Below are 288358 nucleotides of genomic sequence, written 5' to 3' on the forward strand. Positions count from 1 at the left end.
TGCAATACGCTGTCTTTTTTATGTCATCATATTGAAGTGCCGCTGCTGAAAAGCAGTAGTACTTGAAACACTGCTAACATTTATATTTTATTCTCTGATAATTTTGGGGTGGCAGATGGGGTGGCAAAGCTTTTTCTTAGGGTGGCAGTTGCCACCCCGTGCCACCCCGGTAGATCCGCCCCTGAGGTGACTTGACTTGACTTGATCTCCAATGGAAATGTAATCCTTTACCACCTCTGTGTGGCAATAGCTTCTTTGAATCACATGCAGTTACTATCACCCACCCTATTAAAATCCATTTTGTAGTTGTTTATCATTCCCAAGATCTGCTAGGTAACTTGGAGGAGTTGAATGTGTTGAATGTGTATGTTTGACTTTCATCCTTCCTTGAGGATGGTACTGCTCTGGTAGTACTTGGAGACTTCAGCATCCACTTAGAAAAACCTCAGGCTGCTGACTATCACACTCTGCTTGACTTGTTTGACTTCAAGCCATTATCTACTATGGCTACTCACAAATAAGGTAACCAATTGGACCTTATGTACACACGCTGTACCACAGGCGGTAGATCCTTTTCTTATTTAGCACCTAAACTTTGGAACAGTCTTCCTAGCATTGTTCGGGAAGCAGACACATGTCTTTAATCTGGCATACACATAACACATAACACATTATCAATTTATATTTGCACATCCGGTAGAGGATTGTTAGGCTGCGTCATTTAGGTCAGCCAGAACCAGGAACACTTCCTGTAATACCCAATGTACCCATTACATCATAAGAAGAATGGCATCTATGCTAATATTAGTCTCTCTGTTTATCCCAAGGTTTACCATAGTCAGCCAGATCCGGGCCAGATCCAGATCAGTAGGAGGACCTGCGCCTAACCACGAGCACAACACATCCCTGAAATGTCTGCTAGATTGTGTCAACTAGACCATCCCATGTGAAGGCCTCATCGATATAACAGCCAGTTGCACAGATCACCAACAAAATGTTTCCATACCGGCGAATATGAATGCTATCTTCAACCAAATGGAACTGGTTTAATATTCTGACTGTTCCGATCCCAATCTGACTTATGAACTGTAATGCTGCCTGAATTATAATAAGCCTGCACAGAGTCCTGACCTCAACCCAATAGAAAACCTTTGGGATGAATTAGAGTGGAGACTGCGAGCCAGGCGTTCTCGTCCAACATCAGTGCCTGACCTCACAAATGCGCCTGATTAAAACTTTACTGTAGCCGAATACATGACTAAGTAGTCGCATTTTGTGTAAAGGTATCGTTTAATTTATAGCATGAACAGCTGTTTGTCTATGAACAAAGAAGTTTGTTGGTGTTTGTTGCACTAGAACTTAGCTAACTGGCTAGCAAAAATGAGTTGCTTCTTGTATATGTCCTTGATGCATTAAAAATAGCAACAGAACTATAACATTACGTTTAAAAGACATGTACAAACAATAAAACATACTTACAGTTTGAAGCCAATAAACAGCAGTAAACAGCAATAAACTTCTGCTTTTAAAGTGGGAACTGCTTCATCTTTAAGTAATAGCTTTTGTGCAAATCCAGTATTGAACTTGTGTAGATTCTGGAAGTTGTCTTCAGTGCCGCATCCAGTGTAGAAAATATCACAGATTATAATGGTTTCTATTATCTTTTAAAGCGTCGCGCAGCTCGTGTTCGGTGTAAACAACTCTTCCACTTCCATTTGCGCACCACATGGCCTCGCCCACTTTGTTGCGTGTTCCTGGGGGCAGTGTTTATGTTAATAGCAAAGGTTTATGATGTTACCAACCTGGGAAGAAGCTTGTTGTAGTCCAAACCGGCCGTTTTTGTAGGCAATAAACTGCCATAACTTTAAAAGACAATATCTCCGTTTGCATTAAACGTTCAGCGCAGTAACTTTGCAGATACTGTTTATGCTCAAGCAGCAACATTACACACTAACTAAAGTTAAAAAAGTGAAATTGCATGTAACCACCCCTTTAAAGTTCATGTGCACTTAAAGGCAGGCATTCCATATATTGTTGCAGAGATTTAGGAATTCGAGGAAAAAAGTATTTTGTTTCTAGCCCCTATAGTTCAAAAGTTATTTGCATAAACATGAATGCAAATTTTGGCAGTTGGTGGCAGTAGAGGGATTGAGTTAGAGACACCAACATTGCTATGGTAACAGGTTAGACTGTCCTCTATCTGTGTGCCAAATTTCATAACTTTCCCACAAGCAGTTCTGCTGCCATAGACTTCAAGAGTGGAAGAAGAAGAAGAAGAAGACGAATAGGAACAATAACAATTGCAATAGTTGCAATAGCACCTTCTGCTTGGCCCCTAATAACACTGATTCAAATGTGTGAAGCTCAGGCTTCCGGTATCATCTGGTTCCAGTTATTTTTGCTGTACAAAAACCGTTATGCTGCTTGATATTGCAAACTGGTATCTCTTATCATATTATTTTAAGTGAATTCAATTATAATAATCATAAACACACTAGTTTTATAATGCAAATAGTTTTACCATCTACTGCAATATATTCTACTAGTTATTGTATCTACATAGCGGCTAATAAAGCATTTTAGACAAATGAAACTATATTGTTTAAAAGTTTGTTGGCATAACTTCCAGAAATTCATAATACATAAACATGTATTTTGCCATAAATTATTGTATCAAGTATGGAATTCAAGAGTAGCACAAAATTAAACATCGTAACTGGTGGTATTGTGCAAAGTAAATTGATATAAAGGTAAGCTACTATTTTATTTTGATGGAAATGTTGATGACTGAAATATTTATTTAAATGGTCACAAATACCTAAATTAATTTGAATGACTGAAGCACAAAATATGCCAGAGTGTAATATGTCAAGTGGAACAGGATTTTTATATAAATATATGATAGAATCAGAATGATGGGTGACTGCTTATTTGACTATTGTGAATTGAATGTGTCAGTGCAATTTGGTTCTTGATATAAGCTTTTATATCAAGAGAAGAGATGTTTTGTGAATTATCATTGCCATAAACTCACACACCCAGGAAATTCAATGTGATATGATATTGTTTATGTCCCTGTGGAATGTCTAAGAGGGATACTGGCATGGTACCAAATGTCAACTTTGTAATGCTTTAAAATGGGTTCTTTGAACAGGATGTAAACACAGGCTAAGCTCTTTAGTAGCACCTGTGTAATCTACTGTGGCAGCAGAAGAGTGAGAAGACTGCATTGAGTTTAGTTTTATTGAAGGAAAGTTTCTTGACCTTACAGTATCATCAGCACCACAAACAAAATATCAGCAGCACATTAGACCAGTTCAATGTAAGTGTTGATACACTTTTCATGATGCATGCATGAGGTCACAGATTTTACACAGACTTGTCAAATTGAACCAAGTTCCAAGTTTTTGTTTGTTTGTTTGTTTGTTTGTTTGGGGTTTTTATACAAGCTTATTTCATCCGCCTGTGCAAATAAAATAAAATAAAATAAAAAAAATATATATATTTTGTTCCCCACAAATATTATGCAGGAGGTGTTTCTTGCATTCGCAATTTTCATAAGAGCAAAATGTTCTTTTTGAGAGGATGAAATTCTAATCAGCTGGGCAATGTGCAATCACTTACACAAGAAATCCAAGTGATCATACCGTTGTGATTGTCTGAACATGCACACGAATGTGTCATTGTGATTAAATTTTAACGAGGGACTTGTGTCTAGAGGCACTAGACAATATCATCATGCACAACAGTGTCTTACACACCCACTCAAACCTCTGCAAAAGAAGTAAAAGCTAATCACTTACAAAAATGTAGTCACTCCCAGTCACTATTCATGGTGTGAATAATACAATTTGAAAAATGGCCTTCATTACTAAATTAGACAGTTCTGCACTGGTACATTGCATCTCATTGACTGCTGTAGGGAAGGATGGGTTACAGGGGGGTTGCTGTAGCAGACTTAACTGCCACCGAAAATGGAGCTGCTTGTTCAATCTGAATTTTCAGCTAAGGTATGGCAAATACAGATACCGCAGGGAAATATCTAGATGTGGAGATATTAGTAAGTGATAGGCCCCATGATTAAAAAAAGTTACTTACTGAGTTACTTACATTTAACCAAATACTAATCTCAAACTCATATGAAGAGTTTTATTTAGTATTGCTGTTGGAATGTGAAAATACTGCTTCGGATTCAGGAAAGGAACAATCAGTTTCTAACACTCCACTGAAGATCAGGGCTTCCAAAATCAGTACATGAAGGTCTCTTGGGGAACAATTTATATGGACTGTAAATGCGGGTCGACAACAAGGTAAAAGTTAACTAAGAGATGTATTGGTGGCCATTAATAGCCGCAGATATCATACATACCAATGATTCTGAATGGAACACAACCATGGTAAATCATTAGATGCACCACATCAAACAGAAACTGGAGAGGAGCTTAATCAATGCAAAATGTCTTTGTGTCTTATGTGCATGCCTGTAAAATGTGAAATATGTATAAATGCAAAGCAGTGTATTAATTTTGAAGTTATATGATCTGGCTCTGCTTAATCTCAAAAACACAGTATGTCCCCAGAGCAAGATAGAAGAATATCAGCTCATTTTTCCAACTGAAATGCATTAAAGGTATGAAGAGATGACGCAGATGAGACCTCAACAGATTCCCATCTAACCCCAGGATAGCGACAGATTTTAGAATTCACTACCAAGAGCAGTGAAGTGAACTCCTTATTAAAACTCTTCAATCATCCGAGATCATTAAGGAAGGGGTTTCTTTCAGCACAATCTCTAGGTCCATAATCATGTCAAATATTTTTATATTACAATTAACAGAGTAGCATGGCGAATAAAATTATTTATAGACATTGATAAGCTGCGAGTTAAATTATTTGACTCAGACTGAGAACTAAATTTGCTCTGCTCTAATATATCTCCACAGGTCACTCCTTGACAGTCAGTCCACCAGCCCCCAACAGGATGATGCACTGTTACCTCCATAATGAAGTGATGCATTCACTCCACTGCACTTCTGTTAATTGGAAGAGCATTCTAAGACTGGCCACACCCTTGAAGATTTTAAGCCTGATTTTGAGCCCGATTTGCATCCCCAATCGATTGGTGGGTGGGTGGTTGGGGGGCCAAATTCCTGTATTGTGTGGTGTCATTACGATTATTTAACTGCTCCCGATTGAGACGGATCGTCCCCAATCTCAAATTGCAAATATCAAACATGTTGATCTTGATCAGGCAGCCTCTGATGTGATACCCACGATAGCCAATGAGAGTGAGCAAACGTCAACTGCCCGATGTTGCGTGCTTCTTTAGCTGAAACTTGGAAGCCACAAATATGCCTCGAAAGTAGAGTATTAAGAGAGAAGACTACCCATATACGTTTTTCTTCTATTTTGTTTTTCACAGAAAAGCAGGACGCATGTCTGGAGAGCCTGCTGACAACGTCCATTGTCCTCCATTTGTTTTTCTTCTCAAGTCACATTTGATCTTGCGAGCCTCTGTAAGATCTTGTTTCACTGTTCAGAGAATTATAATGCAAAAAATCAGTTGAAACTGCCATTATGTATGTGGTCTCCCACAGTTTTAAAATCAGTTAAGATTTTGAAATCGTCTAGTATGTCCCAGGCTTAAAGGTCCATTATGTAAGATTTTCTGTCTGCTAGAGGTCGCTAGAAGCCTATTCAAAACAAAGGCGTAGCTTGATGATGCCAAGTTTGAGCGCGGAATCTTAGGACATGTGGTCTTCACTTCACTGCTGGTGGAAAAGAATTGGAATAGGACTTGGGAAGAAATCATGTTCATGGATGCGATTATTAACGTTACTGTAGCATGAAGCAGAGCAGGACCAAGTGTTGTGGGAGCGGAAAGAGGCAGCTGGAGCGACTGCGCAACACACGCCACGAGCAGCGGAACTTTTATTATGCCACAGTCGCCATGAGTATGAGGTAACACAGCTCTGTTTATCATATTAGATACATTTGAGTGTGTTGAAAATGTTATAACGTTACGTGTGCGTTTGCTCGGTGGCTGTTATGAGACACTTGTTGCACACTGCAGTAAGCTAGATCGATTTTAGAATATCATATTAAATGCTGGATGGCTTGTGTTGATAAATGGCATGCAATTAATTTTAAAATGTACTGTATAATGGAGAAAATGCTGTATTACAGTTACTAAAAATAAAGCTGCATCTGATTATGCTATGTTAGTTACTTCACAAAATAGTGTCTTTCTCTGAGGCATGCTAAAGCATGGTAATCACAAAAAATCAAGAAAATTCGATTTAAACAATAAGACTAAACGTGTTGAGCTATATAACAATAATTAGTTTTCTGTCTATAAATATATCAAAACAGTTGTTCCCTTGTCTATTAAAACATGTAAATATTAAAGCATCTTTATTGTTTCCATGGTTTCTACAAAATAAAACCAGAAACCGAGGTTAACAGGGGTATGACACAATTGACAGGCGACTTGGTTAAAATCCCGGAGCCTTGGTTAAAATTGCAATTTTCTCACGATTTACAAATGGTTGCAAACATTTGGGATATTGTAGGTATTCGAGTGAACAAAATATATAACACTGGCCTAGTGTTTATTTATTTATTTATTTTTTTTACATTTCACAGCAAAATTCTGACATATTGCACCTTTAAGAGTTTTCAAAAGAGTTTTTTAATTTCAAAATCTTCCTTATGATCACCTCATTTTTTCATTCCATCAACTCTTTATAGATTATGTCCTTCCTTCACAATAAGTTTGGTTTTACTACAGTATTCTACAGTGTGTTTAGGACATTTTTTTATTATTATTTATGATGAGTGGTCTATAGCACATTAGTATATCCTATTTGTAACTAATTGCAAGCCAGATGATGGTAGCTCCCCACTCGTCAACCCTGGTAAGGCTAATCAAGCTGAATCACTGGACAGTGCCAGGTGACGGCGATGAAGCAATCATCCGGAGAGAGACACCAGCAGGGAAGATGAGGTGAGATCTGCATTGACTCTCACTGGATGCAATAGTAACATGTGTTCTTACCTTTTCATATAGAGAGTGACTGGCTCCCCAAGTGAGTGTGGACTGCCCCGCCGGCCGGCTAATCTCCCCTATCATTGTCACGCTGGCAGGATCTCGACTTCTCACCAGTGAGCACTTCATCCACACGAATCACAGGAACAAGAGCACTGGGGACTGTGTTTGATTGCACCGAACCCTTCACATTTTGGAAAATAAATGTGCCCTCTGGGGTGATTTTCATCATGGTGCTGATTTTCATTTCATCATGTATCTTGTGTCTGTTCTCCTATTCTCCTGTATTGAAGTGTTACAATAGATAGAGTCTAAGTTACAAAACATTGTAGGTACAGTATATATTGTGTAATATAACACATTTTGGTAGTACTTTGCAATAGAGTTCAGTTTGTTACTGAATGCATTATGTCAAATTTTCTATATATTGTAATCATTACGTTCACAACTTGTAATAATTACTTCAATGAGCTCATTGTTTCTGCCTAGAATGAATAAATGAAGTTAGCTAACTGTCAGGGTTCTGTTTATGTTTTCTGTATCACATGTTCTTTGTTCTCAGTTTTCCCTCCACTAGTTTGTTCCCTTGGTTACCCTGATTGAGTTCATTGGTCCCAGCTATGTCTTGTTTATTAGCCTCGTTTGCCCCTCTGTTTGCCTTGTATATATTCCCTCTGTTCTCCCTCAATCTCTGTTGGTTTTCGTCTGTAGTATATGTCAGTATTTTACATTTGTGTTTGATGGTGTTACTCTTGTTTCCTGTATTATAATTAAAGTCTTCCTTTCTACATTCCTCCTCATTGTGAGTGTGTATCCACCATGGCACATGACAGAAGAACTGACCACTACAACACCATCCCGACTGAAGACCGCCTCTGGGGATCTGTCCATTGCTATTCTCCAGCAATTCCCCAAGTCCTTAGTGCAGTGATGAGGATGGCTGCCGCTCCAGAGCCTCGTCGCGAGATGGCCGCCGCCACGCCTGAGTCTCGTTGCACTTGTGCCTTTAGGCCTTTTAGTGGAGTATGAGGGGATGTCCTATATGGCTCTGATCAGTGTGGCCAGGCCAAAGGTCAAGGCCACTGAGCCTGACCCGCCATGGCCTCCTGAAGGGCCCCCTGAACTGTCAGCGCTGCCCTGGCCCCCGTGTGTGGATCACACACGGATCACACAGCTTGTCCGCGAACTACGGCTCTGTATATTAAGTGCGATTAATCGTGCAGCCCTACTAGCCAGTCTGCTCCTGCCCATGGCTCTTTTTTTTTTTTTTTTTTTTTTTTTTTTTTTTGGTGCGAGGTCGTGCCTTCCGGGAGGGAATAATGTCAGGGTCTGTTTGTTCTGTGTCACATGTTCTTTGTTCTCAGTTTTCCCACCACTAGTTTGTTCCCTTGGTTACCCTGATTGAGTTCATTAGTCCCAGCTGTGTCTTGTTTATTAGCCTCTTTTGCCTTGTGTATATATTCCCTTTGTTCTCCCTGTCAGTTCTCGTCTGAAGTACATGTCAGTATTTTTATGTTTGTGTTTGATGGTGTTACTTGTTTCCTGGATTCCTGGTCTTCCTTTTCTACATTCCTCCTCATTGTGAGTGTTTATCCACCATGGCACATGACACTAACTGCGTGATTTGATCTTATATCTTTCTGAAATACATTTCTTGGACACAGTAACCTTTGATAACAGATGACTGTAAATTGTAAAGTAGACATTCATTTTCTGTAAAGCCGCTTTGAAACAATGTAGTGTGAAAAGTGCTATACAAATAAACGTGAAATGAACTGAAATTTGAATTATGCATCAAGACCTAAAAATCAACAATACTTTTAAAGCATTTATTAAATTTTGTACTGCCTTCTGTTATGGATTAATAAAGGTAAAGTTTACCTTTATATATATATACCTGGACATTGTTGTTGTACACTTATAACAGCAGGATTTCAATTAAAAACAGTATCACTTACTAATCAAGTGTCGGGCTTAATCAGAGGTCGTTAACACACTGCATGAAATGATCTCACTCATGGAAGTTCCTATAACACATCTCCATTGCAGTTGCCATAGTGAGAGGACTTCTTATGCAGGCAGTTCGTTGTTGTGTTTAGTTCATTCTGCATGGTGTACAAAAACAGCCATTTCCCATCCCTTTAAACAAAGATTCCTTCACAAATATGTGAAAATATAAAATAAATGGACATTAAAGAAAATGGACAACCATTTACTCTTTAAAGAGTGTCTATCAGCATTAAACAAAAGAAATCATGACCTTTCCATCTGAACATTTATGATAGATCACTGGGAGATACAGTCGCTCTGTTCACTCACACTCTTTATAATAAGACAGAAACCAATGATGCATTAAGAGATTTTTTGAAAACCCAAGACAGACACTTCAGGCACTTACATTTTTTTTTCATGACATACAAAATCTGATTTTATTCTGAGCTTGAAACTATAGGCTTCACTTGCTTGATATCAACCAGACTACTAATCAGTTTACTATTTTGTACATAACTTACCTTTGTGGCACAAAAATATTATTTTCTGTTTCCTGTAGGATGAAGGTCAAATCCTATTCTGCTCATGGAAAAATGGAACTGGCGCTGCGTTCATTCCTTAAGTAAAATACGAAAGTGTGGTTTTGGCGGAAGCACTTGGAAGGCAATCATTTGTTTATATGAAGCATATACATTTATATTTTTTTGGAAAATGACTGATCGTTTCGCTAGATAAGACCCTTATTCCTTGTCTGGTATCATTTAAAGCCCTTTGAAGCTGCACTGAAACTATAATTTTGGCCTTCAACTGTTTGGATGCCATTGAAGTCCATTATAAGGAGAATAATCTGTTTTCATCAAAAACCTTCTTTTCAAAAATTCCTTTTTGACTGAAGAAAGAAAGACATGAACATCTTGGATGACATGGAGGTGAGTAAGATATCAGGAAAATTTTATTTGAAAGTGAACTAATCCTTTAATTAGATCTTACCCTTTGTGAACAGCTTGTTATCAGAGCTGTTGTATTTAGACAGTGACAGTTAAATAAATCCCTCATAAATCATAAATGGTTTCAGGTACAATGAATTCAAAGTATTTTATTTTAATCTATAAATGTTTAGGCATTACCCTAATGTCCATCACTATGACATAACTGCATTCATATGCAAGATATTTACAGCATTCTTTCTAATTGAAGACATAATTAAATACTATACATAATTCAAGAAGGGACTTCCTCCAGAATAGCACAGTGACGTCATGAAACCCACCCACACTCGCGAAATCAGAGGGAAGAAAAACTTGTGCCAACGTGGTTCCTAATGAACTAATCTCAAAAAAGATTTTTTTCTTTCCTGCAAACACACACACCAGGCACACACAGATCTAGACTTGCTGGCAATCATTACCACAGCATATGGATAAGCCATAGAAGCGAAAAGTCATCAGGATGACAAACCCTCATTTGTCTCACCACAAGATCAGGAATAGAGTGTGGGAGAAGGGAAAGAAATGAACACAAGTAAAAACTGTAAGTATTCAGTTTTTAAATTCACAATGTATTCACAATAGCCGTAATTTCACTACACTTTACATATGCTCTCAGGAAAAAAAAAAAAAAAAAAGGTTTGCCTTGAAAACACATTATTCACAAGGCATACTGGCCTTTAGTACTGAACCATTATTAGCAAGATAGGCTTCCAACGATGCTACTTGTAAAGCCTTGGCTGACAATTAATGACGGTTAACAGAAAGAAATAAAAAGAAGAAAAAAGGTGCCTGTTAGGAAAAACTGTACCTTTGATGACAATGTATAATACTATATAAAATAATTGTATTTCAAATGTAGATTTCTCGAAAGCCATGTGTTTTCGAGAAGCCTTGATTTATACAACTTACCAGATAGTGACCCTTTCAGCTGATTTTGAAGTATGATCACACTTCAAGCTGTGATTAACTCCTGTCCTGTGGTGCTGCATCATTACCATAATAATTTTCTCGGCTACAAAAAAAAAAAAAAAAGCACACAGCCAACTACCAGAATCATCATCTGTATGTATGCAACTTCTGTTATGCTCTGATCCCACTTAACCCTCTATTTTAGCATGACATTTCAGTATGATGACAGGACATGCTTGCTTGTGTCTCATTAACATTAAACTAGACAATGGCCTTTAGATCTAATCACCGGTCAGTTTTGTCACCTTTCTGAAAATTTTTTTGAGGTCAGGGGTGATGCAGTATGCAGTAGAAGGAACTATTCTCAGAATTAGTATTTTAGTTAATTTAGCTGTAACACCCTCACCATTAACATAAATGATTTAGCTAAATATAGGCCAAATGTGCCATTATGTCAGACTTTCCAGCACATTTTCACACCCTCCTCCCCCTCCTCTTCTGGTCTTCAATTAGCCACCAGTCATGGTATTTCCTCTTGGGGCACCATAGACCATATGTGGATCATCACATCTCCTACTGTGCCTTAAACTCAAAGTTAACTAAGTTGGAAGGAAGCTCTTAAATGGAAATGGATGATCTAAACATATTTTAACGTGGTCAGAGGGAATCTTGTTCCTCTTGGCATGATATCTCCAATGCAATTTGGATGTCTAGTTGATCTATAAAACTGTGCTGGATGTTGTGACATCATTTTGAACAAAATCAGGCCAAAGAGAAGTTTGTTTGGAGTTTGTTCATGAGTTCGAGACAACTTGCAAAAGTGAACTTTACAGAAAAGTTTGCTTGGCTGGTAAACACCTTCAAACTACCATTGGTCCATGGCATTTACACAATAGGTAGGTGTGCTCTGAGATACCACTTTCTCTGACATGTTTAGTCGAGACTGGATTAAAAGATTAGTTCACCTAAAAATGAAAATTCTGTCATTAATTACTCACCCTCATGTCGTTCCACACCCATAAGACCTTCGTTCATCTTCGGAACACAAATTAAGATATTTTTGATAGAATCAGAGAGGCAAATGACTCATCCATAGACAGCAATATAATCAACACTTCAAGGCCAAGAAAGGTACTAAGATATCGTTAAAACAGTCGACGTGACTGCATTGGTTCAACCTTAATTTTATGAAGCGACAAGAATACTTTTTGTGCACAAAACAAAAAGAAAGTAATGACTTTATTCAACAATCTCTTCAAACTACAACTTTTATAAATTAAAAAGAAAAGCCTAAAAATGTACCTCATTTGTAAATGAAAAAAGTACCTCAGGCTTTTTTTTCTTTTTTTTTTTCATAAATATATTTCTAAAAGTGTAAGATCTTGATACATTCTGTCACTGAAAACTATTTCCTCCAGTGTGACACCATATCCTGATATTAAATTGGGCAATTCCATGTATATCTTTAATTATTTGAAGGACCTCATTCAAGATCATGTTACTGAAGCACCCTGTGAAGCCAATGACATGTGCACATGTTTAGGATGACATGGGGGTGAGTAAATTATCAGGAAAAGTTTATTTAAAAGTGGACTAATCCTTTAACTGACACAAAAGGCTAAAACATCCTATATTGTGACAGATAATGTCCACCGGTGTGACGTCTCTTTAAGAAGCATTTTAAATAATTAAATAAGATTTGTTCAACTTAATTTTATTATTATTATTATCATTTTCAGTGTTCTTAAATGTAATAATTACATTAAATAAAATTTCTTCAGATGTTTTGCAGAAAAATTAAATTATTATAAAGTGTCATGAAAATGAGTATAAACTGAGATACTTTGTTTTTGAAACAGAAAGAACTGAGGGAGAGAAATGAGTGGGAGGGAGAGGACATGGAAATATAGAGAGAAAATTAACAGGATTCACGCAGAAGGGTGATCTATTTAGATCCTAAATAGAATCGAAATGATACCTTAAAAATAATGTCATTTTTAAAAAACATGGTTGAGGATGTAACAAAATGAAATGTTATTTCTTTTTTAACAAACAAATGAATTGCATTAAAAAAGATTTGGGGTGTTATAGTTTCAAAAATATTTGCTCTGTCAAAGAATCACATTTCATTTTTTGATTTTTTTTTTTTTTAAACATTGATATTGTTTGTTACAATTTAATTTTGATTAAAAATTATTTCTTTGACACATTCAGAGTTAAAGTGCCCCATTATGCCTTTTTTAAGGTTCCTAATATTGTTTTGTGAGTCTCCTACAACAGTTTTACATGCATGCAATGTCAAAAAACATTTGTTTTCTGATAATATACATTTAATTTCACCTCAGTTCTCAATGTTTTGTAAATGATTCGTTAGAAGCAGTTTGAAGAATGAGTCTCTCCAAACCTCTCCTTTCTGTGAGCCTACACTGCTCTGATTGGTCAGATGGCCCAATTCTTTGTGAATGGTCTACTGCGCACACCGCACGCCCATTGCCATAACTGAATGACAGCTATCAATTTGCAAGTCACTGTATACAATGTATGGACAGAAAAGATGGCATCGATTTTACCATATCAATTCGACCCTGAGTCTGACGATGAAATGTCTGAAGTAGTCGATAAACTGATTTGCAATCATGACTGGAGTAGGATGTTTCTCTATGGTAAATGTCACCTTTGTTTGCATTATTTATAAGATGCGATAGCAGCGTCACTGTAATACTTTATGTAGGTGCACTTGTGGGAACTGTATCAGAATGCCAAGGAAAGCTGAAAACTTCTAACATAAGATAAGCGTATAGGCCAGATGTGTACTCAGACCTTTTTGTCATAACTATTAACAAAGTAAAAAATGCAATAAGTGGAGGGGCAGTATGCTAATGTTTCATTGTGATGTCACAACGAAACGGCTTGGGATTCATTTTACAAACAACTTGTTTAATTGATTCAGAGTCGACTCTACTTTTGAGAGACAATAACTTTATATATGGTGCACTTTCAGATTTAAAACTTTGCAGGATGTTTTAATTCACTTAGAGCTATGTTACACACTACATGAAAGGTAATTTTCAAAAATCCATAATAGGGGCATTTAAAAAAAAATACTTTAATGTAATATCCCTCACTCACTTTAATTGTTACGAATGGGAGACTCAGGCAGGGGATCCAAATGCAGCGTTTATTAGAAGTAAGAGTAGTAGTACAGGCAGGGTCAATCAGGAGCAAACAGGAACAGCAAGGGACAGACAGAATCGTAGTCAGGAAACAGGCAATGGTCAGGCTAGGCAGATATCACTCACAGAACAGTATTCAAGGCAAGGGTCAGGACAGGCAGCAACGGAATCGTAAACGGGTAACAGGCAGGATATAAACGCTCGGTAATGACACACGGTGTAATCAAGACTTCGCGATTAGATGGTGTGAGTGAGAGTCCTTTTATAGTCCAGGTAACAAGCTGCAGCTGGGTGTGGTGATTAGTGAGGAGTGTGTGCATGGCTGTATGTGGCGATAGGTGATTGGTGTGGAGTGAACATGTGACTGACAGGGAGAATTGTGGGAAGTGTAGTCCGGGGAGTGACAGGAACAGACGGTGATCGTTACATTAATGCAATAATTACCATTTTTGTCCCATAATGTCCTATTGTGACACACATAAAAGAACCACAGATTTGCATTTATCTCAAAATACCTTAAAAGAACAGTAGAGTATTGCAGTAGGGGAGATATAATCATTACTCATCTTAAAATGGCATAATTTTCAGCAGTTTTGAAAGGATGACAGCAAAGTTTGTCTTGTATTTATTGAATATGTCCAACAAGTCCAACAGTCATGGAGAAAAATTAATGTTATTCATAATTTCATATGAATAAATAGCACTATATGAAAATAAGTGTCTAACAATAAAGATAAATCTCTCTCATGCTATTTTTATGTTAAGAGGATTTTTTTTGTGTGTGTGTGTGTGTTTTTGTTTTTTTGTTTTATCTTTAATTGCCACTGTGTCACATAGGACACATTTACAGTACAGTTCAGTAAAAATGTAAAAACTAAATAAAATAAAATAAACAGTGAAAGAATTTATCAAATGAATGACCCCTTATATTTTCTCAAACATCAGACTTCACTCTGCATAAATATATGTACTTTTTCTTACTCCCTATTTGTTACTGCCTATTTGTCAATTACCCATTATCGTTTTCATCTAAACACTGCTCCAAGCAGAACTAGGATGTTTGCTAACAGTATACTGTATACTCACTTCATAAGCTCTTCTAACCAAAGCGGAAACCACATCTTATGTTGGCAGTGAATTACATAACCAAAAAAAAAAAAAAAAAAAAAGGAAATGAAATGAAATGAAAGATCTGGAAGATCAGATGAAACCCAGTTGGGTGCCATAGCAGTGGGTGGAAGGACAAAAAATGATTTTTCCTTGAATGCAAATTAACAAAATATACTTTTTTAACAAAACTAAGAAGTTGCTGGTCTTCTGGGGTTTATGTAAGTTCACCTTGATAGACTACTTAATTGATAAATGATTATAACTGTTTAAAGAGCTTTCACAAATGAGTCAATGTAACAGCCTTGAATTTGTGAAGTGAGGCACATTTGGCTGAGATACATGAAAATTACATCTTATAGACAGACTAAATTTCTAGTTTGTTTGCTTGAAAAGACCTTACATACATCATGAAATGTCCTAAAATGAATTGTCCTGATATTTAAGAAATAGACAGAAAGGCTTCTGGCTAATCCATATTTCTATTTTCTGGCTCTAGCATTGCTTACTCACTGAACCACAGGGGGTTTACACCTGTGTTTCCATGTAACAGAAGAACACCTGATACAAGTTACAAATATTGACTCTTGCTCAGTAAATATACTTTGTGTTTCCAGCACTGCTCTCTCCATTTTTAGCATGTTTCTTTCAACTTCTTCAACTCAATAATTAGTGAAAGCTTGTGCCAGCTTATACAGGAAATGACCTTAGTGCCATAACATACTTTGTGAAGGTTTGAGTCATCAGGCTTGATCTAATAACTTGAGATCCGTTTTACAGCTATAATTGTATGCAGTGATGCTGTAAGAGGATGTGAGTTGGTGTTCAGTTGAGAACTTTCTTTTTCCTCTTTTAGTCTTTGTCAAGAAACACTTAATAAGATGAGTTTCTGTTTAAAACATTAACAGAATGTTTCTCTTTTGACAACAGCATTCATGATATGGATACTCTGTTCTATAAAATAATTTCAGAATCTTTTCATAAATAAAGCAGTCGCTTTCAAGTAGGGATGTCCCGATCACGTTTTTTTGCCCTCGAGTCCGAGTCCGAGTCATTTGATTTTGAGTATCTACCGATACCGAGTCCCGATCCGATACTTCTATAATACATGAAAAAGAATAAAGAAGAGCGAAAAAACAGATCCAGGAACAGTGCTTTTCAGGTTTTTCAGGTATCTAACAGTCGTTTTCACGTACAGAAAATGGATAAAGTAATCAAATATAAAATATCACTGCATATTATCTTTACTGTATAAAATAAATAAAGATGAATAATTATTGAAGTTACAAATACTATTCCGTCAAGAGCAGTAAGTGATTTCTTTGTTATTTGTTGTTTTATTTAACATTAAAAACAGGCAGCAGGAATAGTTTTTCTCCCTTTAAGACATGCACAATCCAGTAGGCTACATACCATTCCACATGCGCTGTCTTTATCGACTAATATACGTTCACTTAAGACATAACCGACTATGTTTGCTAGGATACTCGCTAGGACAGGCATTTTTAAATAATTTTGTATGAATTTGTCCGCTGAAGCGCAAGACGTGAAAGAGAACTGGAATAAGCGTGTACCCAGCTAACACACGACGTAACAGTTACGTAATGTATTCGTACTTTTTGGTAATGTCATGACTTACTAACTGACAACGTAACTACGACGTTGCATGCCAGTAATTTCATTACCTTCTGATTACCATCTCACAACGTCGTCAGTACGTTCTCCTAACGTTATAAGATTACCAAGAACGTTCCAGATACGTCCTCTATTCGTAATATATTGGTAATTCCATGACTTACTAGTAACGTAACTACAACGTTGTATGCCCGTAATAATATTACCATCAAATTACCATATCACAACGTCGTCAGTACGTTCTCCAAACGTTACAAGATTACCAAGGACGTTCCAGATACGTCCTCTATTCGTAATATAATGGTCATTCCATGACTTACTGGCAACGTAACAGCAACGTCATGTGCTCGTAATTTCATTACCATCATTTACACGTTCTTTATATGTTATTATTACCAGAATTTGCAATATAAAACGTGTAATTAAATGTCAGACACAAGACTGAAATGTCCCTTAAGAAAAAAAAAAAATGTTTCTTTTCACCAAATCAGAGTATGGATGACTGCTTTTTATATATAGTGACGTGACATACACAAATGTAGTGCGCGCGTGCCCACAGTATGTTGATAAGAGTGTAAAGTAAATTTTTTTGAGAGAAGAATTTATTTTTCCGAGGTGACAACGAATAAATGGCTTTTATAAAAATGTATAAAGTTAACTTTGGAAAGACGCAAAACCTTTTTTATTGTTATGTTTACGTTAGTGCAGGTGGCCGTTAGAGTTGCCATGGCAACCGGGAAAACATTCAAGCTGCTGGAGAGGACAGCGTCGACATTTCTCCGTGTTTCTCGTCAGTTTTATAGCAATAAAGTTCAACAACTGCGTCAGATTGGATAAGTAACATTACCCACAGTCTACTTTAAGTACTTTTGTTAATATTTTTACCTCTGTGATTTCCTTGATCGTCTGAAATATATGTTAGCAAAATGTTACGTTAGCATAACATATGTTTTTAATGATACTGAGAGCAAAACGTCTTTAATGCTTTTATTTTATGTTTCGTTGTAGGCTATATGTTTTTATTTATAGTTTGAGTGTATTTTATTATTTTTATTTGGAGTTTTGTTCATGTTCTGTGTGTTTTTCAAAATAAATTAATTTAATTCATTTTGAGTCTGCATTCATCGTTCACAGCTGTTGGAATAGCCTTTACATTAGTTTGGGCAAATGAGGACATAAATTAGGTTAAACTACTGCATGTCCGCCCATAGAAAAATAAATAAATATAAGAATTACCAACTGATGACCAACACACAACTATTGATACACAACGTTGCCACGACGTCGCAGTTACTAACTAGCAACGTCACAAAGTTACGTTGTGGCGACGTATAGGCACCTTTCACTTTTCCGGTTGCCACGACGTAACTAGTTACGTCGCCACGACGAAAGTTTGGTCACCAAATTACGTTGCAGTTACGTAACAGTCACGTATTTTGGTTAGCTGGGTACGCGCTTTGGATGAGCGCACACAAATCTTCTCACAGCGCGTGCGAGTTCTCTTTCGCGTCTTGTTCTTGAAGGTTTAAATCAGCAAGGCTTAAATGAGTTAGTTTAAACACAGATAACAACGTGTGCTGTTCAGGTCTCACCTGTATCAACACCCGGGTGATGACGGCGTAAATGACTGGACATGAGAGCAGACGGCACTCGCAGTTAACAGTTTACGAGTTTACGAGTTTTGTCCACGCTTTTTGATTATCGCTGTTGTAACGTTTTGCGCATCCATCGACTGAAACGTACATTATTTGAACTCTGTCTGTCTGTTTTCCACGTTGCTATTTTAACCATACGGTACGGTTTGATTTTTTTACCGAGAACCGTTGCACCCCTAATACATATATATCCGAGTCCTGATCGGGAGGTAACGTCCGATTCCGATCGAGTCTGAAACCACGTGATCGGGCCCGATTTCCGATCACATGATCGGATCTGGACATCCCTACGTTCAAGGTCCACACGTGTTATCATTTACATAAAAAGTCTTCATTTTCACAACACAAAGAGCTTTGAAAGAGGTTTAGCCTATAATAAAGCACTTCTGTTATACTTATAATTGTGGTAAAATCATCAACATTGACTTTTGGTAACACTTTATTTCGATGGTCCACTAGACATTCTACTGACAAAGTAACTTTGCAACTATATGTCAACTACCAGTCATTAAAGTATTAGTAGACGTTAAAGTATTAGTACATGGCAACTTATTCTACTTACCCGAACCCTAACCTAACAGTCTGCTAACAGTCTACATGTCACGTTGTCACCAGGCTCCTCTGTCACACACATCCACTGCTCACTCTCACTAGAATTCTAATCACTTACACGTGTCACTTATCAGCTCACTCATCAACCACAGTATAAAAGCACATACTTCTCTGTCACTCATCGTCTGGTCTCCAGTGTGGATTACCGACACCTTACCTGAGCTATTTACCCACTCTACTTACCTGAAGTTGTCTCCTGTGGATTCTCAGACTCCTGAGATCTCCTTGTGTTCACGCATTACATTCTCCTTGTAAGACTCTCCAATTACCTACCTGTGTTTTCTCACCTCCCCACCGCTCTGCTACTCACCCATTCCAACTATCCTGTGTCCTCAACTCAGTGGTCATCGTCTCATCCTAAGCTACCTGGTAAAAGGAAATGACTTTAATACTCACTATTCATCTGTTCTCAATAAATTTGCCTTCTATACTCACCTACTCCATCTGTGCATTCCATCTGTTCTATAAATACCTGTTTGGGTTTGATGATAATCCTGCCTCTGAGTCTGGTGTTCCATTACACTACTACAGTCTACTAATAGTGTACTGTTCTCTTCATATTTTTTGCTTACCAAGCATGTAATATAAATAAACAGCAAGCCAAACTATAGAATATGAGCCAGAATATGAGCGTCTTGCTCGTTTAAAGGATTAGTTCACTCCAGAATTATAATTTCCTGATAATTTACTCACCCCCATGTCATCCAAGATGTTCATGTCTTTCTTTCTTCAGTCAAAATGGAAGAAAAAAAAAAAAAAAAAAAGGTTTTTAAGGAACCATTCCAAGATATTTCTCCATAAAGTGGACTTCAGTGGGGTACAAATGGTGGAAGGTCCAAATTGCAGTTTCAACGCAGCTTCAAAGTGCTCTACATGATCCCAGCCAATTTTCTTAAAAAATAGTAAAAAAAAATTAAAAAAAAGACTAAGACTAATGAGCATATATGGTTAAAAAGTGTGTGTGTGTGTGTGTGTATATATATATACTTTTTAACCACATATGCTCATTATTTTTTTTTAAGTGCGTTTGACTTAGTCTTTGCATGTTCGCTTTGTAAACACTAGGTTGGTACTTCCGCCTATATCACGTGTGACCTTTCCAACGTGACTACTTGGCTAGCTCCAAAGTTGGTTCCTCTGTCCGATTTGAGCTGCTTTGCTGGTCCCCTCACAGCAAAAAACCTTCACAAAGTGTTGATGCGACTGGCAGTGTTCAGATATGAATTATATATTGTATTATATAATGATATAATATATTTAAATAATTTAAATTAGGTTTACGTGTTTCGCTGCACTGATGCCATCCTTTGCACATATGTAATGTGCTAATGGAACTTGACATGCAAGAAATCTTTTTGATGAATCAGAAAGGAAATAGCAGAGATTTCCAGGTAGAAAAGCACTAAAACTCTTCTTAGCAAAGCAAAGTTGATTTCACAGTTTGAAGAACTCACGTTGTTGCACTTGAGGCGGTTTGTAAAGAAAGCTGGGTCCTGTGAACCATATGGTGTCGTTAAGCTGTGACAGGTTGATTGCTTTGGCTTCTGTGGGAAAGAACATAAGCCTGATGTCCACGTATAGAAATTCCTATCAACAAAGTGCGAAGTGTCAGTTCTATACTCTTGCTCAACTTGCTGTGCAGCTAACCGTAGACTGTATATGGCTACTGCCGATGAAGGGCTGTTCCCGAAGACATGCACCCTCATATGGTATTCTACTACTTCAAGTCGTTGTTGTTGTACCAGAGGAATCTCAAATAGTTTCTATGGTCTTCTTTCACCAGGAAACCAAAGAACATCTGTTGGATGTCTGCTATAATTGCAACAAGATCTTTCCTGAACCATATCAGCACACCAAACAGGGAGTTGTTGAGGTCAAGGACTGAGAGGGGCACATAAGAATTCTAAAAAGTTGTGGGAATTGTTGCACGCTGGAATTAAATACCACTCTGTCCTGGGTTTTGCGGATGATACACTCTGAAGATGGGCAAGTATCAACGTTCTTCATCCTCGTGGATAGGTGGTGCACTTTCCACGTGATGGTTCTGGAAGAGCTTCTCCATGAATGCAAAAAACTGTTCCTTCATCTCTTGTTTTCTACTCAGTGTGCGTCGCAAAGAATTAAGGTGAGACAAAGATTGTTCCCGATTATTTGGGAGTAATGGTCTGGGCAACCTGAATGGCAAAGGTGCAACCCAGTTTTTCCTATTTATCTTTATGGATCTCTGTATGTATGATCTTCAAGAAGATGTCATCTTCGAAAGACATGGCATGTTTGTTATAATTTTTGGTTCTCTCAAATACCTTGAGCCCAAGTTTATCTTCAACTTGCATGCAGTGAATATCGTGATTGGATAAATGGGGAAAAACTACAGACTTGTGCTACCCGCCCTCAAAATTTTACTTTCATTTTGACATAGCTCATGTCTCTTCCCTTCAAAATGAAGATCTGAGCATCAGGATGTAGCTTCGGAATGAACTGCGCCACAGGTTTCTAGTGTGGCTGAGCAAGGGCAGCCTCTGGAGTGGGAATTTCAGATCTGCTGCTCATTATCTCGTTACACTCAATCAGTGGTGGGACATCCAGCATCTCTATTTGGAAGATGATCGCGTTCCTTCCAGACATTTCTATGGAACCAGCGCATGTGAAAATATGGAAAGGGATTCCAAATATACTTTGGATTCCGAAAAGCTGAAAGAAGTCTCCTTTGGCCAGTGAGTGTTTGCTTTGGTTGTAAAATATGCCATACATTTTGATAGCTTGTTCCTGTTGTTTCTGAGGAAATACATGCACCAATCACATTTTCGCACAGGATCACATAGGAGCACTTTCTCCACAAACTTCTGTACACTTTGAAGTTACCTCTGGGGTATCGTTGTCCTGTTTTTCTGTGTCTGGTTTTTGCATGGGATGTGTGAAGAGAGGTGGAGCTATGTCTGGATGCATGACTGTGCAATGTCTATCCGAATCACACTCAGCACATTTGAGGATTGCAGACATTCTCTGGCTACATGATTCGGAGAGCATTGCCTGAAACATCTCTGATGTTCTTTCAGGAGGTTCTTGCATTCTATATATGACTTTTTCCTAAAAGCTCTGCACTTTGATAGGGGATGCAATTTGTTGTGAATAGGGCATTACTTCAAGTCTCTCTTTCTCTTTCACATTTGCTGAATCTGACACAGGAACTCTGCTAGCACCATGTTTATACAGTGGTCTTTCATTTCTGATGACTATATGGCTACTGCTTGAGAGCTTGAAACACATTCCTGGCTTTAGCTTCACTGCAAATGAAATGAGTGAAGAACAAGAATGGAAAACTGACCTTCTTCTGACCTTCCTGGAAATGTGAGCGAACAGCCATTTCTCCAGCAGATTTGCTGGTAAGTATTAAGTATTATGTATTAAGTATTCCATTTTATTATATTCTTCAGGAGAAATTCGTCTTAGGCAATCAATCAAGAAAGCAGATCAAAGAAACAACAACCAAAAAACTTAAAAAATAAATTTGTAAAAATCTCCCATTACACAGCAGTAAATATTACGTTACCCATGACCTTAGCCTCGCCCACACACAATTCATCACTTATTGTTCAATAACTTGCTTGATGGATAATGGAATCAGAGAAAATGTGTACGTATTTAACTTACATGTTGGTACTCTATATCTCCTGCCTGAGGGCATCAACTCATACTCCTTATGGAGGATATTGCTTGGGTCACCAATAATTTTAAGGCTCTGCTTCTTTACAGACCTCTCAAAAATCTCTTGAAGAGAAGATCGTGGCGACATACCAATTATTTTTCCAGCTCTTCTAACTCTTTTTAAAGTTGTGACCTCAGTTTAACAGACAGATTACCAAACCATATTGTAAAACCATAACATACTATAGATTCAGTAGCTGATCTGTAAAACAATAACATGATAGTTTTATCCACCCCATAAACCCCTAAGCCTTCGCAAATAGTGCAAGCGCTGACTAGTGATAATGACAGCTTTTTTCCATATTGTGGGAATATTGCCTGTATCAACTGATAATTGAAATAAGGGACTCCAGGCTGGGGTTAATTCATCAGCAAATGTTTTAAATAAAAGAGCTGTAATACCATCTGGCCCACTAGCCTTTTTGGTATGCAGCCTTTTAAAAATTTTAGTGATAACACTTGGATCCACTTCAATTCTGTCCTGTGTAGAATCACATGTTACTAAGCAGGCCTCTACATTTATCAATATTACCACTCACAGCCAAATCAAACCATTTATAAACATTATGGAATTAATTTGCTTTATCAAAATTTTTTAAAACCTGCATTTCTTTCTTGTTTGAATTTAAATGAATAATTCCTTTAACAACATCCCACAACTTTTTAGAATTCTTAGTTGAAACCGCTTCTCTAACACGCAGTTATGTTGCTCTCTCGCTTCCTTCAATTTGATCCTTTTTGAATTTCTTAAATGCTTGATTTCTCCTCCTAATACAATGCTTAATCTCAGGAGTTATATATTCCTTGTTATTTGGATAAACCTTAATGGTCTTTTTTGGGACCACAGTATCAAAGCAAAAATGAATATACACTGTAATTACTTTCGCAATGCTATCAATATTATCATCTTGATAAAAAAATTTGTAGCCAGAAAACAACCACTCAACTCTTCCTTTATAGAATCACACCACACATTGACTGTTCTTAAAACCAGTTTACTCTTCCTATAGGAGGACCTGTAAATGGGGATTAACTGAATGGTATTATGGTCTGAATTTGAAAGAGGTCTAATCTTAGCCACATATGCTTCTTTGATATTACCATAGCATTTGTCCAATATTTTGTTTTTCCATGTACTACAACAAACATACTGCTGAAACCCTGGGAGAGCATAGTCCACTTTACAGTGATTAAAATCTCCAAATACAAATATTGGTGCATCAGGTTTGTTCTGTAATTGCTGATGGACACAATTAACTATCCTTGAAGCCGCTTTAGATGCATCCCCCACTGGGTGGAATGTACACAGTGCAGATGAAGATATTCCCATAGTCTCTGGGCAGATAAAAAGGTCTTAAGCCCTGGATACACTGCAGGATTTTAGCAATCCTATAAGATCATTACTTTATCAGACACACTGTGCGACATGGATCTATTAAACTTGGGTACGGCATGCATGTAGACTGTACGATGATGACACCTGTTGACTCGTAAGCTATGATGTACGTTTCTAAAGAAGAATAAAATGTCAGCATGCGTAAATCAGCATGCGGTAGTGGTAAACAAAACACCATGTTGAATCACAATTTGACAGTTTTTTGGCTGGTCAGTAGACGTAGATGATGAAGATGATGAGTGTTTAGAATTGACCTCTGAAGATGCTTTCTTTTCCTTCATTCCCTTCAGTTTGCATGTTTGCATCTGCATGTTCTTCTTGCACCTGCTGATTCATGGCTTTTTACTGTACTGGTCTCTTCATATGTTTTGCTTTCAAGAGGCACGTAATATAAATAAACAGCAAGCCAAACTCTCTTCAATAGTCGTAATGTATACCACACATTGGATTGTTAAAGGAGCAAGACGCTCATATCCTGGCACTTTAACAGAGTTTGGCTTGCTGTTTATTTATATTACACTTGGGAAGCAAAACATATGAAGAGAACAGTACAAATACCTTAATGAAAGTTAGTTCACATGTAGTTGCAAAGTCACTAGTTAGTAGAATGTCTAAAGTGGACAATCAAAATAAAGTGTAACCTGACTTTTTTCACATCATGCCATTCAACATTAGTTTTAGCTTAAAGGTAATGAGGTACATTCATGCATAATATTTTCTATTAGGAGACAACTGAGGCTGTTTGGATGAAACATTTTGGACAATAAATTAATCAACAACACCAAATAATGTAAATCACAGCATTTTTTTTTGCCTACCTTCATTGAGCTTCTAAAAGGTGACATGAATCTGACAGTGTGACGTGTCACTCAGATTGCTCAGTCATGCTGTAAATGGCATAATGCAAGCCTGTCATGTTCATAACAGGTGTACAAATTGGAGAACAAGTGAAACTAAATGGACTAACTATAAACTGAAATGAACTTGAAATGACTTGAAAAATGTTATGATCTGTGAGTCAACTAGTTTTTAGCATATAAATTAAAGCTGCACCTCCACACCTGCCACCACACTTGCAGTGTTTATAGAGGATTTTTCTAACTAATGATCCAATAATAAGTCGACTAGCTGAGCAACATATTTATAGTTTGAATAAAAGATATACAATATATTTTTGTTCCTGTATTATTGTTTTTGAAGCAATGTCAGTCTCTTATACACATTTAACTTAACTGTTATGAATGAACTTGAATAACAGGGGGGTTAAAAAATTCACTATCGACCATCTCCTGGAAAACGGGCGAAAATCCTGAAGTGGGGCGAAACCTATTTCTCTCGATGTCTGGCTGAACTTCCTGTACCACGAACTCCTCCTGATCTCTCCCTCTGTGCAACATCAATCGAGAGCGCTGTTGAGAAACGCTCCATCGACATTCCCAAATGTTACGCCCCCTTCAGCGATGTCTTCTGCCCACAAAGGGCTTCCAAGCCAGCCATGGGACTGTGCCATCGATCTGCTTCCGGGTGAACCAGTGCCAAAGGGTAAGATCTACCCATTATCCATACCGGAGGAGAAGGCCATGGAGGATTACATCAAGGAGGCCCCCGCTCAAGGATACATCAGGCCATCTACTTCCCCTGCTGCTTCCAGCCTCTTTTTCGTGGCTAAAAAGGACGGAGGCTTGCAGCCCTGTATCGACTATCGCTCACTCAACAAGATCACCGTAAAATTCAGATATCCCCTTCCTCTCGTCCCAGCGGCCCTGGAACATCTCCGTGGTGCCACTGTGTTCACGAAGTTGGACCTCCGCAGCGCGTATAACCTCATCCGGATATGTGAGGGGGACGAGTGGAAGACCGCCTTCATTACTCCTACTGGCCACTATGAGTATCTCGTGATGCCGTATGGCCTGGTCAACACCCCCTCTGTATTCTAGGACTTCATCCATGAGGTGCTCCGGGAGTTTCTCCATCGCTTCGTCCTAGTATACATTGACGACATACTCATCTACCCCCGGAGCCAGGCCGAACATCGCCGACACGTTGCGGAGGTCCTCACCCGCCTTCGTCAATTCCACCTGTTCATCAAAGCGGAAAAGTGCTCCTTCCATCAGCCTACAGTGTCATTCCTGGAATACATCATCAACCACAGTGGCATCTGGATGGACGAGAGGAAGGTGGAATCCATCACAACCTTGCCAGAACCCTCAACCATTAAAGAATTACAACGCTTCCTTGGATTCGCAAACTTCTATCGCCGGTTTATCAAAGACTACAGCTCCATCACCCATCCTTTCACCAGTCTCCTCAGAAACAAGCCCAAGTCTCTGTCCTGGAATCCAGCAGCCACCAACGCCTTCAACCACCTCAAGGAAGCCTTCACCACCGCTCCCTTACTCGTCCACCCAGATCCAGAGCTGCCCTTCATCGTAGAGGTGGATGCCTCTACCACAGGAGTGGGAGCGGTGTTGTCACAGCAGCAGGGGACGCCAAGTAGACTCCACCCATGCGCCTTCTTCTCCCGCAAGCTTAGCCCGGTGGAAGTCAACTACGACATCGGTGACAGGGAACTCCTCGCTGTGAAGCTAGCTCTGAAAAAGTGGAGGCATTGGCTGGAGGGAGCTAAACATATGTTCCTGTTTCTGACAGATCACAAAAACCTAGAATATCTCCGTGCTGCCAAAAGGTTGAATCCAAGACAAGCTCATTGGGCCATGTTCTTCTCCCGGTTTAGTTACACCATCTCCTATCGACCTGGCTCAAGGAACACAAAAGCGGATGCTCTCTCCCGTCTCCATGCTCCTGAAGAGAAAACGGAAGAACCTGAGCCAATCATCCCGAGCTCGCTCATCGTTAGCCCCATCACTTGGTCAGAAGAGACCATCCCCTCCTCCAATGCCTCCATGAACCCTCCGCCGGGCTGTCCACCTGGCTTGCTTTACATCACCCGGACATGACGCACTCCAACCATCCACTCAGCTCACACGTCACTAGGCACTGGTCACCCGGGGGTCAATGAAACCCTCTCATTGCTGAAAGAACGCTTCTAGTGGCCAGTGATGGCAGCCGATGTCAGAAGATTTGTGCAGGGCTGTCGGGAGTGAGCCATCTCCAAAAGTCCTCGTCATCCGCCAGCTGGGAAACTCCTTCCTCTGCCCGTTCCCAGCCGACCTCGGTCACACCTAGTGGTGGATTTCATAATGGACCTTCCTGCTTCTGATGGAAATACCTGCATCCTAGTTATCATAGATCGTTTCTCCAAATCCTGTCGTCTCATTCCACTAAGAGGATTACCCACTGCCATGGAAACGGCAGAAATGCTCTTCAACCACGTGTTCAGGTATTTCGGAATACCAGAGGACATTGTATCGGACAGAGGACCCCAATTCATCTCCACGGTATGGAAGGCCTTCCACTCACTCCTAGGTGTGGCCGTCAGTCTAACATCAGGGTACCATCCGCAGTCGAACGGGCAGACGGAAAGGAAGGTCCAGGAGATCGGCCGCTTCCTCCGTACCTTCTGTCACAGACACGTCAGGTTCCAACATCCACCAATCACAGCGCACACCATCCCCAGAGTACTGATCACCGCCACCTGCACCTCATCATTGCACTCATCAACAGCACCATAAAGAGCACACACACACAGCACTCCATGTCCAGTTTCGTTTGCAGATACTCACGTTAATGCTTACCTCAAGGACTCCCCGCTCCATACTTACCTGTCTCCAGCGTGTCTCCTTCCCTCTGTGTGCCTCGTCTCCTGTGTGTGAGTGCTCTAGCCATCTCCAGTGATCTCCAAGCTCCAGCGTGTTCACGGATATCCATATCTGAAAGGAAAAGGACAGTAACTATCTCCATTCTACTTATTTTATCCATCTTCTAATTCATCAATGCTTACCTGTTCACTGCATACTGCTCTACTGGTGTCAATAAACTACAGTTACCTGTTTACATTTGTGTCTGACTCCTGTGTACCGTAACAATAACATGTTACACAATCACTCACTACTTTCAGCCTCATTTTCATTGTGGGAATATGCAAAATGGCTGATTGTGTGAAATAAGCTCAATGAATGGACAGCAATTGTGATAATTATAAAATTAGTGTCCTTGAGTCAAGGGTTTCAAAAGACAATCATTATCTAAATTAAATTAACTAAAGAAACTAACTATTAATAATCTGATATTTAGGACCTAAAGGATTTATTTAAAACAAACATGAAATATTTATTTTAATTAATGTTATAGAAGCTTTGTGAATTTGATAACAATGAATTTATCAGAACAGAGTTGTCAACTTGTCAGCTCTTGTCAGCATATAATTAAAACAAGAATGGGGCATGATCATTTCATGCAGTCTTGCTCACAATGCATATCTAAACCCAATGTAGCTTATGTAGATACACACTTTTGCATTCCTCTCGCCAAAGCACCAAAAACAATGCTGGCTAAACATTTAAACATGGCCACCTGTGCCAGTGCGCAATTTGATCCATCACAAGTGCATCAGGGGTCAGGGGTCGGTCACTAATGTGTAATCCATGGACAGTTGCTGCCTCCCATTTCCTCTGCCTCTCTCCATTTGAAAAACATCATGTAACATGGACCAATATGTAAAAGTGAGCCTGTGAGCAGCATATGGGGTCATTATGTTTGGCCACATTATAGCAAATTGCTAGACCAAAGGGTGACTTTTACAAACATATAGAGAACAAAAGAGATGAAATGAAGCAAGAAGAATTGCAATACCAGATAAAAGGAAGAAGAAGAAGAGAGAAGGACAGAAATGTGAGGGCCAGTGAAGATGAATAGTTTGTTCTGGGGTCTGGCTCTCCAGGGCTTTCCAAGTCGTTAGTATGCAGTGTGCATCATGAAGCGGTGTGTGTGTGTGGATATGGATGTGAGTGTGTGTAAAGAGTCTATCTGGCTGACAGTGAATCCTCCAACATCGTCTCATTACTGAAGCGAAGAGGAGTGTCCATCCATATGAAATACAGTCGCTCTGCTTTTACCATTTATGTCTCAGGTGAAAATTCAGCATTTATTTTTATTTATTTTTTTTATTTGTTTCGTATTTCTTTTCTTCTTCCACCTTTTAAAGGCACACTATGTGAAAAAAGATTTGAATCACTATGTCAGAAGTGTAATAAGATCGTGAATGCTTGAATCTCTGCCAGTGTGTGCATGGTACAAATTTCCTGGTATAAACTGAGCAGTAAATTCAGCTGAACTAAACCAAGGTGCTTATCCGGTGAACATGCTTTATGAATGAGCCTTGAATTTTTCTTTTATTACTTTTGAGGAAGTTAAGTCAAAAGGTATACACTTGTTTATTTGAAAGAGGAGCAACCTTTTCAGAGGATTCTCATGCAATCAAATGTATTCCGTGTGTAAATTTGGCTGCAGTCATCATATGTATTGACAATGAATAATAAAGCAACTAATTGAAATTTACATCTGTTACCATCAAGGCCAGAACATCGTCAAACAAAGACAGGTAAGGACAGAAAGTAAGAGTGAAAGGCTATCAATAATTCAAACAATTTTTTTTTGTTGGGAGTGCAGTTTTCTTTTAGATTGTTAGAATTGCTTCTTAAAACATTGTGAGATTGGACAGACCCAATGAGAGATCTCTAGCTTAATGTCTCCTGACACTGTAATCTGTCTTGAGATAAGGCCTAGGCCTCTCACATAAGCTCACGCACGTACACACATCACCCGTGATATGACCAAAGTTTCGGAGATAGGCACCAAATATGGCTTATAAATGAAATACTGCACATACACACACACAGAGAGAGAGGGAGAGATTCTATCCCTCACAAGACATTACTTTGACCTAATGTCTCTCCAGGATCAATCCTTACACAGTCTAGCCACAGAAATGAGCAGTGTAGAGACAGAATCTTATAACAGGTACAATGACAGTGTGTGTGACCAGGAGAGACTTGTTGACTTAGACTGACCCTCATAAAAACAGACCATCTCCCCTTGCGGTCTAGCAATCTTCGCCATCCTTAACGCAATTTTCTCTCTCTCCCCACTGGAATTTCTTTTTTTAAGAGATGAAACGAAAATAAGTGTTGGATGCTTGAGAACTATAGCATTCAGGCAGAGAGAATTTCTTAGCTTCCCCTTCACAGCGGTAATTGCTTGTATGAGTATGAGATTTACCATTCATTCAGATGAATGTAACATGAAAAAAAAAAAACAACAACTTTTTTTTAACAATTTCATCTGGGTGTGCTTAAAATCATATTCTTTCAAGCTCATTACGTGCTTCCACGCATGTGCAGCTAATTAATAATCACAAGGAAATTTCCTCTTGACAGGCAGGTGTGAACTGTAAACCTGTGAGATAATAAGGCAATTGAAAAGAGAAGGTTGTGAAATGAGCAAAAAGAGGACATTGACCCCAATTATGGCTGCCACAAGGGAACAAGACAAAAAGAACTGTTCAGTTAAAGTGAATCTTAACACAGACCTGACTTGCAGCCAGATGTATTAAATGCTCTTTCATGCCTAGGAGACAATTTTTGCCTTTCCTCAAAAAACCTCAGTGTCAATGCTAGTGCTCTTTTTGACTATATCTTAAAAAATGTAATCACATTCATATTTTTTTAAAGCAAAATTTTGACAGTAAGTATGGAATATGCCATGTTATGAACCTTTATCATGAAAGTTCCGAATTAAATTTTACTGTGTTTGACCCATAGATTTATGAATGTTCAGACTATGGCTAATATTATGGGTTAAAAGGATCTCAGTCAGTGTCACTGAAAGTACAAATCTAAGATTTCATGTTGCATTTTTTGGACTGGGATTGTCATCAGTCCTTTTTATTATTATTATCTCTTTATGAGATTAAGTTAGTGTGACCAGATTTTCCCAGGACATGTCCTGTTTTCACGTCCTGTCCTGGCCGTCCTGGTTGTTTTTTATAAAGTGATGAAAATGTCCTGGTTTTCATTGTTTTTCATTGGGCCATTAAATTTACCGGTGTTACTAGATTTTCGGTTTCCAAAGGCGGAGCATACATGAATATAATAATGAGTTAATATTTATATATTAATAATGCACATGCAACTTAGAATATTACTTCAGATTGTATCTCAAGACATTAGTGGATTATTCCATAAAGGTAACTATATTCTCAGCGTCGCGGCTGACTCATGACTTAACTACAGTTGTTTACTTCTAGGTAACAGTTTATATGTTTTTCTTAGTATGAACGATTTGTGCAGTCCTCTGTATCTGAATAACAGATGCTTTGTGTAAGAGCAGAGCAACCTTCAGCTATCGTTTACTAGTTTAGCTCGTTGTGCTCTTCCTTTGTACCTTGTGATGTAACAGCTGACAGGCCTATATACATTTCTTTTTAACGTTCATGCTTATTTGTTAAGTAACAAAAAACTGCTGGGACAGATCATGTCTACAGCAAAATATAAATGGACAAACAATGAGGATGAGGAAGAAAAACAGGATGAAGAAGAAAACTAAAGATATAGATATTTTTTGTTAGTTTTTGTTAGTTTGTGAGAGTTATTTTCTGTTAAATTTGGATTGCTAATATAGCAGAGGTATTATTTTTTTTAGTTATTTATTATTTTTCTAATACAGAAGAGACATTATTTATATCATTATTTCATTTGCTATTTTTAAACTTATCATAATAAAACATGTTGAGTAACCTCTGAGAAGCCTATCTGAATTTGTGTCTTTGGTTATAGATACAGTAGCATTTTGTAATATAACAATTTTTTATCCATACAGAGGAGGCATAGGCCTACTTTAAATGTATTGAAATTATAAGGCATCTTTGAGTAAATTTCGAGTATCATTTGATTGTATCTCATTGAGTATCTCATGAGTATCTCATTGCCGGGCCGAGTGTCCTGTTTTTCGGTAATCAAAATATGGTCACCCTAGATTAAGGGATTTACAGAAAGTGACAATTCATTACAAAATGTGCCATTAATGTTATGTATTAGGCTACATACATGCTGAAATCGAACAGCTCAGTATGAGGGATGACTTGTGCACATCTGGATATTATGGATATTATGTTATCTAGTCATATCAAATGTTAAACAATGCAGCAATGCCCTTTATGTACTATTGAGAATAAAGACAGTGTGTTGAAATTTATTTGAGTTATGAAGGGGTTACCAAAGAGGTTAATTGGATTTTCGAATGTCAGTTTACTCTAGATTTAATTACTGTTTGTTGTTAGATTTAATTCCTTTGTGTCACAAGAACCTTTCTGGCGGGGGTTTAACACACCTTTAACACATCTCAACATCAAACTCTCTGCTCTCCAGTCTATCCACAACACAAAAACAGCACATACTGTATACTCTTATCCTGTTGCTCAAAGCTATGCAGACAAAAAAGATGCAAGCACTTTTGAGTACCAGTGCTGTCACAACACTGGCTTTCCCTGAGAAATAAATTCTGTGAGACAACACATGCGAACTAAGTAGCTGAATAAACATTCTGTGATGGAGGTGTTACAGATCCCTTGTTCTCCTAGACTCCATTTCCCAAGATCCTCCTGTTCTCCACACCTGCACTCACTTCCCTCGTCATCTCCCCATCATCACGGATCACCTGCACCTGGACTCTATTGTTAGCACTCCCTTTATATGACACTCACTCCCTGCACTCCTTGTCCGTTCTCTGTTGTGTTACCGTGTATGTTTGGTGTTCCTGCCCAGTATCTATTAAAGAAGTATCTATATTGTGGAAATCCGTATCTGCCTCATCTCTCTACACCAGCAACCGTAACAGAAGAACGGACCAAAAACTTTGGATTTCCACAGAATGGAGACTTTCACCAGCTCCCTGGCTCCTGCTCCTCCAAGGCCTCTCTCCCATCTGGCAACTGGCGATCGGCTCATCGGGCTTCTTCAGGTGGGTCGTTCGCTGGAAAGGTATGTGGAGGAGTTCGTTGAGCTTGCTTTCTTGTCTGACTGGCCTGAAGCATGTTTAATCTCCCTGTTTCTGGATGGACTGGACGACAACACTATCCGTTTTGATGAACCTGTTTTTCGTTTCTCCTTAAGCGAAACAATCAATTTTATTTTGTGGTTAAATGGCTCCAAATTCTTCGTGGATGAGGTTCAGGATAAGTGTATGTCTCCAGTCCATCCAGAAACACGGCTGGCCGGGCCAGTCAGTCAACCTCCGTCTTCCTCCGCATACCCCTCCAGCGAACTCCCTACCTGCCCCACACGGAACCCACACTCCTCCACTGGGCCCAGTAAGCGGAGGAGGAGGAAGAAAGCGGCCCCAAGGTCTCCAGAGCCTGCTCCAGTATCTCCAGAGCCCGCTCCAGTATCTCCAGAGCCCGCTCCAGTGTCTCCAGAGCCCGCTCCAGTATCTCCAGAGCCCGCTCCAGTATCTCCAGAGCCCGCTCCAGTATCTCCAGAGCCCGCTCCAGTGTCTCCAGAGCCCGCTCCAGTGTCTCCAGAGCCCGCTCCAGTGTCTCCAGAGCCCGCTCCAGTATCTCCAGAGCCCGCTCCAGTATCTCCAGAGCCAGCTCCAGTCCCCACAGAGCCAGCTCCAGTGCCTGTGGGGATTTTAATTGTATTTGAGGGGATGAAATGGCCCTCAACCCCAGTCTCCGCCGCCGAGCAAAGTTCTCCAGTCTCCGCCGCCGAGCAAAGTTCTCCAGTCTCCGCCGCCGAGCAAAGTTCTCCAGTCTCCGCCGCCGAGCAAAGTTCTCCAGTCTCCGCCGCCGAGCAAAGTTCTCCAGTCTCCGCCGCCGAGCAAAGTTCTCCAGTCTCCGCCGCCGAGCAAAGTTCTCCAGTCTCCGCCGCCGAGCAAAGTTCTCCAGTCTCCGCCGCCGAGCAAAGTTCTCCAGTCTCCGCCGCCGAGCAAAGTTCTCCAGTCTCCGCCGCCTACGAGCCCTCAGCTCCAGCCGCCGCCGCCGAGCCAGCCGCTCCAGCCGCCGCCGCCGAGCCAGCCGCTCCAGCCGCCGCCGCCGAACCAACTGCTCCTATGAACTGTGTTTTTGAACTCTCCAGCCCAAAGACTGTTTCCCCTCCCTGCCTCCCTCTCCCGCCTCCGTCCATATGTCTCAGCACTGTACCTCCACCTCAAGCCCCTTCGCCCAGATCTCCACCTCGGACCTCTGGGCGATTACCTACACCCTGGCTCCAACCTCCCTCGTCTCCACCATGGCCCATCAGTCCACTAGTCCCACCAGTCTCCATCCTGCCCCCGTTCACACCTTGTTCCTTCGTCGGCCTGCCCTCACTTCTGGACTGCACTCCTCCGTCTCTGCTCCGTCCCTCCGTCCCTCAGTTCCAGTTGGCCTCCTCACTCCCCCCGGTGTTCACTTTGTTGTTTGTCGTCTGTCTTCTACTGCGGCCTTCTGGAGCCCCGGCTGCGCTTCGGTCGGCGGAGCCGTGGATTCCGCCATCTCCCGCCGGTCCTTCAGCGCCGCCTGGGCTCGACGGCTTCAAGGCTTCGGCTCCTGACCCTCCATGGCCGCCTTCGGCTCCTGACCCTCCATGGCCGCCTTCGGCCCCTGACCCTCCATGGCTGCCCACGGCTCCTGACCCTCCATGGCTGCCCCCGGCTCCTGACCCGCCATGGCTGCCCACGGCTCCTGACCCGCCATGGCTGCCCACGGCTCCTGACCCGCCATGGTTTTTGAGCCTGCCCTGGAGACCTCCACTCCAGTCTACTCCTCCCCCTGCTCCGGTTTGAGGTCTCCAGGGCGCCCGCCCCCCTCCCGGTTGTTACATCTACGGCGCGAGGACGCGCCTACCGGGAGGGGGAGGTACTGTTACAGATCCCTTGTTCTCCTAGACTCCATTTCCCAAGATCCTCCTGTTCTCCACACCTGCACTCACTTCCCTCGTCATCTCCCCATCATCACGGATCACCTGCACCTGGACTCTATTGTTAGCACTCCCTTTATATGACACTCACTCCCTGCACTCCTTGTCCGTTCTCTGTTGTGTTACCGTGTATGTTTGGTGTTCCTGCCCAGTATCTATTAAAGAAGTATCTATATTGTGGAAATCCGTATCTGCCTCATCTCTCTACACCAGCAACCGTAACAGAAGAACGGACCAAAAACTTTGGATTTCCACAGAATGGAGACTTTCACCAGCTCCCTGGCTCCTGCTCCTCCAAGGCCTCTCTCCCATCTGGCAACTGGCGATCGGCTCATCGGGCTTCTTCAGGTGGGTCGTTCGCTGGAAAGGTATGTGGAGGAGTTCGTTGAGCTTGCTTTCTTGTCTGACTGGCCTGAAGCATGTTTAATCTCCCTGTTTCTGGATGGACTGGACGACAACACTATCCGTTTTGATGAACCTGTTTTTCGTTTCTCCTTAAGCGAAACAATCAATTTTATTTTGTGGTTAAATGGCTCCAAATTCTTCGTGGATGAGGTTCAGGATAAGTGTATGTCTCCAGTCCATCCAGAAACACGGCTGGCCGGGCCAGTCAGTCAACCTCCGTCTTCCTCCGCATACCCCTCCAGCGAACTCCCTACCTGCCCCACACGGAACCCACACTCCTCCACTGGGCCCAGTAAGCGGAGGAGGAGGAAGAAAGCGGCCCCAAGGTCTCCAGAGCCTGCTCCAGTATCTCCAGAGCCCGCTCCAGTATCTCCAGAGCCCGCTCCAGTGTCTCCAGAGCCCGCTCCAGTATCTCCAGAGCCCGCTCCAGTATCTCCAGAGCCCGCTCCAGTATCTCCAGAGCCCGCTCCAGTATCTCCAGAGCCCGCTCCAGTGTCTCCAGAGCCCGCTCCAGTGTCTCCAGAGCCCGCTCCAGTATCTCCAGAGCCCGCTCCAGTATCTCCAGAGCCAGCTCCAGTCCCCACAGAGCCAGCTCCAGTGCCTGTGGGGATTTTAATTGTATTTGAGGGGATGAAATGGCCCTCAACCCCAGTCTCCGCCGCCGAGCAAAGTTCTCCAGTCTCCGCCGCCGAGCAAAGTTCTCCAGTCTCCGCCGCCGAGCAAAGTTCTCCAGTCTCCGCCGCCGAGCAAAGTTCTCCAGTCTCCGCCGCCGAGCAAAGTTCTCCAGTCTCCGCCGCCGAGCAAAGTTCTCCAGTCTCCGCCGCCGAGCCAAGTTCTCCAGTCTCCGCCGCCGAGCCAAGTTCTCCAGTCTCCGCCGCCGAGCAAAGTTCTCCAGTCTCCGCCGCCGAGCAAAGTTCTCCAGTCTCCGCCGCCGAGCAAAGTTCTCCAGTCTCCGCCGCCGAGCAAAGTTCTCCAGTCTCCGCCGCCGAGCAAAGTTCTCCAGTCTCCGCCGCCGAGCAAAGTTCTCCAGTCTCCGCCGCCGAGCAAAGTTCTCCAGTCTCCGCCGCCGAGCAAAGTTCTCCAGTCTCCGCCGCCGAGCAAAGTTCTCCAGTCTCCGCCGCCGAGCAAAGTTCTCCAGTCTCCGCCGCCGAGCAAAGTTCTCCAGTCTCCGCCGCCGAGCAAAGTTCTCCAGTCTCCGCCGCCGAGCAAAGTTCTCCAGTCTCCGCCGCCGAGCAAAGTTCTCCAGTCTCCGCCGCCGAGCAAAGTTCTCCAGTCTCCGCCGCCTACGAGCCCTCAGCTCCAGCCGCCGCCGCCGAGCCAGCCGCTCCAGCCGCCGCCGCCGAGCCAGCCGCTCCAGCCGCCGCCGCCGAACCAACTGCTCCTATGAACTGTGTTTTTGAACTCTCCAGCCCAAAGACTGTTTCCCCTCCCTGCCTCCCTCTCCCGCCTCCGTCCATATGTCTCAGCACTGTACCTCCACCTCAAGCCCCTTCGCCCAGATCTCCACCTCGGACCTCTGGGCGATTACCTACACCCTGGCTCCAACCTCCCTCGTCTCCACCATGGCCCATCAGTCCACTAGTCCCACCAGTCTCCATCCTGCCCCCGTTCACACCTTGTTCCTTCGTCGGCCTGCCCTCACTTCTGGACTGCACTCCTCCGTCTCTGCTCCGTCCCTCCGTCCCTCAGTTCCAGTTGGCCTCCTCACTCCCCCCGGTGTTCACTTTGTTGTTTGTCGTCTGTCTTCTACTGCGGCCTTCTGGAGCCCCGGCTGCGCTTCGGTCGGCGGAGCCGTGGATTCCGCCATCTCCCGCCGGTCCTTCAGCGCCGCCTGGGCTCGACGGCTTCAAGGCTTCGGCTCCTGACCCTCCATGGCCGCCTTCGGCTCCTGACCCTCCATGGCCGCCTTCGGCCCCTGACCCTCCATGGCTGCCCACGGCTCCTGACCCTCCATGGCTGCCCCCGGCTCCTGACCCGCCATGGCTGCCCACGGCTCCTGACCCGCCATGGCTGCCCACGGCTCCTGACCCGCCATGGTTTTTGAGCCTGCCCTGGAGACCTCCACTCCAGTCTACTCCTCCCCCTGCTCCGGTTTGAGGTCTCCAGGGCGCCCGCCCCCCTCCCGGTTGTTACATCTACGGCGCGAGGACGCGCCTACCGGGAGGGGGAGGTACTGTTACAGATCCCTTGTTCTCCTAGACTCCATTTCCCAAGATCCTCCTGTTCTCCACACCTGCACTCACTTCCCTCGTCATCTCCCCATCATCACGGATCACCTGCACCTGGACTCTATTGTTAGCACTCCCTTTATATGACACTCACTCCCTGCACTCCTTGTCCGTTCTCTGTTGTGTTACCGTGTATGTTTGGTGTTCCTGCCCAGTATCTATTAAAGAAGTATCTATATTGTGGAAATCCGTATCTGCCTCATCTCTCTACACCAGCAACCGTAACAGGAGGAGGAAGAAGTGGGAGTTTCAAAGACAAAATAACAGAAGACAGATTACCATGGCAGCATAGAGAAAGCTTTATTTTAGCCTTGGTCTCAAACTACAAACCCAGAACACGACAAAGACATTTGCACATTGCGAAACAAGCTGCCACATGTATTCTAAATATATCAAACATATAATGAGATAACCTCCCTTTGAAAAAGACACTGATACACATTTCTCGCAGCTTGTGTGACAAGGAGTAATCATATTAAACAGAACATACAGGGTAAAGGGTCTTCTGAGTCATACAGTCTCAAAAAAGAAAATGCTTGCAAGGTTCATTGATCAATATTTTGTTAAGTGACTTATAAGAGTACATGATGAAGAAAAGATTTAAAAACGGTCCATGTTCTTAGAAATGTACTCTTGATATTCATGTTAGTTTCATCACAAAAACTTTTATCCCATTTTGAACTAAAGTTTAAATCAAAAGTCTTTAACCCTGCTCTTGGAGACCCACTGTCCTGCAAAGTTTATATCCAACCTGCTTCAGCACACCTGCCTGTAATTTCCGAGTAATCCTGAAGAGCTTGATTAGCTGGTTCAGGTGTGTTTGATTAGGGTTGGAGCTTAACTCTACAGAACAGTCGGTCCCCAAGAGCAGGGTTAAAGACCTCTGGTTTAATGACAAATGTAGAGTGGCATGTAACCATGAAGTTAAAAATAATATATTTTTCTTAGACCTGAATGCATGTGAGTTTAAACCACAAAAAAAAAAAAAAAAGGTTTTTAAAAATACTTTTCAAAGTAAAACTGTTTTCTGTTCACACCTCATGTATTCTTACAGTTCAGAACACTGAATTTTCATTCAGTGCACAAAGCATGTACACCTACTTAAAACTCTGCCCAGAAGCTTGAAACCCTTTGAAACCCATCCATCATAGCAGCAACTAGATGGAGATGGAAGAGGGAACACTGAGAGAAAGTATTACTTTATTAATCTTTTAGAAACAACCCTATATATCATATTTTGCTTCAAATACCCAATAACAAAAAAAAAAAAAAAAAAGATTAATCTATCAACGCTGTCTGTATTTTCTGAAGACATAAGAAATACAATAACGTAAGTAACATAAATCAGCCTAAAACACGGATACTTTCAGACATGGAAAAAATGACTGTCACATAACTTTTACAAAGTACAAAATTGCAAACTTAATATATAAATCATGTTTAAAGGAAAGGAAAGGGCAATTTGCTACAAAAATGGCCTAATCTCTGGTTACACAAGTGCTCATACAAACACACACACACATACACACACACACACACACACACACACACAGACAGAGTCTCGTAGAGTTTCTCTCCCTCATTTAAGGCTATGGTGGCCAAGGTGTATTGTGTTGTTTTAGTCAATACACTGTATTTTAACAATCTGTTTCCTTATCACTTAATTGTGTTGAATACTGAACTAAAGTCCCACAATTCTCTCTATCTCAGAGGACCAGTACATTTTGCTTTTCATATTGGATTTGAAATTTATTTTGTTTATGTTTGTTTATTTGTTTGATTGTTTTTTTGTTTTTTGTTTTTTTTTGTATCTTTGATTGTGTGGTTAATTTGGCAACATGTATCAATTACAAAAAATGACTTTTACATAAATCACTCAATTTTTTCACTTCCTCATAGTGTGCTTTATATTTATAGAAATGTACATTTAGAGATTTATCATAAAAATATCAGTACAGAATAGAGGTGAATCATTGTATTTACATGTCAAACATTAAACCTATAAGGACAGTACATATTATAACATCTCACAATGTTTTGGTTAAATTATACAGATCACAAAGTACTCACAAGGAATACAACACATTTCTGAATCTATGTTTCATAAGGGAACTAGCAATGGATATTTCCTCAAAGAGAACAATCTAGAGCAGACAAACTTTGACACACTGCATAATTATCAATCTGTTTGTGCTCGTTTACATCTGTCACAGAAACAGCAGAAGACAGCATAAGCATGTTTGAAAATAGAAGCAATCTTCATCTGAACAAGGTCAGAAGGTGTGTTACTGGTTAACCTGTTCCTGTTTAATCTACCAGCCTACTTCAAAAGTGGCACTTTCATTAGACCTGACAAATATCTGTGTCAAGCTTGACTGGGATGACAGATGAATTTCTGTATGTAGTTCTTTGTTATTTTGTTGTCTGCTTATCTAAATCCATTCCCATGTAATTGTTTGTTTTGCTGTTATTTATTTATTCAGGTAGCTTTCATTTCAATCAGTTTTTATTTGTTACTTTATGTTGCATTCGGTCCTAATCAAGCCATTCTTGAATGTATGAATGGTTGTCTTGGAAACAGGATCCATATCCTCTGTTGGAGCGGTTTGAAATAAATGGCGTTTTCAGTCATCTACCCAAACAAAAACCTACAAAATGAACCAGTTCAACTTTCTTTATAGATTTTGTCAATGACACCAAGAGAAATAACAGCAGCTGCTTAGCAGACATGTTGTGTATCGAAAAAAGAAAAAAAAGTGAGAAATAACACTTTCTGTTTATCCCCAAGACTTTTGTTTGATATAGGTCTGCCACATGCCCAGGTGGTCCTTCAGAAGGAATGGAGAGAGAGGGAAAACTGATCGATGAAAATAAAAATTGCAAGCAGGGAGTGATAATAATGAGAGAGAAGCAGACAGAAATGGAAGAAGTAAGGAAGGAGGGTGTAGGCAATGAAGTATTTGCTCACTGTATATCCTTGGGGCACATACACAAATTATGAAGCCATAAATTCTGGTTTCGACCCCCAAAGTTATCCTTGTTTATATGAGGAGGAGGGAAGAAAGATGAGATAGAGAGATAGCTTCTTTCACTAATATTTTTGTGCAATTTGTATGTGTGCAGAAAACAACAACCATTTTATAGGCCTGTGAAAAAGCTTGTGTTTTGGATCTCTCATTTGCCACCTGAGCATATGCCTATACAGGCTTCATTTTGTCATATTTTTATTTTATCTATTATCACTGATCTATTGATAGAAATAAAGTTCCATTTATATTTTTAAAGTGTTATAATTTTTTCTAGAGTTTATCTATTGTTATTCAGAAATAATTAATACTTTGTAGAGACATTGTCCATTTCTAATAGCCTATTTTGGGTAACACTTTAGAATACTGTTCTGTCATAAATGAATAACTACACAGGAACAAACACACTATTAACATTCTAGTAACTAACTAACAAGAAACTAATTAAAATATAAGTAAGTGATAGTGCTCAGTTGAATGTGGTAGTTCACTATTAGCTAATCAATAACTACTATGTTTTTCATACCTTCCAGAGGACTACTAAGAACTAAACAAGTTCATAATTAATGTGAATAATGCATAATGTATAATTAATTTGGTTACACTTTATTTCAAGGTGTCCGTGTTACAGTGTAATTATATATTTAAGTACTGAGTAATAAGAATTAACTACATGTACTTACTATAGGGTTATGTTAGGGTTAGGTTGTGGTTTAGGGTTAGTTACATGTAATTATGCACAATTTATAGTAATTACTACAGTAACTACATGTAACATGTAGGACAATAAAATAAAGTGTTACAATTAATTGTCCTTCAGAAGGAATTACTAATTATTTGGATCAGTATTCTAAGGTGAAAAGTATAATAACTCACTAATATTGACTCACTAATAAGTCATTGTAAGCTTTTGAGATTTTTGTAAGGTTTTGGATAGTAATGACTCAACTGTTACTCATTTTAAAGGAATGAATAATTATTTGGATCAGTATTTTAAAGTGAAGATCATGGTAATTACTCAAGTGTTACAATGACTTCAGTAATTACTAAGGAGTCAATATGCTTTTCACTTTAGAAATAATTAGTAATTCCTTTTGAAGGATTTGGTAATACTTGAGCCATGACCTTTGATTTAAATTTAATTATACATTGTGCATTATTCATGTTAATTATTATACCACCATATTTGACTAAGCACTATTACTAATTAATCAGAGTTTCTTGTTAGTTAATAGTAGCTACTAGAGTGTTAATAATGCGTTACTCATTTGTTCCTGTGTAGTTATTCATTAATGAAGGAACAGTATTCTGAAGTTTTACCCCTATTTTTCAATGGCTTAACAAATTACTTGTTTGTATTCATTTCTAAACTTGATCATAAATCCCTTATCTGTATAGACTGAGTTATAGAATGAATATTTTTTCCAACACAGATTTGGTAGCAAACAAAATTTAACCTGGTACAGCTTCCAATTTACTTAGGCTTATGCGTATAAAATATGGCCATACAAGCATTTCAACAATCCAGTGGATAACAGGATAAACCAAGTATAAGCACATTTACATCTCATATGTGTTCAATCCTTTTGAGGTTGAATTTTAAAGCACTTGGTTTTGCTGTGCAGATCCAGCTTTCATGTTTAGCATGAACCGCTGAATAAATTAATTTCAGCACAAACAAGAGCTTAGCTCGCGTTTCATATATTCAAAGAGGCTTCGTTTGGCCCAGGAATATCCCAGGTGTCTCATCAGCTTCAGCAATAAGGAAGAAATCAATTAGACCAACTCCAATTTGATAAAGACTGAAGGTTTTTTTTTTTTTTTTTTTTTTTTTTTTTTTTTTTTTTTTTTTTGCCTCCAAGGCAATCACATCAAACTTCCCTCTACAGTTTATTATTTTCCTTTTATTTCATTATTACCCATCTCGGTGGAGTCTTTCAAAAAATCCAACCTGTAATGCAGCATGTTGACCATTGCATCACATCAGCTGGGGTGAAGATTTCCAAGAGACTGTTGATTCCGTTGATGACTGAATTGCCTTGCCCACCTGATACATCTTCATGTAGGATAACTTGTAGGAGATGTGCATCAAAAAAGAAGGAGCACAGATTAAACATTGTCTCCTACAAGACCATCAGATGCTGTAACTATCAGAATATACAAAAGAAGTACTCTCTGTGGTGTCATTTAAGCAAAGCTCATTAAGACAATGATTCTATTATGCAACTCTAACAAAACAGAGAACAAAATACAGACATCACAACACTCAAAATAGACAATAAAAGCTGTACCATTTTGTAGCCAGAAAGCAGCCATCTACCAGAGTACTCTATTGTTTGATCATGCAACATGCAGTATTTGGTTCCATAACATCAAAGATACAAGAATATTTCTACAGTATTTCTCTATTAACAAATCCCATGCATGATAAGATATTCTTCTGAAAAGTCCTCTAAAGATTTCACACAATCAAAATAAAGCTACATCTTTGCACATCCCATATACCGCACCTTTTGATTGTATCACAATGCTAAAAGTTGAAGACACAACATTGACTTCAGCAGAAAGAACAGACAAATGAGGTATTTTTTTCCAAATAAAAATGAACACTGACACACTGAATAAAGCATGTTAAGAACATGAAAAAGAAGAACACATCTGGTGATCTGAACTCTTAAACAAGCAGTACATGTCACAAGCACACAGCTTATGGATCAAACTGGAGACACCTGCAATGCTAATGCTAACACTGTCCTACCGTGCTAACGGTGGTATAACTGAACTTTGTTATGGATGCCCCAGTGAACCCAGTGACGTCATCATCACCTTCCCTCCTCTTCCTCCGGTTGTGGCACGGCCGCCTGCAACACCCGAATGTGACCAAGAGAGCCTTGCGGAAGCGGGTGTTCATGAAGCAGTAGATGATGGGGTTGACGCAGGCTGAGGTATAGGACAGCAGCTGAATGAAGGAAATGGGAGCTCCGGAAAGAGCGCGCTGGGCTGACGTTTGATCGAAAGCCTTCCAGGTGTTGGCAGAGTACAGTGGCATCCAGCATATGAAGAACATAGCAACTATAATGATCAGCATTCGTATCACTCTTTTCTTAGCAATGAGCTTGGCCTCTGAGGTGTTGCTCCGTGGACGTTCTGTCTTGACGGTGCCTGAGGTGGTCAGAGCAGAAAGTTCCATTGCAGGGGGCTTCTTTGGGACCTGGATGTAACATCCATCACTCTCATCGTGGCCAGGAGACAGTGCACCGTTCAACCCATTCTTTACACCTGTAAAATAAAGAAGTGAAGAGATGAAGAAGGTGTACAGTCAATAGATTCTGTTTTTACAAAAGTTATTGATGTTATTTCTGTTTAGTTGCAGTTACACTAGAATTTGCAATCCATTGACTTCCATTCATATGAACAATATAGAGACTGGAAGTGCAGAAGAAATTTCACATTCCTCTGTTTAATGTAGATGGCATAGTGTGGGTTTTGCAGGGCACAACAACATTAAGAGGATGAGAAGGCTTATTTATATAGGAAGCATCTTGTAACACTTTGCATGGACCTGATACAAGGGATTTACAAAGTACTGCAAATAACAACCTGTATAACCAGTAGTCTGTTTAAATATGTATAGTATATATGTTCTGCCTGTCCCTACTCTGAGTTCTCCAAAACATTAACTTCACTATTCACTCTCTCTTTTTTTTTTTTTTTTTTTTCTCTCCAGCCTCATTTATTTGATCCCAGCAATGTTACAAATATTACATTTTGCAGCAGACTTCTAATAAAAGGTACCTGTGGAGGTCTGCAGTGCCCTCAGAACTACCCCTTTCCACCTCATTGAAGTTGTCTAACGCTTCTCCCTGAGAGAATTACATCCAGCACATCAGGGCACAAATAACCTTAACACCCAGGGAGGTATTCAGCATGACCTTAGTGCATTCAGTCCTCGCCATGGGAGATTTGGGTCAAGCAGCCTCTCACAAAATGGGGACTAGTTTGTTGAGCCTTTGAGAATGCCAAAGAAAGCCAGCCACCTTACTCAGAGCAGTTACATCAAGAAAAAAAAAAAAAAAAGGTCTCAAATGATGGCATGACAAAACTTTTGACTGGCTGTTTGGCACACAGGAAGCATTGAATCAAAAGCCATAGGCCGTAAACAATACAGAATTAGAGATATTTCCATTTTGGCTTCATTGGCTCACTGCTGGAAATGCAAGTCACACATATCATCCAAAGGACAAGTTCAAATTGGATTCAAGTGCTAGCAGAAAAACATAAATGGAAAATGCCTGGTGGCTAAACAAATGCAATCTTTTGGAAGTTTTACATGTGGTTCATTACGGTGAACAGGCATGCTTCAGACTACTCGGGGCTTCGAGAGCTTAATGAAATTGTGGTGCGAGGGCTTTTACGAAAAGAAAAAAAAAAGATTCATACCACTGGAGTCTTTCTTCTGCTCCATTTCAAACTGAATCCCTCTGTAAAGTTCTCTGGATATGAGACCGTAGGCAATTATCATCACGACACCTGGGACGAAGAACAGAATGAAGAGCAACAAGACGTACCTAACAGAGAGAAAGAGAGCAAAATATCTGTAAATGAAAAGGCAGTGAATCAATACAGTTAAGATGGTGAGTATGAGAACCTGAGAGATGAGTGGTGAAACCGTACTGTGCTGCATTTTCCAAATGCGTTGTAAGCTTAAGTGGATTGTAAAAAACAGAAGATCTGAGGTTCAGTTGAAGTCCTATAATCAGAAACCAACTCAGAGAATGTAGGTGCCACAGAGTGGAAGAGCAGGAAGAGTGAGGAAACAGAATTCTATGAGCAAGGAAAAGAAATTGCTGTCTTTTCACTCACAATTCTCTTTCAGTCCGTGTGTTTCTTAGTGACAAGAAAAGTTTGATTCTTTGGCTTCTTTTGGATCCATTTTCATTTTCATTATCATCTTATCATATTATCTTAAAACTTAATCTAAGAATTGAAAATTGTACTGAATACTGAATGTAATGAATAGCTTTGATTACCTGTAGCTGGTGATATTCAGTACAACAGTATTATAATATTAACTAACTTTTGCAGTCAATTTGAATTATTTGCAAAGAACAACAAATCTAACAGATTCAGTCACGTAACTTTTAAAATTTAAATTTAAAAGCTGTATCCAGTAATACGACGTCATTTCATAATATTCAAATTACAGCGTGGGAGTGTTCCCTGAAAGCATCTATGCTATCCCGTTCCTCTGATCTTTTTCATCTATCAGACAGCTTTGTGCTTGCAGCTCCTTTCCATGCTGCACTTATCTGATATCAAAGACACTTTTCTCTCCTCTTGTTTCCTGTGTAGCTTTCAAATTCATTACGAGCTCCGGCACAAAGGCAATAAAAGCAATACTAATCTGACCAGGAAGTAGATGTAAGTGATGAGGGTGTGATATTGGGAAGCACCTTTTTATGCAAAACAAATGTATAATGTGTGATGTCTAATAATACCTGTGTGATGTTTCTCATTTAAACAGAGCAAAACAAAAATCTCTTCAGTAGTGAAACAAGAGTATATTATTATGTGGTATTTTTCTTCAAGTCACACTAAGGTACTCCGGGTGACAATGAAGAAGAGCGAGTCACTGGGAGAGTGAGGGCATTATTTCAAATATAAATCAAATAAAGTGCAAGCCTACATGTTAAACCTAATCGGAATTGTGCTTACCCACAAAAAAACATCATCATGGATAGACACACATTTGATACCGCTGTTCAAAAACCTGGTGAATTTGTGCAAGCCTTCGTCTCTGTCACAGTTATGTTTTGTTAGTTTATTCGTTCACAGACTTTTAGATTGTGTTCGTTAGTTTCCTGTTTCCTTTGTTCAGTTTTCCCGCTTCTCATTTCTTTTCATTGTTTTCAACTGTGTTTGATTAATTGGTCTCGTTTGTGTTCCTATTTAAGTTGTATCGACCTCCACCCTATCGACCTCCCAATCATCACAGGACTGGACTGGAGGGAAACCGTCATTAGGTGTCTGGAGAGTGTTGTGTCCCAATTCGGAGCACATCCAGAACCAGAGCCCGTTTCATCCTGTATGACCGCAGAGAAGTCATGTGAGCCCCCAGCAGATCGAGCAGCACCACCCGCCTCAACAAATGAGCCAGAGCCCATGGACAAGAGGACAGAGCTTGCCATCATCCTGGAAGTGGAGCCCCAGCTTGGATCTGACCTGGAGAGTAAGCCTGAGCGGCCAAGGGAACGAAGGCTGAGGACTGGCTAAGCGACTTGTCGACTCCCACTCTATCCCACCCGGTATCTGAATCTTTATTGCACAATGAGAATTGTTTGGACTACGATCTGTCAATTACTGCTTTTGACTGGGAATTATTCTTTTCATTAACCTACATTGACTGTGTCATTCTGACTGTGGCCTTGGCAAGTCTTGTGTTACCATTTCCACAGAGCTCAGCCAGTCCTCCAGCCCCACTGCTGCTGGATGTTTGCAGCCCTGCACCGTCTCTGGGGAAGCCCTGGTATGAAGTCGAGCCACAGGTTGTGCAACTACCAACAGAGCCTGTGCAAGAGGATCCTGTGGCTCTGCCTCCGGTCTCGGATCCCTTTAGTCCATCTCGGCCCGTCAACCTGTCTGCTCCATCTTGGCTCCCACCTTCGGCTCCACCAAAATACCCTAAGCCTTGTGGCTCGATGGGTTCCATCATCCTATCGGCTCCCCCTTGGTCAGTCGTCACACCACTTCCGCCACAGACTTATAGGCCGTCCGCTGCGCTCCGACCCTCCACCCCTTCAGCTGCAGCGGGTTCCTACTTCCCTTCGGCTTCACCTATGTCCTCAGTCACACCGGCATCGCCCCAGTCCTTGGGTACTCTGGCTCCACCTACGATGCTTGTTGCTGCAACATTGCCTGGTTCTCCAGCACCAGCGATGTCGCTTAGTTCCATCGATCCTCGGTCTCGCTTAGTTCCATCGATCCTCGGTCTCCACCTGTGGATTCAACAGCTCTGTCTCGGTTGGTCACCCCTCAGATGTCAGCAGCCAGGCTGTCAGGCACTGTTTGGCTCTTGGTCTGCGTCAGTGGACTATTTACATCTTTGCTCGCCGGGATCCCTTTGTCGTCCACCTGTCCCTAGTGCTCTGCACCATCCCTTCGCCTGTTCGGTCACGTTCATGTTAAATGTGTTTCTGTGCCCTTTTTTGGATTATTGCTAGTTAAAAGTTAACTTCGTATTGGATTTTATCCTTCTGAGTCTTCATTTATCTGTCTGCCTGCAACGCATATTCTGATATTTTGACAGTCTCCACTTTGAAAATCCTGGCAAAGAAATGTGAGTTTGGATCGCTGCAAGACAAACTCAATAGAGACTGCATAGTTTGTGGCATAGAAAATGGCACTGTTTGCAAACAGTTACTCAGTGAAAAATTCTCACCCTGAACTTGGCTGTTAACATAAGTTATCTGCATGAACAGTCAGAGAAGAGTATGAAAGAGTTGAGAACAGACACAGAGGTATACACTTTACAAAAAACACGTTGCTCAAAATGTAATGGCCAACATGCTTTGGAAAAAAAAGTATGATTTTTTTCATTTTGACGGACAGAATCATAAAAATTTTAATAATAATAAACATTTAATAGCTTCTGTTTTCACTCACATTTTCATTTTTATTCACAAACTTACAGGATCAGCAAATAGGCCTAGGCTATGCATTTATTTATGTTATGAAAAGAAAGTTGACCAAAGACTATGCGTCACTTTTAATTTTTTATCTTGAACAGTTGTCGCTGATCGTGAGTGAATGTGATCATTCCTTTCTCTTTACTACTTAACAGAATGAAATAAACATGAGTGAACATCAGAAAATATGTTGAAAGATACCAAAATCTGTATCACACCTTAATCAGTTCAATCAGTGTTGCAAACAATGTCATGTAACATTATAACTCAGAAAAGCCATTCGTTGACCATAAACTTGAAGGTCAGCAAGAAAAATAACTCCAGCGGGGAGTTTTTTTTTTTTTTTTTTACTGTTCTTTAAGTATGTTTGAATGAATCCATCAAGTTTTTATGACAGCCACAATTTAAAACAAAACAAACTAGGTTTGAAACTTAATTATGTAAGTATAAGTATTATAATTTTTATTATTATTAAATGGACTTAAAGGTCCCGTTCTTCGTGATCCCATGTTTCAAACTTTAGTTAGTGTGTAATGTTGTTGTTAGAATATTAGTAAAATCTGTAAAATTTTAAAGCTCAAAGTTCAATGCCAAACGAGATATTTTATTTAACAGAAGTCGCCTACATCGCACGGCCAGTTTGGACTACATCCCTCTACTTCCTTCTTTAATGACGTCACTAAAACAGTTTTTGACTAACCTCTGCCCACAGGAATACACAAAAAAGGGGGCGTGGTCTTGTTGCGCTCCCACGGAGAAGAGCAAGAGTTGCGTTTGTAGAGTGTTCGTCGCCATGTCGTCTAAACGGTGTTATTTTCATCCCACAGTCCAATCACCTTTGTTTGGCCTTCCCAGGGACGCTGTACTTAAAGATCAATGGTTACAATTTATGTTTAACTCGGTTCCCGAAAATAATAATTGTGGTATCCTTACTGTAATAGTTAATGTTGGACTGCAGTGCACATAATGGCCACAAGAGGGGACTATGTTTATGTATATGGCTGTTTTCCGTATGAGGTACTCTGAGTGAGTGCTAACGTTGTACATTTTCTGTCGCTGCTTGTGGAGATTAAAGAGTTCAGTCTCTCTGGAATTATTGTCTTTTGTGTTCATTCAGCACAACACCACAATAATCCACATGTAAAACTATGTGCAGCACACGTTATGGTAAGAGGCGGGACCTTTCTGGGCAAGGTGCACTGTCTATGGCTCTGGGTGCACTAAGCTGCTGTCGAATCACAACACAGGAACCGCTGGCACAATCAGAACTCGTTGCATATTTCTGAAGGAGGGACTTCATAGAACAAGGAAGTCATCAGCCCGTTTTTATGACAGTGGAAACAGCGGTATACAGATAAGTAAATTATGTGAAAAATACTGTGTTTTTTTACACGCGAAACATGAACACATGTTATATTGCACACTATAAACACAAACAAAGCTTCAAAAAAACACGAAAAACGGGACCTTTAAATTGGGTGCTCGCCCTTGTGTAATTAAATGCATTGTTTTCATTTTATTCTGGAGACCGAACTGCTGCCACACTGTATCCTACTCACCACCAACTGGTCAGGGGTGGGAATTACAGTTACAAGTTACATCAGCCTCAGTAATCTGTCAAAATGACAGAAGGCCTTCAGATTTTTCCGTCACTGCTAAAAAAAATCTGTCAATGACGGAAAATTTTCTGTTAATACAACCTCTGGTGCTATGCATTCAACAAATGCTGCAACAACTGTTGTAAATTAAACCACTTGGGATAGGGTGGTGGGGTGAATACCAGCACAGCCAGCTGGTGCTATACCATCCTAATAGCCAAAGAACCAGCAAAGGGATGGAACACATGAGCTAGATGCACAAACTGATGACAATGTGAGGGACACTTTTTTTTTTGTGACCCTGTTGAGCTCACCAATCACAACTCTAAAACAGAAAAATGGAAATGGCCCACTGAAAGTAAAATTTGATATGAGAGCCAAATGTAACGTGATATCCAAGCAAATGCTGAATAGTTTTGATCACAACATCCCTATCAGCACAGCAGAGAAAGTCAATCTTGTGGCTTATGGAGGAGAGACAATTGACACTGAGGGAATGACAGTTTTGCAGTGCATCCTTGGGCAATTTAAATTCCACGTAGTTGATCAGGATGTAAAACCTCTTCTTGGTCTACAGGTTAGTATTGCTATGGGACTCATCCAACTGGGACCTGGTGTACACATGCGGCAATGTAAAGCACCAGAGGTACATGAATACAGACATCTTTTTAATTGTGATGTCACTGGCTGCTTGCTAGTTGTATATCATGAGACTGGATAACACAGTGAAAATATAAATAGCGATGAAAGAAAATTGGGTGTGATAACACCTGTAGCCAAGGCAACAGAGTGGGTATCAGCCAAAAAGATAGGTTTGCATAGATACAGTTCATCTTAACAAAGCCCTCCTCAAGCCACAACATCCCCTAAAAACTGAACAGAACATTACAGATATGCCTTGTGCTAAAGTGTTTACCATTCTGGATGCTAAATGTGGGTTCTGACAAACCCCCCTTGATGAAGCTTCATCCAAATTAACTACATTTATGTCCCCATTTGACCATTACAGGTTCTTGAGGATGCCATATGGAATCTCAACAGGCTATGAGGTCTTTCAGAGATCAATGGGGCAAATGTTTGCTGGACAGCCTTGTGAAATTGTATTTGATAACATTATCATCTGGGGTTGGACGTATGAAGAACACAATCATTTGAGACAGGTACTGAACAAAATTTGTACCATGGGCATGAAACTCCACCCTGACAAATGCAGGTTCAGAGTTCATTTTGTCCAGCACATTGGTCACTTGCTAACTGCTGATGGTGTCAAACCCGACCCTGAAAAAAAATTAAAGTGGTACTGTATGTGACATGCCAACATAGGACAGACAAGCACAGCAGCAGTTCTTAGGCATGAAAAAGAAATGCTGGCACTCGTGTTTGCAACAAAATAATTCCATGACTTTATACGGTCACTGTAGAAACTGATCATCTGCCCTAATAACCATAATAAAGAAGCTACTCCATACGGCCTCATCTCACTTACAGGATATGATGATAATACTGCATCATTACCACTTAGATGTGATCTTCAAACATGGTAAGGAGCTTTTTGTGGCTGGTGCATTGTCCTGGACCCACCTTTCCACATCCGAGCCACAACTCACTATGACCTGCTGAAGTTCATGATCATCTAAGTACTCTCTTCCCGTTGTATGATTAACTCAGGACTGCCGTGCAAAAAGATGTCACATGCCAACAGCTTTCTGATATTATCTGGAATGGTTGGCCAATGGCCAGCCACCTTGAAAGAACTTCCATATTCCTCGCATCCCTTCTTTTTAATGAGAGATGAGCTGACCATTCAGTATGACTTGCTGCGTCATGGGCACATAAGGTACATAAGGAACAGACAGCATCTTCTCCATGTCTCAGAACCCCCTCCAGCTGACTTTAAGGAGGATTTCCCAGTAGTGACTCATGCTTGGGCACTCACAACACCACCGAGTACTGAAGGACCCATGCAGCAATCACAGTCCCCTAAAGTGGACTGTTACACTGATACAGATGGCAAACGTTCAGTAGTGACTCAGCCGTCCTAACATTACAAAGACTATGTTATGGCCTGATTAAGATGTGCTATGCACTCCTATATTTCATTATGCATGTTATTCATATGTTATGTGATTTTTGGTGCAGTTATACATTCCTCCTTTATTGCACCTGTTTTTTTTTTTTGTTGTTTTTTTGTTTGTTGTTTTTTGTTAGATGCCAAAGAATAAACAGACTGAAGTGATATATGTATGTATATATATATATATATATATATATATATATATATATATATATATATATATATATATATATATATATATATATATATATATATATATATATATATATCATATATGTATATATGTTATATATATACAAATATGGACAAAATAGTTGGTACCCTTGATAATTATGATCAAAGATGATTGTAAAAATAAATTTGCATTGTTTATCCTTTTGATCTTTAATTCATAAAATTATCAAAAATCTAACCTTTCATTGAAGGAAAATAATTGAAAGTGGGGAGAAAATCACATTATGAAATAAATGTTTTTCTCCAAAACACGCTAGCCGTAATTATCCGCACCCCTTTTATTTTATTTTTTATTTTTTTGAGTAATTTCCCATTCATATTTTAAATTTTTTTTAGCACACCAGGGTGATCATGAACATTAAATTGTCCAGCCATGACTTCCCGTTCCACAGGAATATAAACATGAGGAAACAAAATGGCCAAATTCCCTTAATCATTCATCACAATGAGTAAAACCAAAGAATATAGTTCTTATAGTTAGATTATAGTCTAAGACTGTTGAGCTTCACAAAATAGAAAGTGGCTATAAGAAAATAGCTAAAGCATTGAAAATACCCATTTTCACTATCAGGGCAATAATTACGAAGTTCCAGTCAACTAAAGATGTTACAAATCGTGTGTCTATATCGTCCTAATGCACAGTGAGGAGGAAAGTTTGAGTGGACAAAGACTCTCCAAGAATCACAGCTGGAGAATTGCAGAGATTAGTTTAGTCTTTGAGGTTTCAAGAAAAATCCTCTGCTCTCATCCAGAAATAATCTCCAGCATATTCAGTTGTCAGACAAGACAGGAACTTCAAATGGTCTTCTATGATCAGATGAAACAAAAACAAAAAAAAAGAGCTTTTTGGCAGCAAACCCAACAGAAGGGCTTGGAGCACACATGGATAAAAAGTACCCCATGCCCACGGTTAAATATACTGCTGGATCTTTAATGTTGTGGGCCTATTTTTCTGCTGGAGGTCCTGAATCTTGTTCAGATACATGGTATCATGGATTCTATCAAATACCAACAGATAAAAAATCAAAACCTGACTGCATCTGCTAGAAATCCAATAAGGGGCCATGGTTGGATCTTCCATCAGGACAATGATCTGTAAGGAACCCCCCACCGGCCCAAAAATCTGATGGCCTTGGTGAAGGTTAACGCGTGCATGTCTTTTCAGCGCCCCTGTGAAGTTCACTTAATTTCACTCATTTAATCTGACTCCAATTTCAAATCATCATTACTCTTAGGTTGTGTTTCCAATTAGAAATTAATCATTTATAATTAATACTAATGTATTAATTTAGATATTTGATGATTCTGGGTATCCCATACTTTCAATTATTTATTCATCATGGACCCATATCACTTAGAAAAGTCACTTCGGCCAATTGAGTGCCTTTCACGATCACAAACTCGCCAGTTCTGATTCTTAGTCAGAGGGTGCACAGTTTACTAATGCATGTGAGTTGAACTGCCACATGCTTGTTCATACAAAAACACAGTTTTCTTAGTCACGATACTGCAACTTGCTAAGCCAGTTGACAGACAAAAATCAAAAAGTCCCATGATGTGCTTACATGCTCCTTTCATGGGCCTTTAGTTTTAATCTATCCTGACGCAGATTTGCGGAAATATGGACTCCAATAATCTACTGGTCATAATGATTTAGGAAGAATCCAGAGTAAATCAAATATGATATTTTATTTGTCAAGTAAAAATGTATCATGTATCATATGTATCATATCATCTTGTAGATGTTGTGAGGGCAGTTTAGGGCAAGGCGTTGTCCTTTGCTATTTCTTTGAGATCTTCTCTCCAGATGAGTTTTATTGCTTTATTGCAGGGCGCTTGATCTCAGTTTTTGTTTGAACAGGAAAATCAAGTCTTACAGATCCAAAACAAACATCAAAACCAACACAAAAATGTGTCACTTAGCACAAAATGAAGCTTTTGCCATGGCCATCCCAGTCCCCTGACCTGAACCCTAAAGAAAATGAGTGAAGTGAACTGAAGAGAAGAAGCACCAACATGGAGCTGGGAATGTGAAGGATCTGTAGAGATTCTGCATGAATCTTCAGGCATTATAGGTGAAGACTGAGAGCTGTTATCTTAGCAAATGTAGGTTGCAAATAGTATTGAATAAAAGGGTGCCAATAATTGTGGCCAACGTGTTTTGGAGAAAAACATTTATTTCATAATATGATTTTCCCCCCACTTTCAACTCTTTTCCTTCAATGAAAGGTTAGATTTTTGCTAATTTTATGAATTAATGAACAAAAGGATAAACAATACATATTTATTTTTACAGTCATCTTTGATCATATTTATCAAGTTTACCAACTATTTTGTCCACGTCTGTATATATATATACAGTATATATTTCAAAATGATAACTTATGGGTCTATATATATATATATATATATATATATATATATATATATATATATATATATATAGACCCGTAAGTTATCATTTTGAAATTACCTAGGGCATCTGGATTATGCTGGTTAGTGCTATTTTGGTCCTGCTGTTTGTCCTCGATATATACTGTGTGTGCAGAATTATTAGGCAAGTTGATCTTCTTTTTTCTTTTCAAGCACATTTTACCAATTCCAAACCACATCAATCTTAATAACTACTATTAATTTTCTATTTAATAAGTGATATTTAATTGTTCATAAAGGCTGGAAATGAAAAACGCCTTATATTCAGGTGTTTATAATTATTAGGCAGGTTTTCTTTTACAGGCAAAATGAGCCAAAAAAAAAGAGATTTAAAGGGGTCATATAATGCTATACCCCACAGATAATTTTTTATAGTATGTTAAATTTGTTATTTTTTGAGGGTGAGCAAAAACGCTCAGTTTTTGTGTGTGTCCCTTTAAATGCAAATGAGCTGCTGCTACCAAGAATAGGGTGGAGTTTGAAGAGCTCATGTTAGCAGCACCAATAGAGTGCCCCAGGGATGAAGCGTTTTTGTAGGCCAACCCGGAAGTTAGCGCCGCACGGGTTCCCTCGGTTGAAAGCCTATTCATTTTTCCCATAGACTTTTGGAAAATCGCAGAAAATAAGCTCTGTGTTTAAAGGGTTATGACACTTACACGTTTTGTCTATCAAGATAATCTTTACAAGTTAACACAACATTTATAGATTTTGAAGCCTAAATAAAGTTGTCAGATATAAAAGGCTAACAGTAGGCTATAAACGGACTACAGCACACCATGGTCGCAGATCAACGTCGTCACCACCAAGCGTCCTCAAACTTTATTTAGAAAACAACTCTATTTAAAAACATGCTCACTGATTATTATCTGTGCTGTGTATGAATACTTATCCACTTTTTCATGACAAATGCTGTCCAAATGTCCTGTTTGTCGTGATGACGTCTAAAGTCCCCGCCAAAGGAAGTAGTCCCTTTTAGCACTTTGTTAGCAACCGCCGATGTGAAGATGCAGTAAAAGTTAAAAAAATCACAAGTGGGTTATAACTGGTGTGTTTTATGCCATAGATCAAAACGTGAAAGTATTTAGAGGCTTTGTTAACCACAGACCTTATTTCTGGCGATTTAGCAAAAACCCATTCAAAAAACCCATAGACTTTACGGCGTTGGAACCGGAAGTCCTAAAATGCTAACTCGCTTCCGGGTTTTGCCTACAAAAACGCGTCATCCCTGGGGCACTCTATTACCTCATGCAAACTCACTGAAAATGTCAGAAACTGTTCAGCCTATATTTGTTCAAACCAGAGTCGGACACTGATGGAGAGATTCAAGAAGAAGTGACAACATGTAGAATGCAACAGGACGTATCTGAATGGTTAGTTGATAAATTTATGCAGCTGATATGGAGTTAACTATCTTAAATTCATTAATTAGCATATTCTGAAATGATAATCTATAAATCTACTTGGGTAAAGTTGGTTTTATATTCGCACATTCGGACTTCTGATAAATTCAGGTTTTCCAATAAATGTGCAATAAATTAATGTATGCGAATTTTAAGCAGCGACATGATATTGACAACCAACGATTGTCAACTTACAACATTTTTCACAGTCAATCAAAATAGGCAAGTATTGTTTTAATGGCATATTTACTTGTGAATGTCCACTGAATGTCCAAAGTAGTGTTAACAAGGCTATTGAATACGGATGTCCGAATGTGCGAATATAAAACCAACTTTACCCAAGTTAAATCGCTCATGTGGGAACTGTTGTAAGATGCCTACAGAGCCAGAGAATATATGCTGCATGAAGATAGAACAAGTATAGTTTAGTTTAATTACGGTAATAACGGTTATAAGTTATAACTTGTTGTCATCTTGCTTTTATGACATGCTATTGCATTTGTTAAGTACTGTATTGCAATAACATGGTCTCACCGCTTAGTTGCGTGTTCTCGGGGGCCGGGTTTATGTCAATTTTAGAGGGAAGAAGATTGTTGTAGTCCAGCCATAGACTGTAAAAAAAGATGGACGCCGCGACGCCGCTTCCTTCCATTGTATTGAACTGAAGCCAAAATGGGCTGATGAATGGGCGCTGACACATTACGCAATGGAAGCCTGGGCATGCGCAGAAGGAATCGTCAGTTGAGCCGGAGGCGGAGTCGCGATATCAAACTTCCGCCCAGACAACTGCGTCATCATTCATGTATTTTAAATAGACTATAAAAATTATAGACAATTTAAAAGTCTACCTATAAAATAATAGGCTATTCTGTTTCTAGAGCAATAATTTTTTTTGAAACAGCAAATTCAGTAGATAAAATCAATATAATATGCCACTAGAAACAACTCTAAATCGTCAGAAACGGTCCTGCCATTTTAAATCAAGTTCAACTAACGTTACAGGAGATCGATTGCTGTAATTAGAGTAAGCTATCATTAGTTTTGTCCTGCTAATTATTATTTTATACCCATAAAAATAATGAGTAACTGCCAGATAACGATCACCTGCTTTTTCCCGACATGGTTAACATTAGGTGTGTTATCTTAACTAATAACATTTATTAATTAGCTTATAACGCCCACATTTGATGTTACAGAAAAAAAGTTCAGTGATCCGTCAGATCCTGTAGGTCGGTAAGTACAGTTTACTGCTGAACAACTCATTTTGTTGGTGTTATATAACAAAGAAATCGAAAATTAACAGTTAGTTAATACATCTTCAATCTCCCCTCGAAGCTCCGACAGTCCTCAGACAAGCTGTCAATCAACTTCGAATCATGACGACACACCCCGTTTTTATAGCATCAAATTGCTAGCTAAAATCTAAATCATCACAAAAACGAACAATTGAATATATATCAGTGTGATAACAACTACCTTAAATGACCAAAACCATCTTTCAGAAAGTTTTATTTGAAGCAGAATTTATTTTTACGTTTTCACTGAAGTCTCATTCGACTGCATTGAGAGGGCGGGGTTTATGACCTGTACTGCATCCAGCCTCCAGGGGGCGATCAAAGAGCCCGTGGCTTCACTTTTCAGAACGTATGAGACACACCCGAGTCCAGCTAGCCATTTGTTGTAGTCCTTAAACAGAGATTTCTTTAAAAGAAAATATCTCCCTTTGCATTGAACTTTGAGAGTCATAACTTTGCAGATGTTGTTTATGCTTAAACAGCAACATTACACACTAGCTAAAGTTAAAAAAAAAAGTGCAATCATAATCAACCACCCCTTTAACTCAGACTGAAAAGTCAAAAATTATTAAATGCTCATGAGAAGGATGCAATACTAATGCAATACTAAAGATTTAAGGCATGACCAATGGACAACAAAATGCTCATTGAGTCAGCAAGGTCTCATCTATGTTGATGGTAAATTTGTTGATATTAATCTTTTATTTACAATAAAAATAACTAATAAGCATGTACAAAATACTATAGTACCATCAAAACCCCAGACCCCACGCCCATGCCCACTGTGGAGATGGAGCCAGAGCCCATTGCAGACTGAGAGATCCAGGCATTGCCCATTATGGAGCCTGAGCCAGGTGCTTCGTCCCGTTTGGGAAGAGAAGCCTGAGGACTCGGCTGACCAGGTGTGTGAGCTGGCCATCACATCAGTGCAAGTGGGAGTGTTAGTAGTGCTGAAGGAGAATGATTGGCTTAGAGACTGAAGTGCACCCATGAACCTCTGCTGCCGTTTAAAATTCTACCCATAAATGAATCATCATTTTCATCGCTGGAATCCCTATCCAGTATTGTCTTCGCTGCTATCATCCCTGTCCCTTTCCAAGTCTGTCTCTGCACCCCACCTTCCTCTCCCTTTTATTCCACTGGAGTCAGTCATTCCTTTGACCCCACCTCCGCTGGCTCCCCTCAGCCCTTCGGTTCATCCAGTGGCTCCCCTTACAACCTGAATCCACCTTAGGATTTGAGTCACCAGCTCCGCCATGGCATGGGGATTCCCTAGCTCCAGCTTGTCCCTCCGAACCCTCCGCTCCACCTCGGACCAATTGGCTCCATGCTAGCTCTTCGCCCCCTCTGCTCCACCCAAGACCATTATCCCTTCGGCTCCACCTGGGTCAGTCGTCGCCATACAATTGCCACAACTGCTCTGTCAGACTCCTCCATCCTTCAGGCTTTACCAGAGTACTCGCTCACACCTGCATCACCTCGGTCCACCGGCCCCCAGGCTCTACCCCGGCCGCTGGTCACCGGGACCCCGCTTTGTTCTCTATGTTTATCAATGTCACCGTGTCTCTTGGTCCATCGGACTTCGCCTGGGACTCACCATCTCCTTACGTCACCTCAGTTGGTCAGGCTCAAGTTTATGCCTTGGCTCGTCCCTCCATCAGTTCCGCCTTGGGTCACCCTCATCCTAGTTGCCTCCCGCTGTTCTCTGGGCTCTTGTCGGCCATTTTATTCAACCATGGATTCCACCAACATCCACTCCTCCATGGACGCTTTCACCATACACTCCTTCATAGATGCTTCCACCATCCACTCCACCCTGGTCTGCCTGTTTCCAGGCCTTTGCCAGCCCTTCATCCACCTCCAGAGCCCCCTCCTTCCCCCTGCAGTTGAACTGTTATGGTGCAAGGCTGCGCCTTCCTGGAGGCGAAATGTCACAAACTGCCTGTTTTAGTCTTATATTCATGGACTTTCTATTTGTTTCTATCAGTTATCTTTTTTCCTTCGTTCCAGTTTCCCGCTCCTCATTTGTTACTATGGTTTCTGATTAATATGTCATCACCTGTTTATCATTTGAGTTTAATCACCATGAGTATTTAAGTTCCTCCTTTTCATTCAGTTGTTGTCTGACATTGTTCGTGTGTGTGTTGAGAATGTAGTTACGCTGCCTTCCTGCAATGGTTATCTAAGTTTGTTTTATTAAAAAAACTTTTGTTTGTGAAAACTTGTTTGAACCTTTTTTCATCATCTTCATCCGAACCACAGCGTGACACTTTAAGCATTCATATTATTGCACCATTGTTAAGATAAAAGTAATGGAGTCAAAAGACTAACCAAGTCTGTTCCACTTGACTGTTGGGCCAGTCAAGCCTGCACATGTGAGCCGTGATGTTGTTCGGCTTGTTGAATGGCACCAACATACTAAACACAGGATAGGGCACCATGATACCCACAGATAGTACCCATGTGGCTGTGATGACCTTGTAGGCATGAGAACGGGTCTGCCATGCCCTTGACTTCAGCGGGTTGCAAATGGCACTGTATCTTTCAATAGCAATGGCCACTAGACTGAAGGTGGAGATGCTGACAGATATACCTGTGTAGACAAGAGAAGGATATAAATTAATATGTCATCATGTATAATGCAGTGCTCATAAACTAAAATATTTGTGTATATTATAATATATAACAATCTATATAATGATCTTAAAGCTAAAAAATATTCACTTTACATACTGTTTATTTACAGAAAAGTCATTGCTATAAAATGGTAGGCACAGTATTAACCTTCGTCAGTTCTCCACCTACCAGTCCATGTTCCATGTATTTATTATTAATTTCTTGGGGTTGTGTATTTTATGATTATGTTGCTTTGCATTAGAGTTTTTCTTCCAAGCATTCCGGCTAGGGCACCTAACCCTCCTAATTTCATCAGATTCAAACTCTAAGGCCTGTGGAAGCTCTTGGATTGAGAGCTGCAGCTAATGGGGTTTGCATACATGAATATGTATTTTATGCAGTGTTTGCTACCTTCTGCTCTGGCATACTTTACAAATCATTTTAATGTTTAAAATGTAAAAAAACACACACAAACACACATAAAAACATATCAGATTCACCCCAAAAATGATTGTAAACTTCCTGTGATGAATTACATTTCACTGAACAAGTATGTTTTTTTTTATGCCAATGTTTTGCTGTGCTTATTTCATTATGTTGTACGGTTTAATGCTAATGAGAAATGAGGGCTGCTACTGCAGAACCTCTGATTATCCAATGAGTAGGAAACAGATAGATTTCTAAGTGAATTTCTTAAACATTTTTGGTAAAAAAACAAACAAAACAAAAACAAATTAAATGCAAGTCTACAAAAGATAGTTCAGTTTACTGGGTGAGATATCAAATAAAGTTTTTTTTTTTTTTTTTTTTTTTTTTAAGTATAGTGTTTCCAACAAGCTCTTATTATTGCAAAGTATTGGCCTACCACTGGGTTTTAGATCCGCTCCACTTTGTTTCATATATACAGTGGTTGATAAATCCTCTCTGCCTGTATTTGTCAAGGCCGTACACACTCTGACTTTTCAAATTAGACCTTCAGGGAAATGTTCAGTGCAGTGTGACATGTTTAAGAACTTTTCTGCAAAGAATCTCTGAAGCTCTTTGATGGTTATACAGTCAACAGTTGGACTATTCAGTCTGAAACTATTACGTTCCACATAAAACTGCTGTTTTACTTGGATTTTTTTTTTCTTCCTTTGGTTAAAGGAAAGCAAAAAAGTGATATTTTTCACATTAACAAGATACATTGTCTGCGTTTTATGCTCCCAGAAGTATTCCAGATCTAATTTTCATCTCAAAAGAATTCACACTGGCTGAAAATGATGCCTTATTTAAAACTCAATTAAAACGGAGGTATACACAAATGTTGCAGCCGTTGTAACTGCATTTACCAGTCGCACAGACAGTGATTTGTGCTCTGAGGTAATTTCCTTTCTTGTGGGTAGACATTAGCAGATATGACCTCTGAGGGTAGGAAATCAATGGCTCATAATGGTTTTGTGCATTGATTGCCACTGGCTGACAAAAACTAGGAGCCCAAAGCACTCTCAGATTAATGCAATAAAGTGAGCAAGGTAATACAAGAGAATGCCACAGAATGCCAGTGAAGCTGTAGAATGTGATGGAATGTTCTCACAGGTGGGGGTGGGGCGGCACTGAGCTCTTCCTCTGACTCAAGGCCAACACTTTGCAGTGTGAGAATGACTTATTGCTGTCCAGTACAGTGCCAAGTAAATTCAGAGATGAAATGCAGATTTAATACCATGGCTGTGCTACACAGATCCTGAAGACTTATAGCTTCTACAGCTATATTATGGAACACTTATAAATATGTATAACACTATGTAAGGGATGATGAACAATGTGTCAGTCAGTTCATTTATTTGAGTCTTGACAATCATCCTGAAGGGGTTCATTTTGCAATAATGACCTGATTGTACATTTTTTCTTTACATTGCTACTTGACAAATTAGTAAATAAATGGACATAAAATATAGAATTGAGAAGAAATTTTAGCCTTATATGAGAAGAAAAGGACTGCGGAGAGATGTGACAGAAACTAGCAGAGTATAGGAGATTGGTTGCCAGGGACAACAGTATACAGCTCAACGGTTTGACTGCAGAGTGCTGCGTTTGACCAATCAGAATCAAGTATTCCAGAGAGCTGTGTATTAAAGAAAAAGTTTCAAGAAAAATACTGCTGTCATGAAAAGATTTTATGAAACACAATCAATTCCTAGCAAAGAAAAACAGAATGGGAATGAGATGGAATGCTCTGAAAAATCAAGTTTCTTGCTACAGGCATAGCATTTTTGTGAAGACTTCTTAATGATCATATGTCATGTCAGTTTCTTTGAATCATTCCTTTTCAATCTGATGCCCCACAGGTTTTAGAAGAATGTATTTATCATATAGATTGGCGTTAGTATGCTGTGGGACATGAAAAGGTGTTGTTCAAGGAGGAAGAGACATCACAGGAGAAATAGCACAGTCAATGACTAATCGTGAAGTGCAATGTCTATATACATAGTCAAGTTAGACTGAAACTATAACTGAGAGGCAAAGACAGGTAAAAATAGATGGGCTGAGCTTTTAAGGGGTCCCTGAGAGCTTAACTAGAGATGACTAGATGATGTATTGAGCTAAGTAGGATGTGCCTGTGTTCTGGAATGTGCTTTAAGCCTAATGTATAAAACAGTTTTATATTTGTAAAATTGATATGTGCTTGCTGTCACAATAGATGATGACATCCTAATAAACTACCGCGTTTTATTGTTTAGTCTCTACACAAACCTTAATAAGAGCCCCTTGGATGTTATTTTCTCCTAAAGCATTACATGCCGACAAAAACCACTAAAACAGTTTCTAAACATCTAGTCCTTATACAAAACCTTTTGCATAAGGGAGGAAAAATTAATTTGTTTTGCAGTGGTATGCAAAGTGGGCCCATTTAATGACAGCTAAATCAAAATAGAGATTTATTTGTGAAATATGCCTGCAATTATGATATTATAATGAGATGTTCACCCTAAAAACAGAGAAGGAGGAGGCAACTTTGGCCCTCAAGTGCCACTGTCCTGCAAAATTTAGTTCCAAAATAATCTCAAAATGTAACCATTATAGACTTTTTAGATTTTTAGGTTTGACTTTGTAATGAAGGTTTACTTTAGTGTTTAATACATTATTGAACAATGCTTTGGCAGAAAAAAAGAAGAATCGAACACGAATCTTCCACTTGAGAAATCTTAATTGAGCGCTCCTCACCCATGAAATAGGCGACGGTCTTGCACATCGCGGCTCCAAAAATGAAGTCCTCCAGCAGGCTGGGGATGAGATTAAAGGGCATGCAGAAGATGGCCATCATGAGATCACTAATGGCCAGCGAGAGCAGGAAGGAGTTGGTGACGGTCCGCATTCTCTTGTTTACTATCAGGACCACAATAATCAGCAAGTTCCCAAATACACTCAGGAGAAAGACAAGTGAGTAAAGGATAATCCTCACCGAGTCCATTTCTGAGGAGAAAGGAAAAGCCATTTTGGTCAAAAGAAACAACAAATATATTTTCTCATGAAACCTTTAATGTCACCATGAAATCAAAATCAATTCTTCTTCTTGCTTTTTTTTTTATGGAATATTGCAGTATTTATTATAAATGATCTATCCTATAACATTTGTATTTCTTGTCTCAAATTCATGTTTCCTCATAATCTTTAAACAAAATAACTTCCCCTCCCACTTGCAGTGACATCTCTTATCTTCTCTGATGATGTGTTTACAACCTGTCACTCACATGAGATCGCAGTAATAGTGAATGTCAACTATCCAACAATCCAATCAATTATTGATGGACAAATTTAAGTCCCACCCTACATTTTTTTCTTGTTCAAGAAGCTGTTTTTCTCAGATACACATCACGAAAGACTATCACAACTTCCATTTCATGCCAACTTTAATAAAGAAGTGAGCTAACTTTTCAAAGGGAAATGTTTAATCCGTCTTTTGCAACACATATTTTCATATATTTTATTGCGCAAGCTGATGAGCTGAAGTTTATGTGTTGTGTGATTATGGGTTATGAGAAACGAATTGAGGGGGGTCTGTTTACATGGCATCATCTCCTCATCATCTCCTCATCAGAACAGTAATGATGCAGACAGTACTGAGAAAGAAAATGATATTTTTGATCTCAGATGAGGAATCCGTAAAGTAATCACACTCCCAGGCAGGTGGCTGACAGTGGATTCCTCGCCTCAGGTTTGAACAATCAATTCACCATCAATCACACACTTCAAAGTATTCTCTATGCATTTTTGACCACCTAGCGTGTAGACGTTATTGATAATCATTTTTCTTGTTACAGCGGTTGATTCTGGCTCGACAATTGAGTTTTTTTTGTCATATTTTTGACTTTATATCTTGCAATGTGACTGTTCAGTTTGTTTGGGTTTTATTTTTGGTTTTCCCTGGCTGCCTGCCCACCTGTTTCCTTTGTTAGTTTCCTTGGTTACTAATTATGTTACACACCTGTTTCAGTTTCTGTTGATTACTCCCTGTGTATTTAAGCATTAAGTTCTCACAGTTCTTTGTTCGGTGTTGATTGTCGCTGATTGGTCATTAAACGCTGTGGTATTTTGCTTATATGATAATATAATATATATTCAGAGTTTGGTTTAAAATAAAAGACTTAATTAAAGTTTTTGTTGTATTCTTCATTGTTGTGCAATTCATTACAGACACCTTGTGACAGACTTTATATCTCATAATTGCAGTTTTATTTTCATAACTTCAGCTTAATAATGTTAACTTTATTTTTAATAATTGCTACAAAATTTTGGGAAGTTTGCAACTTTTTATCTCTCGTAATTGTGACTTTATATTTCTTATTTTAAACTTCATCTCACAATTACATGGTTTATTTTTTACATTGAAGCAGAAATAATATTTCAAAGCTGGAATCTGTTGGAATCTTGTTTAGTCTGTTAGTCTATTATGTCTAAATGCTATTATGTCTAAATTGGATTCTTCAGCATTTCTTAAAAATGTAAGATCCTTAAAACTATATTAGTAATATATTCCAAAAAAAAAAAAAAAAAAAGAAAACAACTACATTATTCATCTAATTAAACAGCAGCTAATAAATACATTCTGTTGCACAGAATTAATAACAGTTTAGCAGGGACTGGTTTACAGTATTGTGTCATTCTGCTGTTTACTTCCTCTGTTTCATAACAGAATTCATAAACATTGCTCTTTTGTCCCTGGGCATAAACAGATGGAATTTGGAGTACAATGGAAACCTCAGGAAATCATACAATTGTTAAGAATAACATTTCTACTCTACATGTAGAACATAGATGACATATCAAATGTTTAAACTGAGAAAATGTGTCATTTTAAGGGAAAAATATTTTGATTTTAAATTTCATGGCATCATCTCAAAAAAGTTGGGACAAGGCCATGTTTACCACTGAGTGGCATTCCCTCTTCTTTTTATAACAGACTGCAAATGTCTGGGGACTGAGGAGACAAGTTGCTCAAGTTTAGGAATAGGAATGTTGTCCCATTCTTGTCTAATACAGGCCTCTAGTTGCTCAACTGTCTTTATGTCACGATCACCGTCTGTTCCTGCCAGTTCCCGGACTACATTTCCCATAATCCTCCCTGCCAGTCACATGGGCACACTCCACTCCAATCATCATCTGCCACATACACCTGAAGCTTTTTATCTGGAATATAAATGACTCAAACACACACATCCTGATTGCAAAGTCTTGTTTACCCTGTGTGACATTTCTGAGCGTTTCCCTGTGTTTATTGTCTGCCTGTTTATTGTTACAGATCCTGCCTGTTTCCTGTTTATTGACCCGTTGCTGCCTGTCCTGACCCTTGCTTTGTATACCGACTTATGAGTGATATCTGCCAGTCCTGACCTCTGCCTGTATCTGGATTACGTTTCTGTATACCCTCTGCTGTACCTGTTTGCTCCTGTTTGACCCTGCTTGTACGACCACGCTCACCTCTAATAAAACGCTGCATTTGGATCCCCTGCCTGAGTCTCCCTTAGTTACACTTAGGTATTCTTTGTCGCATCTTTCTCTTTATGATGCGCCGAATGTTTTCTATGGGTGAAAGTTCTGGACTGCAGGATGGCTATTTGTACAAACCCAATTCCAAAAAAGTTGGGAAACTGTACAAATTGTGAATAAAAAAAGGAATGCAATAATTTACAAATCTCATAAACTTATATTTTATTCACAATAGAATATAGATAACATATCAAATGTTGAAAGTGAGACATTTTGAAATGTCATGCCAAATATTGGCTCATTTTGGATTTCATGAGAGCTACACATTCCAAAAAAGTTGGGACAGGTAGCAATAAGAGGCCGGAAAAGTTAAATGTACATATAAGGAACAGCTGGAGGACCAATTTGCAACTTATTAGATCAATTGGCAACATGATTGGGTATAAAAAGAGCCTCCCAGAGCGGCAGTATCTCTCAGAAGTCAAGATGGGCAAAGGATCACCAATTCCACCAATGCTGTGGCAAAGTGGAAAACTGTTCTTTGGTCAGACGAATCAAAATTTGAAGTTCTTTTTTCGAAAACTGGGATGCCATGTCATCCGGACTAAAGAGGACAAGGACAACCCAAGTTGTTATCAGCGCTCAGTTCAGAAGCCTGCATCTTTGATGGTATGGGGTTGCATGAGTGCGTGTGGCATGGGCAGCTTACACATCTGGAAAGGCACCATCAATGCTGAAAGGTATATCCAAGTTCTAGAACAACATATGCTCCCATCCAGACGTCATCTCTTTCAGGGAAGACCTTGCATTTTCCAACATGATAATGCCAGACCACATACTGCATCAATTACAACATCATGGCTGCGTAGAAGAAGGATCTGGGTACTGAAATGGCCAGCCTGCAGTCCAGATCTTCCACCCATAGAAAACATTTGGCACATAATAAAGAGGAAGATGTGACAAAGAATACCTAAGACAGTTGAGCAACTAGAAGCCTGTATTAGACAAGAATGGGACAACATTCCTATTCCTAAACTTGAGCAACTTGTCTCCTCAGTCCCAGACATTTGCAGACTGTTATAAAAAGAAGAGGGGATGCCACACAGTGGTAAACATGGCCTTGTCCCAAATTTTTTAAGATGTGTTGATGCCATGAAATTTAAAATCAGCTTATTTTTCCTTTAAAATTATACATTTTCTCAGTTTAAGCATTTGATATTTCATCTATGTTGTATTCTGAATAAAATATTGAAATTTGAAACTTCCACATCATTGCATTCTGTTTTTTATTCACAATTTGTACAGTGTCCCAACTTTTTTGGAACCAGGTTTGTAGATTTGAAAAGTACATTTGAGTTGTAGGCACCTCCAGTTACAGTGCAGTCAGTCACAGTCAGTGGTGTCGGCACCACTACAGTTAATATGGTGTCATGAACCAATGACACAGTGTATTGCTCATTCTAGTTTTCAGTGTCAGCCCGAGTGTATTTTACTGTTGTGACAGCTCTGTTTCTCATGTTGCCTTGTTCTACCCTGACAATTCCTCTGTTCACTTGCTCTGCTGGGAGTAGTACCGGCTCTCTACTGTTACAGGAACAGTACCTACCAACTGAAGCTCCTCCTGCACTGCATGTCAGAATAAATTACTTAAATTAAATCAATAAATTACATCAAATTAAATAGGGACTGCAAAGTGATGACATTATGATGTCACTGTCCTGTCACTTTGGTTGGTCTTAGCTTGGTGACAGGACAATCATGTGGTGTATTGTCTCATCAGCATCTAGATCCATGTTCTGTCTACTGTTTCGCAGTTCATGTGCTCATGTGTTGTGTTTTTGTTTGAGGATGGGCTTTTGATCTTGTTTTTTAGCCTTGTGCTCTTATCATGATCTACTAGGTGTTTGTTCCCACACCATGTGCTCTTGTCTAGTCTTGTGTGTAATTTTTGTTGAGCACATGACTTGACATGGCAGCAGAGATATGCAGCCTTACTAGGATGCATCCTTCCTTTTGAGAAGCACCCGTATTTGTCATTGAATCATACATTCAAGAGATTCGTTCAAAAATGCTGATTCATCAAGTAATGAAACAAGTGAAGTTTTTATGAGTGAGTCACTGAATCATTCATTCAAACCGATTAAAAATTAATTGATTCCATCTTTTTTTTATGTTCTTTTTCCAGAATCGTGCAGCTCTATGACTTTAAAAGTTGAAAGTAGGAGGTTTTTGCCTCACAGGGTAGTTTATGTTGCTTTTTGTTTTCATTTTGTACTCTGTGATTGAGTCCTAACCTTTCCTCAACCAACACCTGACATATGAGGCATTCTATTTGATTCAAGCAAAGTCTATTTTTTTTTTTTTTTTTTTTTTTGCATGCTCGTCCTTGAAAACACAGATGTGTGCATTTAAATAATTAATCTTTTTGTCTTATTCATTGGTCATTTCAGGTGCTTTCTTCATTACTTCTACTTATTCTGGAATTCTAGAATTATCTACAGGCATTATCTGTGCCAAATTTATGAAAACGTTTCGTCTAAATTTGATAAATAAATTAAAATTAGTAAATGAGAGTCTGTAAGTCTGTCCTTTTTAGAATGTCACATAATTAGACTGGGTAAAAGGATTTGCTGTAATTTGAAGCCAATTAAAAATTAAAGCCATTTTATTCAGGCACAGTGCCAAAGTCTAATGTTAAGAGCCTCTGTTCAATTTCAGTGCCAAAGACAGAAAAACAGCTTAAGCATCCAACCATGACATCAATGCAGTTAGCTAAGTGTCTCATACTTAGTAAAGAATGAGCTCATTTTTCTCTACACCAGTCAACTCAATAAAACTAAATGATTTTCCACAGTAACAATTCTTTATTTAACCTTTTTTTTTTTCACTAAATGCACAATATCCTGTTCAGCCAATTAATTCGTATCAAGGCAACTACAGATGCCTTGCTACAGAATGCTACAGAACAACACAAGACAAATTTTAATTTGTCAGCATTTCAGTCTTGCATTTGAAAGGGTTTTTAAAGGGTTTCTGTAATTAACTCTATGACTATTGCTTCTGAAGAACATATATACATGCACATGGACCCCAACAATTAACATAGATAAGTAATAAAAAAATAAATAAAAATAAAATAATAAAAAAGGTGAGCTCTTAACATCACCCTACAACAAATAACTGACATTAATGACAAAAAAACAACAACTATTTACATTTAAAGCCAGCAAACAGTGATACTATATATACCACATAATTTATTCATGCTGCAATGCATGATGGGACCAATTAGCCAGGGGCGTCATAACAAATGAGGATGGATTGGGTGTTTCTAAAGCCCTGAACAGACAGGGGATCCAGCAGAACCAACAACTCCTGAATGATTTTGTGATTTAAATTGCCAGTTTGCACAAGTACGCTAAAATGACTGCTCCCCCTTAAGACACTGAGAGGTTTGTCTCAAAATGCCACAATTCACATTCTATCAGGTAGTTGGCAAGAGATGGCGAAGCCACTATAAGAATACCAAAAACGGAAAAAGAAACAGGAGATGAGTGAGCAAGATGGAGAAGGCAGCTAGTCAGTGGAGCATAAGAGAGATTTGTGAAATATTATCAGAAAAATATAAATGTTTACCCTAAATCTTTCATTGTGAAAAATAATAATACATGTTTTAAGAAAAGTGCTCCTTTTACATAAGGGAAAAAATATAAAGTGAGGTAATACGTTTCCCTTCTCTTCTAAAATAGTCAAATAGTTCAAAAATAGTTCAAAAAATAGTTCAAAAATTAAAACAAAAGCATATCTCCATACTAATACATCCTCATCGCAACTGTATAGAAATAGGTAACACAGGTATTTGTGATATTAAAATAACTTAATATCCTGGCTTATTTCCTGAACACATTTATGTATTTGGGCTTGCAAGTGGCCATTAATAGCAGTTGTCAAATATCTCCACCTACTGTTAGACCCACACGCTACATGATGTTTTATTTCATAAGATGTTTCTAACTTTCTCAGCTCCTCCCTTCTCCAAAATGAATGCTGTTTTCTTAAATGTGTACATAACATGAGAGAGAGAGAGAGAGAGAGAGAGAGAGAGAGAGAGAGAGAGAGAGAGAGATGTATTAACTGATATAGTTGGCCAGTTGTACTTTATGTGAAGCATTTTTTAGTATTATTTTATCATTTTAAAAAGGGGTGATTGATTGATTGATTGATTGATTGATTGATTGATTGATTGATTGATTGATTGATTGATTGATTGATTGATTGATTGATTGATTGATTGATTGATTGATTGATTGATTGCAAGACCAGGTTGATTGTTTTTACATCTGCTAGTGGCTATACTGTGATGAAAAATGTTGATTATTACACTTTTAAGACTCTTCATTAAAAAAATGTTTCTTACAAAACAAAACAAAAAAAAGTCAGAATACACAGATATTTCTGAATCGCTGTCAGTGGATGAAGAAACTCTTTGCAGCCAGATGGTTTAGTTACGTCACCAAACATGGCCATACTAAGCAGCAACACCTTGAACCCTTGGGTACAGCCCAGAGTGGGATTTCTCCAGTCAGAGAATCTGTATACATAATTACTTTTCTACAATCCTGAAATTACTATTTCTGTTTACTATATATACATATTATAGTAATCAGACATGGCAATTATAGAACTGGAACGTTCTAATCTGTGCTCAGATGACACTACTGGGTTAGTGGTGACAACATTTGATGAAATAATAGCCTAATATATGTTTATATGTGATGCAGATTCCAAATAATTCATTCATTTTTTATATCTGTGAATCAAAATTCCCCTATGCTAGATATGAATTTGTTGAAAACCTACTGTGTTTTTCGACTAAAACTACTCCAAATTTATGCTCATGCATGAATCACTGTCTTGCCAACTGCCACCACCTTTCATCATTTACACTGTAAGATAACGTGTCAGAACTCTCTAAAATGAGAAGCTAAAACTAGATAATCTCACCACATTTTCATAGAGCAGAACCACCTGATCGAGTGAGTCACTAACGTGTGGATCCATAAAATAGAAAAAGGTGAGTGAAATGCTGTTGCAGTTTCGTAATCAGATGAAAGAATCTGCTATGGGTGCATAAAAAATGAAATCGAATGGAATTAATTTATTCCCAGCTTTGGGGGTTATTAGGTTCATCAATGTCAAGTTAGATATCTCAAATTACAGATGTTTGAAATTATTATTTTTTATTTATTTGTTTATTTTTTGTACCCTGAAGGTCCTTACAGACAGTTTGTTCTGCTGCCAAACTAACCCCCCCTGACTTGTGTCACTATGATTCATAACCTTGCACAAAATGGTACATTTAAAAAAAAAAAAAAAAAAGTTATTTCAAAATAGGATCATCATTCTCATTCTTGGTGACATGGTTTCGAATACCTAGTGACCGTATTTAACCATGATTATTGGTCCATGTCCTAATGAAGTAAACACCACATTTGTATGTTCAAAAAATATTATAATGCTGATGTGAACTGAAAAATGCAAATAGCATCCTTGGGGTTTAATTACACTAACCATTACCTCTGACATTCCTTAAGTTCTTAAAATATTATAATAAGCAAAGGAAAATATTGACTATGTTATTTAAAATAGTGATTATATTAAATATAGGCTACTGCTGTATACTACTGAAAGAAAATAAACACATTTTAATGAGCATTTTAAAAAATAAACTCACAAACATACTGAAAAACAAGCTGCTGAATTTTTTTTTTTTTTTTTTTTTTTTCTTCAATGCGTCTTCAATGTGCAGTACTGGTTGCTGGGGCGTAGTAGCTTTGGAAATGTATGATTTCATAATTTTCAGCCATGCTGTTTTAGCTATATTAATAATAAATGATTTGTTTTTGGGGAAAAGACGTTTCATGTTGTTTATCTCACATAAACATGCTTTTTTATATCATAAAAACGACTGGTAATTTAACTCAGAAATGTACTGATGATGATAATAATAATAATAATAATAACATATATGCAACAGAAGAAAAAATAAATAAATAAAAATAACACAAACGTTGACATGCATTGGTTTGTCCTCACCTTTTGGTCGTGTGGGCTTGAATTTCTGAATTATTGACGCATTGCTACAGGTGGCGTTAACTTCCACGCTTAACGCAGAGCTGTTCACGCTGGAATTGTCAGGAGTTCCTGAGCATTCCCAAAACGGGATCTGAGTTTCATTCATTCTATGTAAATCCATAGTCAAAACGGCCCGCGAGAGCTGGAAGGAGTATAGCTTTCTAAATCACTGTAAAACTATATTTATTAACAATATTGCATTCAGTGTATATTAAAAAAAGACTTATACCTTGTGCCATAAATTATTAAAAGGCTCTTAAAGCTTACTACGCTGAAATATTCTGCGCACCCATTGCCTGTATCTGCGCGCGCCTCTGTGAGAGAATGCCCTGTGCGCGTGAAACTGTAGTCACTGGAAAGCGCGCTGTAGCTCTGATGAGCGAGTCGCGTGGGTAGACTGTTCTTTAAGAGTGTTAGCACAGAGGGTGGGGTGATTATAGAAAGGGAGGGAGAATTACAAGAGTAGTAGACTCAATTTCAGTCAACAGTTAACAGTGCGCCTCAGACTAGCGGATCTTGGCGTATGGAATGTAAATCCTACGTCGCCCTCCACTGGAGGTCTTGTGTTATTGCTTGTTGATTATCAAAATGATAAGATAAATTGCAAAAGCTGCTTTAGGCATACCAGCAAGAGCTTCACACCCTCCTTTTGGGGATATTCTCAAAAAGAAAAGAGGTTTACAATTTGAGAAAAATGTCCTGTGGTATCTGGCACCATGACATTAGCAGCAGATCCTTTAAGTCCTGGACGGTGCTGGGTGGGGTCTCCATCAGATTTGTTGGACCAGCACATCCTATAGATGCTTAATCAGATTGAGATCTGGGGAATTTGGAGGCCAATGCAACACCTTTATCACCACATGAATGCAAGGACACAAGGTTTTCCAGCAGAACATTGCATAGCACAGCTTCCGTAGGGCTAACTTCTTCCCATAGTACATCATACTGCCATCTCTTCATACCATAATCACTGCTCTGACCCGTATTTCCTTGTTTCCAACACATGAAATTCAAGAATTCCCTGTTCACTTGCCTAATCCTAAACCACCTGTTCCATTGTAACAATATAATCAATGTTATTCACTTATGTTATTCACCCATCAGTGGTTTTAATGGCGTGACTGGAACAGGTTTGGGTTAGTTACTTTAAGTCCATAGTATATCTCCTTTTAGACAAACACTGTATGTGCGTGCATACAGGAAGAAAAGCAAAGAGACTGTTGTGCTATGTTTATTTCAAAATAAATGTTAAAACACACACACACACACACACACACACACACATGCCAGCAAGGCTAATAATATTTTGGCTACATATGGGTACATATAAAACAATGAAAACATTTAAAGGTAGTTGGATTTTTCTCAGGATGTCACCATTGCTGTGTGCCATTTTTAAAACATGGCTGACTGATTTGATGTTGTTTGCAGGTTTCATAGAATGTTGTCAGACAGTCTCATACTACAGTGTCTTTGTGAAAACCCTGCCAGGTTGGATGTTGAACCCCTTGCCATTTCCGTCTGCATTCTCTGTCCTTGAAGGGAGTAATAATTTGACTGCACTTGATCTGATTTGCAGGCATGGGGGGTGGAAAAAAACAAAAATACAATTATCGACCAAGTGCATCAGCAACAGCTAATATAAATTAGCCAACATTTCAAAGAACTGTTGCCAAAGTTTTAATCAATCCATAAATAAATTAATATTTGTTAGCAAATTATACTGTAAAAAGATATAATCATTATAACAACTGTATGCCATTATTTAAAATAATATAATATAATATAATATAATATAATATAATATAATATAATATAATATAATATAATATAATATAATATAATATAATATAATATAATATAATATAATATAATATAATATAATAAAGACAACATGAGAGATATTTTTCATGATACATGTCAACCAAATTGATACTCTAATACTCTGTAAAACACTTAATTAATGTATTGAATGAGCATTTTTGAAAATGCAAATAAGTATTTACCCGCAAAATGAAAACGATGGAAGTCATTACCACCCCATATATGGCCATGGCTCCAAACACAATCCACAAAACCAGGTGACTTCCATGTTGACAGAGATCACTAATTTTAACTTGTCTCTCTGTTGACACACACAAAAGGAGAAACACGAAATGTGATTTACAAATTCCAAACAAATTTTCAGTCATATTGGCAGTTGTTTTCTCTAGATAATGCTTGACTTTCCAGTCTGTTGTACAATAACAACCATAGTAAACATACCTTCAACAAACACAATAGTTTGTGGTGTGTGTGGCACTTTCTTAAAAGGAGGTGGATAGATTATCTCAGCCTCACAGGTATACAGGCCTGTAAAATTCGTAGTCACACCGAACAAGATGAAACTGCTACTGTTATCCAGATGATTAACGATGAGATCGGCAGGGAAATTTGGGCTGTTGTTATTTTTGTTGATGGATGTATCATTTATCTTGATATAAATGGAGGTGACCTGGTCTGAGCCTTTAAACAATTTGAAGTCCATTTCTGTTGCACTGAGTACTGGGCAGGGCACAGTAACATTGCTGTCCACTGCCACATGCTTAACCGGTGGAAGATTGCCTGCAGTGTAGAGAAGACAAAAGTCACATAGCTCCATCATTAACATTTCACAACTGCTTAATACACAGAATTCAAGCATTCATTTTTCAAAACCTGAAATCTCTGAATGGTTTGTTAAACTGTTAATTTATAGTACTTATATTACATTATTTTAAAGAAGAAGATGTCTGATTTTGCAGAAGTGGTTATGGAACCCACAAATCACCACAGTCAGCAGAAGATGGCTTCTGTTCTCAAGATCGCTCATAGGCTCTATGTGTCCTATATCTTACATTTGCATTGCTATTGCATTAAGATATACGCACATCTTTTTTTTTGTTAACTACAGATATAAGAACAGTTAATTATTTTTTTCAGTTCCTGGTGGTTCCTGAATAACTTTATGTATGATTAACGTGCACAGGCACGTACAGAATATATGCCAGAATAACAAAACCGAAGAACTGTTTTCTTATTATTTTTTTTACAAATCTTTCATCAGAACTTTTGTCTGTAAGAGTGGAGAAATATTGTCATAGAGATAAAGTTTCTGTGTGAACAAACTGCTTTGAAGCTCACTTTGGAAACAAAAAAAGGAAAGACTGAATCATACTCATGCAGAATGATTAACTCTCTCAGCATTGCATTTTCTATTCTCAGAATGTCAGTGGCAATGGCAAACATGTCAGCTTGTTGCAAAATGTATAGAATATTGCTGCAAGTTTATATACTTTATATTAAGTGTCTTATGTACTAACATTTAAATCAATCATTTGATACCATGCACTTATTGTGAACATACATGTTTTACATTGTATTTATATTTTTTAAAAAATACCTGCATGTAATTACAGCTATAATTAATTTCTGATTACATCTATAATTACACTGTTGGCCCTTCTCTTACCCCTTAAACCTACCCATACCACAAAACTTGTGCCTAACCTTACCAGCATCCAACCTCAATACCAGCAAAAGTGTTTTGCTGTGTTTTAACATGAACTCAATACGTACATTGTCCCTTTTTTCACCTAATATAAAGTGTGATCTGCATGTACTCTATTGTACTTTGTTGCCTCACAGATGAAATGTTAGTGGTAAATATACTGTGATCGCACAATATCACTCAATCAGTCAGATTGCATTTGGATGTTTAAAAGATTTAGCACTGGCACAAATGTATGATGTTGCTTAAATTTCAGTGTGGCTGACATGTAAGGAAATTTAAAATTAAAAAACAAATTAAAAACTGAAAATGAAATTTGCTCATACATAACTAACTTTAATCTTTTATCGATTATTTATTTATATTTGACTACCATAGGGGCATTCTTGTCACCCCACAAATATTTTTGTCAGGGTGTACACAAACGATTTGATGGTATCTTGTAATTGTGACTTTACATTTCATAATTTCTACTTAAAATATGCACATTTTGAGCTTTTATCAATATTAAGACTTTAGTTTTTTAATATTTTAGTTTGTTGTAATTCCAACCTCATATTTCGCAAATATGATTTGACAAATAATTGATAAAACAGACAAACTGAAGGTATCTTGATTCCTACTCAAATTTAAATTCTGTCAGTTTCACTTTTACATTTGCAGTGCTTTGTTTTTGGGTGTCAAGCCATTGCAGGCCTTTCAGCTCAAAACTACTGGCATTTAGAAACCCCAGGACACTGGTCTCATTGGTCCTAGCCACATTCCGTCCCATCCTAAATAAGGGTTTTGTCAAACAATCTAAAAAGTACTTCATTTGGTAACAGCTAATCTTACACTAACTGATTTTATTCAAGTAAAAATGGTTTAATAGTAGTGAATCAGCCTTAATACATTAGGCTACACAAACAAAAGTAATTTTAAGGGTCATTTTAGATACAAGACTTAAGAAAACAAAGGCATATAACTTGTATAGGTGTCTATTTTACCCGTATTTGTAAAGTTAGCACAAGAATCAAAATCTTACCTTTGCATATGCTCTGTGTTTCAGATAGGGTGCTATGGAAGAGACAGATACTTAAAAGGGTCACAGATGTCCTGAAAATCTCCATCTGTTGTATTCTAAGTCTTCACACAATGGAAGTGCTGTTAAAACGGCAGATCTACTTCACTATTCTGTAAGTATGGCGCGTAACAGAAATTCTGTAACAGAAGAACGGATCGCAAGCCAAACAGGAAGTTTCCATTTTCTTCTTGCACCCTTTGTGGTTGATGTTATTTGCATGTTAAGGTTTCATATAGTGCACTTGGTAGAGATTCTCATGGCATCATACAGTAGCTGGTGTTTCCTCAGTGAGGGGAGGTAGAAAAGGAGACCCCTGTGGGTGTTTTCTAGTAAACTGTCTGTTTGAGTAGTTGTCAGTGGGGGTTATTTAGGGTTAAAGTGGGTTTGTACTTGAGAGTAACAGATGCAGAAAATGAAAGAAAGAGAGAGGGAGGAAGAAAAAGAAAGTCAGCTCCTAAGAGGACTCTTCAAAGATAAAATGACAGAAATGTACACAACCTTGATCAGAAAAGGCCTACATGAATTGAAACACAAGTGCATACAAAGCATTTTCTGACTATCTGACACCCAGGGTGACACATTCATACACATGATGTGGGGGGAAATGCCTTTAAAAAAAAAAAAAAAGCTGATTTAGTAAGTCTTCATGTTTCCTGTTTTTAATCTAAAACTGGGTGCACGTCAGAGGCAGTGATCTCTATGGCAACCAACTCACAGAACACTGAAACCAACCCACGATGCTGCTGACGATGATCTGTGTTCGTTGTGCTCTTTCCTTAATGGAAAGAAAGATTAATCAAGTTTCCTCTTATATTATTCATGAGATGAGAACAGATGCAAATAATGAGGTTTTGTGGTTATCTTTATATTTAGATCTAAACCTAGAACTGGTTTCAGACCCCTACATGCACTAGCACCCCCTTAAATCTACTTCCTGTGTGAACCACAAAACGTGACAACATATTTACAGAGCCTCCCATTCACTGGCATTATAGTGCTTCCAAACAGAGAGTATTGGAACATCCCAATGATATTCCATTCATGTGTTATTAGGTGTCTCATTACAGCGTTTTAATGTTTAAGGTTGTACACTAAGTGCTTTCCCAAATAATTTGTATATAAATCAAATGTATATATATATAAGTTTGGAACCACTAAGATTTTTAATGTTTTTAAAAGAAGCTTCGTCTGCTCACCAAGGCTACATTTATTTAATTAAAAATACAGTAAAAAACAGTAATATTGTGAAATATTATTACAACTTAAAATAACTGTGTACTATTTAAATATATTTGACAAAGTAATTTATTCCTGTGATGCAAAGCTGAATTTTCAGCATCATTACTCCAGACTTCAGTGTCACATGATCCTTCAGAAATCATTTGAATATGCTGATTTGCTGTTCAAGAAACTTTTATGATTATTTTCAATGTTGAAAACAGTTGTGTACTTTTTTTTCAGGATTCCTTGATGAATAGAAAGTTCAAAAGAACAGCATTTATCTGAAATACAAAGCTTCTGTAGCATTATACACTACTGTTCAAAAGTTTGGGGTCAGTAAGAATTTTTATTTTTATATTTTTGAAAAGAAATTAAAGAAATTAATATTTTTATTCAGTAAGGATGCATTAAATCAATCAAAAGTGGCAGTAAAGACATTTATAATGTTACAAAAGATTAGATTTCAGATAAACACTGTTCTTTTGAACTTTCTATTCATCAAATAATCCTGAAAAGAAAATATTGTACACAAATATTTTGTTCAATTGTGCACATTGTTTCTTGAGCAGCAGATCAGCATATTAGAATGATTTCTGAAGGATCATGTGACACTGAAGACTGGAGTAATGATGCTGAAAATTCAGCTTTGCCATCACAGGAATAAATTACTTTGTGAAATATATTCAAATAGAAAACAGTTATTATTTTAAATTGTAATAATATTTCAATATATTACTGTTTTTACTGTATTTTTAATTAAATAAATGTAGCCTTGGTGAGCAGACGAAACTTCTTTTAAAAACATTAAAAATCTTAGTGGTTCCAAACTTTTGCACTGTACTGTATATATATATATATTATCAATTAAATAAACATATTACCTAATTTAAATAATTTATTAGAAATAAATAATTAGAAAACAACTAATATAGTTATTTTTATTTATTTTAGTTTTAGTTTAGTATTATAGTTTCTTATTAATTTATTATTAATAATAATTATTATTAGTTTGGTAATAACTTGGCGTTTGCTTTAATCCAACTTAAAAAAAACGGAGTAGGCGTGCAACTTTTTTTTTTTTTTAGGTTTTTTGTTATAGTGAACAGCACAAAAGGCTGACTGTTGCATTTATGGTTTTGTCCGCTGGGGGGAGAACGTTACTACACTTTGTGTTAGTTGTGTTACTTCGTTCTCCAAAACAAATAAACTACCCAACTAACAAACGAAATGCTACGTTTCTAAAGCCTTTTACAGTTTACATTAAATGATTTATTATGTAACATATCTACTTATCACATGTGATGTGACTAAATAGAAAATCGAATATTTAATGTAAATTTAAAATTAACTAAAATTTAATTTCAAACAGTCGTAGAAATCAGGACTGCGTCTAAATTATGCAAAACGGGTTTTCAGAAGACAGAGCTAATCCTGGATGACTACCTAATAAAACAGATGGATTTTATTAGCCTATTCTAACCGTCTGTAGTCCAGTGCCATAATACATCCAGTACATGTGCTGCCCATTGCAAGTGGTGCTCACCGCACAGCCGACGACGTCCAGCTCCCCCTCTCTAGACCTAATTAATAGGTGGAGCTTTTCAAGTCCAGTTCCACCTCTGTGGACTTAATGGGTGGAGTTAAGTTTATTGATACTAGGGTTATGGTATGGTTAGGGTGTGGTTGGACCGTCTAGCTCCACCCATTACGTCCAGCGAAGGGGAGCTGTTCCACCCATTGGCTCTGCAGTGAGCAGCCTCTCGCCCATTGTGCTCTTGCACCAGTAGCGGCCTGCTGGTGTGCTCTTGGGAAGAGAGGGGCGATCCACGCTCCTCCTTATGACCGGCTGATTGGTCGAGCGCTGAATCTGGGCAGGACAGGAAACGGGACGCGAGGAACGCTCAGCAATCTCCGTTCTCCGGGAGAGAGAATGGGAGAGGAAACCGAAATGTGTCAGTAGGAGACTAGAGGGATTGAATCGGGTGAATTTATAATTTGCCCTTTTTGGTACATATACGGCGCTATTAACCACCAGGGACGTGGGATATTTACCTTAAGTAGCCTACTCTTGTACATAATTGTCGGCTGTTTTCATTACATAGAAGAATTGCAAAGCTCTTATACGCTGGTAAGTGGCCACTATTATCTCACCTTATGTCTGAGACTCTTAAAAACACAGGCTTTTACTTGTGCGGCATTCTGTTAAAGTGGGTTCATATTAGGAAAGCGCTGGGAATCGTTATGATCCCACTCCAAAGAAACTGGCTCAGTTTTACTGTCTGCTGTTATTGTATGTGCTTATAAGAAAATTGCCTGAACAAAAAAAAAGGCATGGAGCGCGTTAAAGAAAGGATTGAATTCATCTTTGTCATTTGACAATGGGACAGTTCCCACGTGCACAAAAGCTCTCCATCATCAGTCAATGAATTTCGCTGACCGGGTTGTAGTTAGTTTGCAGAACTGTATAAGCTTGTGTGATTGTAGCCTATGCGTTTGGCTTCATATCCAGTTGAGTCAAAGAAAGCCTCTTGTAGTTCTGGGTGTGTGGTCGAGTATGTTTGTGATCAACGGATGGTCTGAACAGTGTATCATTTGGTCATTTCATCGTGTTACATGTAGCCTATTCACCAACAACACTGGGGAGTAAAAAGTCCGTCACGTGTTCTCATAAAACGCTGTACTGTATGTTGGCTTGATCCTGGGTGTGTTCAAAACATACGACCATAAATTTCATGCCCACTTCGCCCCACGTTGGTGAAGGGAGTTGTTTTTTTTCCACTCACTGTAATTATGCTTCCATCTCTGCGCTTTAAAATGAATATCACTTGAAACAATGTTGTCAGTTTGCTGGTCTCCACCCAGTCGAGCCCGAAGGCTAGTATGTAGTTCTGGATATTAAACCATACATCTCCATTCGATAATTATAAAGGGTTCATAAATGAATGAATGCAGTTTATTGAGTTTAGTGGGGGAAAGTGCAGTCTATGGAAATATTTCCGACACGTTTAACCGTTTTTTATATGGTGTCGCGTGCGCTCTAGGCCATCGTGTCCAGTCTGTGTTCATTGTCCTGCTACAGTTACTCAGGACATGAATGTTTTTGTCACACGTCCTTTTCCAACTGTTTTTTTTTTTTTTTTTTTTTTTTTTAACACAGTTCTTAATGTAATTCTTTATCCATATCCATGAATGGCCATTTAATTGGGACTGTTATGTTCCTTTTAAAGAGAGATTAAGATAATTGATGTTTATCCTCAGAAGAATAATCTTGTTACTCCTGTCATTGAGAATATGTTTAACAGGGATTGTCCCTTACTTACCTGGCTCATGAGAAGGGGAAAAATGACATGAAGACCTTTAGGGACGTTGTTCGAGATGTTATTGTTCACTTGTCTCAATTTTTGTAGTCAACAATTAACATCTTCATAGGGTAGAAGGTGGGATGTAGTCTTTGAATTGTTGACCTCAAGAAAATGAGTACTTAGTTAATGATTTTCCCATTTTCCTCAGTTCCTTGTTTATTGCCATGTAGAGAAGGGAAATGCATGGTCCTCTGGACATGAGTGTGGACAAAGCAGTTTGAATGAAAAAAACAGCTGTTGTTACTGCATCTCAGTGAGGCAAAGATCTAAGTCCTATGTGTGTGATCTGTTTAACATGCTTTTACAGTTAATATCAAATATGGGGGAGATAATCCATCTGTCCATGGAGCACTTTTACAGTACATAATTTCCAGCCTCTGGCAGCTACATTTCTTTCTATTGGACTTTGATTTATTTATTTATTTATTTATTTTTTATATCTCTTAAGAAGTGTAAAATTTAGAAAATTGAGACTTTGAGTTGGATCCCAGATCTGCACTTTTTTTCAAGAGCTGGGGCCACACAAAAGACTCAGATGTTAGTTGGTGTTATTTTACCAAAGCTCCCCCTCAGAAAAGGGGGCAAACCTTCAAAGAGAACTGTAACCCTCCATGAAACAGTCACCAGGGAAAGTGAAACCAGATAGGTCCTAAGCAAGTACAAGGAACCGTATTGAAGCACCTGGAGGCCAGCGAATGCCATGCTGGTATAAATGCTTGGCACCAGGTGCGCTTGGCCCTTGGCTTTCAGGCTTACCAGAGTCAAACTCCGCTGTTTCTGATTTCCCATAAATAATTTGCCCAACTTTAAAGGGATAGTTCACCCAAAAATGAAAATTTGATGTTTATCTGCTTACCCCCAGTGCATCCAAGATGTAGGCAAATTTTTTTTCTTCAGTCGAACGCAAATTATGATTTTTAACTGCAACCGCTGCCCTCTGTCAGTCAAATAATAGCAGTGATTGGGAACTTGAACAATAACAGTAAATAAAACTTGCTTAGACAAATCAAAATTAAACCCTGCGGCTTGTGACGACACATTAATGTCCTAAGACACGAAACGATCGGTTTGTGCGAGAAACCGAACATTATTTATATAATTTTTACCTCCTGTTAGTGAGGTCAAAAAACGCGTTGTGATGACGGAAGTGATGTCTCGCCCATATACTTCAATGAGCGCGAGACATCACTTCCGTTGTCAGAGCGCGATCTGACCTCACTAGCCGGAAGCTGAACGCAGTTGGACATAGTGGTGTATTAGAGGTAAAAAATTATATAAATACTGTTCGGTTTCTCGCACAAACCGATCGTTTCGTGTCTTAGGACGTTAATGTGCCGTCACGAGCCGCAGGGTTTAATTTGGATTTGTCTATGGAAGTTTTTTCGACTCTTATTGTTCAAGTTCCCAATCACTGCTATTATTTGACTGACAGATGGCAGCGGTTGCAGTTAAAAATCATAATTTGCGTTCGACTGAAGAAAAAAAGTCATCTACATCTTGGATGCCCTGGGGGTAAGCAGATAAACATCAAATTTTCATTTTTGGGTGAACTATCCCTTTAACTCCCTGATTAAGAAACTAAGGGAGACTGGTTTAGCAAAGAGTGCACAGAAAAACAGATTTCAATCAATAAAAGCATATTATTGTTTTCTTTTCCATATTTAAAACAATATAATGTAATTTCACCTCATGTCTCTTTGGACAGTTTTTTTTTTTTTTTTTTTAAAGAACCTTTGTGCTGTGTGTGTGCCTGACTGTTATTTTTAAACCAAATTAATTTACCATCCTTAAACTCATTTAGAATCCACTTATAAATGAATTGCTTATTTTACATTGTAATTGTGAATTAATTTGATTCAATCAGACTTTATGTATTACTTTTATGTGCAGAGCAGATTAAGCCACACATTAGATTCATCCTCATTAATAGATTCGGTGTATCGTTATTCATCAGTCCTAAATACATAGTTGAAACAGATGATCGAGGATAAAGCATATGTGAAGAGGTTTAATGGTATACTAAGTTTAAGTATTATAAATGTTAAGATACCGACTCCTCTGCTCTGACCACATCTTATTCCAGTGATTTTCCAAAAGAACTGGGGACCATCTCATATGATGGGGGAGCGTTTTAGTGAGCTGCCCCTAGAACATTGGGAAATTTCAACTACTGTAATCACAAAAGGCTGGAGAATTCCACTTTGATGGAATTGCACAGGCTAAAATGAAGTTTGTTTCTGAAGTTCAAAACAGCTTGCCAAAGTAAACTTTCCTTAAATGTTTGCTGTGAATGGTAAACATCTTCAAATTACTATTGGTCCGTGGTAATTACGAAATAGGTTGGTGTCTTGATTGGAGTGCCGAATCACAGATATTGTGCAAACATGTCCACGTCACTATGATCAAATACTTTCTTAACTGCTGTTTTCTCACCGCTATCATTTTTGTTGTGTATTTATTTATTTATTTTTATTGAGAGAAAAGCGCAGAGCACATATTTACATATTGATCTAAATGGCATTCCCAGCAGCGTGGGTGGTGGTAGGATGTCCGCTAACAGTATACCCACTGTAAAGGTCTTTCTATTTTTTTTCTCCCTAAATGAAAAATGAAAAAGAACTTTACTTTAAAGATAATTGTGTCTTGTTTGGCTAATTCACTGTTGATTCATTCAGCTTGCTTTTCAGTGTGACTTTGGAGAAACTTATTATTGTATATGACATACATACGCTGAAATACTATAGAATGCTAATTTTGTTCCATAAAATTAGCTTCTCAAGACTTGAGAAACTGAAAATCTGAAAAAAACTGTCTAATTTATCATGAGGTATTTGTCCAACCCATTTTGAAATTCACTATTAAACTTGCTAGTCTGGCAAGAACAAATGAAGTGGCTCATTTCCCAGATTCTGAACTTTCCTTCTTCCCTTCCATCTGTGTCCCAATGATGTTTGACCTCTCATGACATTAGTGATCTCACCATGACGACAGCTCAACTTCATCCAGCTGGAAAAGATATCACCGAGTGTTCTTCCCTTCCCTCAGAACAGAATTTTCTCATTCAGTATGCTTACATGACAGAAAGAGAGGGAAGACCAGAAGAAATTTACTAAATTAAAAGAAGATTTAATTAAAGTAATAGAGCAAGGCAAGAGGAAGAAATAATACATCAAATACAGCATCTCATTAGCTCATATGGCATGATGTCATTTATTTAAAAGGCTTAAACTGACCTGAAATCAGCTGTAAATTCATGACCCTGTTCTGAGAGCGAATGAATGAGAAGAGCGGGATGGGTCAGAGCATATCCGGTCACTGCTGTGTGAAATGTCAGCCCTCATGGAGTTATTTATTTGTTGTTAAATTGTTTGTTTATTAGTCCAATGCACATTTTAATATGTTTAGGATATCATCTCCTATTGCAAATACAGTTGCCATCTGAAAGCAGTGCTTTTATATGTTGCTTGGAAAATTTAGATTTGTAGGAAACAAAATGTTTAGAATGAAGATTCCAATTATCCAATTATTCAATATGCCTATTATAAAAGCAGTATCTGGTCATACAAACATACAACTGATGTTTGTAAATTAGACATTTTTGTGCTGTTTTTAGTGCACTGGCACATGACTTGTTTTATAAGAAGTTATTTCATACACTAACTCTCTCAGCTCTGTGGTACCAGCAGTCTATAGTCTAATTTTAATTAGTAAGGACTCATTTTAATTGGTTAGCTAGCTATAAATGTAATCGTATTCTGCAAACACTTATTTGGAATATGCAATTCATACACCTCTGATATTAATATCTTTACACCTTTGGCTTGAAGTTTCTAGGACAGTCTAATTTTTCTTCAGTCTCTACTTGATACTGGACTGTGGCTGTAAGAGACCTGGATGTCTAACTGCACTAATTCAGAATTTTAAACTACACTTTCAAGCCTTCTCATAAATGTGTTATTTAATTGGTTTTATGCATTACAGCATTTAATATTTATCAAGCTCATACCTCACTGTGGGTACTATGTAACATATGGAGCATGGGAAAGGGGTGAAGTGTGAGCTTATCTTATAGCCATGTACATAAACAATCCAGGGGCATTCAGAATATTTGAGCTGGCAGAACACGTGGGCACTGATGGTTGAAGGTCCCTTTATTGTTTGCTGACATTTCTGGCTTGGTTTGTGTGTTCCTGTAATGGAGGTATATGTCCCCAGTCATCTAATCTCATTGGTTTCTTGGTTTTCCTCAGATAAAATTGGTTTCACAGATAACGACTACTTCTAGTCTAGACCTAAGCTAATTACACCTAGTCCAAACCTAGGTATACTGCCATTTGTGGTTTCTATTGATTCACAATTGATTTTTGGGGAGTAGGACTAGATATAGCATGTGTTTAGAAACCGGCTCTATCAGAGAGGTTCAGATTTGAGTATGGGTGACAGATTGTGAATTTCTGGGAGGGCCTGACCTTATTAATAAAGTCCTTGAACTCCATCCTCAAAGGATGTCAAAACAAACTGTTTGTGAAGGTCTTAGTACATCAAACAAGACTAATTGCAAAAGTTGCACAGTTTTAATGTAAATAGACAGCAGTTTTACTGATGTTTAACTGATTTAAAAAATAAAATAAAAATAAAAATAATAAATAAATAAATAAATCACCTGAGGGTATTTTAGATTTTTTTTCTTGTAATCTTTAATGCCTGTGTAGTTTTACTAACTGTGTAGTTAGTTGTGTAGTTTTTATTTTGTTTTTTTAATTTATTATTAACTTTCTACTGTTGCCGTTAAATAAAAATATTTTATATGTATATTTTATATACACCTTCAGAACATGAGGTTGAAATAAGGTCTGTTTTTGCTTGTCAGGCGAGCACAGATGAGCTTCAAAGTCTGTTCATCATAAAGTGATCGTATCTCTTAATAAGACAGATTATACTGCTTGATAATATACTTTTTGAAGTGTTAAAATTCTGGTTCTGTGGACTTTCAGTGGATTGACAAAAACATTTTAAATATTAAAAATATCTTAATTTGTTTTTCCGAAGTCAGATAGGGTTGCAGCAACATTAGGGTTACATGATGACAGAATTTTCATTTTTGGGTGAACCTTTGTTATCAGATTTTACCCCTCATTTGAAATGATTACATTTTGATAAACAGTTACACTGATTGTTACAGTTAGCTGCATTTATTCAGCAGTATCTGCACTGGGATGGTATTCAAGTTCATGACGACTCAGGCAGGTTAAGAGTCAAGGATTGGCTTTGTCAGTGTCACAGGCTCATTTTGTACACAAGTAGGTTTATGCCCCTTACATGGATTCAATTAAAGGTGAGTGTGCAGTGCTCAGTGTCTCTCTCACACACACATTCTTGGTAGATTCCAAACCACTAGTCACCCTCCTGTTAATCTTTTGCCCATTATGGCCGTTTTATTGTGTGGCTGCTCCCAATTACACTCCCACGTGCCAGACAGGAAACTCTCAGGCCTGTTTCCAGGTCAGCCTCAGTGTTTGGCACTCTGCGGTTCTTTGTGGCCACCTGGGGTGTAGCTAGGCCCTTTTTAGGGGGGCTTCAGCGATTGTGTCTCTTCAGAAGACTTGGAGTAAACCTTTTGGTTATTGTAGATTACATTTACGATGTGTTTATGAACTTTTTGTAGCTACAAATTGGTGGAATGGGCTTTCAGTGGAGGGACACAAATCTGTCAGGTTTTATTAAAAATGTTCATGTTTAAAAGATAAATGAAAGGGTTGAGTATGATGGCAGAATTTGTATTTTTTTGGTAAACTATCCCTCAAAGGGTTAGTTCACCCAAAAATGAAAATAATGTCATTTATTACTCACCCTCATGCCGTTCCACACCTGTAAGACCTTCGTTAATATTTGGAACACAAATTAAGATATTTTTGTTGAAATCTGATGGCTCAGTGATGCCTTCATAGCCAGCAATGACATTTCCTCTCTCAAGATCCATTAATGTACTAAAAACATATTTAAATCAGTTCATGTGAGTACAGTGGTTCAATATTAATATTATAAAGTGACGAGAATATATGTGTATAACGACTTATATAGTGATGGCTGATTTTAAAACCCTGCTTCATGAAGCTTTGTAGCATTATGAATCTTTTGTGTCGAATCTGCGGTTTGGAGCACCAAAGTCACGTGATTTCAGTAGTTTGGCGGTTTGACACGTGATCCGAATCATGATTCGGCACAAAATATTCATGCTCCGAAGCAGTGTTTTAAAATCGGCCATCACTATATAAGTCGTTATTTTTATTTTGTTTTGGTGCACCAAAAATATTCTCGTCGCTTTATAATATTAATATTGAACCACTGTACTCACATGAACTGATTTAAATATGTTTTTAGTACATTAATGGATCTTGATAGAGGAAATGGCTACACAGGCCTCACTGAGCCATCAGATTTCAACAAAAATATCTTAATTTGCATTCTGAAGATGAACGAAAGTCTTAGGGGTGTGGAACGGCATGAAGGTGAGTAATAAATGACATTATTTTCATTTTTGGGTGAACTAACCCTTTAAGGAAGCCCTGTATAATCAGGCTGATTTTGGATTGATCTGACCCCAACTAAACATGATTTTTGTGAACAAAAGACATGTTCGTGTGGACAAAAACTAGACAAAACTTAATAGAAAGAGCAAATAATGTACCACTGCTAAACAATAAAATATGAAAATTTTGAAATAAAAAAACCAAATAAATTAGTCAACCTTAATAATCGACTACTAGGCAGTTGTTGGATGTGACCCATCCTTGGTTTACTCTGCAGTGTAGCTTTGGCTCACACAATTTTCTGACTGGTTTTCCTCAAGGTTGTGAGCAGAGCAGTCCAAAGAGTAGTGGACTGACAGCAGCCAGTATCAAAATCTGGAAAGACTTGAGCAAAATTATGGCAAGCTGTCTTTTCTGACAGGTTCATAAAACTGTATGACAAGTGGTCATTGTATGGAAGATTTCATAGCTTTGGAGGAGCTGGAATGGGGCCTCATCAAACCCCCCCTCACTGTGGGAATATTCCATCTGTTGAAATTCCCACTCAGTGTGTATTTACATCATAGAGGATCTGTTTGTGGCTATAGAGAACCCTTAACAGTTAACAGCATGTCTTTATGACACAACACAGGCCCGGTTTCACAGACAGGGCTTAGATTAAGTCAGGTTTAGGCCTTAATCCAATTAGGACATTTAAGTGGCTTTCATAAGCGTGCCTTAGAAAAAACTTTACCAATGTCCATTTTGAGACAAAACAATGGCACCGATATATTTTAAGATCTGTCAGCACAAGTTACTTTCAGTTTAAACAGCTCAAACATGCATTTTAGTCTGGGACTAGGCTTAAGCCTTGTATTTGAAACCTGGGGTTGGAAAATTAATTTAATCCAGATCACAGTGCAAACCTAAAGGAGGCCATATATTTATATAACATGCGTTAGAGAGTGTAGGCCTGCTTCACAGCTTTAAAAGATACTCATCCTTTGGTCTCCACAGTGTTGTTATAAATATCGCTGTTATATATCAGATCAGTGGTGTCCCATTAAAGGATGGTCGGGAGATTATTCAGATCCACTTAACTATTCTATCTAAGATATTTCTGTCAGCATAAGTGCCGTACAGTCAATGCTAATATCTTTTGCTGTTTCATGTTGACTTTGATCATTTGTATTGATTGTCCACATAAAGCAGATGGTTTACAATGTTTAACATGACTGTCTGAGGTCATCTATTGTTAATATTTTTTTGTGCGCTACTCCTGATAGCTCACATATTAGGAATGTTCTCATGCTTACTCATGAAATATATGTGCTCTTTCTGTCTATAAATCTTTTATAAGATTGTTTTCTCCATTTTGAGCCTTTCTGCTGATTCATGTCTGCTGTGTGTGTGATATAGTTGAGGCTAGTTAATCAATAACCTAGCATTAGGACATCCCTGGAGAACATTGGAAAGCGAGAGATGTTCACTCTTTTACATTTAGCTCTCAAAAAGCCATTATGTGGTATTAGTACCTGTTTTCTCTCTCTGTTGAGGTCTGCTGACGGGACCTGACAAACCGTCAGCATTAAGGTCTGTTTGAAACGGTAAATGTATGGTAAATTATTCTAATATGTTTAACACCATTACCACATTTATTTGCTATTACACTGTAAAAAGTTTTATAACAAAATTTTCAGTCTTTCTACTTTCCAAATGTCACGTTTAAATCAATGTATACTTGCGGTTTTTCTGCATTCATTCCATATTGAAACTGCCATAATTATGAGATGACAACCAGTGGCATTCTACTCAGGGCTGTTCAAGAAATTATGCGTTATATTATTATCACCAAAGATCAAGTTTAAAATCACAATTAGTATGCGATGTGATGAATGGATAATTTACCTGTCTTAGAACTTTAAATCTGATTCAGCAAAAATAGATCTTTTTGCAAGCAAAGTATTTCATTGATTTTGTTCATTTGAAGAGGGTTCAACTTTTCAGTAGGCAAATTACAACTTACATTGCATCTGTTTCTGCAAACGTTGACCATGTTCTGAACTAGAAAATCATAATACCAGACAAAGACAAATTATGAGAAATCATGAGTAATTCACTACTCCACTATCTTCTTGTCTGAGTTATTCATCCATGAGCAGTATTTGATGCAGTTCATGAAAGTTTTTTTCTTCTTCTTTTTTTTTTCCTGGACTAGTGAGACAAGTAGGAGCTTAATTTGTTAATATGTTAACCTTGACTAACACATATTCTTTGAATCTTAAATTGAGAACTTGTGAGAATCTGAACATCTGGGTCTACTTGCCTGGAGAGGGAAGAAAGAAATGCAATTTTGGGTTAGTTTGAGCTTATAATTTTACTGTGCCAGTTAGCGTGGGACATGCAGTATCTGTTATAAGCTTCGTCTTAATGTCGTGCAGTTCTGTCCCCATGTGTGGACACTGTTTGGTCTGTCCACTCAGTAACAATAGCCAGTTCATGGTAAAGTCTCACTATGGGGTTTTCCTCTGACATCACCTCTACTGTTTTGGCTTCTGTTCTGTGCCACTTCACTCCCCATTTCCTGTTCGCACTGGAAGTCTCTGCATAGTCTTCCGTTGGGTTGTGTTTGTGTCCTTTGCATTAAATGCTGATGGACACAACTGGTTGTCATTTCTCTTTCTGTCACACAATATCTGTTATGTGTTATGAAACTCATCTGGATTTTGTTTTTGTGGTGCTTTTCTTTCTTCATTATACTGATGGTCTTTTACTTACCAGCCTATTTTGTGTAAAAAAGATGGTAATTTGTCCATTTATAAATCTTTTCTTGATCTTCTTGATACATGTTTTTCATGTTGTGTAAGTGAAGATGAACTGAAAAACAGATGCATGGTGCTGCAAAGGATTAGCCTTTCAAAACAAAAGTTTTGTTTTGATTGAAAGTAATTTTCCTATCAAGCAGGAACCCAGGCCACCTGACAGCTGGGTGATGATTTCATCGTTTTTTTTACTATTTGGTTGTGTTAAAGTGACTGTAAACTTTGTCTGTATTTTGACATACACCTGACTGTAGCAGATTATTGACAAAGAAAACATGTAGGATGAGAACTTGTTTCTATACATCGGTTGTTGATTGGATTTTGAGATGGGGGCATTGCTCTCAAAAGTGGGGGCAGACGAACACAAGCTTACAGGGGTGGGGTTAAAAAAAAAAAAAAAAAGTTTGGAGAAGTCCTGCATGTGTTGTCAGAGAGAAGTTGTTTTTACTAGAAGATCCAGTTATGACATTTTGATTAAACATTAGAAGACCAAAACATTTAAAGGTGAATTTTAATTTACACCTAACAATTGTAAGGCCGATTATGAATGCAATTTGATACTTAACGCTCAGTCAGAGCCAGCCAGTTGCATTCAGTCTGTGTTTACAGTGAGTGTTTTTTAAATTCCGTGTGTAAGTATTTAAATTTGCTTCAGTCGAAGGAAACAGTCTTTGTGTTGAGCTCAGTCTTAGAATGTTTTATGGTCATTAAGTGTGTCCCCTGCGTAAGGGTGAATTTTACGATTTATTTTGTCCCAGTTCTAAGCTAACAAACACTCTCTCAAACGCATATATCTATAAGCACACACTGTGTCAGTGTCTGTTTAGTTCATACAGCGTGGATAACTACAACAGGAAAACTAGTAGCAGTGTTGACACACTTTAACATGCTCGTTGTGAAGAACTTTACTACGACTGGTTTCATTTATCAACTGAGAACACAAAAGCCTGAACAACAGGCTTTTAATTTTGGTGTATCACTACTTTCTGAGACTTTCTAACAAAAAATAATCGTATTTTTGAAGTTAAAGTAAGTAAATGTGAAGGTGTTTCGGTTTTGGTTTTTGGCTAAAAGTTTGTTTTTCTGTTACACCAAAATTATTATCCAGCGTTAACGTCAGTTCTGGCAGGTCACGTCAGTCAAGCTTGCATCAGCTGACTCCCAGGTGACTCACGTCTACCTATAGGAATACGACGCCTTTAACAACACCCATATATAAGCTCTTCAGTATTATCAGCAGCTGTTGCATTCTCAGGAGCAAATTACCCTCCTCCATCCCCAGCTCCTCCTATCTTCAGTCAAGATTGGCCTTACGATTCCCCTGAATCAAACTAATTCTTGAAATATGTGTACATGTTAAATTATTGACATTAATTATATCTGCATATATTGGTTCTGTTCTGTTTACCCTAGGGGGGTTATTGCTGCTCTCCCTGCTCTTATCCACTGCATGGATGCGCAGGGAGCTCTTGCCCAGAACAGAACCATACCGCCAATACAAACTCTCTGCAGTTATCAATCATAATTTGATGATAGTGGTCCTGACAGAAATTATTTTTTATCACTACTTTCTGAGATTTAAGAAAATAATCCTATTTTTGAATTTAAAATGTCCATATAGGTGAACATGCAGTAAAATAAGTAAATGTGACAGCTTGTCAGCACACCATCTGAGCCCTTCACATCACTATGAGCAAGTTGCTTTTGTTTTATTTAGAGAGAAAATTGTATCTTTCCCATGTGTTTGACCAGTGTAGACTCTGAGAAGGCTTCCTACTGATTTTGTTACCATGGTAACCAAAGTCACATGTGATAAGGGGATTTTTATAATGACTCACTATTCAAATACTCCCACTCCTTCCTTAATTTTGAACAACTTTAACAACTAAAGACAATATTTAATCAGGGAGCTGTTTTTTCAGCACTGTTGGTGGAATGTGGAGAGACTGTGTTGTTCCGTATGTCTCACACACGAGTCACAGCCCAAGTGTCTGAAGAAAGATCTAATGAGGGAGTCTTTTGCAAGGACACCACATGGTTTGCAGGTCGGTGAGCCACTGCTTTGTCATGCGGCACACACGCAGCGTCTCATTCTGCCATGTGGACAGACGGTCGGCACAGTTGTGCCTCAGTGTGCAGCTGTGATCTTCTTTGGTCGGGACACACACCCCTTTTCATACTCTTCACTTTTGTCTCTCATCAGCTGAGATGTGTGTATGTCAAGGTTTTGAGGGGAAATAACAGGTTGTGTGTTATGACTTTCTTGAGCAAGATGAATGAGCACAACTGAGTTATCACACTTTTTGTAATTCAGTTTGAAAGGGATTATATGGGTTATGAGTCATTGTTGTCTGGGAAAATATTTGTTTGTTTAAAATGCCTGTTTGGTTTTAATTAGTCTTTTTTCTCCTTATTCCTTTTATGAAATAAGCAGCATGTGTTGGTGGACTTTCGAAATGATGAGGAAAATCCCCTGCTCTGGGTTTGAGGTTCTTTAGTCCAATTTAAATTCAGGTTCTAGTTTCTTTTGATGGGTACTCAATATCTGGGGTAATAGCTTTTGGTACACAGTTTACCTTTCAATTGGGAGTGTCAATTATAATATGATGTTAACATTTATTAAAAAAAAAAAAAAACGGGTCAAATTGAAGTCCAAACAATTGTTTGTTACTGCTGGCTGCTGATTACCTCTTGTCTATACTCAACCTGTTGTGTTCTCAACCTTTTTGACTCTATGGCCCCACATTGTTTGTGATTTACTGGATATGAATTAAGAATAAGGGTAGTTTGGAAACATTAAGGCTGCATTTATTTCAGAATAAATACAGAAAAGACAATCATATTGTGAAATATTATTACAATTTAAAATTATGGTTTTCTATTTTAATATACTTTAAAATATAATTTATTTCTGTGATGCAAAGCTGAATTGTCAGCATCATTACTCCAGTCTTCAGTGTCACATGATCCTTCAGAAATCATTGTAATATGCTGATTTATTATAAATGTTGGAAACATTTGTGCTGCTTAATATTATTTTATAACCTGTGATACTTTTTCAGGATTCTTTGATGAATAAAATAAAATAAAAAAATATCAGCATTTATTTAAAATAGATCTTTTGTAACAATATACACTACTGTTCAAAAGTTTGGGGTCAGTAATTTTCTTTTTTTCTTTTTTTTTTTTTTTAAAGAAATTAATACTTTTATTCAGCATGGATGTGTTAAATTCATAAAGTGATAGTAAAGATTTATATTGTTAGAAAAGATTTTTATTTTGAATAAATGCTGTTCTTTTTAACCTTTTATTCATCAATGAATCCTGAAAAAAGTATCACAGGTTCCAAAAAAATATTAAGCAACACAACTGTTTAACATTGATAATAACCAAGTATCAAATCAGCCTTAATGAGCATAAGAGACTTCATTCAAAAACTTTAAAATAGTAATGTTTCCAAACTAATATAATATAATATAATATAATATAATATAATATAATATAATATAATATAATATAATATAATATAATATAATATATAATATAATATAATATAATATAATATAATATAATATAATATAATATAATATAATATAATATAATATAATATAATATAATATAATTTCTACATCATGAAATATAAAATCAGGCTTTCTTCCAAGATCATAGGAATATCTTGATTTTTCTCACTCTGATTGTTTCGTGTTAAGTTAATTTAATTTCTTTTCACCACTTTGACCCATTAATGTGGATTTGCTTATAGATTATGAACATGATAGGTGAGCATCATGACTTTGACAGGATAATGAGCCAATCACAGTGATATGGAGGCACTGTGTCCTCTAATGTAACTTGCGCTTACTTCCCTCACATTCACACTGTTATAGCTGCCTTCTTCTGAAACTGCGTCTACTGATGAAACTTTTGGCTAGTGTTGCTTGATTTAGTAATAAAATGGGTGCTTTTTGTCCACTGTTCAATTTCACATATGATTTCTGTCCTGTCCAGGTTTTTTTGGAGCAGGTTATAAAGCAGTATAGCTAAGCTTTATTTGTGTACAGTACTATATGTATTAGTCTTGCCCTGCTTTTAACCCTCGGCATAGTAGTTGCATGTTACTCCTCAATCACGAATGCTTAGCCTATACATTTTCTTATCTATACACAAGCTTATATTCCCTCTCTCCTTGCTTCTACAGGTCAATAAGTTAACCTATTGGGCACTTTGAACAGACTGAAAGAGGGCAACACTGTACCAAAGGTAGGCCACTCTTCTACATCCAGAAAATCACTGTCAAAGTCTGGACCCCTTTTACGGACATTGTTTGGAACTGCTGGTGTGTAATCTGTGATGTACAATTTATTTTTGTCAGTGCTAAAGGAAAGGTGAATAATTTAATTTGGTTTTCACTACAAGCATGTCGTCTGTGTACATGCACAATAACAAATAATGTGAAATTCAAATATTGCACAAGTATAGTTAAAATGTTCTGAGGTGACTGAAATGTCTCGTTAAACATTTGCATGACAAATGTCTGCAGGAAGCTGGGCGCTTGTTTTTTTTCTGCCACCTTTTTATCCCCAAGCTAACAGGAAAAATGGCTTGACAAAGACATCCATTGTGTACAGTACATGTCTTTTCAGAGGAAACATTGGAAGTACAGACATGTCTGGGAAGAAGAAACGATAAGAAGTGAGGTTGGAAAGAATGATGGAGGTTTAGGAGACAGAATTTAATGAAGGTTTAGCATTCTGACATGACATAGCTGGATTTTTGAGAATAATGCCTGGAATGAGTGCAACCATTTGAAGCCTTGGAGGCTCTAGACAGCTCTTTGTTTAATATGGTGAACAAACTGGAATGTTTTTGGAAATTTGTATGGAGTGTTGGTGTGTATGTTTGCATTTACTGTAAAGATTTATTTTTCCCAGTTGCTGAAATTATACCGTGCTGAATTCCAAAAATTGAAATATTTTAACAAATAAAACTCTATATATATATATATATAAGATTTTTTTAGTTAATAATTGTATCAAAGTTTATCAAACCCATATAGAATCAAAGATACAAAGAGTACATTTCTAAGAACTGTGTTTTAAACAATAAAGAAGCATCAGTAATAAAGAAACAATAAACTATAATACTAAACTAAAACTAAAATAAATAAAATATAACTATATTAGTTGTTTTCTAATTATTTATTTCTAATAAATTATTTAAATGATGTAATATGTTTATTTAATTGATTATTTATATATATTTATATATATATATTTATTTATTTATTTATTTATTTTTGTGGACATTCATATTTTTCATTGAGCAAAATACTCATTGAACATCTGAGTGGTTACAGGTAGATGTGTAATACATCAAAGTATTATGCAAAGAAAATATCGCTCTCTCAAAAGTCAGTATTCACTGTTTATTTCATGACTGAAATCTTCAGAGATCTGCTGATGACAAGCTGTGTATTATATATTCCCTATATAAAGCTTACAACAAGTGTAAATGGCTTTTTTGGAGTTCAGACTAAAGAATATGTTTAAAAATAACCTAAAGTATGTCTAGTCTGACTCAGATGTTAAGACTCAGTGACATGGGGCTCTCAGGTGATCTGGCTGTGTTATATCCTCGTTCTCACTTGCTCCCTCACCTTTGGCGTCTAAATAAACTGGGTTGGCGACGTGTTTGGGATTATTATTGGTCACAAACAAGTACCTTCCTACTGCTTCACTTGTACTTGCAGTGCATGGGCGCCTTCTTTTCAACACTGTAACCAAACCAGCTGCCATCTGAAGTCAAAGGTCATGGGCTGACGTCGGGTGCGACAATGTGCCGCCCAGCTCTCAGCAACACGTTTGTTTTTTGTGGGGGGTGGTGGACGTGCCATTCCCAGCTGCCAGAGACAGGTCCGAGACTTCTGTTACGTCTGTGTTTCCACCCTGCCATGCAACGGGCCCTCACAGAGTTAGCAGCTGGCCAATGCCACACAGTCCAACTGTACATGAAGTGCAAAAGAGGACAGATTTTTCCCAAACATACAGAAACTGAATAAATAATGTACAAATATGCACAGTATTCACATAAAACATGTTTTATATACACACAGTACACTGATGCAAAGTATAAGATGTTACAATTACAAGGTACTCAAAAGCAGTAGGTACTGTTTATACTTAAACAATTTTAATAGGATATTGTCGTTTGCTGATTGCTGCGATGATTCATGTGAGTGACATGTTGCTCAGCCCTTGTGCCAGTGTACACATCAAGGATGTGATGTCAGATAATGATAATGCGGTGATGGCAAATGTGGCTTTAGACTTATTGAGGACAAGGACAGTGGAGGTTTAGTCCAGAACTTTTTTGCATTTAACCATATTTTGATTAAATGCCCCCAATGTACTTTAAGCGAAATTGAAGAACGAACATGAGTGACATCTTTTTTAACAAAATCTGGCTAAACCAAAGGTGTTTTTGGAGTTTGATTCAGTAGATCATAAACTCTTGCCAGTGTGAACTTTCCTTTGTGTCAGCTGTTTAAGACCTTCAAACTGCCATTGGTGGATGTGCTCTGGATCTTTCATTGACATGAAAATCGTTGAAAATATTTTTTCTAACTCAGTCTTTTGAGGTTAAACACGAGTTAAAGGGTTAGTTCACCCAAAAAAGAAAATAATGTAATTTATTACTCACCCTCATGTCGTTCTACACCCGTAAGGCCTTCGTTCATCTTTGAAACACAAATTAAGATATTTTGATTAAACCCGATGGCTCAGTGAGGCCTGCGTTCACAGCAATGGTACTTCCTCTCTCAAGATCCACGAAGGTACTAAAAACATATTAAAACAGCGAATTCAGTAGTTCTACCTTAATATTATAAAGGGATGAGAATACTTTTATTCTTTCCATTCGCCAAAAAAACAAAATAATGGCTTTTCAACAATATAGTGGCCGATTTCAAAACACTGAGTCAGAGTTTTACGAATCGAATCAGTGTTTTTTATTCAGCTCTTTCTGGAGTGAAAATGGATGCTTCATCTTTTGTGTGATGTACAATAAACTTCATAAAACTCATCAGTAAAGTTTTGGCCATCATTCGGACAGGGTCCGCTACAACAGGCTTGTACTAATAGTGGATAAAAGTAAACCGTAATTAAACTAAACTATACCTGTTCGGTCTTCGTGCAGCATATATTCTCTGGCTCTGTAGGCATCATTGTCCGACTCCGGTTCGAACTGAACACCATTACTGACAGCTTCTGACATTTTAAGAGCTTGTTTTTGTTTGTTGTATGAGCTTTTGAAGCCCTGCCCTCAACCTTTTTCACAGTTGTCTGCAGAATGGAAGACTCTGCAAACATTAAATAAATGTTCTTCATTGCAGATCAAAGCTCCAAATGCCTACTCTTAGTGCTCCACATGAGTAACAGTAAGCACAGACTAGTGGGCATTAAATGCTTGATGGGATGCAGTAAACCAGCAGTTTTTATACTGTGGAAAATGACAGGACAGAGATCCCTTAGTAGTTCAAGTGCAGTGCTGAAGGGTTGGGAGGGGTTTCAGTTCTAATGTTACGTGATGTTGGAGTTCAGCAGTCTTATGGCCTGCGGGAAAAAGCTGTCCCGCAGCCAGCTGGTGCGAGACCCGATGCTGCGGTACCGTCTGTCTAATGGAGGTGGTCAGAACAGTGCATAGATACTAGAGTCTCTGGTGATGCTTAAAGAACTGCAGTTCCTGACAGAACTCTTTAGGTTCTCACATGGAATATCTGCCACTCCAGTGCTTTTGTCTGTCTTCATAGACTAAGTACCCATTTTTAATTGTTAAAGTTTCATCTTATGTATAAATTTCAGACTCTGCAGTTTGTTGCAGGTGCTTTTTGCATGCATGGCAGCCTCATTATCTGCAGGACTGGTTCGTGTGTGTGTGTGTGTGTGTGTGTGTGTGTGTGTGTGTGTGTGTGTGTGTGTGTGTGTGTGTGTGTGTGTGTGTGTGTGTGTGTGTGTGTGTGTGTGTGTGTGTGTGTGTGTGTGTGTGTGTGTGTGTGTGTGTGTGTGTGTGTGTGTGTGTGTGTGTGTGTGTGTGTGTGTGTGTGTGTGTCTTTCTTTGCCTGTGCCTTATGGCTTCACATTTCAAGACCACCTGGGACCCCAGTGAAGGGGATTGCTTGCTGATCTTGCCCTGAAGCTGTACACGCATGCATTTCAGACACTTATACACACACATAGAGCAAAACGAGGGGGATACCCGACAGTCAGAATTATCCATGAGCATGTGCCTTTGGTTTTTGTTTCATGCAGGATGTGGATGAAAGAATAGCTGAATAGAACATCTGGAGGATACAGCTCATGGAACCACTTTAATCTACTTTTATTTATTCACTGGAATAAAATAATCCCATACCAAGTCTGTTATTTTAAAGACCAAACAAAAGCATCTATTGTTGAAGGTTCTGAACTCTTCCGCACAGAGCTTTCATTAGGCAGTCTTTCTGTTTTAAGGCTTGCATCAAGAGCTCTGATGAAAGATGATGAAAAGTGTTTCAAATGAGCTGGTTACCTCATGGGAGCTGACATATTAAGTTCATGAGACCAGATGAGTACTACTCACTTTATCTCAGTAACCCTCATTATTGGACACTTTTGCTCATGGAATAAATTACTTTTGCTTGAATCTGCATCCACATCTTTGGGTGTCAGTATAAATTCCAAGACTAACTGCTATATTCATTTATTCTGTCCATCAAAGGGCTCTATTTAAAGTAATAGTTTACCCAAAAATTAAAATTCTGTCATTATTTACTCACCCTTATATTATTCCAAACCCATATGACCTCCTTTCCTCAGTGGAAACAAAAATAAGATATTCTGAGGAATCTTCACATAGAATCTTTCCCATAAAACAATTATTTAGTAACCACCGCTGTTGACAAAACACCCAACCATTAAAGTAGCCCTTTATGACTTGTGTGCTACATTCCAAGTCTTCTGATGCTTCACAAAGACAACAAAATATGAGTTGTTATTCTTCCCCTAACTTCTCCTTGGGTCATTTTTCACCAGGTCCAATTTTTAAGTAAAATTGAAACTGAGAATCCCTTTCATTGGAAGTTTGCGAACGTCCTTGTTTCAGCCCAAAATGAATGTTCCCTGATTGTTTGCTGGAAGTCATTCAGATATTACACTTGAACATTTTATTAGTGTTTAAAGAACCCTACATGGAGATGTTCATAGAATGTTCACAATGCGCATTCAGGGGATTCTACAGATTGTGTTAATACAGTATTGGCACAGGTTTATACGATTTATGTGTCAATGAAGTTTCAGTTCTTACTTGTTGCTTAAACATTTCAGCTCACTGTGTCAGACAGAGTGAAGGTCAGACTACGGAAAAGTGGCACACCTCTTTCCTGACGAACTTTGGACTTGTGTGGCTCCTATATGAAAGGAGCCCTTTCATTGGGCCACCGGCTGTGTGGGTGTGTGCTTCGTGTGCCGTTTGGATGGCCAAAGGATATGACATCAAGTGCTGAGTGAGAATCAACCCACACCCTAATGAAATGTCTTAAGACACCGTGTCACTGTCTCTCACTGGTTTTCTCTCTCTTCTACTGCCTTTCCCTCTGAATATGCCTTTTATATTTATCTTTCTCTTGAGTCAAACAAGTTCTGAAGAGAAGGAAAAAAAAATAAATCTATGCACTCTTTTCAGCCTGAAATAGTCAGTGTATGTGACAAACTTCTTTTTACCTCTGTGTGTGATGACTGTACACAAATCTAACCTAGAAATGCCACAACAACATGCAGCATAATGATTGACAGCTGTCGAATGTACTTCAGAGGTGTTTGACACATTCCTGGATGCTGAAATAAGTTAACACCTTCCTACAGTATTCATAGTTGTCACTTTATCAGAAACCATCCTCAGAATAACAGTGTAGATTCTGAGTTTGCAGTTTGTGGTAGCCAACATTTGGCTCAGGGCTGTTTTTGATCAGTTGTTCAAGTGACTTAGTGTTCACTTTAATTTCAATACAAAGTGAACTCTGTGCCTGCACTATAGATATATTTAGAAATACCCTCTCCAGTTGTTCCTCTGTTTTCAGTCTGTGCAGAAAATGGTTTAAAAATGCCTTTACACTGTGTTTTAAATTATTATGCAGGTGACACTTCAGTAGGATTTCAGTACAATAAACATTCAGATTTTGTTTTTCAAATAAAGTGTTTGTTTGTTTTGTTTGTTTTGGTTTGTTTGTTTGTTTGTTTGTTTGTTTGTTTGTTTGTTTGTTTGTTTGTTTGTTTGTTTGTTTGTTTGTTTGTTTGTTTTGTTTGTTTTGTTTTGTTTTAACACAGTTCGTATATATGGGAAGGAGGAGGCGGGAACCGGCGAACATTCAACAAAACTTTAATTCCAAAATAAACAAAGAACAAAACGAAAGTAATGCCGGCAGACCCTCGCGGACATCTGCCGGCCACACAAACATAGTAAAACATAAAATAATATCCAGGCCTGGTCCTCTCTCGTCCTTCACTGTCGTCGCTCCTCCTTTTATGCTCCCGGAGCTCCTCCGTGAGAGACTCAAGGCCGGTGCGCCTCCCAGGTGATGCTCGTTATCACTTATCACCTCGCGCCGTTCCCTCACGGCTCTCGCCCGCCCTGCTCGTCACATACTTGTAATGTTTTTAGATGAGTATCTAGTACCAATCTCAGACAGTTCCATTAAATCATGAAAAACCTACATAAAGAGGTTGTTCCACATTATTAAGCAAGTCAGTTTTCAGGCAAAATGGGGAGGAAGAAAGATCTTTCTGGTGATGAAAATCATGAAATTGTTCAGTGTCTTGCAAAAGGCATAAAAACAACTGATATTGTGCAGAAACTGAATAGAGATTGTCAAACTGTTAAAGGTGCCCTAGAATCAAAAAATGAATTTACCTTGGCATAGTTGAATAACAAGAGTTCAGTACATGGAAATGACATACAGTGAGTCTCGAACACCATTGTTTCCTCCTTGTGTAAATCTCATTTGTTTAAAAGACCTCAGAAAAACAGGCGAATCTCAACATAACACCGTAACAGTCGGGATCATTAATATGTACGCCCCCAATATTTGCATATGCCAGCTCATGTTCAAGGCATTACACAAGGGCAGCCAGTATTAACGTCTGGGTGTGCAGAGCTGAATCATCAGACTAGGTAAGCGAGCAAGGACAATAGCGAAAAATGGCAGATGGAGCGATAATAACTGACATGATCCATGATATCATGATATTTTTAGTGATATTTGTGAATTGTCTTTCTAAATGTTTCATTAGCATGTTGCTAATGTACTGTTAAATGTGGTTAAAGTTACCATCGTTTCTTACTGGATTCATGGAGACAAGAGCCGTTGTTATTTTCATTTTTAAACACTTGCAGTCTGTATAATTCATAAACACAACTTCATTCTTTATAAATCTCCAACAGTGTGTAATGTTAGCTTTAGCCACGAACCACAGACTCAAACTAATTCAGAATCAAATGTAAACATCCAAATAAATACTATACTCACATGATCCGACACATGCATGCAGTATGCATGACGAACATCTTGTAAAGATCCATTTGAGGGTTATATTAGCTGTGTGAGCTGTGTAAATGCACTGTATTATAGTCGAGAGCTCGGGGGGCATTTGTTTGTTTGACAAATGATTTAAAGGGGCCTCAGCCTGAATCGGTGCATAGTTAATGATGCCCCAAAATAGGCAGTTAAAAAAATTAATAAAAAAAACAAAAACTATGGGGTATTTTGAGCTGAAACTTCAGACACATTCAGGGGACACCTTAGACTTATATTACATCTTGTAAAAACTGGTTCTAGGGCACCTTTTAAAATATTTGTGAGTGATTTAGAGCACAGAAGAACTCAGTCAGATAAAGTCTTAAGAACCTCTCCATGCAGACTGATAGTTGTGCATAAAGTTGCATTTCAGCCACCCCTAACCAAAGCTTATCTGTTTAATTTACTGATGTTTATTGTATCGATATGTTACTTGCATAATAATTTGGAACACAGTGTAAAGAGGTCATGAACTGCATTTCCTGCGGTGTACTGATGATGCTAGTATGATTTTACATTAAAAAATTCTGAGCGCATGAATGCAGTAATCTTGTCATTGCAGTGTAGACAGCGTCATTGATTATAACGGGAGTTTTGGTGAGAGTCCAGAACTCAGTCACTGATAAACTTGGGCGGTGTGATTGACAGCTCCAGCTAGGGGTGGGCGATATAATCAAAATCTTATAACACGATAAGAGTAATTTTCTTTCACAATAACGATATATCACTATATAGTTATTTTTGCAATCACAGAGTTGAAGAAAAGTAAACAGTCAGTGATAAAAAAAAAATTAACAAAGAAACTAATTACGAGCAATAGAACAGACAAAAATGAAACCTGAAAAACTTCAAGCACTAGAAATGAGAATTACATAAGTTGTATAAAATTATTAAATATACAAAAACACTGCATAGTCTCACTGTATAAATTAAATATAAATGTATTCTCATTAAAGTTTTTTTGTGGTTTGATTAACGTTAATGACACAGACAGCAGCAGGTATAATAGGCTGCTGTTACTTTAAGACCGAATGCACTGATACACATGGTCTTTCTTTCTCAACTGTTTACATTCACTTAAGACATAAATTATTGTGTTTATGAGAATACTCACAAAGACTGGTATTTTGACACATAAGTGTGTGTATTTGACTGTTCAAAGCCAATAAGGTGGCAAAAAGAACTCTGTTCAGTAATCTATTGCTCTGTGAGTAGCGGCTTTACGTGTGTATCTCTCAGACAGTGCACGCATATAGTGAAAAGAGTTCTCTTTTGATTCTTATTGCCCTTCGACGGTTTAAAATCACTTGCTTTTAAACAGCAATGATTAAAAATGCATGCAGATGATAGGCTTTCATGACAGCGCAGCATAGCAACATCTCATGAGTGTGTAACCGCGATAGAGACAGTAGTCCAAAATCACTACCGGTTGACAAATTTCTAACGGTTAATCATGTCTACTGGCACCACCCCTAGCTCCAAGGGTTCTTCAATCGCTTTCTGTATATAATTTAATCACAGTTTTAAATTACAGATTATTTTCATGCTACTAAGAGGGACAATGTGAAGTTGACCATTAAGTCACTGGCTTGATTTACTGGCACATAAACGGCAATATTTTTTATATTTTGAGACAAAGAATATCTGTTTATCTGGCATTACTGTTGGGTCTATATCTTACAGTAAAAGTTTGTTTACAAAGCCTGCGTAAAATTGCCACTGATTTACCAAAGTGACTACACTGAAATGTACCTAAAAACAAATAATGCTCTACTGAGACATTCACATAGTTGAAAATAAATAACCACTTTCCTAGCATTAGGATCCTTTGGAAGGTAATGTTGTTTTCAGTCCAGTGATCCTGTATCTCTTCTTCTACATCATCACATCTTTGGCCCCGCTCACTAGTGCATTAGTGAGATGAGTTGCATTGCATTGATCTGATTCTGCAGAGGCAGTCTTTCATCGCACTTATGTCATAATGTGACAAATCAGAAATTATCATTTTTGGAGCTCGGTTTCAATAAAAACGGTTTTGAACTAACAAGGTTTTGGGTTTTGAAAATTACAGGATGTTTTTATTGTACAATGACCTCTTACATGTCAAAAAATAAAGGAGAACTGATTTCTCAATTCATGACCCCTTTAATACAGGGACATAGTGGGAAACTGGGGAGGTGGAGGAAGCAGTAAGAAAGAGACAATTCTGCAATAAGTGAAAATGTAGAATTAAGAGAGTATCCTGCTCAATGGGTTTCAGAGGGGAAAAAATGAGAAGGATAGACTAACTGAGCAACGGAGATATAAGAAGAATTAACCAGTGTTGTGTAAAGTTATTGCATTGACGTATGAGATTCTTATTATTTATTTTATTTTTTTTTAAATTAGACTTAATATATGTTTCATTCTGTAATTGATCTGTAAATCTAACTCAAATGGAATGTTTAACAGGTCATGTTCACTCGTTTCTATTTGTTTTAAAGCAATGAAATCTCCTGTTATAATAAAAAAAAAAAGCTGCCTTATATGATGAGTCTCTTATTTACATTGTATTTACACTTTCTTGGTTATAATGAAAGGATTTGTGAGCTTGTTGTTCTTGTTGAATAAAAAATGTTTCAATAGTGTTAGGGATTGAATTCTGACTTACTGACAAGCACCTCTGTTAGGCCATTGCGTTCATGCGCTCAACAGATATGATTGTGATTGACTACAATGCTCAACGCTTGTAAAAACACACTGTAAAAAGAAACCTTTGACGGTCAGAGAGCACTCAAACAAACATGAACAAATGTTTGAAAGCAGCGTCTATCAGCAGGTATCAAAAATATTCTGTACTGCAGAAATGCTGGTACCACCAATTTTTTTTTTCTAAGTACCACCAGGTACCGGTAGTACTGGTATATTCGACAACACTACATGTGAGTGACATATTGTCCTGCCCTTTCGACAAAAAAACGTCATCAGAGATGAGAAGAGATGTTTCTGCAAGATCGAGGGGAAGTGATTTTGATTAAAGATTATGAGGGCACATTCATTTAAAAAATTATGTGCACAGATAAATCATTTATAATAATTCAGTATTCCATATAAAACATGAATTGTTGACAAACATTTTGATTTCATGGCGACTTTGAATTCACATAGACCGTCAGCAGCCTCTGAATATGTGACTCAGCTGTATACTTCGCATAAATCAGAGAGGTGTGTGGAGTCATGCCCTCACAGAGTGTTTTAAGGGCTTATTTAGCAATTACGGAGTGATTCAGCAACATCAGCTCAAGACTTGATGATAGATTATGTGTGTGTGTTTGCACTAGTGAGGTACTGGAAAACAGTGGACGGGCAAAAAAGTGGTGAATCAACAAGCTTGAGTAAACATCCAAATATGTATTTTGAATGTCTCATACTAGTGATTTTCCCTGGATTTTACCCGTGTGTGTGTGTCTGTGTACTAAATAAAGGGAAAATTATCCCTCAGGTTGCATTCTTCACTCACTGTTCTCTATTTCACTCTGCTCTTAAGATGCTTGATTTTTTTTTTTCTTTTTTTTTTTCTTTTTTTTTTTCTGTCTTCCTTAGAGCTGATCTGTGTCCCACTGCACTATACAGGAATGCTGTCATATGCCATCATTCGTCAGAGACCGTCTGGCATCATACAAACGCATGCACGCACTCATCTAATGTTTTAATTGAAGATTTTGGAGCTTCACAATTGCTTTGCACATGTGATATGATGCTATTTCTGTCTAGGGTGTGAGCTGCATTCAGCTGTTTGTTTTACAGTGAGAGATGATGGATTTTTAAAGTGTCTTCTGCTCCAGATGTTTAATTTGTTAATAATTATTCATTCTAGTTTCTAATTTCTAGTTACTCATTACCAGGCCTTGACACTAAAGACTTGTGAAGCAGTTGATGAGAGGTAGTAGTTAAAAAACATGCATGGTTTTTCATGCCCCAAATTCTGATATGATGTAAATGTGCCTTGTTTCCTCTCATGCCCTCACAGAGCCAATTCTTCACTTGGCGTAATGCATGACAAGAGCTGAAGAATAGATATGTGAAAAAGCAGAGCTAAAAATACCCACTGCACTCTACCCACCCAAATTTTAACCTCTTTTAATGAAAAATCCATTCATTGCTGCCCATGCAGATTACAATCAGACACTTGTTTGGCAGTACAGTAACATATTCTTTAAATGTCTCAATGTGACATGTTCATAGGTCACAGGTAGGGTTTTGGTCACAATGACTGCTGTGTTCTTAAAGCATTTACAAGAGTGTTGTGTTAGAACACAGCTGTTACTACTAGTTATTAAAATGAAGTGGGTCAGTAAAATGTGCCTTTATTTCTGCAATTTGTTTTTGATTAAAAAAAAAAATGATGTAGAGAGCTGAGAATGGATTTAGAGAGATGTGTCAGTGGAGAAGGAGGGATTCTCTTCTTTCTGATATTATTTGTCTGATCAGTTTAATGTGGAATCACACTGATGTAAAGTCTTATGCTCTCAAAACATGACAGTGCTGAATGTGGATCATAAAAGCCCAGATATACTCACTGCAAAGTTCTTTTCCATTATTCACTTAGGGGTAAATAGAAGTTTGAAATACGTAACCAGTGGTATACTGTTAGCGAACATCTGACACCGCCCACACTGCTGAGAGCGACGTTTAGATGAATCTGTAAATATGTGCTGCACGCATCCAATAAAACAAAATAAACACAACAGAAATGACAGTGGTAAGAAAACAGCAGTTAATTAAGTTAATCTGATAAAAGCGATGTGGACATGTTTGCACAAGCTCTGCAATTTGGCTCTCCTGTGAAATATATTGCTTTAAATCAAGCAGCTTTATTAAATACAGTGACATTGTCACTTTCGATTAAAATTATAACTTAATTTTCTATTATAATACGGCTTTCCAGTGTGCTTATGTTTTTTTCTTATGGACATCTGGTGGACTGAACAGAGACAATTTCCACATCAAAGAAGGCGGAGCCTCAGAGCACCCCTACCTATTACGTAATCGCTATTGACCAATGGTGTTACGAAGGTGTTTAGCAGCCAGACTTTCCCAGAAAGTTTGCATTGGCAAGCTGTTTCGAACTCCCGAAACAAACTCCAAATGAACTTCGTTTTGGCCTGATTTTATCTGAAATGACATCAAACCAGTTTGTTCTTCGATTTTGCTTGAAGTATAACGGGGTGTTGGTATGTATTGTCATAACTGACAACGTGATCCAAGATAATTGCATTGAAATTTCAATTATTAAGAATGTTTTGATTCTCACTGGAGAGTACTCTTGAGTTGACAAAATGAAAAAACTATATTTTATACAACTCCAAATCAAGAAAAGTTGGGACATTTTGTAATTCTTAATAAAATCCAGAATCTGTGACTTGTTAGGGGCCAAGCCCCGAAGGGGCTGTAGCCCCTATTGTAATTGTACGTTTTCCCTTTTATTATTATTATTCTTCCTCCCGAATGGGAGTCTATGGCAGCCCTATCAACGGAACATGAGAAAATGATGAAATTTGGCACACTTGTAGTGATGGTCATGTCTAGAAATCTGACCAATTTTGGAGTCTCTAGGACCAACTCTATAGCGCCACCACCAGTTCAAAAATTCAACATTCTAAAGTTTATAACTTTTGAACCATTTGCTCTAGAAAAATACAATTTAGTACATCTGATTCGTCTCTTCATGCTGATTCTATTAAAATTCTTACATTAAGTCTCCGCCCATTACAGTAGCGGCCATTTTGAAAAGTACAGTATTCCGTTTTTTTGCTACTCCTCCTTCAAAATTTGTCCAATTTTGTCCAAACTTTGATCAGGTGATCTTTGGTCTGAGCCGCACAGAAATGACTGAACAGATTTTTTTTATTCATCTTTGTTCAAAAGTTATGATGTCACGAAGTTAACGAGGTTGACCCAAAATTGCTATAGAGGCTGTATCTCGGCCAAACTTTGAGCAATCAAAACTAAAATTGGTACACTTGATCAAGACCATGATCTGAGGTTCCATGCCAAATTTGGGAACAGCGCCACCTACAGGTCATGAGATCTGAAAAATGGCTATTTTGGCCAATAACTTTTGAACACTTTATTAGAAAATCAAGATCTTGGTGTCTATGGATTCCCTGTGCCATGCCGAATCCGAGGATATCGAATTCGTCAACATCGGATGAACCACGTGTCCGCCATTTTGAATTTTGTCATAAATTGCAATAACTTTTAAACAATTTGACATATCTTCACACAAATTGGTATGTATGACCTTTAGAAGGTCCTGAAGGTACCTGAGAAGTTTCAACACAGCGCCACCTACTGTTCCACAGATGTAATGATTATTGCAAAACCACTTATAACTTTTGAAAACACTTTCCAAAATGTGTATGCTTTATGTCATTTTATTCCCTGGCTTATGCCGATTCCGACGATGTGTCATTTGTCATTTTCCTTAAATGTACCTGTCCGCCATATTGAAATAAATGGAAAACAGTTTTTTCGCTACTCCTCCTACAATTTTTGTCCAATTTTGTCCAAAATCAGCTCAGGTGATCTTTGGACCGAGCCGCACAGAAATGACTGAATGGATTTTTGATATTCGCTACCATTCCCAAGATATTCATCTCTGAATGTGACCTTGCTTGTGTTTGTTGTCTTATGTTAGTTAGCTTAGCATGCTAATTGCTTAGCATGCTAACCAGTTGTCATTCTCTTTAATGTGGCTCTTCAGTTATCAAGTTAACCATGAGCTTCATTAGCATTAAGTTAGCTTAGCATGCTAATATGGATAGCATGCTAAGTAATGCTTTTTTTGTGAATTCTTTGTTAGACTAAAAGGTTTCTTCCACAGTCTGTTGAATGTGCATCCTCAAGTAGCTCAATGTGTAAAGCCAGTTATCTGAAGAGCCCTGTATCCGAAGTTAGTGGGTTCGAATCCCAGGTGGAGCGGTTTTATAAAATAGTGTGTTTTGATTCCTTTACTGCCTCTTGGATTAGAAATAAATGCTTTTTGTTTCATGCTGTGTTCATTTTCATCTAAGCTTATGTACATTCTGAGTTCATTCTTGCCCGTAATTCTGAACCAGCTGTTTCATGTTTGTTAATTTTCTGCTGTTTTTCCTCTTCCTGCTCTGTATTGCACTACAGCATGATGAGCTGCAGAATGATCTAAAGTGCAGCTTTATAAGAATTCTTCATTTTGAGTTCATTTTCACATGAACTAATAAACTTCGGCAGGTGTGGAAACATTCACTTGCACAGTGGTGCAATGAGATGAGAAATGGACCTTGGACCCGGAGGTCGTGGATTCGAATCTTGTGTGGGGTTCCTTTATACAATTGTGTGTAATGAGTCATTTTGATACCTTTTTTATCCAAATAAGGATTGTGCTAATCTTTATTCCTCTTCAATGAGATACAAGTATTTTAGTTCATTCCGTGTTCGTTCTCTGAACTTCTATTGATTTTCATTTCATTTCCACCTGTCCTTCTGAACCAGATGTTTTGCATGTACATTCAATTTCTGCTGTTTTTGCTCTTCCTGCTCCGTATTGCGCTACTGCCCCTACTGGGGCTTGGCCCCGAATTGCTGCTTGCAGCTATATTTAATTCTCTTGAACCTTTGAAAATCTTGTACTTTTGTCAGTTAAACAATGTTTTCACTGGCCAAATTAATTCTATTTTGTAAACCATAAGCAAATTTAGATTTTGATGGCTGCAACACATTCCAAAATAGTTGGGACAGGCATGTTTACTACGGTCACATCACCTTTTAATTACATTTTTTAATCATTTGGGAATTGAGGATACTTTTGCAAGTGGAGTTTTTACTCAATCTTGCCCAAGTTTTTACCCAAGACATCTGCTCAACAGTTAATGGTCATTGTTGTCTGATTCTCCTTTTCATGAGGGGCCATAAATTTTCAATAAGAGACAGATCTGGACTGCAGGCAGTCAAACACATCCACTCTATGGTTTAGAGTGTCTACAAAATCACTCTGATGTTGCACATGCTGAATGAGGCCTGGCATTTTCTTGCTTCCCAGGAAAGATGTCAACCTAATGGCAGTTTATGTCTCTGTACAATCCCATTATACGCCTCAGTGTCAATGGTACCTTCACATATATGCAAGTCACTCATGCCATTTACACTGATGCACCCCCGTACCATGACAGATGTTTGCTTTTGCAACCTGTTGCTGATGAATGTCTGGATGTCCCTTATGTCTTTGTGACTGAGAACTCGATGTCTATTTTTTGGGCCATCTGAGATGAGTTCAAGTCCAGAGAACTCGACGGCATCTCTGCATAGATAGCATCTCTTTCTCCTTGTGTAACAGAGATTCAAGTTGCATTTCTTGATACGACGACATACTGTTAAGTTATGTTTTTCCAAAGTACTTCCGAACATTTTTAACACAGCAGAATGAAGGTTTCTCATGCAGTGCCATCTGATGGCTCGAGGATCACGCATAATTGACAGAAGTTTCCTGCCTTGCCCTACTCAGACTGAGATTTCTCTGAATTCCCTGAATCTTTTCACAATATTATGTATGGTAGATGGTGAAAGACCTAAATACTTTGCAATCTTGCATTGAGTAATGTGATTTTTTGAATTGTTTGACAATACTCCCATGAAATTTGGCACAAAGTGATGAGCCATGACCCATCTTTGCTTGCAAAACTGAGTCTTTGGTGGGTGTTCCTTTTATATCCAAATATGATACCCTCACCTTATACCAATTCACCTGCTAATTGTGGACTGTTTAAAAAAAAAAAAAGGGATATTTTGTAATCTTTTCACTATTCTTTTGCCTCTGTCTGAACTTTTTTGGAGTGTGTTGCAGCCATCAAAATCAAAATGTTTATATTTACGAAATACAATTAATTTGACCAGTGAAAACATTTTTTTTTTTTTTCCTTTGTACTTTTGTCAGTTAAATAAAGGTTTGAGAGAATTAACAAATCAGATTCTTGATTTTGTTGCATTTTACAAAATGTCTTTGTAACAAAATGGGTTTGTATATCCATAGAGATATTATTTGAACCATAAGATCTGTATATATAATTAAATATATTATTATAAATAATGTAAATAAATTATTATTTATATTTGTCAACCTATTTATTTAGGTGCAATATTTATTTACAACTCTTTAATGGAAACTGTACACATTTCAAATTCATTATGTATAAATGATTTAGGCTTAATACGTATTATGATGTACAAAGCTTATACTTAAATAACTTATACTATTATGTGAGAGGGGGATTTGGGGGTGGGATTTGTTTAATAATCATAAAAATAACCTTCATTTTCTTTATGCAAAATATGCTTTATTATAGTTGTTTATTTTATTTTTATGTTGGGATTATGTTGTTGACTGGCTGTGTCTCAGCGAGTGTAGTGCTGTTACTGCAGACATGTCCACAGGGAAGAGGTCATTTGGGTTCTGTCTGTCCTGACATCAGTCACTTTGCTGTTTTAACATCACTGTGTATTCAAAACTACTGGAAAGGACACATACACACAAACATTTCTCCTTTTATGTTCGAGTGTTAAGTTAATTCAGAAGTTGGCATCTGCTGGAAAGTGATTTATTAGATTTGAATAGCACTCAGAACCCTGTGTTGTGTGTGTTTTGCCATATGTCTTGTGTTTGGGTAAGGCTGAATAATAACATTAGCACACATGCCACTTTGTGTGTGTGTGTGTGTGTGTATTTGTGGCCAATGCACACTTGTGCTTTTGTGTATTTGTGCAAGAGGTCAGGGAGTTAAGGGTGACAGCTGTAGTGTTTCTTGTTTCTCCGCTTTGACACTGTGTGTGTTTGAAAGAGTGAGACTGTGCACATGGAAAAGGGTGGTAGCCTGTTCACCCCTCTTCCTTTTCCTGTCCCCCTACTTGGCCAGCCATGATGTCATATTCAGGCTCGTGGAAGGAGTGTGTGTGTGTGTGTGTGTGTTTCAGTCTGAGAGCAGCTGCTGGAGGGTGGTGGGAGAGCCTTGACAGAACAGCTCGCGGGGGAAATGAAGAATTCTGTACATCCTGGACATTTCCTGTCTTTCCCTCTGTTCCTCCTCTCTTTTTCTCTCTCTATCATTTGCACTTTCTTACACAAGTCACAAGTACATTTGTGTCTACTACATCTGACCTTCTGAAATGCACTAAACACAACAATCTATGTTGTGTTTTGGAAAGCTTTAAATATATTAATACAAAATTAATTATGAGCTTACCGTAGAGATAAACAATGCATACTAAAATGTATTTTACATTTTTACAAATACATTTATTTTGTGTTAAGTATACTACAAATACATTTACATATGTATGTGCTAAATAAAAATACCCTGCAGTTGTACTTTTGGTTTACTAATTTGGTATACTGCTAAACTGGAACAACAAATTTTGTACTTAATGCACATTAATTGTGCTGAAGTAGTGCTGAGGTCCAAATAAAGATACTTCAGTATATTTGATTGTGTTAAAGTGAAACTATTGCAAGTATACTTTAGGTACACTTTAAATATCTTGCATTTAAAGACATTATGAATTATTGCATTCAAAGATATTATACAAAGATCATACAATCCTTATTTATAGTGATATTAAAACACTTTTTAGGCATAACGTTAAGAAATGTACATTGTGCAATAAAGCCTGCTCCAAATAAAGTTTAATTATAATTTTATAACAGTATATCAAATGATGTGTCATTAAATGTTAATGGATATAAAGTAGTATATATATAAATATATATATTTTTTTTTTTTTTTTTTTTTTTTACTAGTCTACAATTATAAATATTTGAAAATATCACCTCAAAGTAACAATGAACTGTCATTTTAAATGACATGATGATGAGGAAGTGACATCATTTAAATCTTCAGATGAGCCAGTTTAGCAAGTTATACTCTTTATTAACATTTATAATTAGACAAGATTAATAAAGCCTTCCACATCACCCCGTCACAAACATATTTATTTAACATTTTCTACTTTTTATGGTAAATCATATTGTTGATTCCTGAATGCTGTCATAACTTTGATAAGGAGAGCAGCAGTCATTATGCTTTGACAATTCAGTTTACTATACAGATATACTTTCAATAAATATCACCCTTCGGAAATATAAAAGGCAATAATTTCATAGAATGACCCATACGTTTTTTTTTTTTTTTTTTTTTTTTTTTAAGATTGTGTGAAGTTGCAGATGAAATACGAAGAATGAATTTTATGTCTGTTTTATACCATCACCATTGTGAGTGAGTGAGAGAGAGAGAGCTTAGCAGAGCTTAGTTTAAATCAGCAGCTGTTAAGCAACAGGGTGCCAAGATAACACACCTCTCTAATTTCCCTCTGCACTCTTTTTCTATCTCCACCTATTTTTTTTCTTCTTTTTTTTCTCCATTTTATACGGTTCCATAATTCTGCAAAATCTCTTTTTGTCCTGCACTCTCCCCTCTCATTTCCCTCTCTCTCTTTCTATTTATCCTCTTTGTGCTTGACTGATTATGCTGAACCGTGGCCGTTCGCAGTAGAGTGACTGAGGGCGTCATTAGCATCCTGCTGATCTGAAAGCAGTGAGACCGAGCAGGAGGGTTGGAATTATATATTTGCAAGACTCGATCTACTGAATTAAGCACATTGTTGACCTGAACCAACAAGAACATGTCTGACTGGCTCTGATTATATCATGTCACTGGACTTGAATATGCAAACCCTGGAAAATGCAGCTCTCCCTGGGGTGTCTAAAACCATCTCATAATAGTAGTGGTTAAAACAGTTTAGTGTCTCCTGTCAATCTGAGATCCGTTAAGAGTTGATGTCAGCAGGACTGTGTTGTTAGAAAACACCAGGACTATCCTAACCCAAACACTGACTCTCACAGTGTTCGTTTTTTGTTTGTGTGTTTGAACAGCTACCTTGATGGGGTTAGTGCAATATTTACGGAGTCAAGCTAATCTCAAGAACCCCTGGAGAACCGTTCTCACGGTCGTTTTACTCAAGGTCTAAACGACATAACTACCCATAATATACATATATTGCAGTGAGCTTGTTAGTAGTACACTACTGTTCATTGCTGGTGTCAGTAAGGCTACGTTCACACGGTCAGTTTTTGCGATTGATTTACATAGAGGTTATGAGTCTGGAGGTTTTGAGTTCCTGTTCAAACAGAAACTTACAGTAGCGTTTCGAATAGGCCTACTGTCTGCATGAAAGTGTAATGGAGGTCAAGCCTGTATTCTTTTACCAGTAACCTTATGGACAGTGACCAAAGTAATACTGTATCAAAGATGGTGGCGTCCATAAAACTGAAAAGTCGTATCATTTTTGAAATGACAAAAGTTCAATCAAGCCTTGAGTTTATCCATCAACTCTTCATTAGACTACAGCAGCTTCTATATCTAGATGGAGAGCACAGTGTTGGGGAAAGTTACTTTTAAAAGTAATGCATTACAATATTGCGTTACTCCCTAAAAAAGTAACTTATAGTGTTACTTAGTTACTTTTTATGAAAAATAATGTGTTACATTACTTTTGCTTTACTTTTTCTCACCTAGGCTGGGCTTGCTTGCTTGTTTTTTTAATGACAACAAAAAAGTTCTATTTTTGGCAAATGTTGAGGCCCTTTCACACCAAAAGTAAATGAATAAGCCTATATAATAGAGGGCGCAGCTCAAAGAAACCTTTCAGCTGTGCTCCCATTCTGAATTGAAGAATAGGATACAGGAAAAGGAAGTTCAACCCTCTTATTTCTAAATCTAATCTAAAGAAATTTTTGCTTATTAGTATGGTTGAATTAGGTCATTGAAGGTCAGCAGCAAATACATTAAACATAAAACTGTCGGGAGCAGCTTCGGTGGAGAACAGTAACTGGATCTAAAACCTCCAGATGACCCACAGCTAATATCTCCATCACTGTCAGTTACCGAAAGCGAAACTACATACAAAAACCCACACGACAAACAGTAAACATGCGTTTGTGCAGCGCAGAAATTCTTTCGCACTGTGTGATGAACGATTAGTTGATCAGGACTGCGTTTCCCAATTAGATCATTAAGAACATTGGTTTCTGTCAACTTTGCTCATGATGCTTTTGAGAATCGCAGCCCTTGACATTACGGGTTTTCAGAGAATGCAGCTGAGTCGTGAAAATTTGAAAATAAGTTCAGTTATAGAATGCGATTATCACTCCTGTAAATAACTGAACTGTGTGTAAACATAACCGTATCAAGGACTCAAATACAGGACTGACAACCATATTCTGCTGCTTTGTGAACATGGCCTAAGATGTAGAAAAGTGACAGTAAAGACATAATGTACAAAAGGTTTCTAAATAATGCACCTTTTTTTTAACTTTTGAAGTTCAGAAGTTCGGCCAGAGCCAATTTTCCTTATCGCTAACCGTTTCTCCTCCATATTGCGTGTATGATCCGCTCTGTGCTCTCGTGTCTCTGGACCGGAGCAGACTGTTTAAGACGATTTAAGCTGCAGCCTCAGCGTCCGTTTATAGTGTAGGAGGGGGCAGGACTTCAGATTCTAGAGAGCATTTGATTGGACAGAAGAATTGATGATAAAATCCATGATCCATTTTTGTGGAAGTGAGAGACTGTAAGTTTTGAATGCTTATACCTCCTAAATTAGACCGGGTAAACCCAGCCTGATCTGCCGGCGATTTGATTTTGCCCGGCAACTCAGTCTGGAAACCCGTACATTAATTTCTGCTGCTTCTGTTACATTTTGCGGGAACCAATCACAGAATGGCTTATCCACCTTCCTCGACCACCATAACACGATGACGATAGAGAAGCGACGGCAAGCACGACCGTCAATCCAGTTCCTTTTAACCTCTCGACGATGCTGAATGACTTCTTTAGTTTAGCAAACAAATTGCTCGAGTGGGTGTAAATACCACTCACTTTCAGGTTTTTTTTTTTTTTTTGCAAAAATCGGTCGATGCCATTGCTGCTTCTGCAAACCGCTGATCAATGCTACAAACCAATACAAACTAAACCTGTCTGGAGTTTTCGCGTCGCTCTGCAAAGTACGTCACCCGGATCGTTGATCTGACTGGTTGAAGGACTATCCAATTGCGTGAATAATGCTCGTTGATCACGCCTCTTGTGCAGTAGAAAATACATACAGACTTCCCAGACCAATGTTCAATTTTAAATTGAGCTTGGTCTGGTGATAGCCAGACAACTCCTAAATGTGAATTGTCATTGTTTTGGAACACACCAGCTTCTTCATAATCTCAAGGCTAAAATATTCATACTAAAAGCTAAAAAACTTACATTTTGATTTCAGGGCGACTTTAAAATGGAATGGTTATTTTAAATAGTAAAAATATTTCACAATATTATTTTTTACTGCATGTTTGATTAAATAAACGCAGCCTTGATGAGCATAAATAACTTCTTTCAAAAACAATAAAACATCTTACCTACTCCTAAACTTTTGAACAGTAGTGTATATTTTAAATAAAGCTTGGTACATACATTAGTCCAAACACACCCTTGTTGGATCAAAGAGTGAAAGGGGTCATTATAGGGTTAAGGTGCGCTCAGTATCCCTGAGGGATCATCTCTGCTCTCCGGGGCCCCATAAGGCATGCGAGTAGTGAGAAAGTGAAAAAGATGAAAAATGATGGAGAGAATTAAGAATATGTCTGTTTCTACAGTCTCTCATTGTGTGTAATAATAAATATAGGATGTGTGTAATAATATATATATTCCATGTAATAGTGATTGTCTCTTGATCATGGTGTCTCCTACTGATAGTGAAAGTGAATCTGGCTGTCATTAATTTGCGCTTATGCATAGTTTGTGACTCATCTGGTAGTTCAGTGAAGTTCATCGTTTATCCATTCACCCAACTCTGACTCAACATGAAAAGCCTAATACATGCTTACACGCATGCTGACTCAAGTGTTTTTGTTTGAGTCCCAGTTGTGACTGTACAGCAGTTACTTTACTGTCCACTAGAGGGCAACAATCTCCTTACACCCTCACACCTCTATTCTATTGAGGTCATTACTAACACACCCAGCATTCCCTTGATTATAGTGTTTATAACTAACTAAATTCTGATTTCATTGCACTCCTTTGAAACCTTAATGTTGATCTCAAAGTCGAATTAGCATGTTTTGTTGATCTGTGTGGGCTAATGTGCACGTCTGTGTGCTTGATGCAGTATAGTATCACTTATAATACTTCTAAATAACACAGAAGTACTTTGAATCATTTTAATACATTATCCAGTAATCAACATCATTTTAATCATAAAATACAGCAAGGGTTGCCATGGCAATGATGGGGGTGAAAACTGATAGTGGGAGATCTAGAGAGGGTTGCTATAGCAACCATGCCAGTCTTTGAGGCAGAGCTGAGGTTACCATAACAACCACATCACACCCTCTCAGAAGGCAACCTTGAAATGATGACTTACTTTACACAGAGATTAACACTCAAGGTGTCTGACAGAACATATATAAAGATAATGGGGGGGGGGGAATCTTGAATATGCCGGACTGACAGATGTTGTTCTAAGGGGTTGCAGTGTCAAATGAATAATGGAAGGTGTCACATCACAACCCTCATTTAAAAAAAAGGAATCAAAGGTTGCTATGGTGATGTGAGATAAGGATAAAGAGGGAGAGAGAAATTAATATCATACACTGGGTTTCATAAGTGGAAGTGAAATCAATCATCATGACAACCTGTGATGTACGTCATCCTTCAGTTCACATTTCAACTGAATCAACGCCTTAATTGTGTTGATGAGACGCATTAAACCCAACAAGTCAATCTTAATATTTTGGTGTGCTTTGAGTGTAATATATGTGATGTTCTGTATGTGTGGACATGGCACACTAGTTGACTCCTCACTGGCTGTATCATGTAACTGAGGGCGTGATTTTGTGTGTGTGTGTGTGTGTGTTACAGCAGATATGGAGCAGGTATCAGATGATGAGCTGGATCATGCTGCTGAAGAAGACAGTGATAAGGAGGATCAGGATCTGGACAAGATGTTTGGCGCCTGGTTGGGAGAACTAGACAAACTCACACAGGTGATGCTCTCACACTCCGTGTGATATTGTGATGTATTATATCTTGAATGTGATGGATTAATTTCACTTTGGTAGCTTTTTTCAGAAAATATGAGCAATTCATTTGATTGATATAATTAGTTTTGTTTAGGGATGCATAATAGTTCACCATATTAATTGTACTATACCATATAAGGTATTGGTGGATTTTTTTTTTTTTTTTCAGTATAGGTCAATATTGGATAATGAATTGTACATGCTCATTTCCCCAATTTTTACATTTAGATTACCTTTGCCGTCATCGAATGCAATGCAAACAGGGGGCCGGGGGCAACTAGCAGACTTTCAAGGGGGCCTGAAGATAATAATGGGACAAAATAAGCTGAAACAATTAAAAATCAAAATTAAATTCAACCCATCAACAACTGCATCATGTCGTTCTACACCCGTAAGACCTTTGTTCATCATCAGAACACAAATTAAGATATTTTTGATGAAATCCGAGAAGAATATGACTCGTCCATAGACAGCAATATAATCAACACTTTCAAGATCCAGAAAGGAACTAAAGTCATCATTAAAACAGTTCACGTGACTGCAGTGGTTCAACCTTAATTTTATGAAGCGACGAGAATACTTTTGGTGTGCAAAAACAAAAATAAAGACTTTATTCAACAATCTTATCTCTTCCCTGTCCTTATCCTTACATAGTTGCCGCAGTAAGCACAGCGTTTACGTCCGAATGCCGGCTCAGTATTGGCCAAAGCTGCACACATGAGCAGCACGATGCATGCATGTGATGCTGACGCAGGAGCCGGCCAATAATGAGCCGCCGTTCTGACATAAAACCTGGAAGCGCTGGACGTAAACAATGTAGGAGAATGACACAGAAGAGAAGATATAGTTAAATAAAGTCATTATTTTTGTTTTGTTTTTTTTTTGCGCACAAAAAGTATTCTCATCGCTTTATAAAATTAAGGTTGAACCACTGCAGTCACATTGACTATTTTAACAATGTCTTTAATACTTTTCTGGGCTTTTTTTCTGGGTGGTTAAATTGCTGTCTTTTGACGAGTCAGAGAGCTCTTGGATTTCATAAAAAATATCTTGATTTGTGTTTTGAAGATGAACAAAGGTCTTATGGGTTTAGAAGGACATGAGGGTGAGTAATTAATGACAGAATTTTTAATTTTTGGGTGAACTAACCCTTTAATTGCAGCCATTTTTTGGTTAGTCACCACAACATAAAAGTATTTTTTTATCAGAATTTAGTATTCTATTACAATCCTTAATTAATTGACAGCTTTACTTTATTTACTTTTACTTTCATTTTAATGTATTGATGTATTGTATTGATGATTATATTCATGATTTAGCTGTCTCTTCTTGCCTAATCTCACCTTCCCCCACCTCTCTCTCTCTCTCTCTAATGTAGAGTTTGGATGATGGGCGTCCTGAAAAAGTACAGAAAGCTCCTCTCAGACAAGAAACAAATCTTGCCAATTTCTCCTACCGTTTCTCTATGTACAACATCAATGGTTAGACTACACACAGACACACACCACCTCTGTTTACTCAACATTCTCTATCACTCAGAATGACTTCACATGTATCTAATATGGAAATGTTTGGGCATACTGCAATTTTCATAGATTATCATAAAACCACTGTTATAACAGCAAAATGGTTGTAGCTATAGTTCAGATCCATTCAAATGTTTGGGGTTGGTAAGATTTTTTAAAATGCCCACCACTGCTGGATTCATTTAATTAAAAATACAGTCAAATTGAAATATTATGAAATATCAATTTCAATTTAAAAAAAGGCTGCATTTTCAGCATTATTACTCCAAAATCCTTCAGAAATCATTCTAATATGCTGATTTGGTGCTCAAGAAACATTTTTTTATTTCTTCTTATTATGTTGAAAACAGTTGTGCTTCTTAATATTTTTGTGAAAACCATAAAACATTTTTTTTTTCAGGATTCTTTGATGAATAGAAAGTCCAGAAGGGCAGCATTTATTTGAAACATTTTGTAACAGTTTCTTTACTGTGACGTCCTTGCTGAATTAAAGCATTAATTTCTTTCTTTCAAAAAAAAAAATCTTACCAACCCCAAATGTTTAAACAGTTGTACATGTATGAATTAAAATTGTCCTCTATCTATCCATGTAGAAGCCATTAACCAGGGTGAGACGGTGGACCTGGACGCTCTCATGGCTGACCTGTGTTCAATAGAACAAGAGCTCAGCAAACCCATAAGCAAGGCCTCAGACGGCAAATCCAGACAGAGGCCGACGGGCCGCTCGGCCAGCACCAAACACACCGGAGGGGGCAGCAGCGGAGGAAGCACCAGCAGCAGCACCCGAGCTTCTCCCGCCTCCACCGTACGTGTTGGCAGCAGCCAGTCGCGGCCCCTGGCCTCCAACTTTTCCCTGGATGACATCACCGCTCAGCTAGAAAAGGCATCCCTGAGCATGGATGAGGCAGCGAAACAGACTTCTGAATCTTCCTCATCATCCTCCTCCTCACATTCATCTGCTACTCTCCCACACCCGCCTTCTAACTCACATCATCGCCGTACAGGATCGGTTGGTACGGTCAGCGACCAGGAAGTGCGCTCGATCGGTCATTCATCCAGGTCAAGCGTCAACTCTGCCTCGGCGTCCAGCATGGACTCTTTGGATATTCGAGGGCAGGAGAATGAGGCACAGTCACAGAATCAGAACCAAAGCCAGACTAGCACAGAGGTAACGCACACACAGACATGATATTAAATCTTTTTTCACTCTTTTTCATTTTGAATTATTTCATAGCTGGCACTTAGACTTCAGACTCTAAGCAAGAAGAACTGGATTGTAAACATGACATTGTGTCCATAGAAGACCAGAGGTACAGAAGAGCTTCTCACTGTGAGAACCTCAGAGAGAAGTTTCAGCAGAGTGAGACTTAGAAGAGAGAAAACTGAAAGCAGATGTGGGGGGCTTAAATCTGAAGAACAACACCAGAAATTAAATATCCACAAAAGAAAAGGCGAGAGGTATTGTCAGTCAGCACAGGGATAATGGTATAAATCAGGCCTGGTCCCTTTACCACATAGAGTGTAGCCTGATTTCACAACTCCAGTTTAGATATTCCAAGTACAATGACAAGATGAATGTTGCAGATGGTTCAGAATCCATTTTACATTTCCCTTTCTTCAGATCTGGGTGCATTCAGTACATTTTGATATCTGTACTTGAACACAAATAACAGCACTGCTAAGGATAGCTAAAGAATGCACCTTTAACTAATTACAAAAATACATTAATATGCAATTTATACATACAGTGACTTGTGTACACTTCTTCTATGATGAGAATTTTTGATTTCTGAGTTAAAATTAATTTAAATATTTTTTTTTTTATAAACAGTCACAAATTTCTGATATCATAATGAAGAATAAGTCTCACTTGAAGAAAGAAATGAAAGATTTAAATCAGTTTTCTAGTAGTTTAGCATAATCTTTTTGAATTATTTCTTAGGGAAAAATATTTTAACAAAACTGCTTATTTATATTTTAAAAAGAAAAATATTTTTTTAATTAAAGCTTACAATGACTGACATGTTTTTCATGTAATAACGCAGATGACTCATTGAAAATTAGAGTGCATCAAACTAAATAGGGTCCATTTTGATTACATGTTGACTTTAATACTTAGTTTAGTACAAAGAGTTGGCAGTAGAGCAATTATTTAGGAGCTTCTTAATGTGGATGTTGGTGTGTTATGTGGGCGTTTTAAGAGAACAAATTTCTAAATTTAAAATTCTTTTCCTGTCTGCGCAACTTCAGACGGGAAAAGAATTACTCTTCGTCATCTTTCTATTTTGAATAAATGTCTAATTGCTACCAAAAAACAGAGTCATTGACCATTTAACATGTTTATCCTGTTATTCACAAAACAGTTTAGAACAAAGAGGGTCTCTTTACTTGGACAGTCAACATTCCCTGTAACCCAGACACACACAGTTCTATTCATAGCAGTTGTTTGTTCTTTTGTTGAGGGCAAAGTCTGTATTGTGGTTTTGGGAAATGTGATGATCAAGGTTTCACTGAATTCACCATAGAATCATTAAAGCTGAGTCATCTCTTGGCTGCCCACATACTTCTCTCAGACACACTCATATACAACCAGTTTCTCAAAAGCAGGCACACTCAGCTTTTATAGTTACAGTTTATAGTTCTTCGGTACTACTGTCAGAACCTGGGAAGACAACCCATTTAAACAGAGATGTTATTACATCACTCTTCTAACCACAGCATTGCTCATCTGCACCAGGATGTACAGACCCTGACACTTTACACACTATAAATACATACTGTGGTTTTAGATCTAAACTAGCACTGTTTCACAGATGGAACAATGTGATAAAATTTCATGTCTGTGTGAAAGAGAATGCATGCACAAATCCTCCTGCTGCAGTCTTGCATAACAATATTACATGACATGTAGAGGCACAGACATTGTGCTGTACATGGTCACTCTAAACATTACAGTGTGATAATAACACCTGCTATGCTACATGGCTATGCTACTCTAACTCATTTAAATGCATGATGTGTTTTTTTTTTTTTTTTTTTGTAACATATTTGTTGTTGTACTGTATGCTTACACTAAAAAAGTTCCGTAGGAGCAATAGATAAGATGGTTTCTGTAATGTCATCTATTAATTTGAAACATGGATTTACAACCACTGTTTTGTGGACCCAGGGGCTCCGTGAAGGTGCTGCAGTGAAGATATACTGTATAAAACGCATAGGAATTTATTGTCAAAGCAGACAATGTTTTAAGTTATTAAAAGGTTGGCTGTGAAAGTAGAAAAGGTTCTATCAGATAGAATTAATTTTGTTTTAATTAATTTTTCATTTAAATTTTTTTAATTAATTTGGGTCAATTGGTCTGTAAAGGTTGAAAACCCATGGTATGGAATAAGACAATGGAGGAGAGGATTAAGGAGTTAAAGTGCTCCTATTCTGCTTTTTGCACCTTTCATTCAATGTGTAATATAACTGTTGCAAAGTTTCAAAATGCACATCAAATTATTGTCTCCTAAAAGAAAGAATTAATTCTGAACTGCCAAAATGGGTTGTCTGCAATTCCAGTCTCACTTCCTGTTATATACCTACGTAACAATGTAACAAATTTGTATAATGCTAACCTATGGTGTTCATTGGCTGCCCATGAACAAAGTCTACTGCTACACTCAAACACTGAAGTTGTAGCTGAGGCCTAGTAGAGTTTGGTTCATGTTGTTGACATGTCAAGAAGACACTTTTCAGCACTGCAAATCCACTTTGCATGAACTTTATAAGGATGAGGACTTGTGCTGGAATTGATGCAGAAAAAAACGACACCATTGTTCGTATCACTGTGTGTACAAGCACTGAGGAAGCCTCCGGAGCTGAAATTCAGATATGGGAAGGGACGTTTTGTTTCCGCCACGCTTTGCAGGTGGTAGACCAATCGCAACAGACTGGGCCATCTGACCAATCAGAGTAGAGTAGTCTCACGGAAAGGAGACTTTTAGAAAGACTGAATCTTCGAACGAACCGTTTTTAGACTTTTTGAGAAATGAGATGATGTGCAATGTATATTATGAGAAAATTAAAGTGTTTTTTGACCTATGATGCATGGAAATCTATTGTAGGAAACCTCCAAAACAAAATTAGAAACCTTTAAAATAGCATTATATGGGCACTTTAATGAAAATTAAATGTTATTGACAATATTGGAAAATAATTTGTAAAAACAAATTAAAAGCATGTTTACAGTAAATATATGAAAATCGAATTTTATCTGGTTAGGCAGTCCAGCACAGCCAATGTTAAAATACATACTGTTTCTAACGTATGGCCAAAAGACTTGAATTATACATGTCAAACTAATGTGATGAAATTGCTCACAATCTGTCAAAACTGTCATGACCACATAGTCATTTTTGCAAAGTATGTGCAAGGATGGAGCAAACTCACTCACGCCCACAGGATTTGCATTGGTAATGCAAATCTAGAACTGCCTAGAACTGTTCAACACAAAAAGGATTGTTTTGAAAACTTTACAGTTATATACATGCCCATTAATGGGGTAGTTCACCCAAAAATTACAATTGTCATCTACATACTCACCTTCACGATACAATATTCTCTCTTGTCCATCTCATGCGTATACAGTTGAGCTTCTGTTTACTACATTTCATGTGCTCTATGTATGTGCTTTGATCAATGTTCATATGTAAATATAAATACACATAATAAATATATATATAAATATAAATATTTATATTTTCATCATATTAATCAATAAATCACTTGTGGCTCTTTGGATTAAAACACATGGCCTTTCAGTGGATCAACCAAAATGATGACAGAATATTAAAAATATCTTCATTTGTTTTCCAAAAATAAGCCAAAGTCTTATGAGATTGAGTAAATTAGGACAGAATTTTTGGGTGAATTATCCCATTAACAAAATAGTGCCCCATAGTCTTGCCCCAAACTTGCCCCATAGTCTTCCATTGTACGTCCAATACTGTAAACTGAGGCACTAGTCAAAATTACTTTGTTCTAATCGGCAGTAGTTACAGTACACTTAGATGGGTATTAGATTGTATTAAACCCTAACATTCCTTTGATGTTTTACCAGAATAACAGTAAATTGACCTTGCTTGTGCATGCCTTGTTTTGCATTGTCTCCTTGCATGATTAATGTGTTTATGTTTGCACCTTTTCTGTATGTGACGTCACTACCTCCCCCCACACCTTTTCCCAGCATGTCTCACTGCGAAGGGCCAATGGTAAAGCTACCAGACGGCAACTTGACTTCACCTCACAGGAGGGGGAGGTGGATCAAAGGACTGTAAGTGTGTTTGTGTGTGTGTGCATGACTGGGGTAAAGGATATGTGTACACAGTATGTTCATTCTCAAAGTACGGGCTCTTAGCAAACCTATGATAATTCCAGGATTCATAACGTCATCATTTTGGTTAGAAAACGACCCCAGGAGAGGTGTTCTCAGCAACTGTGATCACAATATTTTGTTGTGGACAAAAAGAAGTTGCATTCTTTTTGTATATATTTGTTTCCCATCCACACTTTTATATGCCACCTCTTTCTGATTTTGAATAATCGATGCTCAAGCAGTGCTTCCACACTTTCTATGCTTTACCACAATCAAGTATGTATTTCTATCATTTTTGAAATCACAGTAATCATTGCACTGGTTAATCTCTGTTTGTCTTTTCCCTGCACCCTAAAGCACTCGTATCTGGACAGGGAGACCTCTCTGATTCTGAAAAACATTGCAGGAAAACCCTCTCACCTGCTGACCAAGGTGACGCCTCCTTTCGCTTGCTTCCTTTTCCTTTCTCTGCATGTTTTTGGTTCATGTGTCCACAGAAAGCCTTTTAACCTCAGTCTTCAGTCTTCTAGCCAGACTTGACACTTTGCTCCACCCACACTGCCTTCTTACATTTTTAAAGAGTTGTGTCTTCTGTTTTCTTTTCTCTCTTTGCTGCCATCTTCATATATGTGCTATTTAGAGTTGAAATCCAATCATCCAGTCTAAAGGGTCTATAATGTTATGTCCTCCATAATGTTTTAATCCTACCTTTCTGTAATAAGAAAGCATGTCTTATGTATTACTTCTTGTATTTTGTTACTATATTCTTTGAAAAACTGATTAAGGTCAGCTTTCTTAGTTTATAATGGTCAGTTGTCAGCATTCAGATATTCTAGGTAGAATGTTTAGGAGTTTGTGTTTTTCATTACAAATATAAAGTGATAAAGTTACAAATCTTTGTTCCTCGTTTAAGAAATGTGAATCTTAAAGGATTAGTTCTCATCAGAATTAAAATTTCCTGACAATTTACTCACCCCCATGCCATCCAAGATGTTTTTCTTTCTTTCTTTCTTTCTTTCTTTCTTTCTTTCTTTCTTTCTTTCTTTCTTTCTTTCTTTCTTTCTTTCTTTCTTTCTTTCTTTCTTTCTTTCTTTCTTTCTTTCTTTCTTTCTTCAGTCGAAAAGAAATTAAGGTTTTTGAGGAAAACATTCCAGGATTTTTCTCCATGTAGTGGACTTCACCAGGGAACAACGGGTTGGAGGTCCAAATCGCATGTTTCCATGCAGCTTTAAAGGGCTCTACACGATCCCAGCTGAGGTCTTGTCTAGCAAAACAATTGGTCATTTTAAAAAAAAATAAATAAATAAAAAAAAAAAATGTATATACTTTTTTACCAAAAAAAATGCTCATCTTGTACTAGCTCTGCTCTGCCACGCATTGCGTAATCACGTGTGTACAAAACATCTATGGAGAAAAATCCTGGAATGTTTTCCTCAAAAACCTTAATTTCTTTTCGACTGATGAAAGCAAAACATAAACATTTTGCATGACATGGGAGTGAGTAAATGAAAATTTCCTAAAAATTCTGAAGGGAACTAATTAAATACAACACTGGTTTTCAGTATATAAAACAGTTTTGTAGAGAGGTGTTGGGTTTTGTAAGCTACATTGTGTGTTTGCATTGAATGCCTTGGACACTAGCAAAGTTATTGCTGCTTCCCTGAAGAAATGGCTGCTCATCATTTCATTTTAGGACATTTCAAGAGCTCATATATAAAACTGAAACAGATTTACCTATTCTTTGGTTTTTATGCCACAACTTGTGTGTGAAATTGGTGTTTGTTGTACAAGTAGTATAGTAACACTAGAGATTCCCTTAAAGGTGCTAAAGAGAATCTTTTCGTCGACTGAGAAACCAAAGACTGTTAGTGAGTTTTTGAAATGAGCGAATGCTAAGAACAACCCCCCCTCCTTCACACATTTCGAGGGAGCGCCTCCCAAAACTCGTGCACGAGTATTGGAACACGAGTGTCTCCTGAAAAAAACATTGCATGCAGCACCTGTGGAGTGTGGGAAGTTACTGGAGCGCGCAGCCGCGCACGTCTCTCACAAGGAACGTCATGGCAGTGATTGACAAGCCAGAGGGCCAATCGTTTACGTGATGATCAATTGGCTGATGTTTTTAAGGCCCTACCTCATGCACAGATGATGTATATTAATATTATTCCTTTCAGTGCATCTAATAAATAGTCTTTTATCAGTTAGTAAAGACAGTTTCAAGTAATATTGCAAAAATGTATAAAACAAAACATCCTCTTTAGCACCTTTAATATATATTGAATCACAGACAATTTGACTTTCTTTTGGTATTATTTTAAAGGTATACTACACCCAAAAATGGAAATACTATCACCCTTATGTCATTTCACACCTGTTTGTCTTTCTTTCTGCAGAACACAAAAAAATATATTTTGTAGAGTAGTGTGTAGCCAAAAAAAAAAAAAAAAATCAGGTTTGTAAACAACATGAAGGTGAGTAAGTAATGAAAGATTTTTTTGGGTCAGCTATCTTTTTAATAATTCTGTTAGCCATGCAGCACAGACAGCCTTGTATTTGTTTTCCAATAAACATTAATTAGCTAACAACAAAAAGCTTTAAATTAAATAACATCTTGCTTTTAATTTATTCCTGAAAACAGATATTATTATGCATGTGATTAAAATTCCCATGTTGTCATACCAATGTAGATGCATATGTAGGTGCAGGGAATTGTGGGTTAAGGGCATTTTGTCATGTGGAGTTACTAAGAATCTAACCCTGCGTTCCATTCGGAAGTCCTTATCCCTATGCCCTAATCCATTCAAAGGGTTTACTCTCTGGAGTGAGAGCTTCGAAGGGATGAAGGGTGTAGGGGTCAAAAAAACGATATATTTTTTGGAACGCACTTCAGTGTCATCTTAACGAGACATTCAAGGAGGCGCCTTCGTCTTTTTCCCCCTGGTTTACTCTTTGTATTAATACGCATTAATTTACTGTAGTAACATTATAAGCTGCTGCCAGTCTTTTACGTTAAATATATTGTGTCTATGTATTTGAACATTTGATAAAAGGAGTTATAAAGTATTTTTGTTGAAGTACAGTCTCATTTTGACCATATTAATGTACCAAATTGTACCAAATTGTACTACTATATTGCAGTAATTGATACGGTTTATTATTCATTGTACTGCATTACAACATTATTTCTGGTATATTAAATGTATATGAAATGTTTACAGGAATAACTATTTTGAATTCATTTCAGAATTTCTTAGTTTGGTAGTGTGCAAAATGTGATCCATGTTATTCAGACATGATTTGAGAATGGAATTTCTAATGACCTTTTCTGTTTTAAATTTGATTTTAAGCCTTAATTGGCATTAAATAATGAGTTTATCCTTTTAGTTAGGCTTATTTTTTCTTTAGAAAAAGCTGAGTCATCTAAGTTTTATTTATTTGTCATGACATTAGACAAAGGCATTAAGCATTTACACAAATTGAGGCAGAGATGTTCTTGAAATCCCACTCTGATTTTCATCATGATTTCATCAGACCTCTCAAACGGTGTTAGCTTTCCTGTTAACTCTGGATGGGTTCACTGCAGACTGCTGAGACACAGGCTCTCTGCTCAGACACAGACAGAGAGAGATCCGGAGAAAGGAAAAAAGACTTCAAAGGGAATTTAATGCTTTTTATCGAAGCCTGTGCCTTGGCTGTTTGCAGAACTCTCCCATTTTTGTTCATGTTCTCTCTCTCTCTCTCTCGCTGCATCATAAATATGCATCTGCCGTAGACAATGATTTGAGCGAGAGAAGCTGGTCTTTCATATCACATATACCCAGCTTTTTTCCTTCCCCACTCTCTCCTGTCTTCATTATATGCATTTCATCTTTGCATATTAAGATTTTTATTTGTCTCTCTCTCTGACATTGCATTTCTTAATCTTCCCATCTCTGTTCTGTTAGAAAAATACGTGGCACAATAATAATCAAAGTTGACACTACCCCCTTACACAACCTGACCTTTCAAACCCCCTCCAATAACCAACTTTTTTCTTTAAATAAATGGGTATAACAATAAATACAAGGCATAGATATCATTCATCCCCACGGTACCCTGCCCAAAAAAAAGGGTGTTTTCCCACAACCACAGAAAAAGGATCAGAGAACAATATCATCTGCATTTGGCCTCAACTTTATTGGCTAATGGAAAGAAGGTCAAAGAAACTAACCTAATTGATTGGCCGCTGAGAAGCATATGTACATTCTGATTGGAGAAGAGGTACGAGACGGTCTTTTATAGCTGATGGCGGCTTGGTCTGCTGGTGAGAGGGATTAAACCCTGTGATTGGGCACGCTACCAGAGACATGCAGCTGTTTCACAGAGAGAAAGAGAGGGGGAGGTCTCAATCCCCTCCCAATGTTGAGCAGTAGAGTTGTGTGTAAGGTACTCGGGGTGTAAAGATGTGTGAGGGGAAGCGTTTTCATCTGTGTGTCGCGACCATTGCTCATTTCAGCTTCACATTCCTTCAGATTGAGCTGCAGTAGACATGTTTTTTGGATTATTTAAATGCTTTTCATCAGACCATTCCTGCAGCAGCTCTGAAACTTCAGCTGGAAGTACCTGTCAGGCCTTGAAATATTCTTGTTATAGCTGTCGTTTGTGATGAGAGCATTCGTTAATGGAGTTCTGAAACATTCGAGCTGGTGCGGCGGTGAATCTGTATCTCCTTGATTTGGTATTGTATGAATGAGCAGCCATTTCTCCTAAGGAACCGTTAACATGAGCAGTGGTTCAGGAGTGATCGTGTAACTTCCTTTTGTGTCTTTGGTTGCTTAGATACAGAGACTTTGCAATTGTTTAGGGATTGTTTTAAAGGGTCAGACATGGATGTGATGACTGCATGTTGGAGAGGGCAGGTAAGTGAGGATATGTGTAAAACCGAAATCCACCTGTCTGGTTTCATACCTCAGTGACCGATGAAACTGTTAGACTATTGGCGTAATGCTCTGCAAGTATGTCTTTGTTAACATGTCATTGTGTCATCCACAGGAGGAGCAGGCTGCCAAAGCGAAGGCTGAGAAAATCCGTGTGGCACTAGAAAAAATTAAAGAAGCCCAGGTGAAAAAGGTGAGTCAAAATCACTGTGAATCTCTGAATCCCCCAAGGGGTCAGTAAACCTCCTCTTTGAACTGCATGATGCAGCCCTTCACACACTCTAGCAGGAGAAGTCGTAGAATGAATGCACAGTAGAAAATAGGTCACCCATGTGTTTGTGAGTCTCTGTCTGCTTAGAACGGAAGATGCACAAACAAGACCTTTGTAGCCGTCGGTGAAGGTTTTGCTTGAAATTACATGTTTAAAATGTTATTTTCTTGTGTTTTTTTTATTGTCATGTAAACTGGTCCTAGTTTTGTGTTTATTTGTGAGAGACTATCTATCCTATTACTCCATTCTTTGAAAGGGGCTGTCAAAATAAATGCCACCAGGCACATACTAATACCAAGTGAATGAATTAGATACAGTACAGTGATTGGGGCTCAATAGCCAAGACAGATGAGTGTTTCCATTCATTATGTGTATAGAGAAAACTGACAGCATTGAGCAGCAACGGTGCAGCGAGACCGATACAGAATGATACTGCGTCAAAAAACGCTTTCAGTAGTAAAAGAAAAAACATAGCTGAATTTTGTAATATACAATGGGGTCCCAAAGTCTGAGAACCCATTGAAAATCTGTTGAAAAAAAGGTCAAATATTTTTATAAGAAATATTTTAAATTCTACTTGTGTAGTCCATGTGAGCTCAAATTTTTACTCAAATAGCCGGTAATAAAGTATGTACATTTTAATAAAAAAATAAAGAAATTGAGAGGAAAAAAGAAAAAAATTTCACTTGTGGTCTCAGACTTTTGGAAAAACTGCATGTAATGCATGTTGAAGTCTTGAAAAATGTCATATTCAGTTTAGTCAAAGCATAAGTCATAAACGTGTACATTAAAGGGTTAGTTCACCCAAAAATTAAATTTCTATCATTAAGTACTCACCCTCTTGTCGTTCCACACCCGTAAGACCTTCGTTCATCTTCGGAACACACATTAAGATATTTTTGATGAAATCCAAGGGTATCTGATCCACACATAGGCAGCAACGTCATTGCACCTTTTGAGGTCCAGAAAGCTAGTAAAGACATTGATAAAATAGTCAGTGTGACTACTGTTGGGGATAAACAGTTTAGGACCCTTGAAACCAGATATGTTGAATAAAGTCCCGGAGTCAAAGTTTAAAAAAAATAATAAATTGAAGACAAATTTAATGAAGAATAGTTTGCAGTTTCATCAGCAGAAGCCAGCTTCAAGTCTCCCAAGGAGTTCGTAGGCCGCTCCGCGTACATTCACATTTCCACAACAATTATACTCTAACAGAGTCCACTAACTACGTCATTACTTCAGGTTGGATGATTCTGATTGGCTAAGGAAAATAGACAAGATTAGAAATTTTCCACACGTGGACAGATAGTAAGAAGCATATCTCCCTTCGTCACGGTGATGACGAGGGGGACCCTAGATTTAGGTACCGGATGTCCTTTTGGGGTCATGATGTGGCGTCTGCTGGTCTCAAGCAGAATGCCAGTTGTCCAGTACAAAGGGACCTGCACAAAACACTTAGTGCACATACACAGATGTGTGATGCTGACACAGGATCTGACCAATAATGAACCAGCATTCAGAACTAAACAAGGAAGCCTGCACTGAGTTCACTATATATGACAACTGTTCAAATGTTATTTTTGTTTTTGCACACAAAACATTAAGGTTGAACCACTGTAGTCAAGTTGACCATTTTAACCATGTTTTTAACTACCGTGCTAACTATTCCGAAGATGAACGCAGGTCTTACAGGTGTGGAACAACATGAGGGTGAGTGATTAATGAATCATCTTTGGGTGAACTAACCCTTTAAAAGCAGTTGTTCGGTTAAATCAAATATCTGGAAATGAGAGATTATTCTGTCGAAATAAGCGTTTCCTGCATCCATCAGTGAGTCAGTTTGCTAAGGTTCTGAGTTTGTATGCAAATATTTCCTTCAACTGAAACATTGCACAAAGTGATAGATTGTGCTGAGGTCAAATAATGAGGCAGGCCGGGTCCAGATGTGTGATATAGTGTGGGTTTGCGTGTTTGTTTGCGCATATGGGTCAGAGGGAAGAGAGCATAATTTAGCAGAGTGTTTTCTGCTGAGACCAGGCTTGGAAAAGTGCCACATACTCCCTAATATTCCTATGACTTTCTGGACCCCTGGCAGTGATGTCAGTTAATGTGCCTACTGAACACTTTCTCCCTGCTCTTCGTTTCTCGCTCTCAGGAAGAAAGAAAATAGGGTGTGAAATAGAGAGGGAAGAAAGCCAGTTGTCATTTCTGTTCCCAGTTAGTCTTAATTAAGGCCACGTTTCTAAAGATCCACATCATATTCCAATTCAGTCCTATAAATCTTTGAGCAAAGTCAAACATTCCAATTTAAACTACATATTTGTAATATACTGTACTAATTATTTTTTCTCCAATACAATATTCCAACAAGTGCACAAACTTTAGGTGCATGCCATTTGTTTATTTCATTATGTTTGAAACTTTTGATCTGTCTGATCTTTTTAATTGGAATTGGAAGTATGTTCCATGTTATATCTCTGGAGATAGATTTCAAAAGGTAGATTCATTATGATGATATGCAAGACTAGAAATATAAGAACATGTCAATATTCTCTGGTTTTCTGGTTTCTTCTGAGTTTTTTTTTTTGTTGTTGTTTGTTTGTTTGTTTGTTTGTTTTGTGGTGTTGTTTTTTTTACTTATTTATGAATACGAATCACAAACTAAATGGTCCATTCCCTTGTTCCATTAAGATTTATACAAAATATTTTATGTTGTTTTTTTTGTTTTTGTTTTTTACTCATTTACTTAATTCATAATATGAATAATATGTAATGATTAGTCAATTCAGTTTAATTAAACTTGATGTAATATTTGTTTCATAGTGACCAAGAGCAACAAATCATTATATTCAGGGTTTGAAATGAACTGTTTCACTCATCAGTTCATCAGGCCATTCAGTACTTCTACTAGCCAAAACAAAAATAAACTAGATTTTCATTAGAGTCACTGCTTGGATTTAAATATATTAATTAATAAATATATAAATATAAAACATGATGTCGTGATTTATAAAATTATACCCCACCATAAAATTTCATGATAAAATTCCCATGCCCTTTTGGAGTCTGTATAGTGGTACACAAATTCTTAACATGCAAAATTTTGAGAACGGGTTGTGACCTCTTTACATTTTGTTTTGCTAATGTTCAAGGCTTCTCCTAGGTAAGGGGCTCTGATGGCCATGGCATGCACAGTGATGGAACGTAATTTATGAACCATAACCTGCCAAAACCTGATAATATTGTAGTTTATTCAATGTAGCCCACCTTGGTCTAGATTAGTTATCTTAAGGATACACTCTGGCCATCTTGTCAGCCAGTTTGATCAAACAAACCCACCAACATGAGGTGCATCCTGGAATGATATTGTAAATGGTATTGTTTACAGGCCACTTGTTGGCTGCTTTTCTATAATTATCTGGTCAAATTCATCTATTTCAAAAGCATTTATTTTTGTAAATAAGTTCATACGTAGGCATAATATATATTTATCTACTGAGCTAATGTCATCCATTTAAATATATGTGTTGAGATAAAACGGTTTTGAAATTCTTGACAAGCATAAATGCAATCAAGTATGTCTAAACGTTTGACTCATTCTAGTGTATAATCTGTAAAATGAGGCTTACTATGGAAATGTGTGTGTAAATATAGCCGTATATGTATGTAGGAAGTTAATATTAAATGAACTTGAATTAACCAAACTGGGCTTCACTTTGAATCTTCTTCATCAGTTGGTGATACGTGTACACATGTCAGATGAGAGCTCAAAGACCATGATGGTGGATGAGAGGCAGACAGTCAGGCAGGTGCTGGATAGTCTGCTGGATAAATCTCACTGCGGTTACAGTCCAGACTGGGCCTTGGTCGAGACCATACCTGAGCTACAGATGGGTGAGGATGCACGCACATGCTTAGATGACCTGTGAACCCGAGGAACTATATGTAGATAACTATGTATTTTATCACTCTCACTCACTCTTTCTTTCTGTCTTTTCCTCAGAGAGAATATTTGAAGACCATGAGAACCTTGTGGAGAACTTGCTCAACTGGACAAGAGACAGTCAGAACAAACTCATGTTTATTGAGCGGATTGAAAAGTATGCTCTTTTCAAAAACCCACAGGTGAAGCTCTTTTGTTTGTTACATATATGCAGAAAAAAAATCTGATTAAACATTGGGGAGTCAAATTTTTCATTTAATCACAGAAACATAGGACACTTAAAATAGCTAATGAAAAATATACTGAATTAGAAATCAAATTTGTTTTGTTTTTTTAATTTATTTATTTAGCAAGGATCAAAAAGTGACAATAATGACATTTGTAATGTTACCAGTATAGTGATTTCAAATAAATGTTGTTCTTTTCAAATTTCTATTCATCAAAGAATTTTTAAAAAATTACGGGTTCCAGAAAAATGTTAGCAGCACAACTGTTTTTAACATTGATAATAACAAGAAAATGTCTCTTGAGCACAAAATCAGTGTATTAAAATGATTTCTGAAGCATCATGTGACACTTATGACTGGGGTAATGGCTGCTGCTTTGTTCAATTTCAGCTTTGTCATCACAGAAATAAATTACATGTTAAAAAAAAAAATATATATATATATATTTATTTATTTAATTGTAATAATATTTTTACAATAATACTGTTCTACTGTATTTTTTATCAAATAAATGCAGCCTTGGTGAGCATTGACTTCTTTCAAAAACATAACTCTTACTGAACCTAAACTTTTGAACAGTAGCATATATGTACACATCCTTATTTAAATTTAGGCTTAAAGTAATAGTAATGAGTTAAATTATACTTTGTGTGTACTGAAGCTTTTATATTCCATCACCCTGATTCACTTGTTGCATGTTGTGTTTTCTAAGAACTATTTACTTGGGAGGAAGGAGACCTCTGAGATGGCAGACAGAAACAAGGAGGCATTGCTGGAGGTGAAACATGCATCATAATATAAATTATACTTAACTTCATACTTCATTATACTTATACTTAACTTCATAGTACTATGGCTAAAATGGCTAAAAAATGTAGTTCTAATGCAACTTTGTTGTACAAAACATCAGATTTTTGTTTGTTTAACATGCAAATTTGTACATACACATGCAGTTAATGAATGTGACCCAAAGCCCTCATCACTTTTGATGTTAATTTTGGAAGTGATGATCGAGATGGCTGACAGAGTTTACATCTGTCTACGTCTGTCAAGATAAAATGTTTTTAGAATGCTTAATGATGTTTTTGTCTTGAAGGAATGTTTTTGTGGAAGCTCGGTGTCTGTTCCTGAAATTGAAGGAGTACTGTGGTTGAAGGAAGATGGTAAAAAGTCTTGGAAGAAGCGCTACTTTCTGCTGAGGGCATCTGGCATCTATTTTGTGCCGAAGGGCAAAGCTAAGGTTAGTGTCATTGTGTGTGTTTATTTTTGTTTAATCATATGATTTGGTGTCATGTACATAGAACCTAATGAACTCATGAGTGGAATTTCCTGTTTATGGATTCACTGAGGATACTCTACACAAACCATATGCTGTTTGTCATCCACTTTGACATCCACCCCATGTCTTATTTTCTTATATAATTTAATGTTAAAAACATTACTTGATCGTTATTTGATCAAGTACAAGCATACAAATGAAACATGGGTTTTTGAGATAGTATTAAATTCTGTGACAGTTAAGGACATGACAGTTGAAGGTGTGTTGTATTTGATTCTGCTTTGTTGTATCTGCAATATATAGTATTATTTTTTTCTAAATATTCTCCTTTATCATCTCAATTTCATTCACTGTAAGCTAAATTATCAACATAGGGGTAATAAATATAAAACAATATTAATGTTTCTTTTGAACGCTGTAGGCTTCCAGGGATTTGGTGTGCTTCCTGCAGTTGGACCATGTTAATGTTTATTATGGTCAGGACTACCGGAGCAAGTACAAGGCCCCCACTGACTACTGCCTGGCCCTCAAGGTGTGTGTGAGATATTATGGCTTGTTGTCCATAAGCCTGTTTAAATGGATGTGCTCTTGTTTGTTACCTTTCCTAAAACTAGATCATGCTAACACCACACTTTTAAAAAGTAGTTGGTTAGTTTTTATTTATTTAATTTTTTATTTTAGATGTTTGTAGAAATTAATAGTTTTATTCATTGTGCCTACAGCACAACCTTTTTCTAGTGTGATGATAATTAGAAATGTTCCAAGCATATCTGAATGATTTTTGACATATCATGTGACACTAAAGATTGTAGTAATGGCTGCTGAAAATTCAGCTTTACCATCACAGTAATAAATTACATTTTAAAATATATTAAAAATAGAAAAGAATTCATTTAAATTGTAATATTTCATTTTATTTTTAATGTATTTTTCATCAAATAAATGCAGCCTTGGTGCTTATTGCTTATTAGCATGCATATTAGTAGCATATTGTACTTATAAAGCACATATTAATGCCTTATTCTGCTTGTCTATATTCTACATCCCTTAACCTTACCTTACACCTAAAAATAACCACTACAACTACCTTACTTACTATCAATAAGCAGCAATTGTGAGTTTGAGTAAAACCTCTTAGTTAATAGTGAATATGTGTTTCATAATCTAAAGTGTTACCAAACATTTTACACATTTATTGTATCCAGGAATGGAATGTTGGCATTTTGGGATCTCATTTAAAGGTTTAAATTTGAGGGCTGTGTGCAAGTATATTATGTAAAACCAAGTTTTGCTTACATTTAAAGATATAAAAGATGGTTTGCCGACAAGTGGCTAACTGTATGGACAGCTGGCATGTGATTGTGTAACAGATGGCTCTGCATTAAACCCTTGTTGCTGCCCTCTAGTGGTTCATCGGTAGCACAAGCCAAAGAAAATTTCTTGAATCCTTGTTCTCTTCATTGTATTGGTAACATTGTTTATTGTGGCCACAGCACCCTCAGATCCAGAAGAAATCACAATATATCAAATACCTGTGCTGTGATGATGTTAGAACTCTACACCAATGGGTCAATGGAATTCGTATTGCTAAGGTAATCCCATAGCTTGTCTTGTCATGTCATTTTTTGTTTGTTTTTTTAATTTAATTAATGAAACCTATGGCCTCACACAACATGTTCTTCTTGTACAAGTTAATATGCCAGATTATTTATGCAACTAACATTATTCAGTATTTGAAAAAAAATTGCTTACGCTTAATTTCTGCCTTTTGTGTTTTATGCACAGTATGGGAAGCTATTGTATGTGAACTACCAGGAAGCCATGAAGCGAACTGAGGCTGCCTATGACTGGTCTTCTCTCTCCAGCACCAGCATAAAGTCAGGAACAAGCTCAGTCAGTATACCTGGTAAGTAACTTAGAAGTAACTGACTAGTCCTTTTTTTTCATGGTATAATAGTGATTTTACTGACTTGGATTACTGTAAGTGTATGGGTTGTTGCTAACGTTTAATCTGTTTGTGCTTAAAGAGTCACAGTCAAACCACTCTAGCCAGACAGACAGTGGTATGTCTGATGGCACTTCGTCCTCCCATGCCCGTTCCCAGAGTGTGGTTAGTTCAATCTTCTCTGAGGCCTGGAAGAGAGGGACTCAAATAGAGGAGAGCACAAAGGTGAGTTGTCTTCTTTCTCTGGAAATATGCATTCTTTCTGTTCTGGAGAGATGTATCTCTACTCTTTACTTGCCACTTTCTTCAATTAATATATTGATGAAACTTTCCAGAGTAAGATTAACCAATTATTTAAAGGAAAAAATTACACAAAAATGAAAATTCCTTCATCATTTGCTCACATTCATGTTTTAAACCGTTCTTTTGTGGAACACAAAAGGATTCTGAAGTCTGTGCTGGTCACTTTTCTCCATGCAGATACAATAAATATAATATAATGATAAATATAATAATTGATGCAATTTGAATACTTATAGCTTTGTTTGAGAAACAGGCTGAACTTTAAGTCATTATTCACTGGTAATCTTCCCCTCCAGTAGGTGGTTAACTGTACAACTGGATCATTGGGTTAGTGTGTTGAACTTGAAATTATACTAATATGTGAACTAATCATTCAGACCATTTTTTAACCAGGTATCACTGCTTTTGAATGCACGAAGGAGAACTAAGTCAATTGCATCTTAAATTCTGGTCTCTTCACACAGTGCTATTGTATGGCTTAATAAGAATTGGAATATAATGCAAATAAGTTATATGGACCATTCTTGGTCTGTAATGAACCTTCAAATCTTTAGTCCCCAATCTCTTTAAATACATGAAAAATCTAAATTTATCCATTTGTGTTCCACAGAAGAATATGTCATGCAGGTTTGTAACAACATGAAAGTGTTAATTTATGGGAGACTTTTCTTTGTTGCCAGTGGTTTTCAACCCTGTTGTAGAAGCACCCACCCACCCCCCAAACCAAACTGTACATTTTGAATGTCTCCTTTTTATGACACCCATTTCAGGTTTTAGAGTCTCTACTAATGAGCTGATGACCTGAACGAAGTGTATTTGTTTAGGGAGATATACAAATATTCGGGGGAACTAAACTAAAAGCCTAAAAGAAATTCAATTAAGAAATAAAATATTATTGATTCTTGTTTATTTGTTGTTGTTGTTTTGTTTGTTTTTTTGGTTCAGGCAAGACCAGAATCAATCCGTTCTACCCATTCAAGCCATAGCACCCATTCTTCTCATCATGTGCCTCAACAGCAGCATCCACACCTACAGCAACAGTCACATGCACTCTCAATTCCACAGTCACGCGGAAGTGTCCATCAGGCTCCGACACAGGCACTGACACAGGCACCACCCCAAGCAACTCCAGCCCCGCCACCTCCTCCTCCTCCACCACCACCTCCCCCACCCCCTCCTATTTCCAGTATCCCCCACCATTCCACTCCTACCATGTTTGCCAAATACAGCACCATCACTCGCCTGCAGAATGCCTCTCAGGCTACCACAAGTCACCACAAGCCTCAGCCTCAAATCCAGCAGCAAGTGCCACCAGTCCCACCGGCATCCAAACCACAATCAAACAATATTCCACCAGGGGCTAACATCCCACCTCCTCCTCCTCCACCTCCACCTGCCCCAATGCCTCCCCCGGGATCAGCCATGGCTGTTTTGAGGCTCGGTCCTCCAGCCCCAGCAGCAGTTTTACAGTCCTCCCCTCCTCCCCCCTCACCTCCAGCACCATCTCCTCCCCCCATAATGCATATGCAGTCACAGCCTTTACCACCTCCTCCTCCCATAATGCCCATGCAGTCACAGCCTCTACCACCTCCTCCTCCCATAATGCCCTTGCAGTCACAGCCTCTACCACCTCCTCCTCCCATAATGCCCATGCAGTCACAGCCTCTACCACCTCCTCCTCCCATAATGCCCATGCAGTCACAGCCTCTACCACCTCCTCCTCCCATAATGCCCATGCAGTCACAGCCTCTACCACCTCCTTCTTCAATGTCCTTGCAGTCACAGCCTCTACCACCTCCTCCTCTCATAATGCCCATGCAGTCACAGCCACTACCACCTCCTCCACCCATAGTGCCAATCCAATCACACCCTTTACCACCTCCTCCACCCCCTCTCCAGGCTAATGGTCTTCCCCCTCCTCCACCCCCCTCTACAGTTCAGGCACCTTTCAAAACCAGTGGACTCAAGCAGGTTCTTGCCCACAAATTTCCCAATGTACCCCAGGACTTATTGCCCCCAGCCAATCAGACCCCTTCTCCTCCACCACCACCTCCTCCACCACCACTCCCACCACCTGCACCTACACTCGCTCCTCAAAAGTATATTGCTCCAGCTCCAAATCCACCACCACCACCACCACCTCCACCACCAGGCCCAATACAACTGCCAATTCAACCAGCAGTTTTACCCAAAACTTTCACTGGTGGATTTCTACACCAAACAGCACCCAAAACTTCATGTGGCATTCTTCCAGTATCACCAGTAGCTCCATCACCTCAAGCTCCAGCACCACCACCTCCCCCCCCTCCTCCTCCTCCTCCTCCTCCACCACCTCCACCTCCAGCACCATTGAAGAACCAACCCCCACCAACACTACCCAAGCAGCACAGCATTTCCAAGACACTGCCCCTCGCCAGCCAAACCTCAACAGTGCCATCTCTGGTTAAGCAGCTTGCTAGCCAGTTTCCTGTTGCATCTCCTGCAGTGACCAATCAAGTGGAGAGTCACAAAGCTCCCCAGTCTCCACCTGCAGTGAAGGCTAAACCAAAATGGCAGCCTGTAGGTCAAGGCCAGCAGCAACAGCGATCACCTGAGTTTCCACCACCTCCACCAGAGAGTACCCTTGCTTTTCCTTCACCACCACCTCCACCACCACCACCTCCTCCTCCAGGTCCTACCCCTCCTCCTCCCCCTCCCCCTCCTCCTCCAATGTCAGGCTCGCCTATCAGAAAGTCCCCCTCTGGCCCATCTACAGGTGTCAAGAAACCTCCACCGACTCCTCAACGCAACTCCAGCGTGAAGTACAATGCATCTGTGGAGTACCAGGAGTCCCGCAGGAACTTGGTGAGCAAGTTTAACCCTAGTTCTGCTTCTTCATCAACATCAACCTCCAGTATCTCACCCTCCAAAGAGTTTTCTACAGGCCCACGGGCACCCCCCAAACCAGGGAAGCTCAATCTGGCAAATCTTCCTTTGGCTTTGCAGAACAAATTGAATCAGAACCGCCAATCAACTGCAGACTTCCCATCCCCTCCACCCCCAGACAATGAATTCTTCCCTCCTCCCCCACTGGAGTCTGACCTTCCTCCACCACCGCCCCTTCCAGGCGATCCAAATGGTGTCTCTCCGAAAATAGCCGTGGTCAATCCTCAGCCCCAGCCTGCTTGGGGCAAGAGTTCCCTGAAGAAGACGCAACCTCCAGCGTCACTTCGCTGTAATAACACTGTTAGAGAGTCTCCACCACTCTCACCACCTTCCATACAAGGGGGCCCTATTCCCCCATCTTCTCCCAAAGGCACCAACTTCTTGGAGGACCTTAACAAGACACTGAAACGCAAGTCTTCGCGAGTCTTGGGAGACAAAGTGGACCCTGTGGCCACAATGGATGACATGGCTTTGCCACCACCTCCCCCTGAGCTTTTGCATGACCAACAGAGGCACAGTGGTAGTGGTTTCATGTCCGGGAATATCTCAGGCTATGCAACGCTACGGAGAGGGCCGCCTCCAGCCCCACCCAAGCGGGACCACAGCACCAAACTAACAAACTAAGACAACTTCAACTTTTCTTGGACACTTTTGCTTGCTAATTTCATGTCTGTCCCATATAGTTGTAGAGGGGAAGCCATTATTTTGTTAATATGCTCAGCTTATTCTGTACAAAACAACTCAAGAAGTTTCAGCTTTACTGTGACTTTGTGACAGTGCATCAGTTCCAGTTTCAAACAACTGTGATTTCACTTCAACAGCTTGGTACTGCATGGAAGACAAAACTGCATCCAAAAAAAAAAAAAAATTAATCGTATTGATTTTGGGAAGACGAATGTTTTGAACTTTGAGGTTGGGTGGGATTTTTAATTTTGATTTTATATTGTTTTTATATTATTGATTATTTAATAATCTGAAGAGATTTTGTTATTTTAGACTGAAGTTTTTTTTAAAAAAAGATAATTGGACTGTTATTGTTGTTTGAGGAATTTAGGTCGACATAGACTGTGTGTTTGGTTGGTATATTAGTTCGGCACCATTTATGTGGCAGATCCAGTGCTCAGTGGATGCATCTATTCTGATCACTATTATTCTTTGAGCCACTTTAAGTGTGTTTTAACTGTAATTGTCAAAATTGTAACATGAAGGATGAGTTGTTCAGGGAGTTGCCTCAATGTCTAGTTCTGTGAGACTGTGGAATGTTTTCTTTTTTTATTTTTTATTAGAACTGTTTAAATTGTAGATATTCTCATTTGCTGCAGTATCTTTGTCTAGGTAAAACAAATGACTGCCTTGCTGTTCCTTGTTAGTCCTTACTTCCTCTGGTGAACATTCAAGCTGACTTTTACAAATTGTTCACCTATGAAGAGATGGACTTTTAAGTCATGTGACTGAATGACACAATCATTATTCACATAGATTTATCTTATATCCTGTATTATAACCTGTATTATTGGCTCATGAATACAGCCATGCCTTAAAAATATTTTAGAACATGCGTATCAAAATATTATCACCTTACAAGAAAAGGCCATTAAAAAGTTACATTTCCGTTAGTTTTACCCGTCAAAGGATTCTAGCTGATTTCCCCATTCAGGCATGACATGCAACTTCAGATTCTTACAGTAAGCACCAATCTCTAATGGCTCTATAAGAGCTACTTCGCATATGTACAGACAAGTATGCATATCTCATGTCCACATTTCTTTTTGAAGAATTTGTTTATTGAATGTATTTACAATATCATGAAACTTTTCAGGTTGTTGAGAAGTGACTAAATGAAGTTAATATTAAATTATTATAGTATCCGGTCTTGATCCATTTAAGGTCTACGAACATCATGCTCTGCATATCTCTCTGCAAAATGTGTCATTTAAAATGAAATTATACATGTTGATATCCATGCTTCTGTTCTTTTCATTGGGTTTCTTGGGGAGGTTGATGTCAGCAGGTATTTATTCATATATACTTTTCATTCAGCAAATAATCTTGTTTTAGTGGAGGTTAGTTATGAGTAGCCAGTGGCAATATTCATAGTACAGTAGTCTTTCCATTTAGCTTTATATTTGTAGCACCTTAATATTTGTATGAAGAATGTTCATGTGATTTCATTCTGCAGTTCAGTGATATGGCAGGTGATTGTTGAAATGGTCCCCACGAACGTCGTTGATTTCCCTGTTGTTATGATGGCCGGCGTGTATTGGTGGAGCCACATTGATGCTTGGTGATGAAGTTGAATGTGTGCGGTCTAAAAAAATGTCAAGAGCATTATTAACATTGTGATCACAATATTTATAAAAGTGTGAAAGATTACATAATTTTTTACCTCTAGTTCCAAAAAGATTTATATCGTAGTATAATCCTAATCTCCCCTGTTGGTAGAAAGAAGTTGTCATCAAATGATTTCACATTGCCCGTCTCAGCCACTTTATTCACATTATTTCATTAATGGATCAGTCATTCAGTCATGGATTTATTAAAATAATAGTAGTTTACTTACAATAAATAAATATATATTATTCAATATATCAAACTATCCTTGACAGTTTACATACTTATGCACAATAGTCAATCAATATTTTATTTAGTTACATTTACTGCCTTAAAAATCATTATAGCCCTTCCTGCTTGTTGCCAGTCACAACTCAGAGTGTATGTGTATACCTCACATTAAGTGAGATTGGTTCAACCTTGCATTATAAACTGGAAGAATGAAAAAATGACTACTTTGCCCTTAATGATAAGCATAAATGGTCATATCATTGTTTTCTCTGACCTCAAAAAAAAAAGTGTTTTAGGGTTTCATAGCCCTTTAAAATTCAGCTCATATCTACTCATGCTATACTGTTTGTAAGCCTATGGTGAAATACTTTGTTCACACTCACCTCCTCACTGGACTCAGAGCTTGAGCTGTCTGCCTTTGTGCATCTGAGAGAGATGATGCGAGTAAGCTCCTGAGTCACTCGCGCTCTGATGTAGCACCCTGCCTCCGACTAAAAAAAACATAGGAAGGAACAGGAATCAAATAAGATTCATGAGAAAAAAAAACAGTAAAAAAATTATACTGCTGATATTACAAATCGTTATGAAAAATCAGTCAAGTCACCGCAGAGCATTGTGGATATACACAATTTTTACAAATCAGACAACAGAAGACTATGATTTGGTGCTCAAGAATCATTAATTGCTATCAATAATTAAAACAGTAGTGCTGCTTAAAATGTTTGAAACCTTTTTTTTTTTTTTTCAGGAATCCTTAATGAATAGATAGTTCAAAAAGTGCAGACTTTTAAATGGATATTTTTTTGTAATAACATATATTTTTATCTTGCTGAATAAAAATATAAAGTTTTAATGACATTAAACTTTTGAACAGTAGTGTATAGAATGTCAAATATATAAATTTACTGTATATAGTTAATAGTTTGTCCAACATAGTTATTTCACTATGGTCTATAAAATAAAGTTATTGTAAATTAAATACAAATATAGGTTTCTAGACAATGTGTGTGTGTGTGATATTTATGGGAAGTTTATATTGAAAATTACAAACACTCACCAATTGTACAAATTATTTACATATTGCATCCTGTTTCAATTCAAATTCAGCAAGTGAATTGTAATTTAAAAGGTGTGGGGTGTGTCTCAATCAGCTCCCAATAGTTCAGTAGTCAGCCCACTGATCAGGGAGTCGGCCATTTTAAATGCTGTCTCAATTGCTAAATCCTACCAGTGCACTGAAACATTCGCTCCCTAAAAAGTCCCACAATGCAAGGGAAAAAGTCTACGATTCCTTTAACGGTAGTTCTGAAGTGCTGTTGTTCATAAATACCAGTAGTGATGTTGTACAATGAAGATGTGTCATGCTGCCAGTCATCAATAGAGTCATCAGTGTCCCAATGTGTAACTTACTGTCATTCCCAGTGCCCCAAATCATGTACACTATACACTAATTCACAACCTAGGAAGCTGATTGAGTTGCAATTTCTGTCAATTCAGTTTTGAATGGTGCACAGTCCTGGTACAAGTGCACTGAGTTTTCTAACTACACCATTAGAGACACCAGCTGTTCTGTCACAATACACAAAGACACAAATAAGAGTACTGACTGCCTTCAGTGTCATACATACACCAGTTATGTACACGCCAACCAAGACCTTATTCATGTCAATCATCACATGATATTAATGTAAATGAAGACCTTGAGATAACTTACCACAAAAAAACCTTTGCGGTACATGCAGCCCTGAGGGTTGGCCCCAGAGGTTTTCTGGCACTCTGTCTCCCTAATGCCAAACCTCAGATGCAGATCATATGTGTCCATTCCCAGAGGAAGAATCTTAATATGAATAAAAGCAACAGTTATCACAGGATAATCACTGACAATAAGAATTCTAGTTTTAGCTGCAATTGATATTTTTGTTTTTGTTGCCTAGCTTTTTTAAACCATTCATTTTGTTTTGGGTTATTGTCATTCTAAACCACACTTTTAAAGTCACCATGAAATCAAAAATACTTTTTTTTTAAATTATGGAATATTGCAGAATTTATGTGCCCTCATAATCTTTAATCAGAATAACTTCCCATCCCTCTTACAGCAACATCTCTTCTCTGATGATGTGTTTACTGGTGCGAGGGCGGGACAACCTGTCACTCACATTAGATCATAGCAATGGCAAACCACAACCAGCCAACAATCCAATCAAATCCCGATGGACAAAACCAAGTCACACCCAACTTTTTTTTTTTCCTCATTTGAGAAGCCGCTTCACTTGGATATACATCACAAAAGAAGACTAATGCAACTTCTTTTTCATGCCGACTTTAACCCCGGGTAGAGGAATGTTTCCAACTTGTAATTTAGATGTAGGGTTAGCAACGCTTTTGCGGTGTTAACCCTACATCGTAGTGCCAAACTTGTACAGTGTGATATGATGCAGTTATGATGTTATGACTAGATGCCAAACACCCGATTGCATGCGTCATATTCATGTGCCATTCACAGAAACACCTCATGTTGTATAAAAACAGTAAGTTTCAGCATTTAAAGCAACACCATGGAACATTTGCTGACGGTTCCCCCATGTGGCTGGTAAGCACAATTGTCTGTTACCAGTGTCGTAAATACTGTTACTGTATAACCTTCTCCATGGGCAGCACAATACACGTGATTTTTTGACTTAAGCTGAAGGAACCGGCTAATGCAGAAAACTCGATTGGAAACCATGTCCACCGACCAGGTAAATTAGCCCATATTACACTATGTTCTACAAATATCATTACATAGTTTTATTTATTGTTACTCCAGAATTGAAAAGTACAATAACAAAAAGAACGGTAGTATGTTAGCCTAGTTTTTTTGCTCGCATAGTTTGCTCGTATGTAGCATTGTTTGCAAAGGGTGTAATTTGCATAATAGAATAAAATGTTGTTCGCATGGTTTTGAGACTTGCAAATTAGACAGTTTCGTCTTATAGTTAGCTGTTGACTAACTCCATCCAGGCTACGAGTAAAATATGTGCCGTATGCCATAAAGCAAGCCACACTCTTCCGCTGGCAAGGGATGGGCGGGGCTATGGAAGCCTGTTTCCGCCACTAAATAAAAAAATAAAAACCGTAATTGCAACTTTATCGTAGAATTTTGACTTTTTTTCTCACAATTGCGAGTTATAAAGTCCGAATTGTGAGATATAAACTTGCAATTGTGTGATATAATGTCATAATTGTGTGAAACGTTTTTTCTCGCAATTCTTACTTTTTTGCGAGTTTATATCTCAGAATTGTGACTTTATAACTCGCAATTGTGAGAAAAAAGAAACGGCTTCCATACGGGGCTGTGTAAACCGACCCGAACACGAAACTTGCAGAGTGTGGTTGTAGCTGCTAGGAGGCTACTCAGGTATGGAGTTGAATTTGCCCGGTTAAGAGTTGTTCTACTACTGAAATAATTTTAGAGACATTATTTTAAGTTTGAAAAACTACATAGTGTTGCTTTACCGGAATAAATGTCAAATGGTCAACTCGTCTGAAGAGCGCATTTCTTTCTTACTGTTATAGTCGAAAAGTCTTATTCAGAAAAAGAAAAAAAAAACTATAGTCAGCAATATATGAGACGTGAAGCAAGATAACCCATGATTCTGTTTACCTGGGGTTTAGAATGACCCAGGGTTAACTGTGTCAAATGTGAAAATCCCATGATGACTAGATCCTAGTCACCCTACACCAGTTTTGCCATATGCAGAAATGAAACAATTTTCGTACTGACCCTCTTCAGAGACGCCTTGGACACTCTGTAGAGGTGATTCCTGGCATAACGTGCATTGATCTGGTCGAGGGCCATCTGTAGAGCATCATCTGCTTTAGAGCTGAGCTCAAACAAAGGAAGGCCTATGATTGCATGTCAGAGGTCAAAGGTTAAATGTTTTATTGATAAGCAGTTTTAACTGTTGACATATTTCAGCAATGCAAAGTACAAAATCTGCATATCTTTTTCCATTGATAATCAAATACTAGCATGTTAGTCTTACAAGAGTATCATCAAATAATTATTCTTTATGTCTTACCAGTCTGTGTCAATGATGCATGTCACACTCACCTAAACCTCCCAAAACCTGCAGGAGCAGATACAGAAAAACACAGCACCTCATTTTCATCTGTCAGTCAGACTGGATGCTCTTACCACCACACAGTCCCGTTTTTAACCGGTATGGATTTTAATTCTCCTCCTCCTTTCCTAGTACAAGGCGTTGTTTAATTTGGCATCACTCTCCTGTTCATGCACATCTGGATAAAGGGGAACTTTGTCATACAGACTCATTGCTTGTTTTACCCAGAATATGTTCTGATAATCTGATTTCAAAAATGAGTACAATTAACTGTAAAGATGTAGGTCTTTGCTGCTACAGTAAATTAATCAAATGTATTAATTGTTAATTATTTCATAGTAAATTAATAGATCATTAATTAATTTATAATGTTATCTCATATATGACAATTATATTTAAAAATTCAATAAAACTACTTTAAAATGCTATAAAAAATTTCTAAATAATTATAAAAGTTTTTCTGAGTAAATATATATATATATATATATATATATATATATATATATATATATGAATATGAATCACCTTATAATTTAGAGTTAAAAAATATTACAAAAGTTTCTGCATGATGGATTGCATATTTTATTTAAGTAGTAGTTTATTGTTTGATTTTTTTTTTTTTTTCTTCAGTATTATGCATATAGGTTGGTTTATATTCTGTGAGATGAAGAATGAACAGCTGAATTTGACATTGAAAGGATCACATTTCTGTTACATTTATTTCCGAACAATAACTAAAACTGCATATTTGACCCCTACTCTTGGAAAAGTGAAATGCAATAGATTATTGCAAAGTAACCATAGCAGGCTTCTTTTGATCACAGTATAAAGTTGCCTTTCTACTTTGTAGGTCAAAGGGGAGATGAACAGTGGAATGTCCAGTTCATCCAGACAGCTGTCAAGAGGAGTATGTGGCTAGTAAATAATTACAAACAAGAACATACTGGGGAATAAGAAAATCAAGATTTATTAAAGAGATCAAATGAGCAGACTGATCAACAGTGATTTTTGTCATAAGCCAAGATGAAATCTGCTTTCTTAACCATTAGTAGTTCCTACAATCAAGAGATGCAGAGAAAAGGTCTGTGAACTTTTTTAAAATTTGGTGGCAGATCAGTTTCACAAATCGTGAAATATGTTACAGCTAACTCTAGTATAATATTTCTCAGGGTTGGATTGTTTTTTAAAGTCAATTTCTGTATAGGCACAGACCTTATAGTATGTTAAACAATATATATATATATATATTTTTTAACTTTTACATGTTAATTGTCCAGGATTAATAATACTTATGATCAAAGTTCACGGAACATGTTGACAGTTTGTAGCACCATGTCTCAATAATGGAGGTGTTGCCACACTACATTATATGGGGTTGCTGCAATGGAATGTGTATTTAACAGCTTGTTATAGAACATTGCAAAAAAAAAAAAAAAAATGTAAAAGGCAGATATATTAAACTATTGTTTTGGTGAACAAATATTGCAATTAATAAATTATTTTATAAATATTAAATTATAAAATCATACATTTTAAACGTGTAAAAACTTGCCTAGATACTTTTGTTGCTTTAAGCATTCTTACATTTTTAGCCACTAATGTTCATGTGTTTGTAGAAACCGTCTCCACTCACTGGTTTCTATTGTGCTAATCCAGTTCTGAGTAGGTGGGTTTAGAAGTTTTAATTCTCAGTAATGATACAGATTTTACTAATCGCAGTGTAGATAAACAACGATTTCTTCCTATGAGTCAGTATCGATATTCATCAGCCAATTGTCAAATAGATTTCTAATAAAGCATCATCAATTTCATAACATGAGATTAATTGGATTATTGACAGGCAGGTGGATGAGGCATCTTTATCATGAGAAACCTTCCTAAACCTAAATATGAATTATCCAGAGAACATCTAGATTTTGAAAGTTAAAGAATTGTTAACTAGCTAGTTAAAATACTCTCAGCCCTCTCAGTTCCCTCCTCTTTTCTCAGAGTACTATGCCCTGTTTAATTTGGCCCCTCTCTGTCGCTTTGCTATCTAGTCTAGACAGACACACAGTTACCCTTACCCAGAATCAGTGCTCCTGGGATAGCTTTTCTGTATATAGCTGTTATATTGTAAAAAGAATTCTTATCTATTTCTGGAGGTTGGTTAGATGATGTACAATGTTTGGACAGCTGTATGTGACAATGCTAAGAATTGATCACTGCTGTCCAATGTAATAACTGTGTATTTATGTAATAATTACACAGAAATATTGCTACTAAAAATGATGTGGACAATCATTTCCAGACCACCACTCTATATAATTTATTGTATTAAAAAAAATAATAATAATAACAAAGCACTAGTTTAATGTTTGAATCTTCCAAGAGAAACATCACATTTTTGATACATCGTGGTTTCAACTCTCTTTTGTAACTCTCTAAAACAATAAAACAAAACAAACCTATTATAATTATAAACTATATTTATCATCTTATATAATGTACATAAAACAGATATGAAGACAAAACAGCATGTGTTTTAAATTAAACAAAATCATCTGCTTTCTGTTCATTTGCAGTGTGTAACTCTTACATTCAATGTCACTCTTATTTTTAAGTTAAAGCAGAAAGTGGCATCTCACCAGAACCAGCATTTCCCATGATGCATCCCTCACCTTAGTGATGTTTCATAACTAAAGAGCAAATGTTCACAAGACAGGTCGGTAAGAATTGCTCACTTTTGCTCTAGACACAGAATGATTCATAGTCAGTATTATGGGGCCAGCACAAGCTTGTGAACTAGACTGAACTATATGGGGCTGATTCACTATAGCCAGTCAGGACAGAGAGATGGTGAGAGTAGCATGACCCCCTCCTCCATCACTCTCATAGTCTTAGTGTTGACATTAGAGGCTCCATGGCTGCAAGAAATGAACCTTCAAACTCCTGGTCTGAGAAGCGGGTGACGGACAGACGGGCCCGACGTCGGATCTCTAACCGAGCTGCGGGAGTCATAGAAAGGATTCGTTCCATGGAGTCTGCATAGGTGTCTTCATCGTCTGCCAGGAAGCCGGTTGGACCGCCATCATAGTGAACTACAATGTCCAACTTCGGACCACCGGATTTGTGAGCCAGAATGATTGTCCCTGCAGCCATACACTCCACTACACCTGTGGAGATGTGGGAGAAGATGAGTGTCCTCAGTGTAACAGTCATGTAAATGCATAACCATAGAAAAACAAAAAGCTGTTGTTTTTAGCATTTAACATTAACAATGAAAAATATATTTATTTTTACAGCATTTTTTTAACTTTTAATGTTAGTTAATTAAAATGTTCACATTCCTGTAACTAATGTTGACAGATACAACTTTTGACTATAAAAACGTTTTAGTAAATTTTGAGATTAACATTAACTAAGATTACGAAATCCAGTAAAACTATTGTTCATTGTTAGTTCATGTTAACTAATATAGTTAATTAATACTAACAAATGAAAACTTGTAGTTACCAAAATAATCTTTGCCAATTTCATTAAAGGGTTAGTTCACCCAAAAATTAAAATTCTGTCATTAATTACTCATGTCGTTCCACACCCGTAAGACCTTCGTTCATCTTCGGAACACAAATTAAGATATTTTTGATAAAGTCCAATGGTTCAGTAAGGCCTCCATTGCCAGCAAGATAATTAACACTTTCAGATACCCAGAAAGCTGCTAAACACATATTTACAACAGTTCATGTGACTACAGTAGTTCAACCTTAATATTATGAAGCGAAAGAATACTTTTTGTGGGCCAAAAAAAAAAAAAAAAAATAACTTTAATTAACAATATCTAGTGATGGGCGATTTCAAAACATTGCTTCATGAAGCCTTGAAGCTTTATGAATCTTTTGTTTTGAATCAGTGGTTCGGTGAGTGTATCAAACTGTCAAAGTCATGTGATTTCAGTAAACGAGGCTTTGTTACATCACAAGTGTTTCGAAATTTCAATGGTTCACCACTGGGGGGTGTGACTTCGGCAGTTCGATATACACTCCGAACCACTGATTCGAAACAAAAGATTCGTAAAGCTTCGAAACTTCATGAAGCAGTGTTTTGAAATCACCCATCACTAGATATTGTTGAATAAAGTCGTTATTTTGTTTTTTCGCGCACAGAAAGTATTCTCGTCACTTCATAACAATAAGGTTGAACCACTGTAGTGTCTTTATTTTACTAGCAATGAAGGCCTCACTGAGCCATCAGATTTTATCAAAAATATCTTAATTTGTGTTCCGAAGATGAATGAAGGTCTTACGGGTGTGGAACGATATGAGGGTGAGTAACAACAATGTATTTCATTTAGTGTTTTCACAAAGTACATCTGCCTTGTGTTTTGAGATAGAACTTACTGAGTGTATGATATTCTTTATCTTACCAATACCGAAATGTTCATTCCACATAGTGTGCAACCCAATCGTGGCATCTGTTAAATCTTTCTTCAGTTCCTCAAATGGGATATTGAGTTTAAACTCCACCCTGTCTGCTAGGCCCAGCTCTTGACACAATCCCCTCAGCATCAGTACCCTGTCTTCATCTTCCTGGTTACGACATCCACCAATCAACACCAGCTTCACAGTCTCTCGACCGGCAGTCTCCACCCCCTTCCTGTCCAGAAGTTTTCTAAAAGCTCTGATTTGCAGCTGATGGTCTTTTTCAGGCCGGAACTGACCCACCGAGACCACACAGTGACACTTTTTGCCCTTTTTCTCTTCTTCCTCTTCCCCAATAGGGATGTCCAGGAAGGCCTGAACGTCGCACGGTGGGTAGACCACACTCGTGCGGTTAGGAGCGCGCCACAGAGCCAGAATGTGACCTAATGTCCAGGTGGAATTTACCATGACCACTTCACTACAGGAGCCGGCTAGACCGTACAGCAGTGCGAAGACACAGTAGTAAATCACTTTGATGGCACTCAGTACAGGGTTACTGGAGATGTAGTCTGCATTATTGAACCTAGAATGAAGATTTAAGAATGCACAAATGTAATTAGAAATTCATGTAAGCCAATTATATACACTACCATTCAAAATTGTTTTTTGAAAGAAGTCTCTTCTGTTCACCAAGGCTGCATTTATTTAATCAAAAATACATTCTAATAGTAACATTTTGAACTATTATTATAATTTAAAAATGTTTTATTTTTTAATGTATTTTAAAATGTAATTTATTCCTGTGTTAGTAAAGCTGAATTTTCAGCATCATTATTCCAGTCTTCAGTGTCACATGATCCTTCAGAAATCACTGTAATATACTGACTTGTCTTTCATGTTTTGAGTTCATACATTCATGTTTAGCGTTTGATTTTTATCTCTTTTTCTGGTCTATCCATGTCTGAGTTTCTTTGTTAATCTTGTATGTTGTTAAGTTCTGTCACTCTCTTTGTCCGCTGCTTGCTTGTCACCATGGTTTCTGATTGATTTGAGTATTCTGTTCAGGTGTGTCTGGTTAATTTACTCCCTTGTTTTCCATGTATATAAGCCCTCAGTTTCAGGGTACGTTTACATGACAACAATATGATTTTTCCTTTGCGTTTTCGGCGACAGACGACACCATTGTCAAAATGATCCCCATTCATACGAATCTGTGAAAATGGCGATGAAACACTATAGACTGAACAAGTAATGTGTATGTGCATGACGTCATCTTTTTCACAGATTCGAGTTTTTTGTTGTTTACATGGAGTTCGTTTTCAAAAACTTGCCCTTTAAAACACGTTTTAAAAAGTTTGCCTTTTCAGGCCACGAAAATGCCTTTGTCGTGTAAATGAACAGCCAAAACGCATAAAAAGTTTTCCGTTTTTAGTTTTTTAACGGTGTCTTGTAAACAGCCCTCTTGTTTTAGCTGTTTAGTTGTGTTGTTTTCTCCTGTGTTTCCCTAGACTTCTGTTTATGGATTGAAATAAAACTTCTGTGGATCTGAAGTCCTGCTTCCAGCGAGTGTTTCTACTACAGCGTGACATTCAAGAAACATTTTTATAATTTTATATTTTATAATTATATATTTATATTTATATTATTATTAATGTTGAAAACAGTTGTGCTACTACCTAATATTTTTGTGGAAACTGTGATTCCTTTTTTCAGGATTCTTTAATGAATAGAAAGTTCAAAAGAACAGCATTTTATTAAAATAGTAACAGTGCAAATTTCTTTACTGTCAATTTTGATCAAATGAATGTATCTTTGCTGAATAAGTATTCATTCCTTCCATTAAAAAAAAATACTGACCCCAACCTTTTAAACAGTAGTTTACAAATGCACATGAAACAATTCATGCACAACTTGAAAATACAACAAACATTACAAAAGTAATTTCAGAAGGTCATTTTCTTTAAAATGCTGTGCACTAATGCAGCTACTCCAAGGTTGCCCACAAAATATTCTACGGCCCAACAAGGTTTTTCAAGGTTCCTACTTTTAAAAACAAAAGTTCAAGTCGTTTGTGATTTACTGGATACAGATTAAAGATAATATATATATATATATATATATATATATATATATATATATTTAACCACAATTTAAAACTGATTTAATATTTTAGAGCTTGGGATAATTAGAAAGCATTTATGATTATTATAAAAATTGCCATGGTTAATAAAAAATGCTGAGGGGGTTAATAAAAATAAGTAAGTATCTTGATTTGTAATTTTGTAATTTTAATTGTATTTTAATGCCTATTTTAAATAATCAAAATATATATAGAGGCCCTGTTGTAAGTTGGTTCAGAACTACTGCAATACTTCACAATGCACAATAAGACCAAAAATATGTTCATTAAGAAAGAAAATAGGGCCAATTTTGAACTAGGATACAGTAATAATGGAGTTATTTTAACCCATACATCAGCCAAAAATTATGTTTTGAATGTATGTTTGTTTGTTCCTGGAATTTCGGTGATGAATGCTTTGTAAATAAGTCCCAGTTCAGCCCTGGATTTGCCAAGAACACAAACATTTTTGTTCCCTTCTTATTTATAATGATGTCACAGCTTGCAGACGATCTCTACGCAAAAGCTGCGCACGCTCGTGACTCTTTAGCTCACGCCGCCAGGAGCTCAGCTTTTTTTTCGGAAAGACTCTGTACAGTGTATCTATCTTTTGTTAATATGATACTTTTCTGAAATATGAAGGATGCACCTACTACTCTATAGGTACTCAAGATTAACATGAGAACCCCCCTAACCCCCAACCCCCCCCCCTAAAATGACTAACCTTGGGTTTCTTTCTCGAACCACAGACAGCATATCAGTGCTGATGGTTGGGTAGTGCACATAGCTTCCCACATGACATCCACCCAGATAACGGAACACAGGTAAGGTGAAGGCATAGCCCATTGAGTCAATGTAGATGTCTGGAACAAACTCAGTCAAGGCCTCCCACCCCAGGAAGATGGAGCCCACGCTCTGCCCCAGAAGGGTGAAGTGTGGGTAAATTTTAGCCTCTACCAGGAGACGATGTTTCAAGAACACAAACTTAACGGCTCTGGGGAGTCTGATGTTGAAGCGCCGCCGTGCTCCATCTAAAATCTCTTCTGCCGTCACGCCCTGATCACCTGTGTAGACCACGAAGGAAACATCTTGGTACCTGTGTATATATACAGGAATAAAAAAAGGTATGAATCCTGAATTCATGATTAGTCTTTCATTTTGTAATAAGCTCATGCTGAAGCCCAGCCCTGCTGATTCAAGCATTTCAAGACAGCTTCAGCCAAATGCAGAACTTGATACATTTATATAAAGGTAAGTGATGTACCATGCTCACTTTACTGTCCTAAGCAATTTCAAAATATAAGACTAAAGCTTTTAAAGGAACACTCCACTTTTTTTTGAAAATAGGCTCATTTTCCAACTCCCCTAGAGTTAAACAGTTGAGTTTTACCATTTTCGAATCCATTCAGCCGATCTCCGGGTCTGGCGGTACCACATTTAACATAGCTTAGCATAGTTCATTGAATCTGATGAGACCAATAGCATCTCGCTCAAAAATGACCAAAGAGTTTCGATATTTTTCCTATTTAAAACTTGACTCTTCTGTAGTTACATCGTGTACTAAGACCGACGGAAAATGAAAATTAATAATCAAGGAACTTGATTGGGAGTTGGAAAATGAGTGGAGTGTTCCTTTAAATCAAAATATGCCTAGTGACACAACAATGTAGTCTTATCCTAGATTTTCATGAGGTTATATTTTAAGAAAATATTCAAAATGCCATGCATGAAAACTGTTCACACTTAAAGTAAAACAAAATAATTTTTTTTGTCCAAATGACAGGAAGTTTAGGAGGAGCCAAAAGGACTTGTCTAGAAAGGTCTGCCTAGAATGTTTGCTTATTTTACTTTTTGGTACCAATACACTGTGATGTAAGTTTCCATGTCATGTAGGACTGCACAAAAGGTCACACTTTATTTTACAGTGCCATAATTACATTGTAATTACTCAAATAAGTACTGAGTACTATTAATTAACTGAATGTACTTACTATAGAGTTACAGTTAGGGTTGTTTTGGTTTAGGGTTAGTTACTTGTAATTATGCATAATTTACTGTTATTACTATAGTAAGTACATATAGTAATGTGTAATTACAGCACTGTAAAATAAAGTGTTACAACACAAAATAATGTTGTATATTTCATATTAATATTAAGTTATATTAAATTGCAATATTAAGTTGCATATAAGTCAAAGTCAGTGTGTGTTTTTTTGAAAGTTATGGTATAGTTTTCAATGGACAACCAAGTAACAAGCCAGTTTAAAAGTTTCAAATCATGTTGAGTTCATGTAAGACTTTACATAAAATATTCTAAACGCTTACCATCCTTGGCTTTTGATATGGTATGCATTTTTATTATCATATTAGGAATCATTATAAAGTATGTTATTCTGTATGACAATATTAATGACTAAACTCAATAAACCATACAATAAAATATGTTATTTAAAAATAGCCTAATAGTTTCAATATAGTTTAAAATTATTTAAATTATGGTTTTAGTGTTTGTTGTTGTTGTTGTAGTTGTTTTTTGTCTGCTTTCCCTTATTTGTCACTGACCCAAAAATGTCTGGCCAAATAAATGGCACACTCATAAGAGCTGAAATATCTGACCTGTTTTGAAGAGCACGTAAAGCACACCACAGCACTCTCTCTCCCCCTCCTCCCGCATTGCAGTATGGGTGGAAGAAAGCCACAGCAGGCCGGCCATCCTGAGCTCTCCTGGTCTTCCTCTTCATCTGCAGCCAGGTTCTCACCCCCATGATGAAGAGGAAGAGGATGGCTGTCAGGACAAGACTCAGATAGAAGCATGGTAACAGCAGTGACCACATTAACCTGTGGAAGGCAAAAGTCACATACAATAATCCAACTTTCATATTAATATCATCTGGCATACAATAGGTTTCCTGTTAAAAAGTTAGAGCATGGACAAGATCACAAAACTAATTCTAACGTACAATGTTACCGATTTCCTTATATTATTTTAACCAGCAATACGTACTTAATCAGAAATACTTGTGAATGTTTAAAGTATTATTATACGAAACTACAGATTAATATTCATTACTGTTATAAATAATTTTTTCAATAAAATACATAAAAATGTATGCATTCATTCATTCTAAACAGAAAGTAAACAGAGAAAGTTTATTTTAATATACATTCGTACTGTAACAGCAAGCCTGAGTTCACTGGACGTCACTTACTCGACACTAGCTTACACAATCTACAAAATTAATAAACAGTTTAAAATCATTACCTAATTAAATCGCACAGACAGAGAGACAGGTGATCGTGGGATGACATCTTCTCCAAAATATCAACACATCACCCGTCAAAACCCGGAAGTGCTTACCACTGGTCGGTTGTTGTGTTTAATGGAGCTTGGCAAACGGCTTTTTCGCCACCTGCTGGGCTGGAGCCTGAATCTGTTCGTTCATTCAGCGTCCTGATCTAAAACAAAAAATTGCCCTTAGATGCCACCTAGTGTTAAGATTTACGGTTGAGTTCTACCCTAAATGTTTTGCTCCTCGCATGCAAAAGAAATGTTAAAATTAACTATCACGATTGAATGATGGTGACATGACACCATTTGTTTTTAGACCAGTCCTTATAAACATTTTACAAACAAACTTTTGAAATACAGCGAGACCATTCAAAGTACAGTTTAACCAGCAAACAAACAGTTCTAGATCAATACTGGCCTCTTACCTTGTCTACATTATTGCACAAACTATTTGGTGACAGAACAAAAAAATGAGGCCCCTAATACAACTCGCTTACTTCATATGTTTTAACATCTTTCTTGAGAAATGTATCTGCAAATCGGAACAGTAAGTCTTCTCCTTTTTCTAAAATAATGCATTATACAGTTATATTTATATTAAGTTAAAATTTTCTGTATGTAGTATGTTAACATTTAGTAAGCTAAGAGGCTTTTATTGATATTTTATGATTGTTTATTGTAATCAGGGTGAATACAATGAAGCTACTTACTGGAGAGAGAAAAAATGGATCTGAGCAAGATATGTACCAATGCAATTTTTAGGATTTGTTTTTTATTCAACATTTAAAAATCTTTTCTTGGGTAATGATAATAGATTTTGTGCAATCAGCTATTAAATGTGGATATACAAACATTGTACCTATGAGGAATTACTACTAAAATACTACAAGTAGGCTATGAATAAGCCAAAAGTTTGAAATAACCAGAAAATGTACAACATTTGCTGAAGTGGTTATTGATAATAATTACGTATCCAAATGTTACAGACAATATAAAGTACTTGCATATGATTAGATTTTTTTTTTTCTTAAGACTTTCCCAACTTTATATACATATCTAATGCCTACATCTAACTAACAATTAAAATGATTGCTGCTATTTCCTTATTCATACACAGCGACCAGGTTTTGTCAATCACTGTATCCACACAGGAACATGTGGACACCGTGAGGAACATAACAAGTCACAATGAGGTGAGCGGTTATTTATTGCCATCTGTTGACTGGCATTCTGTCAGAGGACGATTGTGAATGTCAAATTTCTATACTGTAGATTTTGAGTTATACAAGAAGTCCAAGTAAGAATCATTCTACAAATATTGGCGTTTAATTGATTTGATTTATTGAACTGACCCTCCAGTGAGTTTCAGTTAACGTGTAAACTTATATTCTGTGCTTGTGCAGACATTATTGTGGCAGCCTGCTTCGTCCAGTTACATTACAACAAACACTGAGGTTCACCTTTACATTCAGTCAACAAGTGTGAAGTTTGTCACTGAACTCCTACGCAAACATGGCATTACTTATAGGTATGCAAATCTGTTCAATTTGGTGGAATGTAGAATGTAGTTACCTTTAAGGTAACATTTTATTTTATTTATTATGATTATTTTAAGTGAGTATTCACATTTATATTTAGGACATTTATCATGTTCCGAGTTTGATGTCTATATCGATATGATGTCTGCATATGTTAAAAAGCAACTCCTTGATTTTTAAGCCTCAGATCTGGTTTTTGATATTTGTGCAGAGTTCTTTTGGAAAACACAGCAGCACTGGTTGAGATGCAGACCAGAAATGATACATCAGATCCCCGGAGCGGAGGCGTGTTCTATGAGAGATATCATTCTTTAGAAGATGTAAACTGACAAAAATGAGAAAATTTTCCTCAACTTTTGCATTCATTTAACTGAAAATGACGATTTGACCATAGTTGTTTTCTCTATTAGATCTATTACTGGATAAATAAGACCAACCAAGATAATTCAGACATGGTGAAAGTTATTCTTATTGGGTCATCTTCTGAGAAACGGCCACTCTATGTTATAAAGGTACACTTATTGTATTAAAGGGTTTGTTCTCCCAAAAATGATATTTCTGTCATTAATTACTCACCCTCATGTTGCCCAAACCCATAAGACCTTCATTCATCTTCAAAACACAAATTAAGATATTTTTGATGAAATTTGAGGGTTTCTGAACAAGAATACCTTTTTGTGCGCAAAAATAAAACAAAAAAAAGTGCAGTCATATGGACTATTTTAATGTTGACTTTAATACCTTTAATCTGGACCTCAAAAGGTGCAATGACGTTGCTGCCTATGTGTGGTTCAGAAACCCTTGAATTTTATCAAAGATATCTTAACATCTTTTGTTCCGAAGATGAATGAAGGTCTTACGGGTTTGGGGCGACATGAGGGTGAGTAATTAATTAATGACAGAAATTTCATTTTTGGGTGAACTAACCCTTTGATTCATTGAATATGTTTTTCAGACATATTACAGACACATTCACAATTTAAATTATGACTCTAGTCACATTGTGTGTCTGCAGCTGTCAGGCAGGAGAAATGAGGTGAAGAGGGCCATGTGGATAGACTGTGGGATTCATGCGCGGGAGTGGATCGCCCCAGCCTTTTGCATGTGGTTTGTCAAATATGTTAGTATAAAGTATTCAATCTCCTTTCAGCATTATGTATCATGCTTTTCTTCACACTCAGCTTCTTCACCAACCTCTTTGTATACTTAAGCCATTTAATCATTTAATCCATTTAACCAATCTCTACTTTCCATTTGTGCATGATTTGGATAAAACTCGATATGTGGATTAAACCCTTAAATTATATCTCAAAGAGTCATCAGTTTAAGATACATTTTATTTTTGCCAGTCTTCAAGGTAGATTTCACGATTTGTGCACTAGCATAGTCCACTTCAAGGCAACATTAGTGTAGTTTTTGGAAATGTGCTTTGGGTCATTGTCCAGTAAATTTCTGTTCACATTTCCATTGGTTTGCATGTATTTGGCTCAATCCACACTGACCATTATGCCAATACGCTGCCCACTTCTTCCCGCTAAAATTAAACTCTAGAAAAAAAACTTGGTCTTTTTTTAGTAGATATAGCCATGAGTTTGTGCCATTTCAGCAACAGAACTCAGCAACTCTCATAGTTTTCCCTCTTGTCCTGCTGCTGCATTTGGTGGATATGTTTTTCTCTGGTTTATAATGGATTATCTTGCTTGACTGTGTGGTTCTGTGCCTTTATTTGACCTTGACATACAGCAGATTGAGAAATACATTCTTACAAGAATTAACAACCAGTAATTGTTCAGTAAATTGGAGCACATTAGAGCATATATGGAAAATCTAATGGAAAGTTGTTTTTCTGTTTTGTTTTGCCAGGCACTAGCATATTACAACCGGAACTCTGAAATCACAGAGATGTTGAATAAAATGGACATTTACATCTTGACAGTCATGAACCCTGATGGATACAAGTACACATGGACAACAGTAATATGTTAAAATTATTATTATTATTTTTAGTGCATTTAATATGCTGTTAGAATTATAATACATGTAGTTGTGCATTATTAATTTCCCTGAAAGGGAAAAACTGACTTTTTCTCGATCCAAATTTAGCACAGTACTTATTCTAAAAACTCAAACAACCTTGACCAACTTAACCATTTCATATTTACCAAACAGGATCGTATGTGGAGGAAAAACCGCTCTGATAACAAAGACAGCGAGTGTGCTGGAGTAGATTTGAACAGAAATTTTGATGCAAACTGGTGCAGTAAGTTCCAATTATACAGAAATTATAATTTTACTTTTAAGGACATTTTTGTTTTGAACTAATATTACTCCTGGTTTAATTCTTCCACTCTGTTCTAAAGCGAAGGGTGCCTCCGATAATCCGTGTGATCCCACATATTGCGGTCAGTTCCCAGAGTCTGAACCAGAGACCCAGGCTGTGGCACAGTTCCTGCGCTCCCATAAGGACAAAATCAAGCTGTACCTCTCCATTCACTCCTACTCTCAGATGCTTCTGTTTCCTTACTCCTGTTCCTATGATGAGGTTCCAAACCACAATGAGTTGGTGTGTGATAAAGTTAATGCATGAGTGTTTGTGGTGGTCCATGCTAGTAAATAATACAAATAAAAAGAATGTGTTTTTTTTTTTTTTTTTTTACTTCTATAAGCATGTTTCTGTTTCTTTATGACAGCAAGAACTTGTTAAGGAGGCCTCAACAAAAATACGCAGATACTACGGTAATAACTATAAATATGGTGCAGCTGCAAAAACCATTTGTAAGTTTCCTGTCTATTCTTAGAATACAATTTTTTTTTTTTTTTTTTGATAACTCTATTTGAACTTTTGCCTGTTTCTGTTTCTTTGTTATGTTAATATTCTGTTTTTCTTTCAAAAGATTTGGCCCCAGGAGGCTCTGATGACTGGGCGTATAATCTTGGGATAAAATATTCCTTCACTTTTGAACTTCAGGATCGTGGTCGATATGGGTTTCTGCTTCCTCCCAGCTTTATCCCTCAGGCCTGTAATGAGGCTCTGCTGGCAGCAAAGATCATAGCCTTACATGTGATCAAGAAAACTGAAGAGCTTTCACCAACAACCTGAGTACACTATATACTACAGATTCAAATTCTGAACTTTTACTCTTAACTAAACAAAATGTATACTTAAAATGTGCTAACAACAATTGAGAAAATGTAATATATGTTACAAGTAATAATAATAATCAAATAAAACAATTTTTTTGAGAGTGAGGTTATTGTTTTTGTGTGTGTATGCAAGTGTGTCCTATTTATCTTCATCAGATTCTTTGCATTTTAAATAAAAAAAAAAAAAAGAGAAGCATTCTGTGTGAACTGACATGATTCACGTGGACCACATTTATAACCTGGATTAATGTGGAAAAATTACATTCCTGCAAAATACACTTTGCATTGTATTGTGGTGGTAGGAGTGGTCACGTGTGTCTATACTGTTGTAGGGAACAACACATTCCAGGGCCCAGTTTATGGCCGGACCCCTCTTTGTCCGTAACAGTGGACAAAGGTTTCCTACATTTTGATTGGATCTTTGTGGACTAACATAAACAAAATGTCCAACGCCATCAGATAAAGATGCTAGGACAACATCCAGGCACCTCTTAGAGAGCAATAAAAAGACCTCTGGTACCAAGCCTAGGAAGGACATGACTTCTCATTGGTCCATATGCAGTTTCTGCCCTTCACCCACCTAGAGACTACTTCCTAAGGTTGGCCAGTGACTGCCATAAAAATTCCTCAGGACCTTAGCAGCAATAGGTGAAACAAAAAGAAATCACAGTGATCCATCCAAATCCATTCATAACTATATTTGGAAACCTTAAAACTGATGTAAACTACACACATCCATTTCATACTTATTAACAGAAATAAGTATTCTCAGTGACAGCTATTTGTAATGCAACATCTTGCACAAATGAATGAATGTATGACAGTTCAATCGTTTTCCATCTTGTTTGGACTCTATTTAATTAGAATAATATTACAGGTATTCTGGTGGTGGTTTGGAAAGTGAGAAATGAATTGGTAAACTTTAAAAACACTTTAAAGACTTTCAACATTGTGCTTTATGCAAATGAATTCCACAGGGGGAAGGAAGGGTGGGCCTGTGTGTGTCCCCTCAGATGCCAGCAGCCAATCGCAGCACTCGAATGGAGAAGTGCCAAATTGCAATCTCCTACTCATCGGAAATGGATAAAGGTACCCTTTCAACAGACGCTGCTTGTTTTGTGTCTGTCTTGTACGGGGATAGACACTAACAGATATGTTGTTCTGAGTCTCCCATCGAGAGAGACACTAACAGATACAATACCATTCTGAGTCTCTGGTTCATCCAGTGAGACATAACAGATATGCCGTTCTGAGTCCTGGCTTGCGAAGCTGAGACATTAACAGATACCACCCCATTTTGAGTCTGTCCTGTAAGGGGATAGACATTGATAGATACATTCTGGTTCTGAGCCTCTACAGAGACAGATCCCACGTTCTGAGCCTTCAGCCTTTGAGGAAAGAAACATTAACAAACATTCAGAGTTTTCGTCCAGCGAGACAGTAACGACTACAGAGAGACAAGCGGATTGACCAATTTCTGAGTGTCTGGCCCAGAGAGGCTCCTTCTGCTTGAAGATCAGGATACATAATGGCAGCAATACAAATGATGGTGAGTTTGGACTTGTGTCCTCGGTAGTTTGGATTTGGCGAGTTTGATTAAATAATACAGACTCCTGAGCACAGGAGAGCGCAGTCTGGTCATTCTGCAAATTGAACAGCAGCTTACTTGATAAAACGTCACTCAGCTCATCTTGGCAATATCTGTATTGTTCCCTATGGTTATTAAATGTGTTTTTATCGTTCTTCTGTATCAAGCATCGTTTGTTGATTTTCAAGTCAAGCCAGTGTGTGACAGAACACAAGATCTTCAACAAAAGAAAGGTATTGAGTTTGTAACAGAAAGAAGCTAAGCCGAGCCGAGCAGAGGAGAAGTTATGTTCCATTTATCAGAAAGGGCAATGAAGTATTTTGTGGAGGAGTTCCTCAATTATAGCCATATTGTTTCTTGGGATGATGTTACACTTATGGAATGTTTTCAGAGTGGTTTGGACTTTGATTGAAAATCTAAAGACAAATCACTTCTACCGAAAGATAACACAAATATTAACTTTTTTTTTTTTTTTATTAATCTGAGTAAAAACAATCTAAAAGTAAAAATGAGATATATGTGGGACTTACCAAAGCTCCAATGCTCCTTAGGCATGGTTTGTTGGGGAGGCACCAGGCACAGGTGCTTATTTTGGGGATGAGGGCACAAGTGCTTTTCTCTCAGGGTGAGGCAAGCTCAGGTGCTTCATTAGGGGACAAGACGGGCACTGGCGCTTCCTCTCGGGACAAAGCGGGCACTGGTGTTCCATCAGGAGACAAGACAGGCACTGGTGCTATGTCAAGAGACGAAGCAGGCACAGGTGTTTTGTAAGGGTAAGAAGCGGGCAAAGGTGCTTCCTCTGGGCATGAGGCGAGCATGGTGCTTCGTCCTGGGATGAGGAGGGCACAGGTCCTTCTTCTGGGCACCTGGAGGGTCCGACCGAAGCAGGCACAAGTGCTTTGTCACGGGATTAGGCGAGCAAAGGTTCTTCTTCTGGAGATGAGGTAGTCCTAGGTTTTTTTTTTTATTTTAGGGGACAGGGGCTTCCTCTGGGAATGAGGTAGGCACAAGTGTAGAGGACGAGGTGGGCACAGGTGCTTTATCAGGGGATGAGACAGGCCCTGCTGCTCTTTTTTGGGGTCCTGGTAGACATACTTATAGACAGAATCAGATACTTCCAATAAGAAGCCATGTTCACCTGTTTGTTTTCAAAAATTTTAAATTAATTTAAAAATTACTCACCAATCCATTAATGTCTAAAACTATGTAAAGGCTGTATCTGCAAGATGAAGCATCTACTGTTGAAGTTTTTTTTAATGCCACAGTCAGAACCTATTTGGCCACTATGAATCTCCTCTTGGCACTTTTTTTGTTGTTGACCAATTTTACTGGAGTATCTTCTTTTAATACATAATACAAAATCTCATCTAAAAAGTATAAAGTTGTGATCATTATAGTGAAGTCATAAGTGTTTTTTTTTGTTTTGTTTTGTTTTGTTTTTTTGTTTTTTTTGTGGAGAAAAAAAAAAAAAGATTAAGGATGTTTATATTTTCATTCATGCATGTGAAAAAGAGTAACACTGATTTAATGCCAAAGTCTGGTTTAAGTTATGTAGGCTACCAACTGAGGCAATAATGTATGGTACAGAAACTTTAGTAGGCCTATGCCACCAAAGATACATTTATACCAGTTATCAACAGTTTCAAAGACTTTCAAAGAAAAACATTAGCACATAAAAGGACCCAAACAAACAAACAAACAGAAAAACTTAATGGTTGTTGCAGACAGGTCCATTTTATAACAAAAAAGGCATTATATTGTCCCATATGGTGAAAAATCTTACTGAAGCCTATGCGACGAATTAGCTCAAAAATAATCAAAAAGTAAAAAAAAATAAAAATAAATAAAATAAAAAAGTGGTCAGAATACATTACCTAAATGCGTAATCTTATAGATAACATTACTAACTACATTTTTCATGCATATTTTATTTATTTATTTATTTATAAGGAACAGTTTAGACAAATAAATAAATAAATAAAATAAAAAAAGGACCAGACCTCCAGTTTCCCATAATCCTCCTCTCCCCAGTGCTTCGGGAAGCTGTATGTGTGCAGTTTGCGCTGTCTCGCCAGCATCATGACGGCGGCTAAGGGGAAGACCGCTTTGCAAGAATTTTGCATGTGATTAGGAGGTTATCCCCAACAGTCTGTGAAACTGGACTTGACGCATCATTCATATTCGGGTAAAGTGCATGTTTGTATTTGTTTACGGGTAAATTAGCTGCCGTTTTCAGTGGTGTAGTTACCGAGGCTTGTGCTATCAATGTAGGCCGCGCGGTATCATATGCGGCTCTTACCGCGCGGCTCTGCAAATTAATGACTGTTCAAACACGAAATTATTAAAAGTCACTTTTTCAGTGAAACCTCGCATGCCTTACTAGTAGCTATAGCTTGAATATTGTTAAAGCGCCTTGTAGAAAAAGAGGCAGGCAGACGCATTTGCACAATGCAACAACATATGATTAATGTGCTTGTGCTAATGTTTACAATGAACGGGGATCCCACGGTCATGGGAAAACGGGAAATATCAAATAATTTTAAAATTGTCATTTTTGTTCAGACAGAAAAAAAATAATAAAATATTTAAGTCATGGAAGTTTGCATTTATTTCTAAGGCTGCTGTTGTCGTTTTGGAGACATGTAACTGTTAACTGTTATACTCAAATAAGTGGATTATAATTGTGTAATTCTTTTAATAATAGGTATTGGTACTTCATATAAATCTTCCTCACCAATTTTTGTACAGTAGTTTAAAATACAGTAGTAATCACGAACATCTGGAAAAGTAATGGACATTCATTGGTCGGGTCAAAAAGTGCAGAAACCTACGCATTAAAGTACAAAACAAATGAATTATATTGTAAACATTAAAACCCCAAAAGCTACATCTCAAACTGAAAATTGATTTGTGATTGAATACCATTTGCTACATGCTCTGATCTATATTTAGCTTGTAGCTATATTATACATCTATTATCATTGTTTCCGCCATGTTTCAAATCGACACTCCCCTTCCAATGTCACAACCCAGGAACTTGTGTTTTATCTAGAATTCCAAGTTTCCCACTTGCAAATATGTCTTCACTTGGTCATTCATGTGCTCGGAAATGACCAGATTTCAAACTCCACTTTAAGGCCACAATAATATAGGCTGTAGTTGCTGAGGTAGTTAGATATGTATGTTACCTTAAAATGAATGTAAGACCATTCATCCAGTGTTGAAGTTGAGACCAAGAGTCAAGACCAAACCCAGAGGAAAGTTGAGTTTGAGTCAAGACATGTCTTCTTGCTCCCAAGTCCATGACAGTGGTCTAAGGCAATTTTTTGTTCCATGCGGACTGTGGACTCAGTCTTGACTCAAACTCATCATCTTCTGGTCTTTGTCTTGACACGGCCTCAACCCAGTTCTGGTCATGTTCTTGACTCCGATTTGGACTCGTTCTGGACTTGAACTTGACCATCTTCTGGTCTCAGTCTTGACTTTGTGAACTGGTCTTAACTTCAACACTGCATTCAGCTTCAGAATGCTGGTGCCTTTTATTTGCCATTTTTCTAATGCAGCCCTGCAGAATGTCCAAGATCAGGCGGAAGGTTACAGTGGAGAATTCAAAGACCATTTCGGACAGCAGCAGTAGCACGACCACCCCCTCCCGCAGGCCCAGCGTGTTTGAGAGACTCGGGCCCAGCACGGCCAGTAATGCAGCAGAGGTAGGGATACTCGTCACCCACTGTGGTGCTCAGGAAACTTGGTGAGCTGCGTACCTAGGCAGTATTTCTGGTGCCTATCATGCTCTGTCACGCTGTCTAAGTAGTAGCTCACTGGGTTTTGACGGTTTTTTTTCTCGTTTTTTTTTTTTCTCAGGTGCCCTTGTAAAGTGTATAAATGCAACAGACTGACCCATATATGTCTTCCCTTGCAGACTCATTGTAGAAACTGGTTAAAGACTGGGAACTGCAGTTACGGTAACACGTGTAGATACACACATGGAACCCCATCACGAGGAAAAGGCTTCACTGGAACGTTCAACAGGTGAGATTCCATTGAAGAGATGCTGTTTTCTAAATGAACCTGCTCAAATTCTTGGCCGAATACTTGACTTTCTGCATGTGTGCTGGTCTGCAGGTCAGCTGAGAGGCCCCCTGGGGATCTCCGGGAGAGGATGAAGAATAAGAGACAGGATGTAGATGGTGACTCTCAGAAAAGAGACGCAGACGAACCCACTTCACCCACAACCAGAGTAGGCTGCTCTAACAACTTAGATTTACTTGGAAAAAACTCAATTTAGAAGTGAAACTCTAGATATTGCCATGGTTGATTGATTGTTCTTTGACATTGGAAAAAAAATTGTTTCTCATTAGCAGCGAGATTCATCCCGTAGCAGGCACAGGGAGAAAGAGGATATTAAAATCACAAAGGAGCGCACTCCAGCTAGTGAAGAGGAGACCGCAGATTGGGAAGCCAGTCGTGAAGGTGAAGATTCTCCAAAGTACCCACAAAGTTGTTGCATCTCATCATTTTAAGGGATAGTTCACCCAAAAATGAAAGTTATGTCATAAATTACTCATCCTCTTGTCATTCCAAACCAAGAATACTTTTTCATCTTTGAAACACAAAGATGTTTTTAATGAAATGCTTAAAAAAAGAAAAGAAAAAGGAATATTTTAACTGACACTCCATATGAATCGAGCAGTTTAATCAAAGTCTTCTGAAGAGACATGACCACTTTATATGAACGGGTTTAATTTTAGATTTTTTATTCGCATATAAACATTGATTAATGCACATGCATGTATGGGGTTTGAATGTCTTTCCTCTCATCACAGGTTAAGCTTTATTTTCTCTTTGTCAGTTTTTTCCCAGCAGTTATATAGTTGTCATTGATTTTACTAGATTCCGATAACGGTGACTACGATTACGAGTTATCTCTTGAAATGAAGAGACAGAAGATTCAACGTGAGCTGATGAAGCTGGAACAGGAAAACATGGACAAACGAGAGGATATCATCATCAAGAAAGAGGTATATTAGTTTGGGTTACAGGGTCCTCGTGGGTCCCTTAAAAGTTTTAAAAAGCCTAAATTCAGTCTTAATTTTAATTTCAAGAGTTCTTAAATTTGGGGGCGGTAAAACAGGAATCGCGATAGAACTTAATCTGATGGCCAAACTTCAGAATAAGGGTGCTCTGATCAAGATTTTTGAGGCAAATCACAGATTACCGATCACTGGAAGCAGTATTTGCTGATACGATCACCCATACCGATCACCAAAGTAAATGGTTCTATTCTTAACAACAATGTATTTTTTAAGTATAAAAAAATTAGGAGATGAGAAAGTATCATGAATTCACACATTTTTATTTATTGGCAAGCAACATGTTCCATTCTCTCTCTTAGAGGTGAATAGGAGCAACTTGGAGCTTAACAAATATAGCATTCATGTGAAATAAATATTAATAAAAAAAACAACGCACTCAAATGTAAAACACTTCATAGTCTTCACTGTATAAATTAAATACAGATTAATCCTTCTAAATCTACTTAAGAGCAATGAGAGATTTTTCTCTTTGTCTTTTCTTGTTCGATTAAAACTAATGACAAAGAAAGCAGCAGGTTTATTAGGCTGATGTCACTTTAAGACAGATTGCACGTAGGGCTGGACGATTAATTAAAAAGTAATCGAAACTGAAATTCAGAATCTCTAACCGACATAATTTTCCCATGTCGGTTATTTTGTTTTTTTTAATCCTGTTGATACTTCCCCCTTAAAAACATACTACCACGTGTGTAGCCACGTAACTCTGCCCCGTCCAGTCAGTGGCATAAAAACAATACACAGTTCAATACATAGTAATGGCGCTTGAGCGGTGAGCCTTGCGTCTTCACTAAACTTTGTCAGTTGTATTTGTTTTAAGGTTTACCAGTTTGGACATTCAACCGATTTTAGACAATTGGATGTATATTATTTCGAGCTACCGTGCTCACGCAGCTGCGCTGTGTCACGAACGCTCATACAAACAGTAGCTGCGCAAAACATGAAGATCGCACGCACAGAGAGGAACACAGAAACTATTTGTCAGCGCTGTCCAGTTAAGTAGCTTAGAAACTCAAAACTTATTATATATTTTTCTACTTTTGAAGTAACTATTTACAACCTGCAGCTTGACAATTAATAGAGAGACAGTATGACTAATTCACACACGCAATTGCTCTCATTACATACTGTTACTGTGCTAATTTATTTTCTGCTGAAAATGAGCTATGTCATGTCTGATCACTCTTTCAAAAGAAAAAAAAATCCCACTTTTAAAAGTCAATCTCATTTACAGTATAAACCTTGTCAGTAAACTATGAGGGCAGCAAAAAAAAAAAAACATTCATTAATCGTAATTGAGGAAAAATGTTCAGTTAATTGAGGTTTTGATTTTAGGCCATAATCGTCCAGCTCTAATTACAATCTAATATACTGTTACACATGTAACTTATTTCCCAACTGTTTATGCTCACTAAGACATGATTGACGGTGTTTAAGCAAATACTCACCAAGCAGGGCTTTTTGACATATTTCTGTGTGTATTTAACCGTTTAGACATGAACCCGAAGCTCAAAGTTCACTTTGCTTGTCTGTGTTCGACTCTGTGTGTCCGTGTCTTGGAGCTTAGGAAGTCGCTTGGAGAACAGTACCGGCTCTTCTGATCTGCCTTTATAGAGACCACCAATCAAACTATACAAAGCTATTATCAGCCTGTAACAGGCACCCTTAGAAGGCAATGATTTAATGAAATAATTCTGAGCATTGCACGTTTCATAGTAAACGTGGAACTGTTTTTTTTTGTTTGTTTTTTTATGAAAGTTTATCTGAAGGGAACGGACTCTCTTCAGAAAAGATTTGATGGCATTTTATTTCCATATTACCTACATATAATGCCTAATAAAAGATTAAATAGATATGTATACCTGAAATGTGAGATTAATAATTTTTTAAAACATTGCTTTTGTCAATCTACCTTTGAACTGTAAAGTTGTTTAAATAATGGTATTTGCAGTTATTTTACTGATTATCATGTTACCATAGACAGTTTATTGCATACACTCCAAATATTGACAGAAGGTTAATGTGAGTTTTTATCAACACAGAGAGTAATGGCTTGTATGTTCTCAACAGGAACCAGTCTCCAAAACCAGGACGAGTAGTTCTTCTAAGGATAGGGTAAGTTACTTGAACACAGACCAGAATAAACAAAGTCTCAATTAATGTTCATTTTAGTATTATTATTATTATTATTATTTTTTTGTATTCGCTTTGGTACTATTTTCCCAAGTAAGTTGTACATTATGTAATTATGTAGTTTAGGTAATGTAAGTGTATTTTCTGAGGTGGCATCTGTGACCTGTATAAATATTTCAGCAACAAGGGTGATTAGAAACAGGTATCTTGCATTGTTTGTTATTGAATGAACTGATTTTTAAAAGTACTAAATTGAAAGAAGAACATAATGTTGTGTTTCTGGGATTTAAACTAATTAAATATTAAATATCTCATTACATATCACAATGATCTTGTGTTTGAAACAATGATTATGTAAAATGAAAATATGTACAGCTAGAATGAAAGCCTGAGATCAGGTTTTGAAAGAATGACTAGTTGCATTACAAGTGTGATCAGTTTGGAGTTTTAATACTAAGAGTTTTGAAAATGTACACCTTACTTGTGAAAATAGTACCAAAGAAAATAAAAAAAAAACTGTAATTGGCCTTTTATTACAGGGTGTTATCTTTGGAGTTTTATTTTGGTGTGCTCTTGATCTGTTTTAGGCTTCTCCTGAACGCACCAGTTCTAAGGGGTCACCCTCGTCCCGTAAATCCAGCGGCTCACCCAAACATAGAGCGGGGAAGGGTGGAAACTCCAGCAAGAAAGAGAAAAAGTCCTCCACTTCCTCAGTCATCTCCTCTCCAGTGTCTGACCAGAACAGGACAGAGGAGACAGACAGCAGGTTAGGAAAATTATTACCATTTAGATGAACTTAAACTGATTTTTATCAATTTAAATACTTGACTGCTGTTTACTTTTTTTGACCAGGTCATCTAAGAGTGGCCATGGAAAAAGAAAAGGGCCACGGACGCCCAGTCCTCCTCCACCTGTCCCTGTGGAGAACCCAGTGATTGGGAAGAAGCACAAAAATAAACACAAAAACAAGGAGAAATGTGAGGACAAACCTAAAGAAGGCAAAGAAAGAGGACGAGATGTGGAGAAACACAAAGAGAAAAAAGAAAAGCGCAGGTATAGTCACCTTCAAAAGAAATCCACAAAACATACAGTATATGATACAAGTATCAGATCTGTAGTATTGTTAAAAGTGATACTGAAATTATAAAAATGTGACTATACCAGTCTTTCTGCAGCATCAGCAGTACTGCATCTATTTGGTACCCTCTGATAAATGGTTTCTTTGAATCCTTTGTGCGTATGTGTTCCTGCTCTGAGGAGCGTAAAAGGTTTCTATTTACAGTATGCTTTTGCAGTGTTAACAATTCAAAGACAATCAAAGACATCTCTGAGTGCAAGGAAGTGTGTTCCAATAGTGTTTGCTATGGCACCCAAATTGGTTGAGAAAATCATGAAATAATACTGAAATTGATACCGACTACTAAAATAATGGTATCGTGACAGCACTAATAGATTGTCATAAGCCGTTTTTCCACTCACTGGCCAGTGTGAGCCAGGGCAAACAAAGGCAACGGGAAGAGACAGATGAAGCATGAAACCAAATGAATACACAATAATAGTCATATATAATTTGAGTTCTTCAAGCAGTCTCTGGTATTTTCCATAATCACATATGTATTTATTATCGCAGTGGTTAGCATAAGTAGCCTAGCCTTTAGCATCTAATACAAATATATTTCTGCCTATTACAGTGAAGTTATTTCAAATACTTGCTGGTGTCTGAAAGTGTGTTTTGAGCAGAAAATCTTTGGAATGTCTTAAATGTTGAGGTCTTTGTTCATGACCACTCCTCAAGCCCCAGTTGGCTCGATTTGGACCAAGGTATCCACCTTATTCCTGACTAGCCTACTACATTTTGAATTATGGGTGGCTCTTCCGGTTTGGGGAACTTCCATTTAAAAAGACTGAAACAATCATTTCAAATCATGATGTTGCCCAAAAAATAAAGCTTATCTGTCAGTTTGACTGAATGAGCTGTCAATTTTTCTTTCATGTTTTATTTTCAGACAGCATGAGAATAACGTAATGCTTGGTATTTTAACATAACGTGTTATAACAATATCTAGAGCAAGAGATCCTTTCAGTCGCTGCATTCTTTCCTCGTGATTATTTTCTTTTTTTCCCTTTTGCATACTGCTGTAATAGTATGAAAAAGGACAACATATACTGCACATCTGGTCTGTTCTCCCGATTATAATTTACAATATATCCCATTAATAATTCACTGGAATGCACGAAGAATCTCTTGTTTTTCTTCTCAAATCCTCACATCTCTTTCCAGGTTTGTTTTCACAGGTAAATACAGTTTATTATCTGTAAAAATGACAGAAATCACTTTGTAATAGTATCACGCAATGCTGAAGTTAATGAACGTTTTTTATTAAGGCAACGTCTATTACATAATACAAATATATATCACTACAGTTGTATTTAACCCGTCCGTTATTGCTGTGGAATGAATCATGCTTTTTCATGGTCTGTTGAAAGTACCTTGTTGATGCTTTTACAAATGTCCTTTTAATGTTCGTTGGTTGAAGGGTGAGCAGAATAATGTCATCTCATTGTACCCAGTTAAAAAAAAAAAGTATTGCATTCATAGAGCAAGCCTTTCACTGACTGTTTACAGCATAATGGAAGTTACACCCTTAATTTGCGCAAAGCGTCATGGGGTGTAGGAATAAGGTGGATTCAGCGGGACAAAAACCCCTGGCCACTGGCCCAGAGGAAGCCCCGATGAGGCTTGATCAAGCCCCGGAAGTTACAGTGGAAACACAACTGGCCGTCATGCAGTAGCGCGCACTCTTTGGCCCAACAGTGGAAACTCCGCTATTTAGGGGCCAAGCACCGAAGGTGCGGAGGCACCTATTGTTATTGTTGGCGTTCTTTTTTTTTTTTATTTTTTTTTTTATTATTATTAGGGGCCAAGCACCGAAGGTGCTTAGGCACCTATTGTTATTGTTGGCGTTCCGTACGCTTATTATTATTCTTCCGCTTCTTCTTCCGCTCTTGAAGTCTATGGCAGCCCATAGAACCGCTTGCGGGAAAGTTGTGAAATTTGGCACACAGTTAGAGGACAGTCTGACCTTTGTCCATAGCAAATTTGGAGTCTCTAACTCAATCCCTCTAGCGCCATCAGCTGTCCAAAGTTGCACTTATGTTTATGTTAATAACTTTTGAACCATAAGGGCTAGAAACAAAATTTTTTTTGTTTTCAATTTCCTCTGATTCCTTGGGTCAAGACGAATCGATTGCACCATATGACGTCATTTTCCGTCATGAAAATTTTTCCGCCATTTTGAATTTTCTGAAAAACGTACTTTTTCGAACTCCTCCTAGGCCGTTACTCCAATTTTCACGAAAATTGAACCAGATCATCTTCAGACCATGCCGACAAAATGTTATGGAATTCAAGTTGATTTCTCAAACCGTTTTCGAAAAACACGCAAACGAATTGTACGTAGTGCTTGCGAAAATAGACATAAGGCTGTATCTCCGCAACGCTTTATCGTATTCAGACCAAACTTGGTAACTGTCATCACAAGCATGACCTGAGGCAACATGCAGCGTTTCGGCGCAGCGCCACCTAGTGGTGCGGAGATATGAAAAATGGCTATTTTTACTTATAACTTCTGATGGGTTTGGCCAAAAATCATGAATTTGGTCTCGTTGGATTCGGGGAATCATGCCGAGTCGAATGATATCCAATTTTCCCATATTGGACATTTTGGCCGTCGGCCATTTTAAATTTGGTGCTAAAATGCTGTATTTTACGAACGCATTAGCGTATCGTTATGAAACTCGGTATGGGTCATCAGCACAATGCCCTGAAGGAGCATACCAAGTTTAGGACCAGCGCCACCTTGTGGTCAAAAGTTATAACAAAATTTACAAAAATGCTAATAACTTTTGACTATATTAACCGATTGTAATGAAACTGTTTTCAGTAGATTCCTTGGGTCATGCTGAGAACATAGATATCAAACTTTCCATAGTCAGCTGAACTTCCTGTCCGCCATATTGTTTTTCTTTAAAAACCTACTTTTTCGAACTCCTCCTAGACCGTTGCTCCGATTTTCACCAAAATCGAACCGTATCATCTTCAGACCATGCTGACAAAAAGTTATGGATTTCAAGTCGATAAGTCAAACCGTTTTCGTATACCAGAGCAACGAATTTGAGGCATGATGCAAAAATGACTCTTGAAGCTGTATCTCTGCAATGCTTTATCATATTCAGACCAAACTTGGTATGTGTCATCACAAGCATGACCTGAGGCATCATACAATGTTTCAGCACAGCGCCACCTACTGGAGTGGAGATATGAAAAATGGCTGTTTTTGCTTATAACTTCTGATGGGTTTGACCAAAATTCATAAATTTGGTATGGTTCATCAGGACAATGCCCTGAAGGAGCCTGAGAAGTTTCGGACCAGCACCACCTTGTGGTCAAAAGTTATAACAAAATTGACAAAAATGCTAATAACTTTTGATAATATCTACCGATTGTAATGAAACTGGTCTCAATAGATTCCTTGGGTCATGCTGAGAACAAAGATATCAAATTTGCCATAGTCAGCTAAACTTCCTGTCCGCCATATTGTTTTTCTTTAAAAACCTACTTTTTCGAACTCCTCCTAGACCGTTGCTCCGATTTTCACCAAAATTGAACCGTGTCATCGTCAGACCATGCCGACAAAAAGTTATGGATTTCAAGTCGATAAGTCAAACCGTTTTCGTATACCAGAGCAACGAATTTGAGGCATGATGCAAAAACTACTCTTGAAGCTGTATCTCTGCAATGCTTTATCATATTCAGACCAAACTTGGTACGTGTAATCACAATCATGACCTGAGGCATCATACAGTGTTTCGGCGCAGCGCCACCTACTGGAGTGGAGATAAGAAAAATGGCTATTTTTGCTTATAACTTCTGATGGGTTTGACCAAAATTCATAAATTTGGTATGGGTCATCAGGACAATGCCCTAAAAGAGCCTGAGAAGGTTCGGACCAGCACCACCTTGTGGTCAAAAGTTATAACAAAATTGACAAAAATGCTAATAACTTTTTTTTCTAATTGCTAACTGCTGCTGTTGGTCTGATGCTGCCAGCCATGTTGGCTGGCTTCTTGTGTCGTTTTTGTGCTTGGCCCCGTAATTGCTGCTTGCAGCTATATTATGTATTGTATTTGCTTGTTATAAAACAATATAAATATCAATCTTTGACCTTTCCTTAATTGCAGAGACCGATCAGATAGTTCCCATAAAGCCAAACGCTCATTAACATCAGAGGAACGTTCTGGAAGTCTTTCCCCACCCTCGAGAGAAGTGTCTCCCCCAGCCAGAAGGAAGTCATCATCCCCCAAACAAGCCTCCCAAAAACAAGCCTCACAGCAGAGGTGAGAAGAGCTGCACTAAAATATTGTTAATCCAGTGTCACTTCTGACATATCATTGAGATATCCGTGAGTTTTCCAGTATTTTATCCAGAGTTAAGTGTTAAAATCATCAATCAAATCCTTATATAATTGTTTATAAGAAATTAATGCATTTATTCAGCAAGGATGCATTGAATTGATCAAAATTAACAGTAAAGACTTTTTCATTGTAACAAATCTTTCTATTCATCAAATATTAGAATGATTTCTGAAGGATCATGCGACACATCTAACTAAATTAATGGCTTTATAGGCAATGACACACCAAGCCGATGGTTTAATTTTTGAGTGGTGAATATAGACTACTGCCACCTGCTGGTATAGACAGTTATTTCTTCTAATGCAGGCACAGAACGTTTATGCTAGTTGCATGTTGGCTGTTGTCTTCGGTGTGTTCAAGCTCAAATTTTTGGTCCAGATGCAAGTTCTTTGATGTCAGTTGGTGTGTCATGGCCTTAAAACTGACAGATATGAGTGACATATCCTGACATTTAAATTGAATCATTAGTTTTTTTTTAGAGATATTGTGGGACAAACTGTCAATTTAGTCTTACGCTTTTTTTCTCTCAGGTCTAGAACTCCACCCCGTCACCGCAGGAGCCCCTCCCCTCTCTCTAGACAACACCACTCTCCCTCTTCACACTCTGGCTCCTCGGCCCAGAGACACTCCCCATCCCCTCGCCACAGACGGGGTTCTGTCTCTCCTCTTTACCAACGAGACCTCCCTCCTCCATCCTCATCCTCACCCCTTCCCACTCAGTCTTCACGGCGCTCCCGGTCTCCACTTACCCCCCAGAGAGACCCCTCACCAACACCTGCCCCTCGCAGGTCAAGCCCCAGTGCCCGTCATCGCTCGCAGGGCAGGGAGAGGGGGAGAGGAGAGCGAGACAGGAGTCCAGCACTGCAGGAGAGGCGGCATGAGCGCAGAGATGGTGAGACCCATTTCTACATCACAGTCATTTAGAGAGTATTTGGCTTTTGATGTAAATGACTTGCGAACAAATGAGCCTGTTATTTTTTTTTTAGTCACTGACTTGTTCAGAGCCACAACTGACAACACAACTGACACAACAACTGATTTAAGGGATAGTTCACCCAAAAATGAAAATTGTCGTAATTTACTCACACCTATGTTGTTGATCCTGGACTTCCTGTCATAACGACAGGTTCTTAAGCTTAAACCTACTCAGGAGCAGGCTTATTTCATGTAAACAGGATTAGATTGCATCTTTTTAATCAGAGGTGATGCTTAAAGTCTGTTCCAGCCACTGCTACTTTTTTACCCTAACAATAATAATGATTTAAAAATAATATTATATAAAATAATATATTTTAGTCTATAATAATATAGTCACAGCCAGTTTTACTCATTGAGAGATTTATTTGTGAGGGAATAATTACCTAATAATTGTGCTGGAGTCACACACACATGATGTACAGTTAGTTTATGGGCCTTAAACTTTAATTAATGCTGATTTAATTTGTAATTACTACATAGAATTAAAAAAGACACCTATTTGTACAACCTTTACATTTTTATTTCAAAGATGTCATTAATTTGTCGTCTTGACACCAGCCAATTGCTGATTGTGGTTTAGAGTATTGATGCATCTGCCTTTTTTGAGGAACACAAGAACGTGCAGTAATCTCAATTTATTCCAGAAATTTTAATCCAATCTGCAAATTCGTTTGAAGAACCAAATTAGCCAGAGTTCAGTTTTCATGATTAGAAGATCTGGCATCTGTGAAATCATCTCAGATATATTAAGCGAGGTATGAAGAACGGACCCCTTTTCTTTTTTCTGTTAACATCACATTATTAACAGACATTTAGAATATCATTTTTTGAAATTTGAGTCGAATCAAATCATTAGAAGATAGAATTGCGATTCTTTTCACCCCTAAAAATACCTTTTTGTTTTTTAAAATATTTTAAAATGTAATTTATTTCTGTGATGGTGAAGCTGAATTTTCAGCATCATTACTCCAGTCTTCAGTGTCACATGATCCTTCAGAAATCATTCTAATATTCTGATTTGGTGCTTAAGAAATGTTTCTTAATATTATCAATGTTAAAAACTGTTGTGCTGTTTCAAATTTTTGTGGATACACTCCATTGCTCACTTAATTTCCTTTCTGCCCTTAGAGAGCCGTGGGAAGCGTGAGAAAGACAGCAGCCGTGATGAGCGAGACTACGATATTGAGCAGAGTTCTTCCCGAGATGAGCGTGATTGCAGGGACAACCGAGACCGCCGCGGTGAACGGGATAGACGAGATGTCCGGGAAGAGCGGCAGCACCGCGGGGAGGTCAAAGACACTCGGGATGCCCGTGCAGCAGAAACACGAGACCGTTCAGGACGAGAATCCCTGGAGCATAGGGATCGGGAACGGGACCGGGAAAGAGAAAGAGAGAGGGAAAGAGAGAGAGAAAGAAATGAAACTCATAGAAAGGAGGAAACAACAACCCAGGAGGAAAGGAATTATGGAAGAGGACATGGAAGGGAGGAAATGAGAAATGAGAGTAGAGTGGACAACAGGAACGAATCTCGAGCTGAAAGAACAGGCAGAGGGAGGGGCCGTGGATCAGACGCCACAGAGAAAGGTGAGAAGATTGTTATCTTCTGTGGGCCATCTATATGACATCTTTGTCAGCTACATCCAAAAAACTGTCAGAATTTCTCTACATGATTATTTTTCATTACATGGTATATTTGATTTTAAATGGTGTTATTAAAAGCGCATCAAGCCACAAAAGATACCCTTTCCTCTAGGTGGTTTTCTGTGTTCGCACTCCAAGTAGGACCTAGACGCTGATAAGCAAATGGGTTTTGGATACATGCCTAAAGGTGTACACAAACATGTCAAAATGCCTTTTTAGAGAGTATTCACGTAATCACAGTGGGTAATGTCTTAAGTAAACACACACAGTTGAGAAAGAAAATGCATGTGTAATAGTATATTGGATCATTGCTTTAGCTCTTGGGGTGCTTTCACACTAACTGGGTTCAATTGACATCAGAGTTCTGTTCATTTGGATGGTGTGAACGCTGTCTTCAGTGAACCATACCAGAGTTCACATGCTGATATGAATGCAGATAAACTAAATTGTGGAAGTATGATTTGATAAAAATCTGTGTTTGTGTGTTTCATTCACTTTCCTGACGTGACTGACAGACTGCAAGCAGAGAGCTGTACATGTAATTTTTCCTCGCCTTCAGTGTTCTTTAGAATATTTGCAGTACATTCGGGGCAGATAGATGCAAGTGTCGTTATGTAAGCTTTGGAAACAAAAGCAACAGTGCAAAAACAAAAATATGAAAGTGAGGTGAGCAGCACTATGCATTTTTCTGCCTTCTCCTGCGCTGTCATTACCAGATGCTGCTTTGATGACTCAAACGCACTGCGGTTCGGTCACAAATAATAAAATCTAAACACAGTCCGGCAGGCGGAGGTGGAGCAATCGAACTCTGGTTCGGATTAGGCAATTGAACCGTGTGTGAAAGCACCCTTAAAGTAACAGCAGCCTAATTTACTTGCTTTTTAATAATAATCAAACAACAAATGACAAAAGAAAACTATTCAATAATAGTGTTAAATGATCATGATTTCATGTTCGCCCAATTTAAATTAATGTTTAATAATTACTGACAGTGAATAATTTGATATATCGTATGTGTAGTATTAATATTAAAATTTTTCAATCATAAGTACCAGTATATTGCAACACCCCTAAATCCTAAAACAAGCTGCAAACTGTGTTGCTAAATTACTTTTGCTGTTTTTATATATCAGAATCCTGTCTTGCACTTTTCCACAGCAAAAATACCACTTTAAAGTTAAAAAAGATGCAATTGCAAGCTGGATCATGTACTTTCCATAAAATGAAACATTTATTTGTTACTTTTTAAGGAGTAATGCAATAATATGAGAACTTGAAAAATTAATTTTAAATACTTATGCAGAGGCTGTGATAATTTTGTGTTTCAGGTACATCTCGTGGTGGTAGAGCATCACAGACTGATGCTAGCAGTGCTAGTGGGCATGACAGCTGGGAGTCCCGCAGCAGTGGTCTGAGAGAGAGGAGTTCAGAGAGGAACACTGATCGTGATCGCTATGACAACGACAGACCGAGAGGAGAACAGCCCAGAGATGAACGGCGGGGAGGACATGCAGAGAGAGATCGCCGTGACAACAGAGAAAGAGGTGACTGATAAGTAGGGCTGAACGATTTTGGAAAATAAACGAATTGCGATTTATTTTTACCAATATTGCGGTTGCAATTTAATATGCAACTATTTTTTAAGCTCTCTATCTTCTATATTATTCAACAAAGTCAAGCAATAAATCATTGCGGGGGTGGGATTCTTTAAGCCCCGGGTATACTTCACTTTGCGCCCGAACGCGTCACGCACGCATTCAAGTCCACGCATCTTTCAAAGTATACTACACCACGGATGACCGCGGATGACCGCGTTCGTCACATGCACAGTAGTTTTTTCTATGCTCCACCAGACATCGGAGAGCAGCACTGAGTCGTGTCATCAACGGGACATTCACTGGACATGATCGGAGAAGAAAAGAAGTGCATCCTTTCCCATATTTTACTTATCCCCCTCCATGAATTTGCCGCCCTAAACACGTCTTTGTACACATTCAAACATGAATTGTACAAATGTGGTTACTTTCTAATCTGTTCGCACAAACGCTGGTCAAGTTCGCTGTGTTTTTCTATTTTTTCAAGCTGTTAAACCGGTCTTTTCACACTCTTCTTTGACGGCTGAATACTGTGCTCAATACTGTGCGTATTGCCACCTAGTGGACTCTTCTATACTGCTTGCGCATGTGCTGTTGCACGCGGGCTGTCCGCGCGGTCTCGAAATTTGGCCTGCATGTGGCCAGGGGCTCCGAAGTATACCCGGGACTTTAGGCACCTCACTTTTGGAGACACTGTCCGATTCAAAATCAAACTTTCCAAAAGCAACTCCGCTTTCTGGCGTCCAGATTTCCTTTCCATGAAGTTTGTGTAGTGCTCACAAAAATTAATCATAACTCCGTGTATAGGTTACTAGCAAGCTCTTACTTGCCATCTGTACTTTTGCTTTGGGTTGGTGCAAAGATCATCTCTTCTTCTGCTCTCTTTCCTGTTGTGGTGGCTAGCAAACAGCATTGCATTACTGTGCGTGCCCCCTTCTGGATTGGAGTGTGGATCGCATGTGACTGACTGTATTCATTGTCTGACTGTATGCACTGAACCGTGACAAATACATGTACCGTTACACCCCATAAAACACTTACGAAAATTAATGTTGACAAATAAAAATGACTTGTTTATCAAAATATGAAAATATGACTATCAATAATGCATCAGTGTTTTCATCTAAAAGGAATGGCTGCATGAGCTGAAGAGTGAATGAACATGAGTAAACTGAAACCCGTTCTATATGACAAATAAACGCAACATTACAACTTGTGCTAGCCAGAAAGTTTTACTGCCATTGTGGAGGCACTACAAAAAAAAAAAAAAAAAAATCACAACGTTCTATAGTGTTCTCATTATATGTTGATGCTGTACATCTTGCACTTAACTGTATTTTCATATATTTAATAAAGTGATTCCAGACATCTCTGCACATTTTTGAAGCCATGAGGAGAAGGGATTTAAATATGCGTACTGTTGAATGAATGGAACAAGATTAACTGGTCACTCTGGATACCTAGTATTCAAATTGCATGTGCCATAACTGCACCTTTTTGCTGTAGTGAAAGGAATTTGCAACAAAATGGTGATTGGTATGTGTCTGACACTTCAGTAATCTTTAAAACTTGATGGACCGAATGGCAACAAGGCTTCTCAGCTCAGCAATTTTCTTCTGTGTAAATTGTGTAAGATTGTTTGTCAAGTTCTGTTTAAGGAACAGATCAAAATTTAAATGTCACTTCTGATAACTTTAAATTAAGTGGAGAAGCTTTAAAATCAGAGGACACGGAGAGCAACTTTTGGTGTCATTGATGGAGATTTGTTTTTGTTCAACAGAACAAAGAGCACCCTCTCCTGGCCGCCAGCAGAGCCGCGGCGAGGACTTTGAGCGTGAAGAGAGGCGAGATGATCGAAGGAATGATCGAGGGGATGACAGACGAGATGACCGCACCCGTGACAGAGAGAAGGACAGGGATAGAGAAAGAGAGAGGGAACGAGAAAGAGAGAAGGAGAGAGAGAGGGAGAAAGAACGGGAAAGAGAGGCTGAAAGGGAACGAGAGCGAGTCAGGGAAAGGGAGCGGGAGAGAGAGAAAGAAAGAGAACGAGAGAGGGAGAGGGAGGAGAGAGAAAGGGAGCGGGAAAGAGAGAGGGAGGAACGGGAAAGAGAGCGAGAAGAGCGGGAGAGAGAAAGGGAACGAGAGAGGAAGGAGAGGGAACGGGAAAGGGAGCAAAGAGAGAGGGAAAGGCAGAGGGAGTGGGAGGAGAGAGATAAAGGAAGGGAAGAAAGGCGGGACAGAAGAGAAGAGCCACGAGACGACCGCTCTGTCCGAGATGCTCATGAAGAGAGAAAGAACACGTAAGTGCTCTAGTATTATTGGTCACATTTAAGTGCAAGTTCTCTGGAATACTTGTGTTGGGTAAATATTACTGCATGGCTGTTAAAATGTATAACATTTGTTGTTAATAACTACATACTGGTGCTACTTTCTTTATCATTTAATGGTGTGTTTCTTATCATTGTAAGGCCAATATTGAAAATATTATCTATGAAGATTAGCCAATAATTATTCTTCGTTATTGGTCATATAAAATTAAAATTTGTCTTTGTCTACATAAATTAAAAATAAAACTGAATTTAGACATCACAGCATTGTGAATAATGGATATTCATTTTGAGATTTGCAAAAGATTACAACAGTTAACTGATTCCAAATGTCATTTAAATGTAAAAATACAAGAAAATATGAATACAAAATATCCAGTACCAGGGATATGTATCCAATATCAACTGATACCAGTAAATTTAAATCTCATACAGCAGCCAATAACCAGTATATTGTATCAATATATCATGCATTCTTATTTAATCATTAATTCTTATTAACTCATTATCATTCGCGTCACCGTCCTCGCGCCATTCCCTCACGGCTCTGCTTGTCACATTTGGTTAGCATGAGACTTTCAAAAACAAAAAATTTTATAGACCAAACTTTTGAACAGTAGTGCACATGTAAGCATTTTGAAAATTATAGACTAAATACTGTTTGCCCTTTTGTTTGTTTGCAGTCGCAAGAGACATCGTGCTGAGAACACTCCCAGTCCACGGCCATCTCCTAAAAGAGGGCGAGATGTTAGCCCTGCAGATAGTGACGGTTACAACAGCACTGAGGAGAAAGGTATGATTTCAACTGAGCAAGTGCAAAGTTATGTTTTCCCCCTTTAGTGAAAACATATACTTAGCATATCCTGGCCTATAGGTGTATTGTGATCATACACAGAATATTTGCATGTAAAATGTATGGTTTTATTTCAGGTGAAAAGCACCGACTGCTGAGTCAAGTGGTTCGTCCTCAGGAGACTGCTCGCTCGCCTGTCCGCTCCTTTACTGATGACAAACCCAACCGCTGGAAGGATGAAGAGCGGCGTGGCGATAAAAAAGAAGGCCGTGGCCGACACGAGGAGGTGGATCCCCGTGGTGAGAGAGGAGCAGGAAGAGGAGCAGAGCGACGTGGAGAACACGCTCCAGACATTTCTGCTACAGGCATCTCTGAATCCAGGAGGGGAAAAGAGCAGAGGGACCTCCCTCCTGCTGCCCTCACTCCCCCTCCAATGGAGGAGAGAGACTCTTTATCAGCCGTTCATGAGGAGGGCAAGAAAAAGACTAAATCTCAGAAGAAAAATCTGAAGAAGAACCGTAAAGAGGAGGAAGTGGCATCTGGAGAAGGGGATCGTAGTAATCCTGAGCCCCCCTCATCCTCCTCCACTGTAGCTGAAGCCCCCCAGGCTCTCCTCTCACCTCGCAAGATGCCCAAGAAGAAAGCCTTAGAAAGGAAGCGCAAGCGCTCACGAGGACCCGAGTCGGATGTTTCTGAGGACGAGCTGGTCGCCCAACATCCCCTCAGCAAGAGACGACGGGGCCCACGTACACCCCCGCCAATCAACAAGGACGACCTTCCCTCCCAGAGAGCTTTAACGGCTGGACAGAGCTCTCTCTCAGCTAAAATTGATCCCAACTTCAGTGACTGGTCTGATGAAGACGTACCAGAGCGAGGTGAGAGCTCCTCTGCCTCCCTGCCATCCGATAGGCCTCCAGAGCGGCTGCTTCCCTCAGAGCGCCCCCCTAGAAGGGGTGTACGTGGTGGGGGCCGGGACCGTACAGACCCCCCAATCGCCCCGCTGCTCCCTGACCCTCCGATGCTGATACAGTCTCTTCCTTTACAACCGCTACTGCCGCAACACATGCTGCGTAAACCGCAGCAAGCAGACATGCAGCAGCAGCGTAGCAGTAGCATGGGCAGCAACCAAAGTCGTGCGTCTTCGCGAAGATTACGCTCTCCTTCCAATGAGTCGGCTCATCGAGATGAAGGCCCTCAGGGGCTGAGGTCCCGCAGAGGACTCATGCAGGGTGGCAATTCCCGAGAGAGAGACAGAGAGCGAGAGAGAGAACGGGACAGGGAGAGGGAACGAGAGAGGGAGAGAGACAGGGAGAGAGCAGTGGCCAGTGAACAGATAGGAGGAGAGAGGAAGTCAAGGATTGATCAGCTTCGGAGAGGAGAACCCAGTCGGAGTACTTCCTCAGGTGAGACTCTTCATAGAAGCTTTGAGTTTCTTAGTATTCTATTTTTTGGGGGGTGGGAATTGTTTGAAACACTATTTTCCTTGATTTTGGGTTGAACTAATTGTGAGATTCCAGAGTAGAGTGCCTGTGTGGAAAGATTGAGAAGTGATAGAACATGTGGAAAAATATACTACATGAGGAAAATCCTCATTTCATTCTCAGTATTTAGTGAAAAGAAAAACAAATAATAATAACAATAACAATATGCATTAATAAAAATGACAAGATTTAAAACTAACAACAAAAAAAAATCGGAACATTTTGTGTATCTAAACTGTGCTCTGAATGATGTGTGAAAGAATACTAAAACCATTGTTATTGTAATGTCAAAGTATTGAATTCTCCATAACACTTTTATCTGCTTTCACAGACCGGCAGGACTCTCGGAGTCACAGTTCTCGTCGTAGTTCACCAGAGTCTGAGCGTCAGGCTCGCTCCAGAGCCGGCTCCTACGACAGCCGTGAGCGTGACCGGGAACGAGAACGGGAACGAGAACGAGAGCGTGATCAGTTGGATCGAGAGCGTGAGAAAAAGGATCACCGGCAGCTTCAAAATCCACAAACCCAACAGAGAGACTGGGAACCAGAACTTCGTGAGTGGGGTGGGCGGGGCCGAGAGCCCCTCCTCCGTGGCAACCGGGAGCCAATTAGAGAGAGAGACTTACGGGAGATGCGTGAAAGGGAACGACTCTTACCTGAAGGGCTGCTGGCACATGAGAGAATGGATCGTGAGCGTGGTGAAAGGGACCGTGAGCGTGAACGAGAAAGGATGCTTCCGTTTGACCTTCAAGCTCACAGGGAACCAAAGAGCAGAGGTGAAATTAAGATGGAGAGGGGAGAGTATGAACCTCTGTTACCCAGAGAAGCCCTCATGGATGTAGATAAACCAGCTGACAATTCACACCTGCAAGGGGAAGCATCTGAACCAGAGAAAATGGATAGTCTTGATGGTAAGTCCCCCACCCCCCCACCGCCGATTTCTCAAACTGTAATCTGATGTATAAGAAGATTTTTCAGTTTTACTGTATGTATGTGTGTTTGCTCTTTCTTTCAGAAGAAGAGGATGGAAAGGGGGATGATGCACAGTCTGTTGTGTCAGGTGGTGAGGAGTATGAGCCAATCAGTGATGATGAACTGGATGAGATTCTGGCAGACAGTCAGAAGAGGGATGACCAACAAGATGAAGAAAAGCTTTCTGGTACGTAACACCATTTAAAACAGGGTCCCGTGAACGCATTCAAACCACAAACAAATGGCCCGCCTCAGTCTAATCTGCCCACCACAATTTCATAATGAGCCGAAAATATTTTTACACTTCACATAATAACATAAAAATGTGACGTTCTGTTGTGCTTCAATGCTTTGGCAAATCTGTTAATCAAACTAAAATCGAAATCGCAAAATGACTTTGCAATATGCAAAAGGCTTAATTATGCAATTATATAGTATGCTATGCTGCATGTTTCAGAGCGAAGCATGACTTGGTTCACAGTAAATAGAGCGAACTCCATCTCTGCATGTACTGTGAGTTTGAAGGGGTCATGACATGGATATTTTAAAATATTTTTTCCTATTTTCTTTGTTTTGTTCCTTGAACTACTCTTGTGTTGAAAGTTTTTTGCACAAAAAAATATTACTTTCAACTTTGGCTGGAATTATGTGTTGACGTAATCGATTACATTGATTACACACTGTTTGTTCATACCTAATCCCCTGTCATGTTTCACAAAAAAACAAACCTCGAGAGCAGATGCTAATGGCTAGTATGGCCAGAATAAAAGCTTAAGGGTTTAATGCAAAGAAATTAAGCCATAAGTGTTGTAAACTTACTACTGTAAAACAATTAATATACTACTGAAAAATTCATTTTAGTTTTTAATAATAATATCAAAAATAATTTTGGATTATCACATCTAAGTCAAGGTACAAGACATAGCAAAACCATTTCCCTCCACTGAAAAGATGTTAATTGAGATTTTAATTTTGCTATCAAAGTGCGCCAGAATTGATTCATTTAATTTTAAAACATAGAAAGTTTTCTTCTGGTGGAGCATACCCCCCGAACCCTCTAGACGGCCCCCAGTCCACCTGCAATAGTGAAAGAACGCTTCAAACAGATGTGACAGCATTGCATACACCACTCTTTTGTTTTAGATGTGTTTTTGTTTTCATTGCTGTCTGCACAGTACATGTGTTCTGATTTGGATACTGCCCTCATGAAAAAATATGATCAAATGCAAAACGTGCAAGTTTACATTGTGACCAGCTGCGGTTCTGGACAGGTGAGGCAGAGCCCTATGGAAATATTCATCCGAAAAAATAGACCTCTATATAAACTGAATCAATAATAAATTGTAAATGTATTCAGCATTCTGCAACAATTTTTTTTTGTATTTTGTTGACTATTTTAAGACGTAAAGTGAGCAGGATATATTAAAATTTAATATATGGCTTGTATAATGATACTAAGTGGGGCAGCGGGTTCTTGAGCCCTCCCCAGCTCAACAGTTTTCCAATGTAAATCTGTGGTGAAAAATGGAACTGCAGCATTCTCTAATCGAGAGCCATTAGGGCAGATTTCAGACTGCCCTGCTTATTTTCACATAAGCTTGCGTATACCCCACTCCAGACCAAGATGATATGAATCCGATTCAGCTATGAGTATATTGGTCTGTATCAGGTCAGTAGCTAGTTGGCATGTCTGTTCTTCCTATGTGGAGTAGCGTATCAAATAAATAAATGTATAAATCCTTTAATTTAAATGTGCTATGTTTGGTATGAGAATAGACGTGACTTTTTCCTCACTGGAATTCCTCCTAAACTTGTAGTATTTTAAAAGAGCATTCAGAGGCAGCAAGTGCTACATTAAGGCAATTCTTCTATGTGCGTATCGTCGTGTGTACTTAAAAGCTTGTCAATTAACATTAGAGCGCCAACCTCAGGCTGAATAACGCAACCTCTGCCAAAAGTGTTGTGTGTGTGTTCAGCTATTAGAATCTAAAGCTTGCAAAACTGTTATTCATAAACTAGCGCTAAGACCCAGAATCTGCCCTACCTAAATCTAAAATCAGGAGCCGCTACTGATTGTGACTATACCAATGAATGTGGACATTCTAGGGAAAAAAAAAAAAAAAAAAAAAACAGATCTGGCCACATGTAACTTTTTTTTCCCAGTTTGAACAGAAAATACAAAGATTCCTATTTCACAGACTGATACACACTCAAAGCCATAAGCATAATCTATGTAATGACCATTTCAAAATTCCTCTAACCCCAAATTTTTACTGTCTATAACATACCATTTGCATGTTCTGTTTCAGGGCCTCTGGATGTGATTGATGTAGATTGGTCCAGTTTGATGCCCAAGCAAAAGCAGGAGCCCAGAACTCCCGGGGCAGCACTGCTGCGGTTCACCCCAGGGGCTGTGCTTCTCAGAGCAGGAGTGTCCAGACGCTTAGCTGGGCCTCAGCTCCTTGCCAGAGTTAAAGAAGTGTGCTCCAGAGAGTTGGAAGACCCTAAAGGTGAATGTGCAAAATACCTTTGAATGAATGCTACAGTTTTAATATAAATGAAGCTCTACTGATAAGCTAGCATAATTATTATTATTATTATTTTTTTTTTTTTTTGTGGTAATAAATAATAGTATAACAACTGAATTGAATCTCAAAATATGAATCCATAGATGCTGATAAACTCTTAGAGCATGATCTGGGTGCTCTAAACATGGCTGCATACAACAGAAGAATGGAGAGGGCCAACCTACTGAGGAGCCTGGGCCCTTGCTGCAAGGCGCTGTGTGCTCGCCGAGACATTGCCATACGTAGACAGCTCCTGAAAAATGACAAGGTGCTCTTATGGCCTTTAATTGGGGGCACTTATTTTGTGTAACTTGGGCTTTCTGAAACTGTATTGAGAAAGTGAGCTCTATTCTGGAACTGCCTACCTAGAGAAGATTTTTATGCCATCAAAGGAAGAATCAAGAGAAGTTAATATTATGAGTATTTTATTAAATATATTTTAATTTAAATACTGAAGAATATAGATGATAACTTCCATCTGGTGTTTCCTGCACCGCTTTTAAGCTGCAAAGAATTCTCAGACAAATTACATTTTACTCAAGCTTTCAGTCTAAATTGAATGTGATGGTGAGATAAAAAAGACTGTGTAACAAAGTAATATGCACTACAGTTTAAAAGTTTGGGGTCAATAAGATGTCCCTTATTCTCACCAAGACTGCGTTTATTTGCTGAAAAATACAGTAAAAACTGTAATATTGTGAAATATTATTACAATTTAATATAACTGTTTTCCTTTTTTTTATATTTTAAAATGCAATTTATTCCTGTGATGGCAAAGTTGAATTTTCAGCATCATTATTCCAGTCTTCAGTGTGACATGACCTTTCAGAAAAAATTTTAATATGCTGATTTGCTGCTCAAGAAACATTATCACATTGCTTAATTTTTTTTTTTTTTTTTTCAGGATTTTGTTCATAAATAGAAAGTTAACAAGTAGAAAACATAATTGTTTTTGTAACCATGTTGGAGTCTCAACTGTCACTTTTGATCAATTATATACTCTGAATAAAGATATTAATTTCTTTTAACAACCACACCACAAAAAAACACAAAAAAAAAAAAAAAACAACAACATATAAATCTAATCTTGTGAGGGTTGCTGTGGAATGTGTCAGTGACTTTAAAAGTGTTGCTGTTTTTTATTATTATTATTATTATTATTATTTTTAAATAAGCCTAATAATTGGCTTAATAAAGGTGTTCATGATTCAGTATTTGGTTTAATGCATCTGTATTCCTCATGTAGGGCACAACCAAGCAGATCTACACCAGCGCTCCAGTGGTGGACAATGAACTTGTGCAACTGAGTTTGCGTCTCTTTAAAAAGAAAATGGCTTCCAGCCAGTTGAGTGGACAGGAGAAGCCCGATTCAGTCTCTGCAGCCCAACAACTCAGCACACCAGCAGAGCTGTGCGTCTCCTGAGCATGCTCAGTGAGTACAGTCTGAAAGAGCCCATCTCAGATCGCTGTTAACCCATACTATCAACGATTATTGTAACACACTGAAACTGCTTTTAAATCAGTGCTGATGGAGCATTGCTGCCCTAAACCTCAGAGGAACCACATAGAGACTAGACAAACTAGCCTGTGGAGATGCTGTCTAAGGTTTCATGACCCTTGAACTTTGAATCAGAAGTGATAACCATGTACTGCATAAGAACTTTGTCATTTACATTTGTTTTAGAGACGTTTTTTTGTAATGTCAGATGTGTGAACAACGGTTGCTGAATGTTTGTGAGATATACAATGGGTACTGAAGATGTACAATAAAATGACAGTATTTGTTATGTGCATCTAACTTTGGTTCCCCTTGCTTGTCCGTTTTGTTTTGAAACTTTATTTTTTTTTGTGATCAGTCCGTTTCAGCACTCTTGTTCTCAGTGATTCCTTGTTTTATTAAAAAGATTAAAGAAATGGGTAGTTTTGTGACGCTTATAAACTTTGTTGTTGCTTTAAAGTGCTATCTGTTATAAAACTATACAATATTATCACAAACAGAATATTTTCTATCCCATAAATTATATTGGTTGTAGATATTAACAAATGAGTGTATTAAAATATTGGCTTGTATTACTGGTGGTATTAAAATAGGTGCCAAATGAATTATTCAAACAAACATCTCTAATTTAAAGTGAACAACATTTTCTAGAAGATTTTTCTTCGATGGTTTCATTCTCTTCCGCATTGGAGTCCTCCCCCATCCCATCATGCTGTTCGAGATGGATGACGTGTCTGAGGAGTCAGATGCTGCTACGCAGGCAGCAGTTTCGCTAACGCTTGGGCTTAGTTAACACCAATGTCTGGATTTTGACACACATATCTAAATTTTACGCATGTAAATACATCTAACGAATCCTTAACTAGTCGGTCGAGACAAAATGGTCGTGTTCCACCGTGTCCGTGTTGTTTTTTTGTTGCTTTTTGTTTGCGGGTCGCTACGGAACGCGTTGAGTTTCTATCTTCCTGGTTTGGCCCCGGTCAGCTTCTGTGAAAACGAAGCGAGCGAAAAAAACAGCGATGTACCAGACTGCAAGGTAAATACTTACTTTAATAAGCACACTAAATTATTTCGGTAAAATGCATGAAATATGTCGTGTTTATCTCTAACGAGGTCTCTATGCTGCGTGATGCTAGCTCGATATGCTATTGGTGTGTGTCAGTTGTGAAAACATTGCCGTTACGAAGATAAGAGCTAAACTTGCTCGTTTCACTGCTTTTGCCAACTTTTTTACTGCCATAAAACTGACTTTCGTTATCGATGAGTCTGTGAGGCCTGCAAGAGACGAGCTTCCCATCATTCTCATGTGTCTGTCTCTCTCAGTCAGAGCTTTGATTAAGTAATTTCTTTTAAAAAAGAAAACACACACAGTGGCTTTTTTGTTGTTATTTATTCATTTAAATAGAGCACAAAAGGAGACATTTCGAAGAATGTTATCAACTGACAGCCTCAGTCGTAATTCACTTTTAATGTATGCTGATATTGACAGAATTTTCATTTTTGAGTGAACTTATCCGGCTTCGCACCTCAGAATTTTGAAGTATACCAGAATATTTCCGAAGTAGAGCAAAAGTGTGGGTGCACACAACAATTAATAATTAAAAGTATCTGCATTATGCATGATAATGAATAAAAAAGGTCACAAATGAGTTGGATAAATCCCATTCACTAGTTAAAAAATTGTCATGACGTCATATCCATTATATTATTGTTGAATTATGTAATGCAATCGTGTGTTTAATATTGGGTGGGGGAATAGCTGGTCTCATTGGTGACAAATGTCCATTTACAGGTTCAACAGGTGTGACGGAAGTTTTTCACCTTATTTCCATATTATTTTGTGGTTGTTGCTCATGCTCAGTGAACTATTGGATTGTTAAATGCATTTCCTTTGTAATAGTTAACTATGATTATTGTGGTAGCCACTTTCCACCTAAATGCAATAGTTACTACACTAATGTTTTATACTACAATATCATTATATTAATAAGATGGTTGTATCATTATCAAGAAAAACAAAAGAAATCTTCTAAATCCTTTTTACAGTTTCGAGGCGCCCTATATGAATGTAATGTTTTTACGGTAATACTCACTACAGTACTACAGTTGTAACTATGACATTTTGGTGAGGACTATGGTTCACATGGTAATTGCTTTTTCTAAAACCTTAATTCTAATCATTTATAGAGATGTGTTTTTGTACAGATGCCATTACATGACAGGAATACAGTGTATGAATACTTGCATGTCAAAAAATGTAAACGCTATCGATTTCAAAGAGTGACACATTACGTAAAGAAGTAAATACTGTGGACATTACCTTAACCTTTACTGCTTGTCTTTTCAACAGTCATCCATTGAGCTGTTTGTGAACAGGCTGGATTCTGTGGAGTCTGTTTTGCCCTATGAATACACAGCGTGAGTTAACAGAAACATTTGTTATTTTGGTTTTTGATGGATAGTGTTATATATACTGTTAGTATTTATTAATTATCAACTTTTATTTTTAGTCATTTTGTTGTGTGCTTTTGTCATTTTTTTATTAGTTTTTGTTTTTTATTTGTTTAGCTGTATTTTTTGTTTTAATCATTTTAGTACTTTAAACTTGTTATTTGTTGCAGTGTTGCTAATTTTCATTTTCAAGTTTGTTTTTCCATCTAATATTTATATTTTATTTTAGCTTAATTTCAATGAATGAAAACAATTTTAAGAAGTTTTAAGTTTAGTTAATGGACAACACTGAAGAAATCTTGCATGGTTTTGCCCAAGATTTGCATGATTTTTTGCATTGGACTTTACAAAGCTGAGGGAAAACCTGAAAAGGATGAAATGGAGTGAGGGTGTCGGCAAAACTTTAGAGAGAATGCCGCAGAGGGTGGGGAGGAAAGTTTGAATGTAGAGATTTGTGCTCAGACTGTCTGCAGGCTGAGGAGGGAGTGCTATTATGTTAACACAGAGGCCTTTCAGTCAAACCACCGCTGTATAATCGAATGGAGGCAAAAATGTCTTACTTTTCCCTCACAAGACATTCAATATGACATATGCTCTGCATTATTAATCAGGCTTGCACTTACTGTCTGCTCAAACTCCTAGGGTTTTTCTGTCTGAATTAACATGAGTACTCGTGACGGCTTTCTTTTAATAGAATACACTTAAAACAGCAAAAACAAACAAACAAATGTTTTGCTCGAGGAAACACAAACACAAAGGATCTTTTTGTCTGATGAACACAAAGTAAGATATTTTGAAAAATTTAGGGAACCAAACAATTACTTAAAGTTATTGACTTCCATTGAATAGATGGAAAAAAAAAAACACACAAAAAAAAAAAAAACACTTCTCAAAATATCTTCTTTAATGTTCCACAGAAGAAAGAAAGTCATACAGATTTGGAATGACATGGGGACGAGTAAATAACTAAATAATAAAAAAATAAAAATAATTTTTTAAATAATTCTTAAGCTTACTGAATTCCTCCAAGGTAGGGCTGCACAATATTGAAGAAAAATGCGATATGCGATAACTCATTGCATAATTTGATATTCGATATACAATACGATAATACTTATCTTAACTTATTATTACTTTAATTTATTCAAAAACAGAAAATGATATAACCAACATGTTCCAAAATCTTTTTGCGAGAAGAAAGCATCCCTACAGCTACTGAAATTAAACAGCAGTGTTTTACTGTAGCATTACATAAAAAGTATAATTTTAACTTCAGTGTAAACCAGGGGGTTTAGGGTTTCAGGTAGGCCCACATTAGGTTTATTTAACAACGGAAATTGGATAATCAAATGTAAAAATAAAACACTGCTTAGTCTTCTTTGTATGAATGAAATATATAGTTGATTCTCATTACAGCTACAAAAGTTATTCAGTCAAGAGCAGTGAGTGATTTTCTCGTTGTCTTTTGTTGTTTGATTACCATTAAGCACACAGATGGAAACAGGTTTATTAGGTTTCTGTCAATTTAAGCTGCAAGGATCCAACATATGGTTACATGCGTATTCTTTCTCAACTTTTTGTTTCTCCTAAGACATAACAGACTGTGTTTACGTGAATACTCAGTAAGATTGACATTTTGACATAATTTTGTGCGTATTTGACCATATAAGCTGTGGAAGAGAACTAAATTCGGGATCATGCACTGTCTGACAGGCAGCTTTCTGTGTGCGTGAGTACTTCACTTATTGCATTTAATAACATTAAGCATGTCACATGTAACAGTTATGTGTCCAGTCTACTCTTTGCTGTCTACATTGACCTAAAACTTGGACTTTTTATAATCTGTTGGAGTATTAAAATCATGCAGTAGATATCACAGGCCGTTGCGATATGTACATTTGCGATATTTCGATAATTTCGATATATCGTGCAGCCCTACTCCAAGACCTCAAAATCAAGAGTCACAAATAGTATGTAATAATATGCACACAGAGAAGCACTTCAGATGTTACAGAAACATCTTTGTTACAAACTGCACGTATCCTATTTTGTTACTGTGGATCTTATGGTGATAGAAAAAACCTCTGTAGCCCATGAATGTTTGTTAATGTCATTTACATTATTTGGTTGCTGAGCATACATTTTATACCTATACATAGAAAATAAAGTTCACTAAGAATTTGAATCCATTTAAAATGCCCACACCAACCCAGTAGTCAACTGTAAAGAGAATAGGCCAACTTTGCCAGGTGTGATCAAATATTGACAGTTTAACTGTCATATCACCTGATAAATTATTAAACCGGAAATCCAGATTAGAAGAACAGTAAGAAGTGCAGTAAGGAAGCATATCTGAAACCTAACCAGTCATACTTGACAGATTGACAAGTAGTAGATTTTTTTTATTTTTATGACTGATATTTAAAACACATTGTTGTGGATGGTTAATTGTGTCCAGAAAGCTTTATACTTCATTATTTTTAATCTTTCAGGTTTGATTTTTGTGCTGATCAGTCCGAGAAGCGTCCATCTGAGAACTTGGGTCAGGTGCTGTTTGGAGAGAGAATTGAGCCGTCCCCGTATAAGGTATATCACACAGCATTCCTATGCTAGTAACACAAAGATAAATATAACCAAGATAATACCAACATAAAATGTATACCTTAAGTGCAACGTAAATCACTTGGGATAAAAGCATGTGATAAAAGCAAATGCGTAAATGAAAATGCATGTCCACTGAAGCTCTGACTTTGTCCTTACATCAAAATGTACATAAAAATATTCTGTTCTCCTTATCATAGCATTTATTCAGTATCTTTTTTTTCTTCTAGTTTTCCTTCAACAAGAATTTGGAATGCCAGAATGTCTGTGTTAAACCTTACAACACAGAAAAATTGGAGGATAAAGCCAAACTGGACTTCCTCAAGAAGGGAATGCTCCTCAATTACCAACACCACTGGTGAGGCAGCCACTCAGTCTCTCCTCTTCCAGCAGTAACACAGAACTACAATGAGGCGTGGCATCTCATGACTTATTTGTCTCTCTCAGGATTGTTGATAATATGCCGGTGACCTGGTGTTATGATGTGGAGGACAATCAAAAGTTCTGTAATCCTGGTTTCCCCATCGGTTGTTATGTCACGGATACTGGACGTGCCAAAGATGCCTGTGTGGTCAATGTGAGTAACACTTAACCACAGCCTTTACATAGGTCATATGTTGACTGTTCTGTTTAATATAACTTATTCAAGAAATGGTCTTTTTTACTCACAGGCTGACTTCAATGACAAAGACACGTTCTACATCTTCAACCATGTGGACATTACCATCTTCTACCACAAGGTGGAGAATGAGGCTGCTGGTGCCAGACTGGTTGCAGCTAAATTGGAGCCCAAAAGGTATTTAAGGCTCTATAGAAAATTCCAACTAATAATATGGCGGCAGAGAAGAGCGCTGTTTAGCCATTTAAGATTGAACAAAAAACACAACAATATTTTTTAAATATATAATTGTCAAATTGACGATAATGAAAGAATGTTTACGTTAGTATGTACATATTGAGTATGTTTCTCTCTCTTTTTAAAGCTATAAGCAAACCAACACAGAAAAACCAGACTGTACAGGACCTCCCATGAGCCTGAGCAACAAGTTCAAAGGAGAAATCAAGATTCCCTACACCTACTCCATCAAGTTTTTGGTCAGTGATTTAAATACTTCCATATCAGCCTTAAAGGAATAGTTCACCCAAAAATGAAATTCCTGCCTTTGTTTACTTACCCCTATATTGTTCCAAACCGATAAGACATTTTCATCTTTGGAAAACAAATTAAGATATTTTTAATATTCTCTCATCATTTTGTCCATCCAGTAAAAGTTTGGGCAGTCAACATTTTTAAGCTTCAAAAAGTACATAAAGACTAAAAAGACAAAAAAAATTAATTAATCCATATGAATTGACCGGGTTAATCCAAGTCTAGTGAACAGAGACAATCAGTTTATGCGGTAAATAGATTTTATTTTAGGTTTATAAACACACATAAACATTGATTACCACACATACATAGAGCACATTGAATAAGGTAAACAAACTCAACCATGTGTGCTTGACATGCAAGAACCAATGAGGTTTGTGTATCAAGCAAGCACATTTGAGCTTCTGTTTACCATATTTGATGTGCTCTGTATGTTTATATGTAAATAAAAGCCTATGTTAAATCTGTTCATCATATACAGTCATCAGGTCTCTTTGGAAGACTTGGATTAAACCACTCAAATCCTATGGATTATTTTTATGTCTTTATAAACTTTTAAAGCTTGAAAATATTGATTGCCTAAATTTTCAGTGTATAGTCAAAAATGATGAGAGAATATTGAAAAATATTTTGATTTGTGTTGTGTGAAGATGAACGAATGTCAAATGGGTTTGGAATGACATCAGCGTGAGTAAATTACTCATTTGTGTGAACTAAATAAAACTGAATTGTTAAACTGAATCAAAGTGTTTGTTTTTATGCATATCATATACAGTTTCTATTGCTCTTCCTCTTCATTTCAAATTGAGAAGTGTTCTGCTTTTTTCCACAAGGTGGCGTACTGTACCACATTTTCTGTATATCAGGGGTTTACTGCTGGGGGTCTGCTTATTGTTGTCTAATAATTTCAATGAAGTTTTTGTGGAAAAATTAAATAATAATAATAATAATACATAAAAATACAGTATTACATGAACTTCAACCAATACTAAATTTCAGCTAAAAGTTTCATTGTTCATTCCATATTACACATATAAAATTAAAATAATAGCATTTAAATTGATTATTTAAAAGGATTTGCAAACATAAATAAGTATGTAAATCATTTGCAATCTTAACCAATTATGTGCATATGTCAGTTTGGGTTTATTCACTATTAATACAGACCAGGTTTAAAATGCAACAGTCATTTTGATACAGTGTCCCTGCACTGTCTCTCTATCAACCAAGGGGTCCTTTAGCCTGTAAGAAATCGGAGACCCCTGCTGTGTTTTATTATGCCAGTGTTTCTGCAAAACTCTTGTATAACTGCTGGTTTGGTGTTTGCAGGAGGAAAAGCAAATTCGCTGGGCCTCTAGATGGGATTATATTCTTGAGTCTATGCCACACACCAACATTCAGTGGTTCAGGTGAGAGCACATATCACACACTACATACATTATATGGCCCTGTCCTAAATGACACACTCAAAGTGGACTTGAATTATCACAAGCTCCTCCTTTGCAGTTGCAGTGCACTATAGAAGCGTCCTTTACAGTGCCCACACTGATGTGGACTTTACTGCAAAATACATACTCTCCAATGTAGTGGGATTAATGTTATTACCAGGGATGTGATTTTTTTTTTTTTTTTTCCTGCATTAAAGGGTTAGTTCACCCAAAAATGAAAATTCTGTCATTAATTACTCACCCTCATATCATTCCACACCTGTAAGTTCCACACTTTTGTTCATCTTCAGAACACAAATTAAAATATTTTTGATGAAATCCGATGGCTCAGTGAGGCCTCCATTGCCAGCAAGATAATTAACCCTTTCAGATGCCCAGAAAGCTACTAAAGACATATTTAAGTTAATGTGACTACAGTTGTTCAACCTTAATGTCATGAAGCGACTAGAATAATTTTTGTGCACAAAAAACAAAATAATGAATTTATTCAACAATATTTAGTGATGGGAGATTTTAAAACAGTTCTTCATGAAGCTTTATGAATCTTTTGTTTCGAATCAGTGGTTCGGAGCCTGTATCAAACTGCCAAAGTCACACCCCCAGTGGTGAACCATTGAAATTTTGAAACACTTTTGACATAACAAAGCCTCGTTTACAGAAATCACGTGACTGTGGCGGTTTGATACACGCTCTGAACCACTGAATGAATTGCATAAATTACTGCGTTTTCTAATATCTTTATAACACAGATATTCTGCACAGCACTGCACAAGCCATGTAGCATCTTCGTGTGGAATACAGCCAGGCTTTAAAATAAACCCTCGGCAAGCACCAAATGCGAGTAAAATGAAACTGGCGTGTATATGACACTGTGATGGTCATCAGCTGGCCAATAACTGCCCATTGCAATTTTGAGATTAAAGCATAGCACTAGCTATGTTTCCATCCAAAGTTGTGAATTTAACTTGTGCACAAATTTGTAATTTCACATAAAGCATTTGCATTTCCATCCAGTGAGTCGAACAGAATAAAATCGTCACTTACTGATGAACTGGCACTAATTATCACTAAGAAAAATGGAAGTTACTGTAGTACAAGCCACTGTATATAATATTTGTATATAATAAATGACTTGCCCCTCAGAGTACACAGACCAACCGCAATAAACGCTGTCATGTTATCTTGCATTCAGATGCCTGGTGTTTGTGAACACGATCATGTGAGGCGCTTCTGCGAGGGAATTATATCGAACCGCTTTAACGACAGAAGTTGCTCAGGCATTACAGAATGACCAAAACAGAATTTCAGATGCTGTGCAACGAGAACGGATAACTGGTTGGTCCAGTTATGTTGTCCCATCGCAAAGTCACATGTTTTTTGAAGCGCATCAAGGAATTTATTTGGTAAAAGTGTTTCCATCGTAGTTTATGTGCATGTTTTCGCATTGCATAAAAAAGTTATCTGACTGAGTGCTTGAGGTTTTTTTATGCATATTTTTAGAGTCTATGCGCATCTTTTTCTTTTATGCGATATCCCAAAATGCACATTAAAATAGGTGGATGGGAACATAGCTGTTGTTCATTTACACATGAAAAGCTCTTGAGTCTGTGTTTTATTTGGTGTCTTGAAAAATGCGTTTGAAAACGTGGACTCCTTGCATTTTGTCAGAAAAGTTGGATTGCAGGGACTTGAGGATGTCATTTGGCTCAGGGTCCATATCCTAATAAACCCATGATGGAGTTTAGCATATAAAGCACGCATTCTCAGCTGTTCTGTTCTCTGCCACCAGTATCATGAACTCTCTGGTCATTGTGCTCTTCCTTTCGGGGATGGTCGCTATGATCATGCTACGAACACTCCATAAAGACATCGCCCGATACAACCAGATGGACTCTGTGGTGAGTTCTGCTCTACAACTATCATGTCACTGTCTGATATGTGATCAGTCCTCTCAAATAACATTATGTGAGTGTGTTAGCTTGTATGTTTTAGTACAGCTGAGTTTTTGTCTTACACATAATAAAGAAGGGCTATTCAACTGGCTGCAGGAACCACTGTGGCCATGTATTTAACCAAATTTAGCCGCACAGCCAGGAAAAAAGGAGGAGGGAGGTTGAATATGAAGATGATTGGAGGGCCGAATTTGGCCCGAGGGGCCAAATCATCTTCATATTCAACCTCCCTCCTCCTTTTTTCCTGGCTGTGCGGCTAAATTTGGTTAAATACATGGCCACAGTGGCTCCTGCAGCTGTACAGCACGCTCCTCCGACTGACTTGAGAAACGTTTTCCCTGCGAATATTTCAGCAGTTATTACGTACGTGTGTCCCGTATTTCTGTCGACTGAACCAGCGATACCTATCATTCGTGAATTAATCATTCTTTTGGCTCGTTTCTTTCTTTTCTGTGAATTGGCCAAACACTCTTGCATAACGATCTGAAATGATTTGGATTCGTTCAGACTGCTCTGTCACTGAATCATTTTAAGTTGTTTCTCAGTCAGTAACAACAAATACAGAACAAATAGCGCTGTTTTCAGGTGTTTTACTAGTTTACTTTGATCTATGCAGCACGGCCCAGTGGATAACGGAATGAAAGCTTAAAGGATCTGCGTTTATTCCCGTATACCATTATTAAACTGCGACATCCAGTGAGAAGCGTTTCAATTCGATACACACCTCTCGGGTAAAAACCACAAATCAATCGATGATTAAACTAGTTTTAAATTGGATGAAACAGCCTCAACATTCTCAACAAGAGGAAAACGGGAGAAACATTGTGCCATGAATGAAGTTAGAAGAATTTTAAATCCCAAAATTCCAAATCACCACCCTTACAAACATTTACCATGAATGAACTGTAGTAATTTACCATGGTTTGTGGAAATGTGGAATACTATGTTATAGCCATTTATATTGCAATTTATTTATTAGGTGGGTAGGGGAATACATAATTCTTTTCTCTGTGAAGGTGTGTATAGTTTACCTGTGTTTAGGCACTTTTTTATAGGCTTATACAACATATCATAATATAACATCCTTTGACAGTGGTAGTGAGTAGCCATGAATGGTTTTACCTGTGGTTACCAAGTCTCACAGTCAGAATATTTATTTAAGCCTATATTAATTATAAATAAAATAATTCTTACCAATAAGACCCCGGCCCACGTCAACTTTTTGATTTGATAATCCGGCCCTTGACTGAAACTACTTGAATAGCTCTGTAATAGAATGTGTGTAGCACTCAGTGTTTGGTTTGTAAGTTAATGAGCGTAACGTACAGAATGTGTGTTAATGTGTATGTCACTCGTGGTTATATGGTCTGGATCATCTGCTGCCAACAATGAGGGTCACACTGACGAGGAGAGGCAAGGATACACACACATCTGCCTTTGCCAGTGGTAGCTCCAGGATGTTTTTGTTGGGGGTGTAAGGAAGGCTTAACAGTTGAACACCTAATGAAATTAAGATAATGAACACCTAAACTGCAGGTATCTAAACAACATGCAGTTTGTCATCTAGCACTGTTTAGATACAACACAGCTTCTAAAAAGATATGCCCCCCAAACACATTGTTACTGTTTGAGCATGAATAAAGGTCTGCCAAGTTACAAAAAGTTACAAAGGGAGTTATTCTTTATATCAGTAAGCATTAGAGCTGCACGATTAATTGTTAAAAGACCGGAATCTCGAATTTCAGACACCCATCTGATCTTGTAAGCTAGTATGAACAAAGTGAAAAAATGTATATTAAAATCTATATTGTTTGACATTTATATGAATCTTCAAAAAGATTATGGCAAGCCCGGCCCTAGTGCTGCCACTGGCCTTCACCCTTGACATGGGTCACCTTAAATACGCACACTTCGCATTCAGATCTCTTCATATCTTGGTATATTTAGCCCCTCCCATCTGGTGTTCGAGGTCACGCAGGGTCAGGTGTGATACATCTGTTGCTTTTACGTCTTCTCTCTTTCCTGTCTCACCATGGCCCTTCCTCCTTCCACACACATCAGACTCATTAAGGCCAGATCGAGAGTGACACAGTGTATCATTGGTTTGAGCAGCAACCGGCGTCTTTTCTTTGATCTCTGAGAGCCGTAATTGGACTGTAGACCCAAACCCACGCCTGAACTGGGTTCCGTTAGTTCCCTGCTATTGTTAAAGCCTCGCTTTTTCACTTCATCTTTTCCAGGAGGATGCCCAGGAGGAATTTGGCTGGAAGCTTGTTCACGGAGATGTCTTCAGGCCTCCCAGGAAAGGCATGCTGCTGTCTGTGTTTCTGGGCTCTGGGACTCAGATCTTCATCATGACATTTGTTACTCTCTGTAAGTGTATGGAGAGCTGAGTGGTAAATTCAGGCCCATATTGATAGATTACACTTTTTTTCCTTTGTTTATTTTACTTTAGAAATGTGTCTTTAGCATAAAAAGACACAGTCAGATGTCTAAAATAAATATACAAATGTCAAAATAATGTATTGGTTAACATTACTGACAATAAAAACATGTTAGATTTATATTTTTCTAAAATGCAGTGTGACCAGTGTAGTAAGATGTTTGGACAGATCTTTTTCTTTTTTTTTTTATCATTTATTATAAAAGTAATATGTTACCAAAAATACAACAAGGATAAATGTTCGCTTTGTGATGGCTGATACAGTGTATGAACCTGGACTGTCCTCTGATGGAATTTGATAGGTTTTTGATGCGCATTGTCTGAATTGACTTGTTTAAGTGTCAAATTTTATAAATGTATGCAACCCTGAACTTGACAAAGTCCCCCCTCTCTCTCTCTCTCTCTCTCTCTCTCTCTCTCTCTCTCTCTCCTCATCCTTTAGTTTTTGCCTGTTTGGGTTTCCTGTCACCTGCCAATCGTGGAGCTCTGATGACATGTGCAGTGGTGCTGTGGGTGCTGCTGGGTACTCCAGCTGGTTATGTGGCTGCCCGCTACTACAAATGTAAGTACACATCAGAGGCATGACCTTTGACCTCTGATCCTCCCTTCATTAGGGCTGTCTGCAGTTCGTTAGATTTAATTAGTGTCAAAGGAGCCCTCTACCCGAACAGGCAGGCATACACACCCCTGCTGCTTTTTTGCTTTAGCTGTGTTCGACGGCTTGTGCAGATTACAATGAGAGCTTATTCTTCTTTTTCCAGACCTGCCGTGTCCTACTATGATATCAGTTGTAGATCCATCTGCTGAGCTCTGTCTGTTTTAACATCAGTCATACAACAGATGTTTAATTGTCCCCTTTGATCTTCTGTTTTTCATCTGCTTATTTCTTGTCAGAAACTGAATCATAAATGAATATTTATGAATTTACTTCTTTTAATCGGTCCATCAGCCTTTTTTTTTTTTTTTTTTTACCAAAAAATGATGCACAGGATTATGGGAAATAATAGGCTGCACAGAGTTATTAGTTATTATAATTAACTGAAGCTAAAACCATAAAAAAAAATTGTTACTTGAAATAAATGTTAAAATGTTTATATTATTTCAGCTAGCTGCCATTTAGTTTAATTTGATGTAGCTAAAACTGAAATAAAATTAATTAAATTAATAGACATATGTTAAATAAACTATAGCTAATAAAAAAATGATTTAAAAAAATTAAAAAAGGAAACTATAATAGTATCTAAAAGATAATAAAATAACAGAGGCAGCATCCCAATGCTTATTCTTTTGGTTTCTTGGTTTCTCATTGCTTGCCTCACAGACAACTTCTCAGTGTCAGTCAAAACAGCAGACATACAATCCACATGTCCAACCTAAAAAAGATTACAAAGTGTTTTCCAAATATAAATGTGAAATGTAAGGTGTACTGTTTTGGGTGGATTTTTGAAGTATCTGTAAATGCATTTTCATCTAATATTACCCACAACATCTTGTGAAATGGAAGAGGAAGAGTTACTGTTTTCTTTTGACTTTTTAAGAAAAAGTAATGTGACAGTTTTTAAATATTTGAATATAAAAGTGATAAATTATTTCAGTGAATTCTAACATCATTTTAAGATGTCAAATTGACATTCAGTAATGAACTAAAAAACAAAGAAACACTACAAGTAAACTCTTCAGAGCTCAAACTCAAATACACATAGGAGTGTTTGGAAGCAGCCGCCTATCAGCGGGTACTGAATGAAATCGGTTCTATGTACTTCTCCAAAACCGTCACATTTTTACAATTTCAGTATTGACTTGGTGCCAAAGTACCTGTAATTTGGACAGCACTAATTACTGGACGTGGGAGAAAAAAAAATTGTTTCTCCGATGCATTGCAGTTCTCTCTTCAATGATTCTGAGTTTAGTTTTTAACCACCGATGCCGATGACAGCCGTATTCTGCTTGCTTCAAATTCCACACACACACACAAAAACCCTCAAACCTTCCATAAAATAAACATCCATAAAGTTTGAAAAGGATGAAATGAATTACAAACACAGACACAGACTGTGAGAAATGTTATGCTTATGATGCATAGTCTTGCCTGACAATATTTCAGTGTTTTCTCTTACAGATGCTCCAGGAAGGCATCATTTATACAATTTGGAATGCAGTAGGACTATATAGTCAATACACAAAACTCACTCACTGACAGATGGCTGCTTTCAAATGCTCATATTAAATGCACTTGCATCTCAAAGGGATTAGACAGAAAGGACAAAACATCTGACATGTCAAAATAGATCTGTACGTTAGTGTGAATGCAGCCTATTAGATCTCCCACTGTCTATAATCATCGTCATCAGTAATAATCAAACAGCATTAAATCTAAGAGAACAATCACTTGCTGCTTTTGACTGGAAAATGTTCAGATACTTAAAGCACTCACACCAGGAATGATAACTATAAAGATAACTATATTAGCGTCCACACCAGCGGACGATAACGCTCTGTTTGTACCAAGTACGTGCTGCAGTTATTGCGTCTGCCGCTTTGTTTTTTTTATCATTCATCAGATAATCATTCTAAAAGTGATTCCAACTATATTGTTTCTCTGTGCCGTTATTGTTATAGTTGTGGTGTGGACTCTGCTATTCTTTTATATTTAGAACAATTTTTATTGTTGTATTTATAGTCCTTAATGTGACTGAGCCTTTAGATACTTAGTACAAGTTATAAACAGTGTTTTATGTTTCTTTGTTCCTCTTTATTATTTACTATTTGCTTGAATGTTTTGAAGCTATATTTAGTTAGCTAAGATTCTTATCTTAATTTTTTAATTTTTAATTAGTAATTATGGCTGCACTTTATTTTACAGTGTATTTACATGTACTTGCAGTGTACTTACCTACTTAAAATAATGAGTAATATAAGGTAACTACAAGGGTTAAGTTAAGGTTTAGGTGTAGGTTCGGGGTTAGTACCTAGTTATTACCCAGTTATTATCATTTCTGTTGTAAGTACATAGTACATGGGGGAACAGGACTGTAAAATAAAGTGCTACCGTAATTATTTTAAAAAGTACTTATAATTACATAAGTAATTAAATAAAAAAATGTACAAATAAATGTCAGATTTAAATTTGGTAAACTAATTAATAAGACAAAAAAATATAGATCAAGAATCATTTTGGAATCGGATCGTGACTCCCAGAACCAGAATCGGATAGCATATATTTAGAAAGCATAAAATGCACCTATTTAAATGTAAAAGAAATGAAACATGAACTCAGTTCATTGCTAGCAAATTCCTTTATTGAATACAGCACTATAGTATCACATTGACCATATGTTCTCTTTGTGGTTTAATATTTGGTTTGTATCCTTGTTAAAATGTGAGGTCAACTGGTCTCTCTCACTTTTTGCAGCCTTCGGTGGGGAGAAGTGGAAGACCAACGTTCTGTTGACGGCATTTCTCTGTCCAGGGTGGGTAAATGAAAAATCCATCATTCCCTTGAATTTAAATCCATAGATTTCATTTCATTAAGCAGTTATATTGCTAAATTGGTCCATTTAGCTAAATTTTGCAAACTTGCACTTTGAAGTCTTATGCTTTGAAATGTAGCTTGATTTAAATATAGCTTGTTGTTAATAAGAAATTTACATGCTTTTTCAGGGTGGTGTTTGCTGATTTTTTCGTAATGAATCTGATTTTGTGGGGCGAGGGTTCATCAGCTGCCATGCCATTTGGCACTCTGGTGGCCATCCTGGCTCTGTGGTTCTGTATCTCAGTGCCCCTCACATTTATCGGAGCTTACTTTGGTTTCAAGAAAAGTGTAAGCATTCTTTGCTTTCAGATTGTTTCCCAAAACTTAATTTTATTTGTTGTAAAATAATCCAGAACCCCATCCATAATTCTCTCATTTAATTGATGTTATAAATGTGTTATTTTTGTATAAAATCAGGGCATTGAACATCCCGTGAGGACTAATCAGATCCCCAGACAGATTCCAGAGCAGTCTTTCTACACTAAACCTCTTCCTGGCATTGTCATGGGTGGAATCCTGCCATTCGGCTGCATCTTCATCCAGCTGTTCTTCATCCTTAACAGCATCTGGTCAGTGCTGATGTGAAGTTCATGATGCACTTAAGAATCATGATCCTGCTCTGTTAGGCTTTACGAATACCAGAGCATTAAACCAATAGGTTTGGGTTTACAAACTAATGTAAATGATTGATGTTGCAGGTCTCATCAGATGTACTATATGTTTGGATTTCTATTCCTGGTCTTCATTATCCTGGTCATCACCTGCTCTGAGGCCACCATCCTCCTGTGCTACTTCCACCTGTGTGCTGAGGTGAGAGTACATACACGTGGCCATATGCATATTTTGGAGAATTGTTTATTTTATTTTACTAATTTGTTTTGTGAATGTATCATCTCTCAGGACTATCACTGGCAGTGGCGTTCCTTCCTGACCAGCGGATTCACAGCTGTGTATTTCTTGGTCTATGCCATCCATTACTTCTTCTCAAAGCTACAGATCAGTGGACTTGCCAGCACCATACTTTACTTCGGCTACACCATGATCATGGCACTCATCTTCTTCCTCTTTACAGGTCTGTGTGCATGTAGAGCAGGATTGTTCTCTGTTTCTGCCCAGGCCACATCAGGGTTATGTGTGCCCCCAAGGGCCAACTGAATATCTAAGACCAATTTCATAACTCATTATTTCATAAGAATTTCACAAAGCTTTTTTCTTTTCTTTTTTTTTTTTTTTCTTTTTGAAAAAAAAGCACCAAAGCATTAAATTCTAGTTATTTTGAGAGTAGTCTATTCATTTATGCATTTATTTTCTTTAACCATATTATGTAACAAACTACAATTAGATCATGTTGCAGATCATTTAATGTATTGTAATTTACCTTAATATAGGTCCTTCCTTGCTAAAGTGTAAACTTTTTTTAGCTATAAAAACATAGGACAATTACAGTTTGCTTAATGACAATTACAAACTCAATATATTGACACTTTTTTTCATCATGGTAATTATTAAATAGACACTTATTGGTTTTATTTTAGAACTTGCTTCTCTGTAATCAGTAGTATAGATATAATGTACCGCACTGACACTGCACACTGTATCACTGACATAGCGTATGGTTTTATTTCTTTGTTTTTTCAACTGATCTGAAATTTCTGATAATCCATTTCTCAAATACGTGTAAGCAAGCAGTTGATCACATCCTGAATGTTCTAAACACATCGGTGATCGTACAAATCAAAGGGTTAATATTCACAAGGAAAGCACTAACTGATTGATTGTGAAATACTAAAACTGAGAAGTTTCATTGATACGTTTCTGAAATTAACTTTGCAGGCTAAACAAAATTTGGTAAAAATATGACATGATCACGATATAATGAAAGGATCACAATATAATGAAATTATTTTGCGGGCCTCATGAAATGAGGTGGCAGGCTGGTTTTGGCCCACAGGCATTGAATTAGTGTAGTGTATCTTTAGAGAGAGTAGTTTTTTATATCATGATAAATACTTTTAAGTCATCCTGAGGCCCACTTAGAAGTTTGTGGCCCCCTAGTGGCTCCCGACCCCCTGCTTAAGAACCACTGGTCTAAACAAATTGAATGTTAGCTGTGTGACTGAATGAAGAACCTTGAGTTTCGTGAGATTAAACGTGGAATACTCAAGGGTTTACTGACAGGTGTTGTTTTTTGGCAGTCATTTGATAGATTGCAGTTGTAGTCATCAATAACTCTCATATTAGTATATAAATATTTCAAAACAAGGATAGGATATTTCAACCCTTTGAGTTCAGCTATAACCTTTTCTCCTTTTTTTTTTAAACTAATGGCAGGCAAAATTGTGGGATATGTTTTGTTCCAAACATTCAAAGTTTTTATGTGCTGTTTTGAGTGAAGAGAAAAGTAGTGCTTCAGGTAATATTGTGTAGTTTTAGTAATCTCGATCTCTTTTTTTATTTCTTGCTTCCAGGTACAATTGGATTCTTTGCCTGCTTTTGGTTTGTCACCAAGATCTACAGCGTGGTTAAAGTGGATTAAGTGAAAGCAATCTCAGATGAGACTGAACTCTTCTCCGCCCAATGTGAGATCCCAGAGGGAGGGACCTGAGCGCTGTTTAACTTACTCTGTTGCCACGGCGATCCTGCTTTACACCAACAACTCTGAATCAACAAATTCCATTTACTTTGCTGTGTATGTGTGCGTGTGCATTAGTAGTGCATATTCAACCATTTGAAGAAATCGACACATCTGCTTCTTTAGTTGGAACGGAATACAGCAAACATACACATTGGCCATTGCAACTCGCTCAAGTAATTATGATTTTGAGTTGTCCCTTGTAAATATTACTTACTTTTCTCTTTTGCTAACATTCAAATGGAAGGGGTAATGCATAAATCACAGAGAAAACTAGCTCCAGTCACTGAATCTTCAAGGTTTCAGAAGTATGATTTTGTAAATAGCATTTTTTCCTTAAATGCATAAAAAAAAAAGAAACTAGAGGTTAAAAACAGAAGGACTTTATTCTTTAAGTTGGTTTAAGAGTGAGGCTGTGTGAATTTTCTTTCATCATGTTGATACTGTACAATTACTGCTTGCGTATACTCGTGTATAACCAGTGGGGGGAATGTCTATTTAACTTTTTTGTTTGGTCATTTTTTTTTTTTTTTTTTTCTCTTTGTTTCTGTTTATGCCTCAACACATTGTGTGCCTCATTATCACAGAGGAAAATCAAGACATTTTTTTTTTTCCAGATAAGAGCAGGTTTGTGAAAATGTGAAGTGCCCCGTCCATACACAGGGGTGCTGGTGTGAAATGATTTCCTTTGTATATACGCACAGCATTTAAACGTGTGTCCATAAAACTACATTAGCTTGGTTGGTCATTCAGTTTTGGTTTCTGTCTTCTCTGATTTTGAGGTAATGAGATTACAAGAAAAACATTAAAATATTAGAAATAAAACCTCCTTGTCTCCAAAAAATGTTAATTTACGTGTTTGTTTTCATTAATGAAGTTGTTCTCTGTCTTGATAATTTGTCCTTTTTTCTTTCTATTTGTATTTTGCGATTCCATAATGTCAAACACTTTAATGAATAAATGACAGGGAAAACATTCTCTACAAGTATAAACTGGCTTGAGTCCATCAGCGTAACATCTTACCCTATTTCACTAGAATAGGGTCAGCACTTTTTAGGGCCCAAGGTGAAAGCCCTATTGTTAGGATTATCATTTTTATTTATTTATTTATTTTTCTGACCGTTCGGGCACTTTTGGGGCCCTTACCATGCTCGAAAACTCATGAAACTTTGCACATACATCGGAACCTGCAGCCATCAGGGCCGGGCAGAAGCTGGTACCCGTGCGTGGCAGGGGGCTTGACAGTGCCCCCTTGAATGGGCTTCGAAAAACCTTGGTCCATATATCAAACACGCTTGCACGCATAGTATGAAACTCGCTACACATATAGACCTCATCGGGCCGAAGAACTTTAGTGCTCTAAGATGTCATGGACCTCCTCTGATTATCCTCATGTGAGGAACCAACATTCTAAAATTTAAAAGGCAGTTATATACACTGCCCAGCCAAAAACAAATCACTGTTTGGATTTAAATAGGCACATGCTTAAGAGTCTATGATTGGACCATTATTGCAGTGATTATGTTTCTAGCATTTTATATGTTTGGCAACAGTTCTTTTAACCCTAATTGATGAAGTGTGTAGCTTTTCATTTCTTAAACAATGTAGGAAGACGCATCATGGCCATATTCCAGGATGACAATGTCAAGATTCATCAGGCTCAAATTGTGAAAGAATGGTTAGGAAGGAGCGTGAAGAATCATTTTCATACATGAATTGGCACCTCTGAATCCAGACCTTAAATTCATTGAAAGTCTTTGGGATGTGCTGGAGGAGACTTTACAGAGTGCTCACCTCTTAAACTGTCAATACTTAAGTCAAACTTGACCAAAAATTGATGCATACTTAAGTCAAACTTGACCAAAAATTGATGCATTGTCTAATTCCCATTATGATGGTCTTCGCCATTTTCTGTATCTCAGTGTTGAACAAACATTTGAGGAAACATGATTTCAGAATGTTAACCCACTGTGTTTTCTCTCATTCAGTAACACAGAATGATTGGTTCACATCGATCGCTCTGAAAGATGCTTTTTTCCACATAAGCATTTATCCACCACACAGAACGTTCCTTTGTTTTGCCTATCCAGGCTCATGTTACAAATTCACAGTTCTTCCTCTCGGGTTCTCACTCGGCCCTTAGACTTGTTTGTGTGTGGAAGCAGGCTTAGCTTCACTGAGAATGTCAGGTCTGCGGATTTTGACATACATAGACGACTGGCTCATCATAGCCGAGTCGAAAGAGTGCTGCTGTATGCTTTTCCTCCCCTATGTCTGATAATTCCCACACTGGCCAGGGTGAGAGAGAAGGGCCTGTCTCTCATTCTGATAACACCCAGATGGCCCCTCTCCCTCCACACAGGTCTATTATCTCAAGAGAAAGGGAAGATTTATCACCCACACCCGGACAGGGTGGCTCTCTGGGCATGGCCCGTGAGAAGACAAACTTAAACACGTTAGTTAGGGCGTCCCCTGCGTGTGGTTGCTACTATCAGTGGCGGCTGGTGCAAAAATATTTGGGGGGGGGGGGGGCGCAAAAAAACAAAAAACAAAACAATTTAGAAATGCAGGAATGAATAGGCTAATTGTTAAATATCCATTTAACAAGTGATATAATAATCTAAAACATGGAAAATTCCGTATTTAAAGCATGTCATAGGGCTGAAAAAAAAAATCTGTATTTAATTAAAAAAAAAATTATTTAAGATCCTGCCCAATATTGTCCTTGAAACAATGTTCATATTGAAGGCTATAAAACCAAACATGAATATAACTGTGTAGTATATGCTATAAATTATGTGCAAAAAAGGGGTCAAATCACATTAGGCCTAGGCTACATTCTAAAATTGTACCTTTACAATCTAAAAACAAAAATGTTTTTTGAAGCAGAAATTAAATACTAAACTAAAAATGAAAATAAATATAAACAAAAGAACAGACTAATAACTAGCCTATTATTATTTTGATTACCCTAGAATAGTCACTTTACACAGTATACTGCTATTGTACAAATACACTTAGTTGTAGGTTCGATACACATGACATAATCCAAACCCGGCGCTCGTTCACGGAAGTGTGTGCTTGCTGAAGGTTCGTCCACGCCTGACTGCAAAATGGAAATATTTTCTCGACTTTCTAACTTTTACAGATGGAGAATTTGACTGTGAAATGTAAATTATGCACTGAGGAAATTATTAAATGTCACTTCAGCTTAAAAAAAAAAAAAAGCTTTTTCCACCAATCGCTGCACAAGTTAAGGTTACGTATGATGACGAAAGCACGTTAGTGCGAGCCCTCCCGGACTATATCCAGAGGCAGAACAAACAGCCTAGCAGTGACAGCTAGCGTAACTCTGTGGTTGAATGTGATTGAAAAATGCGTCCTTTTTTCACTTTGGTGGTGCGTCGCCCTATTGCCCTAATGAAGAAACCGCCCCTGGCTACTATACAGAATGCCAGTGCCATTTCTACACGGCCTTTATATGGTTGTAAGTGTTTGAAGGGTGGTGTGATGGTTGTGGTCTCACATCATATCAGTGCTCAGTTTCTGATATTTTGAGTTTCTTACAAAACCTGATGGATAAAGGCAGGTCTTTTTCCACTATTAAGGTCTACCTGGCGGCTATTACTGCCTGTCATGTGGGCTTTGAGAGCTCAACGGTCAGGCAGCATCCTCTAATCTGCAGATTTATGAAGGCTGCCTGTCGTTCTTTGCCAAGTTCTTCCTGAATGGGACCTCTCCATGGTGCCCCTTTTGAGCCCCTGAGAAGTATTTCCCTAAAGCTGCTGTCCTTCAAGGTCAGTGAGCTGCATGCATTCTCTGTTAATTTCTAGTGCACTAAATTCTCTCTTAGTAGTTACGATATTTCTTTAGCATAACCTGGCAGAGGTGTTGGAGCAGTCCGCTTTTCGCCCTCCACCTTTTTCCTCCGGCTCTGTGTCCTGTCTGTGCATTACAGACCAGTGCTTTCCAGACAAGCAATCTGCTGTTTATTTCATGGTCGCCCCCTCACAAGGGGAGTCCCATATCTAAGCAATGTGTCTCACATTGGCTTGTGAAAGCTATAGCTGTGGCATATGAATCGATGGGAGCACAGCCCCCAGGAAACATCAGAGCTCATTCCACAAGGGTCTTAGCCACCTCTTGGGCCTTGTTCAGGGGTGTGTCATTGCGGGACATCTGCTCTGCTGCCAGCTGGGCATCTCCTTATATGTTTGTGCGTTACTACTGGGTGTCAACAGAACCTCGGTAGCACATTGTTTTAGGGGTGGGGTCTTCATAGCCCTGCCTGTTTTTTCTTCCTTTCTCCCTTCCTATTTACACATTGTAATAAAGGAACAAGTGGTGAATGGGCCGGCAGGCCGCGCACATTCATGTCACCTAGTATGCACTTTCAGGGTGTGTATGTATGTGTTGCTGGATTTATTTACATGTGTGGGCCTCATACATATTTCATGTCCTGCCTGTGCACAGGTCATGTGTGTGCATCAGGGTTGCCAGGTGCATGAAAATGGGACATATCAGGCACCACCCCCTTGGGGTGACCATCCTTCTCTGGCTTACAGAACCTCACTGTGAGTGTACTGGGCAATCAGGGAGCTGTCCATCTCCCATAGGTGGATCTCAAACATGAGATGGTAAAAGAGAACAATAAGTTACTGTCGTAACCCTGGTACTCTGAATAATAGAGTGGAGAGATCCTCCAGCTTTGCTCCACTTGCCACACAAGAAGCAAATATACTTACTGGAGAATAGAGGCATGTGCAGCCCATATATGCTCTCAGGTAAGGGGATGGGGCCTTACCTGGCATTGGCTGCGCGCTTCTGTCTGTCTAGCCAGACTTGGTGCAATTGGATGCTTCTGCAGAGGTCAGGTACGGATGCCCTTCCCATAGGTGGATCTCTCCACTCTTCAGAGAACCGGGGTTAGGACAGTAACCTATTGTTTGCCATCTTTAGTCAAGGGCTGCATGATATTTCAACATTAAACAGAAGTTGCGATATTGCTTAGTGTGATTTTCGAATTGTAAAATCTGCGATATAATTATATAAATATATATGCGTTGCGTGCTTCAAAGTGAATTGCGACTTGTAATAACAGTGTTTTCAGGGTCTCAGGAACACGATTTTTACCATGGAACCCCCCCGTGGAAAGTCTTGGGGTTTGTATCCAATAAAAAATAAAAGAGCACAATGGTCAGTAAGATTATTTTCACATTACCTTAGATTTAAACCTGTGATAAAAATAAAAACAAAAATAAAACAATGAAACCTTGATCTCATGATGTTTGGGATGTAAGAAAATGTATACTGAAATCATTTGTATTATAAAAATTATAAATTGTGGACAATACGAATTATAAATGTTATTACAATGCTATCCTTTGGCTTAGTGTGTGAATTTATCACATTTAATCAGCCCAGTGACAGCAAATGAAAGTTATCAGTTTATATAAGACCAGTGTTCATTAATGTGTACTGTCATTGACAAATACATGTTTGTTTGTTTTTTATTTATTGATTATACAAACATTCACATAAATATTAAATAATATAAATATTAAATATTTGAAATTACACAAAACTTTGTGAACATGCTGCATAAATAGTCCATTTGGTCTAAGCTGCCTTGCTCTGACTGTTGGTCAGCGCTGATTGCCATGCGCTGCTTTTTTTGTGGGGGTGACTGGTCCACACCTGAATTGTCCTGTTGAAGGAATAGACATAATCATGCAACGCTGACCAAATCTAATGAATGATCCTTAAACCCATTTTTTAAATCTAAGTAAAACTGAGAGATAGGAGGGTCTAACCAATGCTCTTTTCCGGCTCAGCTGGGACCCACGCCAAAGGCTGCTCTGAATTTTCTGTCTCCTCTGAGGAGCTTGATGGTTGTGGCTCTCCAGATTATAATTCAGCTGCTGCGTTTTTTCATTTTGGTTGTTAGTTTCCACACATAGTTTTTGTGGAGGTGCCTGACACAGACCTACATTGTCCTGTTGAAGGAACAGACAAAATTATGTAATGCTGACCAAATTTAATGAGTGATCCTTAAAGACAAATTGCTTCTATCATTTTAATATGAAGGTTCTGAACTGAAAAGGATATGATTGTCATCCCAGATTAAATTATGACAGTGTTTCTTTTTTTAAATCAAAGTGAAACAGAGATAAGAGGGTCTAACCGATGTTTTTTTGCGGCTCAGCTGGGACCCACGCCGAAGGCTGCTCCGAATTTCCGGTCTCCTCCGAGAAGCTTGATGGTTGTGGCTCTCCAGATTAAAGTTCTGCTGCTGCGCCTTTTCATTTAGGTTGATAGTTCCTACATAAAGCACCTTTGGAGCAGCCACTGGTGTCCCATGTGGGGACCCATCAGGCACGGGTGCTACCTGTGAAGTCCCCAAATGCACCGGCATACCTTTTGGGTCCACACCTGCATTGTCCTGTTGAAAGAACAGACATAATCATGTAATGCTGACCAAATTTAATGAGTGATCCTTAAAGTAAATTTAAAGACAAATTGCTTCTATCATTTCAATATGAAGGGAAATGAAAGTTGAAGGGAAATGAAGCTGAACTGAAAAGGATATGATTGTCATCCCAGATTAAATTATGACAGTTTTTCATTTTATAAATCTAAGTAAAACTGAGAGATAGGAGGGTCTAACCGATGTTTTTTTGCGGCTCAGCTGGGACCCACGCCGCAGACTGCTCCGAATTTCTGGTCTCCTTCGAGAAGCTTGATGGTTGTGGCTCTCCAGATTAAAGTTCTGCTGCTGCACCTTTTCATTTAGGTTGTTACTTTCCACATATAGCACCTTTGGAGCAGCCACGGGTGTCCCATGTGGGGACCCATCAGGCATGGGTGCTACCTGTGGGGTCCCTGAATGCACCGGCACACCTTTTGGGTCCACACCTGCATTGTCCTGTTGAAGGAACAGATACAATTATGTAATGCTGACCAAATTTAATGAGTGATCCTTAAAGTAAATTTAAAGACAAATTGCTTCTATCATTTTAATATGAAGGGGCTGAACTGAAAAGGATATGATTGTCATCCCAGATTAAATTATGACAGTGTTTCATTTTTTAAATCTAAGTAAAACAGAGATAGGAGGGTCTAACCGATGTTTTTTTGCGGCTCAGCTGGGACCCACGCCGAAGGCTGCTCCGAATTTCCGGCCTCCTCCGAGAAGGTTGATGGTTGTGGCTCTCCAGATTAAAGTTCTGCTGCTGCGCCTTTTCATTTAGTTTGTCAGTTTCCACATAAAGTTTTTGTGGATGTGCCTGACACAGACCTACATTGTCCTGTTGAGGGAACAGATATAATATTGTAATGCTGCACACGTTAAATGAGTGCTTCACTTCTTAGAATGCTCTATGTGGGTTGTCTGTAAGCACCTTTGGAGCAGCCACAGGTGTCCCATGTGGGGACCCATCAGGCACAGGTGCTACCTGTGGGGTCCCCGAATGCACCGGCACACCTTTTGGGTCCACACCTGCATTGTCCTGTTGTAAGAACAGACATAATCATGTAATGCTGACCGAATTTATTGAGTGATCCTTAAAGTAAATTTAAAGACAAATTGTTTCTACCATTTCAATATGAAGGGGCTGAACTGAAAAGGATATGATTGTCATCCCAGATTAAATTATGAAATCTAAGTAAAACTGAGAGATAGAAGGGTCTAACCGATGTTTTTTTGTGGCTCAGCTGGGACCCACGCCGAAGGCTGCTCCGAATTTCCGGTCTCCTCCGAGAAGCTTGATGGTTGTGGCTCTCCAGATTAAAGTTCTGCTGCTGCGCCTTTTCATTTAGGTTGATAGTTCCTACATAAAGCACCTTTGGAGCAGCCACAGGTGTCCCATGTGGGGACCCATCAGTCACAGGTGCTCCCTGGGGGTTGCCAGAATGCACCGGCACACCTTTTGGGTCCACACCTGCATTGTCCTGTTGTAAGAACAGACATAATCATGTAATGCTGACCGAATTTAATGAGTGATCCTTAAAGTAAATTTAAAGACAAATTGCTTCTATCATTTTAATATGAAGGGGCTGAACTGAAAAGGATATGATTGTCATCCCAGATTAAATTATGAAATCTAAGTAAAACTGAGAGATAAGAGGGTCTAACCGATGTTTTTTTGCGGCTCAGCTGGGACCCACGCCGAAGGCTGCTCCGAATTTCCGGTCTCCTCCGAGAAGCTTGATGGTTGTGGCTCTCCAGATTAAAGTTCTGCTGCTGCGCCTTTTCATTTAGGTTGTCAGTTTCCACATAACGTTTTTGTGGAGGTGCCTGACACAGACCTACATTGTCCTGTTGAGGGAACAGATATAATATTGTAATGCTGCACACGTTAAATGAGTGCTTCACTTCTTAGAATGCTCTATATGGGTTGTCTGTAAGCACCTTTGGAGCAGCCACAGGTGTCCCATGTGGGGACACATCAGGCACAGGTGCTCGCTGTGGTGTCCCAGAATACACCGGCACACCTTTTGGGTCCACACCCGCATTGCCCTGTTGATGGAACAGATATAGTATTGTAATGCTGCACACGTTAAATGAGTGCTTCACTTCTTAGAATGCTCTATGAGGGTAGTCTGCAAGCACCTTTGGAGCAGCCACAGGTGTCCCATGTGGGGACCAATCAGGCACAGGTGCTCCTTGTTTGGACCTGGCAGGGACAGGTCCTCCCCGAGCAATCTTCTGCCTTGACTGCTTTGTGGTCTTCCGTGTTGCATCTGAGTGCTGGGACCTTCTCTGGGCCTTCTCAGATGCATCACTGAAGACCACGGATGTGGGGCATGAAGTGTCTTGTGCCTCCACTAAATACTCGGGCTCCTCAGCTATAGGGAATGAAATTTCCACCATCGCCCACCACTTTCCAGCAGCAAGGGCCATGGTGAGCTCATCAGAATAAATACTGGGCATGGTTGACATACTCCAATATATGTTTTGATGTGATGATGAAATAACTATATGCAATCTGTAACTGTGAAACTGTGAAATAAAGAGAAAGGGAAGAAATAAGATGAGTAAACATACAGTATAAGAACTTGTTGTTTAAAGCCAAAAGTATACTTATATCATCTACGTTCTGCAATTTTTATCATCAGACAGTGTGTGTACAACTGCGCATACTAGAGATGCACCGATTGCAATTTTCTAGGCTGATTACGATTTCCGATTTTTTGTTAGTGTGATCTGCCGATACTGTTTTTTGCTGATTCCGATTTTCTTTCTAAGAACTATAATTGACAACATATACAAACAAAAATCTACTTTTCTTCAACGCAAAGTTTTATTTTCATTAAAAAAAAAAAAACAAGTAATAAGTCTGTAATAAAATATAAACAGCTCAAATAAATGCAATAGAATAAAGAGAGCTATGAAGTTTTTCAGGTTAGCTGGGTTTTTATTCAGGTACGAAATACTACAGAAATTAAAGTAATCAAATGTAAAATAACACATTCAGTGTTACTTTGCATTGGTTACCTTAATTTCTGTAATTTTTATTGTAAATATTAATACAGATCAATTCTAACCATTAAAATTATAAAACGTATTTGTCTTTTGTTCTGTGGTTAACATGACAGGAATAGGAATATTGGACTGCTGTCCCTTTAAGAGTTTATGAACGGTGTTCAACAGACCCAATACTGTTACCATAGACTGTAAAAAAAATACTGTTACACACAACATGGTTTCACTTTCTTAGCTATTTAACGATTCAAAACTGACTGTGCTTATCTGAATACTCGCCAAGATTGCCTGTGCCGCTGGTTTTTAAATACTTTTGTATGTATTTGACAGTTTAACCGCAGTAAGCCCCTTATTTTGGTACTTGTGACTCTGTTTGAGACTGAGCGTGGCTTGTTCGCTTCACTATATAGATCAGTGGTGCGCGCGATTTTGATGTGAGCGCGAAACCTGCGGGAATGACTAAAATTATACGCAGTACAAGCACTATTTAACCGGAGCGAATGAGACGAGTGAGAGAGAGGAGGCGCCCGCGCGGGTGTGTTTCACTTCACGGTGATAGAGAAGAGAGCGAGAACGCGCAGCCTGTGCCGCTGATAACAAAACGGATCGGCTCGGAATCGGTAAGGAGTGCATCTCTAGCGCATACACTAGGTGAATGTTAAGATACAAGAATATTGACACAATTCACTGCTACCCTTTGACATCTGGTAGAGTATAATTAAGAAATTGTAGTGTGCATATGTCAAACTCATCCATCCGTTAATAGCTGTGCAAACACGGCGTGATTAGGAATGAGCAGAACGTGGAAAACAAAGTATAAAAAGTACAGGCCTATGGTGTATGCCCAATGGTGGTCTATCAGAAAAGTGAAGGGAGAGCAAAAGTATATAAAATTTTTCTATTATGCCCAAAAATAAACTACACAAATCAGCTTAAGGTCAATCAGCTTTCACTATCACTTCAGTGTGTCATCAGCAATTGGTTGGTCAATGAAACATAAATGATTAAGTTATCAATTTTTCTTTTGATCATTATTGATTTATCAGCCTCCCATTTTCACACAAACCACCACTGCATGCCTATTTATTTATCTAAATGTACAGTAAATACAAATAACATTCTACTATTTCAGCAGAAAGATTAAAATTCAGATCCCCAATCCCCGTGTAAAGAGCATATACTCACAACACTCGCCGACTCGCTACAAAAGGAATGTTGCCTCTGCACTCGAGCTTATACTCATCGAACGTTCTGATCGAACTCATCGAATGCGGCGATCGCAGTGACGTCACAGTGGGACACAAGAAGAGTTTGAGTGAATGCCGTTTCGTTGGATTAACATTGAACATGCAATACGAATACAAAGAGTGACTATGTTAACTTAATGAGCGCAACACAGACTATTTAAGACTGTCTATGTCTTGACAAATGCACTCTGGGTGACACTCTTCTCTGCTCCTCAAACACATTCAACATGAGTTTTTACATAGGCTATAGTGTTTCTTGAGTAAAGAAAGTGCTGTGCTTATTCAAACAAACAGTTGTTTACTTACCCTAATATTGTAAACAAGCAGAGATCTCTCTTCAAACTGCGTGTAGCACTTCTTTTATGATAGAGGCGTGTGGAGTTGTGAGGTTTGACTGACAGTTTGAAGAGCCAATGGAGTTACAATGATTAGTCACAAGCTCTTTTTAAAACTTTTCACTGGTTAAATTAATATTTCAAAAATAAAGGATGACCATTAAGATTTATGAAAAGAAAATGAATAAGAAATTACGAAATTCAGATTCAGTTTCTGCATTACAGCAACCAGACGGAAAAAAAGTGTTTATCTGGCCAAAATAAATTGGAAATATAAGGTAAATATATGTGGTAAACAGTGAATTTCGATTAAATATATTTTTGAAACTGAAAATATATTTTGTTTCAATCTTCATATATTTAAAATATATTTTAAAAATGTATTCCAGGGGCAAGAAAATACATTTAAAAATATATTTTAGGGCACAAAAAAATAAGTTTCCAATCTTGCAGTCGAAAATGGTGGAAGAAAGCCTTGCGATCAAAACTATGTTAAATGTTAGAAGAATTTTAAACACTTACAGAAAAAAAAACATGAATTTCCCCATATTTTTCACATTGACGACTTTTGATCACATATGATCTTCCAGTGGTGTAGTCTACGTGATACGCGACCGACTCACACTGTTGTAGTCAAGGGAATAGAGTGCCCCAGGGATGACGTGTTTTTGTAGGCCAACCCGGAAGTTAGCGGCGCATGGGTTCCCTCGACTGAAAGCCTATTCATTTTTCCCATAGACTTTTGGAAAATCGCAGAAAATAATCTCTGTGTTTAACAAAGGGTTATGACACTTACACGTTTTGTCTATCAAGATAATCTTTACAAGTTAACACAACATTTATAGATTTTGAAGGCTAAATAAAGCTGACAGATATAAAAGGCTAACGGTAGGCTATAAACGAACTACAGCACACCATGGTCGCGGATCAACGTCGTCACCACCAAGCTTCCTCAAACTTTATTTAGAAAACAACTCTATTTAAAAACATGCTCACTGATTATTATCTGTGCTGTGTATGAATACTTATCCACTTTTTCATGACAAATGCTGTCCAAATGTCCTGTTTGTCATGATGACGTCTAAAGTCCCCGCCAAAGGAAGTAGTCCCTTTTACCAATTTGTTAGCAACTGCCGATTTGAAGACACAGTAAAAGTTTAAAAAATCACAAGTGGGTTATAACTGGTGTGTTTTATGTCATAGATCAAAACGTGAAAGTATTTAAAGGCTTGTTAACCACAGACCTTATTTCGGGCGATTTAGCAAAAACCCATTCAAAAAACCCATAGACTTTAGCGCTGGAACCGGAAGTCCTAAAATGCTAACTCGCTTCCGGGTTTTGCCTACAAAAACGCGTCATCCCTGGGGCACTCTATTAGGGCTGCACAACGATTAATCACGATTAATCATTTGCAAAATAAAAGTCTGTGTTTACGTTATATATGTGTTTGTTCTGTGTATAATAATTATGTATATATAAATACACACACATACATGTATATATTTAAGAAAAAATTTATATTTATATATAAAATATTTATATTTAAATATAATATACAATATATATAAATATATATGTTTATTTATACATGCATATATTTCTTAAATGTACATGTAAGTGTGTATTTATATTATACACAGAACAAACACATATATTACGTAAACACAGACATATTTTGAAAACGATTAATCACAATTAATCGTTGTGCAGCCCTAGATGGAATCGACCCCTTGACTCCATTTACTGTACACCAAAACGGTCATAAACAAGCCAAGATGGCAGTCCTTACACAATTTATTTTTCCCCGATGTGAAGCCTTAAAATCTTCTCATTAAAACAACACACGTTTAGCGAGACTGTCCAAATTGGTTCAATTTAGAGACTTGATGAGTAGCCTATCAATGTTGCTAATTGCAGATACCTAATTTTACAGAGAGAAATGTCACAAAAAAAACATCTGTGGTCAAATATTATGTCAGAATTAAATAAACGAAAAAACAGGGATTCTTTAATGAATTCATCTCATTATAATGGTCGGGGGATGGTGCTAAATGCACATGATCATTGTCAAAAAAGTGCTTGGACAGGAGAGTTAAAGATACTAAAATTAATACAATACAATACATAAAAACTGCATACAATAATGTACACTTTATTAATGTGTTATTATTGATGTGTGTTCACTTCCTGCTTCGCTACTGTTTGGACGCTCTTGCTTACAGCTCCACGCTTTGCTCTATTGCTTTTATATTTTATCTCCTAATTTTAACTACAGCAAATCAGCACAGTGCTCACAAAAGGGGAATTTTTATCCAACCAGCCTCCCACTGACGGCAGCCATCAGCATACATTCCGGAGAAGGGAAAACAGAGCTGCCTACATCCAAAAGGATTAGAAAATAATATGCATCCTCTGGTTGAAGAATCTACCTGCTGCACAAACTGCTACAGACTTCTACAAAGGATTGCAGTTCTTGAAACAAAGTTACTTGCGGGACTACCAAACCAGACAAAACACACAACAGAGCTCTGTCATGGATGTCCTCAGCACATAGCCGGTGAGTCCCATGAATCTAATGCCCCTAAACAGACCATACTGAGTGCCGAAACTGATCAACATACTAATCCATGGCACAAACAGGGAGCGAGACCCAAAGGCACGGACATCATTGTCACGAGTATCACATTACAGTAGCATCCTCTACCCCAAACGCTAGCTCCCTACCACCGCCAATACATCTGGAGAACAGATTTGAAATGTTAATGAATGTGGGTGAGGAATCTCCAGACATTATGAATGTGGGTGAGGAATCCCCAAACATGATCGGACACAGATCAAATCAGCCAGCGGCTAACACTGATGCTAACTGCCGCTCAAGTTCGAGCAGACAGCGGCACTCAGCTCATAGAGCAGCCGAGCTCAGGACTCTGATAGTGGGTGACTCTATTATCAGAAACATTAGCAGCAGGGATACAACTACATGCTGCCTTCCACAAGCAACAGTTTCTGATGTAAACAGGGAACTTAAGAGCATTCTGATGAAATATAAAACTGCAAATCAACTAATCATCCATGTGGGGAAGAATGATATTCGGAAGAAATAAAAGGGACTTCAGTGAACTTTTTGAAATGCTTAGAAGACTAAAAGTTCAGTCGTTCATCAGTAGACCACTCCCAGCAAGAGGAACAAATACATTTACACAGTTGCTTGGGCTTAACACGTGGCTGCAAAAAACCTGCAACTTAAAGGGACTGAATTTCATCGACAACTTCAATCTTTTCTGGTGTCAGAGACAAATGTTCTCTCATGATGGCCTGTACCCAAACAAACTGGGCTCAAGAGTCCTAAAGGACAATATCTACTTCTCCCTCCATCATCCTTCAGCAGTGTGTGCAAATCCACTCAACCTGAATGGCACAAACACACCTGGACAGAGTACAACTGACCACAGGACTTCATTTCAGCACCTGAATGGACATGCGGTTGACACATCCCATAAGGTCAATGATAACACCACGCAGCCACAACAACCACTGCTCATGGATACAATCCTGACTGAGCCCTGCCCACAGAGCTCACCGATAGACAGTGACGTGTTAGAACCGCTCTAACATTTAGCACCCAAGAACGACTTTCGGGAAAACAGCCAGGGAAGCCAGGACAACATATTACAGCCTCCGGTAACACCAGAGCAACAGCCCCTCTCACCGGACACGTTATCCCTCTCTCCAGCATTCCCTCTTCTGTGCTTCTCAGAGAAAATGGAGGAACAGGTGTATGCAGGAACCAAACTCTTCCACTCCTTTGCTGCGAGCCCCCAGATATCAACAAAAAAGCGAGCCCCGAAACCACCAAAGCCTGTGGGCCCAGCTCGGCCTCCCACTCCTCCTGCGAGGGCTCTTCGGCCCCTGCCACAATGCCAGGGACCTCACCCTTCTCCATCTGTTCTAGGTAAACCAAAAACAACCGATAGCAGCTCTCAGTGATGTGTGTCGGGTACCCGCTCTGATAACAGTGACTTTATCAAATGTTTACTGAACAAGCGGGAACCCAGTGTGCCTGTTGCTTTCTCTATTTCTGTTTTATTATGTGATAGAAAGCCTAAAGCCTTCTCAAACCGTTTGGCAAACCCATTTAATCTACTACCTATTACACATCAAACTAAGATTACTGTAGAGACAGAAATTAAGACTGTTAAGTTAGCACTTTTATAAATCTGCTCACTTAAAAATAAATCACTTCTAGTCAATGACTTAATAACCACAAACAACCTAGATTTGATGCTTCTAAATGAAACATGGCTTGAAGACAGTTGCAGTTCAACAATCCTGAATGAAACAGCCCCTCCTAACTTTACTTTTATGAGTGTCTGCAGAGCTGTTAGGAGAGGTTGAGGTGTAGCTGCTCTATTTAAAGATGTCTATAAATGCAAGAAAGTGTCATTTGGTGATTACTTGTCTTTCGAATACTTGGGTATTGTGTTAAAAGGTGCTCCTCGCATTCTACTTATAGTTATTTACAGTTACTTTCCAGTCTTTGTGGAGGACTTTACAGAACTGTTATCAGAAATTTCCTCAGAGTTTGACTGCTTTGCTATTACTGGGGATTTTAACATCCACATAGAAAATGCAGAATCCAGTATGGCAATACATTTGATCTGACTCAGCATGTACATGGACCCACACACAATCGTGGAAACACTATAGATTTAATTATTAGTAAGGTTCTAACCATTTCATCCATTGTCATTAAGGATGTAGCGCTATCTGATCATTTCTGTATTTTCTTTGATATATTGATCTCTCCAACTGTTGAAGTTAGATCTATCTCGGTCAAAAAACAATGCTTAAATGAGAATACTAGTGCACTGTTTATGAAGGCTATATCTTTAACACCAAGCATATCTGCAGACTCTGTAGATTTTATCCTTGATTCTTTTAACTCAAAAGTACAGAATGTTATGATAACATTGCTCCTGTGAAAGTCAGGAAGAACAGTGGCAGACAAAAAGCACAGTGGAGAAACTCAACAGCAGTGCAAAATATGAAAAGACAATGCAGAAAAGCTGAGCGCATGTGGCAAAGACAAAACTTGAAATCCACTATAACATCTATAAAGATATCCTTCATGCTTTCAGTGTGGAACTAGGCAAAGTTAGACAGACCTTCTTCTCAAATATTATAAACAGAAACTTAAACAACACCCGCACTCTTTTTGCTACTGTAGAGAGACTAACAAACCCCTGAAGTCAGATTCCCAGTGAAATGCTCTCAGACAGCAAATTCTGTGAGTTTGCTTCGTTCTTCTCTGAGAAAATGAATAACATCAGAAAGGCGATCAGCACATCCTTGTGCTGCACTGGGGTAAAACAGATCAGATCACAACCTCCGAAAGTAGCTTTTATGTCTGTTTTTGAAGCAATTGATGGTAACATTTTGAAAAAAAAAAAAAACAGTACAGCACCTTAAAACATCAACCTGTGCCCTTGACACACTTCCCACATCTTTTTTCAAAAGCGTGTTTAACTGTTTAGAGGCAGATATCCTAGAAGTCGTGGCCTAATGGATAGAGAGTCAGACTTGTAACCCAAAGGTCATGGGTTTGAGTCTCAGGTCCGGCAGGGATTGTCGGTGAGGGGAGTGAATGTCCAGCGCTCTCCCCATCCTCAATACCACGACTGAGGTGAGACCCTTGAGCAAGGCACCCTACCTCCAACTGCTCCCTGGGCGCCGCAGCAATGGCTGCCCACTGCTTCGGGTGTGTGTTCACTGCTGTGTGTGTTCACTGCTGTGTGTGCACTTGGATGGGTTAAATGCAGAGCACAAATTCCGAGTATGGGTCACCATACTTGGCCACATGTCACTTCACTTCACTTCTTCTTCACTTCACTTCACTTCTTCTTAAACGCCTCACTTCTTTCTGGGACTTTTCCAAAATCCCTGAAAACTGCAGTTGTTAAGCCCCTCCTGAAAAAGAGCAATCTGGATAACACCATATTGAGCAACTACAGACCAATCTCAAATCTTCCTTTCATAGGCAAGATCATTGAAAAAGTTGTTTTCAATCAGCTGAACAAGTTCATAAGCTTCAATGGATATTTTGACAACTTTCAATCTGGTTTCTGACCACATCACAGCACAGAGACAGCACTCATAAAGATAATAAATGATATTCGCCTAAACACAGATACAGGTAAATTATCAGTGCTGGTTCTACTCGACCTCAGTGCTGCATTTGACACTGTCGATCACAACATACTTCTTGACAGGCTGGAAAACTGGGTTGGGCTTTCTGGGATGGTCCTTAAATGGTTCAGGTCATACTTAGAAGGGAGAGGTTATTATGTGAATATCGGTGACCATGATTTGGCAGTGAAATTCGCAAATTTTGGGTGCGTAAGATGTGAAGGTTTCTATGGTCCAGTTAGTATTTTCACCCCATAATGGCGGCTTCTAGTGGCTGTTGCCCAAAAAGTATCAAAGTGTCGCCTCTTGAGTTCTATACACTTTGGTTGCAATGGAACGTTCTGTGTGTTTATATCGTGTGTTTTTTTACTTGAGTTTCTGTTTTTTTTTTTTGTGGGCACAGACAAGCACCAAAATGATTAATAAGACCAATAATTCCGACCTGTAAAAAGCGTCCTCGTAGATTTCATAATTACAACTTGTAAACTTGGAGAACCACGCAGTGTTGCCAAGTCCGCGGTTTTCTCGCAGAACTGGGCTAACATTACTTTTACACTTTTGCCGCGGATTGTTCTTCATGTCTGAATTGAATCGACCCAAAATGCGATTGGGCTAGTTTTGAGCAGAACCATAGAGAGAGAGTTGCGAAAACGGAAGTTCAAAACGCTTGATCGTCACGTGATTCGCGTAGACTTCAGATCCAGGAAGTGTTTCGGCGGCAATTAAAAAAGATAGGGATTGAGAGACAGAACCGTGATTTTTGGTAATTTGTAGTCAATAAATGCATCGGTTTACAATATTTATGTAATACACCGACATGTGAATGTAGTTACAGCAATGCTGTTTTTAAAAGATTAAAAACCTGCTAATATTTGAGGATTTAGTGTTCTGCCTTGTTAATATATTTCTGGCTAACATTACCTTGGTTAAAGATCATGTTGCAGTTGTTTGAAGTGTTTTTAAACTTGAATGTTAGTTAAGGGCAATCACGTCATGTTCACTATGGTTTCACAGGGACATGAGACCTGCAGGTGACAGGTGATTGCCTTAAAAACCTCACTGCAAACAAGTGAACTGTAAAATTTAATTAAGCGAGTTTTTGATATCTCAAACGGTTTGGCCGTGGCGAGGCAAGAAATTTATGGCGAGAAAAGGGAAAACACGAAATGTGTTATAAGGTCTGCATACATTGATTGATTTTTATGAAACTTCAGCTGTTTGTTGTAGGAGGCTGATCACATGGATCTGACTATTGTGAGTCAAAGTTATAGCGCCACCAACTGGCAGCAGGAAGTGTGTCACTTTCAAAATGAGATCACCCTCTTACTTTCACCCGATTTGCTTTTATCAGAATAATGTCAAAACATGGCAGATGTAGACCTGTGAATGTATGTGTGATATCATAAATATTGTTACCATGGCAACAAGTCAAACTTTTAAAATATTCTTGGGTATTTTTTACAGTCATTAGCTCCGACCAACAGGAAGTCAGATATTTTGGTTTGAATGTGGAATTTTTGAATAAACAAGGTCTGAAATTTTAACTACTCCTCTTAGGGGATTCATGCAATCGCCACCAAACTTTCTGAACATGACAACAAGACACTCAAGATGCTGAAATGCAAACGATTATAGGATATACTGAATGGTGTTGCCATGGCAACGGTTTAAAATAAGAACAAAAAGGGAAACAGGAAAAGACTCATATTTACTAACCACGGAATTATACATCATTTATTTCAATATAAAATAATACAAATATTACAGATAAGTACATTTTAATTAAATTTTTCATTTCAATAAGTATGTGTAAGTTAAAATTAGTGAAACTTTTAATGGTTTAGAAAAATATATAATAAAAACCTTAAGACAAATACTGGACATAGACTTAGAAAATTTTGAGCTGCAGAAGGTAACTGCACTTATTTCAGAGTGACCTATGACATGAAATTCATCTAATTTTAAATGATCTCATGGATGTGGCTGCTGCAGTAAATGTGGTATGAATTTGACTTAGACCTTTTATGTTTACCCATTATAAATGCCCATTGCCCGTCATGCAAAGTTGCCCTGAAGCCACCGGGTTGGTGGTGCCACCAGGCTTGGGCCCATCATTGCTGCTTGCAGCTATATTTTATGATTATTATTGATTGTTTGATTTCCAACTTCAAGAATTACTAAATTAATATTGTCTAGCATTATATAACAGTATATAACACCTTGAAATTGATTGGCCTATCGCTATTCAAAGGATACTGGGATTTTTCAGTTTTTACTTTTGTTTTTATTATTTCTCTTCTTCTTCCTTTCTGCAGGTTACATCAGCAGGTGGCAATAAGGGACTGTTTTTAAAAGTGATTTACTGAGGTATTCACTCCACCGATTCAGTCAAAAACGTGCACCTAAATGCACCTATGAATCCAATCCAATTAGAGATTCCAGAATAACCTGTCTATCAGTAGTGCATATCCATGCACACACAGCGCATGTGCAGGGCATTCAGAAAGGGAAAATGCCAGTTCTGTTTAGGCTTCATTTGAGATGTTAAATAGAGACAATGTATTGTTTTTAAAATTAAAGTTTTTGTTTATAACTGTCGCAAAAGGAATATCACATTCCCAATTGTCCTGTTTGTTTGAATATCAGCACAGTTGTGATTACATGAGTTTTGGTGTCCCATTTTACCATTTTACCTGAGCAAAGCTCCCAACAGCCATACAGAGGGCCAAGGCAGCAGTAATTTACAGAAACTGTAAATAAAATAAAACAAAACCTAACTTATCTAATAAAAATGTAATTGTATAAATTAGTGGAAAATAGTATTTTAAAGTGGAAGTTTAAAAAAATCTTTGCAAAGTAGAACGTTTTATGACCAGCAGATGTCACTATGTTCAGTTAGGATTTGTTTTTGGTATACACTACATTATGGGTCCCCACAAAGATGGCAACATCCGAAATCCTTGTCCTTGTGGGGGCATTTTTGGTCCTTTGTGGAAAACAGCTTATAAATCATACTAAGTGATTTAAAAATAATAATAATAATAATAATAATAACTCTTTGATGGTTGTGTTTATGGGTTGGTATAGGGTTAGGGGATAGAATATACAGTGTGTGCGTGTTTTTGTGACATATCAGGACACAAATTTGTATAATGACATGGGTATGACATAGGTATTACAAAGACAGGGTGACTTATGAGGATATTACTCCATGTCCCCATTTTTCAAAAGGCTTATAAATCATACAGAATGAGTTTTTGTGAGAAAGTAAAAATGTGCACGGTTTCTGTGATGGTTAGGTTTAGGGGTAGGAGTAGTGTAGGGGGATAGAAAATACGGTTTGTACAGTATAAAAACCATTATGCCTATGGAATGTCCCCACATTTCACAATAACAAACCTGTGTGTGTGTGTGTGTGTGTGTGCGCCTTGTTTGTTTATCCCTTCCAGATGGCTGCTTCAGTCACTCTTTTGTTGTGTTTCTTTTCTTTTGCAGGAGACGAGAGTTTTATGGCTTCTCGTAATGGGTCTGGACTATATTCCACACCTGACAAAATGGCAACCAGCTTTGATGGAAAAACGTATCCTGCAAGAAATGCAAGTGAGTTTGTATTATCATCAGAAATCACAGACAGATTTCACATGGCTGAATTAATCCTGTCATTTTCACTCACTTTGAAGAAATTTACATTGTTCACTCTGACACTATTATCAACACAATAGAGAGACTGTGATGAATAACAGCCATTTCCTGGCATCATACAATGTTTAGCTGTGTTGAGTCATACCATCCTTTTATGCGAACTTCACCAATATTTTCTCTCAAAAATAGGACAAAAACAGTTTAATATTCATTTTTGTTTTTAATGTATTATTCAGCACAAAACACCATTTGTTAATTTCTTTCCTTGATGTCTGGTATATTATTGCAGGAATCTTTAAACATAGCAAGACACTGGTTAAGCCCATTTTGTAGACTAGTTTATGTTCATGGCGAATACAGCTTCCTTTGAAGCACTGGTTGCAAAAAGTAAAGGAAATTTCACTGGGCCTGGCCCACTTTTTTAGGTTGCATCTAAAACCAAAGCCCACTAGAAAACAGTTACTGTACATGACACTGTCTGCTTATGTACAGTATACAACTATTTTCTTGTGGGAATTGGTTTTATTGCATTATATCTTCTTTTTTTCTTTTGTCTTGTTTTCAATGAAGTTTTTTTCAGATGAATTAAGATCTTATATGAATTTATGTGAATTATATGAAGATTTGACATGAAGAATTAATGTGAATTTGTCAAAAAATGTGTGGTAGTGAAGTGGCTGAATCAGCAGTTTCAAGATTCTCTGTGATCCTTCCTCACCATCATCCTTTCTTGTTAACGTGTTCTTCTAAACAATGGCTGACTGTGGCAGTGGCTTGTAAATAGTGTGGGTGGACAGCCTTTCTCTTTCAAACTCACTCCATATGAATGATCGCTTTCCGGCTTCCATCACAGTGTCCTGATCTGAGATCAGCCGGTTCTTTCCGAATTCAAACTTTTAACTTAGTTGCACAGACTGCACAAGTGCTCTCCAATCAGCTATAAAGTGCAACTTTTACCAAGAGCCATTAAAATGGGGGCTTTTCACGGCTGAATCACTCTCTATTCTAATCCTGCTTGCTAAACGCTTCATTTTGGGGCTCTTGTTCGTATTCAGACACCCAGATGAGGGAAAGTCTATTCATTGGATCAAAGGCTTGAGTGCTTTCCTTTAAGGATGGAATAAAAACTCCTGAGAGTGTGTCTGCTGGACAGCTCAGTGTTAGTCAGCTGTGTTGTCGCCTTTAAGAGTGAATAACACCAGCCTCTTTTGTTTAATGAAAACATTCAGCATGATAAAGAGTCTTTGTGGGGTTTTTCTTGCAAACGTAGACAGCATCAAGAATCAAGAAGCTGCAAGTAAACCTAACATCTCTTGATAAGATTCCCAGACTCTTAACTATTAAATAATTGTACATATTTATTCTCAATGGACACTGCAGTATGTTTAACCAGTGACATCTTTGGTCTTACTTTATCATCATAACTTAAATGTTCTACATATTTATACATTGCCCCCTAGTGGCTAAGTTTTATGACACCTGATGTGTTGCCATTTTTAATCTGCTGTTGACCATAGAAAGAAGTGCAATTTGCACATTAGCCAATATAATCACCTGCTCCACTCCAGTCCATCAAAAGCAACAGTCATTTCAAATCACATTTTTACCTTTCATATACCTTTCAAAAGTTGGGGAGTATAATTTTTTTGAAGCCAGTACGATCATATGTCACTGAAGTCTGGTGATGACTGCTAAAAATCCATCACAGGAATACATTATAATTGAAAATAAAATAAAACATTTTAAATTGTACATTTCACAATATTATGTTTTTGTTTTGTTTTGTTTTTTACTGTATGTGATGAGCATAAGAGACGTCTTTCAAGAGCATTAAAAAAATCTTACCAACCTCAATCTTTTGAACGATAGCGTATGTTCAGTATTTTTTAAAATTACAAGAGCATGTAAATGAAATCATACTTGTCTTTTCATCTGGCTGTCTTGAGAAAATCAATCCAAATTAAATAATGGAGTTTGTCACGGTTCTGTAGCACTGCGGAGGCTTTGATGAGGTCATAAAATGCAAAGAATGTCAGTCACCCAGTGACACCAGGACTTTCTCTCTCTTTTTCTCTCACTCGCTCTCTTTTGTCTCCTTCTCTCCTTATGTTGTTCTCCCACTCTTTCTTTTTGTGATACCTCAGCTTTGATGAAGTGATTTGCTGTTTAATCTCAGACTCTTTTTCAAAATAAGGTGCATTTATTGCTCTAATTCATCTTGAGTTCTCTTTTATGGCTACAGTTATGACCACAAATCCACTCATCATGTATAGATTAATAAATAAATAAATAAATAAAACACTACTCAACCATGACAAATGATTTGTTTAAAGGGATAGTTCACCAAAAATGAAAATTCTGTCATTTACTCACCCTCAAGTTGTTCCAAACCTGTATGAATTTCTTTCTTCTGTTGAACACAAAAGAAGATATTTTGAAGAATATGGGTAACCAAACAGTTGATTAAGTCACTGACTTCCATAGTACCGTAAAAAAATAAATAAATAAAATTCAAAAGAAAATACTAGAGAGTACTAGTACTTCCAAATACTATGGCAGTCAGTGGGGCCCATCAACTGTTTAGTTACTGACATTCTTCAAAATATATTCTTTTGTGTTCAGCAGAAGAAAGAAATTCATACAGGTTTGTTACAACCGGAGGGTGAGTAAATGATGATAGAATTTTCATTTTTGGGTGAACTATCCCTTTAAGGGTGACTTATCAGTTTTCAAGCAGCTTGTCAAGTCATATTACACCATTTTGTCTGCAATTCAATCTTTAGGATAACTTTGTCTAAATCTATAAGTCCTGATTATGGATATATTGTCCATGCCTGTGCCGGAAATGACCAACTGGCATATATTGTCTTTGCTTTTTTGCCTCACCAAACACTTTTGTCCACCTTCTCTCTCTTTCTCTTTCCTCCGCCCACTACAACCACTCACTCTCTTTTTCCCGTCACGGGTCTTCTGGAGTCTTTGTCCCTCCGTCACACTGCAGACGTTCGTTACTCCCTTTCCCCTTTTCCCCCCTCAACCCTTTTTTCTTTCTCTTGCTGTCTTTCTTATTTTCCTCCCTCTCTTTCTCACTCTTTCACCCCCTTTTCACCTGGAAAAGAGGGTCAGTTGTGGCCCTGTGTCTCTTGGGGCGTCCCGTCAGATTCTTATCAGTGGGGTGTCTCTTTGTCCTCTTTCATTCGGGTCACAATAGGGCCGTGGAATGCCAGCGTGTCCGTGTCCAATCCTCACTTGCCCCACAATGTCCCTGTGTCTATAACGGATCGCACAATCTGGTTATTTGGTTTGCCAGGAGTCAATAAAAACGCAAGGCCTTGAAAAGATGACCCCGTCCAGCCTGAGAACCCCTCCCAGTACTTGTACAGGTCCTCCCTCGGATCAGACCCTCCTGTCTCACGTTTGCTTTCACTTTCTTTATTTATGAAGAAGGATGGATATAGGTGGTATAGATTCACTATTAAAAGGGCTGACTCATTACATCTGTTAGATTTTGATGTTTGTTCACCACACAAACATTTAGACTGAATTCATCTGTTCTCTATATACCACATTATAACAACTGATGGTGTTGAGTAAGTGCAGATTGTGTGTAGTAGCTCCTTTGCTAAGGTAGAAGTGGCCTTTAGAAGAGATCAGATTAGACTCCTGAAGTTAATTAATCCAACTTTATCCTGTTTCATACACTACACTGCCTTAATCCTGTCTAATGACTCCACTAAGACCTGTTTCATGTCCTCTGAGATTATTTTGTAGTTTTGAGGTTTGTTTTCCATTCAAATACTTAGTGAGTTGACTGAAATGGCGCCACTGAAGTGTGAATAAGAATAAGAACGTCATAGGGTCAGTATGTACAGTTAATCTGTGTTCTATCTTGGGGTTAATTATGCAATGAGTCCCAGTAAGTCTGATTGATGCTGGAGGGCGGTTGGAAGCGTGGATGATGGGATTTAGACCCTATTGAAGTCCCTGAGGATCCTTGACACCCTCAAGAGTAGTAGCTATCAACTACTTCATTTAAAGCCTCTTAAGAGCTGTAGGACACATATCCTTCATTTTCACCATCCCAGCTTAAGTGTAGTTTATCTACTCTATATTGATTATTTTCAACACAAAGTGTAATTGATTGTGGAAATAAAGCTCTATTCTATTCTATTCTATTCTATTCTATTCTATTCTATTCTATTCTATTCTATTCTATTCTATTCTATTCTATTCTATTGTTTCATGATGTTCTGTAGCAATACACAATACCATAGGCTATTGAACTTTTTTAATTTATTGGTATCAGAGGATATTGGGTATTTAATTTGTGTGTGCTCATTTCTCAGTTCTCAGAGTGCTCATGTTTCCGTTTACTTTTGCCATCATCTAGCACTCACTGAAAGTAAATCTTTAAAAATACAAATCATTTAATTATGCTATTAAATGTCATCTTAAACCAACCTCAAAATAAATATTTTAAATATAATATAGATTATATTATAATGTTGTGATCCCTAAATTCATGTGCACATTTTAAACCTGTAGTTCTCAATCTTTTTGGCTCAAACAACACAATATTTCCTCTGGTATTTATGTTGCAATTATGACAGCTCATCTTGTTTTGTTTTTTTGTTTGTTTTTTTGTGATTGTATAAGATTCAAGTTATATTCAGGGGAAAGATATGATTTTTTGTGATTTTTAATTAGATTTTTTTTTAATATAATTAAATATTTGTAGACATCCTGTTGCACCTTTGTACGTGAGAACCACTGTTTTAGACTGATTTTAGTTTCTAATGTTTCATTTTTAATTTCTTTCAACAAAATAGTAAGTACTTTTATTGATTATTGGCAAGTAAAATAATTATTACCTAATAATTGGTATTTCCCAGAATTTAATATTGGTGCATCTATAATGTTTTGTTCCATCATTTTCCTTCAACGTATTTTAATTCTTTTAACTGCACATACATTTTTTGTGTGCTTTATATATATATATATATATATATATACATAGTCAAACCAAAAAATATTCAGACATTTTTGGTATATTTTTACTAGTGGGTGCAGGACACTATAGTTCATTTATATAAGTGAGGATAGCAAAATAAAGTAAACTGTGACACATTATACCCAAAAATTCTTCATACAGTGGACTACCAGTAAAATTGATAAAAATTTGGGACCAAAAATTATTCAGACACTTTGACCTGACCATGTTTTTCTTAAGTGTTATCTGACATAATTAAGATTTATTTTTATTTTTTTTGACACAGTTTATCTCTGAGATCTTGTCATATTTTATTACCATTATATTACCACTATAGTGAATAAACTGTATTAATGAATGAAATGTTCAAGGTGTCTGAATAAATTTTGGTTTGACTGTATATATATATATATATATATATATATATATATATATATATATATATATATATATATATATATATATATATATATATATATATATGTGTGTGTGTGTGTGTGTGTGTGTGTGTGTGTGTGTGTGTGTGTGTGTGTGTGTGTGTGTGTGTGTGTGTGTTGAAGGAAAATGATGGATAGGATATAGTTCAACACTCTTATTTCTAAATCTAATCTAAAGTAATTTTTGCTTATTGGTTGAATTAGATCATTGAAGGCCAGCAGCAAAGACATTTGTTAATAAAGTGAGATTAAATACATAAAGTAAATTTGTGTCATTTAATATAGTTAATTATTACAGGTTTGCCGAAAATTATGAGATTGCATTTCACAGTTTTTATTCATTCTGAGGAATACTGAATGTTTTTGTGCAATAACCATCTTGTTTACACAGCATACACACAACGCCTCTGCACTTTATTTCTCTCATCATGGAGACAGTAGAGCTAAATGTGAAAAAGTAACTTGCATTACTTATTTGACAAAGTAACTTAGATATTTCAATGTAAATTGACAAAGTAATGCATTACTTTACTAGTTACTTCAAAAAAGTAATCTGATTACATAACTTGAGTTACTTGTGTGTGTGTGTGTATGTATGTATGTATATATATATAAAAAATGAAAAATATGAAATAATAACAGCTTACAGTCAGGATTTATATCTAACAATGACTATCTGCTTTGATCTGAGTATGGTGAAGAAACACAGGCCCCTGCAAATTGTGCACATCAGTAGAATCTCAGTGTGACATCAAAACCTGATGGATCTTTAGTGTTTATACCAAATCCCTCTGGCTTCACTTTGTTTCTGCCACTCTCTATATATATCTCTCATACATAAATGCTTCAAACTAAAACATCTAATGAAAGTACTTCACTACCAACTCTTTTTTTTCTCTCTCTGATCTGAGGCAAAACAGCAATGAAGCTTGTAGTTTCAGAAGCAATTGTCATGTCATTCCCTTGCAGTGAACCAGACGTTTAAAATAACCATATCATATAACTTCCACCGTGTGAACCCATAATAACCTGAAAGAAATTGGCATTTATGACCTGAAACAATCTTCACAGCTAGAGACCCCATTAGAGTCCTCTTTGCCTGTGGCTCCAGCATCAGTCTGTGTTAACTTGCAGTTATGTGAAGATAATGCTGAACTAAAGCCTATGAAACACTATTGTATTGTCCTCCATCACCTGTTGTCCACAGATGCCCGGCGGGTGAGAGCCTCCTCCGATGTGGATGGCCTAAGGCCATGTGTCGTCCATCTTGGTAACTCTTCTCTCTATAGGCATTGTTCCCTGACCTTTAGCCTCTTCAGAGCTTCTTCGGCCCGATCATGAGTTCCACTGTCCCCCCTTCTTCAGCTGAAACTCAGACGACGGGGGTTCTATCATAGATTTCTTGCTGAGAGTGGTGTGACCTGGTCATTTAGCAACAGGTGATAACATTAAGAGGCTACAGAATCTATTTCTTTCACACACTGGAGATAATTTGATTGTAAATGGGGGTTATGTGCGGTAAACTTCCATATTCTGTAAAACAGGTCGCATCACTTCCGGTTCAGGTCTTTTGTTTGTGCTTAAATATAGAGCCTTTTACTGAGGATACCTTCAAAGGAGTCAGCAAAGATGAGCATAATCGATGTCGATCATAAATGCAGATTGATATCTAAAAAAGTTTTTTTTTAATTTTCTTCTTTTTCTTGTTAGCATTTAGATATTTAAATCGAATGAAATTCCAACAATAAAAGGAACTATAGCTAGGTTAGCTGATTACCTTAAAGGGTTAGTTCATCCAAAAATGCCAAAAAAACAAAATAAAATGACTTTTCAGCAATATCTAATGATGGGTGATTTCAAAACACTGCTTCATGAAGCTTCTCAGCTTTACGAATCTTTTGTTTCAAATCAGTGGTTCGGAGCGTGTCAAACTGCCAAGTCACGTGATTTCAGCAAACGAGCTTCGTTACGTCATAAGTGTTTCAAAATGTCAATAGTTCACGTGACTTTGGCAGTTTAATACGTGATCAGAACAACTGATTCAAAACAAAAGATTCGTAAAGTTTCGAAGCTTCATGAGCAGTGTTTTGAAATTGCCCATCACTTGATATTGTTTTTTTTGGCGCACAAAAATGATTCTCTTTGCTTTATAATATCAAGGTTGAACCACTGTAGTCACATGAACTGTTTTAAATATGTTTTAGCAGCTTTCTGGACATCTGAAAGTGTTAATTCAGATTCATTGTCAATGCAGGCCTCACTGAGCCATTGGATTTGATCCAAAATATCTTAATTTGTGTTCCGAAGATGACTGAAGGTGTTACAGGTGTAGAACAACATGTGGGTGAGTAATTAATGACCGAATTTTCATTTTTGGGTGAACTAACCTTTTAAAGGTCCACAGATATTGCCGTCAGTCCGTACTGCCGTTAACACTTTCTCCAACAAGTGGGTGCAATGAGAGCTGTTTTCCTGTTTATTAATGCAATGTTCTGCATAATCCCTTGTGTGAATTGCTCTAAACTAATCATTCAAGAGCCATGTTTGCACAGACACTGCACTCATATCATTGTAGGTGTGTTGGTAATAGGAGATATTTAAGTAAACATGACATGTTATATGACAAGCTATGTTATAACCATGTAACACTCTTGGAAACCATTTTAATTTGGTTAAAATCTGGATAATAAATAATAACATTCCATTTCACAGCAAAACAGATTCAAAGTGATCCAAATTATATTGTTCCAACCACTGGACAGTAATGTTGATTATTGTATGTTGATTTAGATGTCATTTTCTAGTACCAAACTCCCTCCATCACCATCATAATCTCTTTCTGATCTCCCCCCATGGTGAAATGATCTCCTCGGCTCTATAGAAACATTTAATCTGCCCCCTTCAGCCTGTGTGCCTCTCTCTCCAGCAGAGAGGTTTAATTGAAGCTGGTCCCACACCTTTGGTCACTGTTATGAAAGGTTATATGGCCAGATGAGCATGTCCGCCACATAACGATCACACAGCATTACAATGATTCAGGTGGGAATGTTTCTGGAAGAAAACGAAATGTTACAGCCTTTACACTGTAAATTATAATTGAATAATAACTGTAAATAATAATTACATTGCTTTTGTTGTCTTTAGGCGTTCAAGTGTAAAAATTACAAAAACAAAACAAAAATAAATAATTCTTAAAATGTTGTTTTTGCTTACTATTCTGAAGTTTTAACAATTAAGAACTGTATGCATTTAGTAAACAAATTATACATTTATGTCTCTTTACTCATATTTTTAAGCTGAACCAACAGACAACAACAGTTTTTGCTCACTTCCCAGCATGCACTGCGGTGTAAAACTTGTAAATATGATTGCCGTTTTATTTAATGTTGTTTTTAATTTACACTACTGTGATTTTTTAGAGAAATTATTATTCTTTCTTTTTTATTATTCAGCAAGGATGCATTAAATTGGTCAAACGTAACAATAACAGTAAATATATTTGTATGTATTTCAAATTATGTAATTTAGAAATTTTCTATTCATCAAAAAAAGAAGGAAAAATAGAAAAAAGTATCATGGATCCCACAAAAAAATAAAAAAATAAAATAAAAAAAATAAGCTAGACAACTGTTTTCAACTTTGATAATAATAAAATATGTTTAGCAGCAAATCATCATATTAGAATGATTTCTGAAGGATCATGTGACACTGAAGACTGGGGCAATGATGCAGAAAATTCAGCTTTGCCATCAGAGGAATACATTACATTTTAAAATTTATTAAAATAGAAAATACATTATTTTCATTTGTAATAATATTTTTAGTAAAATAGATTTTTAATTTGTAATATTTCACAATATTACTGTTTTTTGATGTATTTTTGAATAAATGCAACCTTGGTGATGTTAAAAGTCTTTCAGAACTTTCAAAAACAGTATGAAATTATGAATGACCCCAAATTTTGTAATGATAATGTAACTGGCATTTTAATGTATTTCTCGAGTGTTTGACTAATAAATAGACTGTGATATACCCCTTAAAAGTGTCTTTATTGACATTGATGATTCCATGAACAATCCATGAACACTTTCCATCACACAAAAAGTTATTTAAATGTTCACCGAAATGTTATTTGGGGAACCAAAAATGGTTTTTATATGGCAAACCCCCATTTTGGAACCTTTATTTTTGTAGTTTTTTTGTTGACATTTGAACTCTTTAAGTTTAATTAATACATTTAATTAAAATAAGTGTACACAGTCTGCCGCATCAGTGCTCACTCCTGAGAAACGCAGGTGGGACGAGGCACTGACGCCTGCTGCTACTGTTTTCAATGGGGCCAAACATGGTTCCCTGTTTCTCCCTGCAGTGGTTCTGTTCCATCCTGTCTGTCAGTGCAGATATTATGCTAAGCCCTCCAAACTACCCTTTATATATATGGTTGCCATAGCAGCATTATTCCTGGGGAGTAGCAACTTCAAATGATTGTAGAGGCTTTTGGGGTTTGAACCTCAAAAAATGTGTGTGTATGTGTGCCTTTGAGAAAAAAGGGACAGAGAAAGAGAAAAGAGATGAACTGTGATGATGAAAAACTTTTTTATGGTATTTATGCAAATTTGCCAGATGTAAGTGTCAGAATTGTCAAAGTTCTACTGAATGCCCACATTCACGCCATCATTTTTAAATTTGGCTAAATAAACCCACCTCAGATGTCAGATAACTAGACCTCTTTTCTGTCCTCTGACCAGTCTCAAGCCAATGTTTTTGTTTTTTGTTTTAAATTGAGATCATGGTGTGGGTTTTGTCAAGCATGATACGAAAGTGATGCCAGCAGCAAATCAGACGTGCCAAATGTGAGATTCGGCTCAGACTCCAGCAATGATGAATCAGCCGAGGGAAAGTTTTGTTTGTTTTTACACACAAGTCTGTTGTCATTGTAGCTGTTTTGTTTTCTGTCACTTATGAATATATAAGGGGTGGGATGGGGGGTGGTGTTGTGGGCAACATCAACATCTTCTGCCACTCAGTTTGAAAGGAAACCCAAGGAGTGAACAAAAAAAGAGCTTTTATGTTTCTGAATGGCAGAATTTCAGAACTTCAGAGTTGAGGTTCCCCCACTGATTTTGCCCACACAAATTGTGTGTGTGTGTGTGTGTGTGTGTGTGAGAGAGAGAGATCTGGTTCAGTGGCTGACAGTGCAGAAACATTAAACAGCATATGGGTGATTCAGCTCATTAGTGCATCTGACTAGTCCACTGAATGATGAGCTCATTTACACGCGCGCGCGCGTTGTATTGCACTCAGAGCTTTGCAAATGTGTGTGCATGTTTGTGTGTTTTCACACATTTTGCAAATTGCTTAATGGGACATTTTGCGCCTCTTATTCAATATCAGGAAGTCACACACAAAGTGATTGTCAGAGACACCAACAGATCCGGGGATCAAATTTACCATATACACATAGCCTTTAAAAATAAATTAAATGATTCTAAATTGAGTTTATAATTGTTTAAAACTTCTGTGTTACCAGCATGTACATAAACCCGATACATGGTGTAGAAAAGAGCGACCACCTGTTCCAGAATTCATTTGGTAAATTGATCAAAACTTGTTCTGTAGCATACATATTCAGCAAAAATGCGTTTTTTTTTTCAACATAAAGCGTTTTATCCTGTCTTTTACTTTATAAAAATTATTTAGTTTCTGAATAATTAACTTTATTCATATGCATTAGAAATATATCGATAAAGTTATAAAGAAAGTTTAATTAACCAAAATTAAGAGATACTAAGAATATGCTGACTTAGCTTCTATAACAATATTGAGCCAGCAATGGGTAAACATACACTAAATGTGACTAAATATAGGGTTGTTTAAATAAATCAATAAAATATTTCTTAAATAAATCTAAAATATTTCAGATTACATAAAGAGATTTTGTTTGAGAGTGAGTGGCGGTGTTATGCTGCAAGGCATTACGCAAAAAAAATATTGCCTCTATACTTTTAATATTAAAGACAATTCAAAGTCTTTCTGAGATTTTTTTTTTTTTTTTTTTTTGCCATTACCCATTTACTTGATAACTAATTTAAATGTAAAAAAAGATTTTGAAACAAGATGTATGCTATTTTTTCCTAACAAAATAATTTCACTGCAGCGTTTCTCCTGCATTGCTGTTTGTTTTAAATAATCTTGTTTTAATTTTAAAAATATGAAAATAAAAGTGTTTTAAAATGAAACCGCTTATTCAAGATACACCAATGTCATACTGAAAAATTAGTAAAATTAATAAGCCAAATTATCATTACCTTTTGAAAAGTTTGAAAGATGTTCAAAACGGTCCACAGAATCGCAGGCAAAACATTATGACGTGCTCAAGGTAATTGATTTAATGATTCAATTTCCAATTCATTTACAGGTCAGTTGGTAAGACCGTTTGCTGGCTGACATTTAAACTTCATCCACTGCATTATTGAGAAACATGACAGGAAATATAGGCTGCGTTTGTCTTGACCATTTGCCTTTTCTTAATAAAATTCAAGTCGAATTACGAGCAAAACAAAACATTTTAAATTCCGAGTGTTTTTTTTTTTATTATTATGTGAGTGAATGTTAGTGGAGTGAATGTTTTTGAAATATGCATGAAGTTGTTGTGTGCTCTTCAGAAAAGGTGAAAAGGGTCAGTTGTTCCATTTTAACCTCTTGACACTGTTGATTTTATACTCATGGAATAGCGGCGTCTCTTCGTCTGTGTATGTCACCAATTCAAGTCTCGCCACGTAAATATGTGTCTAAAGGTTAGATATCCTCTGAAGAGGAGCAACTCATTCACAATGGAGAGACTTCCCATCTCACCGCCGTTGTCAGGACAACCCGAGCGGTATCCGTCCCCATAATAAGTTTCAGTTCAAAGCCGGTGACTTACCTCTTTACAACACTCTCATGTCCTCCCTCTTCCTTCTCTTTGACTGCTCATTCTGAGACTTAAGGCTTGAGCCCTTGTCCAAATAAGCTATAGACAAAAGTGTTGGTTTTCGGGGACGCTGAAAAAGAAGGAGAGTGTGTTTTCCTATTAACTTTGGACTAGATTCTGTCAGGGATGATGAAAATACAACACACTGAGGTCGACTAGCTCTTAAAATATGCTAGTTTAACATCAAGAATCAAATGTCATTATACATCGAATTGTTATTGACATAGCGCCGGATTCGAATGAATAAAAATAATTAATTTGTAATAAGTGTTACTATAGTAAAATAGTAGGCCTGCATAGTTAATAATTTATTTTTCACACGGCGGATTTTAAAATATGATTATTCATTGCAAAACAAAACAACAAAAAGGAACATTGTGAGTTAGTAACTTAAATTGCTCATAAGTCTTTAGTACTCTGGAGACTAAAATGGTTGAGACGTTTTCATTATATTTTTTAATATAATGATAGCCCTTTGAATCAGCCACAATCTATCGTTTTATGCAGCATTTTGGAGATTACCGATCAAAATATAAAAACGAGGACAAGTCACTGACATGGCGCAGTTCTCCATAACGCAATGGCGCGCACTCCAAAAATACGCACCCCTGACATAAACATTAAAACCACTAATATGCTGTAAATGAGACACTAGTTTAAAATAAAATGTTCAATTTGGGCTCACAAAACAAACTTCCACTCAGGATAATATCACGACTCGGCTGTTTCACACAGTTGTGCAGAGAAGTGAGCGATTTATGAAATCTGTTTAGGCTAGTCAATTACAATTTTTTGACTGAAGTAAATAAGAGAGACCTGCAAATTTATGTTAAAGCTCACTAAACCAATTGTAACACATTTACTGAATTCAAACCAAATGTCGACATAAAATACTATTGTAGCCTACTACAGTGTTTTGTATTTCATTGATTTTTTCCCCCTCACATCAAGCGTAGACTCTCCTCTCGTACTAAACGCATAAAACTGGGCGGAGCACCAAGAACCGTCAGCCCTGATTACTCACGGTGAGTAAACGTGTGATTGGTCGAGTGAACGGGATTTGGGAGTTACACAGACCAATGAGATTCCTAGATTTGGGAAACGGGGTTACTGTCGTGAGGGGGCGTGGGGTGCCCTGGAGAGACCCCAGAGATAAGCGCAGTCAGGAGCGCAAAAACACTCAGTTGGATACACGACGCACAGAGAACCTGCGCAACCGCTATTAGTTCCACTTTGGCGCACTTGATTGTACCGATGTACACAATTTGTAAATTTTTAGAGCTTTTCCATCGTATCAGAATGATTTATTTGATTTAACTCTAACTTAATCACGTGGGATGAGTTTTAATTAACCTTGTTAGAGGCAAGTAACAGACACTCAGTTTGTTCACAGCCTACTTTTTTCTTGTGTAGTCTCTTTACGCATCCTTTAATCCTTTAAAAATCGTGGTGATGTTACTGGACACCGGCCACCAGATCTCTGGTTTAGGAGTTGGCACGTTCACAAGGCATCACTCGGCTGTGAGCGAGACGCAGGACAGAGATATGAGTTTCATGGAATCGGCGCACATGGGCGCGTTCAAACTGAACCACCCCGATTTGTCCCCGGGCCAGAACGCAGCTTTCGCGCCCCAAGCAACCAGCTATTCCGCAGCCGCTCTTGGAGCGCATGCGGCGGCGCACGCTGCCTCCTACGCCAGCTCCACTTTCAACTCCACCAGGGAGTTCCTCTTGCGCAGCCGAGGCTTTGGGGACTCGACTCCGGGCAGCGGACAACACCCCATTTTCAGCTCCACAGCAGGCCCTCTCCATCACTCTCACCCAGAAGGTCAGGGTCACCTACTTTTTCCCGGAATTCATGAGCAGCACGGGTCCCATCACGGCTCTCCAAACATCCTGAACGGACGCCTTGGATTACCCGGTGAGGTTTTCGGGCGAACGGAGCAGTACCACCAAGTTCCCAATGCACGGGCCGATCCTTACAGTCAGTATGGCCTAAATATGAGTATGAACATGGCGCACCATCCCGGCGCTTTCTTCCGCTACATGCGACAACAATGCATCAAACAAGAGCTCATTTGTAAATGGATCGACCCGGAGCAGCTTGGTGACCCAAAAAAATGCTGCAGCAAAACTTTCAGCACTATGCACGAGCTGGTCACGCATGTGTCCACGGAGCATGTCGGCGGTCCCGAACAGTGTAACCACGTCTGCTTTTGGGAGGACTGTCCACGGGAGAGCAAGCCCTTCAAGGCAAAATACAAACTGGTGAATCACATCAGAGTGCACACGGGAGAGAAACCCTTCGCGTGCCCCTTCCCGGGATGTGGCAAGGTGTTCGCGCGTTCAGAGAATTTGAAAATACACAAACGGACCCACACAGGTGATTAGCTATTTACTAAAGTTCTTCTAAATATTACTTTAGATTTTATTATGCAGTACTTCAAATGTTTGACATTTACTGCTTGTTCGTTTGACATTTCAGTTGTCTTTATTGCTGAATACGCTACTCTAAATGACATTATTGACCTCAGTAATACCAAAAACAACACATCTGTCTAGGTTTGTTATCCTGGTGTCAGCAGCTGTTAAACTTAAGAAATCCTAAAGTGATATTTTATTATTTAAAGCTGATGCTTTTGCAAGTGTGAATTGCTGTTTAATTTGAATGCGTAGGCTAAATTTGTATGAGGCTACGCCATCACTCCATTTGCAGCATCAAAGTCAGCCTACTTTTTCAGAGAGTAGCCTAGTTCATTGACTCTGCGTGCTGTAGTTTTTAACCAGCATATAAAACTTATATCTAAACAAAATAATTTAAAATAAAATCTTCTCTTTCAGGAGAAAAACCGTTCCTGTGTGAATTCGACGGCTGCGACAGACGTTTCGCCAACAGCAGTGACCGGAAGAAGCACATGCACGTTCACACGTCTGACAAGCCATATCTGTGCAAACTGTGCGACAAGTCGTACACACATCCCAGCTCTTTAAGGAAACACATGAAGGTGAGAATTTAATCCGTCTGACAGCTATTTACCAATTCATTAACCAATCCATTGCCTTGCATATCAGCGTTTAGACAGAAATAACTAACTCTGTTTGATGTTTTTGCAGGTCCACGAGGATCAAAGTCCGGTAGTCGACTCCTCTCCTGCTGGAAGCTCCGGGTACGAGTCCTCCACTCCCTCAAGTTTGATCTCTCCGTGCTCGGAGACGCACAGCACCATGTCGCCCGACTCAGCTGCACTGAACAGCAGCGGGCACAGCAGCTTAACGTCTAATTTTAGCGAGTGGTACGTTTAAGGACCAAAACGAACATATAAAAGAAAATATTATTTGTAAATAGTAGCCTGAATGAGGGTTTATGTTCTCAGCATGTCTAAGATTCAGTGTTGCACTGTGACTGAAGTAAGCCGAAAAGTATTATGTGACTAAAATGAAGGTTGTTTTTATATGAAGAATAATGTACTTTGGTAATTTGTTTGCGAAAGAAGGATGTATTTTTTGACTTTAATGTCAATTGTTTCACAGTAAAGTCGTGCCAAGTTACCATGTATGAATTCAGTATTCCTGTCATGTAGATTAGAGCTATTTGACGTGACATGATTGTCTTACCATAAAAGTATTAACGGGGATCCTAAGTGCCAAAGTCAAATGTAGTGCGTTAAAATGGATACAATTTGTGAATGTATTTTATTGTAAGAATTATTTCCATGTAGGATATGTTACAGATGTCTGGAAATCATCCACTTCGAGTAATTTTGAGAAAAGCCTCTTGTTCTTAAATTATGGTTATACTACTTGATAAAAATACAAAATATTTATGAAAAACTCCTCGATTAAAATGTGTACAGAATTGTTACATTTAAAGTGTTTGTACATTGTTATTCAGTTTTAAGATGTAAATTCTTGTAATAACAAATGCCAAACGGTAAAATGAAGGAAAATATATAAAGACAATAAAATGAAACATGTCTCATTCGTTTATTTCAACTTTCTAACGATTTTAATTCATAATGACATTTTGTGTTTATAGGCTTATTTGACTTTTTTTTTTTTTTTTTTTTTTTTTTTTTTACATCATATTAGACATCAAAAGGTCTAAAAGTTTTCTCCTTGGTGTGAATTACAATGTATTTATTTAAAATAATAGTAGGCTAATTATTATTTATTTTCTATTATTCTTATATGTTTAATTATTATTTCATAAATAGGCTATTAAAACCAAGAAAATACAAACAGGGAGCTGTTTGACTGCCTGTATGCACATTTACATTTCCAATTAAAATATACAGAAACTCTAGAAGCTTTAGAATAAAGGAGATTTTGTGTACCGAAGAAGACATAGGACAGGTTACAAAATAAATTTGAATAAATAGGCTATGTATCTGACTGTGACGTAGAAATACAGGTAGGTATGGCCTACAGTTAGGCTAGAAAGGAAATCAGGTTTAATCGGTTATTTTCAGCAAGCTTTTTCTGGATGTATAGTGCACTTTCAAGGAAAATGTGTCTCAATACAAAACATAATTAATTAATAATTAATAAGGATAATTGTAGCTACCTACTGGATAATTTTAACTCTTGAATAAAAAACAAAATTTAATACAAAATAACAAATTTAAAACAATCCCACCAAAAAAAGAAGAAGAAAAAAAACATAAATTTTAATGAATTATTAACAATCTTTAATGCATAACCATACTTTGGCGATTCGTGCAGATAAAATAGAATAGATTTAGCCTCCAAGGTCACGGTTTTCATCAGCAACCTGTCGTTCAACTTCCAATTGTTGTCTCACCCCTCCTTGGAACACATTTCGGGTTGTGACACATCTGAGCGCATCTGATTGGTCGAGAGGGCAAACACCCCCAAATTCTGTCTGTTACGTCATAATAGCGCGCCGCTCTGCTTTCAGCAGCTCCGACTATCATGGCGGCTTACAGAAGCGCTGCAGGCTTTCAAAGAGTTTTGCATGCAGTTAAGGTGAGCGTTTGATATCTGAAATCGCTGGGTGTAGGAGAACAATTAATTTAACGAATCTGATTCGTTAAATGAATTATGTATAAAGCATTGTAACGCTATCTGACTAAGCGCTCTGGCTTGTCTTAGAGATCAGCAAGAATGTTCACTTGACTTTTCACGATATACGGACACTTTCATTGATTGGTAACTTAAACGTTTCTATTTATAAAACATCACCTGCTCCTTAAAAGCACATGGTGTGTTCTTCATTATTGCTGTTGCAGGAAAAACAACCAAATGTCTTTATCACTGATGTCAGTGAGCTCATGTCAATGTCAAAATGATTCAGCTGTGCCTAATGTATAGGGAAAGTTCTTGTGATTGACGCTCACAACTAATGATAACAATCAAAGCAGCTTGTATGTTTTGCATCTTGTATGATTGCATCTAATTTCCACTTTTATCAATGACAGTCAAGGTAGAATATGAATCTCTTTGCAGTAAGCAACTGTAAATCACAAACCTTGTTTCTCTCCAAACAATTGTCACTGTGAGCCAGTAGTAGGAAATGTGTAAGTTTCATTCAGACTTATAAATAATATTTAAACAATTTTATTATGGATTTTACGGAAGAATATATTTCTGTGTATTTAAAGACATCACCAGCAAAACATAATGTTTCATTATTGTAAATGAAAACACAGTGTTAACAGTCATAAAACATGTATGTACTTGTTATTAATGAACTTCTATAAGCCAGAGGTGACCAAACCTTTTACTATGAAGGGCCAGAAATCAAACTTGATTGAGACGTAAATGCTGTATTATATACAACTATATCATAATTAGGGTTGCAAAGGGGTGGAACGTTTCCGGTAAATTTCTGGAAACTTTCCACGGGAACATAACCTGGGGAATTCTGGAAATATTCCAATTTGGAAACTTAAGAGGAATTTACAGGAATTTATAGGAATTTATGGGAATTAATTTGAAATTTTGGGAAATTTAAATAAATGTATAATATTTATATAAAATGTATCATATAAAAACAAATATAAACATTTTGTTGAAATAAGTTATTTATTTTTCACATTCAATTAATTCTAATTTAGTGTGTATATATATATATATATATATATATATATATATATATATATATATATATATATATATATATAATATAATATAATATAATATATATATATATATATATATATATATATATATATATATATATATATATATTATATATATAATATATATGTATATATAATATATATGTGTATATATGTATATATATATTGTTATTATTATTATTATTATTTTATTTATTTTTTTTGTGTTGGAACAATTGTTATGTGTTATTTATTTTAGTGTCACATGATCCTTCAGAAATCATTGTAATATGCTGATTTGTTATTCAAACAGTTGTGCTGCTGAATATATATTTTTTGGAACCTGTGATACTATTTTCAGGATTCACTGATTAATAAAAAGTTAAAAAAGAATAGAATAGAAATCTTTTCTAACAGTATCACTTTAATATCACTTTTTATCAATTTCACACATCTTTGCTGGATAAAAGTATGAATTTCTTTCAAATTTACTGACCCCAAAGTTTTAAGCGGTAGTGTATATTGTTACAAAAGATTTCTATTTTAAATAAATGCTGTTCTTTAACTTTTTATTCATCAAAGAATCCTGAAAAAAGTATCACAGGTTATAAAAAAATATTAAGCAGCACAACTGTTTCCAACATTGATAAGTGAGTATCAAATTAGCATGTTAGTATGATTTCTGAAGGATCATGTGACACTGAAGACTGGAAAAATGATACTGAAAATTCAGCTTTGCATCGCAGAAATAAATTATATTTTTTTATGTATATAAAAATAGAAAACCATTATTTTAAATTGTAGTTATGTTTCACAATATTACTGTTTTTTTTTTCTGTATTTTTTTTTATCAAATGTGCATGTTCTGGACTGGGGGAATGCACAGTGTAGTGTGCTGTGTGAATGTGATTGAGGAATGTGCAGGGTAAATATTTAACTAACTAACTAAAATTGCTTTAAATATGGTTGTTTTAACCAAAATTATGCTATAAGATGTTTTTTTTTCCAACTACATTTAAGTACCCTGTTATAGGCTAACCTGAAATTTTGCAAATTGCCTGTTTATTTCCATTAATTCCTGTTAATTCCCATATATTCCCATTAATTCCCATGGAAAGTTTTCAGCTTTAAAAATTCCTGGAATTTTGCAACCCTAATCATAATCCAACCAACCAACAAATAAATAAATAAATAAATTCACGTTTTTTATACATTTCAGAATAAAAACAAAAATAAAACAAAAACAAAATGTTAAAACAAAGTGATAAATTAGAAATTAGGATAATCTTCGGTGACATTTTATTTTTGTGATATGGCATGACATGCTAAATCAAAGGTCACCTTTGGGTTTGGGCATCTCTAGTATAAATGGTTCCATTCATTGCTGACAGCACCGTCTCTCTGTCTTTTAGCATGTCTGTCTTAAGCAGAGGTGCGGTGTTATTATCTGCCGATACTCTACGGTGAATGACCCAAATGAGAAGGTAAGTCAGATAGAAGAAGTGTTTTACATTCATGGATGCTTCTCATTTTTTAAACTGGGCATCCTTGTTTCCATTTCCTCATATCCTTGCGTGTGCACACTGTACTGTTTTTACAGTCCTATACAGATGTTGCTTGACAGCCTGTATGATAGATTCCCAGTCAAACACTGAAGGTGCACGGGTCACGTCAGTCTTTGTCAATTGACATGCCATTGATGACAGGCTGGGGAAGTGAGGGAACCATATGTACACGTAGATAACATAGTAGCAGCGATCAATGCTGGTCCATGAAACACATTTGAGAGTAAGTTGACTGTGCATCTGCAAATTAGTTATTCACATGTATGAATAGTTATATCTAATAAACTTTAGAAGCTAATTTGCATGTTAATTTAAGGTTTGTGTTGCAGTTTATACATTTAAGTATCGAGTAATATTAAAGGTGCCATCGAATTGAAAATTGAATTTACCTTGGCATAGTTGAATAACAAGAGTTCAGTACATGGAAAAGACATACAGTGAGTCTCAAACTCCATTGTTTCCTCCTCCTTATATAAATCTCATTTGTTTAAAAGACCTACGAAAAACAGGCGAATCTCAACATAACACCGACTGTTACGTAAAATTTGCATATGCCAGCTCATGTTCAAGGCATTACACAAGGGCAGCCAATATTAACGTCTGGATGTGCACAGCTGAATCATCAGACTAGGTAAACAAGCAAGGACAACAGCGAAAAATGGCAGATGGAGCGATAATAACTGACATGATCCATGATATCATGATATTTTTAGTGGCGTTTGTAAATTGTCTTTCTAAATGTTTCGTTAGCATGTTGCTAATGTACTGTTAAATGTGGTTAAAGTTACCATCGTTTATTACTGTATTCACGGAGACAAGAGTCGTAGCTATTTTCATTATTAAACATGTGCAGTCTGTGTAATGCATAAAAACAACTTCATTCTTTATAAATCTCTCCAACAGTGTAGCATTAGCCATTAGCCACGGAGCATATAACCTCAAACTCATTCAGAATCAAATGTAAACATCCAAATAAATACCATACTTGAGCGATTAGACATGCTGCATGATGAACACTTTGTAAAGATCCATTTTGAGGGTTATATTAGCTGTATGAACTTTGTTTATGCAATGATAGTCGAGAGCTTGGGAGGGGGCGGAGAGCGTGAGCAATTAAAGGGGCCGCAGCCTGAATCGGCACATTTCTAATTATGCCTCAAAATAGACAGTTAAAAAATGAATTTAAAAAAATCTTTGGGGTATTTTGAGCTGCATCTTCACAGACACATTCAGGGGACACCTTAGACTTATATTACATCTTGTAAAAAAACGTTCGATGGCACCTTTAATTAACTACATATACTTATAGGGTTAGAATTAGGGTTTGGTCTAGGGTTAGTTGCATGTAATTATGCATAATTAGTAGTTATTACAATAGTAACTACATGTAACGTTTGTAACAAGGACACCGTAAAATAAAGTGTTACCCCTAATTTTCACAGGATTTAGTTTATCATTAATGTTAGATATTTCTTCATGTGTAAATAAAAATGAATATTGGTTAAAGCTCTATTAAATGTTACTGATCTTCAGAGAAACCTACTACAGATATCTGTGGTTGTCACATGGAGTTTGTGTTTTGTTAGTTTTGTTTTCATCTCATTTGTTGTCATGGTTTTAGATTGTCCTCCTCTGGTTGCTATAGTTTTTGATTTGGTTTCCCTCGTCAATGATTGTGATTTTTTTTTTTTTTTTTTTTAAATTACAGTATAAAAACAGATTTAATTTTCTAAAGTAATGTTCATATAAAAAAGTACTAAAATTTGTTTTAACTTTTATAATGCTTATACTGCCACATGATCAATCAAAGTTCATCACAAGGAGCTTTTCTATAAGCTGAGGTACATACATTGATATTGAAGGTGATCGGGTTAATACACAAATACAAAACACCTTTGATGGTAACATGCATGACACTAAAATAATGCAAGAAACATTAATTCATCAAGATAAGATGTAACATAAAACCGTAATGCACATATCGGATGAGAAGAAAAAAAAAGTAAAAAGAAAGTTATTTCAGTGAAAAACCATTAAATGTGAGCTGTCCGATAGAGACTTCTGGGAATGTCAAATTACAGTTTTGGACTGTATGATTTCTTTCAAAATACTTCCGAAATACTGTACTTATAGTATTTTACTGTAAAAATTGCATGAAAAATATCCTATTAGATTTATTAGAAAATTTTCACCATATAGAGTAAGGGAATTTTACTGTTAACCAATTAACAGATTTTACTATAACATTTTTACAAGTTGTTTTATGTGGCAATTTCGATGAAAACAATAGTGTAAAAAAAAAAAAAAAAAACTATACCAAAATCTATTTAAAATACATTTATTTATTTTACACTAAGTATACTTCAAATCTCACTTAAGACACTTAAAGTGCATTAAAGGGTTAGTTCACCCAAAAATGAATTTTTTTTGTCACAGAGCAGAGCTTCCATGTTTATGCCAGAATGCCAGCTCAGTATTGGCCGGCGCTGTTCACGTGAGCAGCATGACACATGCGTTTGATGCTGACGCAGGAGCCAGCCAATACTGAGAAATTTTGTTGAATAAAGTCATTATTTTTGTTTTGTTTTTGTGTACAAAAAGTATTCTCGTCACTTCAAAACATTAAGGTTGAACCACAATAGTCACAATGACTACTTTTAACAATATTTTTACTACTTCTCTGGACCTTGAATACGGTAATTTCATTGCTTTCTATGGGAGATAAAAATCCTCTTGGATTTCATCAAAAATAACTTAATTTGTGTTCCAAAGATGAAAGAAGGTCTTACGGGTGTGGAACGACATGGTATTTTTATTTAGTGAATAAATATTTAAATGTATTTGTAGTATACTTGGCACAAAATAAATGTATGTATTGATTTATTACTGAGAGATTTATTATTGATTTATTGATGTATTAGTGAGAGTGATACGTAGCTTCTGAAAAGTTGACCCCTCAAAGACAACGGATGTGTTTTAGAGAAGTCAAATAAAGCAAATAAAGATGCATCAGTTATTTTGAGAAATACCCCATGTATCAGGGTCAAAATTCTCGTTGCATCACTTTTACCTTCACAGCTTCTACACTTCCAAAATCCTGTTGCATCCATGTAGCTTTGATGTGCCTTTCTCCAACAACCAACCTTTGCCTGGAGGGGTTGTGTGTATGTGTGTTATGGGATCGGGGGTGTAGTAATATGGTCAAATATGCTTTGAGTTTAGGAATGTGTTCTTGGGATACACGTTGCCCAAGGCTCATCTTGACACATGGTTTATGGGCAGACACTTCCTTCAGTTTTTCCATAAATTGTTTACATGTGGCAGACAACATTAGCAAAGCTTCATGCTTTGATCTTTAAAGCACACTAACATCCATCTCAACACTCAGAATCATCTAGATCTCCCCATTAGAACTTGTGAATGTTCATTGCACGTCAGGGAATAGTTAACAGTAATTTAGTATTTACAGTCTGAACATGGCTAAAGTAGTTTTTGGACCTGTTGTACCTGATACAGTTTATTTATATTAGGGTTTTTTTTTTTTTTCTGCACTTAGAATTTTATCTCTTCTCTTTACTTTCTTGTCAAATAAAAAGCAGTGTGTGTTGTTGAACAGCTTTCACTTACAGCTAAATGAGTTGAGCTTTAGACAGAGTTAGAGCACACACACTGTGGACAAATCAAGTGTTGACAAAACAAATGTCTTAATCGCCCTGTTCCCTTTTCCTTTCCACAGACCTTTGATAAAATCCTCATTGCAAACAGAGGCGAGATCGCCTGCAGGGTAAGCGAGTGTGTGTGTTCTTCACCAGAAAGGTTCTTTTCAGTGTGTTTAAGGCAAAACATTACATATGTCTTTAGGCCATTTTCATTTTAAATCAGAGTGAAGTCCTACTTGTATAACTGTGTACATGAAGCTATATGAACCTTCAGTGCGGTTTTACTACTATGAAATATACATTTTCACATTTATGTACATGTCTTAATTCTCTTTATTTCCATTCATAGGTGATTAAAACTTGTAAGAAGATGGGCATCAAGACAGTTGCAGTTCACAGTGATGTGGACTCTAGTGCGGTGAGAAAAACTAATATTTAAAAGTACCCTAAATATAGACACTAGCTATGTTTCCGTCCACCTATTTTTATGCACATTTTGCAATATTGCATAAAAAAACGCTGGATGGAAATGCCAAGATGTGCATAAATTCTAAAAACACGCATAAAAAACATATGCGCTCAATTGAGGAGGATAATTTTTTTTATCCGATAAGAAGACATGCATAAACTAAGATGGGAAAACATTTACTGAACAATGGCTTCCACGATTGCAGCAACCTCTAAATTTTTATTCCAGATATTTTGCAACAAGTCCAGGAAGTGATGATTTTGTTCTGTTGAACACTTGGGATGGAACAGTACTTTATTCGCAAAGTTTTTTATGCGATATTCCAATTTTGCGCATAAGTCTGAGAATACATTTAAAATTTGCGATGCAAAATTATTTTAACCTGATCTTCTAATTTTTCTGTTGTATAGTTTAGACTCATTAATGTGTTTTATTGAAAGGTAAAGAACCACCATTATGTGATTTCTATAAGACTTCATTGTCTGTTAAGCATATTTTACAGGACTGCCATGATTTTATTATCACTATAGAATTGGTTTTATTTATTTTTTTCAGGAAATTTGTTTAATGTTTGTCATTGAATTATAACCTATTCTCTTCTTGTCATGAAAATTACCTTTGGTTCTGGAATAGCATACAAATAAATAAGAGCATTAAAACCAACTTTTGAAATCAAATTTTAAGATTTTTACATTTTAAACAAACAAATATAATGATTTTAAAAAGATAGATTGATAAGCTTACATGCATACATACCCTCATTTTGCTACAAACATGACCTTCTTTCCTCTGTGCAACACAAAGTAAGTTATTTTGAAGAATGTTGATAATCAAACAATTGTTTAATTGTATGGATAAAATAAAAAAATAAAAACACTGAAGCTGCATCCGAAATCGAATACTTCTCTACTATATAGTACGCGAAAAACAGTAAGCGAACAGAGAAGTATGTCCGAATGCATAGTATTCGAAGAGCAGTAGGCGAAAAGTACCCGGATGAATCACTACTTCCGGTGAGATTCTGAAGTGCGCATACGATGGACACTTTACTATCCCATGAAGCCCACGGGAGAGGATTTGTGAATGGAGTTGAAGGGATCTAACTGACGCTGGTAGGTCATGTGACAGTAACAACATGGCGGATGTAGTACGCCGAATTCATTCATACTACAAGCATTCGTACTATATAGAATGTACTTTTCAATGGTTGTGAAGTCAATTTAAATTCAAATGTAGTACCTACTCAACAGTACGTGATTTCAGACGCAGCTTGAGACATTTCTCAAAATATCTTCTTTTATGTTCCACAGAAAAAGTAACAGGTTTGGAATTACATGAGCATGAGTAGATGATGACAGAATTTTTACTTTTGGGTGGACTAACCTTTTATTTTCAATTCTTTGCTTAAATTCTTATCTTGATGATAAAATGTAATTACATTTCTTGTATTTAGAAAAATTCAAAATAGATGCATTTTCACTTTTTTTGTTGTTGTTTTTTTTTTTTTTTTGACTCCACTATATTATTATTTTATATTCCTTCCTCATATATGCAGTACAGGAAGACTGTGTCACATTTGAAATGAATAAATAGATTTTCTGAAGCAGTTTAGTCATCTGGTGGAAACCTGATACTAATATCTAAATTATCCCACTAGACTTTTACAAGCGTTGCAAGGTAAACCAAAGCTTTTGCTCCTCTCACCTTTATCTTTTCATGGAGTGTAATCCTCTGTTCCCATGATTGATAGCTGTCAGTTTTCTCCCCCTCCTATTCCATATGCATGAGAGTTTGATAGAGGCAGTGTTTTAAACTCTGCTCGGTTCCCCTGCTGTGTTCTGTGCTGAATTGGGGGAATGATGGGGGGGTTAGAGGTGGGGATCTTTTGCATTTGATTTGCAGCCTCCAAAGAGCATCTAAATGAAGATGTTTAAACAGAGCAGTGGGGGATAATCTGGACTCTGTATGGGGGAACAAATTGACATTAGAAGTCCATATACTGACCTCAGGATTGATGTGTTCATATATTTTTCAAACATGTCACTAATTCTAGAATCTTTCTTTGAACTTTTATTAGACTTTTTATTCCATGTAATGTCATGTTCTATAACACCATGAAAATTAAATAAATTGATTTAGTAATTTGGTGTTTACATTAAAGCATTTCATTAAAAGTAATGGAACTGGACCCACAGGCTATCTCATGTCCTCTGGTTAACAGGGTAGGTGCCGACAGAAAAAGAAGTTTATTGGGCTCCTGAAACAAATGGTGGGAAGCCGTCAAGTTTTGCGCTGCATTAAAAGACTCAGACAGAATGCTCATTAAACTCAGTGACAGTGAAAACATGTCAGGAGATTGGTTTGTGCCATTAAAATCTTAAAACCAAGATTGTTTTTGTAGTATTTGATTTTTTCATTTTCATTTAAGATATCAATTTAGTAAACAAAATGAATTTTTAGTCAGGTAATAACTTCCATTTGAATGATCAATTCTTCAGATAGTAATAAGATGATACAGAAAGTCAGAGTTTGTGGTTAGCATGTGCTGCTTCAGTCTTTTGGGCTCGTTTTGTGTCTATGCTAGATCTTTGAGCGAGCTCCTCCACCTCTGTTTGCGTCACCCTCGTTAAATGTGAGGAAAAACAACTTTGCGTCTCCCCTTTTACACATGTGTGGAGAACATTAGCAGAGAAGCAGCAGTTGGCTAGCGAGCCTTTTCCAAACCTCCCCTGTTGATGCAGTTGTCAATATTAATGCTTCCCCATTGTGAGGTCTGTCACTCAGTCAGCTCACTGTCACTGTTGCTTCACACCGAGTGTGACGACATCTTGGCCACACAGACAATCTGTTTGTGCTTTCTGGAATGAACTCACTGGCATTAAGAGCAATGAAAACGAGTGCGTTTTAAATGCTTAGTATTGGCTTCAAAATCTGGTTATAACAAAACAAATTGATCAGACATCAGACTGGGAAATACAAAATCTGGTACAAACCTTTACATTAACACTTTTCACACCTTACAAACTAAAAACAAAAACAAACATGAGCACATACTATTACTTTTTTTAATTACTTTTTAACATTTCAACATTTTAACTCGGCTGTGGAACTTTGCTATCCTGAAACTCACACAGTAGAGCAATGCCAAGATAATGGGTTTGATTTCCAGAAAACTGAACATTCCTGAACTGATAAAAATGTACACATTCTGCTAAGGATTAGTCCACTTTCAAATAAAATTTTCCTGATAGTTTACTCACCCCCATGTCATCCAAGATGTTCATGTCTTTCTTTCTTCAGTCGAAAAGAAATTAAGGTTTTTGATGAAAACATTCCAGGATTATTCTCTTTATAGTGGACTTCAGTGGCCTCCAAACGGTTGAAGGTCAAAATTACAGTTTCAGTGCAGCTTCAAAGAGCTTAAAACAATACCAGATGAGGAATAAGAGTCTTATCTAGCAAAACGATGTGTCATTTTTGAAAATAATACAACTGTATGTGCTTTATAAACACAAATGATCGCCGTGCACATGCTTCCATTTTCCGCATTCTTCAAAACGCTTACGCTGTATGTCCTACGCCTTTCCTTTTCTAATTATGGAATGAACATGGCGCCAGTTTCGTTTTTTTCTGTAAGTTGAATAGGGGAGGCGTAGGACATACAGCGTAAGCTTTTTGAAGAATGCGGAAAGAAAAAGCACGTGCGCGGCGATCATTTGTGTTTATAAAGCACATACAGTTGTATTATTTTCAAAAATGACACATCGTTTTGCTAGATAAGACTCTTATTCCTCATCTGGTATTGTTTAAAGCCCTTTGAACTGCACTGAAACTGTAATTTTGACCTTCAACCGTTTGGAGGCCACTGAAGTCCACTATAAGGAGAATAATCCTGGAATGTTTTCATCAAAAACCTTAATTTCTTTTATTTAAAAGTGGACTAATCCTTTAAACATTTTGTTATTTTTTAGGCTGTCAACACTTTGCAGGCATGTTCATGGGCCTAAATGAGGAAAAAGTAACACAATTTCAAGAAAAACCATAGGTTTACCAGTATTTCCAACAACTCAAAAACCGAAATGGGTCAAATTGACCCGAATCATGTTATTTTCCTTTGTGTTTTTTCATTCCTTTAGGTTCACGTGAAGATGGCTGACGAGGCCGTGTGTGTTGGTCCTGCCCCTACCAATAAAAGTTACCTGAACATGGATGCTATCATGAATGCCGTCAAGCAGACTGGAGCTCAAGCTGTGAGTGTGTGTGTGTGTGTGTGTGTGTGTGTTAGGTAAAACACAGGGGACTTTAGCACAGTTGGAGCCTAATCCGTGTTGGTATAAACAAGGTCATATATTATTAACATGGTGAACTGGTCAGTGCTATTATCTATAAACAGAACTAAATGATGCGATGGAGCTGTTAAAAGTCATCTGTATAACATGAATACTTTGGATGCGTAAAAGAAAATAATTTTCTAAAAGTTCTCTCTCTGTTTCATAGGTTCACCCTGGCTATGGATTCCTGTCTGAAAATAAGGAGTTTGCCAGGAGACTAGTAAGTCTGCCTTTTTCCTGAAATAAATGTGTATAGTTAAAGAAAAGAGAAGTGGATAGTTGAATATTTAAATGACTGAGTTTGAGTTGGGGGCAGAGTAGCCCCTTCACTTATTGTTCTACATCAGCCACTGTCCCTCCCACACATGCGCGCACACACACACACACACACACACACACACACACACACACACCACACACAGTTTTTGTAATTAACAGTTCGGACCCCCCAGTAGTAATTTAATTAAAGGTGTGAGTTCTGAGGTGAGAAGATTATTTGCAACCCAAATAAAGGCAGAAAGGCCAAAAGGGTCATTTGATAAAGAGATTCAGTTCTACATTCAGGACAGTGCTCTGCTTCTAACAATCTAGCCAGTGCTGAAAGTTAAAAATGCATTTACATAACATTGAGTATACTTGCATTACTGTTTAAAAGTTTTGGGTTTTCAGAAAGAGTAAAAGAACAGAATTTATTTGAAATTAAAATTTTAACTATGTGAAAGTCTTTACTGTCGGTTTAGATTTATTTAATGCATCGTCTCTGAATAAAAGTGTCAATTTCTTTAAAACAAATCTTGCTGACCACAAACTTTTGAATGGTAGTGGAGGTGCTTGATATTCAATAATCCTTAAACAATTATTAAGTTATGTGACTGACTTTGTTCTATGAAACTCATAAGGAAAATGTTTAATATGAATATTCTGATAACTTTTCCCATGCAAAATCATTTAATGAGGGCCGGTGCTTCAGAAAGGACACAAAAAGCACCTTAAAATTAGTCCACATGACTTGTGAGCTTTATAACAATGTTTTTGAATTTAGCGTGGTATGAAGACCTACATTTAAATAGTTGTTTTGCGATATTTTTCCCCTCCAGAAAGATTAATTCACTGATTTCCAACCAGATTTGTATTGTTACTATGTCTGAAGTATATGTAACAATATAGTGAACAATGTGATTTTTTTCAGATTCATGGTTCAAACATTCAGATTGGGTTTTTTTTTTTAACCAAATCAACCAATATCTGACTCAAAAGACTGATTTGTTCAAGAACTGAATTCCCTACTTCTCTCATGAACATGGCAAGGAGAGCTAACATGGATGACGAGATTTTTAGTGAATAATACATTTCAGACGGTTAGTCTTTATACTTCAGACTATATACAAAGCCTTTTTAAATTCAAGACTTTTGTATATTACCCACAAGTCATATGGACTAATTTTACGGTACATTTTTGCAATGTTTTTGAAGTTTGAAAGCTTTAGTCCCTGTTTTTTGTAATCGCATGAAAAAGAACCTTTACATTATTGAAGAAAGATTCCACGGAAGAAAGAAATACAAGTTGAAACAACATTACGTTCAGCAAATGTTGAAAAGAATTTCATTTTTTGGGTGAACTATTCCTTTAACCCCTGTGCCCCAAAATAATTGAGCCAAGCACTTCGGTGCCGACAAGTGCATGTGCCAACCTCCAACTGTGCCTCTGTGTTGCCATGGCAACTAAACTCAGAAGCTACCATCTTTTTTTTAACCCTTCAATCGATTATGACTAAATAAGGACATGCTTCGTGTCATGGCAGACCTCAAACACACTCAGAGAGTTTGCATGGGGCCGTCACTCTCTTTTTTTGATCTAGATATTTTTGCTCTTTTTAGGATTCCAGATTTCTTCTGCCAGATTTCTTCTTTTTTTCTGGGTTTCCTGCTTTGTAGAACAGAGAAGAGCGGAACAGACAGAATTTGAAAATAGAGATGAGGGAAGATGACACGCCTCTCTGTTTCTCTTCTTTCCTTGTTTCTTTTTGTCCACAATAGTCAGTCATGGTTATTTATTGTACAATACACACGTCTCTGGTGCGTGTATCATCTGTGTTCTGTGTCTCTTCCTCTCTGCAGTGTAGTGTATTACAACGTGAGACTCTTCTGGCAGAGTTTCCGGCAGCTGCGTTGACGTGCTTGCAAGATCTCTTTTGATATAAATCACATTCAGGCAGGAGGGAAACACACACGGGGCGTCGTCACAGCAACGGCGGACTCACGTTGATAGGTTGCCTAGAAGTAGTTGTGGATAAAATTTTTAGCTTCAAAATCTAAAATAAATGAGCTTTTCTGCTGCAGTTTTAAAGGCTTTCGGCAGAACATCCTACTGTTAATCAACAGAGCCTGTTAAAAATTCATCAGCATGTCAAAATAAGTGTTAAATATTAAGCAGTCAGGGACCCGAATCAGCTCAGCTAAACCCAGATTTGTTTCATGTCTCTTCGAGGTTGTCGACGGCATTGGTGTAGAGGACACCTTTCAATTTGACTATTATCCTGTAGTGAATAAATCACAAACCACTTTCTTTTTTTCTTTTTTTTTTAAATCTACATCGACTATATCAAGGAAAATCTGCCTAGCAACAGAGAATGAATAGAAACCGTTTTCTTTGAAGAATTTCTGTATATTTTGGGTTGTAACTCAGTCATTAGTAGGCAAGCAGAATTCAGAAAAATTTGAATGCATATATTCCACAAAACTGTTCCCCAGCCAATATTCATTCATTGTGTGATGTCGCTTCAAAACTTTCCCTAAATGCAAGTTGAAATGTGTCTTTTCTGCGTTACTAGCAGCACCAAATGGAACTGACCCAGGGGCTGGAATCAATCGTGACATTGCAAAACATCTTATCTGCTATTTTTATTTAAAGAGATTGTTCAATTATGCAGATTTAATGGAAATACTTTGCACAGTCAACCAAAGAGAAAAGCGAGAGGCTACATCTGAACACAGTTGCATGAAAAAGTGTGGGAACCACTTGCAGAATCTGTGAAAATGTGAATAATTGTAACAAAATAAGAGAGATCATACAAAATGCATGTTATTTTTTTATTTAGTACTGTTCTGAATAAGATATTTTACATAAAAGATGTAGTCCAGAAGACAAAAAAAATAATAATTATTAAAATGACCCCATTCTGTGTGCGGTTACCTGGATGATCTACGTTGTTTTGTGATGGTTGTTTATGAGTTCCTTGTTTGTTCTGAGCAGTTAAACTGCCCAATGTTATTCAGAAAAATCCTCAAGGTCCTGCAGATTCTTCAGTTTTCAAGGATTTTTTTTTTTCATATTTGAAACCTTTCCAGCAGTGACTGTGATTTTGAGATTCATCTTTTCACACTGAGGACAACTGAGGGACTCAAACACAACTAATAATAAAGGTTCAAACATTCAATGATGCTCCAGAAGGAAACACGACGCATTACGAGCCGGGGGGTGAAAACTTTTGAACAGGATGAAAATGTCCAAATTTTTCTTATTTTGTTGAAATATTTTTTCATTTAGTACTGCCCTTCGGAAGCAACAGAAGATACTTGCATGTTTCCTGAGAGACAAATTAAGTACAATTTACCTTGATCTTCAAATTCAAAAAGTGTTCACCCCCCGGGTCTTAATGCATCAGTGAATGTTTGAAACTCTTTTTAATAGTTGTGTTTGAGTCCCTCAGTCATCATCAGTGTGAAAAGATGGATCTCAAAATCATACAGTCACTGCTGGAAATGGTTCAGATATGCAAAAAATCATTGAAAACTGAAAAATCTGCAGGAATTTTCTGATGAACATTTGGTGGTTTAACTGCTCAGAACAAACAAGGGACTCATGAACAACCATCACAAAACAAAAAAATAGTCATACATCATCCAGGTTACTTATTCAAAAGAAATACCTACTCTGAGATTTCAGATGCAGCTTGTAATGGTCTATTGTGACTTGAATCAAGATGTAAATGTGCTGACATTGAGAAAAGGGATAGCTTCGGTCATTGTCATTTCCTTGCCAACAATAATTTCTGCAAAATTCAGTTTAAAACTATTCAAACACACAAGACTTTCATAAAATTACATAAAAAGAGTAAAAGCTTCAGAATCAATTGATCTGTTTTTATTTTATTTTAGCAGCTCAACTTGACTGGAATACATGTTTGACTTGAATAGTGGCAGATGGCAGGAAGGTGTGAAACTTCAGTTTGAAAAAGTAGAACCCTTTGAAAAAATGTTGTGGTGCAGAAATTAAGCCCCGTTCACACTAAGGATGAAGGTAGCTATAAAGATATAGTTACAAAAATCATTCTCAATATTAAAGAACAGCATAGTTTACACCACAGCTATAGTGATAACAGAGAAACTATTTCATTGGAATCACATTCAGAATGATTTTATCCAGCTGATGAACGATAAAAACATTGATAGCCAATCAGAATCCATCCTGCTGTAATGAGCTTGAGCATTTAAAGTTACAAACAAGCACGTGCTTAGAATAAACAGAATATCGTCCGCTGGTGTGGACGCTAATATAGTTATCGTTCTTGGTGTGAACGGGCCTTTAACTTTTAAATATAATTACATTTTAGAAAAAACATGAATGTCTTTTAGCTAATAATACTAGTACTTTGATCTCGGTTCAACCTGTTTTACCATGACTAATTCCATTTTCCCCAAAAAATCAGTGCAGAACAGTCTGATTGTGTGTGGGCTTACAAATGAGACAGGAGTGTCATAGTAATGCATCACTTACAGAAAATGGTAAATGCAATGATTCACAGATTTACAGAAAGTAGTATAAGCATAAGCTTTTCATTTAAACCATATGTTTCCCTTATGTTATGTATTAAGCTATTAGAAGTTTTTTTGTATTAATTTTGCATCTTCGGGATATTTTCTTTCAGCTTACCCTATATACTTAATTGCTTTGGAAAACAGAGTTTATGTGAATAAATGTAAATAATTAGTTTCATAACCAATCCCTCAGCCACATCTGTACCTGTTCAGTTCAGTTCTCTCTACCTTTCCATCCCCCATTCACTCTTTTACATTTTCCTATACGCATGTGCGCGCACACACACACACACACACACAGATGAGTGGGCCATCCACTGCCTTCTGTGTGTGTGTGGAAATGAAGATGTCATTACATTAGCAGTTGAATAGCGATACCCCCCACATGAATAAGAGGTGAATGAGCCCCCCATCCTGAATAGCTGCCCCCTCTGCCCGACTGTTAGTACAGTTTTACGCAGCGCAAACGATTGGCCAGAGCCCCTGGGCATGCGCAGCTTCAGCCTAGAGAGCTCTGTTAGGATTACCTCTACAGCCTCTTTAGCATGTTAAAAGAGAAGCGCTTTTCAATAGCAGAGAGGAGATTGAGTTTGAGTGGAGTGTGCGTGTGTGTTTTCATGCCTTTTCACTCTTTGGATGTTGTCTTCAACAAGATGTTTTCATTATCCTGGTGTTCTCTTGCTCACGTGTGCAGTTGTACACAAGTTCTCGACACTTCTAGAGGCTCACCCTCTTTTTACTGTTGTTGTATTGGCTTGCTGGTTGTTTAGCACTTTAAATGTAGCACATGCACAAATACACATGAGGGAAGTGTAAAGATGGACAGAAGGAGGAGAGAGATTGAGTGACATCTGAATGGGCCCAACCGTTTTATTGGATTTAATTTTCCAGAACCTGACAGAGACACAGACAAGGGTTTGAGTGAAAGGTCTCTAGCATGACCGAGGCCACTGTAATTTGCCAGTGCATATAAAAAATAAACAGCGATATTGTGTCCCATGTATGTATTTTTTTTGTGTATTTGTATGTATGTATTGTGTATTTTTCATGTCCCCTGTTTTTTTATTTTTTTTATTATTATTTTTTTTCTAGTTTTGTTTGTTTTGCTTTCTAGTTGTTTTTTTTTTTTGCATTTATTTGCATTTATTTTTATTTTTATTTGATTTTTACAGTGATATTGTGTCCCATTTGTTTTTGTTTTTTCATTTCATGTCCCCTGTTTTTGTTTTTTGTTTGCTTTCTAGTTTTGCTTTTTGTTTTTGCTTTCTAGTTTTTTGTTTTGTTTGTTTGCTTTTAGTTTTGTTTTGTTTTTGCTTTCTAGTTTTTTGCTTTCTAGTTTTTTATTTTACAGCACAATTGTTTTCAGTACTTTAAAAAAAAAATAATTTAAAATAGTAAACTTTCTGTAGTTACTTCAAGGATTCATTTGCCTCATTCGTTTCAATCAACCTTTTTGTTCATGTGAATTTTTGATTCAGTGAAAAATAAACTACTTTACTTTATAGTTTTAGTGATTTGTAATGGACTTCAGTTGATTACAGAAGTTAAATTTGTTGACACCTTAGTTTGTTTTTTTCCCAAGCACTTGTCAAGAACAAACAGATCACTTTTTTTTTTGCCTCATTTAGATTTATCCTTTATCTCATGACACCATGGGTCCAGTTGGAGCTGAAAGAGTCATGGGGTCAAATCCCTCTTTTAATTACAGAGCTCCGTGGGTTCTGCGCGCCTCAGGCATACTATCTGTAGTATATTAGCCAGGAAGCAATAGCCTCCCGATTCTCGAGACTAACAAAGAAGAGAACAGATCTCCTTTTTCCCGTTCTATTTTCTGGCTTCGTTATTTAGATGTATGTTTCTGCAGGCATTACCTGAAGCTACCTTTCTTTACATCACCAAAGTTCAAACCCTAGGGTTCTTTTTTGTGAAGGGATTTGGTTCCCGTGGCAACAAAAGTATGGTAGCATACCTCTTTTGAGGTTGAGAGATTTAGATATTCAAGATGTCACTATTCTGTGCGTGACCAGTGCTTATAGTAACTGTTTTATATACAAGTATGTTTAGTTGAGTTTACATGTGTCAATAAAAAAAAAAAAAATAATTTTATAAAGAAATGGTTTCTATTTGTTTACAAAACGAATTTCTCTAATTTCATCATAAGTATTTCATCATAAATCTTTCTATATACTTATCTTTGATGTGATACTCCAGTCTTCAGTGTCACATGATCCTTCAGAAATCAATCTAATATGCTGATTTGCTGCTCCGTATACATTTCTTATTATTATCAGTGTTGAAAACGGTTGTACTGCTTAATATTTTTGTTCAAACAGTAATAAGTTTTTAGGATTCTTAGATGAACAGAACATTCAAAAGAACAGCATTTATTTGAAATATAAATTATTTATAATATTATAAATGTCTTTACTGTCACTTTTGATCAGTCTAATGCATCCTGGATGAATAAAAGCTTTAATTTCCTTAATGGGGAAAAGGGGAAAAAAGAAAATCTTACACTAGAGTTCAAAAGATTGGGGTCGGTAAGTTCTTTAAGATCATGAGAAATGTACATAAGTGTGTCCAAACTTTTGACTGGCACTGTGAAAGGTAAAAAAGTGGAATCCGGTTTCAGATGATGCACAGTGGTATATATCACCAGAAAAGTACAGCTTGATCACGTAATGTGCAGGTGTATTGAGGTTTGATGTAGGAATAAAAATGGGACGTGTGTTATAATGATCTGATTATCTCTGAGTCATGCGAGTCATGCAGTGAGACGTGACATTTTCTGATGGTTGCCTTGATACTTTTGATGCCTATGGTCTTGATTTGTGAGTAAGATCTCCTCAGAATAAATAACTAAGATGACATAAAATGTGCCTTATTATAAATTCTTTCTCTACAGGCGGCAGAGGGGGTGACCTTCATTGGTCCTGACACGCATGCCATCCAGGCCATGGGGGATAAGATCGAGAGCAAACTCATCGCCAAAGCTGCCAAAGTCAACACCATCCCAGGCTTTGATGGGGTAGTCAAGGTCAGACCAACATTTGGGATTTTTATATATTTATTTATTTTTATGTTTGTCCTCAGTCTTTTCCAAAGAACCTGTCACATCACACATGCTTATGCTTTTTATCTAATAAAAGTGTCTTTTTATTAGTTTTGCAAATAAATGTGTAATGTTCAGCCTAGCACAGATGGATGTTTTGTCAAAATTAATAATAAAATTACAAACACCCTTTTCTAGCGGGCTTGAGATTTTTTTTTTTTTTTTGTAAAATTTTCACCTAGTACTTTTCACAATTGCTCATTCATCCAAAAAAGTACTTGACTCTTGGCATTTAGCATCAACAGTCTGTGCTGCCCAAGTCCATTGGTGCATGACAGTGGGATGCAGTTTGAGGACAGAGGAGCTTTCCTTTTCTTGTCACCATGTATTGAACAAGCGCAACTGCAGTCTTGTGATCCCTGACCAGTCAAAACAGACCCAAAGCGTCGACTAGTGGCAGAAATAATTTAATAGTCGGTGCAACTCCTGCCATTTACTGTAGCTTCTGTTATGAACTGCATCTTTTGATAATTTTCATGCTGCAAAGGAGTTTACCCCAAAGTCTAATGGAAAATCATGGGAAAGCAAAGATGATGATTGTTTAAAGTACAGCCTGAGATATTCATCACATAACAAATGGTCCTATAGACCTCATTTTGTTTTTTGTACCATTAAGTTGTCATATATACACTGTCATTCAAAAGTTTAAGGTCAGTACACTTTTGTTTAAAGAAATACTTTTTAGTAAGGATGCATTAATTTGATCAGAAGTGACAGTAAAGCCAATTATAATGTTTCAAAAGATTTCTATTCCAAAATGTGCTTTTGAACTTGCGATTCATCAAATAATACTGAAAAAAAAAAAAAATGTATCGCTGTTGCAACAAAAATAAGAAATATAATCAGCATATTAATTGATTTCTGGAAAATAAAACAAACAAACAAACATGTGACTCTAAAGACAGTACATTACATTAAATTTTAAAATATATTAAAATGGAAAATATTTTAAATTGTAAAAATATTTCACAATATTACTGTTTTACTGCATTTTTGATCAAATAAATGCACCCATGGTGAACATGAGACTTGTTTTAAAATCATTAAAACTGACCTCAAACTTCCGAACAGTAGTGTATATTTGTATGCTACTTGTTCTGTTGCAAAGTATATAACAAAGCTCTTAACCACAATAAAGCTACGTATCAGTCCTCAAAAATGCCTTTAAACTCTTTCTCCTGCCACTATTCCTATTTCCCCTCCCCCACCCATCCCCTCCTCCTGCATGCCGTTTAAATGGCCTTTAATGGCCATGTGTGGTGGCCGTTTTGACACTTCCTGGGCTGATAGGGCTCTATAAAGCAAAGATGTGCCGCATGACACTCTGATTGTATGGGCATTACCATCTGTGAACACCTCCTCAACGACCCTGATAACATCAGCACACTGATCACAGTCTGACTCTCACACACACGCAAAAATCTCCCCTTTAGTCCCTTCTGCTGGAATTCTCACCTTAGCTTAACTTCATTTAATGCTAGTGTAGAACTCAACTGCTAATGTATTTTGACGTCTGGTGAGATTGAAATAGTGAAACAACTATTGAAATTTCTTTAATTGTTTGTAAACAATTATTTTGTCACCATTTTCAACCCTCAGAGATTCACAGTTGCATAATTGCAACAATTGTTTAAAGCAATTAAATATGACCTATTTGTCACTTAACACAGCAGCTTGCAGTCTGAAAGGAATCACAATTTATTATTTTTTTAAATTTATTTATTTATTTATTTATTATTTTTTAATTGTAACATGTTAGACATATAACAATTTATTTCAGGAATGTAATAGTGGGCCTTAATTATCTTTTTTTCATGTGTTATTTATACAACAAAACAATATAGTAAATCATAGATAAACTGTTCTTAATTAATTGCCTTGAAGCCTAGTAACGCATTTTCTGTCAGTGGGTGCTCTGATAGGAAGCTTATGAATATGTATGAATAAACAAAGTTCGTTTTGTGTTCATTTCGGGAGTTTGAAACAGCTTGGCTGTGTCCAAAATCTCCCCCTATACCCTCATTCACTATTCCCTACGTTAATTCATTAATATAGTTCACTTGAGGGATGAAAATGAAAGTGATGAAGATGAAAATGATGGCTGCCACGTTTGCATAGTTTGTGCTTGCTGTTTAATAATTATTTGAACCTTGGCAAACTGGCAACTCCTGTAGTAATGAACAGGTTTATCTTGTACTCTGTCATGGAAACTAGCATGTATAAACCTTAATTAAACAATTTTATAATCAATTAAATTGATTTTATACCTGTATGATATTATGCTGTACCCACATTGGACCAGCGGTTTGGAAAAATGCATGGATGGATGGATGATTCAGCTGCGTGCGCCATCTTCTGGTCAGATGCGGGAATTCATTCCGTGCGCAACTCTCACAGTGCTTTATGGGTATTTTCAAGCCATTGAACGTATGTTAGTTTTACACTCGTTATTTCAGTGCATTGTGGGATTGAATGAGTGCACTCGATAATGTCCACTGTGGTTTTAGACACCACTACAGGTGGCTGTTCCCTCAAATAGTGCCTTATTTAAGGGATTGGGGGCAATTTCGGACTAAGCCGAAATTTGTTTTTGGTTCCTTTTGGGAATTCTATATGAAACTGTTTGCCAAAGCGATCTTTCCAGAAAAGTTCGCTCTGGCTCAAAATACCTTTTGAACTATGGTCCGTGGCAATTGACCGTTCGCAAAGACCTGCCCCCTTTAGTTACTGTTGCTACATCCGACAAGCCATGTCGTTCTCACGCCACACATCATGCAGTGAAAAATAAGCTATATTATGGAGCAAAGAGGACACGGACAACGCGTCGACAGACAAGACAGAGAAGGTTACTTTTGATATGAAACAAAGTCTCAAATTTCATATTTTGTCATTTTTAAAGAAATTTAAACAATAAATACCATTTTGTGGCTCTTTAATGTGTCGTGACAGGTCGCTGTAGCGCCTCAGTTCAAGCGGCTCGTGAACCGATCATCTCTTCCTACTAGTTAATTTATAGCATCAAATAAACATGAATGAAATAAGGAATGTTTTTTTTTTTTTTTTTTTTTAAACCATGAGAAGACATTAGTACACACCATATCTCAAGTTCAAGTCCACCGTCCTTAATCTACTAACTCATCTGACTGCTTTGTTGGACAAAGATGGCGGATTCGCCGTTATGATTGGTTAGATTGCCTGTCAATCAAACTCCAGGCAAAGGGTCAACTATGTAATGGGTAGGTGTGCTCTGAGGCTCTGCCTTCTTTGACGTGGAAATCTTCTCCGGTTCATTTCTACAGTTGGTCCGTCGAGGTCAGACGTCCGCGAGTAAAAACATGGACACACTGGAGCGTCGTTTTATTGTAGATAATGTTGTTGTTGTTGTAACAGTACAGTATACTAACAGTATATGCTTGAGTATTTCAAACTTCTTTTTACACCAAAGCAAAGAACGGAAATTAACTTCATCATGAGTATATCGGGGCCATAAGGGTTTCTTCAAGTCACTTCACATTATAGATCACATTTAAAGTGAAATGAAAACCTTTGTAGAATTGTTTTCCTTTAAAACCATTGTAGATTTTCCTCCTATTTTTCAAGTACCTTTATTTATAGATTTTATTGTTAAACCCTTGTTGCAGAGCCAGTCAATCTTGAAACCTAAAATACACCATAAAATGATTGATTAATCCCCCCGGAATATTAGAACTTTGTTTTACACAAACTATTACTGACCTTCAGTTGTGGAACCATTTCCATTAATATCAACATTTTTGCCCTTAAAATAGTTTCAAAGTTTAGTGTACTTAAGTGTCAGCAAAGATGTGAGGGTAAATTTCACTTGTGAATAGCATATTTTTAGTGTCATTTCATATAAAGCTGTGATTAAGCAATATGTATGATAATATTTCAATGTATTTCAGATTCAGAAATTATGCTTCGAAAAAAATTCACCCTCATTTACACCACTTTAACATATACCACAATGCATTACTCAATTAATAAATTGACATTTTATAGAAATCTTCTTGACCTTTGACATAATTTGTGTTAGTATACAGTTACTGGAGGTAGTGAAAACTATGATGCTGTGCAGCTCCCTCTGCTGGACTAGTTGAGGAACTGAATTCTCTTACCTGCTGCAGTCCACATCTCACAAACAGATACGCATGTACTAAACAAGTTATGTTTATGTTTTATTCAAGGATGTGGAGGAGGCTGTGAGAATTGCCGGAGAAATTGGTAAGAGTGATTTAAAATGTAGAAATTTTATCATCGTTTGCATCTATTGCATCTATGAATAATAAGGTAATGTGGTAAATGAAGCTAACTCAGAATTTGTGTCTGTCTCTTGCAGGCTACCCTGTTATGATCAAAGCGTCTGCTGGCGGAGGTGGTAAAGGGATGAGAATTGCCTGGAATGATGAGGAAACCAGGTGAGACGTGAAGAAAGCTGATTCCGGGATATTTGTAATACTAAAGGAACACAGACATCTGATCACTAGATAGAACATGAGACCCTGTGTAAGTTTTCTTTGGAGAGAGTCAGTATGAGGTACTATTTCAAGCAGTAATAAGCTTTATTAAGCTAATTAGTTAATTAAATGAATTTGGTTTTGGGTCAGTGTTATAGGGAATTGTACAGTTGTACAGTTTTACAGCTTAAGCGACAAGGGTTTTAAATAATCATTTTTCATTTTGTAATCCACATTTACATATTACCATTTACAAATCATCCCCCATGATTCTCTCTCTCTCTGCCTCCTTCCCTTCCCTCCCTCCTTATCTTTCTTCGTTCTTACGAATATTAATAAAAACTTCAGTGGGACATGTTGCTGTTAATTGTGTCTTTTATTGCTGTAGGCTGAAGCCGGGCTTTTGTTTAAGCTTTAATTGGATTTATCTTGAGAGGCAAAACATTCACTCAGAGCAATTCAGTGGAGACAGGACAGAGAGAGAGAGAGTGAGAGAGAGAGTCATCAGGCAAAGAGATGCTTATCTGCTCAAGTTCCCTGACAACAACTACTTGAACCGACTTCCAGACAGTTTAGCTAATCTGAGGAAGATCTAGTAGTTCACAGTCAGTCATTCTTCTCTCATTTGTATATAAGCAGACATGAATGATATGTTCGAAGTTAATAATAATAATAATACTATTTTAACTCTAAACAAAAGTAATCAACAAACAAGTAGTTGATGTACAGTGAAATGTGGAAATTGGAGCATGTGAATCAAAGTATGTAGGTTTATGGATTAAAATCGTTGATTGTTATTAGAATGCGATGAAGTCTTATGAAGCTTTGTTTTGTTTCAGGGAAGGCTTTCGTTTCTCCTCTCAGGAGGCAGCATCTAGTTTTGGAGATGACCGTCTGCTGATTGAGAAGTTCATAGATAACCCCAGACATATTGAGATCCAGGTATTTACTGGATAAGACCACCTTGCTTGTGTATGTGAACAAATAGCCATTCTTTTATAATGTAAGAATAATAGAACAGTCATCAACATGTATGTGAGAGCCAAAAATGTTAAATAAAGCAAAAGTTCTTTAATAAATAGCCAGCTTTTGCCTAGATTCCAGCTAGATAAGACTGTAAGATGTCTGTAGATAAGATGTTTGGGGTTGGTAAGATTTTGAAAGAAGTCTCAACGTACAAACGTACAGTAACATTGTGAAATATTATTGTAATTTATTATTATATTTTATTGTATTTTAAAATGTAATTTATTCCTGTGATGACAGCTGAATTTTCAGCATCATTACTTCTTACTAACTAACTAACTAAATAATTCTTACTGACCCCAAACGTTTGAATATCAGTGTATCTACTGGACACTTAAGTCATACATATAAATAGCCTTTATTTAACTCATGAATATTAATTATATAAAACCAGTTTGTCCACTCTATAGTCATAACTGATTGCTGAAAAACAGTTAAATGGGTACTACCTGTATTAGGATTAAGATACCCCTTAGCAATTTATTCAGTTCAAATCATTCATTCATTCATTCATGCATTCATGTATTTAACATTTCGTTCATTCATTCATTCATTCATTCATTCATTCATTCATTCATTCGTTCATTCATTCGTTCAACAATTCATTCATTCATTCGTTCAACAATTCATTCGTTCAACAATTCATTCATTCATTCATTCATTCGTTCAACAATTCATTCATTCATTCATTCGTTCAACAATTCATTCTTTCATTCGTTCAACAATTCATTCATTTGTTCAACAGTTTGTTCATTTATTCAGCAATTCATTCATTCGTTCATTCAGCAATTCATTAATTCAACTGCCAACCAAAACTAAACTGCTAAAATATAATGGCTGTTGCACAAAATTGTGGAACAGAATGCGAGAGGTTAGACCACAATAGATTAATTTTATATCCCATATTTGAAACTGAACTGTTTACAGTTTAGGTTAACCATACCCACACAATCATTCTGTTTATCAGATTAATGTTACTGTTGTAATGTTACCTTTTAGCTTGTAGGAGGTTAGTTTTATTTGGTGTAGTGATTAAGGATCAGGGCTAGTAACCAGCAGGTTGTTGGCTCTGAGCCTTGAGTCGTTGTTGTACTGTCTGCTTGGTAACCAGTTAACCTCAGGTTGCACATTCCTCCTCAGCTGATTGTAAATAAAAATTCAAGATTCATTAACATTCCTGTAGCTCAAACAGTAGAGATCGGCACTAGCAATGTCAAGGTCATGTGTTCGATTCATTGAGAATGCATGAATAGATAATGTATACCTTGATTGCAAAGTAAGTCACTTTGGGTAATGGCACTAAATGTGATTAAATTCTAGATTCTAAAGCTAAATGCATGATTTTAGAAGAGACTGACTTAATGGTTTTGAATGAACACCTATGATTTCCCAGTGACAAACTGTCCATTGGAAATGTTTTGCCGTATCACTTTCTCTACAGCAGAGATTATGTTCTCTATACTGTCATAGGATTTTTTTGAGTGGCCGTGGTGTGGATATTTGTGCTAATTACTTCTATTCCGTTGTGTGCAGGTGTTGGCGGACAAACACGGCAATGCGCTGTGGCTGAATGAGAGAGAGTGCTCCATCCAGAGAAGAAACCAGAAAGTGGTGGAGGAGGCACCCAGGTTTGTTTCAGCATTGCATTTATTTATTTTATAAATAAATAATGTCAACCTGAGAGTTTCTAAGATATGGCACCAAATAGTCTAAATGTGAAGCGTGAGGCACTCAATGGGAAAAAAGTAAATAAAAATTAAATTAAATGAAGTCTTGAAATAAATGTTATGGACAGTAAGCACTACCGCCTTATGCGACTATCTACATTGCTATAAGTTTGTGTTTGTGTGTCTGTTTAGCACCTTTCTGGACCCTGACACTCGGAGAGCGATGGGAGAGCAGGCTGTGTCTCTGGCTAAAGCAGTGAAATACTCCTCAGCTGGCACTGTGGAGTTTCTTGTCGACTCCAAGAAGAACTTCTACTTCTTGGAGATGAACACACGTCTACAGGTTTGTATGTGCATGAGTATGTTTGAAGCACTGCACATCATTTTTGCTTTTTGAAATATCATTACATTACATTCAGAAATTAATACCCGCCACAAAAATCGTATCCAAAATTTACAAAAATTAGGTGGAGCGCATACTATTCTGGTGAAAAAATTTGCATTGCGCTCTGTACGTGCGGACCCTCCTGAGATTTCAGGATTGCCCCATTCAAGTAGATAGGACTTGGTCTTGGATGCCCGAAATAGCTGCCTGGAGGTGTTGCAAATATGGCTGCCAGGTGAACAGCATTCCTTGAAAGTGATTTTGGTAGTAATTACCTCATTTTTTTATTGGAGCCTTACATTAGTGCTGCAATTTGTCTGAGCACCCATTAATGACAAGGCAGACTGTCCTTGCCATTAGAAAAAATATACCTGAAACTTAACATAAGATGTAGGCTTTTAAAAAGAGCTTTAATTTATGCCATTGTACAATTGCATTGCATGTAGAAATTCAATTAAATATGAAGTTCAAGTACATTAACAACTCTGAATCTTTTAAAAGGTTGTGAGTGTGTGTGTGTTTAATGTCAATTTAAGGGAATTGGGAATATTGTAATAAAGTTACACATTTAATTTTTCTATAATGGATTTTTTTTTTGTCCAGCATGATTTGCAAAAATGCTTTGTTTACAATGAGGAGGACGTTTTAAAGGGATAGTTCACCTATAAATAAAATTTCTGTCATCATTTACTCACCCTCAAGATGTTCCAAACCTGTATGAATTTCTTTGTTCTGCTGAACACAAAGGAAGATATTTTGAAGAAAAATTGTAATCAGGCCACTTTGGGCCACCATTGACTTCCATAGTATCTCAAAAAAAAAAAAATATATATATATATATATATATATATAATATATATATATATATATATATATATATATATATATATATATATATATATATATATATATATATATATATGGAAGTCATTGGTGCCCCACAACTGTTTAGTTTCTCACATTCTTCAAAATATCTTTCTTTGTGTTCAACAGAATAAAGATACTCATACAGGTTTGGAGCAACCTGAGGGTGAGTAAAAGATGACAGAATTTTCCTTTTTGGGTGAACTATTCCTTTAAGATATGAAACTTGCAGGTTGTTTTAATGGTAAAAGACCTCTTGTATGTCATTTCTATCTAATAAATCTAGTATGAATCACAATGTTTATCTTCATCACCATTTATTTCACTTGCCACCTCACTAGAACCCAGAGCCACAGAGGACATCAAAGTGTCTATAAAGCTCATTAGTGTGGACCTCCCAAAGGGAAACGGGCAGAATGGGGAGGGGCAACATTGCTCTGGGCTTGAAAAAGGTTTAATATTTCCGCTCAGGGTTAATGAGTAGATGTTAGTGGCGCTGTCTGGGTAACAAGAGTCTTTTAAACACCTATGTTAGTGTTTGAGTGCATTTGGTGGGAGACGGTTTTTAGAGTTTTAATTCTGGTGATAAATTCCCTTTTTTTTCAGTAAAATTAAATTGATGCAGTATGTACGGTTACATTTGTACACAGCAGTCCATGTTATGTATTATTTTAAGATGTTAGTGAGTGTGTCCTTCTCTCACAGGTGGAGCACCCCATCACTGAGTGTATCACAGGGCTGGATCTGGTGCAGCAGATGATCCGCATCGCGAAGGGTTACAAACTCCAGCACAAACAGCCCGACATACCCATAAATGGCTGGGCCATCGAGAGCAGAGTCTATGCTGAGGTAAACCAACAAGCAGTGTAATGCATAACACAGTGAGATCTTAGTGTATCTGAGATTTGTCATGGGCTGATGTTTCAGTTGGTTTTAATCTCAAATATTAACAGATAATTGTGCCCTTGCTGGGTAACAGAAAACCTACTGCTGGTCAGAGAATAATTTTCTTTTTATTTCAAACATCTTGAGTGAATTAGGTTATTATTGTACAAAATATATTTAGTTTTAGCAATTTTGTACATTCCTCATTTGACCATTATTCTTTTTATTATTCATTATGTGTAGTGTATAATCATTATGTATAACTTTTTTTTTTTTTTAAATCATATGTATATGAATATACCAGTACATTTTCTTTTTGGAATTTAATACTTTTATTACGCAAGGATGCATTAAATAGATCAAAATTGACAGTAAAGTCTGTTCTTAGTAAAGCTTAATACACTAAATACGCTTCAATACTTTTGAACTTTCAAATCATCAAAGAATCCTGAAACAATGTATCATGGTTTCCACAAAAAATATTAAGCAACAGATGGATAATAATAAGAAATGTTTCATAAGCACCTAATCAGCATATTAGAATGATTTCTGAAGGATCATGTGACACTGAAGACTGGAGTAATGATGCTAAAAAGTCAAATTTGCCATCACAGGAATAAATTACATTTTAAAATGTATTAAAATAAAAAACAGTTCTGTTAAATTGTAATAATATTTCACAATATTACTGTTTTACTGTATTTTTTGATCAAATAAATGCATTCTTGGTGAGCATAAAATCTTACTGACCCCAGACCTTTGGATGGTAGTGTATGCACAGTCCTGTTCAAAAACTTATTTGCTTCATGTAAACAGATTTTTTCAGATGTTGATTTATATATTTTGCTTTAGTATGCCAGCAGGAGACATACATTTTAAATTTCCAAATATTCCTTTTGAAATATTGTATTACAGCAGGATGTAGGTATTGAGTTATGGCCCACACAGAGACCTAACCTCACTATCATTGAGTCTGGGCTTACATAAATTGAAACAGTTGAGACAGAATAAATGCATAGAAGAACTGTCACAACTTTTCCAAGATACCTAGTACAACCTTAAAAACACACTTCCTTAATTTTTAGTGCACTTATTTGGTGAGAAATTTCAGAAAGGGCAGAAAACATCAGTGGTCCTGACTGTTGATTTAAAAAATAGACTTTGATGTGATATTATTTTCAAATGTGATCTATACGTTATTGACAGATTTACCCACATAATTGTTTATCTTTCACAGATATTTTGAGTAGGTCCTGCGCTAGTGTAGGATTTGTAGGATCATCGTTTTGTTTACGTTCAGCTTTTAAATGATTTCCCATTACATTTTGGTTTTAAAAAAAACGGGGATACGGATCATTTTCACTCCTTCAGCGGAACTGTTTAATCCTGGACTCACCTTAATCCATGTCTGACAGACTGGCTTTTGTGTGCTCAGGATTTATTATAGCCAGACATTTTTATACGCCTGAATAACACCTATTCAGATGATAAGAATATTGACTTCATCAATATTCAGTAAACTCACTCCAACATAGTGTGGATCTTCTGTCTCATCTCATCATGCTGAAATGTGCTGGACCAACTGGATGTCAGAAGCGTTTGTGCCTGCCAAAGATGAGCGAAAATGAGCAAACCTTGTTAACCCATCTTAACTGAGCTGCAGTTTGAGTTAAGACATAAGCTTTGAGGTTAGGCACTTGGCCTTTTGTTTCCTGTGTTTTATTTGAGAGCTAATATTTCTTCTCTCTATCGCTCTCTTTTTCAGGATCCATACAAATCATTTGGTCTTCCCTCCATTGGTCGGCTGTCTCAGTACCAGGAGCCGCTCGACTTGGCTAACGTTAGTACACAGATCTGTTTAGCCACTTTTTTTCTGCTCTTTTTTTTCTTCACACACAGATGGCAGTGGATGGCCCACTCGTCTGTGTGTGTGTGTGCGCGAGTGTGTGCGTGTGTGTATGCGCGTTTTTATGACATATCAGGAGACAAATGTGTATAATGACATGGGTATGACATAGGTATTACAAGTAGAGGGTGACTTATGAGGACATTCCCCATGTCCCCATTTCTCAAAAGGCTTATAAATCATACAGAATGAGGTTTTTTTTTTTTTTTTTTTTTGAGAAAGTAAAAATGTACACAGTTTCCTGTGATGGGTAGGTTTAAGGGTAGGGGTAGTGAAGGGGGATAGAATGTACAGTTTGTACTATATAAAAACCATTACGCTTATGGAATGTCCCCACAATTCACAAAAACAAGTGTGTGTGTGTGTGTGTGTGTGTGTGTGTATGCATGCGTGTGTGTGTGTGCACGCAGGGGCGACTGGCTTGGATGTAACAGCATCCAAGCTATAGTGATAATGCTTGTTCAGAACATTATATTCTTTCTCTGTATGTATGATCGCTTCACATTATGAACGATAATTCCTTCTGCTAATGTTTTGAGCCTTTGAGCAAGAACTTTTCTATTTTATTTCTAGGTTGTTGATTAAAAGTTGACATGAATGACCGATATTTACAATGTCACTTGAAGCTAAAATACAAGAATCTAGATTGCAAGATTGGGGGCAGTTGTAAAACTGATTTCAATTAATTTTTGTCATAAACACACATTCTTCCCAGCTGAAACAATATAAAGTTACAACTATTATAGGAGTATTAATAAAAAGTACTTAAGTAATTATATTACTTTAATTTGTGCTCATTTGAGTTGGGCAAAAATATATTGAGGCACTTCTGATTTACGTCAAAATATGATAAATTTGTAGTACTCTGTGAGTTATGGAGGAAAAAGGAGGAAACATTTTCTCCAGTCCCCTTTATACTTTGCATAGTCAAGCATTTTGGTATGTTCAAGTGACAGTGAATGTGTTTATGTGTGAGATTCACACATCAATCAATTAAGGAAGAACAGATAGACTCGTCCTCTTCACTGAAAGGTCACTAGTTTTCGGGAGCTGCTCAGAACAGGATGTTTTTATTTCAGAAACACACAAACATAGACACACACAGACAGATGATGTTTGAATGTCTAAAGAAAGCAAACACCACTGAGGATATTTACAATATTCTTTCATTTATAGGCAGGTCCAAAAAGATACCATTGTGTGATGTTTAGTGGTTATTAATAGTTTTGTTTTCCGGTGATTTTTGCCCTAAAAAGATTTGTTTTGAAAAAATCACTTGAAATGCAGGACACATTTTATGAAGTAGGCCATATGAAAATTTTCTTAAATTGTTTTAGACATTCTGCTAAAAGTTTTTTGGATATTAGGTTTTTGAATGATAATGGTGGTTTTGCTTTTCTCTTGAAGGTTCGAGTAGACAGTGGAATTGAGGAAGGAAGTGACATCAGTATATATTATGATCCCATGATTTCTAAGGTAATAGAATAATAATATCAGACCATCTTAACAGTCTCATTTGATTTAAATAAAATGTCAGACTAGTCCATTGATTTATTGCTGTTGTCATTGACTAGTTGGTCACATATGGAAAAACACGAGAAGAAGCTCTGAAGAAAATGGAAGACGCACTTGATAATTATGTCATCAGAGGTGAATTGCATAAAGAAATATGCAAAAATATTAAATGTGAAAATATTCCAAATGCAAATTTCTTTCATTTCTAATTCTGTCATTTGCGCAGGTGTGACCCATAACATTCCTCTCCTGAGAGAGATCATTGTTCACCCACGGTTTGTGTCTGGCGATATCAGCACTAAGTTTCTCCCGGAGGTGTATCCTGATGGGTTCAAAGGTCACATGTTAACAGCAGGAGAGAGACAGGAGCTGCTGGCTACGGGTGCAGCACTCTATGTAGCAGCACAGCTTCGCTCTCAGAAGTTCCTGGGAGATCTGAGGTGAGAGACAGATGGGGCAACTGGATTACACACGCTGACAACAACCAGTTGGTTAGGGGCATATTCTGCACTCTTGTAGCATTTTGTCTTTTTCTCAGAAGTTTTTCGCAGCAAAAACAGTCATTAAGTTAAACCGTTTCCCAGTTTTCTATGACTCTTATTAGACCCTCATTAAACAATCTGTTTTCAATTGATATCTTTATGATTAGATCGTTTCTTCAGATTAGAGATAAATAAAGGCCCGTTCACATCCATAATAACGAATACCTATTCACTGACAAGGCCTTTTCACACCACAGCTATGATGAAAATAACACAGATGAACAATATACCAGCTGGTGAATGATAAAAACACTGACATCCAATCAAAATCCATCGACTTAAATGCTTATAATAAACAGAACGTTATCATCCCATTGTCTGAATGCCAATATAGTTACCATTATAGTTGTCTTTCTTAGTGTGGACCTTAACAATGACTCTGCCAAGTTACTGAAATTGGCATTGATATTGGCATTGGTGTTCACATAATAATGTGCCTATAGTTATGATATATATATATATATATATAATTCATTTATTTTTTTATTTGTATTTTTTATTTTTTCAGCTTAGTATTCATGAATTGACTGGTTAGGGAGTTTTGTGTTGTGTACATTAGAGTGTGTCTACTAATACATTATACTCTTCATAAGAGCTGGGAAAATCCAGTTTTCCATTATTTGTTTAATGTTTTCCATTGGTTTTCCATTATTTTGTGTGACATTCTGTGTCTTAAAGTATAGTAGCAGGACTCATGATGATGAAGATGGCCGGGGCTCACTGACAGCCATCTTAAATTCATTAATCATGTACACCTGTTTTTATGAAACTTAAACATATAGCTGGCTCACATAAAAGATTATGGTTTTTGGTGAAATTGTGAGAATAACTTATAGCAGTCATGGTGGCATGAGTTACAATGAGACTGTAATTCTAAACAAATCAGTAATGTTTTGCACCATATGGCATAATTTTTTATCAAAAGTGTTTGTAAAGTTATTACATTAGTTACATTGTAGCTGTAAAATGCAAAAACAATTGATTTGTTTGGTTTTTCAGTTAGGTTTTTTGAAGGAAACATTATATCACAAAAATATAAATATTTATTTATATATGTTGGAAAATATGAAAAGTGTTGTAGGGGCAAGTGAAAACTTCTGTAAAATGCAAGCAGAAGAAATCTTATTGTTGAATCTTAGGTAGTAATAAATAATCTAACGGGATCTTCTGTCCATTCAGTGGTTTCAGACAAAATTCTAAACATCTGCAGCATTCTAGTATCTTACTGTGTTTGTAAGAGAGAGCTCATGCCTTGAGGGGGCACCATGTACCATATGAACCATTTTCTCCTTATTCTCCAGTGTAAGGACATCAAAACAAAATTCTAGGTTAAATACAAGCTTCAGACAATAACCTGCTTATGTACAAACAAGCAGAAAATGCGCTTGGCAGTAATCCACTTACAAGCGTACAGCACTGCAAATAAACATTCAGTGTATGCAACTACCAAACTGCTTTGAAAGTATAACCACAAAACATAAGATGTATTTAATATTCAGTGTAAATGAATTGGTTGTCAATGTACCTTTTAGACTCAGCCAATGAAACAGTCATGAATTATTCTTCATCTGGAAAAGAAGACCAATTTACACTTGAAAAAAAGATGTAGGGAGACCATCTGTCTAAACATCTCTCCAGTTTCCCCCTCCACTGTCTCTTTCTTTTCTCTTTTTTATGTTTCAAAAGTTATTGGTGGGGGGTGGGCTTTCTCTTTGTAGTGAATGTAGCCCACCACAGTGGAAAAACACTACATTCCTCCTAATACATTTACTTTAGGTCTCTTAGCAGAGGAGCTGTCAGTCAAACAGCCAGTGACCAGGTGGTTTGAGTGCGTCTGTGCGCGTGTTGTGTTTTTCAATTCATTTGTAGAGGAGAGAAACTTTATAGTTGAAAATGATTACAGTGAGGGATTTGTGAGAGGAAAAAGTAAGTGTATTTGTTACGCCTGGAATGACAGATGATAAACATTGTGTGTGTGTTCCAGGGTGTCCAGTGTTCCTGCAGAGAGCAGAGTTTGGGAGTTGTGTGTGGAACTTGATAAAGGTGTTCACATGCTGGGTGTGTCACGGTCTGGAAACAACTATAAGGTGAGTGAAAAATGTTAAAAAAAAATGACATCTCGTGTCAGATCTCAATTTATCTTCCAGTTTATCTAACTGTGGTGCATATATGCTTGACACATTGAGTTGTGGTGCTCATGTGGAATATATATAGACAAACACATATAAATTGCTTGTGGTATAAATGGCTCAGGTGGTTGACTTAATGACAGAAATTTCATTTTTGGATGAACTAACCCTTTAAGTACTCGCACTCATGTCATTCCAAACTCATAAGACCTTTGTTGATTTTCAGAACACAAATTGAAATCTAAGAAAAATCTCCCAGAGAAGCAACAAATTTACCACATTCAAGATCCAGAGAAGTACTAAAGACATTGTTAAATAGTCACTGTGACTTAAGTGGTTTGAACTTAATATTATGAAGTGACGAGAATACTTTTTGTGCGGAAAAACAAAACAAAAACAACAACTTTATTTTACAATTTCCTCTTTACTCTGTCATTCTCGACAGTTTAAGTTGAAGAAACATTGCAGAGCTTCCATGTTCCACGTCAGAACGCCGACTCTGTATGTGCCAGCTCCTGCGTCAGCATCACACGCATGCATCGTGGTGCCCACGTGAACAGCGTCAGCCAATACTGAGCTGGCGTTCGGACGTAAACATGGAAGCGCTGCTCTGAGTCAACTGCGTAGGAGACTGACAGGGTAGAGAGGAAATTGTTGAATAAAGACGTTATTTTTGTTTTGTTTTTTCGCACAAAAAAAAAACATTTTTATCGATTCATAACATTAAGGTTAAACCACTGTAGTCACATTGACTATTTTAACAATGTCTTTACTTCTTCTCTGTACCTTGAATGTGGTAATTTCATTGCTTTCTATGGGAGATTAAAGGGTTAGTTCACCCATTTATTACTCACGCTCATGCCATTCCACACCCATAAGACCTTTGTTAATCTTCAGAATGCAAATTGAGATTTTTTTGTCGAAATCCGATGGCTCAGTGAGGCCTGCATAGGGAGCAATGACATTTCCTCTCTCAAGATCCATAAAGGTACTAAAAACATATTTAAATCAGTTCATGTGAGTACAGTGGTTCAATATTAATGTAATAAAGCGACGAGAATATTTTTGGTGTGCCAAAAAAACCCAAAATAACGAATCGGCAATTCGGAGCGTCAAAGTCACGTGATTTCAGCAGTTTGCTGGTTTGACACGCGATCCGAATCATGATTCGATACGCTGATTCATTATGCTCCAAAGCTTTCTGAAGCATTGTTTTGAAATCGGCCATCACTAAATAAGTCGTTATTTTGGTGGCGCACCAAAAATATTCTCGTTGCTTTATAATATTAATATTGAACCACTGTACTCACATGAACTGATTTAGATATGTTTTTAGTACATTAATGGATCTTGAGAGAGGAAATGTCATTGCTGGCTATGGAGGCCTCGCTGAGTCATCGGATTTCAACCAAAATATTTTAATTTGTGTTCCGAAGATCAACGAAGGTCTTACGGGTGTAAAATGGCACGAGGGTGAGTAATTAATGACAGAATTTTCATTTTTGGGTGAACTAACCCTTTAAGAAAAATCTTGAATTTCATTAAAAATATCTTACAGGTTTGAAATGACATGAGGGTGAGTAATTAATGACAGACATTTTTTGGGGTGAACTAACCCTTATTAACTTCTGTGGTTCCCATGAGCAAAAATGAAAGATTCCACACAATTCCAGCAAAAAAAAAATTGTCCTCATTAAGTCATAACTCAGCCTGCCTATCAAGTTGATTTCTGTGAGAAGGCCTATTCTCTTCTTCTGTTATAGTACTTCCAGTGAGCGCTCCTGCTTCTTCACTAATGTCTAACACAATGTCCTCTATGGTGGTATTTGCATTGAAATCAATCCCTCGACTCTTGAGTCTAAATCACTTTAGGATCTGTGTGTCTTCCTCTTCTGTTACTGAAAGACCCTCATGGAGTGGCAGCTCTCACACTTTCCCCAAGACGTCACTCACTAACTGTATGTTTAGACACCTGTGGCCCTTCAGTCAGGGATAAAAGGAGCCTCGGGGGTTCAGGGGCCTCACCTGATCTCCGTGGACCCCTCTCTCTCTCTTTGCTCTTACAGCTGAGGGCTGGATGTGTGTTTCTCTCCCACAACTGCACATCAAACTGGACCCCCTGCTCCACAGATGGCCCTGGAGGTTTCAGCGTCCCAGCATGCTTTGGGAATGTAGCTGATTATTCAGAACTGTTGTTTAGACAAGTGTTTGAGGGCTGAGGGTAATCAGTTTGACCAGAGACACTGGTTTAAAGAAAAGACTAACATGAAACCCCCCACCTCCCCTAACAGGCATCAGGTGGATTTGAGAGCAGAAACTACTGAATGACCTTACATGAGTTCAGAAACTTACATTTGATTTCTTTGTCTCGCTGTTTCTTTCACACAGATCAGATCAGCTCAGTCTTATTCCTCTGTCACGCATAGTAACTCACTTATAACATGGACATTTGATTTATGTCAAACTCCTATTTGAGTAAATGTAATTAGTTACTGTACTTAAAGGGATAGTTCATCCAAAAATGAAAATTAGAATTTTATCTGCTTAACCCCAGGGCATCCAAGATGTGTAGGTGTCTGTTTCTTCAGTAGAACACAAATGATGATTTTTAACTCCAACCGTTGCAGTCTGTCAGTCAAATAATGCATTGAAATGGTAACACCATCTATAAGCGTCAAAAAAATCATGCATAGACAAATCCAAATTAAACCCTGTGGCTCGTGATGACACATTGATGTCCTAAGACACAAAACGATCAGTTTGTGTGAGAAAACTAACAGTATTTATATCATTTTTTACCTCTGAAACACCACTATGTCCAACTGCCCTGCACATTACTATGAGTAAAATACTTAAGTACTGTTAAAATCAGATACTCTAAGAGTTCATATTAGAATTGGTCACTTGTAAATTGTAATCGAGTCATTTTCGCTGTATGGTATCTGTACTTTTACTCGAGTATGGTTTTCAGGTACTCTTTACACCTCTGACCAAGTGTTTGTTTGTTGGTTTAGGTGGAGATAGATGGAGAGAAGGTTGAAGTGTCTGGAGAATGGAACTTGGCCTCAGCACTGCTGCCCATCACCATCAACGGCAAACACAGAACTCTCCAGGTTCACAAACATACATGCGTACATGTAGGAAATAATTGGCTCTGGTCCGTTATTGAAAAGTTATGATGAATTATTGAAAAGTAATGCACACTTGAGGTGGTAATTTACTCCACTGGTGTAAATGCTTTAGTGTTCAGTCCAGTAACAATACGGATATTTTTCAACCCAGTATCGATCCAGTCCTCTCATATGTAGCTTTGAAAAATCTGATTCATACTAATTGGCTGTTTCTCCCTCATTTGTAGGGTCTTGAACCCTGCTCTTGGGGAACGACTGTTCTGCAGAGTTAAGCTCCACACTAATCAAACACACCTGAACCAGCTTATCCAGCTCTTCAAGATCTCTTGAAACTCACAGGCAGGTGTGCTGAAGCAGGTTGGAAGTAAACCTTGCAGGACAGTGGGTCACAGGAGCAGGGTTCAAGGCCTCTGTTCTAGTGAATCGTTTCTTCTCATTGAGCATTGGAAAACCTGATTTCATTCATTCAGTCATGTTACGAAAAAATTCATACATGGCATTGCATGCATTTTTTTTTTGTCCTAGTATGTCTTTGTTATATAAATTAAAAAAAAAAAAAAAAAAAAAAAAAAAAAAACTATTTTTATGAATATATTTAGCATTAATTTATTTTTTCAAGTTTGAGGTTGTCACCCTAACTGGAATTGTTCTTGGGGAAAAAAACCCACATTGATATAATAATGAATAATATCATTGGGTAGAGGCACTAAAAAGAGGTCCACCCAATTTCACAAAGATCTACCCACTTGGAGATTTTTGACCTCACCAGAGTCAATTATTCAACTTATTACATGGCTCTTTGGAACATTTGATTCTGATTGGTCAACTGTATTCTGATTTTATTTGTTATAAAGATGGCTAAACTATAAATTGACCTGCATCCCATCATCAAAACAGTCTCTTATCATTGCATGATCTATTTCTAAAAATGAAATCAATATGTAATTTATTTAATTATTTAGTTAGGTAGTTATACATGCAATATGTGTGATAATTTAGTCATTATTGCAAAATTACTGCAAAATTATAGCATTTTTAAACGTATTAGTATTAATAATCAAAAACAAAACAGTTCTTCTTTATTTGATTAACACAATTTAATTTATTAATATAGATTGTGTGATGGTGAGTATGTTTATCTGAGTTTTACAACTCATCCAATCAGAAGTTTAGTTTAGAGTGATCGATTTGTTTCACAATTTTTAATGACTAGTTCACTGTACATTTGTCCCTTATTTATACCATGATTACTTATCTATTTTTTCACCCCATAAACCTATTTTGTGTAGAACTACTTTCTTACACCACCTTTATGCAACTGTAATGAGGTCCGCAAACCAGCTGTGTATTTTTAGAAAATGAATTATTAGACACTAACATGTCAGCCAATCAGAATGAAGAATTCACCATTGCTGTAGTACTATAAGCACACCGCAATATACATTCAAAGACACTAACAGGTCTCACTGTTTCTTCTTTGAATGCAGTGCCTCTTGCGGACAGCGGCTGGGGAGATCACCCTGCAGTATCTGGGCACTTCAGTAAGTCTTTAAACAAGCACCTCATAGTGACATGTACCAATATCAACTGTGTCAATGGTTCTCAACTGGTTTTACTTCAAAACCCAGATTAAATGTTGGAGATAACGTAATGACCCGGCACAGCAGCATATTTAATGCTACTGTGTTAATCAAAATGTTCTTAAATTCCAACATTGGAATGAATTATTATTTATCTTATGTATTATTAAGCTACTAATTTTCCACAAGCACAAATGTTTATCTTCGCTGTAAATGAACTTGCATTTAATGTAGTGATGGTCATATTTTCTTTTATCTTGTATACTTTCATTCATTTTTTTTTAGTGAAGGATGAGTATTCTAATTAAGGATGAGCATGTCAGCATGTGTTCTGCCTAATCAGCTTTCTACCAAGTGACAGATAAATTTGTGCCAAAATACTGCACAGTTTGATTAAACAACAATGGATGACAAAAAAAGGGCAATTATGAACAAAAAAAGCTAAAAAGTTAATAAGCATATTTATTTTTCAATCTTAGCCATTCGTGATTATATGATCGATTGCATTTTAGAAGTATTTAGTATTGTTTTTAGAATAAATATATATTCCTGTTAGAATAAATACATTTTTGGTGTGTGACCCATCAGTTGAGAACCACTGCTAATATGAATGTTGTCATGGAAAGTTTGGTAACTGGTCTTAGATGTTTCTGTGTTAGTCATCTGTCTGTAGTTCATCCTCAAGTTTTTCTTATGTGAACCGTTCAAAAACTTCTTTTTGAACCGTACGATAATGACTGAAGTGTATATGGCATTAAACTTAAAGGCTGTGCATACCAAGGATGATAAATATAACAGTAACTATACAGTTCTAATAATCATTCTAATTCTATGAGAATAAGGAAGTCCACACCACAGCAATAACAATAACTACACAGAGGAACAATATTGTTGGAATCACTTTCAGAACATTTTCCAGCTCCTTGAGTGATAAAAGATGCAACCCAATCAGAATCCACCTGACTTTAAAAAGCTTAAGCATTTAAAGCAAATAAACAGAACATTATCATCCATTGGTGTGAGCGCCAATATAGTTATTGTTATATTTATTGTTCTTGGTGTGATGGTGCCTTGTTTGTTTGTGTGCGTTCATGAGCGCAGTCATGTTTTTCTGTGTACCTCATGCTGGGTGATATATGCTATATTATGTCACTCACTGAGGCATGTATCCTGTCTTTACACTCCAGTCGATCTGCCAAACATTCACACACGCAAACGCACAGAGACTCTGTGTGGTCAGAGCAGCGCACAGGTGTCTCAACCCAACTACAAATCAAACCAAGCCGTCCTGTCTTTGTTTACCCAAAGCCACCCAAACAATCAGCATCAACGTTCTGTTCGCTTAAACAAACAAACAGGGTTAAAAACACAGTAACTCTGTAAAAGAAGAGGAAATGCCGGCTTTCAGACTGCACACGCGTGCGCCTCATGGGGGGTCTCTGCTTCAAAGTCCTTCTGAGGGGATTTGTTTCAAAGTTTCCATGGGGTCAAGGCTATTATGGGATGCCTTCCGTTCATTCTATGTTAACAGGTCAGTGGGGCTGTGGTTGTCAGTGCTTGTCTGTTTCCATGTCAGGTCCAGCAGAAACAAGAGTTGAAAAGTTTTTAGGGTGTCCTCCTGTCAGAAAAGTAATATAGATGTTAGTTCTTAGTAATCGCGCTTAGAAATTTTGTGAGACCATTAGTAAAGCACCTCAAATTGCCTTCACTAACCTAGTGTTTCCCAACCCTGTTAATGGAGGCACACCGACACTACAGTTTCAAACTATTCCTAATCAAACCCACCTGATTCAACTTGGCCTGTTAACAGAGACTCCAGTGCTGTGCCCCTATAACCTCATTCACTTTTTCCCTACATTACCCCACTAATATAGTCCACTTAAAGGAGTGAATGAAAACGAGTGAGTGAATACGGACACTGAGTGCGCTGGAGTTTGTGCTTGCTTTTTAATAATCATTTGAAACTTAGCAAACTGGCAGCTCCAGTAGAAAATGTTTATCTTAAACTTTGTCTTGGAAACTGTGTATAAACCTATATTAATCATTTTAATAATCACTCAAGTTGTACCTGTATAATATTACACTGTAGCCACATTGGACCAGCGTGGTTTGGAAAATGGATGGATGAATGGAGACGGAACGGGTGCTGGGGGCGCCATTCTCTCACAATGCATTATGGGTATTCTGTAGCTGTTGTGTGCATCTGTTGTACACTTGTTATTGCGGTGCATTGTGGAATTGAGTGAGTGCACTCAATATCGTCCGCTATGGTTTTGGACACCACTACAAATGGCTGTTCCCTCAAATAGTGGCCTATTTAAG

At 37.5% G+C, this 288358-nt stretch overlaps 10 protein-coding genes across 22 annotated transcripts in view; 6 read left to right on the top strand and 4 right to left on the bottom strand.

Annotated features, from left to right (window-relative positions):
• Positions 1-43476: 43476 nt before the first annotated feature.
• On the bottom strand, positions 43477-72291 carry cckbra (cholecystokinin B receptor a). Its single transcript, XM_067404604.1, has 5 exons — positions 72132-72291; positions 63273-63521; positions 59784-60045; positions 45174-45301; positions 43477-44012 (listed from the first exon to the last, which is right to left on the bottom strand). Exons 1-5 carry the CDS (start codon positions 72289-72291, stop codon positions 43477-43479), a joined length of 1335 nt encoding a protein of 444 aa, XP_067260705.1.
• Positions 72292-73391: 1100 nt separating this feature from the next.
• On the bottom strand, positions 73392-77182 carry si:dkey-1h24.6 (T-cell-specific surface glycoprotein CD28 homolog). The gene is made up of 4 exons (XM_067404729.1): positions 76724-77182; positions 74436-74774; positions 74177-74295; positions 73392-73738 (listed from the first exon to the last, which is right to left on the bottom strand). Exons 1-4 carry the CDS (start codon positions 76806-76808, stop codon positions 73628-73630), a joined length of 654 nt encoding a protein of 217 aa, XP_067260830.1. The 5' UTR covers positions 76809-77182; the 3' UTR covers positions 73392-73627.
• A 2696-nt stretch (positions 77183-79878) lies between these two features.
• Positions 79879-143256, top strand: raph1b (Ras association (RalGDS/AF-6) and pleckstrin homology domains 1b). 7 transcript variants are annotated; one of them, XM_067405227.1, is made up of 17 exons: positions 79879-80111; positions 94875-94936; positions 118247-118371; positions 119786-119888; positions 120527-121101; positions 125161-125247; positions 125647-125721; positions 130321-130398; positions 134211-134370; positions 134480-134601; positions 135359-135424; positions 135743-135886; positions 136347-136457; positions 137419-137517; positions 137711-137831; positions 137953-138095; positions 139119-143256. In XM_067405227.1, exons 3-17 carry the CDS (start codon positions 118252-118254, stop codon positions 141720-141722), a joined length of 4608 nt encoding a protein of 1535 aa, XP_067261328.1. In that variant the 5' UTR covers positions 79879-80111; positions 94875-94936; positions 118247-118251; the 3' UTR covers positions 141723-143256. The 7 variants fall into 7 exon arrangements, with proteins under 7 accessions (XP_067261328.1, XP_067261329.1, XP_067261332.1 ...); XM_067405228.1 differs by having other exon boundaries at positions 118250-118371; XM_067405229.1 differs by lacking the exon at positions 79879-80111 and adding an exon at positions 89383-89447.
• Positions 143257-143263: 7 nt separating this feature from the next.
• spp2 (secreted phosphoprotein 2) lies at positions 143264-147855 on the bottom strand. 2 transcript variants are annotated; one of them, XM_067405235.1, is made up of 6 exons: positions 147754-147855; positions 147424-147545; positions 145375-145497; positions 144044-144151; positions 143485-143530; positions 143264-143406 (listed from the first exon to the last, which is right to left on the bottom strand). In XM_067405235.1, exons 1-6 carry the CDS (start codon positions 147809-147811, stop codon positions 143279-143281), a joined length of 585 nt encoding a protein of 194 aa, XP_067261336.1. In that variant the 5' UTR covers positions 147812-147855; the 3' UTR covers positions 143264-143278. The 2 variants fall into 2 exon arrangements, with proteins under 2 accessions (XP_067261336.1, XP_067261335.1); XM_067405234.1 differs by having other exon boundaries at positions 143264-143530.
• A 1456-nt stretch (positions 147856-149311) lies between these two features.
• On the bottom strand, positions 149312-157624 carry alg11 (ALG11 alpha-1,2-mannosyltransferase). Of its 2 annotated transcripts, none has more exons than XM_067403191.1 (5): positions 157545-157594; positions 156899-157120; positions 155007-155378; positions 152169-152746; positions 149312-150918 (listed from the first exon to the last, which is right to left on the bottom strand). In XM_067403191.1, exons 1-5 carry the CDS (start codon positions 157589-157591, stop codon positions 150635-150637), a joined length of 1503 nt encoding a protein of 500 aa, XP_067259292.1. In that variant the 5' UTR covers positions 157592-157594; the 3' UTR covers positions 149312-150634. The 2 variants fall into 2 exon arrangements, with proteins under 2 accessions (XP_067259292.1, XP_067259291.1); XM_067403190.1 differs by having other exon boundaries at positions 150786-150918; positions 152143-152746; positions 157545-157624.
• A 339-nt stretch (positions 157625-157963) lies between these two features.
• On the top strand, positions 157964-162351 carry cpb2 (carboxypeptidase B2 (plasma)). Its single transcript, XM_067404361.1, has 11 exons — positions 157964-158118; positions 158689-158764; positions 158975-159099; positions 159321-159429; positions 159520-159621; positions 160125-160229; positions 160973-161083; positions 161279-161369; positions 161470-161672; positions 161800-161884; positions 162004-162351. The coding sequence occupies exons 1-11, from the start codon at positions 158042-158044 to the stop codon at positions 162207-162209; spliced, it is 1290 nt and encodes a 429-aa protein (XP_067260462.1). The 5' UTR covers positions 157964-158041; the 3' UTR covers positions 162210-162351.
• Positions 162352-165887: 3536 nt separating this feature from the next.
• Positions 165888-190840, top strand: zc3h13 (zinc finger CCCH-type containing 13). 5 transcript variants are annotated; one of them, XM_067405106.1, is made up of 21 exons: positions 165888-166026; positions 167405-167551; positions 167764-167873; positions 167967-168081; positions 168203-168314; positions 168735-168862; positions 171005-171049; positions 171655-171833; positions 171920-172120; positions 176309-176464; positions 177073-177434; positions 178649-179104; positions 180490-180705; positions 182537-183056; positions 183767-183876; positions 184014-185279; positions 185689-186267; positions 186372-186515; positions 188638-188838; positions 189000-189163; positions 190142-190840. In XM_067405106.1, the coding sequence occupies exons 2-21, from the start codon at positions 167414-167416 to the stop codon at positions 190316-190318; spliced, it is 5379 nt and encodes a 1792-aa protein (XP_067261207.1). In that variant the 5' UTR covers positions 165888-166026; positions 167405-167413; the 3' UTR covers positions 190319-190840. The 5 variants fall into 5 exon arrangements, with proteins under 5 accessions (XP_067261207.1, XP_067261204.1, XP_067261206.1 ...); XM_067405104.1 differs by having other exon boundaries at positions 165919-166026; positions 167361-167551; XM_067405103.1 differs by having other exon boundaries at positions 165896-167551.
• A 280-nt stretch (positions 190841-191120) lies between these two features.
• On the top strand, positions 191121-208771 carry tm9sf2 (transmembrane 9 superfamily member 2). Its single transcript, XM_067405108.1, has 17 exons — positions 191121-191429; positions 192744-192811; positions 195337-195430; positions 195676-195803; positions 195893-196022; positions 196117-196241; positions 196429-196540; positions 197925-198004; positions 199833-199941; positions 202236-202368; positions 202881-203000; positions 205851-205908; positions 206099-206258; positions 206388-206539; positions 206669-206780; positions 206871-207042; positions 208439-208771. Exons 1-17 carry the CDS (start codon positions 191274-191276, stop codon positions 208504-208506), a joined length of 1977 nt encoding a protein of 658 aa, XP_067261209.1. The 5' UTR covers positions 191121-191273; the 3' UTR covers positions 208507-208771.
• Positions 208772-243349: 34578 nt separating this feature from the next.
• zic2b (zic family member 2 (odd-paired homolog, Drosophila) b) lies at positions 243350-245765 on the top strand. The gene is made up of 3 exons (XM_067403957.1): positions 243350-244280; positions 244739-244902; positions 245012-245765. Exons 1-3 carry the CDS (start codon positions 243350-243352, stop codon positions 245198-245200), a joined length of 1284 nt encoding a protein of 427 aa, XP_067260058.1. The 3' UTR covers positions 245201-245765.
• Positions 245766-246799: 1034 nt separating this feature from the next.
• Positions 246800-288358, top strand: part of pcca (propionyl-CoA carboxylase subunit alpha) — a 53518-nt gene continuing 11959 nt past the window's right edge. Inside the window, exons 1-20 of the mRNA XM_067402770.1 lie at positions 246800-246883; positions 249390-249461; positions 253279-253326; positions 253551-253619; positions 257807-257920; positions 258168-258221; positions 265725-265856; positions 270137-270173; positions 270289-270367; positions 271246-271348; positions 272966-273060; positions 273292-273442; positions 275054-275197; positions 276999-277073; positions 278547-278615; positions 278714-278789; positions 278881-279094; positions 281181-281283; positions 284340-284438; positions 285944-285997. Of these exons, the coding sequence (XP_067258871.1) occupies positions 246830-246883; positions 249390-249461; positions 253279-253326; positions 253551-253619; positions 257807-257920; positions 258168-258221; positions 265725-265856; positions 270137-270173; positions 270289-270367; positions 271246-271348; positions 272966-273060; positions 273292-273442; positions 275054-275197; positions 276999-277073; positions 278547-278615; positions 278714-278789; positions 278881-279094; positions 281181-281283; positions 284340-284438; positions 285944-285997 (1842 nt within the window). The 5' untranslated portion in view covers positions 246800-246829. The remainder of the gene's footprint in view (positions 246884-249389; positions 249462-253278; positions 253327-253550; positions 253620-257806; positions 257921-258167; positions 258222-265724; positions 265857-270136; positions 270174-270288; positions 270368-271245; positions 271349-272965; positions 273061-273291; positions 273443-275053; positions 275198-276998; positions 277074-278546; positions 278616-278713; positions 278790-278880; positions 279095-281180; positions 281284-284339; positions 284439-285943; positions 285998-288358) is intronic.

The sequence above is a fragment of the Chanodichthys erythropterus genome, chromosome 12 (genome assembly GCF_024489055.1).
Source record: "Chanodichthys erythropterus isolate Z2021 chromosome 12, ASM2448905v1, whole genome shotgun sequence".
NCBI classification, from domain to species: Eukaryota; Metazoa; Chordata; class Actinopteri; order Cypriniformes; family Xenocyprididae; genus Chanodichthys; species Chanodichthys erythropterus.

What these genes read in the sequence shown, in the direction of transcription:
- cckbra (XM_067404604.1), bottom strand. Translation starts at nt 72,291, where the DNA reads ATGGATTTACATAGAATGAATGAAACTCAGATCCCGTTTTGGGAATGC. An exon ending in CAAGCCCACACGACCAAAAG is followed by an intron (nt 63,522 to 72,131) that starts GTGAGGACAAAC and finishes CTTTCTCCTCAG; the next exon opens with AAATGGACTCGGTGAGGATT. An exon ending in GACCGTCGCCTATTTCATGG is followed by an intron (nt 60,046 to 63,272) that starts GTGAGGAGCGCT and finishes TTGTCTACACAG; the next exon opens with GTATATCTGTCAGCATCTCC.
- si:dkey-1h24.6 (XM_067404729.1), bottom strand. Translation starts at nt 76,808, where the DNA reads ATGGAGATTTTCAGGACATCTGTGACCCTTTTAAGTATCTGTCTCTTC. An exon ending in AACTATTGTGTTTGTTGAAG is followed by an intron (nt 74,296 to 74,435) that starts GTATGTTTACTA and finishes GTGTGTCAACAG; the next exon opens with AGAGACAAGTTAAAATTAGT. An exon ending in CCATCGTTTTCATTTTGCGG is followed by an intron (nt 73,739 to 74,176) that starts GTAAATACTTAT and finishes CCTGCAAATCAG; the next exon opens with ATCAAGTGCAGTCAAATTAT.
- raph1b (XM_067405227.1), top strand. Translation starts at nt 118,252, where the DNA reads ATGGAGCAGGTATCAGATGATGAGCTGGATCATGCTGCTGAAGAAGAC. An exon ending in AAGAAGCCCAGGTGAAAAAG is followed by an intron (nt 130,399 to 134,210) that starts GTGAGTCAAAAT and finishes CTTCTTCATCAG; the next exon opens with TTGGTGATACGTGTACACAT. An exon ending in TGCCGAAGGGCAAAGCTAAG is followed by an intron (nt 135,887 to 136,346) that starts GTTAGTGTCATT and finishes TGAACGCTGTAG; the next exon opens with GCTTCCAGGGATTTGGTGTG.
- spp2 (XM_067405234.1), bottom strand. Translation starts at nt 147,811, where the DNA reads ATGAAAATGAGGTGCTGTGTTTTTCTGTATCTGCTCCTGCAGGTTTTG. An exon ending in GCAGGTTTTGGGAGGTTTAG is followed by an intron (nt 147,546 to 147,753) that starts GTGAGTGTGACA and finishes ATGCAATCATAG; the next exon opens with GCCTTCCTTTGTTTGAGCTC. An exon ending in GCTCTGAGTCCAGTGAGGAG is followed by an intron (nt 143,531 to 144,043) that starts GTGAGTGTGAAC and finishes TTCTACCAACAG; the next exon opens with GGGAGATTAGGATTATACTA.
- alg11 (XM_067403191.1), bottom strand. Translation starts at nt 157,591, where the DNA reads ATGTCATCCCACGATCACCTGTCTCTCTGTCTGTGCGATTTAATTAG. An exon ending in TTACGTGCTCTTCAAAACAG is followed by an intron (nt 155,379 to 156,898) that starts GTCAGATATTTC and finishes ATATATACACAG; the next exon opens with GTACCAAGATGTTTCCTTCG. An exon ending in GTTCGAGAAAGAAACCCAAG is followed by an intron (nt 152,747 to 155,006) that starts GTTAGTCATTTT and finishes TCTTCATTCTAG; the next exon opens with GTTCAATAATGCAGACTACA.
- cpb2 (XM_067404361.1), top strand. Translation starts at nt 158,042, where the DNA reads ATGAGGCCCCTAATACAACTCGCTTACTTCATATGTTTTAACATCTTT. An exon ending in GCATGTGGTTTGTCAAATAT is followed by an intron (nt 160,230 to 160,972) that starts GTTAGTATAAAG and finishes TTGTTTTGCCAG; the next exon opens with GCACTAGCATATTACAACCG. An exon ending in TTTTGATGCAAACTGGTGCA is followed by an intron (nt 161,370 to 161,469) that starts GTAAGTTCCAAT and finishes TCTGTTCTAAAG; the next exon opens with CGAAGGGTGCCTCCGATAAT.
- zc3h13 (XM_067405103.1), top strand. Translation starts at nt 167,399, where the DNA reads ATGCAGCCCTGCAGAATGTCCAAGATCAGGCGGAAGGTTACAGTGGAG. An exon ending in CGGCCAGTAATGCAGCAGAG is followed by an intron (nt 167,552 to 167,763) that starts GTAGGGATACTC and finishes CTTCCCTTGCAG; the next exon opens with ACTCATTGTAGAAACTGGTT. An exon ending in TTCACTGGAACGTTCAACAG is followed by an intron (nt 167,874 to 167,966) that starts GTGAGATTCCAT and finishes GCTGGTCTGCAG; the next exon opens with GTCAGCTGAGAGGCCCCCTG.
- tm9sf2 (XM_067405108.1), top strand. Translation starts at nt 191,274, where the DNA reads ATGGTCGTGTTCCACCGTGTCCGTGTTGTTTTTTTGTTGCTTTTTGTT. An exon ending in GGCTGCCCGCTACTACAAAT is followed by an intron (nt 203,001 to 205,850) that starts GTAAGTACACAT and finishes CACTTTTTGCAG; the next exon opens with CCTTCGGTGGGGAGAAGTGG. An exon ending in ACTTCCACCTGTGTGCTGAG is followed by an intron (nt 206,781 to 206,870) that starts GTGAGAGTACAT and finishes ATCATCTCTCAG; the next exon opens with GACTATCACTGGCAGTGGCG.
- zic2b (XM_067403957.1), top strand. Translation starts at nt 243,350, where the DNA reads ATGTTACTGGACACCGGCCACCAGATCTCTGGTTTAGGAGTTGGCACG. An exon ending in ACACAAACGGACCCACACAG is followed by an intron (nt 244,281 to 244,738) that starts GTGATTAGCTAT and finishes CTTCTCTTTCAG; the next exon opens with GAGAAAAACCGTTCCTGTGT. An exon ending in CTTTAAGGAAACACATGAAG is followed by an intron (nt 244,903 to 245,011) that starts GTGAGAATTTAA and finishes ATGTTTTTGCAG; the next exon opens with GTCCACGAGGATCAAAGTCC.